We start from the raw sequence: 245,525 nt of genomic DNA on the forward strand, positions 1-245,525 counted from the left end.
TACACACATGAAGGACAACCAAAGACTATTCATTATTACTATTGACTTTGGGGCCTGACCCACAATATAGGACTGGAAGGAATTAGGATGCGGTGCTCCTCTTGAAGATTTCCAAAACTAGATTCACTCCTGTCTCTCTTATCTCAAAAAGCTAGACATCATCTGCATAATGTTAGGAGCTGAAATTCAGTGTTTCAGTAAATTGCATGAACAGCACAAAAGGTTTCCTTTGTCTTCTTCATTAGGCAAGGCATAAGAAGAAGAGGAGTTTGTACTCAGGGTTTTGGGGTTCTGGTTCTTCAGTAATTTCTTCTTGGTTCTTTAGGTCATTCCTCTCATTCCTCACTGGGAGCTGTCTCCTGATAACTTGAAAACCTTGTTTCCCTCCAGAGCCATGTTTCCTATGGAGCCATCCTCTGCGTCTAACGCTGTGGAGGTCTGCTTGAACAGTCCAGCGTCTGGGCACATATCTAGGCCTTGAATGCGCGCGTGTCCAGGACAAACAGAAAGAAGACACGGTGGTCCCTCTCCTCCAAAATGCCTAACATTACAAATCACCTGCCTCCTCTTTGTTTCTAGTTAGAATTAATCTAACATTCCAGCTCCTCATATCACCTTCCATATTTGCTCCTATATCTAGCAGTCTCCCCAAAATGCGATATCACAACTTCAACCTGACCGACGCAGTGGCCGCCTCCTTACCTCTATTTCCCATGGAGACGCTGGAAGAATTGGGGGCAGGGGGAGGAAGGGCAAGAGAAAAATAACGGGAATAAGGATCCTGTGATGACCTCCAGATGGATCCTTTCAAAAAAAATCAGTTGTCTTTTATGAGGTAGTCACTACTGTTAAAAAAAAAAATTAACACTAAAAAAGTGTAATACATGTTAAATAGTCATGTAATAGCAAAGCTTTAACCCTTCTGTTTTTAAGGCAAGAGGAAAAAATTTTAGGAGCCAATAATATAGAAATATTGGTCTTAATGAATAAGTACATCCAACAACATTCGGTATCAGTGGTTCTTTGCCAGGAGCAATGTTGCTGGTCACACTCACCCCAGTGGACATTTGGCAATGTCTAGAGACAGTTTGGATTGTCACGACTAGGGAGCCACTACTGACATCTAGTGGGGAGAGGCCAGGGATGCTGCTAAAAACCGTATAACTCACGGGACAACACCCTCCCCACCTCCCACCCCCCAAAACAAAGAATGATCCAGTCCCAAATACCACTAGTGCCAAGGTTGAGAAATCCTGCTTTAGTTTCTTCAGAGACAAACAACAAAAAGAGAAGCGGCTGACTCATTAGGAATTGTCCTCCCAATTCCCAAAATGGGTCACTTCGGCTCCAGCGGAGTCACGAGCTCAGGCGCTGGTCCTGCGGGGACAGGCACCACGAGTTGGTCTTCCCGAGGCTCTCCTTCACTCTCTGTTTAACCGCAGCAGCCGCTAGAGTTCGAGCACCCCCCGAGTCCCGGGACCACCTCCGCCCCCTGCCTCGCCCTAGGCAGCCGGCAGCTGGCAGTGCGCTTGGACCACGCAGACCCGCGTCCCGAAGCTCAGCTCGGCCACGCCAAAGTCTGCGCAGATGCTTCAAAATAACCCGGCTCAAGGGGTCGGCATTCTGATCCTCAACACCAGGGAGCAGATACTAAAATGTCCCAAGGAGAATCTGAAAATTCAACAAAAAGTCCTTGGTGGTTTGATTTTCCGTGAAGCTCAGAGCAGTCAAGGTTGCACCCCTGGATTGTGAGAACTCGCAACAAGAACACTACCTTCCCGCCCTCCTTTGAACTTCCGGCTGCCACCCCCACAAGGGTTGGGTTCTTCTGTGCCAAGTGACTGTTGTCATACTTCGGCTTCTATTTTTTCCTCAATGCAATGTGGGCAAGTGCCTTTTGCGGATATTCCTACTACGAATATCTGTCGTTTTGAACTTTATCTGAACAGCAGCGTGTTCCTCAAACAACTGAAATCTCAGAGCCGGGCAGGTGGCGATCAGAAAAATGTCATAGCGATAGAAATGACGGTGCTGAGCAGCGCCCCCCAGCGACAGCTCGCTGCAGTATAAAAGAAGTCCTCCGTCAAAGTGCAATAAATAGCACACATCTGTCTAAAACAGAAAAGAGAGAGAGAGAGGGATTAGAGTTTTATCACTCTATGGGATCCATTTGTATTTTTCTTGTATATAAATATACGTTTGTGAATGCATATGTGTGTATACACCTACACCTATAGAAACTTTTCCATTATTAATTGATATTTATATTCTTATCAACACAACTGTAAAATGTGTAGTAGAGGACATGATAAAAATGAGCGCCTAAGAAGTAAGTGCTGCAAGTGTCGTCGCAGCTGAACAACCCACTCTGGACTTTTTGCTTGCCATGCCTCTTAAAAGGAACGTGTCTCTTTTCAGGGGACACCATATATTTTTGCACTAAAGCATTGGTCTTTAAAGAATGTATTTTTTTATCACCCCAGACTTAAAAGAAGATAATCAAGTCTCCAATTACTGGTAAGTCTTCCTTGATCGGCGTCAATAATAAACAAGGCAACTCTGCCCAAAAGAAAAGAAGAAAATACTTAAGGTGAAAAGAAATAGCTGTGGGAAGGGAGTGACATCTGGTGGCACGTGATATTAAAGAAAAGGCCACAGTGTCACCGGGGACAGTTTTCTAGTGGAGATTTTAAAATTATGCTTCAGCTCAGGACTGTTCAGGGGGCAAGACACATCTTGGAGTCTCGATCTTCTCACCCGTAAAACGGGGTAAATAAAAATATGTGAAACTGCTTTAAAAGTGCCTAAAAGCCACACACAGATAGTTTACTATTTAATATTAATATCGCTAAAATGAAATTCTTCTAGCTGTGGCACCCTCACTTCTAAAGGCACCTCTGTGATGTCCAGCGGCCACTGAGGATCCTCGCAAAACCTGTGGTCAGTGTCCCCACGGGAATCTGTGCCCAGAGCTGGTCCCCGCTGCTCCCTTCCCTCGTGATTCCGAATCAAGCCGTCCACCGGCCGCTAGAAGGAAAATGACCCAAACAGACGAGTCCCGCCATCCCGGCAGCTGCTTCCATTTCTGTACTTACCCGGCGGCGGGGCGCTGTGCAGAGATGAGAGCGATGGCCGTGACCAGCGCGATGGCCGAAGAAAGCGGCGACGATAGCAGTTAAGGATCAGTGTAATTTAAACACAATAGCTGACATTTATTGACTGTTGAACAGCTACCGGGGACCAGGCTAAGTTCTTCACATTGATTTTCTCATTTAATGTTCGCCACAAGTTTTATAAGAAAACTTTCATTATTCCCATTACATAGCATTGCCCCTCCCCCGCCCTCCGCCCCGTTATCTATGGGGGATGCGTTCCAAGGCCCCCCCCAGCGGACGCCTGAAACCTGAGCGGCCCTGGGGAAATCCGGAACTGGCGACACCTATGTCTTCATTTACACGTTACCCAGTATTTCTTTCACCTCCTTAACCATGTAGCCTTTCTACGCTTGTCAAAAGTTAAGTTGGGGGGAAAAACAAAAGCCTGGCGAAACTCCAACCCACCTACTGGTCTGAGGAGAATGCCCTGCCAAAGAGCCTTCCCGAGTCAGGACACTCAAACAGCGCCTTTTTTAAAAAAAAAAAAAAAAAATAGATTTCCTTCATCAACGTCCTCTCTCTCTCTCTCTCTCCCCCCACCCCTCTTTCTCTCCTTACAAGAAAAAGAAAAGAAAGGCTAGTCGCCTTCCTTTCCACACAAAGCATCTGTCATACAGTAGAAGCAGGATTTTAAGTGACGGCTTCACCCGGGAGCTCTCCCGGGAATGGGTGGCTCTCACGGAAAAAGCCCACTGCAGGCGAATCCCACGAGGGTTGGGCTGTATCCCGCTGCCAGCCTCGAGCAGAACTCCAAGCTCACATTATCTGCTTATTTATGGCATGATGCCATTTATTGTACTTCTCATAAATGCGCCGGCCTTGTGAATTGTCTTCATCTCACGACAGAAGCTGCACTGAGTCATTTGCTCTCTTGTGCAGATTGTCTTTTCTGTTTTCATATTTATGAATTTGTCCTCCTGGAAAATATCAAGGTCAATTTCTGCCATTTGTTGCAAAACGCAGTGGGGGTAACTGAAGGGGATGCTGAGCGTGCACGCCTCCAAATATAGATCGGGGCATGAAATATTTATTTCAGAACGGAAAACACTTAGATGGGAACACGCAGAAAGGCACAAAGCAGCCAAAACCAAAAAAGTGAAATGAAATCTGAAATGCGTTTTTTCTTCACGCTCAGAGTCATGCTGTGGGAGGCGGAAGGATCTAGTCTCTGCGAAGACTGACTTGCGGTTAATAATAACAGTTTATAATGGCAATTTGAAGGTAAAACATAATCGCTAACAAATTAAGTTTTCAAACAAATAGGGGTTTTTATTTACTTGATGCTTTTCTTTTCGGGGGATGTACATTTTATCTTTGATGAGTAGAAATAGTGAACCCAATTCCAAACCTACTTTGAAATGAAACAGAAAATCAGGAAAAACTTAAGACTACAGACAATTCCATGATCCCTTTTTTGATACGGGCAGGTTACGGCCCGGAGTTCCAACAATTTCCTGGGAACAGCAAGGGGCAAATCCTCAAACTCAGTAAGTAAACAAGGGGTAAAAACATCAGTGAACAGCACTCACCTATTGTCTTATTAGTTTTACAAATACATGCATGTGGGGACAACCTTCAAGGATCCAATAAAACCTGAAAGATAGAGATCAGGTGTAGAGGCTGAGCTATATAATAACATAGGTGTAATGACTCCGCTAGAAAGCATTAACCCGCATGCCAGAAGCAAATGGAGAAATGCCTTGAATATTTGGAGGAAAACTGAGCTGCAAGTCAGCTAAGGGCAACGTAGAGACATTTTGGAACATGCATGGACTTGGGAGAGTTACTACTAATGCTTCCTTTTGTAAATAATATTACCCACCAAAACAAAGGAGGAACTCAAGAGCTAGGCTGAGAAAGCAGTGCCTCTGGCAGAGGACGGCTGGGAGGAGAAACCCTTGGGTAGCACCGGGTTCCCGGCAGCCGGGGCAGCGGGTCCGGAGGGGGGCCTACGGATGAAAAGGAAATTGGCGAGTCACATGACATAAAATATTTTTTTTAAAGATTTGACTCTTTCTGGGGGCATTATTACTTTTGGTGGTAAATATACATAGCATAAATGTGCCATTTTAATCATTTTTTAACTGTACAGATCTGTGACATTAAGAACATCATATTGTTGTGCAGCCATCGATTACCATACAGCTCCAAAACTTTTTCATCTTCTCCGAGAGAGAGAGAGAGAAGCATGTATGTGAGAGAGAAACATCGACTGGTTGCCTTTTGTACACGCCATGATGGGGGATCAAACCCACAACCTAGGTTCATGCCCTGACTGAGGATCAGACCCACAACCTTTTGGTGCATGGGACAACACTCCAACCAACTGGGCACCCGACCAGGGCACACTCCGCTGCCTTTTATAGCTTCCAGCCGGAGAGCCAAGCTATGTCACTGCCTCCTTGAGCTCTGAGGAAGGCAAGACACAAAACAGCCCTCAGGTGGCCCACAGACAGGCCAAGACACTGCAAACCACTTCCATCCAGCTCTTTCCATTCTGAGGGAGAAAAATAAAAATTGAGCAGCTTCTTCATGACATGTTGAGGAGGGCGAGGGACATGATGGGTAAAAAAAAAAGCCATAAAATGTCCTACCATGCTGAATATGGCCTTTTCTTGGTTGGGCTCTTGCTTGGCTACTGTAGATCTTTAATTGGTTTTCAGAGCTCCTAGAAGGTTACATGAGCCAGTCGGTAGTTGTTTATTTGGTTTTTCCATAGAGAAAAAAAGACATGGAGCTTCCTAGTTTTCCATGTTGCTAATATTGCTCTTAATAAAAAACATTTTATTAAAAAATTGCTAATGGGTGAATAGTATATCAGAAGTGACAGTCACAAGTGTGGCTTCGTCCATGGCACAGCTCTGTCTAAAAGGAATCAGCCAGGACCCAGGGGACAGTTGATTCAGTCCTATTTAGTGAAGAAAAAATACTCTATTGGTGTGTGCATGCTTGTTCCATTCAATTCAATCTACTTAACAAATTTATTTTAGCCCATCTAATTAGTAAGAAAAACCAAAGATTTAGACTGGAGTTATGTAAAAATGCAATTCATCGAAGGAAGAGAAATAATAATGAATGAGTTCATGAAAAAAAATAAGAAGGAGCATTTGAGAAGACATTATAATGCTTGATAAATCCCCAAAATAAGCATTCATTTTGTGAGTGTTGAAATGGAACATGAAGAGTCAGAAAGAATGAGTTACAATATAGGAGCTATCGATGAATTATAATAGTGTAAAAAGCAGATATAATATAAAGTATATTCTCTCCATAGGCTTTTCATTAATACTTCTGCTCTTTTCCATACCATACTCTATGTCAAAATTTTCTAAGAAAAGATCTAAGTAAAAGTAAAATTATTTGGGATATTTAGTCATTCACTAAATGTAATAAAATACTTAGGATAAATACTTCGGTCAACTATCGATTGGGGAACTTTGGAGATTAGAATCAGGAAGGAAGCCAACTTTGAAAGATGAAAACTGGCTGAGCCTCTACAGTTTATTTGGGATCAAACCAAAGTGGCAGATCTTAGTTTCACAGCACCTCTCTTTCCAGAAAGTCGCATAGCTTTTCCATTGCATTGTAATTAGCTGTTCTTGGAATCTACTCTCTTTTTATCCATTTTATCCCATTTATTCAACATACACTTGTTAGGGGTTGAATGCTCTCATCTCCCAGAACTCATGTGTTGAAGCCCTAAACCCCAGTGTAATTTTAAGGTAGAACCTTGGGAGCTAATTAGGTTTAGAGAAGGCCATGAAGGCGGGCACCTCACGATGCGGAGAGTGCCCTTAGAGGAAGAAACAGCACAGAACGTTCCCTCTCTCTGACACATAAGAGCTCAGCAAAAAGGGAGGCCAATCTACCAACCAGGAAGGAAATCGTCATCCATAAGCAGCCCTGCTGGCGCCTTGATCTTGGACTTCCAGCCCCCAGGACTGCGAGAACATAAATGCCTGCTGTTTAAGCGCCCCGGTCTATGGTATTGGTTACGGCAGCCTGACTGGACTGAGAGAGTGTTTATTGAGAACTTTCTATGTGCCCAGTACTGGGGTAAACAGTAAAAGGGAAAGAAAAATAAGACGTAGTCCTTGATCTTAAGAATCAGAGTCTAGCTTGTGCAATAGACACATACACCAGAATTTTAATATAAAAATTATCAGTATTTCAGTTAGGCCAAAACATAGAGCTCCACGGGGCAACTGAGGAGGAAGCCTTTAAATGCGCTTACCATTTCATGGGTCTATTTCATGTTTGGAGATGCTCTGAAGTCCTTTACAATGACAAAACCCGAGGTCCTGTTTTAAATGGGAGTTGCCACATCGCCGTCTGAGGCTTCTGTCGCTGTCCTTTCCTGCGAGGTGCGCCCGTGCGTGAGCCAGCGGCTGCGCACCGCCTGCCTAGCCTGGCGTTGGACTTCACGCTGGTGCACAGTCAGACCTCTCCGCCTTTGCATTTCTCCGTTTCTCCTTCTGTCACTCAAGATGTTAACACTTGTTATGAACTTCCACACACGAATGAATGGAACAATGGTAGGAGGCTGGAAGTGAAAGGAAAAACAAGTTTGTGTTCTGTTACCGACGATAAAAATGACGCAGGGCAATTGCGAGTATAATCGACACAACGAACTCTCTAAGCCCGCGCTTCTTGGGTTACAATGTCCACGTAAATACTGTCAGGATCTTTTCTAAAAGTTTTGAGCCGGGATGCCAGCAGTGACCCCGTGATTCTGCATTTCTCGTGCGCTCCCAGGTACACAAACTGTGTTGAGCAGTAAGAATTTTAGTGATTTCAGACCCTACTGTGAGTGCAGATGCAATCTCCATGACTTCTGAGTATTTACTCACCCGAGCCATTGGAGCATCGTGGTTAAGGTGGCAGTTCTCAAACGTTTTGGTCTCAGAACTCCTTTTATCATCTTTAAAACTATGCCAATAGAGATAAACAAAAACAGTTTATCTCTATCTGCATTTGCCATACCTAAAACTAAACCTGAGAAAACTTTTAAAACAGGGGACTATGTCAGCATATGCCCAGTTCTCGGTCAGAACGATAATGTCCTCCCACATCCTGGAGCCTCGGGAAACCTCCGCTATGCACTCATGAGACAATGGGAATGAAAAATCAAATGTCTTACTACTATGAAAGAAACCACTGCTTTAAGACATCTGCTTTTCTGTGTACTGTGAACTCTACTAAATAAATCAGATAACAATTTATAGTCTTCTAATTCACTTAAAGGTGTGCTTATCAGGCACCTAGCCATACATAAATCAGCATGTTAGCTGCCCAGGCCCTCTCATTAAAAATGTGTGGCTCACATGTTGCTTTCAGTTTTATATCCCATGTATGACTGAAATGATATGGTTCTTGGCCTTTTCTGCTTCACTTGTTTTACTTAGCATGACAGTCTCAAGATCCAAAAACTCACAGACACAGACAACAGCATGTGAGTTACCAAAGGCAAGTGGGGCTTGGAGGGTAGGAATGGTAAAGGGGTCATATGTGTGGAAACGAAAGAGATTTGACTTTGGGTTGTAAACACACAAGGCAATGTAAAGATCACGTACCATAAAAATGTACACTTGAAACCTATATAATTTTATCAACCACTATCACCCCAATAAATGTAATTTAAAAAATTGTACGCTTGATGCCATGGTTCTTTACCCTGGGAGCTGTTTAAAATATCAGTCTGAGCCCCATCCAAATCAATTAAATCAGTGTCTCTGAAAATTAATATTGTTTAAAAGTTGAGCAGGAGACTCGCATGTGCAGCCAGGATGGGAAGCCACTGGGGTGAGCAGGGAGCCTGGAGACAACAGAAGCCCAACGGGAAAGGGGTGTGCCCGGAAGACAGCGCCGCGTAGCGGGGCAGGTGGCCCCGGTTAGCGGCGGAAGACATGCGACGGGCTCATCTTCTCTCACCTTCAATTTCCTTACCCTGGAAATGTACCCTCCAGAACATGGGTTAGCAATGGTTCCGTCTTAACGGAGTTGTCCTGAGGATTAAACGAGGTAAGGCGTGGGAATCATAGCTCCTGGCACATGGCAGAGGGTCGTCACGTTAGCACAGTGTCTGCACCGCAGAGCCTACCGCCTAAGGTGTGAACTCAGCAAGCCTCGCAGTCGGGGAAGGAGGGCAGAGGCGCTTCACGTGAACGTCCAAGGAAGACAAAATTCATTCGAAGGCCACTACAACGCTCACCGTCTCCGCAATGTATTGAATTGGCTTCACACAGTTCGGGGCTGTGATACAAGAGGGTGTTTTGGTTTGTGTATTTGTTTCTTTAATCCTTGACGGAGAAAAGGACCCACACTAGCAGAGCTGGCTGGGCCGAAAGGGTTTTTGGCCACTGTTGTCAATGGGTTCTGAAAGAGCGTGTTGATCTCAAACACTAGAGCTTTCACGTCCTGAGAAAGGCCCTCCTGAGATCATGACCGGCCAGGCTGGCCGTCCGCATAAACAGTCCAGTTTACTGTTCGTACATAAACATGGCTTTGGCAATATAGAAAATATGAATCAGAGTGTCTTATTCATAAATAGCGTGTTTGGCTAAGAGGCAACGCCACCACAGAGTCCATCTGTCTGGAACGCTGAAGAAACAAGAGGGATAAATGAAAAGCTAGCATCAGCGTCGGGTAATACTTTGGATATATGGCAATTACCTGGTTAATTTAGTCGGTGTGGAAAAATCAAGAACTCTTTCAAATTGTCTATCCTCACTGACTGAAGTATTCGAACAATTAACATAGCTCTACATTGTGTTAGGTAGATGAGTAATCAAAATATGGTTAAAAATGTTACGGCATAACAAAAATGGCACAGTACAGACCAACAATCAGAACAAATAGCAGCCCAATTAGATCCAGCGTCATCTGTGAGTGTTGACAACATGCCTGCGTGTTTATCCACGATCAGCCCCTTGTTTCTTTTTTTCCTACCACTCTGACATGAAAATGGACTCTTTGAGATGTTTTATCTAAAATTTCAATCAGCTGGCTTTCTGCCCTCATCATTTAACCACTTAACAACAACAAAAATTTCTCCATTTTTGTTGTTGTTGTTTCAGAGATATCTGAGAGAGGAAGAAAAGATTTTTTTAATTCTTAGTGTTAGTAATGCTCGACGTCCTTTCAAATTGCTCGTCTAAAATATCACTGGAATTGTCAAAAACCAGCAGAGTAAAAGAACAAGGGGAAGAAATCGAAAGGCAAGCTCCATCCATGACAAACTAGGAGATGTATGTAGTCATACAAAGAGCTGACACACACAGTAAAAATCAAGAGAGCAGGTAGGAATGCTCATAGATGCAGACCTCAGTGAAGCAACAGAGCACAGTTTTATGAGGCTTGTCCTTTACAGGGACAAAACCAACTATCTCTTATTTGGAGAAAGAAGTAGAGGTACTCTCAGTAGCTTCCGGAAGCATGGAAGGTAAGATTGAACGAGAAATCACAGACAAGCTTCTTTGCAGGAAGCAGTCTGTCCATTACACTAGGAGGCAAAATACTGAATTCAGTTAGAGAGAGAGAGAGAGAGAGATAAACTTTCAGTGAGTCACTTACACACAGCCCTGAATATTAAGAATTTCCACTAGCCTAAAACATGACATTGATTCTTTTCCACACAAATCTTTACAAATAGCTATTCCAGAAAGAATTTATCTCCTTCAAAGATACCACAAAAAAAGAAAAAAAGGAATTAAACAGAAATTTAAAATGTACAGAAAGTCCTTACACCAGAAAAAAAGTATCAAACCAATTCATGAATCCATTGATTCATGAACACTAGATTCCTGACTCACGAAGAGTAGAAAGGGCAATGGAAAAGTATTACAAAGGCCAGGAATACTAATAAATAGAGGAACAACAATGGCTAATGCTATTTAGACTTTATTATGCACAGTTTTCCATATCTGAAGGTTCCATATCAGCAGATTCAGCCAAGGATCAAAAATACACTTTTTTAAGGTTACGTGGTTGCCAATGTGCACTGTGAAGTTTGATCTAGGCTGGTTGTGTCTGTACTGAACATGTACAGCCTTTTTGGGTCATTATTCCCTAAACAGTACAGGATAAGAATAATTTACATTGTATCAGGTATTGTAACTAATCTAGAGATGATTTAAAATATATGGGGGGATGTACCCAGACTGCATGCAAATACTGCAGCATTATATACAGGGGACTTGAGCATCCCTGGATTTTGGTACCGATGGAGGTTTTAGAACCAATCTCCTGAGGATACCAAGGCATGACTGTATCAAGCAATATTTTAAGCCCTGTACAATGTTTGCTTTTCATTATGTTATCAGTAATATTATGGAATTGTTACTCTCTTCATTCTATTATTAGACAGACATCAGGGTCCTCATGCTCAGATACAGGGCTCACTGTGTGAACACATGGGAGAACCGAGTAGATGATGAAAGCAGATTTCAGATCATTGGGGAAAAGAGAGATTATGCAGCCCACCCTAACTGGTTAAAAAAATAAAGTTGGCTCCCTGCCTCACATCTGTTAAAATAATCAATACCAGGGAGATAAAATCTTTCATATTTAAATGACCAAAAATTAAAGAACAAGTATATCATTGCCACATAATTTGTAATAACACAATCAAAATACCCATTAATTAAGACCTGGAGTATAAACTAGAGTACATCCATGCGATGGAATACTATACAGTCATTTAAAATATTGGGCATTAGTATATACTCAGCTATGGATATCACACATCACTGGATATAGAAAAGAAGGAACAGAACACGGTAAATACGATGCTGTCGCTTCTTTCCAGCGTGCGCGTGACACATGGCAGACACACAGGTTCTCGGTCAGGCACGCACAAGGATGAAGACTGTCGCTCGGGCAGAAAACTTACACGACTGAGGCCCAGGGTGAGAGGGAGACCGAATTGTCACTGCCTATCCTGTTGTACCTCTTGAATTTGTTACAGAACACATGTTACTACCCCTTCGCAAATAATAAAATCTAAAGCCCACAACAAGGGAGGGTCTCTCAATCGCCCTCTGCATACCACCGTCTCCGCCGATCGAAGCAAGCACCTTTAGGTGAAAACACACAGCGGAACAGTGACGTTTAAGAGAAAAGGAAAGCGTGGTGAGAAAAAAGTGGTTCAATGAATGGGTCTTTAGGGTGTCATTTTCCTCAGGCCATTCCATCGTCCAGCGATCTATGAACACTCGAGTCATGTAGAAAGGAACACACATTTAAGACAGGAACATGAATAACAATGACAACAACAACAGCAATAACAGCAAACACACGTGGGGCGTCTAGGTTGTCAGACGCGGGTTGTGTTCTACGTGCTTTGAGGGTATTTATTTGTTAAATCCCTACAGCAGGCCTACGTGCTGTATGTACATGTTATTCTCTGCAGTTTTCCAGAGAGTACATCCGAGTTTCCGTTTGGTTCATACCTCCCATTGCCATTAAACCAAGAGCCGTAGTGTCGACAAGGGCCAATGACAAAACCAGCTGGCCCTGTTTCCACAGGCCGGGCGGCGTTTCCCCAGACCTCATCGCTTCCCAGGCCTGAACCGGCTCCAGAGGCGCGAGGTCCTGCGCGGGGTCACACAATGATGATGGTGGCCCCTGGGGGGGACCTGACCTCGAGCAAGTGTCAACATTCAAAGACAATGTTGCTGAGCGTGCAATTTCCTGCTTTGAATTCTCCGCATTCCTGAGCATTCGCAGTGAGGACCGACAGAGAGATTTATCTGCGCCCCATGGGGTGACGGGCTTGTGAAGATAAAGAGGGCAACTGGACACTCTGCTTCCAGCTGATTAGGGCACAGCAGTGACAGCTGTCACACAGGGGAGGCCTTCAGTATGGCACTTTGCGACAATCTCACCCATAACAGCTTTTCTCCAGGCCTCTGCTCGAAGTACCTGAAATCCCAGAAGAAGGCCTTGCTGTCTTCTGCTGGCCACATCCACTTTTTCAATGTAAATTATACGCATATAAATATGTAAATATATATTAACTTAATGTATGATAAATAGAGATCTCTACATACAGAGAGTGCGAGCTAACGCTAAATGGAAGAGTGAATTATTGATCAAATATTTGCTCTAAACTTGACAATACCTCTCAGTAAGTCTGTGCCACCAGGCAAGTTTACTTAATCTGAGCCTGTTTCCTCCTCTGTACCATGGGGCTACTAATTCTCTTTACATACAGTTGCTGCGAGGATTAAATACAGACACACACACACACTCCACTTGATACCGAGTCCAGTCAAACATTCCACTAACGTTGGTTTCCTCCCACACTTTCCTACGCAATTAACCCCATCTTCTTGGCAGGCAATTCAAGAGCACGTTGCTGAAAGCCAACTTGGACGTCTTGCCTGAAACAAGCCTTTGGAGCAATGACTGCCCACACCCTTCTGTTCATGCCACTCCCCTGACCCTCGACCCCGTCTGCTCACCGCCATTCAGAGCATCAGAGGCCAATCTCACAACAGCCAAGACCTTTCCTACCTTTGAAAAAAATGGGCAGAGGACCAGCAGACTTGTGGTGCCTTTCATTTCCCATCTGTAAATTCCTCAAAATACTTTCCAGTAAGCAATCTCTCAAGGCTCAGAACGTGATTAATAGTGTGAAGTGTCTCGGTCGCCTTTAGCATTTCAGATGAAGTAGTGTGTTAAGAACAAACGGTCATTGCATTATGAACAGTCGGGAGGCAGCGCGACCTGCCTGCTTTCCATGCGCAAGCCTGCTACGGCCTCGGAGGGGTTACAGGAATCCACCGATCCTTCAATAAGCAAAAGTTTCGCGTGAATCCAGCAGCAAATGAACAGGGCGGCTGTGGGGGAAGACGCGGTCACGTCTGGAACCAGGTGACCTCCACTCAGGCCTGAACAGGACGGGCGTCTTAGCGCGGCCCTTCCTGGGAGCGCTTTAAACGGGATTCTCAGTTCTGTGTTTGTCTGAAATTCTGTAGCTGCCACCTTGAACTTTATAAAGCAATTCTGCTGATGGGAATATACCCGAAGCACCCTGAAACACGAATTCAGAAGAACTTCCATACCCCCGTGGCCATAGCAGCATTATTGACAACAGCCAAGATTTGGAAACAGCCTAAGTGCCCATCAGTAGATGAGAGGATGGAGGAGCTGTGGTCCTTGTACACAATGGAACACCACGCAGCAGAAAGAGAGGAGGAGCTCCTACGTTTTGCGACAGCGTGGTTGGAACTGGAGACTATTACGCTAGGTGAAATAAGCCCGTCGGTGGAAGACAAGTACCATATGACCTCTTCCAAGAGGCATCTAATGAACAAAATAAGCTAATAAGCAAACTAGAACCAGAGGCGTGGAATCAAAGAACAGACTGACAGCTGTCAGAGTGAAGGGGGAGCGGGGACTGATGGAAGGAAGGTGACGGGATTAGTCAAAACACATGTGAAGGACCATGAACGTGGCCCGTGGCGAGGGGACTGAATATGGAGGGGGGGGCATGAGTGGGTGGGGGCGAGGGGGGAAAACATGGGACACCTGTAATAGCAAAATCAAAAAGAAAGCAAGGAACAAAAAGTGCTGGTGTGAGCGAGCACAACTTTCTCTCTGCAGAACCCGTTTCGGTATCACCCGGCTGGGGCGGCTGTTTCCTAGGGCTGTGATCTTCAAACTGTCTGGTCCTGACAATGACGTCCCCCAACCAACACCGCAGGCTCCCATGGGCCCCGTCAAGGCCCCAGGCCCTTTGCGGTGTCCCCACCCTTTTCCCACTCCACAGGGGACGAATTCCAGCCGCAGGCAGAGCCGGGGCTCAGCCACGCACATGATCAGCCTTCCAGACCCCCTCTCTGCCTGCCCGTGCCTGCAGCAGCCAAGCCAGCTGCCTGCAGCCTCAGAAGGACAGCCGTCTCCCCTTCGGAGCCGGGCTGTTGGGGGAGCTGATTTCCTCCTGGGCTCTCACAGGAGCCCACAGAGCTTCCTCTGCTCGGCCTGCGCCCCCTCCCCCGGGGCGAAAGGAGCCGCTGCCCCTTTTCCTGCCCGCAGAGCGCAGGATTTCCTGAGCCCGGCAGTAAACAGCTCTGCCCTGACCCACCTCCTCGGGACCGTCCCTCTGCACAACACGTCGTATTTCCCTCCCGGGGCACGGAGGTCAGCCCCTGCTTTGATAAAGTATTTCCTTCATTCCTCAAAGCTGAGCAAAACGGAAAACCCTTCATCCTCCAGCACAAGAGCCCCTGCTCTCTCACGGCTTGGAGTGGAGCATGGCTGTTTTGCCTCGATCCCTAAGCTGAAGGGTTTAGTAAGGATTAAGGATAAAGTCAAGAGCTAGGAAAGCAAAATGTTGCGCGAGATGCACTATTCTGGCCACAGGCTCCTCTGAGTACACTGGATATTTAAAACGTTGAACAATTTGAGCATAAAGGACTCGCAGATGTGCCTGAATTGGGTGTGTTCTCTGATCCTCTTTGTTCCTGGTGGAGGGTGTCAGTAGACACTGTCAACAACGTAAAACACGCATTGCGTGTATGAGAAAACTCCTGAATAATAAATAAGAAAGTGACTGTAGAGATAAGTCCATTTTAAATCTGGGAAGGTAACATCTACCGGTGGAGACAAAGAGGTTCTGTGGTGGCCGAGCCACGGCGCGGAGACTGCAGCATATCGCAGTTGGTGGGGCCCACAGCTGTGGCCTGAGAGCGGCCTTCACGCAACGGCTGCCCAGTCCCCGGCAGCTCCTTCTTCCCGCACCACGCTCACAGAGGGGCGCCCACAACCGCGGGGGCCTGGGGTCCAGGTGGGACCTTTCTGACTCCTCTCCTCAGGCACCTCTCGTCAGACTGCCCCCCGGGGGTGCCACGCTGCGCTGACACTCTGGGGGCTCCCCAAGCACCGCCCCTCCTGCAGCAGCCAGTTGGCAGGGTGGGGAAGCCGGCCTCTCCTCCTGTCCTCTTGGGGAATCGATTTGGAGCCACTCGCTGTTCCCTCCTGCCGCTGGGCTCCGGTTAAGGACAACATCTTCATCCAGACAGGTTTCCTTAGCTTTGAATCTTTAAAAGAAAAGGAGTTGGAAATCGTGTAGGCACATGGATAAACTGCTATAGGAATGATTCACTCTCTCACAGTAAACTTACAATTCCCATTAGTTCAGGGTTTTTTTAAAGATTTTATTTATCTTTTTAGAGAGCAGAGCAATGAAGGAGAAAGAGGGAGAGAAACATTAACATGTGAAAGGTTGATCGGTTGCCTCTCGCGCGCCCCCAGCAGCCCAAGTGTGTGCCCTGCCCCGGAATCGAACCAGCAACCTTTAAAGTCATAGTCCAGCGCTCAACCCACTGAGCCACAACAGCCAGGACAAAAGTGCTAATTCCAATTCCGTGAGCAGCCTGCTGTGCTCGGGCCTGGGCACTCCCCGACCGCAGGGTCCCGGAACTCTGCGCCCAGCGCTTACAGCCGGCAGAGCAAAACGCAGCTCAGTAAACACTGGTTGGTTGGCTGTGGTGCCCAGACACGCCGTCCCCTCCCAGGTGGCTGTGCCCTCCTGACCATCTCTGTTCGAGTCTCCCAGCGAATCCAAGCCTCTGCTTCTTCTGGATCCGAACACGCATTTCTCAAGGCGGCCTAAGCCACACCCTGGCCCTTCAAAGCGCATTGCCCTGAGAGCCGCGCACCTGCACCAGGCTTTGCAGGCGAGGTCAGGTGGGCTGCTCTCTGACGTCATCAGACGGGCGCCTGCGGGCGGCTCCTACGGGTTCCGTGAGTGTGAGCTCCCAGCTGACGGGGAAGGTGATGACGACTTTTCCAGGCACAGCCCACTCGTGACCCTTTGTCAACGTCCGGTGCCCCATCTCGGGGGGGCCAAACAACACCAGCACGAAGCCTCCCTGGCCACCACCGTGTGACTCCCCAGGCTCCATGCTGCTTGGGGCCACCTGCAGCGCTGCGCCCGTGTCCCCGGGGCCAGAAAGAAGTATGATCTCACGTGGCTTGGGGTCGCCTTTATTCCCAAAGACCTTCAACAAAAGAGGAATGGAGAGCTCCTCTCAGGAAACTCAGAAGCAGAACTTGAATGTGAAATTTGTGTCCCTGTTGTGTATGGCTCCTTGTAGTTCGAGGGAGACCCCGGTCAATAGATGAACAGCTCAGCTGCCCTGGGATTAAACGGAGATACCTTCTCAGTCCTTTGTTGGAACGAAGTTCACCTTGGGGACCATCTGTCATAACATCAAGTATCTGGCCAGGTGGGGTCTGTCGTTTAAGACACCTGAACTGGTCTGTCATTTAAGAAGATCTCTGGAAAGTAGTGTCCTTTCAATATCCCAAGCACGTGGGTGGCAGCTCCAACTGTAAAATCATTTTAACACAGAAAAGACAGTTTCAGACTCCCAGGATTTCAGAGGAAACACAGAAGAGTGAAAAACATTTTCAAAACATTAATTGTGTTCACTTGGGACATTAGGAATGAAAAAGGGAAAACTAAAATTTAAAACGACAACAACAAATATTATTCATGCAGTCATTGGAAAAAGCCAGGTTTTTGTATTACTGAACATCTGTAAATTTCTTTTAAAATGCCACCCTACTAGCTCAGACCGGCACGCTTTTGTCAAGGCGAACATTCATTTCTAATGGAGGAATAACGGGTTCCCAACAGTGGGGAAGGTTTGAATGCTATAGCTTTGTCTCCACCTGCAGGAATGGAGGCTGAATGCTTTCCTGTCACTGGAAAATATGTAAAGTCTCTAGTCTCATCGTCAGACATTTGCCTATAATTAAGTAATAATTGGATCAAAACAAGGTCAATGGAAAGATTTAATTTCTATGGACCACTATGCTTATTTTTGTGACTTCTTACACATGGAGAAAATTCCACGATCTTTAATTTACAGCTTGATAAACTGCTGCAAAGATCAAGAGACTGAGACATCAGCCGCACCCTGGCAGGTCCTGCACAAACCGCACCTATTTGTAAAGCCGGGAGTCCACCCTGGGTGGACCTTGGAGCTATCCCTCCGAGCATCCCAAGTGCGGAAGGAAGCCCTGGGCTGCAGACACTCACTCACCCTCTAAGGGTCCCCATCCAGGAGCCGCTGGCCCCTCTCTGACAGGGAGAAGGCAGCTGCTTTTGGCTTCCTGTGGCTCCTGCCTCTTACCATGGCTCCGGACAAGATCACCTCAGGCTCAAGTTCAAGGGCCATCCAGCACTCACCTCCACTGAGCTAAGAATCTACCATAAGCCTCAATGCAGATAAAAATAAGGTGGAGATTGAGGTTCGGCCTCATCCAAACCTATTTCTCGTGTACTTCTCACAAAAGGTGGTATTCAGGGAGGACTCTTGTCTGATCTGATCCCGAGCTGAGCAGGGGATACTCCCAGGTTACACAATCAGCATGTCCAACCTTCTACACCCACACCACGTAAGAAATTACAGATGGCCCCAACCACACCTCAAACTAAAATACAGCTGCCTCAGACGTAGGTTATCCTACGCTGCCTACGGCCCAGGGTCTAAAACTATTCCTACAGAGTTTTTTGTTTTTAATTTTTAAAAACATGTATGTATTGATTTTAGAGAGGGGGGGAAAGGGAGGGAGAAAGAGAAAGAGAAACATCAATGTGAGAGAGAAATATCGATCGGTAGCCTCCTGTATGAGCCCTGACTGGGGATCAAACCTGCAACCGAGGTGCGTGCGTGCCTGACCGGAATGGAACGCGCAACCTTTGGTGTGCCGGCTGACGCTCCAACAACTGAGCCACCCAGCCAAGGGCTCATACAGTGTGTTTGGAGTTTGGGTTGTTTCAGAAATCCAGCCCCTGTTACTCTATCACGGTTGGAAGCAGGAATCTGAAGACTTACATGCTGACAGTTCTCTGAAGGCTCCTATTTCTAGAAATGAAAAGCTGCTGATTATTCTTAGGCTTTGCTGGGTAATGGGTTCTGGTTTTTTCTTTACCAGATACGTGTGGTTGCTCCTTTTATAACCACAAAGTCTATGGCTGTTTTCAGACTTAGATTTAAAAGCAGTTAATAACCCCATCTCCCACTGATCCCGCCTGGGAAGAACAAATTCACACCTTAATGGGAGGAACCCAAGAGAAAAGGAGGCAAGAAGGGAGGAGGAGAAAGGAAATTACCTATTGTCCACCCAGTTTTTAAAGTGTATGTTGGAAGAGTTTGTTAGACCGTTTCTAATATTTGCTAAAATCACTGTAGGAATGTATGTGGACATTTGTCATTCAAAGAGTTAAACCAGACTCCGCGAAGGGACTGAGGGGGCTGGGGAGCCTGCCAGGTGCTTTGGGGAAAAGGGAGGCAACAATGTGTCTAGTACATACATATTGTGGGCACACTTCAGCCATTCAAACCCACACAGAGGAAATGGAGGGGGGTGCGGGGGACAGGAGCAGGGGAGGGATGGGGCTTAGAAAATGAATAAAAGGAGAAAATGGCCCAAAACTCTCTGTTCTGGCTCTTCATGTGGTGAAAGCCTCCATTGTGGGAAGCTGTGAGTCAAAATAGGAAGGTTATTCAGCAGTTGCAAGCTGCATCTAAAATATGAAATAGTTCTCTTCCAGCTGTTTAGCTTCTCACACTGTAAAAAAAAGGGGGGGGCTCCTCACTAGTGATCACATTTTCCCATGGTACAATTTCACTTCATACTTTCAAGGGGGGAAAATAAAGTTTTAAAACCTCTCTGCTCTCACCTCAAATGAATGTACATGTCCGTGAGTCGGGGGTGAATGCTCGGGCGTAATTTGATGTTTGCCGAGAGTCCTTGAATAAGCGTCTGGGCGTTCAGTGGGAGCCCCCGCCCCGCCTTCCCTTCCCTACAACCGTGCTCTCTGCATCCCTGTTCCCACCCCCACCCCCACCCCCAGGTCCTTCCCTGCCATCTATTGTTGTTGGGTGAGAGTCTCACAGTGAATGGGAGACGAGTTGAGAGAGGGGAGGAGGGGTTGCGAAAGCAATTTCGAGGCCAAACAGGGCCCTTGGAGGGAAGGGAATTCAGCATGGCTGGTACCACTCAGCAGCATTCAGCGCTGCCGAGAGCACTGAACACTCTCCTCGGCAGCGGTTCTTCTGGTGCTCTCGGCTCCCGGGAGCCCATTCTCCAAGAAGAAAAGAAGGGTGTGTGGTTCTCAGCCCTGCCGAGGGCCATCCGTCTTTGCCTGTGCAGCCTTTAGTGTGAGGAAAAGACTCCTCTTTGACTCTGTCTGGTTCCATGGGTTCTTTCATAGGAGTAAACACAAGGGGAAATTAGGTGGTTTGCGATCCGCTTTAAAAAGGTAAATTTGAGGTGAAAATGAGGTGCTATCACTTGATCGTAATATTCTGCATCCACACATGCTCAGACCTCCCTAAGGAAGTGAGTGCTTATAAAATATGCAAACATTGGCCCTGAAGCTGAGTCTTCTGTCAAGGTAGCTGAACGTCGAGTACCTTAGGAAACTATGAACTCCCTTTTCTTATTTCTTCCAGATTAAAGAAGGATTCTTCCACAAATCCTTGACCAGAAATAGTAATTTTCATTTGTTGCATTAAAAGCTAAATAAAATAAAATCTATAAATTACTTCTCCCTGGGTCTGCCTTTGACTAGATGGAACATTTCTTTTCGGGAAGGGTCAGCTACCAGGGCATGCACGCCAGGGGAAGGGCGTTTGTTTCCTGGTGTTCTTGCCTTCCAGTGGGACCGGTCATTATGTTGCTTTATACAATTAAAAACAAAGTTCTGAACTTCTAAGTTAATTTGGTTGGGTTCTAGGAGTTGGGATATTTGGACGCCCTATCAGATTCCTTCTTCTCTCCCTTTGGTCTTCCTCTGTTCACTAGCCTGAAGGCTGGAACTGTGAGGAGTGGGAAGCGATATATTGGTCTCTAGTTTAAACTCAGTGCATTTGTAAGTAAAAAAATTCAAGACTCTCTCCTTAGTTAACTTCCTGACATATGTTCTTGAAACAGCACTGTGAATTTTAACTGCAGTAGAAAGCGACTGATTGAAGATCCTATGTGGGTTAACATTCTATTCATTCCTCAGAAAGTTCCTTCCAATTCAGGAACTAGCATAACGTGCTAATAGCGGAGATCTAATAAATATTCATTAATTGCATGTAGTCTGAGATAACATCTCCAAGGTCTGGTAGCCAGATCCTTGGAACATTCCTGCAATATTTGTTCCTGATAGCTCAATTCTCAGAGGTGAGACAGGGGTGGCTGATTTTGGAATGACTTCTGGCCTTGAATCCCTTTCCTATGATGTCAGAGACACAGCTTTTGGAGGTGACTTCAGGACAGAGGTGTGGAGAGGCCCTGGCTCAGCAAAGCCACCCTAAGAAGCTGAAAGAATCTATTCAAGGGCTCCTTGAGGGCTCCTGGCGGCTCCGCTGAGATGCATACCTACGATTTCGGCAGGACTGCTAGACGCCTTTGACCTTCCTCATTTCCATGCCATTGGACCTGAGAAGTCACGTGGTCTGGCCAGCACCTTTGCACACTACTTCCTCTGGCGAGAGAAGGATAAGGAGCCTTTACAACAAAGAAGGAAACACACTACGGGTCCTGGATCCCCAGCCCAGGCAAGAGCAGTATCTTGACTCATCCACGCCCAACAGGAAGACGTGGAGAGAACTCTGTTGCTTTCAGGAATGATCTACTGATGTCAGCGTCTGTGGTCCTTGCCTCCAGATCAGCTCCATCCCAGGCCAGAGAGGTTGGAACAGATTTAGTAATCAACATAACAATCGCTAATATTACATATATTATATATATCCTGCACTGTGTTAAGGTCTTTATATTAATTCATTTTCTTGTTCGAACAGGTCAATAAGGCAGATACTAATACGTGTCTGCCCCTGATGAAGAAACTGGAGCACAGATGTTTTAAATAAATTGCCCCAGGTTGACACTGTGTAAAATTGTATGCACCATTCACCGAAGCTGTTCTTTTCAAAAGGTGGCGTACGAATCTCCTCCTCCCTTGACTGGACTCAGACTTAGAGACTCGGTTCTAGCGAACAGAAGGTGGCAGGAGTGACAACACAGGCTTCCTTGGCTGGGAACAAAGAGACGTCGTCCCTTTCTGGGATCAAAGCCCTTGTCCCTTCTTCCTGGCTCTCTCTTGAATTGCTCGCTCCAGGGAAAGCCAGGCTGCAAGCCTTGAGGACTCTGAGGCAGCTTGTGGAGAGGCCTACGTCGGGGACCAACAACCAGCGCCAGAGGTCCCCCGAGGAAGTCAGCCCCTTGGAAGGGTGACCCCCCACTGGTCAAGCCTGTAGACGGAAGCACCCTGGTGACGGACCCTGGGCCAGCTACACCCCTTCTAAACCCTGAGACAGGAAATGTTCATTGTTTTGAACTGCTAGGTTGGAGATAGTTTCTCTATCCATAGATGACTTGTTCGCAAAGCTTCCAAGTGCCAGAACCCAGGGGCCTGAAGGCAGAGCCCTATTTACTACTACGCCGTTCTGCCTCAACCGATAAAATGGGTACTGTTTGATGTGCTCAGATTCCAGGAAAAAGAAGTGCTCGGTAATGGGAAGGACTGTTCATTCAAGCCGCAGAAAATTCCGGTCCATTTTTAGACACTCGGGAACCCAGTGGCAGCGATACACGCAGCGGCACACAGCCGTCCCTCCTTGGACGCTCTCAGTGAACGGATGCTGGTCCCAGCCTGTTGCTCTACCCGAGTTTTTCTAGACTCCAGGCAGAGCACACCTCTCCATCAGCACGTGGCTTCAGACGAGCCTGCTACAGATTAATTAATCAGATGGCAGGGGTGAACGGGTATCCCGCCACCCACTTTTCGGTACCAAAGTACCCAGAACCTCCATTCCGAGCTTCTGCCGGCCCTTGGTACGTAACTGCATAGTTACCGAGAGTCAAGGGAGGCAGGGGGCCTTCGGGCTGTCCCACCGAGAAGAGCACCCTGACCCTGGCACCCCGACGCGCATCGTCCCTCGTCTGGAGATGGGGCACAGCCACAGCCCCTCTGCCTGTGCTCCCGTGTTTCCTCCGTGGCCCCATGTCCACCCCCTGCTGAAGACCTGAACAGGGGCCTGTTTCCTACCGGGTAACACGGACCCTCCCACAGTCTGACGCTGGCCTGCCTATGTCCCAACAAACCTCATGCTTTTCGACCTCATAACACGAGACCCTGCAGAGTTTCTTGAGCAACACCTTCTCCAACTGCAACCCCCTTGGTATCCCCTGAAAGCCCTGGGCTAGATGTCGTCTCATCCAGGACATCATCCTCCCCCTCCCCCGGCCCGGCGCGCGCTCCTGCCTCTCCGCTGCGGGCGTGGACCTGCACCCTCCGTGGTTGCCAACACTCTGAAGGCAGCCCCGTGCCCCGCGCTTGCCATGTTGACGTGACTGGTCTGAATGCTTGCTTCTCTCGGTACATCATAAGCTCTTTGACAACAATGGCAGGATCGTATTTAGCTTGGCATTCCTGGTGTCTGGCAAATCGGAGGTGCCTAACGCAAGAGCTAATGTATACAAAGTATATGGCCCAGCACCTGCCATCGTAAGGGATCCATTTGTGTTGTCATTGTTACTTTGTTGAATGACACCAATGATTAACCGCCCCCAGGTCCACAAGCCAAAATGTGTTTGCTTTCTTCCTGGCAACAACTAAAGACAGCAAGGCTGAAGGAAAAGAAAGGAAAAACAGAAAACACACTTCAAAGGCAATAAAGAGTCGGAAGGCACTAAAGATAAGCAAGTAAATAAGCGAAACCAAATGAGAGTCATTAGAAAAGTAAACAAAGCAAGGGGAATCGGACAGATTTTTCCCAGCAGGCCAGGTAGTCTCTCCCAGGAAAGCAGGTTGGGGGAAGGGGTCAATTACCTACAAACCGAGTCACTAAGGCCTAGAACGGAGCGAGGCCGCGGGGCACGGACTCACTGCCTCCCCGCGCCTGCGGGCCGCCCTGCAAGAGGCGGGGCTCCGGGGAGGCTTTTCCCCCCAAAACAGAACTGTTTCTCTCTCACGTTGCCGAGTGTGTCCTTGAACCTCCTAAAGTAGAAGCAAGCATCTTTTTAACAATCTGGGGTCCGTTCAGACAGGGAAGTCCTCCTTATAAAGAAATCTCATAACTAAGAGTGCTCTGCTCTGGTCGGGCGTCTCCCGCTGATTTCTTTGTATGGTGCCTGGTCTGGAGGTGAAGGAGGGGATCGTGGGAGTTTGGACTAATAAACAAAGAAAGCCATGCGGAAATTCAGGCCATGTGTCTGTACATTTTTTGAAAATATGTTTTTGTGGTTTAGATGTTCTTATTATGGTAGAATTTATTTCTGAGGACTTCCTCTCTAGTGTGAAAAATAAGTTTTGTATATTTTCGTTGCCCTGAAATTCTCTAGGTAATAAAGTCTTCTATTTGTATATATCTACTGCTCCTGAGCCTCAAGGGAAATTCAGTGAATAGGCAATTAATTAAATTTAGATTATTATTTGCCAGTTCAACAGCCAGCCACTAAATTCAGGGTTTTTGCCAGTTTTTAATCTTATCTGGTTGCAATAATTTATCATTGCAGAATGGATCCAGGAAGCCAGGAAATCTACGTACTTTCAACAGTTGGGGATTTTAAAATTTCCTTTTAGGTAATAGTTATTCACTGTGATTTTCTAAGCGATAAAAACCCATGATACTTTATTATTTGGCTTGGCTTTCATTCTGTACCTTCCAGTTAAATAATATTCTATCCCTAACATAAAACTTACTTGAAAGGTCAAGCAGTGTGAATCAGTTTCTTTTTTCCTTGAGAGCATTGAATAAATTGAAAAATCACTTAAAAAAAAAATACCAGACCAGACAGACCACTTAATAGTGTACAGCAGTAGACAGTCAGGGTACAGGCTGAATTACTGGTTCTTTTCATCTTTAGTTTCTCCAATTCATAAAATATTCACAAACGTCTGCAAAACATTAAGTATATCTTTTCTCCTTTGTTTGTCTTCACTTTTCGGAGGGAAAAGTGCACAGTATTAATAGTTACTTATTTGACATTACCAAGCAAGTGGACCACGCAAGCCCAAGGTAGCTAATATTTAACAGCAACACTAGAACAGATAGGGACAGGCATTTTTACTGCAAACTTTTTTTAAAACACCACCTGATTATTTTGATTAGGTCTATATTGGGAAAAAGAATTCTTGGGGCAGATTGCTACTGGGTGTTTGTTGATTAATTTCTTGAATAAAATTGGTCAGAATACATTGTCTTAAAATAACAACCATGCGTGACATACAAGTTGTACTTTATTTCTCCTGCTCCCTCACCGCCTCCTCATCTCCTGCTTCTTCTTCTTCTCCTCTCCCTTTTATTTATCTAATAGTTCTAGAAACAAAGGAAGACACTAGAATAAAAGAGCTGGTATTATTATTCTCTTGTAGTCGTTTTCTTCAGCCTTTTAAATACAGTCGCATTTTTCCAAGTCTAGGTTGATGAGAATTTTGCTGAAAAACCAAGTTTTGAAGTGTCTCCGAAAGATTGTTTTAGAATATTTCCAGCTTTCACTTTAGCTGGCATGTGGATGCTTTATCTTATTTTGATATATTAAAATGGAATACTACATTGAAAAATAACTCAGTTGTGAGGGTTTTTGAGACACCTGAGCATGACCTTAGGGTGCCAGAGGTGAATGGGAACAGGGGCCTGCATGCAACCCTCTCACGCTAGTGACGAGGAAACCTAGTCTCCAGGTATACAAGAGGGGTCAACTGCTTTGCGTCTTTTCCTCCTTTTTCTCCACTCTAAATTTCAGCAATATAGTGACGGTAAAAATAAGAACAACTACTATCTAATGAAGGTTCTTTTTGTGCCCTGCGATATTCTACACTTTTTATGTGCCTTAATTTATGAGTCACAAAATCATTACCCCCACCTTCCAGGAAACTGAGGCACAGAAAGACTCTACGTTGCTTTCCCGGGAGAACCTACCTTGGACAACATGTGACGGAGACAGGATGGGGCTCGAGGCCCGGGCGTCCACTGCATACAACGGCCTCTAGCCAAAGGGGGCCTCGTCCAGGGCTGGGAGAGCAAGGGCAATGCCTGCAACCCCCGCTGGGTTTTGACATTTCATTTATGATCAAGGCCATGGTTGCAGCTTTGCCTTTCAATAGCCCCTATTTTACAGAATCATTAATAACGACTTTGCAATCGCCCTTGGAATATTCTGAATATAATCACATGGCTTTTGCGATAATGTGAAAATAGGAACTTTGCAAATTTTCCATCTTTGTAAACTACCTAGATGTAAAGATATTCAATAGTTTGCCCCCAAGCACTGATAAAAGTAAAATAATTATCAACAAGAAGATTTACAGAGGAACCAGAAGTAAAGGAATGTTAATATCCGAAACCACAAGTTCAATAGAAGGGCTTCTGAGTGTAACGTAAGTTGAACCAAACACCAAATGTAGTTCTCAGATTTTTGCAAAACCACCCTTAACAAGTATCTTCTCTTCTGTTCTAAACACCAGAAACTACCGGCCTAACAATTTATTTTTAAAAATGGCTTTCTAGTAGCAAAAAGAAGACTTCAAAATGTGCACGACATCTACAAAGTGTTCATATTCTATGAAGTCCGGGAGAGAACAGATCATCCGAAAGCCTTTGGAAGCCGTGACTGACGTGCCCTCGGGCAGCTGAGCTTGGGGCTCCGTGGTGAGCGCGCTAGGATAGTGCGTCTGCTTCGTTAAGACAGCCAGGGAAACAGCGGGCTGGGCCCAGCCTAGAGGAGACGATCCTGCTAAGAATGGGGCAGGGGAGGGGGCGCCCAACACGCACACGCGTGTGCGCACACGCACACGCACAGACGGAGGTTTCCACCCGTCCAGTTTACACCGATCTACCCAAACGCCACGCGTCTCTGTGCGATCCATTTTTAGGTTCGTTACAGCCGATCGGTGGACATCGTGGAACAGAAAGGTCCACAGACAGGTGACTTCCATTCCCATCACCCTGAGCAGAGGAGAGGGCGCGACCAAGGCTGCCTGGGGACGGACAGCTCAACCACCCTCCGAGCAGGCAGCACAAATCACAACAACGCGTAGGGACACAGGCCTGCCTGACCGAGCTTCAAGAAATCACGTGAGAGGTAAGGACGAAATTCAAGCAAATGGCTCCCGCTGAGAATAGGCAGGGCTGGGGTACCTACGCACAGATATGCACAAGAGGATTGGCGGGCTGCCCCCTAAAGGTGGGATGCTAGCTTGAATGAAGTAGGCATCTCATAATTAAAACCTCAGTTTCTCAAGTACCATTAGCACTGACTGCAAAGGGAGGATGGGCACACATCTCGTCTCCACTGGTCCCACCTCCACTGCTAGGCACCTAATGCCTAGGTCACTAAAAAAAAAAAAAAAAAAAAAAAAAAAAAGGGCACACCAAGCTGCTTGGCTCTGATTCTCCTAGTCTCTCTGGCCCCTCCAAGCCTGGGGGCTCTGTGGGGCCTGACCCAGACCAGCGAGCCTTCCAGCACAGCAAAGCAGCCAGAAGAGACCAGGCTCCCCGCGCAGCCATCAGCAGCTCCAGGCTGTGGGCTGGCAGCCGCCATTCGCCCTGGCCCAAGGCAGCAGCACTGAGCCACCTGCGGCAAGAGGCAGCGCCAGGAGAGTCGGCGGCCCAGCCGCCCCAGGGGCCGGCAGTGAGGGCCACCCAGGCATCAACGCCAGGCGCCCGGCTGAGGCAATTGATGTGAGTGGATAATTGCACATAATAGAGTTAAATCTAATTGCCTCGGGAAAATGAATTACTAAGCCTCATTCCATGTGAGGGCGAGAGAGAGATGTGTGTTAAACCACCAGAGAACAAAACTGCCCGCGTGAGTGTGAGCGGCAGTGATCTGAGCGTGCCCAATGGCGCCGCCTTGACAGAGGAGACCCCGGCGACAAACGGGGTGTTCTGGACGGGTGACTTGCCAAACTGACCGCGGGGGCTGATCTCATGCAATGAGGGCTCCGAGGTGGGGCTGATGGTAACCAGATCTTTTCTGTCTCTTCCCTGTCCCCTGAGTGCACCCTGGCTCGGCTGCCCCCGCCAGCTGCCCAGCAGGTGTTTTTCATGCCTGGTAGCCTTTAAGGCAGTTCCAGGCGGGAATGGCAGCTGTCTGCCTGCATGATGGGGAAACATAAAAATCAGAGAACGCCTGCGGGAGGAGGGTCCCAGCAACAGCACAAGCCCGTGCCCACCTGGAAGGGAGCCCGTCCAAGCGCCGTCTTTGCCTGCTGCCCCCAGAGTGCACACGGCAGCGGGTGCGGCCCCGAGCCCGCCAGGGCCCCGCCACTAACACGCAGTGAAATCAGGCTCCTCACCCCTCACTGGTGTGGTCATAGGATGCTTCCCGCCCCTGCCTCCCCCACAGCTCCCACCCTCCCATCTAAAAATTCCTAAACGGGGGGGAGGGGGCGGGGGGGGCAGAGGGAAGCTTCTCCTGAAAATAACTTTTACCAGCCCAACAGCCACAGGGGGCCAAGCCTCCCTTCGCTCTCCAGTGCGCGACCCGCACTCAGTCTGGCAAGTAGAACAACGTAGTCTGGAAGGAGCAAAGTCAAGTTGCATCTCAGAACCCTCGCACATTTAAAATGTCAAGACTAATGACGTGTTTCCTTTTCAGGATCAACAAGCAGGTAAACGTCAACGATCTGGTGACAGTGTCGTGAACAAGACTCAGCACGTGGGTCAGAGTCCCGCAGTCCGGAGCGTGTATTGCAGGCACAACGTAGGCAAGGAGATGGGGACAGGAAACGGGAGGACGGAGGAGGGCCCACAGCCAGCTCTCCCCTGCGGGCGCGACATGGGCCTCACTCCTGCTGGCAAGCCCGGGACTTCAAATGTAGACTTTCACTTACACGGACAGATTTGTTTTGATGCATGATTTCATCCTCTCTTGATTCCTCAGATAAGTTCAGAAGAGCACAAGAGGAGGAGTATAAGCCTTTTTAATTACAAGCAATTCAGCCTGGCAAAGAGAACCCTCAACCTGTCCAAGTCCCGGACTCCTGATCCTTGCCAAGATCCGCATCTGCTCCTTCCGTGGGGGCCTGGGGAGGGGATGCTGATTCAAGTTCCCACAGAGTTAGAAAATCTTGGACCAAATGCTTAGCTCTAACAAATGAAGCGCCTCAGTTCTGGAGAAAAGTCAAGTCATTAAGATATTCCCCGGCTCTGGTATCTTGTTGTGTTTGGGGGCGGGCGGCCAGGTTGTGGGATGGGGGATGGGAAAACCGACGGATTTCAGCTCCTCTTGATGAAAGTTCGGAGTTAGAAAGGCTACTCTTGTCCGCCCAGGTTTTTGGGTGCAGACCAGGGGAGCCTGGATGCCCATTGCCCCTTTGCCTCATTTCCTTTCAGGAGGAAAGGGGGGAACACAGAGAAGGTGAGCGCAGTGCGTCGGCTGGGTGCCGTGGCTCGACTTGGGCGGTGCCCCCACCGGGCAGCTGCTGCTCAAGGGGCAGGCAGATGGTGGGCAGATGGGCAAGAAGGGTGGGGGCAGAGGCAGCCCTGGGGAGAGGATCGAGAAGCCAGCAGTGGCCGGGTGGTAGCTGCTGAGACTCAGCCAGGCTGGCAGCAGTGTCAGGAAGCCTGGAGTGCCACTCTCTGGTAAGTGAGCCAGGGGCTGGTGGCAAAGTCCTGTAACAGATCCCTCCCTGTGGGCGCTTGGCATTTGAGCCTTAATGGTTTTGGCGCTGGGCCTAATTGCTCGGTTAAAGAGCAATTCTTCCATCGCATCCGGTAAGTATCCGCATGCAGCACAGAAGCCGTGATATTTTTATTCCAATGCTTCGACCACCAAAATTCCATGAACACTTCTCAGAAGCTATTGGGTATAAACCAAACTGAGTTTTGCATTAAGCATATCCTTTAGATGATGGGTAGTTTTGTAAACAGTAGAATATCCACCAAGCAAGAAAATTGCCTCCTTATTTTGTTCAAGAAACTGCCTGGAAGGAATGTTGCAACATTCAGAGATAGAAAGGATTTGCATTTGACTATCTCAAAAAACGAAGCTGGAAACCAATGTGGTACACTTGCCAATACTGTTAACGTGGTTATGTCCAGTAACTCACTCTGAGATGTCCTTTCAGTTAATGAAATCAGATTATCTCCAGTGCCTAAGATACCAAGACCTCCTAGAGCTAAAAGCATTAAAGTATTAAAGGAAAGCAGTCAAGAGCAAGAGCGGACAGAATCCAAATGACCCCATGCAGCGTGTAAGAAAGGACAGAAGTGACTGTGTCCCCAGAAAGGGGCCCAGCTTGGAGCAGGTCGGCCCCAGGCCGGCTGGTGGTGTGTGGGTTCTTGATTTCATGCAGGAAAGATTTCGCACTATGAGTCCAGGTGATTTTGAGAGGACATTTATCGAAGCTGGGGACAGTGAGGCAAGGAGGGGCCTAGGGTAGAAGCAGCAGCCCAGACCGCGCTGCTCTGGCTCCCGGGACCGTTGGAAGAAAGAAGTGAGCTCAGGCAGGGATGTTTCGCTCACTGGAGTCAGAGAAGTGGGGGCCTCGTGGACAGGGTCAGGGGATTAGCCTGGGACAAGGTGCCGCTGCCCGCTGCTCCCCTGGTTGCAAGTCCTGTCGTCCCTTAGAGTTTAGGAGACACGTGCCTGTGGGAAAGACAAGGGGGAGGGGAAGGTATGGGCTGCTCCTGGGAGGGAGAGCCCTAACCGGGAATCTTTGTTTAGAGGGTTTTCAAGTCTGGGAGTGTAGAGGGGGTCTGGGGGGAGGGTCCCATCAAACATTCGTCAGCTCTCCAGGGGGTCCTTTCAGGGTGGTGATCTCCCCTGCTTGGCCCGCACCAGGGCAGGGGGTCATTAGTCAGGGCCCCCTGTCCCGGTTCTGCCGCTTTTCTGGGCCTGGGGCTGAACTACACCTGAGGCCTAGATGTCATCTCCAGGAAGGAAAGGTCAGGGGGTCTAAACCCTGTGACTGGTGATGGGCCAGGGAGGAAAAGCCACCCAGGGGCAAGGCCCGGGCCAGCTTTCCCGTTGGTAGGCACCCGGGGCTCTCTACTCCGGTGACCTGCACCTGGCTGTTTATTTCCCCGCCACTGTGTTCAGCTCTCTGTCTCAGCTTCCGCATTCCACTTGCCAAGAAATTTTCCCAGCTTCTACTATTCTGCCTCAGTAGAAATGAACACTGTGAGTGGTATCTCAATATGCTGTGAGGATCTGGCGTAATTTATCATGGGACCAAAACAGTTGGAGCTGCCACTGGCTCCTGTATCAGTGAGCGGCTTAATCGGTGAGTGTCCGGTTTATTTTTCTAAGTCTGGGGTCAGACCCAGAGAAAGGATGTCAAAGGGGCATTATCAGTGCGTATTCTGTTTAAAACACAAAGGGCATTGCCTCACTGCCTTACTAAACCTTAACAGGAAATAACATGCTTGTAAGTAACTAATGCTTCAAGGACAATGTTGCAATTAATAAAACTAAATATCTAGAAATAGTCTCAAAACACAAAAAGCAAAAGCTAACAAAACTAAAAATAAATACTAAGAAATCCACAATCATAGTTAGAAATTTTAACAAATCTCTCAGTAGATGGTAGCGTATACCGATGATTTGAATGAGATTAACGAAGTTTATCCTTTTAAATATGTAGCAGACTGTACCCAATCAGTACAGAACATATCATTTTCAAGTATAAAGGGGACATCCTCTATTAAAATAGATCATGCTGGGCTATAAAGTCAGCATGAATGAACATAAAAGGACTGGTGTGCCATATATACACAGGGTCTGGCACAAACAGCTGTTTTTTTAAATTCCAAAATCTTTATTACAAAATCAGAAGCATGTAATTCTGTAACTTAACAATATCACACTCAAGCACACCATATGACATTTTAGGTGAAATGTTCAAATTAAAACTATCAATTATTACACCTGTATTATTACCCTACCAAGCACACTCAAGTAGATGTTACTTCTGCTGGGCCCTGTATTTTCTCGCTATATGGAAATAACTAGGAAATCTTCATATGTTTGGTTATACACTTCTAAACAATCCATGTGTCAAGAAGAAATCACAATGGACATTAGAAAACACTTTAAAGTGAAAGATAATGAAAGTATGACATAAAAACTTACAGCTAAGTCTGTGTTTAGATAGAAATACAAACATTAAATAAATGAATATATTATAAAAGAATAAATCTAAAAATTGATTACATATACTTTCACTTACAGAAGGTGGAAAAAGAGCAAATACAATACCAAGAAAAGCAGAAAGAAGGAAATAAAGACAGAGTAAAAATCAATGAAATAGAAAATAAACAAAGATAATAAACTAGATTTTTTAAAAACCCAGGCTCTTTGACAAGGCTAACAAAGTCCATAATTCTTAGCAAGACTAATCAAGAAAAAAGATGGAAAGAAAACACAAATTACTAATATCAAGCCCACAAACATTCAAAAAGAGGAGAGTAAGAAGAACAACCTTATGACAACAAATTTAGATAAAATGGACATATACCCTGAAAAATAAAATTCACCAAAACTGACACATAAAGAAGTCGAGGATATGAACAGTCCTGTATCTGGTTTAAATCTCTCCCCCAGTCACCTCCAGGTAAGTTGGCTTCACTTGGAATTTTTTGAAACATTTAAGGAAGAAGTAACAACAACCTTACATCAATTCAGATAACAGAAGGGAAGAGAATAGAACACAGAGGCTGGTACAACCTTCTTACCAAGACTGGACAGGGGCATTAAAAGAAAGAAAAATAACAGAGCAGTCTCTCTCATGACCACAGATGAAAAAATCCTAAATAAATCAAATCAAGAGATATATACAAAGACTGTAAATTATAACCACTGGGATTATTTCGAGAATGCAAGGTTGTTTCGACATTTGAAATTCTCCACTGTAAGCAAACGAGAGAGGGAGATTACATGGTTATCTAAATACATATAGAAATTTTTTATTATAAAACCTAATGGTCACTCATGATTTAGAGTAATTATGACACACCAGCAACAGAGGGAACTTTCTGAATTTTATAAGACTTATCTGCAAAACATCTACCCAGTGGAAGTTTTCCCTCCTTCCCCACATTTTGGAAAAAGACAAAGGCAACCACTGTGAGCACCTCTCCTCAACACAGTAACGTTGTACTGGCCGAACATTGCCCAGTGACAGAAAGCCAGAAAAGGGTAAAAGGAAGAAACAAACTGTCATTAATCATGACTATTGTGATCAAATGCATACAAAATGCCCCCAAAACTATATGTAATACTTAGAATTACTAAGGAAATTTGGCAAAGTCACTAGTCGATATACCAAAACAAAACTAATTCCAGTGATTTAGGCAAAAAGAGAAAATAATAGGATCAATTTAAGGTTATCTGAGGAATACAAGAGTGGTTTCTCAGCAGAAAAACTATGTCATTTACACATTAACAAATAAAAGAGAAAAACCACATGACCATCTCAATTGATTCTGAAAGTCATTTAATAAAACTTAACACATCTATAATTAATAACCGAGAGCATATAAGACTAGAATAAACTTTCTTATAGTAATATATTGAAAACTTACAGCAAACATAATTCTTAATGATGATATATGGGAATATCTGTAATAGTGTCAACAATTAGATAAATGAATTAGACAAAAAAATCTGCACTAAGGAAAATGTCCATTAGGAGCTCTGTTAGTTAACATTGTGCTAGAGGCTCGAGACAGTATATTAAGAAAATAAAAGGCATATAGATTTCAAAGAAAGAAAACTGTTATCCAGTCTCAAATAGTATAAATGTTTCCACAGGAAACCCAAAGCAAAATCATTACAATAAGTAAGTTAGAAAGGTGCTTGGATCTAATATAATCAAAATACAAAAGTCTATTCCATTTCTATATACAGCAACAAATAATTTTAAAATGTAATTAAAAATAAATACCACCTACACTATGAACAAAACTTTAAGTTTCTTAGGAATAAATATACCAAAGCTTTCGTAGATTTCTATGGAGAAATTTATTTAAAAATTTTCTGGACACTACTACCCTAATTTAACAGGGAAAATTTAACATGCTGATGATTTGGATTATTTAGTATCGTAAAGATATTAACTCTACACACATTGATAGATTGAAAATCACCCTGACCATATTCCCAATCGTTGTTTGAGAAATGTGAGTGGTACTAAAACCTAAGTGGGTAACAAAAAGCCAAGGATGCTTGAGGGACTTTAGACGGGGGAAAAAAAAATTGTGGAACATCTTTCCTAATATGAAGACTTGCTGTGGAGCTTTAATAATAATTAAGACATTTGTTCTCGGGGCAGGAATAAATAAGCCCAGGAGAAGAATGTAGAAACAATCCAGAAAAGGCTCCACACCTCTGGAACATGGACTTAGGCAGAGGGAGCCTCTGCCCTAGTTTCATACACGGAAGGTGGGGAGCAATATCCACCCTACACTGGACCCACAGGCCTGCAGGCACCGTGAGCCACACCGTGGATGGCTCACGATTCACCACTTGCAAAGAGAGGCTTCCCGTAGTTATCAGAGTGTATTTGCACATTTTTCGGTTCCTGCACATTCCATTATGGTGTATTTTTATATGATTCATTACATTAGTAACCTGTTCGTACGCGTCGGATGAGTAATTTTCTTCTTTGTAAGATTCAGAATGAAGGCAGGGTACTTGGATGTGCCATTTTCGTTTTTAGTTCTGTTTTTCGCACCAGTTTTCTTGCCTTTGAGTGTTTGCTTTGCTGACATCTTTAGGAAAAGGAATGAATCCATTTTCTAAGCAAGAAGATTCATGGTCTGCAGTGAAATGCGCGCTGCAAGTCTGTGGAATATTAATCACATCTTGGGTTTCCATTTGTAAGACTTGGCTTCTATGACAAAACGCATTTTTCTACTTCAGCCCGATCCTCATTACCACGACACGCTCCTCCCGAGGCCTGGCTGCAGAGAGCAGCCGGCTCCTGTCTGGGACCTGCACAGCAGGAGCCCACGGGGGACAGCCCCAGAGAGGCTGGTGGCATTTCTGCATGGGAGACCCACTCAGCTTGGGATGGTGACTCACACAGGAAAAACCACTCGTTTCTTGTCATTTTGTTTTTTGCAGGCAAAAATCTAGCCCTTGCTCCCATTAGATTTCCGATCTCGGCACTGATGGAAATAGAATTTAAGGAAATTAATTTCTTGGTAGCAAAGCTATAAATTTGGAAAATCCTCAATCGGCTTGGACTTTGACTGCGTAAAAGTACACAATGACAAAGTGCTGTGTCAAAAAATGACGTCCCCTCAAAGCAAGCATTTCATGTAGAAAACCTTTGGCCCTGTCAAAAATTTTCCTCAATTTGGCTCCTTTTTATAAGCTTAGTACCAGTTATTTTTCTGATTAAATTATCAGTGCTACAGAAGTTTTCGCTTTTAAGATTCACTGGCAATTATGTTAGCTGAATTTGATAGACTAGCATGCTGTTATGAATATGATTATTATATTAACTTCTCAGCTAATTTATAGTAACTTTATATTTGGATCTGTAAAAACACATAAATATATTCACTCTCTCCAAAAGCACTCTCTCTGAGGAGAAGTATGTATTTTCAAGCTAGTTGTGCTTAAATACAATTCGATCCTCCCAATAACCATATGTAGGCCTAGCTATAATATTTTAAACAGCATATTTAACTAAATATAGAAATGGATGGCTGCCAAGTTTTTAACATTATTATGTGACTGCTTTTCACTTATATACTTATTTTTAAAACTATACTGTATAAAAGATAAAAATTGATAGCCTAATAACAAGGCCCAAAAGATTTACATTTCCTTTTGTTTTAGTTTTTATAAACATTCGTATTTAGATCTTTGATCTATTCGAGTTAATTTTTGCCTACGGTATGAGATATGGGTCCAACTTGAGTCTTTTGCATGTGAATTCCCGGTTGTTCCGGCACCATTTGCTAAAATAACAATTCTATCCCCCCTTACAGTCTTCACGGCCTTGTGAAAAATCAGCTGGTAATAAAGGGATGGGTTTATTTCTGAACTCTTGAGTTCTAGTCCATCTATTTTATGCCAGTAACACACTGTTTTGACCACAGCGGCATTGTTATAAGTTTTGACATTAAGATTCAAGATGGTTTTGGATGCTTATGTTCCCCTGTACGGCCACATTTACTTTAGGATCAGCTTGTCCATTTCTGGAAAAAATAGGACAGATGGAATTTGGAATTTTGAGGGAGATTGCTTTGAATCTGTATAGCAATTTGGAGAATACTGCCATTTTAGCAATATTAAGTTTTCCAACTCACAACATTGAAATGTCTTTCCATTTATTTAGGTCACTTTAAATTCCTTTCAACAGTGTTTTATGGGTTTCAGGGGGTAGATATTTCACTTCTTTGGTTAAACCTATTCCTATGCATTTTACTCTTTGTGGTGTTACTGTAAATGGAATTGCTTTAATTTTCAGGTTGTTCATCGCTAGTGTATAGAAATACAAAACATTTTGCAAACTGATCTTCTATACTGCAATGCTGCCGCACTTGTTACTGAAAATGGCTTTTCTTCTTCTTTAGTATTTTATGTATGTTTGACCCTGCCATCTGCAACAGACTGTTTTACTTCTTCCTTTTCCCGAGTGCCTTTTCTTTCTTTTTCTTACCCAATTACCCTGACTAGAATTTCAAATACAATGTAGACCAGAAGTGGCAAGAGTGACATCCACAGCTTGCTTGTGACCTGGGGGAAGCTTTCTGTTTTTTGCCATTGAGCATGATGTCAGCGGTGGGTTTTTCATAATGTCCTGTAACAGTCTGAGGAAGCGCCCTTCTGTTCCTAGTTGGCTGAGTGTTTATTTTTTTAATCACGGACGCCTGTTAGATATTATAAAATGCTTTTTCTTTATCTATTGGAATAATCTTTTTTTTTCATATATTGTTAAAGCATTAACTTGCATATATATTAAACTGGCCTTAAGTTCCTGAGATAAAGCCACTGGGTTGTAGTGTACAGTCCTATTTGCTGGTGTTTTGTTGAGGATTTTGCATTCATAAAAGATGTCAGTCTGCAGTTTGCTTGTGATGCCTTTACTGACTCTGTTATTATGAATAATAAATACGGCCTTTAGAGCATAAGTTAGAACGTGCTCCCTTTTGGTTTTTGTTTTGTTTTTGGGGCTTTTTTTGCGGGGGGATGTTTGATAAGAATTAGTATTATGACTTCTTTAAACATCTTGTAGAATTCACCAGTGATGCCACCTGAACCTGAGCTTTTTTGTTGTTGCTGTTGTCGCAAATGTAGATTACTGACTCAATTTCTTTGCTGTGGGTCTATTTAGAGTCTCTATCTATCCTTGAGTCAGTTTAGTTTGAGTTTCTATAGGTACTTGTCCTTTCCCTCTATGTTACTTAACTGTTGATATATAATTCTTCTTAGTTCTGTTAACCTACTTACTTCGTAAGGCCAGTTGTAACGTCTGTCCCCTCCCTCATACCAGATTTTAGTAATATGAGTCTGCTCTTTTCTTGGTCTAGCTAAAGGCTAATCAAATTTTTGTCTGTCATTTCAAGGAACCAAATTTCCTATTCTATATATTTTTTTTGTATATATTTCAATACCTTTCTACTTGCAGTACTTCATGGTAAGCACCCCCAGTAACTAAAATAACATTATTCTCAACATGACTGAGCAGGGAGCACTCCTAGAATCATCTTCTTACGTGTGTCTTTAGACACTTGTCTGTCTGCATCACATCATGGTCAGCAGTCTCAAAAAATAACACTCTTCTCAATAGGCTGTGGAAGAAAAGTTTTACAACAGCATTTTTACATGTGTTCAAACATCTGTACTCAATGCATGGGTTACGGAATGGTTAGCACACTCACTCACTGAAATGTTATTTTTCTATTCTGTGTTTTCTCTATGTATGTATGCTATACTTCTTTTTTGCTTTCATTTTATTCTTCTCTCTAGTTTTCTATGGTGTAAGAGTAGGTTACCTTACTTCTTTTTCTTTAATGTAAGCGAAACATTTTCCTCTGGGCACTGTTTTTGCTGCCTCCTGTCAAACTTTCATTCATCTCAAAGTTTTCTCTGATTCTCTTTGTGATTCCTTCTTTGACCAACTGGCTACTTAAAGAGTGTCTTATTAAATTTCCATATATTTATGTATTCTCAAATTTCCCTTGTTATTGATCTCTCACTTCATGTCATTGTAGTTGGAGAACATTCCTGGTATAATTTTAATCTTTTTAAAGTTATTGAGATGTGAATTTATAGATATGATCTTAGAGAACACAGCACGTGCACTTCAGAGAAATGTGTACTCTGCTGTTGTTATATGTGTATCTATTAATTCTAGCTAGTCTGTAGTGTTGCCCAAGCCTTCTATTTCTTTGCTATTCTCTGTTTTATTGATTCACTTTCTAATATCCTTTCATTTCAGCCTCAAGGACCTCCTTTAACATTCATGTAGGCAAGGTGTAATAGTTTATCTGGGAATGTCTTAATTCTGCCTATACTTTCACAGGCAGTTTTGCAGGATACAGAAGTCTAAGTTAACAGTTTTGTTCTTTCAACACTTTGTATCTGGTCTTTATGGTTTCCGATAAATCAGGTGTTACTCTTACTGAGAATCATTTAGACATGATGGTTACCTCTCCTGCTGTTACCAAGATTCCCTCTTAGTCTTTGGCTTTTATAGTTTATAGGTATTAGTGTGAATCTCTTTGAGTTTATCCTACTTGGAGTTTGGTGAACTTCTTAATATGTATTTTAATACATATTAAGGTCATACTGATACCACATTCTCCACATCAATCCTCCATTGGTTATCTCAGCTTGACCCTATACTGTACTTCCTTTTCTATTAGTACATTTTCTCAAAAACACTTTAAAAAGATGTAAAAAACATACTGTAATGATCACTGCTCTAGAAGTAGTTTAATATTTTATTTGTGAAAACTAGGTAAAAGGTGACATATACTTTTCTCCCTAGAAAACAAAGGAATTCACTATTAATGAGGTGGTAATCTTTTTTCATAGTAAAAATAAATTATCTAAAATTTAAGCTCTTGACTTATATCATCCTTTATTTTCTATACTTTATATATCACACACAGTCATTGAAGAAAAAAAGACTAAAAATACAGATTTATAACAAAAGATGATATATACTCTTCTTGCTCCAAAAGAATATTAATGTAAACAATTATAAATTTCAGATAGATGACGAGGCTATGTTCTATAAATGCTGATTTGTTATATAAACATTAATTTCTTCTTACTGCTTTTCAAAATATCTTAACCTAGTCAACTTCTCCTTATGCCTCAGTTTTCTCATTTATAATTCAGAGACTTAACTTCTTTCTGTTGACTTACCAGAAAGTAAGCTATCTTGCTAGTAAGAATTCTCCTCAAAACCTTACCGACAGAGCAAGGTCACATGCAGAGCTCTAAAGTGAGAGCCCCAGCCATTCCTGGCAAGGGGCCACCATGGAGACCGCCATCCGTTCTGCCGGGTAACGACGGCCACTCTGGCGTTTTCCCTCCGGTGTTGGCGCAGGTCATAGCCCTCGGGTTTGAACGTCAGACAAAAGCTTTACCTGGTTGAACTGAGAGCCTGCCCTGTGTAACAAGCATCTGTCTTTAAATACGAGACTTACACGCCACACAGGACGCTCACACACGGGATACACTTCACGCTGAACTCGGCCCAGGGCTCACAGAGAGGCATCCGCTCTGTTTGTTATTTTTCTCTCTCCCTTTTCCCACTTTGTGCTGAGTGTGTATTTCTGCTCCTCAGTTCAGGTATACCTGCTCACATTAATGACCAGTGAGAGAGCAAATGGATCTTCAGGTAAAGAGACATTTATTAGGTCATATCCTCCTAGTAATTCTTAAGTTTAATTTTTTACATACAGTTAAAACCAATCTTATAAAAAGATCCCTCCCATCTCTCATACTGCTTTGTCCCCCTCATCGCCACATTCCAGAAGAGAGGGCAACTGCAGAGCTGGGGAGGCGGCTCGCAGAGAACAGGGTGCCCCCTAGAGGAGACGCACAGCAACACCGGTGCAGGGCCACATACATCCCTTACTCGCACATTATTGTGCCCAAATAAAGCAATTACCGGGACTTACTATCTTACGATGCAAAGAAAACTGTAACCATCAAATCTCAATGTGAAGATTAACAGCCTAAAAACCGAGAAAACCACGCCCAGTGTCCTAGGGACGTGGTATCTGGCCGCCACCACAGGACGCGGTCAGCAGAGCAGCGTCCGCACTTGCTGCGGCGACCGGTACAGGACACTCTCTGGGTCTTCGTAGCCGTTGGCTGGGCTCATCACAGCAGCATGTACCTCCGCGTAGGCTCTGCAGACCAGCTCCGTAGACTGTTTGAGGATCTGCTCCCTGTTGGCAGACAAGCAAAACATGAAACATAATCTTAAAATACTCAGAACTGTGAGAATGCTTCCGGTTTGAACGTGTGCATTTCATTTTCTTAATTATCACATTGATACTATTAAAAAGCCACTGTACCCCTATACAAGTTACTTATCTTGGGTAGGGGGTAAAGAAGTTTGTTATGTTTATTGCCTCTTTGCTAAATTTTCCCTGTTGGTTCCAGGAGGGCAGGGCTGTGCTGGGTCACCGCTGTGTCCTGGGGACTTTGCAGACACGGCTGGTCACAGATTAAAGAAAGAGGCTTATGATGACTCGAATTTATTAACACGTCACATCTCAGAAGAACTTACAATAAACTGCTTTTTCACGTACACAAACAGGCCTTTTTTTAATTGTGCTTCGCCTAATTGCGCTTCACCTAATTGTGCTTCACAGATATTGCAGTTTAATAACATGAAGGCAAAACTCTCCACCAGAAAAAAAGATTATGACTCGCTTTATTGCGATACTCGCATTATTCTTTTCACTGCAATGGAATATGGACTACATGCCTCTCTTTAGAACACGTTAAAATTTCCCCTCAATCACTGTATTATGAAAATAATGGCATCTTTTATATTCAGTGATGATTCAAACAACTAAATATTATTCACATACTACATATTGAAATCTAAAATAAACACATTTGATTTAAAAATTAAGTAATTTAAGGAAGACACAAACAACTTGAGCCAGGAGGAAGCAGACTTTCCTTTATAATCTCCCAGGTCTTCAGAATTCTGGTTTTGTAGATTGTATGAGATATTTTGGAGTAAAACATAAAAATCAAAAAAATTAAAGTCATTGACTCTACATCCACTCTAACCACACTGAGTAGGGGACATCGCTGTGTCCGAGGGAAAAATGGTCCATCCCATGTTCAGCCAGTTCTAACCAACACTAACTCCTCCCACACGCTGAGCGAAAACCCGCCTCCCTCCTTGTTTTACTGCTGCCGGCCCTTCTCTAAACAGCAGAACACACAGGCCCCACCCCCAGGCCCTGCATCCACTCAGGTGTCTGAAGTGTTTTCTTCAAGTCTGGCGGTTCTTTCCTCGCTGTGCTTTTTAATGTAAATATTTGTTCAAGTGTCTAATTGACCCATCATATTCTAATCTCCGAGAAGACAGGGCAAATGTCTTTTAAATCCGAATCCCTAGTGCCTGTCCCACAGAAAGTTCTTCATACACAGCTGGTTGAACGCAAAGGAAAAAAATGGACAGCTGTTGCCTAATTTCCTACTTGCGGACAATTTTGGTTTGTCAGTATGTTTCTTAAAATCAAAAATTCAGACAATATGATCTCCCAGTTTCTTCCAGCTGTAATATCCTAATGTTTTAATGTGTTTAACCACAGTTCTTTGTCCTGAACACATTCCTAATAAATATATGATATTGAACAATTTTATAATATATCTACAGAAACTACATAGGTCCAAAACAGATTATACAGTAGCTAATCTGCATTGCACAGAGAAGATACTACTGATACTCCATGACATATTCCATGTCTTTCTGACATGTTTGTTAATATAAGGGAGTTTGGTATTACGGCTATATAGCTCTAATTATATTCATGTTAATTTAAACAATCATTCATTAAATAAGGATTTAGGAGTTATATATGTTCAAGAACTATGACCTGGTAAGGTCAAATCTCTTAGAGGTGCTGAGGCAAAAAAAAAAAAACGGTTGAGAACTATAAATCTTCAAAGTTAAATCTCCTATTCATAAAAATAATTTTTTTTCCAAAGAAATGAGCCTGGTATTTAAAAACGTGTGACTTCTTTACCGACCAACAGGGACCCAAACGCACTTACTTCACCGTGGCGCTCAGAAGGAAGTTCAGCTGCGGCATCAACAGGTTGTCTGGGGCCGAGAGATAGCGATCAAACTGAACCTAAACGGAACAGAGAAATGGAAAGTAAGTGCATGTATTTGCCAACCATGCCTTTTCAGGATTAAATCTGAGGCAAAATCCCATATCCCAAATAACAAGTTCTTGAGGATCAAAATGAATTATTTCTTAAACATTCTAACTCAACTCCCTAAGTGTCAACTTTTTAAAGGAGTCAACATCTAGCGAGTAGCATCTAGTTTAAAAATTCTGAGTCCAAGCCTTTCATCTCATCTCCCTCACCGAGCTTCTGAGCAATAATATTCACAAGAAGTCGTCGATTTCAAGTCTACCTTACTTTCTCAAATCCAGAGTTTGTTAATTATGAGGGTAGGAAGTACAGCACAGGGAATATAGTATAATAACTATGCATCACGCCAGGCAGGTACGTGAAGTATCAGCTAGATCATTTGCTAAAGTATGATTGTCTAACCACTATGCTGTGGACCTGAAAGTAATACGAAATAGTACTGGATGTAAACTGTAATTGAAAAATAAAATGAAAATAAAATTTTAAAAAGAACGCTCCATCAGGAACCCTGTCTCGAGATGCTTTATTACGCACTCACCATTGCCACCTTCAGCGCCGCAGAATCAAGGTTGGGCAAGTTCGCTAAAGGGCCCTAAAATAATAAAAACAGGAAAAGAAAAAAAACAAGATATAAAAAACATGCCACGCTTTTCACGTCATTTATGAAACACACTCCATGAGCGGACTGCCCACGTTGGGAAGTTTAGCTTCTTTCCAGAGAACTCGGGGGTCGTTCGTTCAGCCTCAGCCAGAGCCGGGCCGGGACTGGCTTGCTTCTGTGTATGCAGGATAAAACACCCAACTGTGCTTGCTGGAGGAGGTGCAAAGCACAGAAGTTTATTAACAATGAAAAAACCAGGGTATCTCAGATTTATTCATAAGCAGGAAAAAAAAAGGAAAAGAAGCACTTAGAAAATGACAATGAGACACAGAGGCTTTACGGGTGAACGTTGACAATTTTAGACAGTATTAAAAAAATAACAGAATTAGTTTCTTCTGGTAGAAAATTTGCTTACTACACTATCAAAAGAAACAAAATCAGACCTTGTGATTTTTGAGAGCTTCATTTAAGAATTCCTGGGCTGTAAAATACTCTTCCCATTAATATCATTTAAAGTTCTTCGGATTTTGAAGATATCTACCTGGTTTTCAAGAGTTTCCCCCACCCCATTATCTCTTTGCACTGGAGTTCCATAACCTGACAAGGTCACATGTGGCCACAGAAGTCTCTACCTCCCAAAGCAACAGACTGCAATTCACTGAAAAAACGGCGACTGCTGGTCATGCAGCAATGTACGCATTCAATCAGCTGACAGTGAGTGAGGCTCTAAAAAATTTTCCAGAATGAATCGTCTCCGTATATTTTACAGTACTCATTTCTGTACATCTTCATTCTTTTAACCCAAGCTGTCTGCCATAAAAAGGATAGTTCACAGTTTGGGGCACTCTGTGGTAACCATCTGAGAACTATACGTGTAGTATCTCAATCTTAGAACCACCCCATGAAACACGTATTATTATCCCTCATCTACAGAAGAGGAAACAGAGAGCTGCATCATTTTCTGAGTGAAAAACAGCTATTCAGGGGCACAGCCAAGACTGAAACCGGAGTCTTGCTCTCGAACCCGCACTCTGATGTGGGCGCATCTCTAGTTTGGAAGAGCCGCGCGCTGACCTGCTCGGGTTTGTGCTGCTGTACGGTGTTGTAGATGTGGCTCAAGCCCGCTCTCGTTAGGACATAAGAAGCTTGCTCATTTATAAGGGTGTCCAGGTGTGCTTCAATCTGAAATAAAACACAACAGACAGAAGTATTTTAAGAGTGACAAGAGTGACAAGAGAAGACGCAGGCTGCCTTGCCGTCGCAGCTCTATGCCAGGGGGCTGCTCCCTGCAGGGGCAGCGGGGCCAGGCCGCAAGGCACAGGGACCGCCCCTCAGACAGGGGCACCGCCTCCCCCTGAGGGGGAGCCTTTCACGCTTCACCGCAAGGAGGGAAGGTCTCGCCTTCAGAGGTGAGAGTCAGAGAGGATTGCAAGACCAGCCGCTCGTCAAAAATTCTGAGCTGCCTCCAGCTCTTTTAAAAGCTGGTAGTAGGCAAAACACACACAAGCAAGCAAAAACACCAATAAACAACAGTGTCAAACACAATACTCAGGAAGAGTTCTGGGCAGACAGGGGCCTGACGTCCCTAACCTGCCCCCCCCCCCCCCCCGCCCCAGTCCCAGCTGGCTCGACCCACCGGCGGATCAAACAGGCCGCCTGGCAACACCTCTGCGCTGGCTTTGGGGAAGCCACGGAAGGGAGCTGCCCCTCCTGGGGTGAGGCCGTCCCTGGCGGGCAGAAGGCCGTGCTCCCCTACTTTCACCAGCCCAGGCCCGAGAGTCGGGAGGGCTCCTTCCACCCCTCCCCAGAAGGCTCCCGCAGTGCCACCGGCTGGCCTGCCAACGACACGCACACTTCTGGCTGCGCGGCCACCACCCGGGTGCTTGCCTGTCCAAGTCACTCCAAGGGCCGAGTCCCTCCCTCCCCCCAACAAGCTCACAGCCTGATCTGGAGAGGTGAGCAGGTTCTGGGAGAGAGCCCTTCTGAGTAGTCAGAACAGGCATCTCTTTGGGAGGCAACACTACTGAAGAACACAGACAACTCTATTTTTTTAAGTCAATGCCCAGGAGTCCTTACTTACTAGACTTACTGGAAATCCAACAAAAAACAAGATATGCAAATATAAACATTTTATGAAAGAGTTACGGATAAGAATCAAATTAGTATCTGAAAGAAAAATGGGATAAAAGTAATACAGAATAAGCAGTAGAAAAATAAAGAGATTTAAAAAGAAATTAGAAGACAGATTCAGGAGCTAAAGCCAAATAAGGGCAAGAGCTTCAGAATACAAAAAGTAGCAGATGGAGAAGTAATAATTAATTAAAGATAATAGAAAATTTAATTGAGCAGAAGAAAGGGTTGAATCTTCAGACTGAAATGGCTCCGAAAGCCTAATGGAAAAAGGGACATAACCAAAAAATGTCCTGAGGAAATAGCTGAACTTGAGGAGAATCCTCACAAGCTTCCAGACGGATAAAGCAGGTCACCACAACGAAAGAGAAACAGACCAGCCTGCACTTCTTACTTAAAACACTGAACGGGGCTAAGTAGGAGCAGGAGAAAATTAATAGGATTAATGGCCTCAGCCTGAGAATCAAGGATCTTTTATTCAAGATAAGAGGCCACTCAGGGGCCGGATGGGCCCTGCTGTCCGGCTTCCGCCCCCAGCATGGCCCCTGCCCACGCCCACGCAGGCCCGCGGCTCCCGACGGGCAAGACGCAAGTGTGGGAGGGACCGGCGCAGTGGGGCCTGCTCTCTCAAAATGCAAAAAAAGGCTACGAATATTTAAGAAATGCAGGTAGTTGGTGATAAAACGGATGATGTCAGCTGAAATACCTGAACATCTTGAGGAAAGATTTAGACCAATGGAAGAATCTGGAGTTGAATTGGTCATAAATGCACTAAAAACTAATACTTTTTTTAAAAAAAGTAATTTTATTAGTTCTATATAGAAAAGTTATGCGAGAAAGGAAAACTAAGCATACTTCATTCTATTTCTTTTTAAATAGGAAATATCACAAATTTAGATGGAAAACACTCATTCCTCAGAAAACTCTAGAACTTTACAAATGAATTTTTACTACAGCCACTGCCACATTGTTCATATACTTGTGATAACACAACAATCAAAGTTTTTAAAACATTGTATCTACCAAAAACCACTACTTTAAAAGAACCTGGTAAATTTTGTAAAAGGCTTTGTTTTCGCCATTTTATAAACTCCTAAGAGATACCACCTGGTTCAAGGACTAGAGTGATCAGTATAACACACTGTGATGTCTTGCCTAACGCTGGTTTACACACGGATAAAAAATGTATCTGTTCTCTGTAACATTCCCTGCACTGGCCTTACAGCTTGAAAAACATCGCATCCTATTCACAGTCCAGAAGCTGAAATCTGCAGACAGAATAATTGTTCAGATTGATCAGAAAAGCTTCATTCCGCCATCGCGAACTGTGGCTGGAATACACTCTCCTCCCCAACACACATTCTGAGCTCTGCAAAACAAAGCGAAGGGATGAGCATGCGCATGCGTGTGCAGACAGGTGCATGTGGCCTTCCATCAGACGGTAACAAAGGCTTCGCAGGCCATCGGGGCAGAGAGCCAGGGACATCGAGAAAAAAGATGCCGTCGCGGTGGCTGTCATTTTACGGCAAAATTCACCTGAAACTGCAGCATTTCCAGACGCCTGTCAGTGAATTCGAACATGGCTAACGTCGTCTTCATCATATACAGTGAGTTGACCATGAACGTGGCCATGTCAGCTGTACCTAAATTGCTAGCGGACACCGTGCACATCTGGAGCAGGGGATCCAAGACGCACGATAAAACCTGTACAGGAAAAATAAAATAAAGGGTCATCTTTCATTCCCAATCAGTGATACAGGCCTGGGTCCATGGCACTTCGGGTGAATGCCAAACTATAGCTGGAAGGGGGCCGACGCACAAAAGCAGTTAAAAAAAAAAAAAAAAAAGATTAAAAATCAAAAATCAGAACATCGGAATAGTTTTTCAAATGAGCATCACGGAACAAATACTTTTTAAATTAAAGAGAACTGATTTAATATTTGAAGAAAAAAGTCAGTGAGGGGGTTTGCCAAAATATAAAAATACCAGAATTTCAACAGAATTTACAATAGAGGAAGTAATAAGCAATCATTAAATATAAATTTACATTATACCTGCACGAAATCAGCTTGACGGGCATCTAATGGTACAACTGAAGAATCGTGAGATGCCAAAACTTCACGCAGCAACATCAGTGTCTGATTTAATGCAGAACTTGGCCCAAGATCAGGCGGAGGGAGTTCAACCTAAAATAAGATACGGGGTATCCACTGCTTATATTTTTTTTCACTAAATTTTAATGTATAAATAAATGCCTATAAACATATTCATAACCAGAATTGAAGGACTGTCAGTAAACTTCTTGGGCAAACAGAAATGCAGAAAGCAGGGAAAAATATAAGACCAGTACTCCGGCTCTACAAGTTCATGGCGCTTTTCCACGAGAACCTGAATCATGTGCGGGGGCCAGAAGGAAAACCGCCGGTGAGGCCGCCTGAGCTCAGGGCGGTAAACACGGCCCGGAGCCACTGCCAGCTCCACAAGCCCTTACCAACCCGCGCCTGGTTTCACGAGGCCGTTCACACAGTGGCACAATTAAAAAGGAGGAGAAACCAGCACAGTGGCTCTGAGGCACCCTTTAAAAATTACAGGGTCTGTGTTATATCAAAGTTATTTTTTTAAAGAATAAGAGATAATTAAACAAAAATAAAGAAGGATCTGGTCATTATAAACCCATTCCCTTGGGTCCTGCCACAGGTGCTGCTCAATGTGAAATACTAGCTTTCCTAGGGTTTTTTTCAGGTTTCCGTGGTGGTTGTTATTTGATTTTATTCCTTGGGGGAGGGGTTGTTATCTTGTTTGTTTTCATAGTTAATTATAGCATTTAAACTCAAAGGAGCATAAATTTCGTAAGGACGAAGCTGGATCATCAAAGAGTAAAAATACAAGTAAGCTGTTCAGAAAAAACATTTATTAGTAAGAGTTCCAGCTTTCTAACCTGTATGCCATTTTAGCCCTGATCCAAATATAGTACCTTTGATGTAGTTACAAATTTTTGTTTATAGAAAAATGGTAGTGAAACTAGGGCTTGAGCTTCTATCTCCAATTACGACCCTAGTACACTGCTCCAGGGACAGAGACTACTAATCTAGGTCCAGTTGGCCGTCTCAGAGGGAATTTTGTTGTTCATAGGAAGAACTCAAAAGACCATTGCATGGAATGGGTAGAGATTGTCGCCCACATACAAAGAGCAAAACATTAACTGTGAAAGATACACATCCACACAGTTTAAGAACTGCATTCTTCAAACATACCTTGTCCATTAATTTACTTGCATGAAGACTCAAGCTATTGAAGAATATTTTTTTGCTCAGCAAATGCATTTCTTCAATGGTAGTCAACAATGTAGTTGCACTATTTCCAACAATGCCACTGAAAGCAAAGAATATTTCAGGTTGCAAAACAGACTAAAAATTCAGTTCCTTGAGAAGAATTCTTTAGAGAAAAATTAAAAGAATTCTTCTTTTAATTATAAAAGAATTATAAATAAAAGTTTTTATACAGACAATAACCTGTAAATTAAAAACAATTACTCCAGTGCCCATGTCCATGAGTTTTCCTTTTCTTTTTAAGTCATTTTTATTAATGTATATTTCTAAAAATCACTTTTAAAAAAAAACTTCACCCCATGATATGTTTATTGACTTTGAGAGAGAGAGAGAGAAACCAGCATCAGTTGCCTCCCTCCCCTGCCCTGACTGGGAATCAAACCTGCAACACAGTTACGCACCCTTTTGGTGCACGGGAGGACACTCCAGGCCAAGGCATAACATTATTTTTTAAGTCAGATTTTTAGATTATTTCAACAGAAAATTAATAAATTTTAACATGGTATTCTCTAAGGCTTTCATCCTCATCTCTGGTAATCATCTCTGATTTCTGGTATTTTATTTTTCCTTGGTGAAAGAATTGCTAGGAGGTTATCAATTTAGTTGATCTTTTCAACACAGAATCCACTCTGATTTTTTATTTCTAATTTATCACAGAAATTTAATTCCACCTTTTACCATTTTGTTTTAGTATTTTCTTTCAGCTTGCGTCACATCTAACAGCCAAAGCGGAACCGCGTCCCTCACCACCCCCCCACCCTCATCAGCCCAGCCCTCCCCAGAATTCCCCATCCCGGCAAATGCCAACACCATGCATCCACCTGTTCACACCAGAAGCCAAGAATCCCTCCTGGACTCCTCACATCTCACCTCATCTAGTCCATATACACGTCCAACTGCCCGTAACATAAAAGTATCTTCAGAACCACCTATTTTTCATCACCTCCAAGCCTATCACCCTAGTTTAACGCCTCATCATCTCGTTCAGAACCACAACCTGCTTCCCAGATACCTTCTCTGTTCCCGTTTTGCCGCACTGCATCACGGGATCCACACGTACACGGGGTCACCGACACCGGCGATCAGCACCAGCCCCTCAAAACCCTCCCACGCCTTCCCCAGCCCCTCGGGATAAAACCTAAATCCCTGCCCAGCCTACAGAGGCCAACCTCTGCCCACCTCCGTGAGTTCACCTCCCCCTGCTCCTTCCCAGCCGTTCTGCCCCAGCCACTGTCCCCTCCCGCCCTCCCCGAGGCAGGTAATCTCGGCCTCAGGCAGGGGCGTGCCCGTACTTGGGGCACCGTCCTCCAAGACCTTCTCGACCCCAGCCCCTTCGCGTTATTCAGGCCTCATTATCACACCCACCAAAAGACCTTCGAAAACAATCTCACTCACACACACACACACACACACACACACGCACGCACACACACAGAAAAAACATGTTAAACTTCTGGATATCAAAATACACAACCCAAAAAACAAAAAAAGCCCAAAACCACACACATACCTACCTACGCCCTTGGGTCACTCCCTATACTGCCTGCTCCCTGGGCCCCGCTCACCTCTCCTCTGTGCCCCCACCACACGACCTGAAATTACGTTACACTTGTTTGGTCCCTGCCACTAGAAGGTCGCTTTAAACCGTGTTTTGTTCACTGCCATTTCCTTAGAACCTGGAACAGTGACATTTATAGTCAACGTTTTGATGGACTAAATGTGAAAATGTGCGAACAAGTAGAAAAGCACATGCAAAAATGTAGCAAAAGATCTTAACTGTCTTTAGGTCAGGTCATCCTCAAAATTCTCATCTTCAAATATAGGAAAATTATCATTGTCAGAGCCTTAAAACCTACTACTGTGTTCAGAATCCCAATGATTTTAATCTTCGCCTTCTCTACATTAGAACTTGAGTTATCATTACCTTCAAATAATAAATCTCTTACAGTACCATATGAGCATTACTGAATAGGTAACGTAAATATTTACCACTGCTGTTGCATAACACAGCATAAGCTGCGTGTTAGCTGCGTCAGCTCCTAAGTATGCGTATTCTCTCCTTTTAGGAAGCCGATATACCTCACAGCCGAAACTCATTTATTGCTTTTGAGTCATGGCAACTGATAACAAGTTTCTATCAAAAACGTCTGAGGCCTCACCCAAATCCTACCTCTGATCAATTTTGTGAGGCATTGGTTTTGTTTGAAATCCACTACTGATCAGATAGGAGCTCCACCTCTTGGCTGAGACCTTGGGGAGGCTACCGTCGACCGCGGGAGGCGAACCTGGACCGCGGGAGGCAGGGAGCATCACCGCCACAGTCGTTCAGTGCTTTGCAAACCGGTGATCCCTGCTCCTCTCCCTGATCTGTGAGTCACGCTAAGTCTCTTGGATTTTAACTGCTGGCGTTCTGTTCCTGATACTGTCATACCACATAAAAGTAATTTTTAAATCCTTTTTTATAGACTACTATGGAAACTATCAAAAATAAAGCTTGAAAGGACACTGTTTTACCCCGACTACACATGCGACATTCTTTTTTCTTTAACCTTCATGGTATTTTGTCCATTACCAGTTAGTGCCCTCACACCACCCTCCCCCCAGCGACCCCCCACTGCTGTCCAGGCCATGAGTCCTTTTTCCTTAGGGCGACATAATAAAGTTCAGCTGCGGGCCATCAACGGCTCCACGCAAAGCACAAAGAATATAAACTTTGGAGTCAAAACTTAAATTTTAAATAAAACCAGAGGTTCCTAATCAGATAAAGTGGATTTTATTTAGAGACACCAAAGCCGCTTCATTTAGAGAAGATAAAGCTATGGTTCTGTTCTGTCACTAACAGAAAACCAAAGGGTAGAGAAGAAGTTATGTAATCTCCTTCCAGCACAGGCCACTCCCCTCGCTATGCCCTATTCTGAGTGTTATACATAGACGCTCCAGGAGCCACGGGTCTCCCCTACGGATGCGGGACAGCCCTGCCCCGTTCTGTAAGCTGCGTGTGTGCCCGTGTGTGGGAGCGTGGGCCTGGCCACGCTTGCAGAGGAAAGGCCACGGCCACGGCGCGCCTCAGAGGACAGAGAGCACACGGAGCCCGCAGACAGCGCTCCCACGCCTCATTCGCCCCGGGGGGCTCCACGAGTCAACGCAGGCCCATCTTACGCCGCTCTGACCGGAACAAGGCACCGCAGGGTTTAACGAGCACATTCAATCATTTCACTCACCTGATTGTATGATGATAAAATTTAAGGAGGTTAGAAATTTTATATAATAAAACTGCCCCCGGTTCAGCAACGATTACTTGTTCAATCCGAACCTATTAAAACATGTGAGAAAAATATTAAACGTTTCTTAGAAGCATAACTTTTCTTCATTCATCACGTGTTAGGAGAAGCATTAAAAAAATGATAAAATTTTATTGCTGTAAACATTATAAAATTCCTTCTAAATAAAGGATTTCTGAATATTAAATCATAGGGGATGGTAAAATAACAAAAACACTTTAACACAGAGATGCTCTCCAAAAAATTATCCATTACCTACCGAATTAGGCTCAAGGCGGTTGTCACCAGAAATGATCAAAACAATAATGAGATCATTCTGAGGTTTTTCACCAGTATATAAGAATGGAATGCAGTTCAGCACTAAATTGCAAAGGAAATGTTACACCCCTAAAAACAGATTCCCAGTGCAAATGTACTGCTCTCTCACCAAGTATTCAGGAAAAAATGAAAGAACTTTTATCTTTAAACTACCATATCCAGTTCCTTTTTATATTAATTAGAGAATAGAAGAGTGGGTAAGTCTTAAATTAGCACCAACATATTTGCCTAATTACAATATTTATAATAGTAATAATTAAAGATGTGACAAGTTGTATCACCTGGGATTTTCCCACCTGAAACAAAAGACCAAAGCACATCTTAGAAACAGAAAAAATGAAGTTTTAAAATTTAGTTCTTGGTAAGAATAAGTCATAAAACTTCCAGAGTTCAGTGTCTACATAGTAAACTGAAGTCAATCAACAAGGAAAAGTAGACCAACAACTGCAAATGACCCTGGAAATTTTAGTAAAGAATTTACTAAATTCTTTAGTAAAGAACATCCACCGCAGGCCTCGTCAATGCTGGAACCGTACATCCTTCATCAATATCGTTTTCTCTGTCCCCACAACCCTTGGCAGCAGGTGTTTTATGCATAGGCTCGAGGTGAGCAAATTAAGGTGCAGAAGAGTTAGGCAATTTGAACAAGTAAACGCAACTAATTTGCAAAGTGGGAATTTTAATTTTGACTTCAAGTTCTGTTCTCTGTACTATAAATAGCAATGATAATAACATCCGTACTACCCTTGGATTTACCATTATTTATTGCTGTAACAAAAATTTACTACACTTGAAGCAATAAAGTAAACGGAGTATGTTAGTAAATCTGTTAAGGGTTCAGAGATTAGTTACTTCAATTTAACATACTCTTTTCCTCAACCAATTGACAAATTACTATGAGAAACATAATAGATAATATAAACCAACTAAGAATGTCTCGAATTTCTTGGAGAGAAAACTGACAATGATTATTTTTAAATGTATCTTATTATCCTTCCTTAATGTGTTAATTTGACAAAATTACAGCTTGGGGGGGGGATTTTTTATTGATAAGTAAGTTACAGTGATATAAGGAGAGTAATGGTTTTCAGGGGAATAAAAACTCCAACAGAATTTTAGTCTCTTTCCACCCTGCCTCTAGCTTTTGGCTTCTGTCTTCTTACTGGTCCCACTGGGTGACGAAGCCTTCGTGGGCATGCCAGGCCTTCCTGGGCCTTGGCGACCTCTGTCTTTCTGGCCAGGGGTACAGGTACGGTCTTGGACACACTGTCCTTAAGAGCAGCAGGTACGGTCTTGGACACACAGGCCTTAGGAGCAGCAGCAGCCTTGGCTTTTGACCTCTGCCTGGCCCCCTGGGCGGCGGCCTCTTTGGGGACGGTGCTCCCGCTCTTCTTTTTGGCTGGGAAAACGGCACCATCCTCGCCCTTGGTGACCGCGGGTTTTGACCTCTGAGTCCCAGCCTAGGTTTTCCTGTGGGCCTTGTCACCTGGGCTGTTCTTTCTGCCTTTACCCTTTGGCTTCCCACAGGACCCAGTGGCACGAGGAGGGGCCTTCATGGCCTTGTCTGGCTGTCGGGGGACCTTCCTGGCCTTGCTCACTCTTGCCTCTCCATCCCTGGTCTGGCCACCTTTCTTGGGGGCCTCCTCCTTGGCCTCAGCAGGCTCCTGGGGGCTGACATGGTGGGCGTCTTCCTGGGCTTGATTTTCTTTGTGCGCCTGGGAACTAATCTGAAGCTGCCGGTGGCCCCCTTGGCCTTGGGGTTGGTGGGCCTGACGAGGAGGCCGCGCTGCGTGCCGGGGTCCAGGGCCCGCGTGAGCAGGTTCTTGAGCCGGAGGGCGTCTACTGCAGGGCACCCCTGCAGGATAGAAACCTTATGGCCACCACCGAGGTGCCCCGGGCTGCTCGCCTGCCTGTAGCGCCTCCAGTACCATGCGCAGCACGGTGGGTGGCGGCGCGGCGCTGGGACGGCGGGACGGCTCGGGCCTGGCTTTCCGGTCCCAGGCCACCCGGATGTGGAGCTCACGGAGGCTGGGGAGGCTGGGGAGGTCAAGGCGTCGCTGGAGGCCACGCTCCCGGGAGCCATTGCACAGGAAGACACCGACGCAGACGTCACAGCTTTAATTCAAGCTGTTATCAGTGTATTTAAACTCATAATAAGGCAATAATTTAACCAGATACCATATAACATATATAAAAGCAAAATATTTTACCTTTAGAGGCCTGCACACACCCTCAGTGATATGCCCAACAACTTCTTGAATGTTTTCTTCAACACCTAGAATTAATTATAACATTACTGAAAAATTTTCGCCATATTACACTTTGCTTCACATACACTTAAAAAAACTAACAAACAATAAGGCATATGAATACTGGCACCAACAACAAACATTTAAAATGACATTATTCATATTTATAAGTTCAGTATCTCTTAGAGCATTACTAATTATGTTAATATCTGAGTTTAGAGCCATGTTAACTTACTTAACTGTTGATTAATAAAGTGAACATTATTTCTGTGTGAAAAAGTAAATATATGAGTCACAGGAAAAGCAGACTGTAAAATAGTATTAATTGAGGGAAGAGATGCGAAGATGTGTTAGCATTTGTTCTACAAACATCTTATTCCAGGCAGTGAGGAAGGACACAAAACCTGAGGGTAGAAAGATGAAAACCACACCTTGCGAGCTAATGGAAAAGCTCACATTTACTAAAGGACTACTGTTTATCAAGCTCTGCACTCAGCACTTGACATTTACTGCTTATAACCACCTTCATTTTTTTTTAATTGATTTTTAGAGAGAGAGATGAAGGGAACAGAGAGAGACAGAGAGAGAAACATCAATTTGTTGCACCACTTAATTATGCATTCACTGGTGGATTCGCGTACGTGCCCTGACCAGGGATCAAACCTGCAAACTTGGTGTATTGTGGGGACTGGGGGGTTGGTGCAGGGGAAAGCAACGCTGTAACCCACGAACTACCCAGCCATAGCCCAACCAACTTCATTTTTACAGATGGTAAAGCCAAGTCTTAGGATGAATTAAGCCATTCCCACAGAACAACCTATTTCGTGTAACTCCACAGTCTGTTCTCTTCCTACCTCTTAATGCTGCCTCTCACATTAATTTCACTGAAACATCTTTTAAGCAATACGTTCTCTTCAACTAGGTAGTTAGGATCACATGAAACAACTTTAGAGAGCACAGACGCTGTGCCACTCTAGCAGGGAGGCTGCGGGTCTGATCTCAGCACCAACGGCTGAACGATGAAGAGGTCAAGCCTCGCCACCAGCCCCTCCTGCGGGTCATGCGCTGACCCAGGATGACGTGGAGCCACGCTCTGCGAAAGCAGAGGGGACGCCAGTCACAATACTCCTTTTCACTTCCTATCAAAACCAGAACATCTTGCCCTGGCTGGTGTGGCCCAGTGGGATGGGCATCGTACCCTGAACCAAAAGGTCGCCAGTTCGATTCCCAGGCAGGGCACATGCCTGGTTTTGGGCCAGGTCCCCAGTTGAGGGCACACGAGAGGCAACCACACATTAATGTTTCCCTCCCTCTCTTTCTCCCTCCCTTCCTCTCTAACAATAAATAAATAAAATCTTTTTTAAAAAAGAAAACCAAAGAAGCCCCAGGACATGGTAACTCCCCATCAGCCACCTCCTTCAACCACACTCAAGGCAGTCACAACAGATCTGAAATTCTGTGAACAGAAGCACAGGCAACCAAAAGAAGAAGTCATTTTTCTTCCTTGACATGAAAGCTAAAATAGGTAATTATTCATTAAAAAAAAACAGAAAACCTTTAAAACTGTCACGTGAGAATGAACAGGAGGGTGGGCAGTGCGGGCAGCCAATGGCCGCACGCAGTCGCTCAGTCCGCCTCCCAGCGGCTACAACGAAGACGCCACCCCCTCTGGGGCGAAGACACCTTTAAGGTGAGGACAGGGAGGGCCTCAGCCACTGCCCATGCCAAGGCAGCGCCCCGCACACGCCGCCGAGGAGCCCGGGCTCGACGTGCAAGGTAACGAGGGGCCACTGTCGCTTGTGAGCAGCTGTGGGACAGGCGGAAAGGGGTGCAGGGCCGTTTACTGGCAGAAACAGGGGCACCTGGAAGAGGAGACCAAGCAGGCGCTCACTGAGCCTCGCAGATGTGGAACGGTCGCCTCCGGGAAGCAGCAGGGAAGGACGGCAGCAGGGACGTCCGGTGCTCCTGCCTGGGCTAGGGCAGGGGCAGCAGCACCTGGGGGACCCGCCTTACCTTGTGCGGTCACATGCCGCAAGAGAGCTTCCAGGTGTTCTTTCTCAGAAGCAGTGGCTTGATGGAGCCAGGCCAACATGTCTCCTACATATCTAATGAGAAAAACGTGCATTAGCAAGCATCTCCTCCAGGAAAGCACCAAGCACGCCAACGCTGTCTGACGACCATACCTCAAAGGGTCATGGGAGTGCATCTCAATGGGCCTAGGGGTGCCTCCCGGGCCCCCTCTCGTGAGAGCGTCGATAAACCCACGGACAACCGTGCTCCTCCTGGCCGTTCCGAATTCATCCAAGGTGTACCTAGGAGACACGGGTTCCGTGAAGAAGGGCTGGTTTTCTTCCCAACGGCTGTATCAAACGAGTCATGAAATTTCTAAGATAAGCGGGACACCTAACGCTTCTGCCTGCAACTCTCTCAGGCAACACGGTTTGTAAACAACAACAAAAGATAGGAAATAACTGGTCACAATGAAGACGCGATCTCCAGGCACATTTTTACTCCCTTAGGAAAGAATGCTGGGACCTGGGATCCGCCACAGGGGCAGCCCAATAAAACAACAGGTAAAAAACTCGTGGTATTTGGCAAAAGCAGCAGCCGGGGCGGAGGGGGAACTGCCGGGTGCCCAGGTCCCAGGGTCCAGGCACGATGCTCCACCCTCACATGGGCCTGCTCGCCTGTCCTCAGGGCCCATAAGTACAGCTCCACACCCCAAAAACCAGCCTTTCCTTCTACCTTGAAAACCTCTCCTCCACACCTACTATCACAGTTTACCGCCAAAAGTTGCTTACTTTGACTCCCATGTTAGGTATGATTCTTAAGTTAACTGACCACCTAGGCGTACAAAGCAAAGAACTCTCTTTTACGTATGTTTACACAGCATCAATTGTATTTTAAAAGGGCTGGGAGTGGGCACTTTCTAAGGTGAGGGAATTTTAAGAGAAGGGAAACTTTAAACTGGGATATCAAACAATCTGGGGTAAAATTCTAGGATGGCCTGGAGTGGCCCCGGGCGCCCACTCCTTTGACTAAAATCACCCCTTGTTTCCCCCATTCCTTGAAACCATCACCCAATTTAAAGTTCTCTCTATTTTAGAAGTACTCAGGGAAACACAAATTTTTTTTCACAGTCCAATGGCAGCAGATTCTAGACCCAGTAACTTATAATTCCCTAAACAGTATTCTGATAGACTAAATATTAAGAATTATTTTATCACTAGAGTTACCAGAATTTCTCAAAGGTTTCCAAAAAGTTAATTTCTTCAGCTACACCGCGTTCTTTATTATGCTACTGATTGAATGAAATGCATTTTTTTATAACACAAGCTGGCATAGAGAATATTTTTAAATAAAAGGGAAAGTATAGCAAAGCAGTCGGTCACTGCAAGTGTTTAGGAATCCGAGCCTTTCAACAGGCCCGTTCAGCCGCCCCCAGCCCCCGCCTCTCTGAGTGTGTCTCCCGGTAAATGGGGGGGCCCCTGCGATTCCCCGCAGTGACGCCCCAGCCACAGGTCAACGCGAAGACCATGTCAAGATGAGTTTTCTTAAACTGCACAGATGCCTTGCGCTACTTTTTAAAACAAATTATAACCAAAATGCTCACTTCAATTTCCTCCCTCATGTTCTTAAATTCGGAATGTTTTAGGGTGAAAACCGCATTCCTTTAAACAATCACCAATTCTAAGAATGACTTTGATCCAATGACTACTTATCACAGATCAAAATTCACAAACTTCCAGCTTTTTAAATATAGAAAACTAATCCTCGCTGGCAGGGCCCAACAGACAAAAATAAACAGGAACAATGTAACTTCTGTTTCTAGGGCTGTTCATTGTGACCAAAGTTACACGAGAAACCACTGGCATTTTACAGGGGGCGGGGGGAGGGGTATCAAACCTGACAAACAGTGGAATCTAATCTGTATAATGGTATAAAACAACAATACACATGAATATTAACATCGATCTTACTACACAACAGATATAATTTGAAGCAAGAACAATACGAGCTACGATCAACATTCAACGATGTCTGTAGACATGAAACACCTCTTTCCAGAGACGTGAGAAAACTTTTTGACCAAGACCAGATTCTTTTCCAACAAAGGTCAAAAATCCAAAATGCTACATTTACAAAGGTGAAGTAAAATTATGTGAATATTCTAAAATGCCTCTACTTAAATTAAAATCAAAAACCCTCATTTTTTTATTATATATAGCTCTTGTGAAAAGAAAGAAGGAAGGAAGGAAACTTGTGGTCAAAAAGCAAATTAAAAGACAAAAGAAGTTTCATCAAAACAATAAAAGGACAGTGAAAAAGCCTCTGTAAGAAGGGCAGTATTGTATCTATTACATTCTTTAATAATTTATATTCTGAAGGTTTACCAAAGGAAAGAAGACATCAATGTTTTTAATTTCCATGTATAATAAATTTCTTTGTAAAGAAATTTCTACACTTGACTTAGCAAAAGTTAATAATGCACTGGCATTCCAGTTACATGCTAACAAAAACTGAGTACAGCCACCTTCCCCAAGGACTTCAATAATTGACATTTTCCTTATACACGATACCTACGCATCTGAGACACAATAGTGAAGAGTGAAGCGACTGCATATTAAACAAAGTTCATACAGTGCCATCTGGTGGTTAATATGATACACTACGTTTTGCTAAATTTAAAGAATCTACTGCCACTTCGAAAATACGGGACTACTTCACCAAAGGCCAATTTTCTCTTCTTCAGCATTCGCCTCCTGGTAACCGACTGGCCTTAGGAGCGCCCTTTGCCGCTGGCCTTCGCGCGCCCACGCCCCTGCGCCCGCCCCGGCACGTGCCCTTCGGAGGCCGATCCTGCCCCCTCCGGTCACAGTCCTCCTCTTTGCCTGCCTGGCTGTCGTGGGGACCCTAACTGCGCCATTTCTCAGGTGACAACTTTCCAGGTTACCTCTTTTCAAAACAGAAATAATGGCTGGTATGTAGTGATGAGCGAAGCATTAGGCGGAACACCTCATGTGGAAAACCTGATTTGATTTTCTCAAGGACCCTGTAGGATGGGCCCTGTTTTTATCCTCGTTTTACAGCCACGGAAGCAGAGGCTCCCCAAGGCGCCGTGGCGCCAACTCCGGGCCCCCACGCTAGGCCTCGGGGCAGGGCTGCTCCGTCCCAAGTGCTGCTCCCAGATCAAAATGCAGTGAAAATGTATTCACACGGTAGAAGCCAGCTGACCTTTTCCAATGTCCAAAACACGCAAAGGCATTTTCTTTAAAAAAAGATTAACCTTGTGAACAAATATGAATCTGTGGACAATGCCACACTTATTAAAATCAATCACCAAACGTTTTAGTACTAAGTGACCCATAATCGAACACCGGTGTCTTACAGGGAAAATGCTGGGAAAGAAATCCCAAAGCAGACGCAGGCTGCAGAGCCGGCGGCCCCCAGTGGCTGTCCGCGGACGGCAGGCCCGTGCACCGCACCTCCAGCCCTTACGACCTGGCTCTCACCACCGGCCCCGGGGCCGGCGCCAACGCACGCGACCCCTGCTCCAAGCCGCACGTTCTTCCTCGGCCCACATCTCAGGTTCCCCCGGCGGCGCAGGAAGCTGCCACCTCCCTCTCCTCCCGGGAAAAGCCCAGTCAGCCTTCAGAACCCACGGAGACCTGCTCCCCAGAGGAAACCCTCCCTATCGTCCGCCCCCCCCCGCCCCCCGCGGAATGCTGAGCCCCGAGGCACCTGAGACGCGACCCCCAGAACAGCGGTGAGTGCGTTCCCTGACGTGGATGTGCTTCTATCTGGTTTCGTAAAATAAGGCAACTTGAGGGCAGTGTTTTACCTGATGCTGTGTCCCTAGCGCTTATAGCTCTGCCTAACACAGACTCAGGTACTCAGTAAAAAGCACTGGACTGTTCTTTTTACACGCCTGTCCCAGCGTTTGTGTTCTAGAACCTTATCACCAGCACAGTCGTGTTCCACTCAGAACGCAGAGTAAGGAGAAAATCTAAAACTATTTCGAGCCTCTTTACGGCATGACTCCGAGCAGGGTTCAGGGACCGTGTAGCGGTCCCCCGCCTTCTGTTTCCTGAGTCATAAGTCCCCCCTTGGTCTCCCTATTTTCATATTCCTCAAGGCATTAAAAATAAAAAAATACTTCCTTTTATTTTACATGAGAAGTAAAATAATAAAATTAAAATGCAGAATAAGAAAAAACATGTGAACAAGCTAACCATGCGTAGGTTCCTGTTCAAAGCACCATCCCACAGCCCTTGGCGACAATACCTTCCGGGGTCAGAGACCTGACCCCATTCTTTCCCAGAATCCTATTAATCCAATTGATAATTTTCTCATCTCTCAGGGCTCTGTTTGACCTCAATCTCTCCACGGTAGGGACCCTTCAGGAGTTTTACTCACAATCCGAGGTAGCTAATGAGATGGCACATGCGGGAAAGCCCGTCAATCTCTGCCTCCGTGTGAGGGGTCATCCACATGCGGGGACACCCTGGTCTCCCCTCTGTACTGCGTCCCGTAGCACATCACAGGCCAATAAATGGACGCTAGCGTTGATACACACACACGACACGCGATGAAATATCATTGTAAGTAATTACAAATATCACTCACGCCACCACTGTATTTAATAATGCCGAAAGTCAACGTAAACTATCAGAGTGAAAGTCGGGCTCGTCTCTTCTCGTTGGGAAAAGGCACTAACTTGTATAAGACAGGCCTGTCCTGCAGGGCTTCCATCGCCTGGGTCAGGGCGGGAGACACGTCGCACGACTCTTGCGTCAGCGCTCGGCACTCGCCTGCAAGGTAATTAACACCATCAGCCCTGCGTACTGCCACGCACACGGGGACACGCGGGGACGTGTGGGACGGGGAGGGCGAAAAATGTATTGCCAGTTCCTCCCCCGGGGAGAGATCTGTACGCGCTATGCTGAAAAGGTCTATATGGATAACTCACAGGTAGCAGTAAGGTTATAATTTTAAAAGTCTGGATTTTAAGCTTTTAAAAACCCCTACACCAGTTTTTCTTTATTTTACTATACTTATTAAAGAGTCCACTATGTTCCAAGAACTTCATACTTGTTCAAGAACTCTCAGCCTTTGGTATGCGAGGACCTCGCACTAGTGCTATATTCTCAGCACGCTTACATGTTCTCACAGGGATGCACACATGAAAATGGAGACGCCGTACAGGTCTAGGCGTCAGAGGCCCACCGTTTGGAACCACTGCCTTAGATGTCGTGGGAGCGCAAAGAAATCTGAGGCAACGCTGTGCCTTTGAGAAAGAAATCTAACTGGAGAGCAGACATACATATACCAAGGGCAAGAATAGAGTAGGAATTATTGAATGCCAAATAAATGTTTCCAACAGTTAGTGTTTGGAGATGGGGAAAAGTCGCTGTGATTCCATGAAAGTTACGGGGATACAATGTCGCAGAGCCCAGCTCAGCTTTGAAGACTGAGGCAGGACTTTTATATGAACAGAGAAAGAGGCAACGTTCCGAACAGGGGTAAACAGTGCAAACGAAAGGGAGGTAGAGAAAGGAACACACTCTGGAGGTAAAGGGTAAATCATCCGAACCAGGTAACAGGCTTTCACAGGATGGTACAGGGGTTACTGGCTAACTGGACTTAATCCCACCTCCTCCCAAGTCAGTTGGTGACACCTATTAAAATATCTGTGCTCCTGTTCATTCCTGCTGTCCCAACCACCTTCACTGGTTTTAATAGGCAATTTTGTGAACTTACTGAAATAAGACTAAAGCAAATAAATCACATGTGGGAGGCAACATAACGGCCCTCCAAAGGCCCTTAGTCCCCGGAGGCCACCTTACAGGGCAAAGATACTTTGCAAATGGAATTAAGGTGATAGACAATAGGGCAATTTTCCCAGATTACCTAAGTGGGTCCGTAGTCATTGCACAGGACTTACAAGTGGAAGAGGCTGGCAGAGGAGTGGGTCAGAGATGTAGATGGGAGAAGAGTCAGGAGAGACTGAAGGCGAGAGAGTGGCTCCATCCTCCAGTGCTGACTTTAAAGATGGAGGAAGAGGCCACGAGCCAAGGAATGCAGGCAGCCTCTAAACCCTGGCGCAAGCCCTCAGCCACAGCCCGCAAGGATGCTCAGACTGAGGGACCGCAGGCTCGAGGGGCTGACTGAGCCCGACACACCGAGCGAATGAGGAAACACATGACTCCTCAGCGCCTCCAGAAATGGGGGGGCTGTGCCCACACTTCGGTTTTAGTGGGGTGAGAATCCCATCTGAATTCTGACCCGCAGAACTACAAGAGAGTAAGTCTGTGTTGTCTTACACCATTAAGCTTATGGCAATTTGTAACAGTAAAAATAAAAAGTTATTTCACCATTTACAATAAATTTATGTAGATAACAAGAGATGTCTAATCAGCTTTAAAATAGTCTAATCTAGATAAAATGATGTAGAAATATTGCCTTTTTAAAAAATTTCCATCCTTAATCAACAGATCGCTTGACTGGTATTAGATGTTCATAATACAAATATAAAGATGGTATGTTCAAATGCAAAATTTGTTTCTCTTTTTAAAAATATTTTTTTAGAAAATGTTTTATTTATTTATTTTTAGAGAGAAGGGAAGGAAGGGGGAAAGAGAGGGAGAAAAATGTGGATGTGCAAGAGATAAATCTATCGGCTGCCTCCTGCACAACCCCAAATGGGGACCTGGCCCAAGCCCAGGCATGTGCCCTGACAAGGAATCGAACCAGTGACCTTTGGGTTCATAGGCCGGCACTCAATCCACTGAGCCACGCCAGTCAGGGCTAAAAATACTTTTTGATAACTAAAATCAAAATATTATATGAAATAAAGACCAAGTAAGATTAAAAAAAAATTCTGACACCGACATTCCCAAATTCAGACCACAGGAAAGACATCACTCACTTTGAGCCCATCGATAAAGTCTTTCATAAGCTGTTTCTTGAAGCAAGGCCATCTGTTCCATAATTTCTAAACTAAACAATAAATAAATAAAAATTTATTATAATTTAAACTTTTAGCCAACAGCCTACATCCAAGAGCCTAATTATTTTGTTAATTACGGAAGGATTTGGTTCCATCATGTTAGTTTTCTATCACTTTATAAAATAATTTTTCAATTTTTTATAATTAAACAAATGTCAAATTTTATCACTGTCACTAACCCAACTGCTGTTTTACTCTAAGCACATCAGGCTACAGCTCCCTCCTCATCCGAAGATACAGGAAGATTAAACTTTTTCAAAAAGAAACTAAATGTTTTTAAACTTTGGAGATATAAGAGGCAAGGCAATTACAAACTGAAACGGTTACTCACCCTGCTGTTTGTTGGTTCGTACGCAGGAGAACTTTGACATCATTATGAATCTGTTTTACTCTTCCCAAAGCCTTGAAAAAATCCTTTAAAATTAAGAATGCAACTTTAAAATATCCATGTTTTCAAGTAAAATCACATTATTCTAATATCAAATATCAGGTCAAAGGACAAACATCCTTTCACCTACTCTACTCCTTTCTATACTGTTCTCAACTTTCTCTAAGTGTTTATATAAGGTATAATATATTGATTTAAATTTTAAAACAGATGTTAATTCAATGCCTATGATATGCCAGATTGTGTGCTAGCTGCCAGGGATATAAAATTTAATTTAAAAAAATCCCTGTCCTTAGGAAGTGCATAGTCTAGTGTAAGAGAAATGCAAATCTAAAGATTACTACATAAAGAAAAATATGCTATCTATTACACATCTTATGACTTAATTAAGCAAGACTTTCTCATCAATAAAGGTGATCTTTTATACACCTGTTCTTGCCCTCATATCCAAGGGTAGACTGCAAAGTTGCACGCATAAAAGATGCTCGTTAAATACCTAAGAGCTGACGGATGCTGAACTCCAGGATACTTTTATTTTAGAAAAACGTAATTGGAGCCTTAGTTTCCAGAGAGCCAAATAGTGTTCTAAACCTAAAAATAATGAATGTGCTATTTTTCTTTGATGAATAAAATGTAAATAAAAGACAGCCCCTCTGATACTGTTTATTATTTCTACCAAGTGGAGAAAAGGCGAGAGGTCAATTATTTGAAGTGTGTGAAGTTCCTCAAACGACAAGGGCAGCAAATACTGTTGAGTAAGGCAGGCCCCTACCAGTCCCGCCCCTCCCTCCCTCCCAACACGCAGGTGACCAGGTGACGGTCACACTCAGCCTAGACGGCGGGGTCACAGTGACAGCCGTCAAGAGCCACTTCCAGAACTCTCCCTGCCTCAGACCCGGAGCGACGGCCGCGGCTGGGGGCTGAGCGCTCCTCGCGGTCAGGAGCGTGCAAGACTGCTTCCTGGGCAAACTGAACGTCTTTAAGTAAAAAATAGACACGGAAAACGTTTCCCTGCTTCTTAGTTCCCTGTTTCTAGTTCTGTGTCCGTTTGGAGAGGATGGCGTAGGTTAAAAGATTAGTCAGATGAAAAAATAAGGGATTTTTAATTCAAGGAGAGACAGAAAGTTGTAAAATGAAGGACATGGAATCACTGAAATGTCATCGTCCTGAACACAGAAAAGGCCAAGTCACTGGACAGCGATGCAGGAAGGAAAGAGACCGTGTCTGTGGAGCAGGGGGCTGGTGGGGGGCTGAACCCTCCTAATCCATCACAGGAAACCAACAGAAAGTAGTTAACGAAGAACACATAGTTTATTCTGATAATTGATTTACTATCCTACATAGCCCCTGTCCCCAGGATACCAAGGGGAGAAAAGCACTAACTTTAGTACAAATAACTAACAGTAACCTTTAAACGCGTTTGCTTGGGCAACTTACTGCCTTTTCCATTCCCACTACAAGAAAAGCGTACTCTTTTTAACTACAGAGCTAGAAAACAGAATTTACAATAGAGGCAAGTAACAGGGTTGAAAACGGCTGACGAAGGACTTAGAGATGGCAGGAGTGGAAGAGGCAATGTGGGTTTTCTTTACACGCCTTGTACTCCGGCCTCGTTTTAAAAAATACACGTACTGCTTTGAAAACAATAAAACAAATTAAAATAATTTAAAATATGCATCTCAATTTCCAAACTTAAAAATATTTTCATTTTTTTTAAACGGTAAAATAAAGCCTTAACCTTTTCCCTCTAGCATCCATAACTGCTACACTTCAAATGATTGTAACAAAAGTAAGGTACCTCAGTGATAGGTCCTTCTCTGACGCCTCGGAGAAGACTCATTTCCTCAGAAGTGAGTTGGAACTTGGATAAGAAAGCGTCAGCCACTTGTGCTCTTATTTCTAACCTTTGACTATAAAAATAACAGAAAACAAACAGTAAAAATCACGCACACTGTGCACCTGCATAGCTCGAAAACAATGATGTCTCTGACATCCTCACTTTAAAATGAAGGTGCAAAAGATTCTCAACATCTTCGAGAATCTCATTTCTGCTTCCAGCACTGGAAGCTCATCGGGTAGGCAGGTGGTAAAATCAGCTGGTATGTTCCACCTCAGACACGCACACACTGAGAGGAGTTAACGATTATGAGTAAGAAGACGACAGTTCACAAATGGTCCCTACATTACAAGTTCTCAGCCACTTACAGGTCCCTGCAGAGTTCACCTTGTGATAATAAGGCTATCTTACTGGAGAAAAATATGCCCATTTTCAGCTATTTTCTTCTCAGACACTAAAATTTCCTAAGCCTTTGAAGTTTTCACATGAAGTACACAACCTCCAAATAGCAGGTCCATTGTGTTTTGTTTTGTTTTTATTTTAGATGAGAGAGAGAAGGCAAGAAGAACTCATGTGCTAACTCCTCCTAAATCTATAAAGTCACTTCTCCCCTTTTGTCTTCCCAGCTTTTTCTATGTACTATAGTAATAGAGAAGTCTTTTAAAATACATTAATTGAATGCAACCTAGAGGAACGAGGTAAACATTAGAAAGAGGCACATGCCAGCCTAGAGTGCAGCCTGCAGGGAGGGCCCACGGCTCAGCAGGGGACCCTCTGACAAGCGACAGGCAGGAAGGGTGTGCACTGCCTGCGCAGACCCCACCACACCTAGCAGCCAGCACGGATTTGCAGACACACAGATAAAATTGCAAGTGTTTCCCTGGCAGAGTTCACAAGGCAGCAATGTTCTACAGTCTGATAATGCCCAAAAGAAGCTGAACAAAGGGAATTAAGTACTAACATTCTTAGTGGAGACAATACAATGTATCTGTTATTTTTGTTTTGTTTGCAGTCTTGGGTTGGGAGGTTTTAAATTCACTAAGTCACACACCCCTGCTGAGTAATATAAAAAGTTAAAAGTAAAATTCCTCCAGGTGGCAGTAACGTTCTGTGTATATCAATGGTAACATTAAACCACCTCATTAAATCTATAGATTTAAATGGCATTTGTCATTAATCATCATATTACTGATTACGAAAATTTACCTTCGCAGGTTTTGTTAATACTATTACTTTTTAAATGTTGTTTCCAGTGAGAGGGGAAAGGAGAAAGAAAGAGAGGAAGAGAAACACTGATGTGCAAGAGAAACATCAGTTAGTTGCCTCTCGCACGCCCCCAAATGGGGCCTGGCCTGCAACCCAGGCCTGTGCCCTGACTGGGAATCGAACCAGAGACCTTTCCATTCACAGGCCGTCGCCCAATCCACTTGCGCCACGCCAGCCAGGGCTCCTTTGTAAATTTCTTTATTTCACATGAATATACTAACTGGATTTTTGTCAAATAAATAAGGAATAAGAGCAAATCCAAGTGCATCCAGGGGGCACATTGCCAACCAGGCATCAAGCTTAAAGGGCAGAGGGCAGGCGAGGGGCTGCGGAGAGGCCGGGTCCCAGGGGTCAGGGGCCTTTGTCCCAGCCCAGCCAGCAGCCCCCCATGCATGCCAAGACCGACATGCGGCGTCCAGTTCCAGAAGCCCCTCCGAGACAGGAAAAAGACTAGGCAAAGGGAAACCAATTCCAGAAATGCTCGCAGGGAACCAGAGGGCTCCCCCCACCCCCAGGCCTCAGCAGCATGTTCCCGGAAGCTCATGTTAAAGAGTCACAGGATGGTGGCAACTCAATGACCACGGACAGGGCAGGCAAGGCAGTGGGACTGGGGCTGGAGGCTGGCTGGGAACAGAGTATGAGTGACGGCCCAGCGGACGGTGACAGGTGAAGAGCTTCCCAGGCAAGACACAGCTAAACGAGCTCATCACCGCCAAACCAGTATCGTATGGAGAAGGAGAAAAAAAGATTAAAAAAAAAAAATCTATAAAATGGCAATAAATACAAACCCATCAACAATTGAACCTAAAAAACAAAATAATGAACAAGCAGAACAGAAACAGATGCCTGGATACAGAGAACGTTTTGACGGTTGCCAGGTGGGAGGGGGCTGGGGGGGCGGGGGAAAGAGGCGAGGGGATGAAGGAGCACAAATTGGTACGAACAGAACAGTCACGGGGATGGAAAGGACAGCCGAGGAAACAGTCAGTAATATTCCAGTAACTCTGTGCTGTCAGGTGCGCGATTTCATTGGCATAATTGCTTTGTAAGTTGCACGGTGTCTAATAATCACTTGGGTGGACACCTGAAACTAATATAATAGTGTATGTCAACTGTAATTGAAACATTTTTTAACATTTAAAAAAGGGGCAAAATTTCAAAGTACAAATGATGCTCTTCTAGGTGCAGTTCATTTTTGGCAACGCTTAATCGTATTAAAACCAGAAGGGCCCTTTAAAATTTTTTATCATTTTTTTTAATTTTTCAATTACAGTTGCCCAAGTGTCCCTGTTTTAAGCACACGTGGCCGTCGCCGTGGTTGCCTTCTCCCAGTCTTATCCCTGACCCCCTTCTCTCTCGCACTCAGAGGCTCGCTGTCCCAGTGCCCCAGTGCCCCGCACTGCTCTGCGTGCCACACCCAGAACGTGACACACCCAGAACGGCAACGGGACGAGGCCGGTCCTGACGTCCTGCCTTCAACGCTCGGCGTTGGCCTGAGCTGCAGAACGAACATCGGGACCAGAAGCGTGCCTAGTGGTAAACTACTCCAAGAAGAATTGATACAATTAACTCCTGACTATACCAGAGAAAATTAAATATAAAAAATATAAGAGACAGTGATTATAAAAAAATTAAAAATCTAAATATACCTATATTTTTAAAGGCAATCATTTTTTAATTTAACAGCAAAAAATAAACACACTGTCACCTCCAAAAAAGGAACAACCCGTTAACCTCAATATCAAATTCAATGCTCCTAAGCTACTGTTCTACATTTATTTTACACTTGGACTATAGCTCAGAACCTTATATGCTGTATCAATTTTGAATCAGGTATTTTATTATTTTGTTTTAACTTTGATATGGTTTTATCTATCATTTTCTTTCATTTAAACTTCAAAGAAACAAAGACTCACGACACAAAGGAAAGGAAAAACTTACCTTTCTGCTTGAAGCTTGGTGGTTTTCACTATTAGATCTTGAGTCTGCTCCTTCGCTGCCTAAAGTGATGGACATACCTCCTATCAGTGCGGTTCGATTTTATTACACATCAAAAAGCAAATACTAATACTTCATGCAGCTCAGACTGACAGCAGATGAGATCGCACTCCAAGCTCAAACGGTTCTACGCCCGAGTCGTAACTGAAATAGATCTAGAAACACCCCCCACCCCCACCCCGCCAGCCACCACCACCAAGTTCTGGGCTCTCAGGGGGCTCCCCCAGATTTGTCAAAGAAACGGTCTGCCTCTCCGATCGATCCACCGCGCAGCCGAAAATCACAGGCCCCGCCCCCATGTCTAGGGAAGCCATTTTGAGTCTGAGTTCCTTGCAACCAAATTAAGTGCCCAGCAAATCGCCTATAGTTTTAAGAGAGTAGAGTCGAACTGAGATCATTCAGCAGCTCATGAACTTCTGATGAATGGAGCCAAACACGGCAGCTCTGATGGTCTCCTTCTACAATCGTTACCGTTCAGCTCCATAACTTCTTCAAGTGCTTATCCTTCCTAATGTCATTCTGCTTCCGAGATCCACCTCCACTCCTTATCTTGCCGTGTACAATGTTTTAAAATATATTTCCTCAGTTCATTTCTGCTGGACTTGCGGGATATTTATAGGAAAGGTTTATCAACATTCTACACAGTGAGCTCTCGACCAGCGAGATCAAAATACAAAGGCTTCTGGAGTTAACAATATTAGCAAGCCATCACCCAAAGAAACACAAAGCATGTAAAGCTTTAAGAAAAAAGCATAATATCTATATTCTAACTTCCTGCAGAGCACTGTGTAGTGGATAACCATACATTTTGTAAACCTATCTCACAATTTTTGAAAGTTTTTCTGTGCCACGAAGGCCGCTGACATCGAGCCGCCATACAGTACCTGCAGGCGGCTTGTCATATCGTGACAACAGGTGCTCATTGCCTGGACGTCCTCATTTATGCTTTCAAGTTCCTAAAAAGGAGAAAAGTAACATCATTAAATGCATTGTTAAAGAAATTTCTCTCCTGTTAGCCAAGTCCTGATCTTCCACCCATGAACTTTTTTTGCCAACGCATGACAAAAGATGTCATATTTAAGACTGGAAATTAATTTTAAAAAAAGGAGTATCTAGTGTGAAAAGATATTAAAAAAAGACTAGGATATCCTTTGTAGAGGGTGCAACAAAAATTTATTTTTAATAAAAAATGGCAAATGCTTCAAAAATTTTAATACCTCTTCATTCAGAAATTGTAAGACTTTATCTGAAGGAATTAATCAGATAAATGCGCAACAATATATGTCAGAGTATGATCAACAGAGTGGCCTAAAACAAATGGAAAATGTGAAACATTCCCAACCACACAACAGAAATCCGTGCCTACATTAACACTGATTGTGTGTACACGCGCATGTGTGTATTTACTGACATAGAAAGATGTCTATATAAGGTAAAAATGTGTTATGAAACAATACATAATGCCTCCCCATTTTTTATTAAAAAAACATACACACACACACACATATATACACGCACAAAAGAACACAGAAGAGGCGATACAATGAAACACTACCAACAGTTGTTTCTGGGTGACAGGCTCATAAGTAAATTGCTCTATCTCCACCTCCAGCCCCTTCAAATGCACATGAGTTTAACTGGTCACTAAGCCCTATCATTTATACCCTCAATGTATACGGCATTGTATTTCCATTAAGATTATTTTCAAAAACATCCAAAAGTTAAGATAATATGAATGGCCATGCACGTATCACCTGATTTCAACAATGACCAACTCGTGACCACCTTCGTTTCCTCTCTACCCACGGTCTTCCTACCTCCCATCTGCCTCTCCTTCGCCTACAGACTGAATTGTTCTGAATTCCAGAGAGCACATAATTTCATCCATAAACATATCTGTGTGTACTTCTGAGACAACCAAAAGGAAACACACAATGCCATTTTCACATCTAAAAATCTAACAATATTTTCCTAATAACAAATGTCTCATCAGTGTTCAAATTTCCCCCATTGCCTCAACTGTTTTCGAAGTCAATTTGTTCAAATCAGGAACCAAAGAAGATTCATAAATAGTATTAACTGAATATTTCTCTCATTTCTTAATATATATATATTCCCACTCCTCCCTAGTTCTTTTTCTTTTTTACAATTTATTTGTGAAGAAACCAGCTCATTTGCCCATACAGCTCCCAACATTGCAGACTTTGCTGAATGAATCTTCAAGGTGTTAACATACCCCTCTGCCCCCATATTGCCTATAAACTGGCAGTTAGATAGAGAAACTTGATTATATCTGGTTCAATTTTCTGGTATGAATTCTGGTGTTGTGTACCATTATTAACAGTCACATGTATGAGCGCGACTGTAACCTCTTTTTGGGAGGTTAGCAGCCGGTGGTGACTAAAGGCTAGATCAGAGGTCATCCTCAACGGGGCAGTTTCGTCCCTCAGGGGGGCATCTGGCATTGCCTGGAGACATTTTGATTGAAATAACTAGGGGAAAGGTGGTGCCACTGGTGTCTGGCAGGTACAGGCCAGTGACCCCGCTAACCATCCTACCGCGCAGAGGACGGTCCCCAACAATGTCAGCCGCGCCACGGCTGACAAAGGGTGGCTGCAACGTCTAACCTAATTCTACCACTTCTTCCCCTCTTAGATGGAAAATGTCTAGAACGGGAAGCTTGCCCTCAACAACTGTACAGAGTTGGTACAAAAGTCAGGATAAACGTTCCTTTTATTTCACAGTTTTCAACATAAGTTCGCTCCCTTCCATCTACCAAAGACACCTAAGAAGGGTTCTGTTTGGTTTTCCATATCACTGTGAATTCGCGGACTTAAACAGGTTCCCTGTGTCTCAGTTTGCTGAGCTCTTCTGCCTGATGCTCCAGCCGTCCGACCCTTGGCCAGCAGAAGCCTCTCCGGGTGGCTCCAGCCTGTCTGACACCTTCCCAACAGCCACAGAGACCTTCCCCGCGGGAGAGGGCGTTTAGAGACCACAATCTGGATGCACCCGTCCCTTTTGCCTCCTCCTATTTTTGAGAACACCACTCCGCTTCGCTTTTAACCTTCCAAGTTATTAGCCTTTAGTCAATGGAAGCCTACCAAACTGTTCAAAATGTTTTTAAGTACTGACTGAAATCATGTATAACTCTTCCATACAACTCACACAGAAATACTAACTAGGTGATATTACTATGTGATGTAACATTTACATCATTAAAAAAATAGAATATAAAAATAAAAAGCATTGTTACCCACTGTAGAGTAGGCTGCTCACTCAAGTACGAGGAATCACTATTTACACATTGATGTATTCACCTTAATTAATCTGAAACTTTCATAACTGAGGATGCATTAAAGTAACCCAATCTTAATTATTGCCAATGGAGAAGTGGTTATCGAAAGGAGGTTTATTCAACGAGGGAATATCTCTGGTGGAAAACCATTTGGAGAAATGGGTTTTTTTTTTTCTTTTTTAAATTTTTGTTAAAGAAGCTAAGATTCCTAAGAGAATATCCTAGAATAAATGTTACAACCTCCTAAGGATGAGAACTAGGATGAGTGGCAGATTTAGAAATCATACTAATACAAAGACAGACCTAGATGCTTCCGGAGTAAGTAGTTCAATTTTCTACCTGAACATGGTACATGAACAACAAATACGTCAACCTAATGCATAAAAATACTTGGCACAGAGCCAGGCATACAGGACATTTTCAAGAAATGCTTAATGAAAAGAGTTTACGTACTTCCTTCACCTCCCTGAAAATGCTTACAAATTCTTCATTGATGGCTAAACTCCGGCGTTCAATATCTCCACGTAAATTTCGTCGAGTCCGCAAACTGTTTTCAACAAAAAAAGCTGAAAGGGCCTTGAGAGCTTCCAACATCTCCTACACAAGGGGTGACAGAAGAAAGCGATCGGGATCAATTTTCAAATGTTTTCCTAAATCTCCACCCAAAATTCAATGAAATCATTTTCAAATCATGTGTTTCCATGGAACACCCCCCAAAATACTGAATGCGCTCCACATCCCTGAACAGGAAACTCATTTCTGAAACGCAAGGAGCGGGTACGGACTTGTGCCTTGCGGCGCCCGAGCGACGCTATTCCCCGCACAACAGTTTGGAACCGCAAAGCTCAGACGCATCCTCGCTGCTCCATCATTCCCAGCCCTGACCCCCTGATCCAGCCGCCGGCTCCGTCCTCCCAGCCGCTCGGACCCCGAACACGACCGAAGGGACGCGGGCTCCACCACTGATCCCGGAACCTTTTTGTAAATACGAGCAACACCCAGGCTCTCCCCCGCCCCCAACCTCACGCGCGGGGCTGGGTCCCCTCGGCGGGGGACCCGGGGCGAGGGACCCGGTGCCGCAAGGACGCCGCCCCTGGCCCGGCTCCGCCCCGCGGGCCGCGGGGTCCCAGCCCCTGCCAGCCCCGGCTACCTTGTCGTTGTCCAGCCGCGTCTCCAGAATCTTATGCAGCTTCCGCGACAGCGGGTTGCTGGTCTGCGCCGAGGCCCCACCTGCCCCATTGCTGAGGCCGCCGGCAGCCCCCGACGGGGGCACCGCGACGACTTCCCCGTTGGCCTCGGCCATGACGCCCCGGGGCCACCCCCGAGTCGGAGCTGCCAGCTCAGCCCGGCACCGCCAGGACTGCGCATGTGCGCAGTGTGCTGGCGCGCGTGCGCAGTAAAAGACAAAAATTTAGACACTCGTATAGGACTTAAAGGATTTCGGTATCCTGAATCTATGCAAGCATGAGCTAAGTATTAGGAAAATACTCAGAGATTTATGCCTGACGTATAAGTTCACTAAAAGTTCACTCAAATTAAATTCATCTTCCTTGAATGCTTTCCTTTTCTTTTTTTCTTCTTTTTTTTTTTTTTTGAAAAGTATTGATTGAAAGCATTTTATGAGCCAGATACTCTCGTAGGCATGGGAGAATCTACGTTTTCTGTCTGAGACAAAGGACTTAATAAATGTTACTAGATTGTGATCAGTGCAGAAGGAAACGAAGTACTGTGCAATGAACCAGTAACGGAGAGGGGGCCGACTCCATCCAGGAAGGTGTGGAAAGTAAGTGACCTGTAAACAGTTTGCAGGAGAATGTGGAGCCACAGTCCCCCTTCTTCTTAGCTCAAGATGGCATGTGAGCCTCAGATACCAGATTTGTCTTCAGCCCCATATTCTTACAGAACCCCCATATGTACATGCATAATAAATTGGGTTATTTTTTCCTATTCATGTCTCCTGTCAATTTGATTATTAGACCAGCTAGGAGAACTTAGAAGAGTACAAGGAAATTTATTATTTTTCTTCTTCTACAGTAGGCCGGGAAAGGACCATATTTTCAAGGAAAGACATGACACTGTCCTATCTACTAACAAAATTAACCCCAGACAAAACAATGACAAGGATTGTCCTTTTTACCTTTTTCAATTCTCCATTCCTGGTTTGGGGCTTCTCATCCACCCTTCCATAGAAAAATTAAATGCCCTGAAGTTATGCTGTCCCTGCAGGGCTCAAGGCTTCGTAGGAAAGTCCCGCCATCGCTGCTAAAATATTGTATTGGCCAAAAAATCAGTATGTTTTTTTCCATAAAACAAAAGACACATTTTTCCTTTTCACCAATAACTTTATTGACTTGTATATTTTGAGTATGTCAGCTACATTCCACGTGCTGGAACATTGGTTGGTCTCAATTAATGTCTCGATTTGATCACTATAAACTTCAACTGGTCTGCCTGAGTGCGAAGCATCATCCAGCAAAAAATCTCCAACATGAAGCTTTGCAAACCAATTTTGACAACGTTGGCTCAGTCACAGCACCTTCTGCATACTCTGCTTCAGCTACATTTTTATCTTTCTTGAAATAATAAAGCATAATATGCTGAAAATACTGCATATTTTCTTCCATCTTCAATATTAAAATGGCTATACACAAATTCACCAATTTTGATGTTTTTTAAAAAAAAATCCATGATGATGTGACAGCTGTCACAACACAGTCTAACAAAATTGTTTCAAATGAAGTTAAAGGTAGCTAAGCACTACTAGAGCCATCTTATGGGAAAAAAAGAAAACTTTTTAGCCAACCCAATATTAATGAGTTAACAGTATGAGATGCATTTTAACTAGGACTCTATACTTAATATTTCAGCTGTCAGAAGAAATGTATATGATAGGTTTTTGTATGAGCTTCATATATGAACTTCATCTACCTGTAATTTTTGCCACTTCTTCACATCTTGCCATCTGGAATCTGGGAACAAATCAAAGAAAAGAACATTCCATCAAAAGTAAGAACATCTCCATTTAAAAAAATTTTTTTATCCTCACCCAAGGATGTTTTTTATTGGACTTTTTTTTTTTTTTTTTTTTTTTTTTTAGTGAAAAAGGAAGGGGGAGAGAGAGAGAAAGAGCAAAACATCATCAATTGGTTGCCTTTTTGTATGTATCCCTCCCCACCCAACCTGGATTGAACCCACAACCTGGATATGTGCCCTGACCTGGAATTGAACCTGTGACTTTTCAGATGACGACGCTCCCACCCTCTGAGCCACACCAGCCAGGGCTCTTTTTTTTTTTTTTTTTTTGGCTTCAGGATTTCTGAAAAGAACAATGGTTGCTTACTGGAACTATCATTGTAAGTTTAAGGTCAAGGACTGCTGAAAATTATATCATGACGTAGAGGTTTAATTTTAGACCCTAACATGGTTGTTAGCTCTTTCCTATACTGGGTAGCTAGTTCTTCAAATTTTACATGCTCTGTTCAGTTTTCTCCTCTTCACCTGTCTTATCTATCCAATAGTTTAAAAGGATCTTTTATCATTTACATTAAGGTTCACATCACTAATAATAACCTTTCTAGGTTTTACTTTCTAGGAGATATTTGTTTTGAATAGAGAACACCTTTTTTATTCCGAAGAAGGATGTTCAGTAATGGAATTTCTGAGATGAGCCCCAAGTTGATAGGGCAAGAATCTCTTCTCAAAATCTCTCAAACCGGTATTTTATGTTGATATTAGTCTTGACCCATTACGAAAATCAGAGGCTGCAAGCTGGCCAAATTAGGGCCACTTATGACTCACTTAGCCAGCACAGAATTTTAATTAAGTCTAGGCCAACATGTAAGAACTGGTTTATATAAAAATTAAAATTTCTAGCTTTACTTGAAAATAAAATAGAGGATATTTATCAATACTGTCCTTAATTTCCCAAGGCACCAGTTATATATGGAAGAAAATACTTTTGTCTCCTTAAGCAGGCCATACACTTTCCAATTTGCCACAGTTCACATCATCGCCTATTATTTTTACACAAATACTGAAGTCAAATGTTACCATTTATCATCAAGCACAGTTTCTCTCATATTAGAAAAATATCCGTCTTTGTTTGGTCTACCAAAAGTGGAAAAATGAGAGACAGGCAAGGCCATTTGACGTTTCCTATACTTGGGCCCACTTTACCCATTTCTACTCTTTCTCCAGTCTCTGTAGACATTTAAGTCTTTTAACTTAATTTAATACGCTTGTCCTCATTGAACCATTTGGCCAGGAAAAAAGATTGTATTTGAGAGTTAAATTTGGGTAGAAAATAGGTTGTCAGGAAAGGGGAGGTGGGAGGGTCGTTTTATATATAGCAAAAATATGAATGTGTATGTCTAATATTCATGCGACTGCCCCCCCCAAAATAAACCCACCAGAAGAGTCGGCAAAAAGCACCTCAGAGGTGCAGCGGTCGGAAGGGGTGCCCCGTGCATGCAGAGGAGAGCCCGGAGGGAGAACTCACAGAGTCATTCTTGAGCCAAGTCTTAAAGGATGAGAGGGATTTTTCTTGGCAGAGGAAACTTGATTACTTCATGATGAAGCCTGGGAGTCAATATTGGAACTTGGACTTCTTTTCCCTTTCATTTTTTTTTTTCCTCTTGTATTCATTACTATTTTCCACACGTAAATCCTCACACAGAAGAGTCGGTACATAACGTGGGGACATTAAATCCAACATTCTCATGTCAGTCAACCACTCCCCACATAAGCACTTCTATCTGGATCTAACGGGGAGAAACGTGTGAGATGTAGAAAGAGCGCAGGAGGTGGAGCCATGAGTCCTGTGCTTGTCCCCTGGCACTGTGACCTTCCCGGCTCTGCGGCTTGGAGCAGGACAAAACTTCGTAGTCTCTGCATCCTTGAGTGTGCATTGTAGGTGGAAACAACTCCATCTCGTCCTACTCGAAGGGCAGATAGTAGAGGGAAAATCCTACTGAAGTGATAGCTCCCCTTTCCTGAGCAGTTTCTATGCGCTTGGCACCACGGTAAGCACCGTACAGATGTTAACTCGTTTAGTCTTTAGAAGAGCACTGTGGGAAGACGTTACCTCTCCTTTACAGGTGAGTAAATTGAGTTTGAGGCAGGCTAAGTAACTCACTCGTCCGAGATGGGAAAAGCAGCGACAGAGCCCACAATCTGCCTGCCTGGACCCATAGCAGGCCTTCCCCCTGGAAGAAGCGTTTCTGTGGCTACAGCACACTCAGGTCAACCCTGTCTTGGTGGCAGCAGCTTGCTATGCTAAATCTTATACATGGATTTACCTTTATTATATCAATACATCAACACTTAATTTGAAACACTCTGGAAAATACCCAGAGCCAAGGGAAAAAAAAAAAAAAGGGCATGTATCTCTTTAGTAAAAAATGGAAAAAACAAGTGGCTTTAGGTTCATGTACTATGTTATGACCCCTAAAATCATCTTGATCTTTCTACGCTACTGGCAAAATGATCATACCCTGAAATTCATCTTAGAAAAGTGGATCAGGTCAGACCATTGTAGGTTTGACCATGTTGGATTCTTTATTGCTAAATGAATTCTAAGATGGTAGAAGAGAAATACTGCAAAACCTGTCTGGGGAAATAAACGATTCAAAACTGATAGTCTGGATTAATTTATTACATTGGGAAGCTTGATGCCCGGCTGTTCGATCATTCTCCAGCACTGATCAGTACAGCAGAACTGTTCTTAAGACTTTAAGGTGCTATTTTCATCTAAGACACAGAGGAACAAGAAAAAGGGAAAAGTTAACCTGTGGCAAAATGCTGCGACTTTTCCCTTATATCCCTCTTGGTGTTTATTGACTCCTGAAGAAGTTTATAACATGCAGGTTTTGCGAAGATGCTACAGCAGGGAATTTCCTGATTTCTGGCCAGATTGACGGTTGGTAATCACATCACCCTCACTACAGAACCATGAAGCTTCTTCTTAGAGGAGAGAACAACAGGATGGCCGGATCCCTCATTCACGTGGCCACTTGTCCAAGGTCAAGCAACAATTCAGCAGCTCACCCAAGGCCAGAGCTGCGCTCGCCACCTACCACAGAGCTTAGAGGTCCTGCTGCAGCCTGTGCCTCTCTGGTTTCTGTCTCTTCACAGACAAAAGTGAAGGTTAGGGAGTGTCAATCAAAAAACAGGTGTTTATTCTCTACGTCTTCTGCATCACCCGAATGAAAGGCTCCTTTGAATCTAGGGAACTAGGTCTTTCTTCTCTTTGCTATACTATAAGTATTTGCTTTCTAAGCAATATCCAGGTTCAAATCAGGCTTCAGCACAATTGGATGAAAAGCAGATGGTAAGTGAAGGCTTAAAATCTAGCAGGAAGTGCATTATGCAGAATTCCTGATTGAGCGCCATGACCATGAAAGGAATAATGGCCATTTAGGTAAACAACAAAAAGAAAAGAAGAAAGAGAATATACTTGACAGGGAGTTTCCAGTAAAGACAGAACTTAAGCTTCTCTTGACCAACGCCATTTTCAATACCCCGCTACTAAACCAAGTCTGCTCCTGTATTAACGGGTTAGGAGTGGAGACGTTGGGATGCTAATCAATTATTAAGAGAAAAGTCAGACAAGGTTACGCTGAAACCTAACATGTACCCTTATACCTAGAAGACAAACGGAAGGTCCAGTCTCCTTTTTGCTGCATTTCTGCCACCAGGAGGCTCTGGTTTAAAGAAACAAGTACTTTACATCCAGGAAAAGCACATTCGAATCCAAGCCCTACCACTAGTATGAATGAGCTAATCGGTTCATTTCACCTCGGGCAAACGGTCGGATATGATGGTGAGTGCCTTACTCAGTAAAGCCAAGGCCTTGCCTTTGTGTAAAGGGGTTACAATAGAACTGATATCTGAGTTATAATACAGTCAACACCCATACTGTGGTTGGATCTTTGACTCCCCATATAACGTCCTGTCCTCGCTGAACACTGCGGGTTGTGATCAGGATGGTCAGAAGCTGGCTCCAGCTCCTCCAGGAAAAGATCAACTTTTCTGAAGGCAATGTAGCAGGATATTTTGTGTTCTTTCTTAAGCAATAATAATGTGGGTTTTTCATTCTAATATTTTGGCTCAGAGGCTCATAAGACAATATAAAACTCATGTCGAACAGATGAAACATTGTTTTTAGAGACGGGCCCTTTGGAACATAGTCTAATAATATATCTTAAATAACTGTATTTTATGGTTTTAAAAAGAAGATTGATGTTTGAACCAGTTAACACTCGAGGAAGGCAAAAAGCCAGATCCCTGTTACAAGAACATCTTTTTTTAACTCGGGTGGGGAGACAGATGGCACCCTAGTGCCTTGGGCCGTGCCCACCCCCAGCGGATGAACAACCGTGAGAGAAACGGAGAAAGCTGACGTGCTCAACCCACCCAGGAAACAGACACTCTCGTTCCCAAGAAAAGCCTGGGGAAGAGGTGTTACGTGGTTCAGAAAATGTTAGGGGTGCAGGGCAGGGCAACTGAAGGGGGATCTGGGACGGACCCAGCAGCCGTGAAAAATGGCTGTAGGCAGCCAGGAGATCCCAGCGGTCCCTTCCGGGGGGACTGTTTAGCAGCCTCCTCCCCCCACACTAAAATGCAGTCCCCTTTCCTGGTCCTCCTCGAAGTCCTTCATACACCCGGGGGGTCTGACTTCGGGGGTAAACTGGATGAGGCCCTTTGTCACCTGGGGTGTGGTACCAGAACCTACGGTGACAAAGGTGTGAGACCCAGGGCTGAGAGAGACCGGGCTTTCTCCAGCCACTGCAGAAACGCAGGGGCTGCGCTGGCCGCGGGTTTGAACCAGCAGAGAGGAGTTAAAGAGACAGGTAACCCTCGGGGAACAGAAGGGAACCGAGAAGCATCTGGTAGAACTTCAGACCTGATCTGGACTGTTTTCTACCACCTTCCTTCTGCAACGCAGACCTGCCCTTTGAACACTTGCTGTGCTGGAGTTCACAAGGTTTCGAAATACATGTTTCGCTTGAGGAACAAACAACGCCTTTCCTTCCCTGCTCTGACCTGAAAGGTGCTTCTGCGTAAGTAGTTCTGCCCAGCGGGATTTAGTTATTCTGTGCCTCAGAGGGCTTGTTCAATAGATAATTGGCTCCTACATCTAATTAAACATGGTCCAGATTATTTGAGGAAAGGTAGGGAATCCAGAAAAGCCAAAATCCTTTAATGTTCCCACATTTTAATAATTTCCGAGTAACTGCTATTTCAATGGCCGAGTAAAAATTATAACTGCACCAATCGAGGGGTGGCTGATTTAGCTAATGGATTTCTAGATACGGAAGGATTTTACATTCCAAACCTTCCATTTTTGCTATATGGAAATATTTCCAAAGCATATTCTATACCTCTGTACCTTTAACATAGACCAGAGTTATAGAACAACATAGAAATATATAATGTAGTCTTTTTTTTTTTTAATGTTACGGGGTCTTACATTAATCTTCTTTAATTAAGTCTTGATTCAGCACTTTTCCAAAACTGACGTGAAGCACTTTTTCCTGTTCACATCATTAACGAGGAAGAAGTCTGCCAACCTAAATAGGGGGAGATGGCTGAGCACGAGACACCCGATACTGGACAGAAGAAGCGACAGCAGTTTTTTAATCATGTAAACCCCGGCCTGGGGAAGGCCGGCCCCGCACGCCACGCAGGGCCATACCTGCATTGCAGGTGGGAGCAGAGCGCAGGCCATGGGAAGCAGGCTTGGTAGCAGCCAGAGGGTGAAGTGCACCCCAGCCCAGTCCCGAAGGACAATGTGACTGACTTGTTTGAATAATTTGGGGAGGTGGCAGGGAGGTGACCCTTTAGGTTGAGGAGCTCGCGGGGTGCCGCTGCCCTGGCTGGGAGGGAGCTTGGTCAGGTGGGTAGCCTTTCTGGCTGGGTGGGAAGGCCCTGTGAGACTGCAAGACATCAAGGCAGCGCATGACCTTTTAGGCCTTTCCACGTAAGCCCCTGCTCGGTGCATAGCAGAGCGGGGAAGATAGTTCTTAAAGAGCAGATAGTCAAGTTTGAGGTCCACATTCGCAAGCAAATAATTACATTGCATTGTATGGATCTCCACAGGGGAAGTAGCCATAAATTGATCACAAGCACAGAGGATGGACTGGATAATCACCTGAGACAGTGAGAAGAGCCATCACGTCAAACATCCGTCATTATTGTGAGTCGTCACTATAGACGTTGACAAAGGGTTGGCAAACACAGCTCTCCGTCTCCCGGCATGTAGCCACGTCCCTCAGACCGCTAATGCTTTCAAGGTGACAAATGTACTCTTCAGGGCGCACCAACACCCACATAGTAACGACTGCGTCATTGGAGCCCTAGTTTTCCCATCCCTCACCAGACCTGACAAGCACCCTGCGTGCGTGCCTTCGAGGTAGGAGACACAGCATCGCTACATAACTGTTTGCCTGGACACAAAGGAAACCAGAAACGGAAGAGGTGTCTGCACGCCCGGCCTGTCTCCGCGTCCTCCTCCCCTCCCTCCCTGCCTCCCTCTGTTCCTCCGTCCACCTCCTCTCCCCTCGCCCTGGCCCTCTCTCTCCCACCCCTCAGCCCTGCCATTTATCACAGCCACCGTCACTTCTCATGTCTAGCTGCTGACATGGTGGATGCCGTATACTGCTCCTCATTCTATTTTTATTTCTCTATCGCCTGCTTCTCGTCGCCTCACCCATGCTCTTTAGCTTTTAACACGGACACACTGATCTCTCAGAGACACCACCAGCCAAACAGCATGCTCCTCTCATCTCCGCGTTCACTCGAGTTGGCAAGTCAGCCAAGCACAGCACTGAAGGCACAACCTTAGATGGTTCCAGTCAGCGCTAACTGCTGAAAATTAGTTCCCTTCTTTTCTCCTTGACCCCATTAATACAGACCTGGCGTTGCCGGTGTGTTAGTGACGACGCAGTAACATGCAATAAATATTTAACTGCGCTTACTTTCAGTTTGCGATAGTTCCTGCTGGGGTCTCTGATGGAGCCCGTAAGGGGCATTCTCCTCTGCAGTCCCAACTGAACAGGCTGAGGGGAAAGTGGCAGGTGAAGACCACAATGTCACAATTACTACTGGCAAAGGCTGTCGTGGGGGGAAGCTGGAGTTCAGTGACAGGCCTACAGACACGGCCTCTGAGCAGTAGACTCACCTCTGCACTCGGTCTTGGCGAGTGGCGCCCCCCCACGGAGTTATGGAGGTGCCCCTTCCTCATGGGGAGGTCTGGCCCACAGGAGAAGAGTAGAGACAAGCAGGCGCACAAGCGCACCTCCCCCTGGAGTCCCCGGTTGTCCGGGGCGCGCAGATGAGTGGACAGAGGCCAGGTGCACGCAGGGAAAGGTTCCCGAGGAAGACCAGAGAGCTGGGGAGGAGGCGTTTCCCCTCTGCGACTCTCCGTGGCTGCGATGTACATCATGGACCTCTGAAAAATCGGCGTGTAAGTCCCGTGAGTGTTCTGACACCAAATCAAGTGTTTAAGTTGTGTCTTTCTTCCGTTAGACTATTTTATTGGCATGTTTGATCCTGGCAATGCCTCTTATTTTGGTGAGAGGGGAAGTTAAGATTTTAGAATACTGTAGAAACACATCTTTTTGAATTTTCTTAAAGTTATGAGTGATTAATGGCAAATATTATCCACAAAAAATTTCTATATCTTTCTATAGACAGAATTGTACTCATCTTTTTACATATTCTAGGGAGTTTTGAAAAAAAAAGCATTTGTAACACTGAAAAACCTGAGATGGCTTTTGATATTGGAAAGAAAAAAAAGAATTTGAAAGCAGCAAAAGCATAACACTGATTCAATATTAAACATAATTATGTACAGCTCTAAAATGTGTAATGGGTCGTGTAGAAAAGACATATATGTGATATTTATAAAATATATTATGGACATTTTCCATTTTGATGGTTTAATATGAAGTATGTGCTAGGTTAAGTGTGATTTAACACATCACATTTTTTCTTCTTATGAATAATTTATTGATTTAAAATGTGTATGCTACATTAATTCATAAAATAATTACGCCAAGAGATTATATAGCACTTTATAGTTCCACAGGAATCCTGCAAGTTTAAATGAACAATGCCCAGACGCCCCTGGGAGCAGACCATGCGGCACTCGCCCCTGACCCCCACAGAGTCCGAGGAGCACGGTCGCTCTGTCTAGAAAATGTGCATAACTAGACCTGTACAAAGTCTACAAGTAAGAAGCATCCGAGTCTATCAAACACATGCAAGAAAGCACATAGAAAAAGAAGCCCCATTGTGACCAGATGTTGGGATAGCTACAACCAATGTAAGTATAAAAATGGGGGAAGCAACATTCTAAAAGCAATACAAGGTCTCACTCAGAGACCACCTGCAGTGGAACCAAGGAACCTGAGAGGCCACCTATCCTGGGAGATTTCTCCCCTGTGTTTCAGAGAGGGACACGCGCAGTAAAAGACCATAGCGATACCCATTTAAATTGGTCTTAAAAAGGGATACACGAAAGGGGAAAGGGTAGGTAAGGAATGGAGGACAGGAGGGAATGGCAAAAAGGAGAAACTCACCATGATCTCAGGTTGTTTATTTTATACCTCTCCGTACGAAGACCGAGATGCCCGTTTTTCAGCGAGGGGAGCGTGTCTCGGGCTCTCCAAGCACCGGGAGGGACACGTGGCGGGTTCTGCGAGAGGACTGCGGAGCTCCACAGCCAGCTGCGGCCAGGGAAACCTTCCTGCCCTGGCTCCGGTTAGAGCCCGTCTCGTTACCCGCCACTTCTCTTGCACCTTATACCTCCCCGCACCTCTCTCTCGCTGGCCTGTATTCGAGGGGCCCCTCTTGTATCAGGCCAGCTTACGATGATTGGGCATTTCTGCCCCCCTTTGATTTCTCATAGTTACGACTTTAGGGAGAGGTGTTTTGTGAGCTATTTTCTGAGCTATTCCTGTTCCTATGGCCCCGTTTCCCGGAAGGCCCCGCCTCCCTGCTCCACGCCGGAGTCCATGCGCGCCCTCCGCGGCCACCTTTTGCTGGGGGTTCAGTCCTCCCTGGGACCATCCCGTCCTGTGTCTGCTCTGCTTAGTGCCCCTGTGTCCTGGGTCGAACCCACTTTGCCGTGCGCTGGCTCTGGAGAGGCAAGAGCACAGTTGGCTTGGATAAGGCCACAGGCCAGTCACAGCGTTTTACGCAGCGAAGGGGTCTTGGTCTCGCTCAAGAGCTGTCCAAGGACAACGAGGATACCCAGCATCGAGACTCTTTCCACCCTTGTACTCCACGACCCTTAGCGTGCTGGCCTTCGTCTTCACCCCTGTCACCTCGCGGTGAAAAGGCGGCTTGCGCGCCTCCAGGCTATTACCCTCACATGCATTTTAAATGTAGGCTGGAAGAAAGAGGAAGCGGAGGCGCTGGTGCTTTCATCTTATTGGCTAGCACTCTCACATGGTAACTCGGGGGGCCGGGCGTTGGAGAGTTTAGCTTTGGCTTCCTCTGTTGGAGACAAGGATATGGACGAAGTGGGCTGGGAGAGAACATTGCATCAGCCAAAATCAGAGTGTTTGCCACAAATATGAACCAAAGACGTCCCTTTCTAAACTCTCTCCAATAGTCAAAAATGACTGATTCCATGGCTTATTCATATACTCCACTATCATACTCCTTCTCCAAATTCATATAGTATACCCTATTTTTTAAAAAGTGTTAAATATACACTGTATAGGCTGCAGTAGAACAAGGTTAATAATCACAATGATAATAATCTGCTCAGTAATCACCTCAGCTAGTGCTGAATTACTAAGTATCTACCTTTTATTGACAAGCATTGGGATACAATGTTAATTAATGTGTATTTTCATGTCATTGAGCATATATCCTATCTGCACAGTGCTTCGTCAATTAGGGATGATTTCAGCTATTAAAAGCAGAAAATGCAAATACCAGTGACTTAAACCATATTATCACTCCATAATTTTCTTTTAAAAAATGCAAAAAGAGGTATGTAGCTCCACAACTTAGGGAGCTGAGGTTATGTCTCTGTGATTCTGCCCTCATGGTTACAAGAAGGCTGCCACAGCTCCAAACATCTCATCCTTCAAGAAGGTGTCCAAAGGCAGCCAAGATGGTGAGAGAACTGCTCTCTCAGGCCTCCTCCTTTTGTCAGGGAAGGCAATCTTCCCCAGAGGCTGCCTGGGCAGACTCGTTGGCTAGAACAAGGTTATGTAGCACCACTAACTTGAAGAGGGTTTACAAAAGCATCCAGCGAACAAGGGAGAGGAGGTTGAGAATCAATACCGGGTAGATGACTAAAAGTGTTGTTATAGATGCTTTGCAGCTTTCCACGGACGTTTACACTCATGACTGCATCTCCTGACTCAGTGAAATGACTTTCCATACATTGGGAAGCTCCAACCGAGAATAGGAGGTATCAATCGATGGCATCTGTGATGTGGTAACTTCTGGCTGGAAACTAATTCAAAGATCCTTTGAAGGTGCAAATTTAATGAAAGGGTTTTAAAGATATTATAATGCATTTAGCCTTTAAAGTATGCATAGAACAGCCCCAAGAGTAATTCAGAAGATTTTATAGTTTGGGAAGATAATTACAAGGCAGAATGAAAAGAGAAATCAGGGTACACGGAGTCTAGGCCCAGCTTTGGGCGGGACACTGGGAGGAATCTGGATCTCCCTTTCACCATCGGTAACACTGCGTCCTTGAACAAAGCTGGATGACCCCTGAACTCCTTCTCAAATATGAGTACTTACCCAATCATGACCTCAGAAGTCCTGAGGGAGAAGAATATCAAAAATCATCTAGTCTAGCCTCTTTTTATAAATGAGATAATTTAGGCTCAGAAGATCACCATTTGTCCAAATTCACTTGTCTAAGTTAGAATTTGAGTTCCGGAATATAACACACAGTGATTTCACAAAGAACTGATGCTCCATCCTAATAGATTTTTGTAAAACCTTTTCCTCTACCTTCTTTTTCATCTTAGGCAAAATCCCTCCAATAGCATTTACTGTTTCATAGAATGCAGATCATAAGATAGCCTCTCTGTAAAATAATAATTGTGCCTTTCTCATAGTTTTTTTCTTCTTCTTTTCTGAGGACTAGATGAAGAAGTCACGCATTAAGAAAAGGTAGTGTCGCGACTGACAGAGCAGGGACTCAATCCCCGCCACCATGTCGGTGCTGAAACTCGTCTGAGTGTGGGGAAGGTCCTAGGCCCGTTTCCCCTGCAGGTCGTGTGAAGGGCGGGTCCGAACCTCGCGATCACTGTTTCGCTTGCCCGGTCCTATCTTTTACCTTCACTTACGGAGATCTGAAGGTTCTGTGGCACAGCCTAGGGCGCGGTCCATAACTGGAAGCCAGTGACTATGCTGTCACTGAGCTCAGTACCTCGTGTCTTGTACCAGATGACGTGAGTCACTTCAGTCAGGGAGTCTGAGTCCAGGATGCACGGACGGGTGGCAGGGGATCAGGGGCCCACCTGACATTTCACTGAGGCAGGTTTTCTCGGCCTTGGCACTATTGACATTTCGGCTGGATAATTCCGAGGCGCTGTCCTTTACATGCCAGGATGGTTAGAAGCATCCCTGGCCTCTACCCACTGGATACGGAGGTAATATCACCTCCCTGGTCATGACCATCAAAAACATGTCCGCAACGCGCCAGCTGTCCTTGGGGAGATCACCTCTCTTCTCTCCCTTGAGAACCACAGGGATAAAGCCTAATATGTATGTGCATTTTTTTTTCCTGGGAGGCTTATCAGTTGCATCGTATTCTTAAAAGGGTCTATGACCTCAAAAGGACCAATGGCTCAAAGCGTTTCAAAATAATAATGAAAGAACGCACATCTCTTGCTGCAGTTGTGGGGTAAAGTACACCCTCTTGGCTAAATACAACAGTGCAACTTGAAAATTTACTGCTAGAAATAGATACCGACCCATTTATTACTTTCAGTGACTCTGATGAAGCACTTCACTAACAATATCTGGGCAAGTATCTGCCTCACAAACTACTATTCCCTCCCCCACCCCTGGCTGCGTGATTTTTAAAGCACTGTCTCCAGCAGAGACTTCTCCAGTTTTCTACTGAGCATAGCTCTGAACTTCCAAAGGGGGGTGCGCTAATGACAACGACGACGACAAAAAAAAAAAAAAAAAAAAAACAACAACCCTCAAGACTGGAAGGGAAGTAAAAAATCAGTTTGGTGGAAAGAAGGAGGAGAAGGGACTAAACAAAGAACATGCGTGAAGGACCCATGGACACGGACAGCGGAGTGGGAACTGACTGTGGGAGAGGGGGGCGGGGTGGGATGGGTGGAGGAGGGCAAAGGGGGAAAACCTGAGACAACTGTAAGAGAATAAACATGATTTAAAAATTAAAAAATTTAAAAAATGAAATCCAATTGTAATATTGATTGCAAGATTGATTAGAGGGATGGAAGGGACGGGAAGGAGGGGCAGGTGGAAAAATGGGGAGGAAAAGGGGGGGAGAGAAAGAGAGAGAATGAGAGAGAGAGAGAGAGAGAGAGAGAGAATGCATTGTCTTGAAAGAAGTTCCCAAAGAGGGGGTGAGGCTTGGGCGCGGCTCTGGCTGGAAGCCTCCCCCAGCCTCCTCCCCGGCTTGCCTAGAAAGACGGCCGCCGGCCCGAACCCCTGCGCCTTGGGCTGTCCTGTTTCTCTCTCGTTCCCACGTCCACATGGTGCACCCCTTCCCAAGTGACCATCTCCCAAGAACCTCCTCAAAGCTCCAAAGGGTCGCTTGGCCCAGTGCCTAAGGCCCTGGTTCTCACCTACCCGTCCCCGCGGCGGCAGGCCACGGGGGCTGTAACCCCAACTACCAGACCCGCAAAACGCAAACAGGAAACGTGCGCCCCTCGAGAGCACCCCACAAGGCAAGCAACTTTCTCCCCTACTCTTCGGTCTGGCTGCCTCCCCCGCTCGCCCCTTTGAAAGTGTCGCGATGAGAGGAGGGCAGGAGGGGGGCTCGGGGGTGGGGGAGCCCCGCGGGGACGGGCTTGAATCCCACCGGACAGAAGGGCGCGCCCCTCCCCGTGCGCCGGAAAAGTCCCCGCCGGCCGCGCTTCGTCCCGGGTCCGTCTGCTCCGGGTCCGCGGGGCGCGAGGGGAGGGGACAGGAGAAAGAGGGCCGGGCAGCCGTGGGAGGAGGCGGTGCGTGCCGCGCCTGCCAAAGCGAGGTCCGTGCCTCTGCGTGCGAGCCCCCGCGCCCCGCGCTCCGCCCGAGCCGCCGCCGGAGACCCGCGGGGGGCGCGGGCTGCACTGGGGGCGGCGGCGCCGCGCGTCCTCCTGGGGAGCCTCGGCCTCCGGCCGCTGCCCTCTCCCCTGAGTCGGGCCCCGAGTCCCTGTGGCCGTTAGGGACCGCGGCGAGGAAGGAAGGACGGTCTCCTCGGCGGTGGACGTTCCGCCCGGAAAAGACAGCAAGTTGTGTGCGCGCCCCGGCCCGGGGACAGAGGGCGGCCGCCGCCCGCCAGCCATGTGAGTAGAGCGCCCGGCCGGCCCCGGGGCGTTGGCCCCGCTCCCTGCTGCCCAGGGCCCCCTCGTCCCCGCGCGCCGGAGTTGTGCCGCCCCCGGGCTCCGGACTTCCTGCCCGGGCGGCTGGCCCGGCTCCCCCGGCCCGCCGCGTCCGCCGTGGGCGTCTGCCTCCCGGGTGGCCGCCTTCCCATCTTTGTCCCCTCCCTTCGCAGCCCGCTGGAAATGCCTCGCTCGCTCATTTTGGGTTGGGGATCCTGTGTGTCTTCGGGGTGGGCGAGGCCAGTGCACGGGACCGAGAAGGAGCTTGCCTCGGTGCACCCCCGGGCTCCTGACCCCGCTCCAGCGGATGGCCCTTATCACCCCCGCGCATTTTCCCCATCCTCACGGCCCAGACAGAGAACTTTAGTCGCTAGCGCAGACGCTGACCACAGTTGACAAGATGTTGTTTAAAAAACGCACAGTAGCCAGAGCTCCCCGGGAGCGATGCCCCGGAGTGTGCGCGGGCGGTGGGAGGAGAGGGCACCGCAGAGGCTCGGCTCGGACCGGGGCGAAGTGCGGGAGGGGACATCTGCTGTGGACTCGGCTCGCCGGAGTTGAGAGTCCTGGGACTGGAACTCGCGGACGCGTGGCCTTTGTGCTTCTGGATCTATCTCTTTATGGAAAGTGTGGGAAAAGGTTCAGGGCTCCTTTTTGGAAGGGAGGGAGGTGGTGGTCGTGAAAGATTTTATTTATTTCTAGAGAGAGGGGAAGGGAGGGAGACAGAAAAGGAGGCACGCGTGGATGAGAGAGAGAGACATCTATCCGCTGCCTGTCCGATGCGCTGGGTCTGGGGACCAAACCTCAACCCAGGCCTGTGCCTGGACCCGGACTCCAACCCGTGATTTTTGGCTTTGGCGGAAGGACGCCCAACCACCTGAGCCTCACAGGCCAGGGCGCAGGGGGAACTATTTGAATGATGGGGGTTGGGTGTAGGGCCCTGGAAAGTATGTACTACTTTTTAAATTAGACACTGACGATTATTGAACTGGAGAGATAGTTCCAATAACTTTATCACAACCAATGAATCGAAATTGCGGATAGGTGAATAAGCCTTGCACTGCTTCCCTTCATTTGTCCTGGGGGAGGTACTGAAGAAAGAAGGGGTTCCCAAAAGCCACCCGGTGAGCGCTCGGGAGGCCTAATAACTCCATCCGGTCCGCGGGTCTGTGTGGTCTGTAAAGTTTGTTCAATTTGTCGTGCTTTGCAGATGTGAAAATTATCCTAATGATTTTGTTTAGGCTCATGCTGAGACTTAATGCACCCAAAGGGACATAGAAAAGTTACTGCAAATTATGAGCATGAACTTGCAAACCAAGTAGACAAACCATGGTTTGATTCAGTTTATTATAATATTTGGAACTGTGTTTACTGCCAATAAAAAGGCTACATAGCTTTTAATGTGAATATAGGAAATGAATTCACTTGCAAATAGAAGTCATGCATTTTTTTTAAAAAAAAGAGTAAATAGCTGTCAGAGTTAACTTGGGAGCGTTTAGAGGAGATCAAGACATGAAAACGTTTTAAGCTAGTTTGACGAAACTTGAATGAAAGAGACGTTTATGGAGGACATTAAGTTCTTCCCACTTTTGAAGTCTTGAGGCAAGTTTGAATGTGCATTAATTAAAAGTTGTAGAGCAACTGAATTGGTGTGAACCCTTCACCGAAAGCCTTGGACTCCTAGACTGTCTTCTTCCTTTCCCAGGGATCAGCACCCTTACTACAGAGGAAAGGAAGTTGAGGCCCGGGAAGTCTGAAGCGCTGTCCTGTTCGCAGACGCTGCCCATTACAGGACCACGCACGGATCACCTGCGGTCCCGGTCCCCGGGGGCTTCGCACCTTCACCTGCTCCCGCAGCCCCAGCGCAGTCCCGTTGGGTCCCCACTGCCCTGCCTGGAGAAAGATGGCGTCCAGCCTGACGTGTACTGGGGTGATCTGGGCTTTGCTCTCGTTTCTTTGTGCTGCTACCTCCTGCGTGGGGTTCTTCATGCCCTACTGGCTCTGGGGATCCCAGCTGGGCAAGCCGGTGTCCTTCGGCACTTTCCGGAGGTGCTCCTACCCTGTGCATGACGAGAGCCGGCAGATGATGGTGATGGTGGAGGAGTGTGGGCGCTATGCCTCCTTCCAGGGCATCCCCAGTGCTGAGTGGAGGATCTGCACCATCGTGACCGGCCTGGGCTGCGGCCTCCTCCTCCTGGTGGCGCTCACGGCCCTCATGGGCTGCTGCGTGTCGGAGCTCATCTCCAGGACAGTGGGCAGAGTGGCTGGAGGAATCCAGTTTCTGGGGGGTAAGTGACTGGCTGCACTTGAGTTGTTTTCCAGAATCCCAAAGCAATATTGAAAATGATGTTCCAGTTGTCTGCTGAGATTGTTGTGATTGACGCTTGGAATGCTCGGGAGAAACAGACCTAATGGCTTTGGTGATAGATGACCAAAGCCAAAGGTTTTTACTAGAACTGCGTTACAACTTGGAGAGTTCTTAATTTCTCTGCACAGCCTTAGACAAATACGCGTCCTTTGCCTGCTAAGTGCCACCTACGTGCGGCTGTAGCGCTTAGGTTCTTTATGACGTAGCAGGGGAGACAGTTTGCATTCCATCACTTCTTACTCTTTGTGCTCAACAGTAAGCAAGCAGATTTTCTTTATCTTACTGGAATCCTCAGGTCTTGAATGACGAAAACATCATAGAAAAAGCTTTTGATTCCACATAGCCACCGTAAGTCTTTACTATTCCGGTAAAATCGACCCTTACCCACTCTTAAACTCTATTTCTAACTAAGTGATTACTGCTTTAAATAAGAGATCGGTTTTACATTAAGAACTGTGAATTTCACTACAAAGATAGCTCTAGCCTTAACCACCTTGTTAGCATTTCATTTCCCCGGGTATTCTTGCTGTTAAGGAAAGAAAAAAAAAAAGAATATTTAGCAAATGATGTGTGCTTGTCCCGAATGGACTGGATAGTCTCACTCACACCAGAAAAGGTTTGATTTTTACTTGGGCTTTCTCCAACAAGCACTGCTTCAATATCTCTGCTCATATGGCTTTAATTATACTTTATATATTTTCCGCTGTGCCTTTCACCTCCATTTTTCAACGTGAAAGGCTGAACTTGTCTGATTTACAGTCCGCCCTGGTGAAATACGACAACCTTCGTAGATGACGCAGACTGAAGGGGAAACGGCAGGAAAATGTGTACAATATATTTGTGACTTCATTACAAAGGGAAAGTCTGTTCTTATTCCATTTGGTGCTTTCTTCCCGTCTTTCGTGAAAAATCCAGAAGAAAACAATTGCAAATGGATAGTTCTGGGATAGAGTCTACATATTGGAGAAGCCCCAGCAGATGATTTCAGATTATTTAATATAAAACTTACAATAGTGTTTAAAGTAAGAAAATTCTTGTGATAAAAATGCAAGTGGCAAAAAGTTTTGCGTTTTGAAAGAAGCGATAGACTTGTTTGGAGTTCTTTATTTCCTTACTGGATATAACTTTGTTTTCATCTGGGGTTTTTTTTTTCCTGTAGTTTTACTTCTGATGCTGCTCCAGAAGGCAATTTGGGGAATTTCACTCTCCTTTCTTTATTGCCTTAGTGTTCGACATTGACCAAAAGCATGGTGTGTGATATGTATATTCATACAGAAATACAGTAAAACTATTATGAAACCAAAAAGGTCTGTTGGAAGTTGCAGTATAAATCCACAATTTGAAAACTTCTTGATACCATGGATGCTAAGAATACAAGGAAAGCCAGGAGTATTTAAATATTTTTCATCAAGAATAAACGCAATTGGCTGGTTTTTGTTTCACTTGGCTCTGGAAAAATGCTTAGGCAGTTTCTTTTTCTCCTCTTATGGTAAATATTACTTTCCTTTCTTCCCCTTCATTTTAGGGCAGGGACCGCTATTATTTCTGGCAGAACAGGAAAATGCTTACAAAGAGAAATCATTTTTTATTGATTATCTTTAAACATATGATGAAGGAAGGCAATAGAAAGTGAATCCGAGACCCATGAGATTTACGCTTCCTTCTCTAAACTATGTATAGATTTTTTGGGTTGTATATAGCTAAATGCTATACTTTACAGAAAAGCTCGAGCAGAAAGACCATTGAGGGAAGTTATATATATATATATATTATAAAGGGACTGGTTTTTCCTTTGTACATGCTTTTCATGAACCCTGGCTTGATGTTACTTTAAGCTAAGGATATAGTTTGTTACTAGCAGTTGGTATTCTCTCATTTCTCATATGTATTTTCCATGGCAAAAAAAAAAACCCCAAAAACAAAAAAACCAACAACTCAAATGTAAAACCTAAGAAGTTTTTTTCTGAATTGAACCTCTTGAGGGCTCAAGTAGATAAATACATCCTATTACCCAAAATAACGGTAAATTTAGAATTATAAAATAACTTGAATTACGGAAAAGGTTTGGGAAACTCTGCCATTCATTGCTGTCACGTAACGAATGGTAAGCCAGTGGGCAGAAGCAAAAACGCATCAAGAGCAGTTCCTCCTGTTGTTCATTTCATAATGGTCTGGGTTTTTATTCATACACACTCAACTGGCAAATCACCTTATTTGACAATCTGCCTCATAAAATGGGTCGATGTCGTAAAGATTGCAGAAGCCCAAAGCAGAGAGCTCTGTGAGTCCCACAGGGCAGATGGCAGCGCTTCCGAGACAGAGTCAGCGTGGAGGGCACTCGGCTCCAAGGCGGGTTCTCTTGCTAAAAATGATTCACCCGGAGGGTTATGTTTAGCTAAATTAGGGTTGTTCCAGCAACAACAGGAAGCGGCCGAATGGCAGAGTGCAGAAGCACCCCGCCTGATCCCCGCTCCCTGCTGGGGCCTGAGTGTGCACATATGGCGTGACATCAGGCAGCAAACCCCTGCAGGACTCGGGAACTAGTGAAAAGACAAAACGTCAACCTTAATTTTGAATAGTCTTGCCATGGTTGGATAGAGGTGAAAATGTCACCTGTCAGCTGATAGAACAACACAGTAACTGCCTCTCGTACCTGGACCTTTGCTACCTAGCGGAGGAGCCCCCCACGACTCCTGAAGTCCCCGAAGTAACTTGAACATAAGCTTTCTGTCCCGCCGTCTCCCTCTTGTGTTGTAAGTCTTGTTTTTGTCATAATTTGTAAAAACAAGTCTGGGTTGAGTTTTTTACCCTTAGCTGGGTTTTTAAAAGGTGTGTTGGAAGCCTGTGAGAAATACAAGGTATAACAAAAATGTTAACATTCACGCAGTGTGGTTCCATTGGCTGGTGCTTGCAAACATCAGGATTTGAATTTATAGATTTCAGCTTCGGAAACTGTCATGAGAGGGTACTGAAGAGGGTCCCAAATTTGGAGTAATCTACCTTTAATTTGAACGGGAGTCACGTGTATGCCTAAAATAGGTGTAGAATGCTAATCCGTAGCAAAGGACTATTTTCCCCATTGAGACGCTCTTGTGTTCGAAGCAGCCGCGGGAGACCAGCTCCGCGGTTTATCCAGAGTGGAGGGCTGCTCAAGACAGTGACGATGGCAAGGCGTTTCTGGGAGCGTCGCGTTCTCTGTCGGCTGGAAGCATTCTTGCCTTCCCAGAACCGCTCACTGCATGGTCCCACCTGGGCCTCTCGTCTCCCCCTTTGGGATGAGGGCTTAGGACCCTTCTCCCCGCCGCCCCCCAATTTAGACCTGACCTGTTGCATGATGTGCCACGCTTTGCTTTTCTTCATAGCCACCGTCTCTGTCAAGTGGCAGCAGAGGAATAAGATACATGATGGGTTTGCATATTAATGAGCATAGTGGCTTTATTGGGACAGTGTCTAAACTGGAGTCACTCTAATTTTCAGAAATTCAAGCATTTCTGGGGCCAGGGGGAAGAACAGGCAGGTCTCTCTTGGTCCACTGCCAGTGACATCTTCCAGATGCTTCATTCAGCTCCCTCTAACCTACAACTCGAGGTCCTGGGGACTTGTCTTGAGTTCTAAGCCAGTGGTTCTGAAACTTGAGCAAACATCAGAATCACACCTGTGGGACTTTGCAGAACACAGGTTGAGGGGCTCACCTGGGAATTTCTGATCCAGTAGGTTTGATGGGATGGGGGGACTGAATATTTGTATTTCTAACAAGTTCCCAGATATTGCTCTGGGTTCTGAGACCACATCTTGCTCTCGGTTAACTATTTTGTGTTTTTAACAATGTGACTTCTCATAGAGTTACTTCCAGAACTTAGTTGTCTCTTTTGATACCTATCATACACGTATTAGAATTATAATATTATGTATTATGTAATATACATTATATATATTCTTCCATTTCTCATTATCCTTTACCAGAAATAAGATTTTATAGATGGAAAACCAAAAACAAAACCTTAGTACATCCTTTGTAGTTTTCACACAGTGGACTTTCAGCGAGGACTTACAAACTTGGACGCTTCATAGGAATGAAGGCCATTCTGCAGACCACAGAGAGCGGCCCAGGCAGCCCTCGGCCAATTCCGTGAAGCCAGGGACATTTTGAAAAAGGAGGATGATGAAAGCCCTTACTTTGACTAAGAACAGAATCACCTGGTCTGAAACATCTCTAGGGAAGATGTTGCGCTCTTGCTGAATAACGGTACTTCCTGGGGCCACAGGTCATACCTTCCATCACAACCGCGTGTCCCATGCACACTGACAATAAAGAGGAACCGGCTTGAGACCGAGGGGGCAACAAGGTGAGCAGGGTCTTGCCAACCAGGACGGAGTGGGAGGCCAACAGCCAGCGCCTCCTGCCGCATGTGCCCGGCTCTGCATTTGTTAAAGGCAGGGATGCCAATGAATGCACTGATCTTTAATAGAATCTAAGACATCAAATTTTACATGGTTGTGCTTAATGATGTTTTAAAATTACATTTCCAAAAAAAGTCATTGTCACCAGTTTTGTTTTGGTGTTTTTGCATAATTTCTTCCCCTAGAACTTGGGCTTCAAGCCTTAATTTGGAAAGTTTTTCATGGTTTTCAGACTTTCCTATGAAGCGTCCAAGTTCTGCATATGAATAATTGATGTCAGAATGCAGTACAATATTCCTTTAACTCTCGAGTGGCCCACGTGTGCCCTGCGCGGGGAGTCCAAGGCCCTGCCCCAGGGAGTTGGGTTCAGTAGGCCTGGGCAGGGGCACGGGAGAAGCACTTTTAACAACCCCCTCCCAGGTTCTGGACACGTTTTGAGAAACATGAGCCAGTTGTGTTTACTTAAAACCTTCCATGTTCCTGTGTGAGGGCATAGACTTCTATCAACCGTTGCGCTAAGTGTGGCTTCTCAGTCTCTTTCCATCCAGAGTTGTTATTTGGGGATGACGTGCTACCAGCAGCAAGCCTCAGAGCCGGAGTGCACACGGAACGGTCTGTAATTGTGCTCCCCTTTAAGACATATCACCGGCCTGAGGTGCGCGTGGTGATGGGCGTCCCTGCCGGCAGAACACCCACATCTTTTCCCCGCTGTGCTGGGATGGAAACTATTTTGATCTGTGACTCCAGGTGCAAATCATAAACTGGCCGTTATTCTAGTACTATGTTTTGCGTCCTTCGCCCCGCCATAGTGAGCTGCGGGTGCTCCGTGTCCGCTCGGGGTGTGCTCAGATCCCTGGTTTCTTACGCCAAGCGCACTCAGTTTTTCCCTAGTTTGGATGACCGGTTTTTACTTTCTAAGATTGTGTCTCTGAAGTCAAAAATAATCGTGATCGTCATTCTTAAAACAGGTGGAATAAGGAGGCATCTACTGCCCTTCAGCCTCTCATATGAGAAGCTGTGCAAGACTCCTTCCTTCGAATTGTTTAGGTGGTTTTCTTTATTATTTTTTGGACATGATCATATCTTCATTTTCTTTAAGTGGAGCAGAGATCTTCTAGGAGAGTCATTTGATGTCTGCCTGCCTTCCCTTTGGCAGCAGCGGCTCCCGCAGCCACAGCCTGGCTTTGCCGCGGCCACGGCCAGCGTGGGCAGTTAGCCTTGCTGACCCAGAGACTGCACTTCGGTGCTGTCTCGCGAAAACGTGTTGCTCTTCACAAAGAAAATCAGCTGAGGAATATAAATTCGTAACTATTCCTATCCTAAAAACGTAAAACACACACACACACACACACACACACACACACGAGCGCTTTACGTCATTTCATACAGCGTCACAAGGCACGGGACATGGTGCACTGCGACGGCGTCATCCTTGTTGCGCTGTTAGTACTTGAACCCTCCGGCTCCCTTCACTTGGCAGGAGCTGTGTGCCTGTCATCGTCAGGAAGGACAGCCGCGTCGAGTTCAGAAGTTTTACTCCGATGTCATTCAAGTTCACCTCTCTGTTCTCTGAAGGTATCCCCCCAAGCGTGTGCTGAGGAACACTGGTTCCGGGGCGTGCCGACAGGCATTGGCAGGGAAAAGCAAAATAATTTTGGGAACAGGAGATTTGAGAAACACTGGGCTGTGGAAAGTGAATAGATTTCATTACAGCAGAACTCACAGAGTCTTTTACTATGTCGATGGCCTGTTACCAACCTCCTGGAGGGACAATGTCGGGATGGGCTGTATGTTAAGTGTAGTCTTAAGTGTTTTTCTAACCTGTTTGAGTCCAGCATGCCAAAGGGATCAGTGATCTGTGGAACCTGTTCAGTTCTCATGTCCTTGTGGTGAGGCAGGTAATTTTTTTTCTTTACAGCTGAGAACATTGAATTTTAGAGACTGACACCCCAAGTTGTCCCATTAGTTAGTGATTGAGCTGTGAATATTATCACCATAATAAAATATTAATTGAAAGTCCACATCGTATTATGTATAGAATTCAGAATTCCTGACCACTATAGATAATATGTCTCTTAACGTAATATTTGTAACGTACCTTTGGTCCTCAGTTTCTGTTTCCAGTACTTGGAGTAATGTGATATACTAACAGTCTGCCAGTTCTCAAGAAATAAGTACATTCCAGGTGAATGTTAATAATGTTATGTGTAGCACAGAGGCTACGAGAGGAGTATGCCAAAACATCTGACCAAAACAAACATCCTGTCTTTTAAAAATTACTTAACAGAAGAATATGATCTTTCATCATTGCATGCTGGCCAAGTTTTCTAGCGTAAATACCTCATTGTTAGAAGCCTTTGTAATAACCCCTCCTTAAGAGTGAAGGTGACGTTAATTCCAGAGGACCCTCTTCTTAAATAACAAGGCCAAGGACCTTGTGTCCCTCTTTAGAAATGAAGGATGATGTTCTATCTTGTCAGTCTTGATCAATAAAGTACTGTGGTAGAAACAAATAGCTCCAGCCAGATCACTCTAATGGAGTCTGATGATTTCCCGGGGACTTCTGAGCGGTTATTTTTAGAAGATCACAAGGTTGGAATCACTTTGCCCCATTCTGGCACATTGGCATCGCCGGCTCATTAGTGGGGGCCCTCGTTGCCTTTCTTTTCTTTGTATGGTGGCCGTCAGACCAGCTGGTGGTTTGCTCCCGGAGTTCATGAAGCCCAAATCGTAACGTTAGCTCTGGAACTGACCCGCCTGTGAGTGCGGTAAATAATTGCCCTTCCGTGTGAGTCCTATGTTTAATAATCGGGCAACACCGAATACCGCGATGTACAAAACATGTATAAACACACTGTCAGATAAAAAGAAACCTCCATTTTATGGTTCCCTGTTTTTCTTGTATGCCTCGTCTCTTCAAACAGAGCAGGAACTAAATTTATATTTTTCTTTCAGCCCTGCAGTGACTAGAATAATAAACGACATCTTATATTTTCAATTACTACTGTTGTAGTACTTAGTTTTAATTATTTATTAGCAACATGTTTTTGTCTGTAAGGTGTGACCTTGTTCTTCTATACCTCACAGAAATATTTCAAAGATGAAATAAAATAATGTTACAAATGTGGACATTGAAAGCAATAACCCCTTAACTAATATCCCTGTATAATGTTAGTCCTTTCAAAAAAAGCGTTCTTCAGTTATACGTTGAAATGATGCTGTGTGCCATGCCTTCCTCTTCAAGGACATTTGAAAAACCCTGAATGAGTTTTATTTATTTTCTGCAATAAAGAAACCAACCACAATGGTTTTAATGTCTGTGCGCCCCACAGATTCATTTGGGGAAATCCTAAGGCCTAGAGCGATGCTGTTAGGAGGCGGGGCGTTTGCTAGGCGCTGAGGGCAGGTGGGCGCAGCCTCGGGAATGGGAGCGATGCCCTTGTACTAGAAGTTCGAGAGCACGTCCTTGCCCCTCCTGTTGGGGGCGGGGGGGGGAGACAACGAGATGCCTGTGGCCCAGACCAGGGCCCCCACCCAGCCACAGTGGCAAGCTCATCTCTGGCTCTCAGCCTCCAAAACTGTGAGAAATAAATTTCTGTTATTTATGAGCAGCCCAGTCAGTACTATTGTATTACAGCAGCTTGACTGGACTAATGTAACAGCTTAACTCGAACACTGGTTTTCAAACACGGATTCAGAGTGGCAGAGTCCCGCTCCCCGGAAATGTGCCTTAACACCACTTTGAATTGATGGCCAGCAGAATACGCTTTGGGAAACGCTGGGTTTTAAACCAGGGGCCAGTGCCTATAAGCATTTAACAGTATTCGCTGAGTGCCTACTGTCTGCCAAATATGGTCCCAAGTGTTAGGACACAAACTGAGACAAGGGCTCTGCCGTCGAGCTCGCAGTCTCACGGGGGAAGCCCCGTGTGAGGGGTCACCGCCGCCCGGAAGTCTCGTGGTCCGTGCACACACTTCCCTGTTTGCTGTGCGCAGCAATGAGCAAGGCCCACGCGGCAGCCGAGTGTGGTGCTCACCGGCTCACACAGCGGGCCCGTCGTTTTCCACTCTGCCCTTCTGCTTGGCCGTGTGCCCCAGGAGACGGGCATCTGGCGTCTGGATACCTGCAGCCCATGGAGGCGGGGAGAGCCAGGGCGTCTCTCCGTCTCTAGCTCTTTCTTGGGCCACGTCTTTGACAGCAGTGGTCTCTCCTCCTAGAAGTGTTCAAAGCCCAGGAGATCTCATGTGAGTTCGAGGACTGGCAATAGGCTGTAAGGTGTGCCTTAGGGATGATGTGACAAAAGGTAAAAGTGGAGAGGACAGATGGAGTCAGGATTTGAAGGTTCCTATTTATATTCCATGCGAAAAATTCTGTCCTTAACCAAACTTAAGCTTTTGAGAGGTTGTGGTTGAAACTGACTTAGGAACTATGTCATCGCGTAACAGTGAAGAATAAAGATTGATTTGGGGCACACTCAAAACCAGCGAGGGCAGTGAGAGTTGGTAGAGTAGTCTCAGAGATGCTGAGAACCTCATTAAAGCTGTGGGACTACAGAGAAGAGGATTTGGAAGATATGTCTGAGGTAGAGGCAAATAGGTCTTGCTACTCCTATTTTTAGATAATTAGATGAATGAATGAATGACTCAGGAAACCTATATTTCTGTTTATATAAGAAACCAGGCATTTTCCTTCTTTTCTAGTCCCTCATAATTTAAAAAAACCAAGAAAATATGACTTATACTAATGTCATTCCAATGTAATTTCTAGTTCTCATGTATTTGTTATATAAAGTCTTTGAGAAACAGAAATGTGTCTTCAGGCACTAAAAGAGTACGATTTTGTGACTACGTGTTATCCCCATTTGACACAGTGCTCCTTGGGGGGAGAGGCAGGTATGAGGCATGACTCTCTTTTCTCGATGTTGCGTGGGTCAGGCGCACTCACCGGAAGTGGTAGGCGCCCTCTAGGACCATGGCATTCCAGCACGCGTGCGGCGGAAGCGGGGAGCAGAACGTGCGGTCAAACCTGGTGTAGCTTTTCCTTACTCCTGGCCAGAGTTGGCTCCCCAAGGCAATCCAAGAATCCCATGTTAGCTCTCCGCCCCTACTATGTGTGCACGGTGGTCTTGGATAAAAATGTAAGATTTTTCGTGTTCTCTTCAATGAGGGTAGGGCATCATTTTTGTTCCTGTTTGTTTTGCTTTTCTTACTTGGCATTGCAATACCTAATTTAAATGGAAAATTATGATCCTTAGGTATTAAGGTGATTTCTTCCTTGTCTCCCTTGTCACTTCTAAGTAAGAAAGAGTTAACAGCAATTCTCCTGACAGTACTCTGAGGAAGACATCGATTCTAACCATAAGGGAAGTTAACCTGGTATTTACAAGGCTCGAAAGTGTAGACATACTAGATGCGATAACGTGAAGAATGATGTACTGTGATTCTTTTGTTCATTTATTCAGCAAATGATTTTTAAGTGCCTACTATGTGTCAGGCTCTCTTTTAGGCACTGAAGCTAGAATGCTGATCAGAAAGGTGTGGATCGTGTCTACCTAGAATTTTAGCGAGAGATAAACATCAATCAAACGCCCCCAAGTGAATGTAAAGTTACAAGCATATACATGTTAGGAAGGAGAGGGGCTCACAGGCAGCTGTGACCTGGATGTGGCACCGAGGACAGTTTCTCGGAGGGCATCAGGTTGAGTTGCGACCTGAAGCAGGGAGGGGTGGGCTGGGGGTGGGCACGTGTCCCGGTGAAGTACCCGTGGGGACAGAGCCCTCAGGGTGAGCCAGCAGAGTGAGCGGAAAGCAGAAGGGACGAGTGTAGATAAGGCTGGAGAGGCAGGGGCCGGAAGGGTTGGTGGTAAGGACACTCGTGAGATAAGAAGCCAACGAGGAGGTGACAAGGTTGAGCAAGAAGGCGCTGTTTGTCCTTATACGTGAGAAGTCTGTTCACTTAAGGCAACTTGTTGGCAAGTTCAGTTGAGAGGTAGTTGGCTGGGAAGCTCCTGGATTCTTCGCCCCATACGAGTCCTTCGGAGGCAGAGGTAACCATTGGTACCTTTTGAAAAGGGAAAAAGTCATTACGGCACGCCTGTGTGTGCTGCACACAGGTACGAGTGAAGTGATACTGGCGTCTAGGTATTTTGTTTGGGGATACAGCTGTTAAAATTTTGTACCCTTCAAACAAATGGAATGGAATGAAAAATGAATGGGAAAAAGGACCAATAAACAGTAATTTTTTTTGTTGTTGTGGCATCTAGTACCTTCACAGCATTTTGTACACTAGTCTTACTTCATTTTTGCAAATTTGTGAACAGGGTCTTGGTTCTCCAGTGGGTTTAACGCCCTGACGGCAAAGGTGTCTTCTGTCGTCCTCCTGACATTATTCGCAGAGCCTCGCAAAGTGCCTGGGAGAAAGTAGAGTGTAATAGTGTCCTGTCTGCCTGACACTTAACATAATATGGTCTCCTTGGAAAGCTGTCGCATATGGGCTTTTAATCCAGTTCAACTTTCCAGCTGTTGATCAAGTTCCTGTTTTGCGGAGTGGCAGGTGCTGAGCCCGGAGCTGAGTACTGACTTGAATATAAGCAGCGTCTGGCCTCAAGAGGCGCAAGCTCTAATAGGAGGAACTGTACAGACAAATGTGACGCAGGTGCTCCGATGATGCAGGGAGCTGTTACTGGGTTGATGTCCTCTAGGTCCTGTGAGACATCACACATGCGGAGTCGGCCATGGGACAGGTCAGCTGCCGCCAGCCTTAGCCAAACACAGCGACAGACCCCGCGTCCCTGCCTCTGCGTCGTCAGCATCGCTCACTGAAAAAGCCAGAAGGGTCGGGCGGCTACAGTGGAAGCTCTGTAATGTTTTGCTATGGATCACGTTCCTTTGTAAAATAATTTTCCATTTCTTGGGACGGAGGGAGGGGGAGTCCGCCGAGGAAGCCGGATGATCATGGAATTGCGCTCTCCCCCTGCTCCCCTGCTCCACAGGCCTGGCTCCGCTGGCTCTGCTGACTTGCCCTAACCTCCAAGCCCCCGCCCCGCCCCCCTGCAAGGTAAAGTCTCACCTGACCGACCACATTTCACTTGGTTGGGCTTTGTGGGCCCTCCCTAGGGATCTGTGTGGTGAGGCTCTGGACCCTGGGAAACGGAAGAGACAAAGAAATATGAAAAATACGAAAACGCAGCCCACAGGACTTGGCAATTGATTGTCGTGGGTGAGAATGCGCATCAGGGGCAGCTGTCCTCCTGGAGACTGGGGTGCGGCGGCAGGCGTGGGTGTGAGCAAGGCGCCGAGCTCAGGCCTGGGCAGTGTGTGGGTCAGGCTCTGGTGGGACATGAAGGTGGGAGGTCAAGTGGGCAGTTGGAAACATGGGCAAAAAGCTCATGAGAAAGATCAGGATATATATGAAAACAGTTTCTTTGAAAACCTTCTTATGAGAGTGTTACTTCATTTACTCTTTTTTTCTTCTATTGATTCCAGAGAGGGGGAAGGGAGGGAGAAAGAGAGGGAGAGAAACATTGATGTGAGAAAGAAATGTTGATCGGTTGCTTCTTGCACGTGTCCCAACTGGGGACTGAATCCGCTACCCAGGCATATTCCCTGACCGGGAATCGAACCAGCGACCTTTCAGTTTGTGAGATGATGCCCAGCCAACTGAGCCACATCGACCAGGGCTGCTTCATTGACTCTTAAAAAGACATGTCTTTTAGATCCTGACACTTTCTTTTACCGTTTAGCTGCACTGATTGGAAGGCAAGCTCTGAGCCATGTAAAAACCAGTCATTGATTCTGAGCCTCCCTTAGGACAGTGCCCAGTGCTTAACAGCTACTCTGCGGATGGACCGGGATTCTAAAGAAGTTTGCTCTTTGAGGGAATATGTGTTATTTTTCTGGGATAAATCGCAAAAAAAAAAGAAAAAGAAAAAAAGAAAATGAGGTAGGGAAAAAAAATGATTTTGCATGATGTTCACTAACACGAAGAGTCTAGAAATGACCAGCAGTAAACAACCAGGAGTATGAAGGACATATATTTTAACCTTTCTTTGGGTTGGGTTTTTTGGGGGGGGGGGGGGGGGTCTCATGCATAAAGATGGTATTTTATTGAATATTTTGATCGCCTGGTGAAAGACAGTCAGTTCATTTATCTCAGCCACCCACTGGTGGCCTCCTGATTACAGTGCCCAGGTTAGCGCCGTTTAAAATTCAATTTGGCTTCCTGTTGCCCTTGGTGCCTGTAGGTTTCATTAAATCACACAGCAGCGAGCTCATCTTCCCTGGGCGGGACCATTTCACGCACATTTGACTGCAAGGTCATTCCAGACACTTGGGCTTGGTGTGGCGTGGACCTTGCAGTCCAGTTAAGGCAGGCCCGGGGGCCTGGGGAGGTTTTAAGATAGTGAAGAGTATTGGACAAGGGAAATGTTTTTGTTTCTCTCTGCTTTCTCTGTTGAGCTTGTTAGGCTTGTAAATTGTGGCAGATTGTTTTTGTAGCATTACTTAGAGCATAAGATGAGAATACCAACAGTTTTTCCCACGTGGGATGCTTCAAAATTTTACATGCAATCAGATCCCAGAAAAATATGTTTCTGTGACACCAAATAAAATGAAACGGTAGTACTTTTTTCTTGTATTAGCAGCTCTTCAAGTACTGCCTTCTGTTCATGTGTTCGGATTGTTCTTTGGCCATGTGGTGTTGTGCAAAGCAAGTGAACACGGGATCTGGACAGACAGGGTTGAATTTTACCATGCGTCAGCTTCATGGTCCTGTTTCCAACCTGAAAAGGTTCGCCGCTTGGGGTGCTCTGTTCAGGAACGAGAGGTGGTTGCCCTGGCCCGTGGGGGCTCAGTTGGTTGGGGCTTTGTCCCATAAACCAAAAGATCGCAGGTTTGATTCTGGTCAGGTTGCGTGTTTGATCCCCGGTTGGGGCATGTGCAGGAGGCAACCAATCAATGTTCCTCTCTCGCATCGATATTTCAAAACAAAAATAAGAAGTGGTTGTCAGCAAGGTAGTTTTATTTACTTATAGCAAGTAAAGGAGACAGGGGACTCATACCCAAAGCTCTGTCTCCCCTGAAGGGAGGCTTAGCCATTGCTTGTATGCACTAGTCAACGACATGTTGCTTTCTTTGTAGTTGGCCAGGCTTATCCAGTTGAGTTCTTGCCCAGCTTTCCCTGTTGATGGCAAAATATTGTACTACATTTTAACATTTCACAAGAATAGCATTGAGTAAGGGTGGCCCAGACCTTGAAGCTCTCGTCCTGTCTAACGGTCCTGGGAGAGACGCTGATGCTCGGCTTCAGTGCTTTCACCTGATGCCAACAGTAGTACCAAGTCACCGGGTTTTCATGAAGTTGAAATACGTGTAAGTCATGCAATATCAGGCCTGGTAAACCAGATTCCCAATGAATGGTGGCTATTATTAATAGTTTATTTTACTTAAATTTTTTAACTTCACCTTACCGTAAAAAAGTTATATGCTTCATTCTTTACACTGATATTTCTGGAATCTCACTTTGTGCTAGGCAGCATTCCAGACATGAAGGATAAAGAACTAAAGCAGGCAAAGAAAGGACTACAAAACCTATCAAGAAAGAACTTTGGTTATACTTCCATCTACTTTTGGTTTGCTATTGTACCCTAGCCCAACCAATTTTGGGCAAAAATTGGTTTGCCCAACCAATTTTTGAACTAGTCACTTTCTTACCTGCAGGTTTGTTACTATATGTGACTGCCACAGATCATAAATTTGAGGTGCACTGTACACATCTGTATAGATATTCTTCACATCTAAATAAGTAGGTTTCTTTTTTAGCATGTGCCACCATATCGTGGGCTTCCTTCATCATGGCAGCTTTTTTAAATACCACCTTGAACCCTCCGTCCCTTCTTAGATACAGTCCCATGTATTTGTAGCCTGATTACTACCTATTTGTATTTTTATCCCTTATGCATAACCAGAGCTAGTTGAAAATAAAATTCTTTAGAATTCTAGTCAACTAATGCCAGCTACTTTTAATGCGGGATTATATAATATACAACACATTTTTGTACACATTTTCTCAGTCTTAAAATCCCGCTGCAGCCTTGTGCTTGCAACTGTGATAGGTCACTGTGGGGGGGGGGGGGCGCACAGGAAGTGCAAACAGTTCAGGGCGGTGACCCTGAGGAGTTAATAAATTCCTGGCCTTGGTTGTTAGACTCTCTCTGGGAATGATGTCATTGCCATTCCACGGAAAACAAGCTTCCGCGTCGTGTTGTACAGCTGGATCGTTATTTTATCTTCGCAAAATGAACCTTGCCAGCGGTGTTTGCAGGTGATGTTGAGGTGAAGTTTTCCAAGATTAGAGCTCAGTTTCTATGCTGGGGTTTCGGTGCTCTTGTTTCTGGCCCTCAGGGGAATTGAACAAAATAAAAGGAAAATACCCTTGATGGTTATATATAATTCTTTAAAAACTGTAGCAAGTATATTGGAAGAGAAGGATAAAATGCATTTAAAATGGGAGATAGAAATGGGGCCAAAGCATGTGCCATAAAACAGTGAATTACTTTGATATCAGAGGCTGGATCCTGGAGAATGATGAGAAATTTTATTGTCTTGAATATACGGTGAAAAAGTTAGTTAATAGGTAACTATATATAATTGAAACATGCCATTACGGCACTCGTGATCTCTGAGTGGCCCTTTGCGAAAAAACACTTGGCATGAATTATTGTTCTTATTTGGCATCGTGGGGCACGACGTTTATTTCAAACAGCTCAGAAGAGCTGCGCCAGGTGGCGAATGCCTATCGGGTGCCTGGACTCCCTTCCCGCACACTGCCTCCCTCCACAGCATCCTCTGTTGCCTCCGGACCATCTTTTTGGCTGTGACTGTGGCCCTTCGCGGCCCCGGAAGTACCTCGGTTACTCCCTTGGGATAAAGACCTTCCACGGTGCGCTCCTAAGTTCCATCTGTCTCACTGTCAGCCACTGACACCTTCCCTGGTCCTCCTGCTTGGGCCCAGGTGAGTGTCCTGACGTTTCCTGTGCACTCTCTCCACAATCCCGCTTTCGCGTCTGGGCCGAAACTCTTCCCTTCACCTTTCTCCTTCCCTTTTCACGGGCCCCAAATCAACTGATCTTTCAAGGCCAGGTTTGAATGTCGATATCTCCATGAAGTCTTCTCTGGCAGCTTGAAGGAACCCTGCCTGTTGCGAGCTTCCTTTCAGCTTTATCAACATTTTACCTTCTGCTGGAGGCCCGGCGGGCGCCGCACTGACTACCACGTGCGACCATCAGGCCCTGCTCTCACATCTCAGCACGTCTGTACTTGTCACAATTTTTACACTTATTTGACTGACGATTTGCTTAAAATCATTTCGGAAAATTTTAAATCTGGATATTCACCTCTGCAAGATGCTGATTTGGAGTCCTTGGCACGCTTGGCCTGTGTTCTCTATGTGACACGGTGAATTACCCCCCTTTCTTTTGGCCAGGTCACTTCTGGTGTCCAGTGCTCATGCTGTTACCGAACAGAAACAGGGGGTTTGGCTGCCTGCTGCCACAAAGGACCAACTCGAGAGGCAGAGGCTGGTGAGAAAGGAAAGAGGTTTTTATTCACATGCTGACCAATTTGAGAGAATGGGGGACTCCCTGTCTCAAAGCTCATATCCTCCGCAAAAGTCAAGTAAAACCCAGTCATCCTCAGCAAGACCAAAACAAAAGCCCTACGCAGTCATCCAGGTAGCTTAGCTCGTTTCCAGCTGTTGTCTGGCTCCAGGCTCCCCCCAGGAGGCTGTGCGTGGAGCCAGCACAGCCACAAGCCATGCAGCTGCCAAGGCTACAGGGTCATGTGTCCCCAGGCAAGGGCACACAGGGACACACCAGTGACATCTCCACCAGGTCAGCGAGAGAGAGAGAGAGACTCCCTCCTGGACGCCATGGGCCACATGACTACCAAGGCCACGTGACCCATGGAGAGGACAGGCCAGCACACGGTCCGAGCGCAGGTCCCGAGCAGCAAGCAATGAGCCAGAGAGCGCAGCAAGAGACCGTCTTTCTTGGTTCCCCTGGGTCAACGTTAGTTTTGGGTGTGGCACAGGCCAGGCGCCTTGGAGCGCTTTGGGTGGGTCCGCCTCCCAACCAACCCCTTCTTTCCCCAGGCTAGACTGACAGGCCTCTTTGGTCCAGCACCTCCATCTGTCCCCATCGTGGTCAATGGAGGAGGCTCCTGCTCCACCAACTCTACGCCTGCCATGCCCCAGCCCCCGCATGCGGTGGGTTACCTGCTCTCAGGGCCCACGGGCAGAGAGCTGCTGAACTAAAGGTCTAAGTAAAGGAGCCCTGGAAATGCTGCGTGGCCTTTCAGGCTGTGACGGGGGCAGCCTCAGCGGGAGGGGCCGGGCGCCTGCCCTCCAGAGCTGCACCTCTTATGGGGCAGGGGTGGGGGTGGGGTGTGGAGCATCCGCAAGGCACGCGCTCTGTTACTCAGGCAACATGGTCTCTCAGTCTTGCGGAAATGCTGGGAAACTCAATGTCCTCATCATGGCCCCAGGCGACTCATGAAGGCATTCTTTGGCTGCACGCCCTCAGCACTCAAACCTCCGACCTCCGTCCCCAAGGAGCATGACGCGGCGCGTAGGCGGCTCCCGGGTCCCATCCCCACGGCCTAGCTCCCCCTCCTCCAGCAGCCCCTCCTGTTCCCGACGCTCAGCCCGCTCCCTGCAGTCCGGACGGGCTGTCTGCGCGTACCCATACCTTAGAGCAAAATACAGATTTATGGAATTTTCTGTTTTAGAGCCCAATAGCCCTATGCTTAAAATAAAGATCTGTTTAAATGTACCTATTTCCGATCAAGGGAATTTCAGAAGAGTATCTTCTTTACCTGTTCCTATTCTAGTTACCTTCCAACCGGAAGACAACACTGACGTTATCAATAATTGAAAACGTTGCCGTGACAGTTCCCAGCTATCACTCCCAGATGATTCAGTCATTTTTGTCAGGGGTCTTTAGTGCGGTGCTTTTGTGCTGTCGCTCCACAGTGATTGATTCAGCCATTTCCTTTAGATAAAAATTAAGTTGGCTGCTCCTTTCCTATAAAGAAAGAAGAGAAATTGTCAGCGATCTGGGTGAGACATGCTGCCAGCGTGTATTTGAAAGGTGGTGAATGTACTAAGAAATCTCCTCAATTCAGACTCTGTTGAGAAAGAGCCTTTCTTATTTGGCAAACTGCCAGGACATTCTGGCTAAAATATTAGCAAATCTAACCATCAATACTGGGGTGGTTAGGCGACCCACAAGCCATCAATTAATGCAGATAACGCAATGCTCGTTAGGGTCACCATGCCCCATCCATCTAATGGGACAGCAGCGCATGGGGTATGGAAAACTTGGTCCTTTTGAAATAAGAGGAACCCGGCTGGTGTGGCTGAGTGGATTGAACGCCAGTCTGCGAACCAAAGAGTTGTCAGTTCGATTCCCAGTCAGGGCACACGCCTGGGTTGCAGGCCAGGACCCCAGTAGGGGGCGTGCAAGAGGCAACCACGCATTGGTATTTCTCTCCTCTTCCCCTCTCTTTAAAAATAAATTTAAAAAAAAATTTTTTAAAAAGCAACAAGAGGAACACTCGACTGTGTGGGCATTGAGTCTCACACCCTCACTCGTGTTTGGAAGTCCTTGCGCTTCTCTCCAAAAGGCCACCTTTTCCTAGTTTGTCAAATGAGTTCCCAGTGCTGTGAACCGCAGGTGGCCCTCAGCGTTGACTCCTGCTGTTTTGCTTGGAGGAGCGATGCTCTGTCACTCAGCACCTGGCCTGGGGGACAGAGGGGACGGCGGAAGACTAAGAAGAGCAGCCAAGTGGGATATGTTTATTCAGTTGAGGAATACATCCGTTTCAACTGCCACATGGAATTTTTGTTTATAGTTTTGAAGGTCAGCTTAGCACTGAAATATTTTTCTTACTTAAATGTTGTTCTTTTCGCTATTCTGTTTATTTCTTTAGCTTGTTAACTCCATGAGGCTAATGAATATGCCTGTCTTAGAGGCGCTCGCATTTTTAGCACACGGTAGGTCTCAGTAAACAGCTGTTGAATGAATGAATGAAGCAATGAAGGAATGAACTCTTTTCTGTTAGTAAGTAGGCAAGGACAATAGACTGATAATGAACACAGCTCGCAGGCAGGACTGGTGACGTAACTTCAGGGGCCACTGCAAAAGAAAAATGCAGGGCCACTTGTTCAAAAATTTCAGACGGTGAGAGCAGAACATGGAAACTGCACGTGACCCTGTGCTGTCACCGCAGGACGCTGTCCTGCCTTAACGCAGAAAGGAGCCTGAGGTTTGAGTCCCCATTTTGCTTCTTTTGGCTTGTGAACTAAACATTGTCTACTGTTTTGTTTCTAATGAATAGCCCGAATGCTTGCTTGCTTTGATTCCTACTGACAGAGAGAGGACAAGTTCTAGTACCTGTCACACCGCAAATTTGAACTGATGCTTAATTTACCATCTTTAAAGTCAGCCTATGCCCATTTTCTTAGCATAAAAATTGAAAGAAGTAAACTCTACCAGCCTAAGCAATCTATTCCCATCACAGCACTATCTTTTCCCGACTTTAACTGTGCTGCATTAGTAAATCATTTGACCCACATGTAGTCTGTAGGAACTCTGGTAAAACTAAGTGAAAAATGAGCCGATTTCCTCTTTAGCTTTGGAAACGTAGGAACAAATCCAGTACGAGTTTGCTGAAGAGTCACTGGTCCCAGGGGGAGGTGGGAGAAACCTTTGCATTTGGGAAATCCCCCGGGCAGGTTTAGTTTATGAGAGAAATTGAATTGTAATAAAGCAGAAGGAAGAGAGACCTCCTCCAGGGCTCCTCACTTGGCACCTCTCCCGGAATGGAAAGTAAATGTCAGCCGCTCTGCGGTCGATCTCCACAGATTTGGAAGTAAATTGGCGATTTCTAACCAGACGTGTCAGGGCAGATCACGCCTCAGCCTCCGAAAATAAATCTGACGATCAGTCCTCCATGCACACCCGGGCTGCCCAAGGTCTAGAAATGAGCCACAGGGGAAACCATGTGCCCGCAGGCAGAGGGAACTGGGCCTGAGGGAAGACGCAGGCCCACTCAGAACCGTCCCGTGTCCTCGCCACCTTGGAACGTGGAACTTTTAAAATGGCAGATTGCTATTCGTGTCCTTTGCTGCTTTTCATCCTTTAATTGCCTCCCTTTATGGCACATCTGTATTACCAAAAGGCAGGCCTTTTGGACTTAAAATAAAGAGAAAAATAAATCTGTCCTCTTGTAGTTTGTTGTTCCCTGGACATAAAGGTTTGGTAATGAAGGGGAAAGATGTTATGACTTCAATGATACATTATGAGTATCTGTGGATTTTCATTGTACTGGTGTTTAATTTATACAGATAATGAGGTGCTAGTAGACTGGGAAAAATGTAATTGTAAAAAATCATGGCTTACCTGGAGGCAAAGCTGTGCACCGCATGGAAGCCTACCAGCAGCTGCTGAAACGGCCGCTCTCGGGCGCTTGCTGGACCCCTACCAGGGCTGATGACCAGGCTGCCGTCCTGCCTTCACGCCTGAGCCCTGGCCTCCGCTCCTCCCAGGAAGGGCGATGTAGCTTCGGTCACCCATGGGCATGGACATAAGTGTGTTTTATTACCCTTTTATTGAATGTGTTCGGGTGACACCAGTTAACACAGTTACGCAGATCTCAGGTGTACAATTCTGCAACACGTCACCTGTACCCTATACTGTGCGTCACCGCCCCAAGTCAAGTCTCGGTCCATCACCGTTTATCCCCCTTCTAGTCTCCTCCGCCTCCCCCACCACCATAATCGGCACGCTGTTGTCCGTGTCCTTGAGCTTTTTCTCCCTTTTGTGTTTTGCTCAAAGCCTCCACCACCCCACCCCGCTGCCGACAACTGTCAAACTGAGGTCTATCTGTGAGTCTGCCTCTGCTTTGCTTGTTAGCTCATTTTGTTCATTAGATTCCACACATCACATGGTATTTGTCTTCCTCTGACTGGCTTCTTTCACTCAGCGCAATGCTCTCCAGGTCCACCCATGCTGTTGCAAAGGGTAGGACTTCCCTTTTTTTTGCAGCCGAGTAGTGTTCCATCGTGTAAATGTCCCACAGCTTTTTTATCCACTCACCTACTGATGGACAGTTGAGCCGCTTTCACATCTTGGCGATTGTAAATAGTGCTGCCGTGAACATAGGAGTTTCTTGGAAGAGGCAGAGCAGGGAGGAGGGAAGAGGAGGGAAACTTGTGAGACCCAGCTCCTTTCCCGATAAAGGAGGGACTCCTGCCCTGAGTCCGACTTGTCGCCTCCCGCCACACTTCCAGCCCCTTGGGAAGGAGGCCCATTTGCAGGGACCTCAGTGTGTCCTCACCGAACTACCTTCTGGTGCTTGTCCTCGCTCTGCAGCAGCGCTGGGAGGACAAGAGGTAAGCACGCACAAGGGGATGAATAATCTAAACAATATGAATTGTGATCTATTAGACGCACATTGTAGGCTGGCGCTTTTATTTGTGATCTTCGGCCGCCTCTCTGTAAGGGAAGCTGGGCCCTAGTTCCCACGTGAGAAAGCAGAGGTTCATAGAAGCCAGGAGCTCGGCGCAGGCTCGGGGCCGAGCTGGAATTCACACACACGTCAGGTGAGTCCAAAACTGTTCCTCTTTCCATAAAACAGGCTCCTTCCCTTCCCACGACACAGATGAAGTGGGGTAAAACTGAACGCCTGTTGAGAGCCACCTCGGTGTTCTCTGGGGCAGCAGGAGAAGGTGCCAGAGACCCGTATGTTGGTTTGAAGCTAGGCCTGGAAACATCTATGATGTGGCTCCTTAGGAAACTGAGGGAATATATGTTAAGCTTCTTTTTTATTTTTATGTGGACTTTCTATAAAGTTTCAAAAAGATGAACTATTAGCCAACTCATAAGTATTAATATTAGAAAAGATTTTCTAGATGGAAAGCTATTTCCAATACTTCTTTATGGGGCCAAGTAGAATAAAGAAACACCGTCATTTAAAAAGGTGTAATTTTTAAGCATTTTGTGAGCAGCTGTATTATGTAAAACAAGGGCTTATAAAGCCTCTGACCTTCAAGCCTGGAAATTTTTAATTTATGACTGTGTTTACTTTTCCTTAGACATATTTATTCATAAAATTTAATCTATTTTGATGATCATTGGTCACTAAAACATGCTTTTCATTTTTATTAAAATCTTCTAGGTATTTCTTAACCCCAGAACAAACTCCATGTAAGCAATTCTTTAAAACAACATACATTAAAAAAAGATGCCTTGCTTTTGAAAGGTAAGACCTATTGATAGACACTCATGTTTAAATTGTAAAATAATCTACGCCAAGAAGTAATTTATTTTATCTAGGGTTTTTTTCCCCCCTCAATAGAAATAGGAGTATTTAAATAGGAACAGATCTTGATTTTCTATTTTCACCTATATTGACAGGGGGCATTTTCTATTAAATTTATTTTGTACCCCACATATTATTGTATTTAGAAGTGTATGCCATACATTTTTAGAAATCTTTAAAAACAGTAAACAGGGCTTTGGTTAGGTAAAAGCACTATGCATGCAACACATTTAATTTCAACGTGGTTGTTTCTCTGTTATGTGGGTATGAGCTAGGAAATCGGCTCTTATGAGACACTAGATTGTTTACTTCACCCTTATGTTCCGTGGCACCGTCACTCTCCCGTGACTTCTCTCTTCGCCGGTGGCTTTATCACCCGGTGGCTCAAAGACCAGGTGGCTGTGACTTACTCAGAGGGGAGAAGCTAATGGTCACTCTCTGAAGTCTCCCACAAATCCTCCCGCTTCAGAGAAAGATGGCTTTTCCTCCCAGTTTTTGATGGCTGCGGTATGCAAGCTCACAAGGTTATGGTTTGGCTATTTGTGTAGCCAAACCTCAGCAGCTGAGGATTAAAGTGGAAGGTGGTGATCAGAGCCAACTGGGGGCAGATTAGACAGAAAGACACAAAGCCTGAAGGAGGCACGGACAGCCCAAATAACCCCGGAACGCACAGTGGAAGGTGAGAGGCTCAGCCTGCCTCGTGCGGAAAATTGTGCTGTGGCGTGTGTTTGTCTTTTCAGAAGCCACAGAAATTAGGTATAAAGCTTTTGCTTCTGCAAGAGAGATGTTGGGGACCAGGAAATGCACGCGCTGTATAATATCATCCACTGAACAAAGGACTTGAACCTCTAAGTGAGGACTTCTTACTCCACACATTCACAGGAGACGGACAGCTGGAGCCTGCCTTTGGGTGTGTGGACCCGTTTCTGGAAAGATGTCTCAGACTTTCATCTGGGTCCCAATGGGAACCATGATGCCCAAAGTTAAAAAAAATAAATAAAATAAAAATAAAACTATTACTACAACTCTGGGCCTTAGATGAGGAACTGTTTAGATTCTTGTCTTAAATGTTTCATTTTCTACGTGATTATATTCAATTTCAAGTGACAGGATTTCTAAGAAAGCTTGCTATTTTGCTATTTAATTATCATTTATGTGAGACGCAAATACTAATCTTCTCTAGGAAGTCCCTGTCCCGTGGTATAATAGATGTCATTGTCCAATTTACGTCTTTTCCTCCAATTTAAAGGTTACCCTTGTTACCTTTTACATATATGGTCACAAACATTGATTTTTCAGCCCATTTGTAGTAGGAGACTTCTCTTGAGACTTCTTAAAAAGAGTAAATTTGGCTACAAGTGGGACTATGTAAAATGGGTTTTTTTTTTTCCTTGTTTTTACTTTCCATCAAACAGTTACGTGGTTGTACTAATGGGAATTAAGGATTCTTGTTTACAGAATCTGATTGGATGAGAGGAAAAAGAATGTAAACTGCAGCTAAAAGCAAGGGTAGGGTTCTCCCTATTTTGAACAGTTCTCTCCAAGAGATCGGATCATTTATTTTAGATTACTTCTTTCTTTTTAAAAATTATGTGTAACTTTATGTTTATTGTTGATGCTATGACCGATGTCCCCATTTTCCCCCTTGGCCCACCTGCGCCCAGCCCCCACCCCGCCTCGCTCTGGCCATCACTCCACATAGATTATATGTGTCTGTCCTCCGGCTGATCCCTTCGCCTTCTTTCATCCAGTCTCCCTTCCTTCCCCGCTCCCGATTGATAGTTGTCAGTCTGTGCCATGTGTCCATGCACCTCTCTTTCTATTTTGTTCGTCAGTTCATTTTGTCCATTAGATTCCACATGTAAGGGAGATCATGTGGTATTTGTCTTTCTCTGACTGGCTGATTTCACTCAGCATAATAATCTCCACGTCCATCCATGCTGTTGAAACGGGTAAGAGTTCCTTCTTTTTTATGGTTATGTAGTATTCTATTGTATATTTTAGGCTCTTTCTTTAAAGACTGAAAAGAAAAACAACAACAAAGTGTGTGCCCATGAGCGTGCATACTCTGTTGTTACCAGACCGATAGTTGACGTTACTTAAAATGCAACCATATTGCATCTACTATGGCTTTAATCACGATTAAACCGTTGTTGTCCACAGATGCTAATTGTGTGGCGATTTTCTTGCTTAGTCTTTGATTATCGTCTTATCAGATAAGCTTCTACTCCCACCTCCTCTCTTCTTGCCATGTTTTTAATGAATCCTGCTGGATATTTAACATTACAGAAATCTCCTCAGGGACGAAGGATTTCAGCTATCAAGATTTGGTGAGTGTGTGGTTTGGAACTTTCCCTGCCTCTTGTTCCTAAAGGCTTCCAAGAACACGTGAGGAAATGCAAGAAGCGAAACAAAGAACAATTTGCTCATTTTGATTGCTGAGATCCTGACACAACTTTGGCTTTTTGTATTCAGTTACTGAAGAAGGCTTGGCAAACATGCTGTGAACAGCGCAGAATTTCGATGAAGCAGGGATTTGGAGCCGGAGTGCTTTGAGGTTTCAGTCCTTATCCTCTATTATTTAACTGTGTGAGCTTAACCTCAAGGCTGTTTTGAGGAACTTGGACTTTCACTTGATAGGTAGTGCGGAGTTACTGCGGTATTTGTGTTTTCGGTAGACCACCTTCTGTAGGGATAGATTTACACAGAGATATGATTCGGGGCAGGCGTTCAAAATGAGATCAGTGTCCTATCTGGGTGAGAAGAGACGAGGGCGTGAACTCAAGCAGTACTGTGGTGGAGAAGAGGACTTAGACGTGAATATATGCAGGATTTGAATCATCAGAATAAGTCTGTGGTCAAGTTATCAATTAAAATAAGGAGTTCAGTCCTGGCCGGTTAACTCAGTTGGTTAGAGCATTGTCCTGATATGCCAAGGTCGCAGGTTTAGTCCCCCGTCAAGGCACATAAAGAATCAGCCATTGAAAGAATCAGCCATTGAATGCATAAATAAATGGAACAATATGTCGATGTTTCTCTCTCTCCTCGTATCTCAAAATCAATAAATAAAAAAGTAAAAAAAAATAAGGAGTTCGGGGGTAAAGATTCTGAGGGATGTTGATGACTTCCGTTTCAGACACAGGTGAGTTCGCAAAGCGCTGTCTTGCAGGCAGGCAGCTATGTGGTCGTGTCTGAAGGGGCAGAGCCGGACAAGACATAACACTTTGCACTTGTCAGTGAATTGTAATATGCAAGCTGTGTGAGTGAATGAGGTCATTCAGAAAGCAGGAGAAGCCAGTAGACCACTAAGCATAACAGTTGCCAAACCTGTAAGACATACGAACAGGACTTTACAAGAATCCAGAAAACGTCAAGACAAAAGTATTTTTTAGATGGTGGAAGAGATAAAGAAAAGTTTAAAGGCAACATGGAATGGGCCTTTGAGGATGAGGAGAATTTTAATAATGGAAGAAAATTAAAATGATGCTATAATTAATACAAAACATTAAAGATATCTTCAGAAAACAAGAAAAGATTCCACAATGGTGAAAAATTCTGGGTGTGTTTGGGAAACTACACATGATGAAATTGTGCTGGAGTGTTATATACAAAGGGTGAAGAAAGATTAAGCTTGAAAGCTAAATTGGAACCAGAACCTGCACATATGGGCTTTCATCGTGACATCGTTCTTTTTCATAGAGATATTTTGCAAACTTACGGAATTGCGAAGGCAGAGGTCCATAGGAGTATATTTATCTCTCAGCATTCTATATGGTCAGAGCCATCTGTGTTTGGACAGGTGTTAGACTTCCGGACGTTGTTCCATCTATTTTACAACCTTTTTAATTGTTAACATTCTCATTACTTCATTATTTAAGCTTGTACTTTCCTCTCACTTATGTTGTTTCTTCTTTTGCATCTCTGTATGCAAAAGAAGATTAAGATACTAATTTATTAATAACACTGTTTAGTGATCATTTTTCAATCAGTTTTGAATCCACTTTACTGTCCTACCTTCCAGTCCCCATTTTTCAATTTTTGCCATAAAGAACATGAACATTACCAAATACTTTGCAAAAATCGAGACACAGAATGCTTGTAACATTTTCTTATCAAACATAAAAATGAGGTGAATTCAATACAGTTTATTCTGAGTGATACAGTGCTGCTTTTTGCTAGCCTTTCTCTTGAGCAAGGGCTCACGAGACTGGCGTGAGCTAAACAGACATAACCTTCACTCTCACGGATGTTACTCTGTTTGGGTTTTAAGTTGCTGAGTAGTAATGAAAACCACATGGAAAATGTTTTGAGGCCTCAGAGAAAGGGGGAGTTGCTCAGGTTGAGGAAGGGTGATCGAGGAGAACGGGTGAAGGTTCAACAGGAAGCCCTCTCTGTTGAATCCTTCGATCATTCCTTGGTCTCCAGAACCCAGCTCGCTGGATGAAATCACTCAGACGCTGGCCTGCTGTTGGGAAGCAAAGCAAGAGCTCGGCCGTGGCGGCCATGCCACCAGCACCTGCCCCGGACAAGGCGAGCGGTGCCGGGGGAGGCTGGGAGCCGGGCCTGGAGCGTCTGAACGGGCCAGAAGGAGGCCTGGCTTCTGGCATCCTACGGTGGAAAAGTGAAACACAGAATATGAAAACAGTGTGCTAACACTTTCCAAATTTAATTCTGGCATAATTTAATTTAATTTCTAGGATGAAATACCCTATTTACAGAATTTTGAGAAAGCTGGCTTGCTGAAAAACATAGCTTTTGGAAATTATTGGGATTTGTTTTTTGTATTCATATAAGCAGATATGTATGATGCTTTGCTCTGTTTCCATAGTGGTTTTGGTTTTTGTTTTGTTTTTTTTACTTTCTTCTCAACTAAATTGAAACTGATAGGTAAACATTTTGAGAACTGAGCTAGTAGGTCATTGTCATGAGTATACTGAGACCTGTGTTCTGAAGCACCACGCAAACTCACCCAGCGTTCACAGCCCACAGACGGATGTTCGTCCCGCCTGTTTATGTTGTATATCCTTTTCCGGGTTTTGTCAGCTTCATGTTGCTTCTCTTTCAACGTTTCATGAGACACAGGTTTCTCATTCTCAGTTGTTACTGCAAATATGAACATACATGCCACCTATTTGAAGAAACACATGGATGTCTGGAAGTTTTCTCTACCCTACACTAGTTTCTTGTATAAAATTTATTTGTCTTTTTGTCTTTTATGATGTTTCCAACTGGCAAGAAAAAACTTTCAACGAAGTAACTAAGGCCATTGTTTTCGCTCTTCTTATAGTGGAAAGAAAGTTCTAGTCATGAAGCATTCTCATTATTTCAGAGTAGAGACTGGCAAATATTTTCCCATAAAGGGCCATGATAGTAAATATGTTTGGCCTCGGGGACCACGGGGTCTCTGTTGAAAGCACTCAGCTCTGTCTGTGGGATGAGAACACAGCTATTTGTAAATGAATGGAAGTGGCTACATTCCGATAAAACTTTATTTACAAGAACAGGCAGCAGGCAGGACTTGCTTTCTGCGAGGCTGGCTGACCCCAGCTCTGGGACAGGAGCTGGGAAGCTGTGGCCCACGGCCAAGTCTGACCCGAGGCCTGTTTTTGTAGGGCTGTAGAGCTAAGAATGCTTCTTACAGTTTTGAAGAGTTGTTTAATAAAAAAGAGAGAGAGAGAAGGGCAGGGGGAAGGGGAAAGAGGAAGAGGAAAAGAAGTGACAGAGACCTTATGTAGCCCACAAAGCCTAAAATATTTTCTGTTTGGAGTTTTATGGAAAAGGTCCATTGACTCTCAATCGAAAAGACTATGTAAGCAAAAATTAATGTTAGACTGTCATAAAGAATAAATGTAAATTATTTTCATTTCTTAAAAAAATGTTAAGTGGGATTATAAAATACTATTATGTATTCCTTCTTAATTCGGTGCCTGAAATTTGCAGTCTCCCCATGTTTATTTGGGACAGATAATGCTCTATCGGTGTGACTTTTTCAACAATTGAAAAGTTCTTTGATGCTAGCCCAAAAAAATACTACTAGTAAACATTAATTCAGTGCTTACTATGTGAACGCTACCATGAGAAGTGCTTACCATAGATTTCCTCACAAGGATCCTGGGACCTAGGTGTGTATATAAATCCTAGGTCAACGGCTGAAGAGATCAAGATACAGAGAAGTTAAGGAACTTGTCCAGGGTACAAAAGCCAGTTCATGGCAGAAACTGACTTTGAGCTCAGGTTCTGTATAACTTCCTCAGGTAGAGGTCACGTTCAATTTTTCTTCAGTGTCTTTCAGAGTGAACTCTTCTCCTTTATTCACCAATCTCATGAACTTTTCGCAAGTGATGCTACAGTAGGTTATCTTGAGAGTCATTGAGATAACTATTTCTGCTTTCTAGGGGTTTATTTTCCTAAAATGAAGCTGGAAGTATAGCAAGTAGAAAGATCAGTTGCCTTGATAGAATATAAGGGAAAAGGAGGAGCAAGAAAATTAGCAGTCAGAGGTTCATTTGTTCTTCTCTAGCTAAATACAATTTGCACCCTCTTAAGGAGGACGGTGAGCAGTTCCATTTGAAGACTTCCTCTTCTTCCTTTTTCTTGTTTTTCCAACTGGATAAAACCACCCATTGACACTTTGAGCTCAAATGCATATACTTGATGTAAAAAGTAGTAACAGTTTCAGGAGTTCTCAGAAGCACTTTTTTGTATTTGTGTTCACATGTATTTTTGGGGTGTAATGGTTTAAAAATCGAGTTAAAATTGAGCGTTTTACTTGGCGTCAGGCGTCCTTGTCAAACATTCGCGGTTCCTCCCATGACTGTGTGAGCCGGTGTGCCCCCCACCCGCCCCCCGCGTCCCCACAAACTGTGGGCGGAACCTTCGGGCCCGGGAGCCCCAGCAGAGGGGGCTGAGGCGGTGAGTCACCCGGACTGGAATTTGCTCTCCTCAGTGTGGTAATTCTTATGCAAATAGTTCTCAGATTTTCACAGGAAGGGCTTGTCAGCTTCAAACTTTCAAATAGACTCTGTCAGAATTTTGCAAGAGTTTTACCAGAATATACAGAATGTCCTTTTAGAGCAATCAAATGTTCATTGAGAAATAAACCAATTAATGACTACTGGGGAAAAAAACCCCACTGTTCCCACCAAACTCCCATTCAACCTGCCCGTCACTTCCGGCTTGGACTCTGCGGTCACCCCCCCTTGTCCAGCAGCTTCTTTTCCCTAGTCCGCGGGACTTGCGCCTTATTTTAGCAACTACACAAATATAAAACCCACGGCACCGAAATTAGAGAGGGAGCTTGACTTTGCGCTATTTAAGAACTGCATTGCCATGGAATTTATGGTACACTTGAACTCACATTTTTTTTTTTAAACCCATTTATTTATCTTATTTAATCCTCATCTAAGGATGTGTTTATTGATTTTAGAGAGAGAAGAAGGGGGAGACAGAGAGACCGACAGAAACATGGACGTGAGAGAGGAGCATCGATTAGTTGCCTCCTGTTTCCGCCCTGACCAGGAATCAAACCCCACACTTTTGGTGCATGAGAAGATGTCCCAACTAACTGAGCCACACCGGCCAGGGCAGAAAACTCTTTTTGACCATAGTTTTACAAATAATACTGTCTTTGACATAAACTGGATTTTTTTTCTTTTAAAAAAATACTTTATCACTCTGTGGTGGGATGTTATCATTTAATTTAATTCATCGCTCTCTATTTTTTTTTCTTTCTGGGTTTATCTTTCACCTGGGTGTGTGGTGAGCCGGATGGCAAGCTGATTTCAGGACATTTTTAAAATGTAAGCAATAGTGTCTTTTAGTTTAATTTTTATTTTTCCTATCACAGTACCGGTTCTGTTTCTTTTGAAGAGGAGATTTAAATGATTGGAAATATCTGCTCATCGAAAATCCAAGAGGCAATGAAGATAGGGACATTTCAAAGAAAAGCTTTCTCTGTATTATGTGCGAATCATCTTTCCTTTCTTTGAGCTTTGTCTGGCCACACTTCAGCCCTTTGGCATCAAATGCCCAGGGATGTGGCGGATGGAGCCTGGCTGGGGAGGGCTTGGAATGCTGGGCGTGCCTTGCATGCTTGGACCACGCCACTCAAAGGCTGTAGCCGCTTTTGCCGTAGACGTACTCTGCTGTGATTGGTACCCATTTCTGGGTCCAAACTGGCTCGTATACTCTCTTCTACAGGTATCTACTCCAAAACAAAAGAGAACATTTTAACTTGATACCTATCCCAGGCCTCTTAGAGATAGGAAATTTATTATCTTTTCCACGCAGGATGAAAACTGTAGTTATTCTGTTCCCTTAAAACATGCTCATTTAACCTCAGGTGGCCTGTTTATTTATTTATTTGTTATTGACACCATTACAGGTGTCCCCGCTGTCCCTCCTCCACCGCCCCCGCTCCCGCCCCTCTGGCTGGCACCACACTGTGGTCTCTGTCCCTGACTCCTGGATTTGTGTTCTCTGCTAATCCCTTCGCTCTCTTGCAGCTGGTCCCCCACCCCGCACCCTCCTCCCTGACAGCTGTCAGTCTGCTCCACACGTCCACGTTTCTGTTTCTATTTTGTTCACCGGTTTATTTTATTTTTTTTTTAAATTTAATTTTTATTGTATTCGTTTCCATTACCATTTAGTCCCTTTATACCCCCCTCGCCACAGCAATCCCCACACTGTTGTCTGTGCCCACGAGTCCTTTGTCCTTTTTGCTCGATCCCGCCACCCCTCACCTCCTCGCCTCCAGCTGTCCTCCAGCTCTTTCCACCTATGAGTCTGTCCCCTTTTTCCTTGGTAGTTCAGTGTGTTCATTAGATTCCACACACGAGTGAAATCACGTGGTATTTGTCGTTCTCTGACTGGCTTATTTCTCCGGCCAATCCGTGTTGATCTCCAGGACCATCCATGCTGTTGCGAAAGCTAAGAGTTCCTTCCTTTTCGCAGTTGCGTAGTATTCCATTGTGTAAACGTACCACAGCTTTTTTTATCTCCTCATCTACTGATGGGCACTTGGGCTGTGTCCAGATCTTGGTTATTGTAAATAATGCTGTATACAGTCTTTCAAATTGGTGTTTTGGGATTCTTGGGATATATTCCCAGCTGTGGGATCACTGGGTCAAAAAGCAGTTTCATTCTTAATTTTTTTGAGGAGCCCCCACACTGCTTTCCACAGTGGCTGCACCAGTCTGCATTTCCACCAACAGTGCGCTAGGGTTCCCTTTTGTCCACACCCTACCCAGCACTTGTTTTTGTTGATTTATTGATGTTAGCCGTTCTGACAGGTGTGAGGTGATATCTCCTTGAGGTTTTAATTTGCACTTCTCTGATGATTAGTGACATTGAACATTTTTTCATATGTCTGTTGGCCACCTATATGTACTCTTTGGAAAAGTGTCTATTCAAGTCCTTTGGCACAGTTTTTTAATTGGATTGTTTGTCTTCCTGCTGCTGACTTGTGTCAGTTCTTTATAGATTTTGGAAATTAACCCCTTGTCAGGTGTAACATGAGGAAATATGTTCTCCCATACAGTGGGTTCCTTTTTCATTTTGTTCATGGTTTCTTTTGATGTACAGAAGCTTTTAATTTTGATGTAGTCCCACTTATTTATTTTTTCCTTTACTTCCCCTTGCCCAAGGAGATGTCAGCAAAAATATTGTTATGAGGGATGTCTGATATTTTACAGGCTATGTTTTCTTCTATGATTTTTATGATTTTGTTGACTTACATTTAAGCCTTTAATCCATTTTGTATTTTTTCCTGTGTATGGTGTAAGTTGGTGGTTTAGTTTCATTTTTTGCTTGTACCTGTCCAATTTTCCCAGCATTATTTATTGAAGAAACTGTCTTTACCCCATTGTATGCTCTTGCCCCCTTTGTCAAGTATTAATTGACCATATAGGCATAGGTTGATGTCTGGGCTCTCTGTAACATTCCATTGGTCTACATGCCTTTTCTTATGCAAATACTAGGCAGTTTTGATTACAATGGCTTTGCACTATAGTTTGACATCAGGTACTGTGTACTTCCATTTTTGTTCTTATTTCTCAAGATCGCTAAGGCTATCGGGGGTCTTTTTTTCCCTTACGAATTTTTGGAATATTTATTCTAGATCTGTGAAATATGTCATTGGTATTTTAATAAGAATTACCTTGAATCTGTATATTGCTTTGGTGCTAAGCAAATTCAATGATGCTAATTCTTCCAATCCATGAACACAGTGTATTCTTCCACTTATTTGTGTCTTCCTCAATTTCTTCCTTCAATGTCCTATAATTTTCCGAATACAGGTCTTTTACCTCCTTGGTTAAATTTATTCCTAGGTACCTTTTTGTCGTGGTTGTTGTTGCAATAGTATATGGGATTGTTTTCTTAGTTTTTCTTTCTGAGAGTTCATTATTGGTATATAGAAATGCCAACAATTTCTGAATATTAATTTTGTATCCTGCTACTTTGCTGAATTTGTTAGCTCTAGTAGTTTTTTGGTGGGGTCTTTAGGTTTTTCTATATTCAGTATCATGTCATCTGCAAATAATGACAGTTTTACTTCCTCCTTTTCCAGTTTGGATGCCTTTTATTTCTTCTTGTCTGATTGCTCTGGCTAGAACTTCCAGTACTATGTTGAATAAGAGAGGTGAAAGCAAACATGCCCGTCTTGTTCCTGACCTTAAGGGAAACACTTTTAGTTTTTGCCCATTGAATACATTGTCTGTGAGTTTGTCCTGTATGGCCTTTATTACACTGAGGTATGTTCCCTCTATTCTCACTTTGCTGAGAGTTTTTGTCATAAATGGTGCTAGATGTTATCAAATATTTTTCTGCTTCTATGATATGATAATGTGGTCTTTATCCTTCATTTTTTCTATGTGGTGTATGACGTTTATTGATAATGCAGATATTGTACCAACCTTGAATCCCTGGAATAAATCCTACTTCATCATGGTATATAATCTTTATAATGTATTTCTGAATACTGTTTGCTCATATTCTGTGGAGGATTTTAACATCTATATTGATGAGGGATATTAGCCTGTAATTTTCTTTCTTTGTTGTGTCGTTATCTGGTTTTGGAATTAAGGATAATGCTGGCCTCACAAAATGAGCTCGGGATATTTTCCTCCTATTGAACTTTTTGAAATAGTTTAAGAAGGGGAGGTGTTAGTTTTTCTTAGAATGGTTGGTAAAATTCCCCTGAGAAACCTTCCAGTCAGGGCTTTTATTTGTTGGGAGGTGGGGTATTTTTCCCTGCTTCACTACTTCACTAGTTGTACTCTTTCTATTCAGATTCTCTGAATCATTCTGATTCAGTTTTGGGAGATTTTATGTTTCTCGGAATTTATGCATTTCTCCCAGATTGTCCAGTTTGTTACAATGGTATTGTTTAAACAGCATCGGCCACTCCATCTTTGGAATGTTCTTAGACACTGGAATGTCGAAGGAGTGTTTATACCCTGGGATCGCCACTCACCAAGAGCAAGTCCTCTGTGAGGCTCTTCAGTTTATTCCTCTTGATTTTACTTATGATGGAGGGATGCTAGCTCTGCAATATCAACATATAAAATGGTATCTGGGCAGGTTTTCCACAACCTGGCCCCATTAGGGTCTTTTTCATTGTGTCACATTAAGACTTAGTAGACTGCCCCATTCTCCAGATAAAAATTGTTCTCTGGCAGAGTATGGACGTGGTCTTCTCACCCTTTTATACACAAAGGCTTTATATTTAAAGAAGCACGTTTAATCCTGCCTCGGTGTTTCTATTAAGGTCCGGCCTTGGTTCGCTTGCCCGTGGTGAGATGCTTTTAACTTGCTTTGTATTTCCCAAAAGCGACCGAGTAGCGCTCTGTTGCCTGAGTAGCAGCTGGTGCCGCAGCGATTCCTTTTGGCGGACACTTCGTCTCCAGGTGGGTGACAGCAGGCGATGTATCACAAGCAGTTCCCAGGACCATCGTTAGTGCTCTCGCGTGTTTTACCGCCTGGGCCACTTACCGCAGTTTAGAAATACGAAGGTGCACAGATACTTCTTGTCCTGGCTCAGTCCGGATGACCCGATCTAGAGGGATTGGGTGTACATAGACAGACAGTTATTTGACAGTCATTTCTCCCTTTGCTTCCTTCACTTGGAGGGAATTAAAGAGGTCACCTTGTCTGAACCTGACAGCGGGCTGTAGCAGTTTTATCAAACACTCCTCATTACGCATTCCGTATTTATAATGGTATTCTGAGTGTCACATTCAGAGTATACGAAATACGGTTTAACCCTGGCCTTGACAACTTATCTGCTGATTTGACCAAACACATGCAGTATTTTTTTTAAAAACAAAAAAACAAGTCGCCAGAGGAAAACAGCTCAGAATGTCCTGGAGTTAGTGACTCTCCAGGGCAGGAAGCTCTCCAGCGCAGCAGTAACCGCAGCCCCTGCTGACCGAGCGCTCCCTTCGGCCAGCGGGGGACAGGAGGCTGACACATACGTGTCACCAGTTTGGTTGCCTTTTGGGGGAGATGCACCAAGTGTCTGTTCTCTTCCTGGGCAGCCCCAGGGCCCAGTGTCTGTTAGCATCACTTTAAAGGGCAAGAAGCAGACCCTGAGAGCAAAGGAACGTGTCATTTCTTATTCTTAATTTGTTTCGAACCCCAGTGAGCTGTTAGAGTTTGTGACCAGACATCGTGACTATATCCTGTTACCCAGACAGGAATAATAAAGTGCAGAGTCGTGACAATGGGTCCCTAAAGAGCTAGTGAGGAGCAAGAACCCCCCGCAAATCAGCTTAAGAGATGCTGCCCCCTGGAAAGTGATGTTCCAAGTCCCCTGCCTCCTCTTGGCCTACGTCTTATTCTCATTAGCCAGGAGGGCATTAAAATGTGCAACAGGGTGGCCCTTGGGATGCCTCTGTATTGCTGTCTTGTGAGCTCTTACCTTCTAAGGACATTTTTTGGTCCCTCGCCTCATTATCTAACACCTGCATTGAACTGTATACAGTCACTTATCAACCCAGCAGACTCATTCATTCCAGGTAGGAACGCGTGTGCTTTTTCCCTCTGCACAACGACGTCTCTCTGTTTTGTTTCTGTCATCCGCAAATTTAGCGGCTTGAGGGAAAGTGGACTAACACAGAAGGGGTTCGCTTATTGGTTCATCCTTCGGAGTTTCAGCTCCCTTTGATTTTTATTGCATCCTGATTTTCATTTTTAATTGACTTAGCCCTTCATTTTTTGTCCTTGTTGCTTTGCTGGATAATTCAGAGATGGTGTATGTGCATGTGTGCGTGTGTGTGTGTGCGCGCGCGCTGAGTATTGCCCTGTGATCTTATGACTCATTTAATGAGGAGCTCAAAAAATATTATTACCCCTCCTGCATTCATGATCAGTTACCAGTCATCAGTTTTCTGCATAAAATATTTTTTTCTTCAAATACCCTCTATTTCCCCTCTGTGAGGATTTATTCTTCTCTTGGTGCGTGGGGACAAATTACATTCATAACAGCGTTAATGATAATGGGGAGCGAGTGTAAATCTTTGATGCATTGAAAACCGAGGGGCAGCCCCACGGGCCCTTTTTCTGTCCTACCCGCCAGGTTCTGTCCGGCAGCCGGGCCGGGGGCCGGTTTCCGTGCCCTTCCTTGTATCTTTCTCCTCGCTGAATGCACATGGCATGCACACACGCAGATGCACACCTGTGCGCATTCACACACCGGGGTGGCCGTAGGAAATGAAGCGATAGACAAAATAAGCTAAGTCCTCACATGCGATTCTTTTTCCATAGAGGGCCCGCCTTGGCTTCTCTTTCCGACGTCTCCCGCCCCACAGCCTGGGCCCCCGGCATGGCCCCCCGTCACGCTGGATGAGGTCTGCTCTCTGTGGGCCGGTGCCCCCATGGGAGCGGGGACCGAGGTGGCCCCCAGCCTCTTTAATACGGCATGGCCCCCGGTGGGTGCTCAGGGCGATGTGACTGCGTAAGGGATGGGTGAGTGCAGGGACATCAAAGCCAAGTGACTGCTACTAATTCCCAGCTGGGCAAAACTCTAGTGCTAAAATAAACATCATGTGAGCTGTTGGAGACCTATTTGTTCTTATTTGTAATGCATAGGATATAGTGTAGGGAAATGAAAAGAATATAGAATTTGACGTTAGAGGGTTAGACCCACCTTGTCCTGCTAATTACTGGCTGTGGGAGTTTTAGGACATTTTCATGAAGTCTCTCGCTTCAGTTTTCTCATCCGTAACATAGAATAGTTCCTAACTAGAGAGTTGTTGCGAGTCTCAAATGAGGTCACATATTCACTGTGACTCAGCAAACATGGACCGCACGGTCACTCATTGCTGGGCTCTGTGTTGAGGTCCGAGGATAAATAAGACTCCACGCCTCTTAACCTGAAATTCACAGACTGTGAGACTCCAAAGCGCCCCAAAGCCCGGGGGGCTGGCGAGCAAGTTCCGATGCTGTCACCCGGGGAGCCGCTGAGAGCCCTAGGGGATGGCGGCGCTGCAGTCACGGGCCGCACCCTGCTCAGGACGACCCGTGAGGGAGGCTGGCAAGCCGGGGTGAACGCCGGCCGGCCGACAAGGGCTGCCGCCCGGGCATGGTGCCCCCACGACGATGAGACGCAAGGAGGGAGCAGCCAGCTGGCGCTGGGGAGGGAGGGCGCGGGTGCAGCATCCGAGGAGTGGGCCAAACAGGCCCTGAGGAGCTGGGTCGACTTGCCAGGAAAAACGGGAAAGCAACAGGGATGTGGCCGGGGCGGACGGAGCGCAGAGAAGCAGGAAGGCAGAGGAGGGGAGCGATGGAGAGGAGGCGAGACCACGCACCCGCGCCCGGTCGGGCCCCGTAGCCGGCTAAGAGCGTGGGGCGCAGGATGCTGGGGTCAACACGGAGTCGTGAGGTTTAGCAGAGACCTTAGGTGAATCCTATAGAACTGCCATGAAAGTAACCCAGTGCTCTCTCATGCTGGGTAATTTCCATAACTTAAAGGAGATTGCACTTGACTATTTCCAAGAAGTGAATGAGAAGAAGAAGATTGTAGGTAAGAGGCAGTTTTTTTTTAGATTTTTGGAGGCAAACAGCAGGAATTGAATGCTGGCCCCGCCAGAAGGATTTCACATACTAACTATGTGACCTTGAGAAAATGCATTTCCTTTCTGAATTTTAGTTTTCTTGCATACACAGTGGAGGTAAGCGATACTGTCTCATGGAATCGCAGTGAAGGTGAAATGAGGTCATTTCTTTAATTCATTGATGTACCCTTTTTCTTTTTTTTGCAAAGCATTCAATTTGATGTTAACGGGAAGATTTTACCAACCTATTGTTATTAATAATGTTGATTTTGAGCTCATATAAACTCTTGTCTAGGAAATAGCTTATTAGATTTGGACAGTTACCTTGTTGATAGATTGCCAAGTATCTTTTCTCCTGTGTGGCATTTGATGCCTTCTTAGACCAGAAGCTCAGGTGGTTTTGTGGATGGCAGATATCACTTGTCTGACTGGACAATGTGCATGTGCACGTTCTCTCTCTCTCTCTCTCTCTCTCTGGCTCAAAAAAGAAAAACTATGTAAATACCATTTAACTACCATCGAGGTGAAGATACAAAATATTCTTAGCACTGCAGGAGGTGCCCAATCCCCTTTTCCAGTCAGCCTTTCTCTTCCCTTCCATGTCAACACTGTTCCACGCATTTTAAATGAGCATCTACTCTGTGCCAGGCACCAGAGCCAATACAAGATGCTCCCTGCCCTTCAGCACATCAGAGTTCAGAGACGGAAGTAAACCCATGAGCAAATAATGTGGTAACTCTTCTAAGAGCTGTGCAGGACAATGAGCAGGGGGACAGTGAGCTGGAGGACCTGGGGAAGGCTGTGCCTGAGAGAGGAGCGTTTATGTGACTTGCAGCCCGCAGGACACCGAATCGGATTTGCAGAGGCAAAATAAGACGGTGAGGCCGCCAGGTTAGGAGAGCGCCCAGAGTCAAGGCTCAGCGGTGGGGGTCACGGTGGCCGTGGCTGGCGGAGGGGTAAAATCCCGCACAGGTGCATAACTGATGACATCGTGGTGCACGGGGACGACCTTTGGGGATCCTTGAACACCAGAACGATGACATGTGCCTGCAGGATTGAATCTGGTTCCCTTTTTTCCGTCTGAAAATTTTCGTGAAGAGCACATCAGGGAGAATGGCAGGATTTGGCTTGCATTCCAGCCGGGTCTTTACAGCCACCGAAACCAAACTGCCCCTATTATGGGTGTCCACGTGACCCATTTTCTCAGCGATGGCCCAGCTGGATGGGGGACGGGGTGCTCTTAGGGACAATACCAGGCTGCCGGGGGGCCGCTTATGGTTCCAGGCCGCGACCCCCATGGTTGTCGGTAATACAACCCACTGATTGGCCCAAGGAGTAAACCTTTACTGATCTCGTCACGTTTACCCATCTGGTAGAGAAACTACGCTTCGCTTCTCGGAGAATTTTCTCCATGACAGAGAGCTGCTTGCTAAGTACTAGCCATTCTTGTTTGACTTTGGACGCCTACTCAGAACTGAAATGTGTGTTTTAGTTTCCCTCCCTGTTCATTTGTGTTCGCATGAGAAAAAAATTCTAAATGCTTTTGTTCCACCCTCTGGTGAGCTGTCCTTGGCCTAAGTGAATAAGGAAAGAGGTTATACCAAATTAACTAAACAGAAGCTTAAGGATTTAAAATAATTGGAAAGGAGTATAATTTTATTATTTGCCCACTAAAACAACTTTTTCAATGTTCAGATTAGTGTTGTCTAATGGAAGCCTATTTTACAGAAGGATACAACTGTTTTATGATTACGATATTAATTAACCCAAAGCTCCCACAATGGGTGGAACTCATCCTATGAATTAGATTACATATATCCCTGATGATCACATTTCCCATCAAAGAGTCCTTTCTGCTGGGTTAGGGCAGAGATAAATCTCTCTCCCTCTCAACAAATTTACATAAATTTCAGGGCACAGATTGTAGAAATACAATAATAGTAATTTCTAGTAATACATTACATTTCTAGTAATGTAAGTTTTTATATCCTGGTTGAGTATGATACTTGAAAGCAGATGATTTAAAAAATAATATGTTTCTATAAACAACTTTCTAATAAGACATAAAAGTAGTAATTTCTTTTTATATAATTTCTGGTCAACTTAAATTTAAAATCCCAAAATAATACATAGAATTAATAAGAGGACTCTAATGTGATATTTTTTCATGAGTCTCCTACTTTACTGCTCCATTTTGAACCATAAAGTATATCACCATGAAAATGTAGTTCTATATATAGCTTTGTATTTTATTTCAATTACTTTTATGACCTTGAAACTTGGCAGGGGTTCCAGTCCTCCACCCCAGCCCCCCCCATTTCCAAAGAATTTATGGGCTTTCTTAACTCCATAGCTTTTCCCACTAAAAATTTACATCATGATTTTTTCATTAATAAAGCATCTATATAGCATAAATTTTTTGTAAGTTTTTTATTTGTCATCTCTATGAAACTCTTTTAGAAACTAAGTCTATTCAAATTTCATGCCATACCTTATTCTATTAGTTTATTATGTGTAGGTTTAATGGCAGAGCACAAAACTGAATAGACTAAAACCTTCCATTATACAGGGTGGGGCAAAAGTAGGTTTACAGTTGTTTGTATGGAAAATAATGCAATAATTAATAACTAATAATACCAGAATAAACTCTGTTTCACATACTCACAATTGGTACCTTACTTTTGCCCCGCCTGATATATCAACTTTTGATAGACAGTCAGAACCAAAGGTGCAACTGAATTAATCCTCTAAATGTTTTATCCCGCTTCTATATTTCTCCTGTCATCTTGAAGAGAAATCTGACTTTCGGGGAATCATTTACGAGCAACCAGACAGGCACATCTGGTATTTTCACCGAACCTGCGCCTCCTTGGTAAGAGGTACCGACCTGGCTTCGGCTGTGAGCAGGTTCACTGAGGCCACGGGTGGGAGCCTCCCCACCCACGGGGAGCCCCCTGCCGAGCTGGGCCAGGTTGTGCAGGGAGGCTCTGATTGGCTGAGTACCCAGTGTCCAGAGGACCTGAAAGAGTGACTTGCTTGGTTACAGCGGTACAGTGTGGAGACTTTGCCCGTTGTCTTCAAAAGCTCGTTGAGGGCTACTCAGTTCCAGAGCCAGAGGTCCCTGGTGCGTTTGGGACAGGAGAGCCTTCTGAGTGTTGGCTTTTAGGCTAATACAGTTATTTTGCTTTATAGGTACATTGATTTTTTTCTTTTTTAAATGAAATTTCCGAGTCACATGATGGAGAAAAGACTAGCTGTGCAGGAAAAAACTTGGCAGCTCTTACAGTCTTGGAGTGAATAGGTCCCATATGCTGCTACTGTTCTAAAGGGAGAGGAAAAACGAAGTAAAAGGCTAGGGTAATGCCATGTTGCATACTGTGGCCAAAGATTATATTTTTCATGAGACCAGCATTTATTTTTAAATGAAGGAGTATATCAGGGTCTGCAAACTATGGCTTGTAGGCTCCCTTTTTTTTAATATCTAAAAAAAAAAACATTTTTATGCAGCCAAATGAAAAGTAGCATACCAAACAAAAGGAATAGTTATTCCTTCATGTAATTTGATACATTCCATAAAAATTTCAGTTCACATACAAATTTATGAATTGTTTTTATTTTTTTATTTTAAAGATTGTATTTATTTATTTCTAGACAGGGGAAGCGGGGGAGAGAGGGAGAAAGGTCAATGCGTGGTTGTCTCTCATGCACCCCCAAACTGGGGACCTGGCCCACAATCAGGTGCCCTGACTGGGAATCGAACCGGCAGCCCTTTAGTTCGCAGGCCGGCACTCAATCCACCGAGCCGCACCAGCCAGGGCTGCATTGTTATTCAAATATAATTCATAATTGGTGTGTCCAAGCCGGGAGACAGTCTGGGGCTATGCTTCTCACGTGATGTTTGTGTAACTCAGGATAGGTCCCTTTCTCCATGACACGGACTCCCTGGAAAAGCCAGGACAGCTGAGCTGTAGGACATCTCACTTTGTGGAATGTATATGATTGCTTTTGATTGGCGTCATCTAGTAAGTTGCTCCGTGCCCTGGATTTACCATAAATTGGCCATTAGATTTCAACTGAATTCATGCTGGACATGATTGGCAAGAAATCATGAGAACCGATCCTCAGATCTGCACCAAATCTGAAGATTTATGCCACTAGTGTTTTAGTGGCACTAAAATTGAACAAGTCATTTTAAAAATAAGAAAAATGACATCCAAGAAGTAAAAATATAATGCAAGAAGTAAAGACTTAGAAACAGAACTTGGGCCTGCCATTGATTTCCTGCCATCTGCCCTGTCCCAGGGTGCCCCTTGGCACGGTGACATGACCTTCACGCTCCTTTGTTTTTCTAAGCGGTTTTGTCCCTGGACCAGATGCTCACTTAATGAAGTTCCATAGCAATGGCTTAATAAAATGGGCTTCGATCTAGTTGCCTGACAATCGTGTTTTGAGTTTGGGTTCTGAGTTGCTGAGAGTTTTGCTTTTGTTGCATTTTTCCTTTGTTTGTAAATGAAGTGATACGAGAGAAAAGGAACAAAATGATAAAGATTGTAAAAGCTGATGGCATGGGAAGGAAATCAAAAGAAGCTGTGATGGAGACTCTCATAAATACAGAAATCCAATCTGTACATTTATAATTGCCTGTGAGTAATTACCACTGTTTTAAAAAGTCTGCGTGGGTTTTTAAAACATGAAAATTCCCCGGTGTGAAAGGTTGTAGGAGCCCCTTCCCTGGCCTGAAATGAACGGCAAGGCTCCATCAACCATTGGAACATGTTATCCTTGAAGACGGCCTTTCATCGTGTGAGTCGGAGTTTTCTGTTTTACCTTATAACTGTTATTTCCTTGGTTTATGAACTTACGGTGCACAGCCCTGGTAGAGTTTCTCCTACACTTGCAAAACAATTTTAGCATTGCGTGGTGTGTGTGTTCAGGGCTGTGAACTTAGAGTGGCCAGTGCCCGAACCTGTCTCGATATTTTCAGGCAGGAATGTGCATCTGGCCCTCGCAGGGGAGGGATGGAGTGAGAAGCGGGAAAACACTGCAGGGAACGGGGAGTGAAGTTAAAAAATTCCGCAAAGGTCCGGGGCTCCCCTCGGTAGGAAGACAGTTCATCAAAATGACAGGCGCAGAGATACAAGTCTGTTGCGGTAACATGGTGAACAGCCTTGTAATGACATCCAGCAGATGTCTGTGCTCCTCTTGGATCAGAATGTATTAGAATAGGTACAGATCGGAGATATCTAAGGCTCAGGAGCTGACAAAGAATCACACTTCATTGTTCTGGGAAAAGTAACTTGCCTGTAAAGAAACTGCCTATGGCCTGCTGGTGAAGTCTTCTATAAATCAGGACTGGACTCATTACTGACCGACTTAGAAGGATGCTAGTTGAAGTGGAATTTTAACTGCATTCTGCCAGGCAGACAGGAGAGAGATCCCTGGGCTGGGCAGGAAGGTCCTGGTGAATGGTAGAAGGAAAAGGACCAGGAGGAAGTTGGCGAGAGCCGCTCGTAGGCAGGCTTTAGGTGTCACCCCTGGGGACTGAGAGGAGGCAGGAAGAAGGCTAGCATGGGAAGAGCGTCTGAGTTCAGGGCAGTTCTGAGGCCTCAGCCAGGTCGGTGGGGAGTCCTTGAGCATGACTGCCCATTGGAAGAGACCTAAATGGGGCGGGAGTGGCCAACACTAGTAGTGCGCGGGCAGTGCTCCGTCACTGGCTGGGAGAGCAGTGGGGGAGGCGTGGCTTTGGCAGGTGTGCAGAAGGTCTGAAGGGATGGTGACCGGTGTTCACCCTCTGGACCCGGCTTAGCCTTTGAAGGTAGAGATGTGAGCAGTGTAGCTGCATAGCTGCCTCGGCCAGCATTTTCCATGGAAGCTTCCTCAGCTACTCCCCCCACCCCCGCTTTATTCCTGGTTTCCACGCCCTCATAGCCATCCCTTGGCTGCATAATTAAGTTTAAAAAAGACAATGACACTTTGCAATGCCTACTTCTTCTAAATGCAACTTCAATCAATCAGGGAGAGGTACTCGCTTTAGAATCTGTGCAAATGACAAGCAGAACGAAACACGGCCTTTTTGTGGTTTGGAGAGGGGTCCACAGGGAACTCTGTGTAAAGCATGATGCATTTCTCTCTCCGGCAGTTGAAGGCCTAGGGACATTTGAAGGGGAAGAGAGCAGATCTTGCCTGGGGACTGGAGAAGGCTACATGGGCGTGGCACTGAGCCGGCTGATCCTTCGCGGGGGTGTGAAGGGCTATGAGGTGAGCACGCAGGGCCTGTGCCTGTGTCGATGGACTCAGGGGGCCGTGCATGGGGGGGTGGGGGGGTTAGGCATCTGCTTGGAACTGTGAACCATGGGGTGCATGGGGGAGGGGAGTGTAAAATGTTGGTGAGTTTGGTCGTGGACTGACATGTGGGACCTTTCTCACTTTAAGGAGCTCGGACTTGGCCGCGCTGACCACAGCGTGTGGCGAGGAACATAGACTCTTGAGCCAGGGGCTTGGATCCTGTTGTGCTGCGTACTAGTCGTGTAATCTTGGGTCATTTAGGAACATTGCTGAATTCCTCAGTTTACCTGCCTGCAAAATGAAGTTAACACATCAACTACTTCCTAAGGTGTTTGCGATGACTAACTGAGTTACTATTTGTTAAGTACTTACACAATGCTTTCCAAATGGGGAGCGCTAAGTGCTTGTTCAAGAAAAGAGGGACTTTTGCCTTTGGAGGAAGAAAGTGGCGTGACAAGAGTTGGGCTGCAAAATGCTCGTGCTGGTGGCCGTGGAAATGCCGGGCGGGCCAGAGCCGGGGTGAATACTGGAAGTTGCAGTCAGATGCAGGCTGTCGCGGAAACAGCCGATGGAATGGGCAAGAAGCGAGGAGCGGGGGTCTAAAAGAGAGTGTCGAGAGGGCCCTTCCTCGATATTCCAATTATTTCCCCTTCACTGATGGGCCTATCCTTGAGGCTAGGCCAGAGTTAAGTCTCAAAGGCAAACTCAATTTTGTTCTCTTCCACCTTTTGAGACAAGAAGTTACCAGCAAAGCAAGTCAACACTCAGGAATCTTCCAGCCACTCTGCAGTGGGCACAGAAAGACAGGTTGTTGACATTTGGAGAGACGTCAACTCTTTATCATGACTACATGGGGCTTCTGCAGATTGGGAGAAGCTCCCTGTTCACTGCTGTCTGTGTAGATGTGGTTCCTAAACAACAAACGCACACCAAAGAACCCCGGCACGCAACACACCTGATCGGCAGAGCTGTTGCTGTGAAAAGTGCTGGCTGCCGCTGACCAAGTGACAGGACCCCGAGGGGGTCATGCCCTACACATGTAGGTCATGCGCTACATGTGCAGTAGAGAAAATAGGATTCTCGTTCTTCACCTCTGACCTCCTTTCCATCACATGAAACGTGCATAAAATGCACATCCCACAAATGAGAGGGGAGCAGTAGAAACTGGCTGTCTGTAATATGTGGTATTTCAGGAAGCTCTGAAGTTCTGCTTTCTAGGTTTCAATTCAGGATAAAAGGGTCCCGTAGGTACTGTGACATGCCCTCCATAGTGAGGTCGTTGAAAAATGGGGAGTCTTTACTAAAATTCGGAGGAAGTATTGATTGAAGCTCTGAGCGAGGGCCTTTGGTGCTATCTCTGATTTGTCTAAACGATCCATCTGAAAGGGTGGAGGTACCTTATGCTATGGAGGCAAGATGGCTATTCAAAGGAAGGGGCAGAATCAGTGATGTGTAGCCGCAATTTTAGGGTCATGTAGAATTTGATTATGGGCCTGCGTTTTCGGATCCTCCCAGCATGCATCTGGCTAGGGGTCTAGGTGCCTTTTCTTCGCCGCTAACGCTGCACATGACCCAGTTCTGCAGCCATTCCCACGCTCACTGCACAGTGAACTCTCATTGGACACTGCGAGGTGCCAGGGCCGAGGCCCCTGGGTGCCTCCTTCCAGCATCTTCTCTCTCTGAGGACACGCTCTTGATCCTGCTGGGTGCCCCTGACTGAGGGCTGGACAGAGCAACCATTGGGCACCGCATTCTCGGGTAGCTTTGCACTTAGTTGATCTGACGTGATACACTTGAGGCTGGGTCTTGTCCTGTTGTTCCCAGTGTTTGTTTCCGTTGAGAAGCTGAAACAGTAGGCTTGGACCCCTCAGATCTACTTCCCTCTGCCCTAATTGCAGGTCATTGAGTCTTACATAGCTGTTTACAGGATGGAAGGTGTTCATCCAAATGACTCCATTTAAAGACTGGGCCGCTGGGTGTTCCGCTCCTAGGCAGGGAAGGCGGATCCGATCCTTCAGCGAACTCTGAAACAGCCTGCTTTCCACCAAGAGCGCTGATTTGCAAGGCCAGCAATGCCTTCTAGCGGGACCCTTCCTAGGACTCTCTCCCTGTCTGGCGAGGCCAGCGGGTCGTGCGGGAGCTGGGAGCACCAAGGGCCTGCAGGCAGTGGCGTGGATGTTAGCGATGTGCTTCGGCTACATTCACTCCATTTCAGTTTTTCCTTTGTTCGTAAGACCCAGGACTCTAGGTATTAGGACTTGCAGGTGCTCACTCTTCTATTGACTTAGAAGGAGACAGGGGCGGGGCAGGGGGTAACCCAAAGGGCATAGGAAGAATAAGACTGAATGAGATCTTTCATTCTTCGCCTTGAGGACATCCTTCTCCTAGATCACGCTTAGCTTCATAATGTTAGCTGGTGTAAATGCTTAGGAAAAGTTCTTTGTGTTCAATAAGTAAGGATTTTATGTATTTATTTATAACTGAGGTGTCATTGACATACAGTGTTATATTAGTTTCACGTGTACACAATTCACTATTTATATATCTTGCAAAATGGTCTCCACAATAAGTCTAGTTAATGTCCACCATGAATAGTTACAAAAATTTTTTTTCTTGTAATGAGAATTTTGTTTGTTTAGTAAAGCTAGGAAATATGAAAACTCCCCTGGTCTAATTTATCTGACATTAGTTGCAGATGGAAAGGAAGAGGTGGAGCCGGACAAGCTTTCAATATTCAGAGTGTTTTGGGACTTTGAGGCTGACCTAGTCTGTAATTTGAGGAAAAAGTCCCTGCTAACTTCATTGAAAAATTCATGTGTTCAACAGCCAAACCTAGGCAAATAAATAAGTGACTCTTTAGAGATGGCTTTACTGCTGAATGTCTATGATTAGCACCCCCGAAATATATTTATATTTGAATTGCACTTGCAAAATTTATAATTTTATTTATGTAACATTTCCCCATGTTTTTCATCTGTGGTTTTGAGGCAATGTAGTAGGAAGACTTATTTTAATGACAGTAGTTTCATTTTGTAGAATTTTGCTGATCTACAAAGATTTGATTATCGTAGAGTACGTGGGTTTTGTGAATGAGTTGCTTTTTGTTATTGTTGTGGGTTTGAAGGGAATGAGATAGAACCTGGTTATGTTGGAATATTCCAAAAAGGCACTGAACAGCTTGGCGTGCCATGCGTCTGTCACTTGAACCGTTCTGAGTGAAAGCGTCAGTTTAGAGTAATAGGCAATGACTTGGCAAATCTTTGGACAGACAGGTGGCCCTCTGACCTGTGAACTGTGACCCTGAGGTGAGACCCCCAGGTGAGTCAGCTTGTGGCAGTCCCCAGTCAGGGGGTGGGGTGGCTGGGGGGAATGTGGGCGCACTCAAAGGGAGCACTTTCGGCTGCCTTACTCTTTTTCTTCGTTATATGCACTAATCCACAAGAGAACGTTGCTGGTGTACGCGAATGTTTCTTTACAACCACCCTGGATTAATCGTATTGCGATCAGCATAATCAACAAAACTAGATGAGTTATGTAAAACTTACGTGACCAAGATAGAAATCCAGTTTGAACTCTACATCCAGTTTTCTCTTAATAGCTTTTTATGTACACAAACCGATAATACACTTAGCTCTACTATGCTCTTAGCATGTGTGGGACATAGTTTTAGGATTATGTAAAATTTGACTAGTTTGGATAGTATGAAGCAAGACTATTAGACAGAAACCAACATTTGAAAACATTTACATATCTTAAATAGTTTCTCACATACCATGGCTCTGATGTTCCAAGCAGCAACCTTGTTTACTTAACCCCTGTTTAGTAATTCATGTTCATGTTGAAATCAAATAAGCTTGGCTTCTGCTGGCTGGTCAGTTCCCTGGGTGTTCTGTCTCGAGCCGGATGCTGCTCATTTCTGTCCACCTTCAGGGAGCGCCAGCAAACATGCCTGTCTGTGCTTCGTATCTGAAGACTCTGAGTCACTAAATCACAGATGTGGCACCTAAGCATCTGCATTTTTTGACGCTCTCGAGGAGATTCTAATGTACGCCATAGACGAGAAACACTACTGTCGAAGGACTTGACTAAATACCAGGCAAGCGGGGCCTGTAGCATTTTTTTTTCCATCCCTGAGATTCTTTATAGATTTGTCCAATGAGAGGTATCAGAAAGGTTTAGAATGATTTAGAAACTTAGGAAAATGAAAAGTTCACAAACAAAAAATAGATACTACAAGAGAGTCCTTATCATTCAAAAGGACTTTCTACAGGGCTATTTCAAATAGAAAGCTTCTCTAGTACATTCAAAACATTAGTTGTTTAAAATTACAAGAAGACTGACAGTTTTTGGAGACGCAGCTACTGGGGACTGGAGGAGCCAGGCTGTCCCAGATTCCTGTCTTTTACCGGCAAAGTTGATCAGGACCCTAAATGTTGGCTCTTTAACACTTGAGGATCTGGGAAAACAAACCCTACATTCGCATTGTTATTATGAGTAAGGAAGTTCTAATGTCATTTCATTCAACAGACACCGACTGGGAGAGTGACTGAATGAAGTCGAATCGTGGAGGACTTTGGATTTGAGCACTCTAAGCTTGGTTCTGAGAGCAGGCGAGTCCAGTGAAGCGGGGGCACGAGCTTGCTAGAGTTTTGCTTTGCAAAGGTCGCCTGGAAGGAGCGGCGTGTTGGGTGACCTGGAGGACAGAAAAGGGCACAGGCGCCGTGTGAGTGGGAGCCCGGCTAACATCCATGGGTTGTTCCAGCCCTCTCAGCTTGGGGCAATGATTGGGCGCCCCTGCAGCTGAGTGGGCGGAGCAGAGGGCCTGGGAAACGTAGGCATGGCAACCAAGTCATTTACCTTCCAATCTGGGCATCATGAGTGTGAAAGCAAGCCCCAGAACAATAGGCGTCCCCAGGAACTGCCCCAAACAAACAGAGACATGTAATGGTATTAGGCGTGGGGAGAAGAGAGACAAGTTCTAAGGGTGTTTCAAACCGTTGGGAAAAGTTGGACGGACATTTGGATCTGGAAGACATCTGGGGTGGAGACATGTATTGGAGATCTTCCACATAGATAGTAGTGATAAAGGTCGATGTCTGGTTTAGTTGATTGAGGTCATTTCAGATTTTGAATAAAGAAAGAAGAGCCAAGGACCCTGTATCTGTTTCTAAAATCGGAGCAAGAAAAAACATTTTCTTTCGCTTGATCCTGAAAATCTGGAATGCTCGGAGCATGAACAGATAAAGGTTTTTTCCCTCTTCTATTTCATTGACGTTCACTGAGTTAGTAAGTGGTATCTTCGTGTATCCTCTTTGCACTTCATTTTTTCCCCCTTTCCCAACCAGCAGATTGCATTTTAAGTATTCTTGCAGACGCAGGAACTAAGTGTGTAATTTGAAAGTGTAAAAGTTCTCATTACCCCCCTACGGTCTACAGTGTTTTTCTTTGGAACACACAGAGCTCCAGCCAAGCCTTTCCCTTTCACCTGACCGCAGCGGGGCGCGGGGTGGGGGCGGGGGTGTTCTTTAAAGCACTTTCCAGGAAAAGGTAGTATTTTTAGATCATGTAGGGAGGTAAGAAAACATTCTAAACCTCCTCCTGCCCTTAAAACTCTATAGCACGCTCTGTTTCTGATATAAAATACCTACTGTGGTCTTCTGTAGTGTGCTTTACATTAAGAGAACGCTCCGCAGGTGGATTTAAGAGACGTTGCCTAATACGTATGATGGCAAAGTGGCACAGCCCACTCCTCAGCCCCTGCTTTTTGCTGTTTGCTTTGCGTTTTGACTATCATCTTTGGGACTGTAAATTACTCTGGCAAGCTCATCACACTAAATTAAATCCAACTTCTAATTTTCATCAAGGTTTTTGTTTTATTCAGTTTTCCTGTTAGCGGAAGGAGGCTTACAGAGGTCAAAAGTGTCTAGCACGTCCGGCCTTAGGCTTTCTTTCAGCACCCGACGATCCCTGCGTTATATATTCATCCATCTGTTCATTAACATCCAAGGCATCCTCCTTGTTCCCTCTCTCAACTGGCTGCAGTTAAAGGGTTCTTCATACCAGGGGGCCTTTTTGGGAAGCCTGCAGGTTCATCGGTTATCTTTTATCTACAAGTGTTGAACAGGTAGAGATCAATTAGGTTAAGCCTCTGCCGGGCAAATTGGGCTCTCGAGGGATTTGTTGCCCGGCAGGCCCAGCCCATGAGGGTGGCCTCCGTGGTAGGACGCCTGGGTGGGGTGGGGTGGGGTGACAAGGAATGTGCTGTCTGGTGTCTGGGGCTGGCATGGCAGGGGGCAAGGGGGCCTGCGAATAAATGACTTCATTCCAGGGGCGTGGCGCCTTTGCCAGGAGACACATACTTTGCATTCATTTCTCAGAGGCTGCTGGGAATGGCAGAGTTGTTAGATTTTGCTGCTGCTGAAGGGCTTTGTTAGTGGGAACCTCCGAGGAATCCAGCTCGGGAGCTGTTCCTCCAGATCAGATGAGAGGATAGATTCTCCTCATTAACCTGCGCTGTCTTGCGCCTTTTAGTGTGTGCGAGTGGCAAAGCTCTTTGTAAATCCCTGCGGTTGAAATTTAATTTAAACATATTAGCATGAATAAAAAGAAGGGTATACTGTAATTATGTATAACTTTTGAGGTGTGACTTCATATAAAACCTTACCCAAGCTACAGGTTTTTTCCCCTCTATATAGCAATTATTTATTTATTTATTTATTTATTTATTTTTTTGGTGAAAGCAAATGTCTTGTATTATTGGTCTGCCTTCTCAGCTAAACGTGCTTTTTATTTAAGCAGTTCCTTCTATTCGTGTCTCTTCCTTCATCACCACCACCCAGCAAAGACGCTGCTGATGCCAATATCGGGGCATCCGTGCGTTAATCAGTCAGCCGTCTCAGCGCAGATATTGCAGGAGCTGCTTTCCCATCCTGTAGGAGAGAGATAAAGTAGAAAGAAAGATAATTTTAAAGCAATGCCTTCAAATGATTGTCAAAACAAAGGCAAGCGTTTAGGAAGCTATTAAGCTGGAGGGAAATTCCCAGGAAGGAGAAGGTAATAAAGGCAAATGGTGAAAATAAAGCGTCAGCCCAGGTGCCTTTTATGTCAATTCAAGAGACGAATGGCCAGCGTGGCACAGCGTGGTCTTGGGCCATGCGCTCTTCTATGCGAGACCTTGTTTCCTGGTGCTGAAAAAGTCCTGGACCCTGGGCAGAAAAGGAGGCAAAGCCTGAAGCGGCTGCAGATGAAGCACCTCACCTCTTGAAGGCAACAGGGCTCGTCCCCGGGGTGGATGCTCTGTGAGAGGAGCTCACCGGCGGGCACAGTGCCGGGTCCGAAAAAGCATCAGGGTAAAACTGGATAAGGTTCTTTGCAGGAGAAGTGAGAAGAGCTATTTATTGGGAGCACAGCCGCTCCGTGTAAAGCGGATTCAGGTCTCATCAGGATCACGTGAGTTTAAGTTCAACAGCAATGGCTCAGGTGGCCCAAAGAGGCGTGCACAGGACTGACTGGGTGGTTATTTCCTGATTTGATCTATTCCTGTTTGTTTCTGATATGTGGCGATACATGGGGGATAGGAGTCCCTGTCCTTCGTCACGTCACTGTTTTTCTTTTGGTTTTTGGCCGGCTGGCATTGAAAACATTGACATCAATGAGTTGTGTCCTTGGTTGGCTTCTTCGGCTTGGGGGATATTACATTTTTTCTTTTCTGAGCAAGTGCGGAAATGCGTTTACATGTAAGTTGGTGCTTTGCTGCTGGTTTAGAAGCCCTGCTGGGTTGGCAAGCCTCACCCTGTCCCTCTCCCATCCCTCGGTGTTCGGTGAACCTTGGCATTGGCTGAATAATGAGCTACTCTGGTGGGTTTCGTGGCTCCCACTTCTTCAGTAAATGCGCTACTCACAAGTAGCACAGTGTCCTTACATAGATTATTGTGGTCCCCGTTTGTAACTGGGTCCCAGCAATAACCTGCTCTTTAGAGCTGCCAGGGGACCAGGCCACTTTCCCTTTTTCTGGGTAAACAGTGAGGAAACTGATCAGGACAGACTCCCACCACTGCCCTACCAGCCGCAGGGGCAGCTGCAGGATGGGGAGGCGCTTGGTCTAGCGCTTTCGGAAGAGGCGCTGGCGCTGAGAGCTTTGTCACCTGGGGCTCCACCCCTCCTTTTAGTCCATTTATAACCAGGAAAACAGAGAGGGGAATGCAAAATGCTGCAGCTCCATGAGATTTTAGAAGTCATCTTTCCGGTCATTCAGTTCACAGGTGGAAGGCCTGAACCCAGTTACCGTATTTTGCTGTGTATAATGCGCACCCACGTTTTGGGCTCCCAACGTTCAGGAGAAGAACCTTTCTTTTTAATTTTTTAATTCCATTTTTTATTTATATATAAAACCGATTAGCCTATTCCAGAATATTGTCTTTGCAAATGTATATTGTTATTGCTTTCTAGAGTTATACTTTTAACGCACCAGCATAAATAAAAGAATTAAAAACATTTATATAGATACAGAATTAGTACTACCCATGTATAATGTGCATCCTTGTTTTTCCCTCAAAAATTTGGGCAAAAAAAATGCACATTATACACAGCCAAATATGGGACTTTCTGTTATTTTTTAAACTGAAATCTATGGGGGTGACGCTGGTTAACACAGTTCTGCAGGTCTCAGGGGCACAATTCCGCAACACGTCTTCTGTGCACTGTGCTGTGTGTTCAGCAGCCCAAGTCTAGTCTCCATCCATCGCCCTGTATCCCTGCCCCACGCCCTCCTCCCCCCCCCGTTCCCCCTCCCCCTTGACAGTCCCCACACCGTTGTCCGTGTCCAGTTTTTTTCTTTTTTTTCTTTTTTGCTCAATCCTTCTACCATCCCCCACCCCCACCCAAGAGACACATCCAAAGTCCAAGTGAGACCCTCTTTAGCTGGGTAAACTATTGTGTTCCTTACTCTTGGGGCCGCGGCCCCTCATCTGTGTGAGAATAGGATTGAGCAACAGTTGCTTATGGAGGGCTCCCCCATTCTAACATCGAATCTTCTATAAAAGAAGGTAAAGAGGCAAGGCGAACGTAGGAAAAATGGTAAGGCCCATTAAAGAGCTTCATTTAATGAGCCCTTTTCCACGAGGTTTCTTGTGTCTCGAACAGTTCATCAAGATCCTCCTTTCTCACTGTACCTCCCCTTGTCCTCTCTCCCCAATTTCGGATGATTACTGGGTCTGACTTAGGAAAAATGCAACCTATTCATACTGAAGCTATTGAGAGCAGGGACTAATTGTATATATTATTTATTCCACAATGTACTAGTATGGTCAGGGTGGTTTAATACACAGTCAGTAGCTACTTCCTGAGTGTGGTTGGAAAAGGGCATTCTGGGAACAGATGAGGGTCCTATACATGTTGTGATTGATTATAAAGGCCAGGATCACAAAGGCCTGGGCTTAGATCTTGACTTAAAAGGTGTGTGGCCTTGGACAATAAAATTTATCCTCTCTGAAGTTCAGTTTCCTATCTGTAAACTGGATATAATACTTCCTTTATGGAATTGTTGTGAGGAACAAACCATGGTACCATAGTACCATGAAAGCTTCTACTGCAGTGCCCAGCACATAGCAGGCACTCAATAAAAATATAGTTTACGTTCTTCGGTTTTACATTCCCCCATGAGCTAGGTTCTGTGCATCCTGTAGAACACATATACTAATTTCTTCACTCTTGGATCTTTCTATTTTCATATAGTTTTAGCCCTTAAGACTTTCAAAGACTATTTTGAGATGTTCGAATCAAGAAGAAAGGCCATGAGAGATTTCGAATAGAAATACAACCCAAAAGCCGACTGCGTGTAGAGGATGATCTACTTTTGGGAGTGGGAGAGTGGGGGCGGAGAGGGCTTTACCCCCTCGGAACACAGGAATCGCTTTGGGTTAGGATTCCATGGATGCCAGAAGAGGAACCAGTCATTCCAACGGGAAGCTCTGTGATTTGATCTAAAATGACTAAACTTAGCCGAGGACCAACACCCTCGCAACCGGTATTTCCAGTTAGTAAAATTTTAAGCTTATTCACTACTATTCTAACAACACTCTGCACATTTTGGCCATTAGTGAAGACAACTCTGATCTTCCTAGTCGCCAACAGAAGAGAAATGAAAGGCAGGGCAGTGGAGCGCAGGGCAGGGTGGGCCTTTCCAACCAAGGTTGGCCGGCCCTGCAAACCGCCCAAGGGGAAGGGACGGCCCACAGCACAAAACAGGCCGGGAGACAGCCCGCATTCTTATCTTCCATCAGATTTCAAACGCCTCGGGCTCAGCCAGGCTGCCGCATTTAGAAGTGAAGAGCAGTCCAACCAGACCAATATTTTCCAAAACAGCCTCACAGACTAAAATAAACAAAGTGGATGGTATTGGCTCCATCGTTTTGTAACAGAGAGGGGAATTTGATTTTATTTCTTATATACTTTCCATACTCTGGAAGAACGTAATGGAAGGCATTACTCGGTTTTGAGTTGAGGAAACAGAATGCCATGCAGACAGGGCTGTGGGGTTAGGGTGAGAGAGGAGGCAGCGTGAAGACAGGGTATTAAGTGTGAAGGAGAAGGTAAGGGTGGGGAAGCTGCTGAAATCTAGGTAAATATTTAAAACTTGATATGTTCCCTATTGTTATTAAGTTTTCAAATGAAGGCACATTTTAACTACTCATCCACTTCAAAAAAAAAAGAAAAAACACCAGAAAGTAATAGGTGTTAATAGGTGGTCTCAGGGAGTCTTGTGAACCACTTGTCAGGGAGAAGGAAGCTTTTCAAGAACCCACAGGCATTGGCTGGGTTGGGTAAGAAATCTAACAGGTAGGTGATGCAGAAAGTGTTGGAAAATACTGAGGGAGTTACAGTGGAGAGGGCAGGGAGGGACCCTATGCCATTGCCATCAGAAAACATTTCTCCAGGACAGCTCTGCGCCTATTTTTGCTCCACAAGGCAGACACGTAGCAGCAGGCACAGTCTTGCAAGACAGAGCGCCAGGAAAGTAGGTAGCAAGTACCTTTTCAGTTTAGCGACCTGCTTTTGCCCGCGGGGATACATCCCAAGACCCGCTGTGGCTGCCTGAACCCGTGGCGGGTACTGAACCCCGAATATATCCTTTTTTATATGTACCTCCCTATGGTCAACTTTAATTTATAAATTGGGGCGTGGTGACACATTGACAACAATAACTAGTCATAAAATAGAATAATTACAACAATGTACTGCAATATTTTTATGTGACTGTGGTGTCTCTCTCTCTCTCTCACTCTCGCTCTCTCTCGTGCTCTCTCTCTGTCTCTCTCAACTGACTTGATAACTGGGACGACCACTAAGTGACTAACAGGCAGGGAGTGTATACAGAGTGGATACACTGCGCACAGGGATGACTCCCACCCAGACAGGCCAGAGAGGGGCGGCATGGGATTCACACCCCTCCTCAGAAGGGCACACAGTTAGAACAGGGAATCGTTTATGTCTGCAACTTTCTATTGAACATTTTTAGACTGGGGTTGGCCGCAGGTATCTGAAACCATGGGATGGGAAACCGTGGGTAAGGGACGACCACTCTGACCCTCTTGATCCGGAGAAAACTAGACTTTACATTGGTCATTCATTCCAAAATAGCACTAGAATTCAGAGAAGAAGGTAGTTCGCAATTTTCTTCCTCACCACTGCCCTTTCTTTAAATGCCTTGAGTTTTTTACAGAAGGAAAGTAATATGGCCTGAGGTTACTCATTTTTCATAAAGCAACATTTCTGTAATTATTCATAAAGTCAGGCTAATTGGTCTGGAAAGTTCTATTTTTTTGCTCCCTGTCTTCAGGTTGAACGCTTTGTTCCTTCCTCTTGTGCATTTGTCGGGGGTAGGGATTTTCTTTTCTTTTTTAACCAACTTGAATCAATTGATAGAGGTTAGGAACGGAGAAAGAGCCACGACTGATTGCCAAAGCCTGAGGGAAGTGGCGGGAAGTATGTTAAGTATATATGCCTTACAGTTCATTCCTATTTGTACATTTTTAATCAAAAATTATGGTATTATAATACTGTATTATTTTTAAAAATAAATTTGGTAAGCTGCTAAGGTTTGATAAATTGGGAAATGGATACAGAAATGTTAATTATGTAAATTCATGACTTTCTGAATATTTGAAATAATTTATGAGAGAGAACATATTTTTAAAATAATAATCAAGGATACCAGTAATTTAATTTCAGGTTTAAACTGAATATTTCAAATTGCTGTCTTTCTCTTTGGCCATTTTTGTGTGTTTGTTTGACTTAACTTTTCCTCCCAGGAAGCAAAATTATCCGTTTCTATAAAGAATATTTACTTTCAACTAATTCCCGTAACTTCTGATATCATAGGTGGGCACAGGTACCCAGGGTCTTCGTGATCACGGACAAAAAATTGAACTGAGCACCCAGAGTTCATAGCAGAAAGCGAGAGAAAGCAGATTTATGAAGCCACACAGAACATGGGAGCAGGCCAGCTCTGAGCAGAGTGGAGCAGAGAAGAGCAGAGAAGAGCCTACCAGCCGCAGCAGCCGCGAACTCCGGGGCTAGAGGGCTTTTATTCCTTAGGGTGGGTCTCCCATGATTTCCTCCATTAGCCACTGGGAAGGGGGTCCCACGATGCTAATTTATTATACTGCTATTACAATGAAGCAGGGGTCAGGCAGCATCTTCTGCGCAGGTGCATTCCTGGTTCACTAATATTCAGTGCTTTTCCAGATGCAGAAACTACCAGTCTTAGGACAGGGTCTCCGCCCTTTATCCGTGTTCTTTGTCTCAGCCCTGGGGCACCTCTGGAGTTTCCTCCTTCCTGACTATGCCCTGCCTCGCTGACTTGTTACCTTTTCCCCAGTGTGCCTTTTTTCTTTTTTCTTTTTCTTTTTCCTGGAAGAATGCACGCTGATCTCTTGATTAACATAGGGTTTGGTGAAGAACTTAAGCTAAAGATTCAGTGATTTCAGACCTCTGTAACCAATATGATTTCCCAGGCACCCGCCATTCCCGCTTCTCAGTGCCCAAAGTAAAATCCCGGAGCAGCAAGGGAAATGAGTGATTCTGGATTTTCAGTTTCAAGTGACTTTACTCCTGGAGAGGGACAAAAAAAGGCCTGCTTTTGGCAGTTGCTACAGACGACAGCACCACCCCGGTTTGCCCCGGGGCAGAAGTAGCACTTCTGGAAAACAGTATCAAGTATTTTAATTCCGAGAAAAAGATTCAGGTAAAGGAAACGTCAGGAATGTTACTTGTAAACCAGCCATGCTCAAAATGTATAACTTGATAGACTCAGCTCTGCCTTGGACAGGGTGACGTTATCCGTAGTTTTTCGATCTCTGGCAGGGTGCCTGGACCTTCCAGAACTCCAGAACGACTTGCATTTGCCGGGCTGCCCTTCGCTGTCACCCTCGCAGAGGCCCCAGCGGCCACCCGCAGGTGCGCGATGGCTGAGCTCCAGCCTCCGCCACGGTCCGCTTTGGACGGAGTGTTCTTCTCATAGAGCCTATTTCTTATCACTTGTTGCTTTAATGTTGTCTGGCTGATGCTATTACCATCTTTATTTTAAAATCTCTCATTTTTTGACCACTTTGGCATTCCAAGAAAAAAAAAATGGATAATACTGGAATAGAGGGATGTTTTAAAGTAGTCAAAAATCAAAAGTTAAAAAATATAGAATAGTGACATAAAAAATAATCAGAGAAATAATATACATGTACGAAGAAAGAACTTCAGCTCATAATTGACACCATATTCATAGTTAATCCCAAACATATTATATGACAAAACTATAAACCTCTAGGAGAAAACAAAGGAAGAAATATTTGTTACTTTGTGTTGGGCTAACATTTCTTAGAGACAACAGCATCAAAAGCACGGTCCATGAATTAAAAAATGACTAAATCTGACTTGGTCAAAATTAAGAACGTATGTCCTTTGAAAAACATTGGGAAGAATTATTTGCAAATCACACATCCAATAAAGAATGTGTTTCCAAAATATGTAAAAACAGTCAAAACTCAACAGTAAGAAAGCAAACGATGCAATTAAAAAGGGGCAAAATATTTGAACAAAGATATGCAATGACAAATAGTCACATGAAAAATGTGAACCCTCATTTGTCAGGAGGGGAGAATAAATTAAAGCCACAAGGGGATATCATTTAGCGTCTGTGAGAATGATCGAAGTTAAAAAGACGCACCACACTAAGTGTTAGTGACGATGTGGGTGAACTAGAACATTCCCACGCCGCGGGTGGCAATGTGAAATGCTAGAGGCACTTTTGAAAACAATTTGGCAGCTTTTTCACAATGTTAAACATACACATGCCCTGTTGGCCAGCCATTCCATGCCTACGTATTTACCCAAAAGAGCTGAACACATACATTTGTACAACGATTCCTCTATGCACGTCCGTAGCTCCTCTATTTATTAGCCCCCAACTGGAAACTATCTATTACCAACAAGCGAATAATGTATAAACAAATTGTGGTATATCCGTATGCTGGAATATATCCAGCAATAAGAAAGGGATGGATTCAAATTCAAACGAATCCAGATTAGGGGCTTCCTGGGCTGGGGCGGTACGGAGTGGGGGCAGGGAGCAACGCAGAGGGCCGAGAGGAAGCTTGGTGGGATAAAGGGTGGGTTTATTATCTCCGTTACGGTGATGTTTTTACTGTTCTATGCACATCAAAACTGATCAATTGTACACTTTAAGTTCAGCTTATTTTATGTCAGTTGAACTGCAATAAAAGTGTTTAAAAAAAAGGAAAAGAAAAGGGAAGGGGAGGGAAGGAAAGGAGAGGGGAGGCCTGGACTTACAGTCAGAGACCTGGGTTGCGACCTTGAATCTGCCCTTTACTAGCGGTGAGCAAATTGCATTCTTCGCGCCTCAATTTTCTTTTCTATAAAGTGAGGTTAATGATGTCCGTCCCACACACAGACAATGTACGTAAATGTTTTGCAATGTGCAAAATGTTCAATAAACAGCAGGCATTGTTATGAATATTATTCTTAATGTTTATCACGCAGCGGTTTGGGGGCGGAGATGCCTGGACTCCCGTGGGTGGGCGGGGGGGACAGACGTGAAAGCCGGCACAGGGCGCCGAGGATGTTCCTCTTTTGCTCTGAGGTGGAAGCTGTTACCTGACACTCGTTCAGCTGCTCGTCACCCAGGCAATGCACTGCTGCTCCCCTCCTGTCTGGGGGCCCCGGGCCCCAGCGTGCAATGCCCGGACTTCACGCGGGCCGCAGGGCCCTGCCAACAGGACGTGCGGCTTCTCCGTCCTGCCCCAGCAGAGGGGAGCGGAAGCAGAAACGAGCAATAAATTCTGAATGTAACGCACACCGTATGCGTCATGCTATTTTTAAACAAAAGGCATACCATGCATTTTCTCTGTAGGCGAAAATACTTTTATTTATACTTACCGAATGGTGGCCAAATATTGCTTGGATAACATAAAAAGCTTTTAGAAACATAAAAATGTTTATAAGGAAATAGTTTTGAAACATGCCTATACTGTCGGGGGGAAAAAGAAATGCAGTTTCTCTTTCCATTCCACATCTGCTCCTTGGATAGCCCAGAGCGTGGAAGTGGATGCAAAGCACTAAGCCATTTAAAATCCAAATGAGACTTTAATAAGGGAATGTCATGTTTCATTTCAAAGAGCCTCTTCGCCTCCTTTTTTTAGGCTGTCAAGTGAAAGAAAAGGCAGCTTTGTAATTACACATCTGCCGCAGCTTCAGGTTATACGTGAGATCACAGATCATTTCCCCACGCCTTTCCCTCCATTTCTCTCTCAGCTCCTGTCCCACCCTGCTCCCTCCTCTGCCATCCCGCCCGCCGCCCCGCCCCAGCTCTCTGCCTTACGCTTCCTTCTTAAGGAGCTGAGCCAGTGAGGGAGCTCCGTTGCCCAAGTTGCTGGAAGGCGGTGGCTCTTATTAATTTAAGGGGGGGGGATGACGAGCAAAAAATGAAATAAAATGAAAGGCAAGTGTGAAATGTTTCTGACTGTGGATCATCATCCAAACCTGTCTAGGTAGAACATGAGGCGATTTGGGTTTCCACTGCTCAGCAGAGTGTGAAATCAAATGGAACGTAACTCCGTCTGGCATTTTGTCTCTTCCCTTCCACGCTCCCGAGGCTGTTCCCGCCCCTGGTGGGCGTGGCTTATAGCGCTCCCCCCTCGTTAAAAACTTAGCAAAGGTAACAGCAGCAGTAACAACAGGTCCTCTTTCATATGTATTTTATAGTAGCCTCTTTTTTAAAAAAATTCTATTCACAATGCTTATGGCACCGTTGGTCACAAAATAGGAATGAATCCACGAAGCCAGCGATGAACTTCGGAAATGCTCACATGGTCCCCTAGAAAGTGGTAGTGTAACAAAGACAGTGTGGCAGATCCTGGTGCAGAATGAAGCTGTTGTTTTCATTCTGTCTCCTGCAGTGACAGACTTGTTGTTTTGTTTCTCAGAGATGGTTTCTTGCTGGGTCACCTGTGAGACAAAGTGGTCAGTTTTGATTGCAGCCTTGATCCGAGTGTAGCGATAGAGGATAGGGGAAGAGACGTGTCAGAGATGCTCTCCAAGGACTGGGGAGGGCTGAAGAAATTTTGGATAATCCTTTTGTGAGAGAAACGTGACGTATCATTGAGTAGATGATGATATTTTATTTATACTGTAGACCAAATATGCAGACAATGCAGAAAAGTAGATAATGTTACTTAGTCTAACATCGGAAACCTGTAGAGAGGATGAACCTAATGGGAAGAGTTTCTTCTCCAGATTTGGAAGGAATCTGTTTATTCTCTGCCTGGCACGTGACTCCCTGCCCAACACCCCCAAATCTTAGTTAGAACATATTCAGTGAGAGGCAGCTCGCTACCCATCACTACTGGATAATTCTGTAGACAGTTCATCTTTATTTTAGCCAAAATCAGCCTCTTGCTGTATGAACCAGTTGACCAAACTCTGCATCCTGGAGCCTCAGAGAATAAATCGAATCCTTCTTCTGCCTGAGAGCTTTCACGTTTTGTGGACAGCTCTCCTATCTCCACTAAATCTTTTATTCACCAAGTAAAAAAATTTCTCACATCTTTCCGTAGCTCCTCCCTCGATCTCCCAAGGGGCCTGCACGTGTGGAATGTGTGACGTGACACAGCTCTGGCACCAATTTGCTCTGCAATCCACTGAGATGCTACTGACAATTGTATTCCTCTCAGATTCCTTCTATGTAATGTGGAAATCGCCATGATCCCTGGCATGTTTTGATATTGATAACATCTGTGTGTGGTTGCTCTTAAACCATTAATTTAACCTCATGTTTCCTCCAAGATGGGTTGACTGATCCTCCCCCAGAGAGATGATGTTCCTTTCTGTTTTTGTTAATAATTTATACCGGTGCCCAGAGAAGAATGTTTGGGGGTGGGGGGAGGCACATCTGTGTAAACTTAAAATGAAATATCTGTGAAGAAAGCGGGAGCTTTGAGGAAAATAGAAGTTCTTCTTACTCTCTGTAGTTGATGAGAAAAAGTAGAACTCTTAGTGGTAGCTGAATTAATTTTAATGACTTCATTCACAGTTTAGGCCCTGCAGGAGCAGGGCATGGGTGCAGTTTCAAACAGGATGGTCAGGCCTGTTGAGCTGCTGCGCAGCCGGCCCCTAGGCGGGGAGGGAGCTGGGCCCGGGGATGCCTGGGGACAGTGTCCTAGGCAGAGGGAAGGGCAGGCGCCAAGCACAAAGCCAGAGTCCCTGGCATGCTGTGGAATGGCGGTGTGTCTGGGGAAGGGTGAGTGCGGAGGGGGCGAGGGTGTGCAGGAGGCAGCAGCGGGCCAGGCCTGGTGGTGCTTGGAGGTCAGGGTTCTCGCGGTCATGCCGAGGGAAACTGGGAGTCGCTTGGGTTCTGGGCGGGGGACCGACAGACACGTGGGCAGGGATAGAAACGAATGCACTGCCCTGGGATGTTCCCTTACGTGTTACAATTGGTTTACCCCAGTGCAAGTAAGAATCCCTTGGAAACTGTCGAAGATGCCGTTTCCCAGCCTCACTACAGACCTACTAGAGTAAGATGTGTATTTTTTTTTAATGGAGAAAAAGTTAATTATACAATTCACTCATAAGACACTGCATTTCTGCAACCTGTCCTCTACGCTGTGCATCAGCCACGCGGCCACCCTGGTGCAGGGTGGGGGAAGGGGATGAAGGGGACCCCCAGCTCCCACCTCCTGGAGCAGCTTGCCCTCGGGCCCCACAATGGGGGTGCTCCCAGCCTCCGAGGCCGGGGGAGCTGAGCGCTCAGGCGGGATTCCTTGGGCAGCGCCCCCCACCCTGAGCATTCCATCCTGGAGGGAAGAGCAGCTCGAGGTCCAGGTCCAGGGTCTTTGGTAAGCAGGAGTGTTGGCAAATCACTGACTGTTGGAAAGATCCGAGTTTGGTTCCTGCCCCTTCCTAGCAATGAGGCATTGGTCAGGTGAGGTCACCTGGTGCCACAACGCCTACCTTGCGGAGCCGTTTTGAGGTGCTCTTTGGCCGCCTATAGCATGCAGTCGACGCTCCTGCGGATTTTGTCAAATGCAGCATTTCCACCTGGAAATATCTGGTGAAAAATTTGCAAGGGAGTGATTTATAAGAAAACGAATTCTGCCTGTGAGTAATTGGTCCTACTGAAGGTCTGGGGGGCTGTTTGCTGGTGCTTCTCAGAAAGTCACGCAGACCTGGTGAACTCTGGAAGCCCAGGGCCCCTTTGATCTGCTTAATTAGAGTGAAGCCCCCCAAAAATGTTACCTGCTTGGTTCTTGGCCCCTGTTTTCCGGAGCACCGTGCTTCTCTGTGCTGGTTCAGCCAGGCTGTTGCTCACACAGCCAAGGCCTCTTCAGAAACTCCATGGCCACGCTGGGAGCAAGGCCCCAGCCTGCACTCTTCATGGGCGTGAGAGAGAGAGAGAGAGAGCTGGCATCAACGCACTGTGTTTGCCTCCCGTTTTCGTGTTTTTGTGAGATGTCCTGCTAGCCCTCCTCCCTGGTGCGAATGTGGTTGAGAATTTCATAGACAGAGCCTACGGGAAGTCTCAATATATTTTGTAGGAAAACTACTTCCAATTGTCATGTAAACAGAATTATTTATCGTAAACGGGGCTATTTTAGGCCCAGCGTCCAATTTGCTTTAATGCCCAAAACTTTCTAAAAATTGAGTTTTTATTGAATTAGGCTCAAGGGAAACAGTACCTTTTCTGATATAAGGAAAAAATCTGGGGTGTTCAAAGTTCGGCCGTTGCAACGACTGTCCTGGAACAGAGCAATAGAATGAGATGCTGGAAAGGACCACCTTAGAAGCCAGTGCTATAGTGAAGGCTATCTTCCTACAGATGTTGGAAGAGTCCTGAGAAACAAGCTGTAGAAGTGCAGGCGTTGGATGGGGGAGCTTCGGTCCTGGGGCGCCAGGGATGGAAGCGAGCCAGACCAGCCAAGGGCCTCCACCCCGATGCGGCCTCAGACCGGCGAACGCCGGGCTTGGAGTCATTTCTGCAAGGCCAAGGAGGACGACCTTGAACCATCCTTGCACAGAAATAATTACCCCGATTTTTCAATGAAAACTACCTCCTTGTCATGCGTGGAGCATAGGAAAGATATTGGCAGGCGCACTTGATCGTCACCGCGAAGTGAAGAAGTTCGGAGTCGCTGTGGGACGTTTTCGTAGCTGTTAGTGAGAGATCCGAGAGGTACCATCCGTGCCGCGGCCAGAGATGGAAACGTCAGACCTTCGCTCCCTGCATCCTTCGTCCCTGAACGCTTAACACAGCCTGAGCGGTGCTGCTGTGCACCCTGTCTCGGGTGTTAAACTAGCCGTTTTAGGACTTAGGCACCCACCCCCTCCCACCCCGCCCCTCAACCCAGTGCAGGGAGCTGTAAGCGCGGGAGCCGGGCTTGGTGCCGGCTTCCCAGCCACAGCTGCGCGCTCTGCCTTCTCAGACCTTCCATCTCTCCTGGTTGTCAGTCCCCGATTTTACCCGCAGACATAAGTAAACCTCAGGAGGAAAAGTGGCGAAAGAGACTTTTTAGAATTCAAAAGTATCTGAGGCCCCATGTATACGTAGATGGAAAACGCGGACAACCTTGGAAGCACTGTTACTAGTGGACGCTGAGGAACCCCATCGGCCATGCTGAGACCGCACGGCAGGTGCTGTCTGTGCCCTTAATCTCAGGGGAGCGGCTGACCGAGAAGCAGAGTTTTCAGTTAATTCCTCAGCGGGCATCAGATCGCTCGGACCTGGGGAAGGGCCTGTGCTCTGTAGGCTTCGTTAAGAACCAGACCACCTACCTGTTGTGGAAAGGCCCGAGAAGAATCCCTAAAAACAGAGAACTCGCTCAGAAAATAAAGTGATGATACCTGTGCCAGAAGTTCGTCAAGCCTCAGAGGAAAATGGAACTGTGCGATGGTTCATCACCGATAAGAACCCTGGGGGGCTGATTGAGCCTGGCTCCCTGAGGACGCTCCCCCCGGAGCTCAAGGGACGGTGCGCTGGCGCTACCTTCAGCCGGCGTCTTCTTCGTTGCAGCATTAAATCGTGGTGGAGGCAGGAATTCAGCTTGACAGCGTGACAGAGGAGCTGACGTCAGGGTTGCTAAATTGGAAAGATCGCACTCAAATCAAATCAGAGGTCATCACTGCCATCTCTGGCACTCTCAACACGATAAAGAGAGCGGAGAAACTAAGCTGAACACCTGTGTGCTGCACGGCCCCCCGCCCCCGGCCGTTGGGATCCCTGCCGTAACTCCAGAAGATTCGAGGTGAACGCGGGGCAGGAAGGCTTATCACTGCCTGAGTCCTACGAACATATGCCAACTGTGTGAGTCCCAAACTAATTTTTCCCATGGCTGTAATAAGTAAAGAGGCATCTTTTTTTTTTTTTTAATCTGTACCCGAGGACATTTTCATTTGCTTTTTTTTAGAGAGGAAGACAGAGAAAAACATGGATGTGAGAGAAGCATTGATTGGGTGCCCGGCAGGCTCACAGACCGGGCGTCCACGCTGGGACCCGGGTCACACGCTCCCGCGCCTGAGCCGGGATGGACCCACCACCTAGGCCTGTGCCCTGACCGGGAATCAAACCACAGCCTGTTGGTTACAGGATGATGCTCCAGCCACTGAGCCACACCAGCCAGGGCAGTAAAAATACATCTTACTGCACAACGGTAGTAACTTATGCTAGTAAATTCAAGCCACGCATTCTGAAAAATGCACACTTTGCTCTCCTAAGGCCACCGGAGGACACGAACTTGTTCCTGGGAATTGGGTCAAGTTCCTGTAAGTGGGGGTGTTCCCTCGTCGTTTCTCTTGCTCAGTCATGGTGAAGTTAGCACAGCCCGTGTATCAAGAACAAAACCAGCTCTTTCAGGCCTCTCTCACCTTGACCTTCTCTCAGGCGGTGCCAGGAACTTAAGCCTTTGTGGTTTAGCCGTCACCCAGCTTCCTGCCTCTCCGGTGCCCAGCGTTCCCGTAAACGCCATCACCGTGCCCCAGGCTGCCTCTGGCGGATGCCGCCTTAAGTGGGAGTTTGGCTTAAAGCCCGATGGTAGATTTGGAAAGCAGTTTGCTTCTCAAGACGGTGGCCAAAAAGATCTATCGCTAAATGCGTCTTCCTCCAGAGGCTGAGTTGTTCAGGTTTTCGGGCCCCGCCCTTTAGCGCCCGCAGTTAGAGTGGAGCTAGGCCTCTGGAGTCTGCATTGGAGGCTGTTGGGATTCAGTGAGTACGGAGGTTTTCTGGGGCCACTGCCCCCCCCCAAGAGATGCTGCCCATGCTGTGGGCTTTGCTTCTGTGACCTGAGCTCCACTCAGGGTGTACTGCACAGCAGTGGCCTTGCTCCACACCTGGCTGGTCAGTGGCCACGCCCGGGGAACGAGGGACCCCTGGATGTCTGCGGCGGCCTGCAGGGCAACCGGCTTCTGAACCGGGAAGCACGTAGCCTTTCCACCGGCCACAAGTCACCCACCCTGCCGCGGCGCCTGTACTCGGTCCAGCCCCTGATGAAGAGGCGCACTCTTGGCCCTGGCTCGCTGCTGGCGAGGGTCCCAGTTTTGTGCCGGAGGGCTGTCTTCCTCTGTCCTTCAGACACATGGTCCTTCTCAGCATTTGGGAGGTGGAAATGCCACCGCATGCATGCGGTTTGAAGTGCTGGCTTTCGAAAGAGCCTTCTTTAGGGTCTATTACATCACACTCCATAACGCTGGCCTGAGCAAGGTGTCCAGGGATTGCGTTGGCTGAGCACCCCCATCTTTCTCACTTGTCCCCTACTGTCCCCTCTCCATTGCATTACTATTAGTTGAATATGCCTCATGTACCAGCCACTTCACATCCATTGTCTTATTTTACCTATTCACTTGCCCTGAGAGGTTTTCTCCGTTAGCTCTAGATGAAGAAACTAAAGCCCAGAAAAGGAAAATGACTCCTGGGTCACCACTCTGGTAAGGAGTTCAGCCAGGATTTTCATTCCAGGTCCCTTGGGTTCCTAAGGCCTGAAACTTTCCACAGCACTAGTGGTCTCGGCCTTAGCTACGCGACAGTATAACCTGGTGAGTGACCAAAAAATCCTTGAGTTACATCCATAAGCTCCTCATTTCTCCAGCCCAAGCTTGGTGCCTGGCTAAGTTCAACGTTTTGAAGAAACCTAGGCTTAGGGAACTGAAGTATCTTGTGTAAGGTCCTGCTGGGATCAAAGTCCATGTCCCCTGGCTTCCAAGTCATTGCTCCATCAAAGAGATTCTTTAGCTCATGAAATAGAAGAAACTATAGCTTTGCAAATTGTGCAGTTTCCTAGGTCTTCCAATGGTTGGCATTTCATTCCTAATGGCCTTGTTTAATGACGGTCGCCCACTAGTTAGGTCGTGAGCATCAACCACAACCACTTGATGAGATGCGACAAAACCCTCCGCAGCAAAGAACGTATCAGCACTGAACGCTTGTTGGCAGATGTGTTTTCCTAAGAAAGGAGAGACAGGAGTCTTTCGATGATTTTGGGCAGATCATGCCTGGAAGTTTGAACAAAAGAAAAATAAGGCCAACAGACCATGGGAGGCATAGGAGCCACGTCAGCTGAACAGGCTCCCATTAAGGAAGTTTCTGTGTCCACCTTCCAAATTCATAACCAAAGACATGAAATCTGAAGCAATATCTACAAAGTCCCAGGTGTCGAGTCTAAGTCACAGATATTGGCGACAACTTATTTTTGAAAACATGCACCATGCTAAATATCCAAAGGGTGTCTTAAGAGTAATCAGCACTGTTCATTGAACAGTCCCAGGTCTGAGAGCTCCTGTTACTCCTCAGGACGTGGGAGTCCGGGGACCGGAACCTAGACAGGGACAGTCCCATGGGCGTCGTGTGTCAGCACGAAGTTCATTACAATGGACCGTGTATTGCACGATCTAACGGGATTATGGCTCCCTTTGGAAGTGAAGATTTTCTTCATGTGGCTGGAATAATAGAAGCCGGATTTATCTCACCTGAATCTGCCTTCGCAGCTGCCCCTTTGATGGGAAAGGAGGACGTGGTACGATAGAAAGGGAGAAAGGAGGTCATGGTGATCGCGTTAACGGCTGGAGCAGAACAAAGAACAAACCGCTGGAATAAAAGGGAGAGTCGCCTCAGCGGTTATCTGTGACCTGTTCTCAGAGCGCTCTTTACAGCTGTCAAAGGCAGATCTTTTACTTGGATAGTTTCATAATTCTCACTCAACTGGGCTAAAAAGCAAAAGCCGTGAAAGGACTTCTTTTCTTTTTATGTTGCCTAAAGCCTTGACCACAAAGTCTCCTGCCTGCGCTTGACCATGCAAAGCCTCTGATACAGTTCTCCGGGCCGTGTGCAGGGTCCGGCAGAAGTAACGCCTGCTTGCGTGTGGTTGGTAGGGTAACAACAGGGGTGTCATCATTTCTAGTTTTCAATTGAACCTTTCACCTAAAATGTCCAAGGCTGTGCTTGAGTGTGATATGGTTATGTTCCAGAACGACATGCTTATGGTTTTTGGAATAGAAGACTTTGTAATGGAAATAGGGGCATTATTTGTGCCAGACCCTGTATATTAATTAATGTGGAAATTCGCTAACTGCTGTTGAATGCTTTTAAAGCATAAGGGCTCTTTCAGAGCCCAGTATGATTAATGCATAAAACACTTCAGTGAAGTGTGTAGGTGTTGAGCCCTGTTATTGTTGTTGTCATTGTCTTTCCTACTTCCCAGCTGGACACACTGAAATGCACACGCACCGCCCAAGGTCGCGTAGGAAGCCAGCGGCCGGGAAGGTCGGGGCTGGAGCACTCCAGGCTGCAGCTCCTCTGTCCACTAAACATGGAGAGGCTGCTCTTTGGTCTACTGGCAAGTAAGCCCAAAAGGCACTATAAGGTTTTGAACTGAGGAATCTCTCTCCCACGTTCTATTTGTTTCTTGAACGATGTTGTAGGAGCATATAGTATTGCCCAGGCTGATGGTCCATGGATCTCCTTTTAACAATTTTGAGAAGACAGCCTTTCCAGAGTGGCCCTTTTTGTCTGTGTGATAGTTTCCAGAAGCTTCCTGGATGATGTGCTTAGTTTCTGATAACCACCTGGCATTGTATTGATCAGTGAGTTAAGTACATACCTTTCCTCGGCTAAAATGGGCCAAGAAGCAGTTCATTGAGTTGAGTGTTGACCTTGTGTAGGCTGAGGCTGCCCCAGAAGATTGTCTACGAAAGTCTCTGTCACATGCTGATAATGGATCAACAAGAATATTCGCCCAACTCTTAGTACCCTGTACTTTGCTTTGTTTAATGCACGCCCATGTTTTTGTGCACATTATACACAGGATTATTATACCTATGTATAATGTGCGCCCTTATTTTGCCCTCAAAAATTTGGGCAAAATGCGTATTATACACAGCAAACTACAGTAATTTTTTTCATAAGCAAAGACACAATTTCAATCTTTTCTAAAGCGTCCTAAATTACGAAGGCAGAGTAATACAGGGGGCAGCTAAGCTGCTTTCTCCTGTGTGTTAGACACCCTGACACGTCAGCATTTCTTTCTGTTTTATAACAGAGGCTCAGAGTGACCCTGCCCTTCGCGCTGGCGTGATCGCACTTGCACTCGGAGCGACAGGCTGCAGTGCCCCTCTTCCCAACAAATCTGTCCCTGGCGTGGAGGGAGCCGCCCTGGCCGCGGTCGTCGGGACGGCAGGCACAGTCGGGGGGGCGCTGGGCACGTTCCAGCCTTCACGCCCGCAGCGGCTCCAGCGGGCCAGTCGGGTGGATTCGTGTGCCCACTGCCGGTCAGTGAGTGATGACGTAGGGTGACGGTGCGTTTTTAAAAATAGTAGCTGACACCCTCTAGGCAACACCAACTCTTGCTGGCGGCAAAAACACGACTACCCCTCCGCGCAGCGCCTGCATTGCGTAGCTGGGCTTTCTGTAGAAACAACACTGAAACCAACAAGGGTCCCCCGCCGCCACGCGGACTCAGTCAATAGCACGTGCTGAGCACCGCAGAGAAGACAGTGGGCGATGGCATTTCCAGGTCCTCGTTCCACTCAGCGTTCCTCCCCTGCCCTCCCCCGGATGCGTGGAGTCTCACTAGGAAAGAGAACAGGACCTGGAAATGGCGACGTGTGACCCTGAGAAAGCTGCCCCGCGGCGCCTGGAGGTCAGCTGGTCTTGGGTTCAGCCCTTGCTCAGCCACTGACCCCACCCGGATTTAAGAGGGTTCCTCACACCCGGGTGCCTTTTCTTATCAGTAAAGCAGGGACGATAACACTTATCAGTAAAGTAGGAATGATAATACTTATCTCAGAGGCTTGTTGTGAGAATTAAATAAACAGCTTAGACCATGGTAAAAAAATCAATAAACACCAACTGTTGTTATTGTAACGGCAATAAGGGCACCAGCCGGCATGTGCTAAGTGCCAGCTTGGTAACACAAGCATAAAGGCTATGAGAGGGCAAAGCAAGTTAAATTTCTTTCACTACAATATCTAGAATTTTAAACATTGGGCTCATTCGTCATTTTCCTGTAGTTCCATCCTGATTTCTCTTGTGCCCTGAAAATGTCCTGATTTTCGTCGCTGCTCAGCTTTTGATCATTCACCGTGAGAACACAGAAATAACCAAAACTCCGAGGTAGAACGTAGTGAAATCTTATTTTAGTCTATTGTCTAGTCCAGTCGAGCCTTTACTAGAATTCTACCAGATATCTAATAAGCAAGACGTTGAACTGTTGGGTTTTTTTTTTCAATCCTTCTTTCCCTATTTCTTTTCCATCATCCCATGGTGCTGCTAATGGCTCGCGAAAGAAATGAAAGATGACCGCCTTTTATTGTGGGAGAAGGACAGATTTCCCTTGAATCACTTATAAATTAAATCACCACGTATAAAGCACTTGAAAAAAAGCCAAACTGATTTCTCTGAATCCAATAAACAGGGAAAATGGTCAGAGTATTAAAACGCCTCTACGGCGTGGTTCAGTTAGAAAGCGGTGGGGCTACTGCTACACGCTAGGAGATGTCTCCCCAGAAGTCCTGTTTGTGTTTTGTATGTAACATAATCTTTCTCCTGATGACCTACCTCCCCTCACATTGTGCTTCCTCTGATGTTAAACGTAGTTGGTATCCCCCTGAGAAGAGCTGCCTACCAAGGGGAGGGCGACCCCGAAGGATGGGAGGAGCCTTTCTGGAGTTGAAAGTTTGCCGCGGAGAATCCGCAGGCTTCCGCGTGAAGGACTGTGAATGGAGCGTGGATGAACCCTGCCACGTTCGGCCACTTGTTTTCATCGCTGTAAACATCGGCCGGCGCTCCCTTGCTCCCAGGAAAGGGAGAAAAGGCCGTCAGTCACTCCGAAGGGTAGGGCCTGGTGGCAGCCTCACACCCAGATCTCCGGGGAGCTGGCCTACCACACACAGGCCTGTACCCCCTCACTTTGGTGCTCACTGCCCCCCTTGCCCAGGTGAGAGCTTCTGCATATAGCTACAGTATATTGCTAAGAGCGGTTTATTGCCAATGTGGATGTGATGGAAGCTGGTATTTAAAACCCTCATAACGGACTACAGCCTCCCGCTGCGGTGTTTTTGTTCTTTTAGAGGAAGTTTGTGTTCATGGAAAATAATCTACAAATTACAATAAATCACCCCCAGGCACGAAGGGAGGGAGGAAAAGAATAAAAGAAGGGCAGGAAGGAGGCTCTGCCGACTTTCCATCGGTGGCAGATTTTTTCCAGAAGAATCCGCACTGCTTATAATTCAGGATCATGTGTTCACTGAAGAAGTTATTTTTCTGACCAGCCAGGGTTTCCGCTCATTAGATTTCTTACAACTGCAGCCAACTATGGTAAAGAGAAATTAAGAAAACTGCCTTTGGAAAGAACTAGGAAGTACTTGGATCGTCATATTCCTTCAAGTGAATCTTTTTAAACTGAGAAGAAAACATTATTCAACTAGGAAGATAGCTAATGATTCTTGCAGCTGGGATCAGTAACACCCTCCTTGCTTAGGGAATGCCAGGCTTTAAACTACCTTGAACATCTAAAGTCTCCTCTGACTGAATATCTTAGCCCCTCACCGTATCTTAGTCAGTAAGTTATATTCGTATGGCCAGCTCTGTCGTCTTCCTCTCTGATTGACTCTTGGTGCCTTTGTAAAATCCTAAATTGGGTCTACTTGGATTCTGTAACCAATGAAGCAAACTGCATCAGTATTTCATCCAAAAAATGAACAGGAAAGAAAATCTATACCAATAAATTGTGTGTTTCATGACATTGTAAAATGCCTTGGCAGAATTAGAGATGAAGGAGCGGGATGGTTTTCCTAAAAATACAAAAAATTGTGACCAAAGAGACAGGAGTTAGGGATAATCAAGAGCTATTATTTTTGTATAGGTGACATGTTTATGTTAGACTTGAGTAGGGGCAAAGAAAAGTTTCACTTTCTGGTTCAGTTCCAAAGTCGCCATAGATGGGCACGTCTCTCTTGCCCTTGCCCCAACACAATGCCTAGAGAGAAAGAGACAAGGCCGAAAGTGCTTCTGACAGCTGGAGAGCTGGAACAGGGCAGAGATTATGCCAAAAAAAAGTTCCTATTTTGAAATGTATGTTCAAATAAATCTCTTGTGTAACATTACTATTTTTAAAGTCTTCAAATGTTTCCAGCTTTAGCTGTTTTTCTTTTTGTACTTTCCTAATACTCATGTCTTTGAAGAAGGCCTTCTTTAAACTGACACATTGGGAAGAATCTGTGCCAAAATATTCATGGGGGGTTTTCGATGCTTGTGGATTTATGGCTGGAGTTCTCCTTTATTCTTGTTTATCTATATTTTGTAGTGTATTAAATTAGCTCATTTGCTGCGTTTCTAAAAACATGGAAAAGTGTTAATTTTATACTGTAAGTTCAAGAAGCCAAGCTTTGACATACAGTGAAAACATGGTTGTATCCACGATGGTGCATTTTCAGCTCGGTGGCCTGGCACGTGCGTGAGGAAGTGTGCTTCTGTTAGCCTCAGGGGACCATCCATGACAACCTGCTCTTAAAACATGCTTTCTGACCCAATAATGCTCAGGGTGCTGATTACTGTGGATTTTGTTCTTTCTTTTTATTTCTGTCTGTTTTTCTATTCCAAGGGGTTATCACACCGTAGCTTTGTAGCGACCTTGAGGTAACTCTGGAAAGTTCTACAGGTCCTGCCTTACCTTGGGGTTGATCGGACTCCTGTGGGGTTAGGGACCAGAGACCTCTCCTGTGAATTTAGATAAAGTACTTTTGGGTCAGCTTCTGCTAAGGGTTGCCTCAACGTTCAAAAAGTGTTCTTGAAATTATTTCCTGGCTTGATCTAAAAAGGCACTTGGGTTGTGTTGCCATGACTGTTCGTGACCACTTTAAGATCAGATGCACTTACAAATTATTCAGGATCATAACAAAGCTGCGGGACAATCCTTTCCATTTGATTACTTGATCCAGTAAAAAAAAAAAAAAAAAATGACGCCATGAAGAAATGAGAAATACACTGTTGTTGTTATCAGAGCAGATGCTGCGGTCAGGATACAATGGCTTGAGATGCCCGCTGGAACCGCGGGGTACATGTGGCAGCACATTTCATCACAGACAATGACATGGCCCACGGATGCTGCAAACACCCTCCACCGCTGCAGACAAGGGGGGACTGGAAGCCAAATGTGAAAGAACGGAGCCAGATTGCTATCTGACCCATGAAAATTCACTCCAGATGGATTAAAGACTTGAATATAAGACCTGAAACAATAAAATGCATGGATTGAAACAAAAGTACTAAACTTACAGACTTGGGTCTCACAGGGGTTCATGTGAGCTTGACCCCCAAGGCAAGGGACATAAGAGCAGAAATAGATGAATGGGACCCCATCATACTAAAAGCTTCTGCACAACAGAAGTAACCGCCAAGAAAACAAGACGGCAGCCAATCAAATGGGACAGCATATTTGCAAACAAAACCTCTGATATGGGGCTAAGTTCCAAAATACATAAAGAACTCCTACGACTCAACAACAACAACAACAACATCCAGTTAAAAGTGAGCTAGGACCTGAACAAACACTTTTCCCAAGAAGACATACACAATGGCCAACAGATGTGTGAAAAGATGCTCAACTTAGCAAACTATTAGGGAAATGCAAATCACCACAATGAGATACTAACTCATCCCTAGAGGAATGGATGTGATCAATAAGACAAGTAATAATAAGTGTTGGAGAGGACGTGGAAAAGAAAGAACACTCATACACTGCAGGTGGGAATGTAAACTGATACAGCCTATGGAAATCCTTCAGAGAAGATAGGGTACATGTGTATATCCTGTGGAGCACAGCTCAGCCGTACGAAAAGATGAAATAGGCCCATCGGCAACAACATGGATGGATCTCGAGACTATCATGCTAAGTGAAATAAGTCAGATGTAAAAAGTCAAGAACTATGTGGTTTCACTTATATGAAACAGAAAGCAACAAACAAAACAAACATACTCAGAGAGACAGACGACGCAGTACGGTAGTTATCAGAGGGCAAGGGGGTGGGGGATGATGAGGAGGGTAAAGAGGGTAAAACATACGATGACAGAAGGAGAGTAGACTTTGGCGGATGAGCACACAGTGCAATATACAGAGGATCTATTACCGAGTTGAAACTTATATAACCTTATTAACAAATGTCTCTTCAAGAAGTTTAATTTTTTTAAAAAAATCTCCTATTATGAAAGGAAAAGAATAACTTCTAAAATATCAGTGATAATGCCTTGGTTAATTTCTTTACAAGGCTGACCACCCTGTCCCTAATGCCATATATAATACATGCGGTACAGTATATGCATAACTCTCAATATATACCACAAAACCAGCTGACCGCTAACTCCGCAGCAGATCTATGTGTGTTTTTGATCAAGCACTAGGCAGGGGGCTCAGAAATGAAGTTGGGAGGCAAAGAGGGTTGAGAGAGTCTCTGAGGCACTGGGATGACATAGCGACCATTCTCCTAGGACCTTCCCGCTGGGCCGTGTGGATAACACATCACTACCACCTGCACGGTGAAGTGACAGCCCTTTCTTTTCTGTCCCCACTAGGCCTCCACTTACCGTGGTGCCTAAAGCCCTCCAGGGAATTCATACAAATGCCTCCCAGGGGAAAGTCCTGGGGGTCAGAAATAGGACAGAGAGGAGGGAACGGAGGTCAGTGATGTGTTCCAGGTGGGAAAGCAGAAGCGCTAGAAATCCACGCCTCCGTTGCCTCGTGTAGCCTTCTCTTCTCTCTAGCTGCTCAGCCAGTACCTCCTTCCCCTTCCCTCTGGCTGGTCTCCAGGTCATCTCAGGACAAGGACCCCCTTATTTTACTTTGTAGCACAGGGTGCCTGGAATTGAGCTTTACCAGCACATTGCAGTTGCACGGTGAGTATTTATTGAGCAAATGTCCCTAGGTCTGAAGCGGAGAGTGAGGGAGAAAGGGGCATCTAGAATGATGATCTGATTTCTGCTTTGGATCACTAATTGAAATGTTTGCTATTATTATATAATAACACTTTATAAATGGAAAGACATTATCTAAAACCCGAGTAAATTATTAAAGTTGTTTTGAAATCAGGATTTATTTCACTCAACTTTTTTTTTAAATTAACTTCCACGTTTAGAAAGTTGTTGGACTAAGAATCCGGCTTTTCTGTGTCGTTTGGCAGAAAGATTATAAAATCTTTTATCCATATGCCATGGAACAAGAGTTTATAGGCGTGCCCCTTCCTCTGCTTAGTAAATTAGAAGCATGTGTGTGTCACTGAAATGCAACCCATTAAGTCAAAAAGAAAATAAATATTTATTTTGATTTATTGCGATTGTTTAAAGCCTGCACTTGTAATTAAATTTTCTTTTTAATTTAGTTATTAGGAGCCAATGGTTAATTATCATATAGAAAAACTGACACACAATGGTGACTAAAACGTTGACAGAAAAATGTCAAAATATAAACTGAGGATAAATTGCTAAATATTAAATTCAATTCAATTTGAAGCTCATTATTTTCTAAATTTGGCAGAAGCTTTAACATGTTAGATGGCATTCCTTTGCACTTCTTTGAATATACTCAGCAGAAAATGTTACATTTGATATTAGAGATAATTGAAAAATAGCAAATCTTGCCCATTTAGTTTAGCATAATTTTACCAAAGGAACTTTTCATTTTAGCTAGCTCTTTTGACTTTGATTCTATGTATTTTAAAAATGAGCAGAAAGGGAGGAGATCCAAGATGGCAGCAGAGTAGGTGGCCGCTACACTTACCTCCTCCAAGGACCAAACTGGAATTGAAACTAAATTATAATATAAAACAGTCATCCTGAATAACCAACTAAATACTAGTAGAAGAGAAGTATTATAACCAAGGATTTATAAAACAAGCCACATCAAGACTGCTCCAGAAAAGTTGCCCAAGGCTAGTCACAGGCAGCGTCTGACATTGGTCTGCATTAGCTTCCTTCCCAAGAAGCCCAGAACCAACACACCCAGCAGCCAGCTTCAGCAACATCAGAGCAGGATCCAAGAAGCATCTCCAAATGGAGGTCTCGAGAGGCACCAAACCTTCTGAGGCTAATTTCGCTTCATGCAATCACACAGCAGCAGCTCGTACACTGTGACTGCGCAGTGCCCCTAGGAAGGGCCTGAACATTGCACCCAGTGGCACCACACTTAGGACCCCAGTCACAGGATTTTAGAAGATGCTACCACCGAGCTCCGCCAGCCAAGTCTTCTGAGCAAAAGAAGGCCTCTGCTCAACCATGTTTCAGTGAAAGGCACTCTCTCTCTCTCTCTCTCTCCCTCCGTACCCTCCCATCCCCCCTCTCTGTCTCTGCAGCTGACTTCTTTCTTCTTTATGCTGATTCAAACCCTGGATTCTTATAATGTGCTGCCTCTGTTCCCCAAGGCAGCCCTGAGAGTCTACCCCTGGGAACCATGTAGGATATGTTTGATCTATTGTTTCTGTAGATGAATACCTCAAATATTTTCATACAAAGACTACAAAGTAATTCCCCAGCTTGCCTATTTTAGGCAGACATCCCTAGTAACGTGCTGTGCTCGGCTCCTAACAATTCCTCCTGGGGCCGGATGCCAGGATGGAGAACAGCAGTGTGGGGAATATGATCTGAGGGTGTGGGAGTCTCATTTTCTTTAACCTAAGATTGCGGTGATTGAGTAATAGGTATTTGAAACCCCTGAATAGGTTAGGAAACGTAGCTCCCAAGTTAGGGGAGTGAGTTCTTCAGAGGCCACAGAGACAGGAAGACCCTAGAATTTGTGAGCTCTCACTCACATAGTGGCTAGGAGTTGCCTGGCTGAATGTCTTGCTAATGATGGATCAGGATGCCACTAGCTGTGTCAGGCCACTCTAAAAATTAATATCGATAAAGTCCTCTAAATGCTTCAGAGAGAAATGATTGCAAAGGATTATTACTTTATGGCTACAGTCAATAAACTGGTTTTTCTCTTTGTGGTTTCTGATATCTATGAAATCCCATGAGAATAAAGAATCTCACAGATAATCAAATCTTCAACCCTTCCTTTATTGCCATAGCAACAAAATCTGTCTTTACTACTTAAGTTAGTTAATTAATCCTGGTCCCGGATTGATGCTGTTTGACAGCAGCCATCCCTGAAGATGACTGGCCCTTTGTTCTTCTTTAGCCAATAAATGCCATGATTGGAAGACGGTATTCCTAGAGAAAATACACACAGGGTTATCTGAAGGACTCTCCTTCAGTATGAGCCTGAGATCTCATTTCAGGATAATCAGCTTGAATAACAGGCAAGGTTGTGTTCGCCCCCCCCCCCCCCATTGTGTGTTATTGATTAAGGAGAGAAACAAGTGCACGATTTCCAATTCTCTGGAAATAGGTCATCTGTTTTATTTCTGTAGTGACCAACTGTTTAAAACCCAAATCATGACATTAGGTTCGACTAAAGACTGTGTTTTTTCCTGCTATTTGAATTTATTTACATTCAGTCTTTCAAATGTTACAGAAATAAAATCATACTTAGGTGCTTCACTAGTGAATACACGTCATTGACTAGAAGTAAAGAACTGAAGCTATGGGCTTTATTACATTTTTTGTAGCAGTCTGGTATTAAAACATGGGGTTTTTTTACATGGATTCTTTCATATGGAATCAACTACTACAGTTCACCCAAAATTCAATATTAATAGTCTTCAGCAACTTTAGGGCTAGTCAATTTTATTTGACTTCCATTTCTGTTTCATTAACTACCTTTACTTTGTTATTCCGGGCCACATGTGAAATGATGACTATCATTTGCTCTTTTACATAAGGTGTGTTTGCTAGCGTCAGTCTCTCCACTCATTGATTTGTATACAAATTACCATGAGGAAGATTTAATTGGCCCCAAAACATCACTTCTAATTTGATATAATCCATTTATTCTTGCTGGTGTTTCTGTGCTGCATGGAGTTTTTTCTAACGTATCATTCCTTTGAGTCCTAATTCATGAACTACTTCATCACCGAGCTTATAAGAAAGAAATGTAAATCACTGACCTACCTGAAAACTCACCATTGTTGAACAGTTCCCTTGTTCATAATTCCCTTTATATCTGGTGTATTTTTAGTGAGTGTAGAGTTTGTGACCATATAAATTATGACTCCACATCCCAGCTCCCACCGTAGCCTTGTCAAGAGCAGCATGAGGACAACCGCATCACAGCCAAGATCTCCGTGCCCGACCAGCACCAACATCTTATGATTGCTCAGTATACATCGTAGAAAACCTGGAGCCAGATCGCAGAAGTAGCCGACTCCCCACAGTGTGCACTTATCATACCCAGGAATGAATCAGGGCTTGTTCAGTGGCCCTGGTCAATCATAACAGGGGTGTTGTACAACAGATACCCTCCGGAAGCCAATTACTACCAGAGAGTCCCCCCTACAGAGACTAAGAGCTGAGGTTCCATATCTTCCTGCTGTCCTTTACCTACTTACCTGAAAGTCTCTGTCTGAAAACTTCAGACCATTCCCACCCTACTGTAGAGTCTTCATACCTACAAGGTTACTCCTGGACTGGAGTGTCGGGCACTATGACCTTGAGCTGTACCCCAAATTAGTATTTTTATGCAAGATATGTGTGACTAGGAAAGTTGGGATAGATAAGATGATTTCACATTGGATAGTTTTTGGGTACGTTACAGAATTTTATAATCAATATAAGTGCCCTTTCAAGGCTACCAGATCCCACGAGCACCCGTGAAATCAACTTGGGGGATCCACTGGACAACTTAGATCTATTTCCCCAGTATTGACAATGTGGCATCAACGAACAACATCTTTCTGCAGTTCAGGAGAAGCTGTAGGGATGCTGGTAGGGAAGATAGCAGTGCCAGGGGTCTGAAATCACTGAGCCAGACTCATGCCAGAAACACAGACGGAGTGAAGGCAGGGAGGCTTTGCTGACTGGTTGTGTACTCGTCATGGCCCAGAACCTTTTCCACCATCAGCCGGGATAGCATCTCTCCATCTGTGACAATAATGATGACGCCCATCTCCTGGCACTGCCTGCGATGGCTTTGAGGGTGAGGTAGAGAAGGGACATGGCTGTGTAAGATATCCAGTGTCTTTGGGGGCTACTTTCCCTTCCTGGACATGCTCAAGGGACCCTCTCTGGAAGCAGCAGCCGTGGGCATTGTCGCACGCCGGCATACGTTGTTTGTTGCACCCTGGCTTGGTTCGCCTTTGCTCTGGGACACCCAGGCTAACACTCCCAGCCCTAAGCTGAAGAAGGATCCTACGCCTTGTCCTCACAAAACTTGAATTCCTGACGCTTTTTGAGGGTCAGACGGAGCAGAGGATAGAATGCCATTGGAACGTGGAGTCACACAGCGTTGGGGCTGATGCCTGCCTCTGCCATGTGCCACTTGGGAGACTTATCCGAACTTATTTTCTTACCTATAAAGTCGTGACAGTAATATTCATTCCCCGCCTCTCAGTGAGATAGTAATGGAAAGTGCACAGCCTGGGATGTGTTCTTTGTTGGTTGCTTAATATGGATTTTTCCCCTTTTCTAAAAGTTCTCCAGAGGCATACAACTTTATATGACTCGGTTGGTAGAATTTGGAAATATTTGTAGAGAGACAGGACTTTAAGCCTATTGACAATGTGTGGCTGAGAGCAAAAGCTGGATATTTTCAGTTCACTCAAATCCCTCAAGGGCATGATGCCTGTGACACAGTAGGGCACGTGCTAGGAGAAGGCAGGCGACCCAACCACAGGGTTTTGCCGGAGTCTTCGCTGGAGTCCAAAGGAAGCTCTGTCCAGGGGACACTATTTTGCAGTGACATTTTGATCAATAAATCCCTGGGAAAGTGTTTCTGAGGGTTGAGTCTTCTCTTCTTCCTCTGAAGGTAGTGCTAGCACACGCTCATCCCCCAGAGCTTCCTGAAGAGGGAGCTAATGAGGCAAAAGGGATCAGCGGCTGAGAGTCCGCTCCACCCTGAGAGGGTTAGCGGGGTGCCCAGCACAGGGAGAGAAGACCGGCCGCCGGCCGTCAAGCTCCCTGAGCCTCTGAATCATGAAACCCAAGGGTGAGCTCCCCTTCGGCCGAGTATGGACTTGAGATGGGAGACTGACTCAGCCACGGGGCTGCTTTCTACAAATCCTAATACCTATTCTTCTGTCTGTTGTCGTCAGAGAATTCTAAAGAACATTTTTTAAAAATCAGGGTTTAAAAAAATTGTAATAGTTGATGATATGACAAATGCCTGTGGTAAGTTCTTATTATTGGAAGAAGGAATTCCAGCTGGAAGTACCACTGTATGCCAGTGTGCGACTTTTTTTAAGAGAGGGAGAGACATGAGAGTGCAAGAGATGCGGGGTGGGTTGCCTCTGGCACGCCCCCTGCTGGGCCTGCAACCCAGGCCTGTGCCCTGACTGGGAATCGAACCAGTGACCCTTCAGTTCACAGGCCAGTGCTCAATCCACTGAGCCACACCAGCCAGAGCAAGACGTTTTAAATACACATCCTTCAGCAGGCAATTTCCAGGTAGATATTTTTCTTGGCTTTGCAACTATTCCTCCACCTCTCCCTTCCTCTCTGATCCCTTCCCCAGGTATAACTAGTAAGGATCCTTTTTTTTTTTTTTTTTTTTTAATCCTTCTGGACGTAAGCTAGCCTTAGCATCTCTGAATAGATACCTCTGCTGTAAGGAAAAACTTGCGCGAAGGGCAGTGACGTGTGATGACGTTGAGGTTCTCCGGATGGGCTATTCGTTGCCTGGGGAGTTACGCTCCTGGCGTGGCCTTGCGCATGTAGCCGTCAATATGTACTGATGAGCACATTCGGCTTTGAAGTGCTGGCAGGCCCACAGAGGGGGGTATTTTCTCCCCATTAATATTTTCAAAGAGCAAACTAAATAAATGTCTGCTCTAAGGACGCTAACTCCTATGAACATCTGTTAGGAGTTTGAATCACTTAGGAGCATGACTCAAAAAACAAAACTAAACAAAACCCAATGCTCTTTTACATTTGTGGAGCCATCAAATTCTGCTTGTTAAGTGCTCACAAATGCCCTGGGTTCTATACCAAGTCACCTCAAAGAACCAGCTACCAGTCTTTGAGAAATCGTAACTTAGAATGGCTGAAAGATGCCGTGAACCTGGGCTAGCTGCTTGTTTGTGTTCTTTTCTCCCGCAAGTTGAAACTGGCATGCATGTCGCCTGGCAACAAGGACAAGTTGGAGTGTCTCCTTTTGAGCAGTCCTGTGGAGACACTAGGAGAAAGTGGAGAGGGAGAAGCTCCAAGACAAGCAGGGGTGTGATCTTTCTCCCAAAGGAATGGATTGGAGTTTCTTACGGATTTTATCCAAGGGCTTTTCATCGTCCTCTTGAGTGATTAATCATTGGATTCTCGAGCCTTGACTTATATAAGGGTCCATGTAAGCTCTGCTCTTTCTGGAGTCTTCCAAGGTTGTACCAAGTTGATGACCAAGCGTCCCGTGTGATGCTTTGGCTGAAATGCCTGCCAGTTTGCAGACAATCAGTTAGTCTTAGCATGAAAAGAGAGATTTCAATAGTCACTCAAGGGATTTATTGAATAGGAGAAAGTAAGTTAAGAAGAGGAGGGTTAAGGTCTTTAAAGGTATATTATCTTTTATTACAAAAGATCCTCTTGTATCACATTCTTTCTGGTAATTGTGAAAACCTAAAAGAGTTGAAAAGTATGCCAAGATGCCCATACCAGTTAGCCTGTTTTCAAACCGACTTTAAGTGATGTCTTGAACATCAAAATCTTTGCTAAAACAAGGCACATTTTTCTGAAAGTGTATGTTTTAAAATGTTACGAGTTTTTGTTGTTGCCATAAATGGTTTTCCTTAAATTCACCTGATTGTTTTGACAGCCTTGCCCCTGACGGGCCCTGAGGCTGTCTTGTGAGACTCAGTTTTAACATTGCCAACTGAGTTGTGAAGACATTTAGGAAATGGGGAGATAAATAATGTGTGTAACTAGGAAAATGCTATGTAAAAAGACTTAAATTCCCATAGGAAAGAACGTGGCAAATCATTTTATAAGTATTTTGAAATCTTTGAAAAGAATCATGAAACATAATGTTTACATTTAAGTGTCCTTGGAAAAGAAGCCATGCATTTAAATTGAGTTATTTAAGTTGAAGGGAGCCAAATAAGATTTTAAAAGGCCCCAAGAAGGTTACATTTCATAGAAGGGGAAAAAAACATGTGTTGAGAACCTCTTGGAAAAAAATTATTCCAATTATTTCTCTGGTATTTCCTCAAAATACTTGAATCTTACAACAAAGTAACACGCCGGCAGGCTTACATTTCAACATGCCCATTCATATGTGAACTCCTTCACCGTCCTTAACTTCTTTTTTCTTTCCTCATTTGTACTTTCCGTATTTTTCTTTCCTCTTCTTACCTATTCTTCTTGGCTTCAGACTCTGCGTGCTTTCATTTATCTCGACACTTGCTCTCACATCTATTTTTCTTTGAGCTTTTCTTTGGACACCAGTCAGCTCTTCTCTGCTTTTTGCTCAGCCTCTCCTTTTTCCGCTGACTCTTTACTGCTGTGTTTGTCGGCTGTTCTTTCTCCTGGGGGGGCGTTGCTCTCCCCCCTCCCGCTCCAGCTCTCCTTCCCCCGCTTCCCTCCCCCTCCCACTCTTTCCTCTTCCCTTCTCCACGGCTCACTAGCGGCAGGCTGTCCCTGGAAATTCGTCAGAGGGACTAAGCTATTTCCCCATGTTGTAATCGAATGGGCCCCGAAGCAGCTGTTATTCCTGTTTTATTTTTCGTGTGTGTGAACATTTTACTTATTTTGTGAACATTTTTCCACAAAATAAAGTGCTCCTGGATGATATTCATGGCGCGGGCAGGGAGTTTGCCTGGGCTCGACACCCCATGTCAGACCCTGGATTTCTGATCACTCTCCTCTCGAAACCGTAGCTTCCCTGCATTATGCCCTGGTCGTTTCCCCAGGTGTCATTTTCTTTACCAAACGGCAGTGGGTCAAGGAAAATATTCACATCACTTTCAGTTTTACTTGTTATGGCATTTTATACAGGAACTTTCACCCATTTTAAGGATCTGGCTTGATCCCTTTGGCTGATGTATGCAGTAGTCTTGTCACAACCGCCAGCGAGATCCAGAATAATTCCCTCCTTCTCTGAAGGTTCTTCACGCCCTGGCGGGTACGGCTCATGGACTGAGCACTGGCCTGTGAACTGAGACATTGCTGGTGGGTCCCAGGTCGGGGCACATGCCGGGACTGCAGGCCAGGTTTCCAGTGGGGAGCCTGTGAGAGGCAACCGACCTATGTGTCTCTTGCAGATAGATGTTTCTCTCCTTCTAACATAAATAAATAAAACCTTTTTAAAAATAAAATAAAATAAATAAAAAGGTTCCTCGTGCCTCTTTATTGTCCATCTTTCCCTCTGCCACTGAGCTGCTGCTTATCCTTGTGGATTTGCTTTTGTGCAGACTTAAATTTTTGTTTCTCTTGGATAAATTCCTAGGGATGGGATTGCTCAATTGTACATCTTTAATTTTGTAAGATATGGCTCTACTGTTTTCCAACGGAGCAGCAGCATTTTTCATTCCCACCAGCAATGGGTGAGAGTCCCAGTTATTCCACATCCTCGTCAGCACTTGATATTGCCAGTCTTTCATTGTTGGCTATAGAGCCAGTCTAGTATGTGCATAGTCATCACTCACCGTGGTTTTAATGACTGGCGATGTTGAATATAGTTTCATGTGCTTATTGCCCATTTGAATGCCTTTTGTGAAATGCCTGTGCAAATATTTCGCTCATTTTTAATTGGATTGTCCATCTTGAATTCTTTATATATTCTGAGTGCAAGTTATTTGTTGAACATCTGTTTTGCAAATATTTTCTCTCAGCCTGTTGCTTATATTTTTTCCTAACTGTATCTTTCATATTAAAAAGGTTTCAGCCTTGATGGAGTCCATTTTAGCAATTAAAAAAAAAAAAGGATGCTTAACATATCTTTAAGAAACATTTACTTAATGCCACAGATTTTTTTTCTTTTCTATTTTCTTCTAAAATTTTAGTTCTTATATTTAGGTACACAAACCATTTAGACAGAATTTTTAAATGTAACATGTAGTTAAGAATCAAAGGTCTTTTTTTTTTTCCATGCAGATATTCAGTTGATATAGCACCATTTGTTAAAAAGTCTCTTTCTCCGCATTGAATTACCTTGGTGAATTACATTACTTGCCTTGAATTCCTGGGATAAACCCCACTCGGTCATGAGATATTATATTACTTATATATTTTTGGATTCAATTTCCTACTGTTTTGTTAAGAATATTGTTGTGTTCGTCTTTGGGTCTATCGGTCTTCAGTCCTCTTTTCATGGAATATCTGGCCTGACGTAGCCTCAGGGCACGTCTAGTCTCAAAAGGAGCTGGGATATGTGCCTTCCTCCTTTATTTCTGAAGGACTTAGTGAGGGTCGGCCTTATTTCTACATTTGTTTTCACAATACAGAGATGAACTCCAAGCAAATGATACACGAGTATAGATACCCACCTACTTCCTTCAACCCTTTTCATCTCTGAGCTCCTTCTAGGCTCCTTAGTCTACAGGGGCACGCAGGGAAATACATTGATCCCCGGATTTTCCCAATTTGTCAAAATTCATATTTTGCTACAACCAACTTCTTACAAATTTGGGAGTAAAGTCAAATCCTTGAGCAGCCATTTCCTGAACAGTCCTCTGTAGTTTGAAAGAGTAAGTGTATCTCGTAATGGGCTGCATGTCCTGCCGACCACAAGTGTGTCCAGGAAGCGTTTGCTCAGGTGGTTCAACAAGCACCTTCCAGAAAATAACAGTTGTCCAGACGGGAGGTTAACGATGGCTTTTGCCCTCAGGAAGCGTCTATCCTCATCCTTCCCACGCTTGCTAACAGACCGTCCTTAGCTTGTTGGCCGTGCTGAGCCGCGCATCACAGCTCTCTCAGCTCGTTCCCACAATCCCTTGAGTGTGTTTGTGTCCTTTGTAGCATGATTAGGAGCTGAAGATTTTCACCCTCCCTGTGGATTTCAGAAACCTGTGTGTGTGTACACACACACCCCTCACACAGCCCCCTCCACGGACCGTCACACACGTATGGCTCAGCATAAATTGAATCAAATTTCTATGATTGCTTTTTCATATGTGTTTTGCTTATTTAAACAGCACTATTGGTTGTGTGATTTTGATGTGGTTAGGGAAAAAAACAACTTGTTTTTCTCCACTCGCTCACATGGTAACCTTATTTGCCGCTGATGACTGGAGCAGATGAAGCCAGTGCTTCATAACATTTGAGAAATGCATTATGTCTCCTGTGAGAGTTAACAAGAAACTTCAAAGCCTTGTTCCCTAGTGAAATAAAATCAGGTGATTGTCCTCGTAAACTATTTCTCCTCCTCAGGCTTCTGAGCAAGACTCACTGCTGCTGTGACGAGCGTGTCCCTAACTCTGGAACTAATAAAACTCTCGTAAACTTAGAATCGTGCTCCTTATTTTTAACAAAATGGAAAATGGGGGTGTATTGTCCAAATGATTTACTTTCGCATGGGTTGTCGCATGCATGTTGAGGGCAGGTGACAACCAAGGCACACTTTTTCTTCTTCGCTGAGAGCAGAGTACGTTCAGCGATTCCAGAGCACGGACTATTTCAGAGCTGGAAACTGGAACTTCTCCATTTCCGGTGTTCAGAAAAGAACCAGGGTGGGGCGGGGGGGGGGGGTCTGCCGCCCGCCAGCTTCTGGCCGCTCAGCTAGAGAGTTCTCTGCGCTCCAGCTGGCTAGTGGATTTTTAGGACGTGAATTAGACCTTAAAAACCACTTGATTTTAGCCCACAGGATCTCTAAAGTGACAATAGGAAAAGGGAAAAAGTGAAGGACACACGACAATGATACAATGATAACATTTATTTTTTTTCCAAATGAGTTTAAATGCCAGCAATTATACGCACTTGACCTCTGGGATGAAAATATTGTATCTCCCTGCTTTAAACAGTGTCCCTAGGAGGCCAAAAGTGATGAATATGCATAATGTGAATTCATTCTGTCTATAAAAAGGGCTCTTCAAAGCATCAGTGTTAATCAGGTGGTGCAAAATGGAATTATAGAAAGTAGAATTTTAGTTTTTCTTTTTATTAAGGTTTTATTCCCTTTTTCTTTGAGAGAGGGGAAAGGAGGGAGAGAAACATCAATGCATGGTTGCTTCTCACGCACCCCACCCTGGGGACCTGGCCCACAACCCAGGCATGTGCCCCAATGGGGAATCGAACCGGTGAACCTTTGCTTCACGGTCTGGCGCTCAGTCCACTGAGCCACACCAGTCAGGGCTGAGTTTTTATCCTTAAAGTAAACCCAACTCTTACCCAGGCACCCTTTACTTAAAACTCTTGTGGACACATTTAGAGGAAAGAAAATTGGATGGTGTTGAAATATGTTTTAAAGTATCACTCTAGGTTTCAATAATCTTGGTTTTATTATTCCGGGCTTTCTACCTGTGTTGCAGAGGTATAATAATTTGCAACGGAACCAGATTAGAAGGTTTTACTGGTAATTTGAGATCTAATGTTTCTTAAATTCTCAATTTTACATCAGTTACTGACTATCCACAGGGATGGAGAGAAGCTGGATTGGACCGTTCGAAGTGCTGATAAGTCTGAAATCAATTGCATTTTCCTGGGGGGTGCAATGAAAAAGCTGAATTAAGGCCTGTGCAGGCGTGCACCCACAGACACCCAAAACCTCTGGGCCTGGCCTTGACTTTGACCTTTTCTCAGTTCCCTCTGGTAGTTGATGGTCTGGTGTTTGAAACAGAAGTCTGGCTGTTGTTTTCCTGTAAATAGATCATGCACAGGACTCTCTCATTGAGTTTATTCTCCAGTCACGGGGAAGACTTTGCAGGAGTCTGTCTGTCTTGTCCAGCTGGTACTGCCGGTGTTGAATTAACCAGGTAGCTAGTGAGGTGGCAGAGGTAAAAGCATTGCATTACCAATCGTGTGTCTTGATTTTCATTGTCTTCTTTGTACATCAGTTTATACTCCTTAACAAGGGATAATAATCCTTCAGTTGCCAATGCCACATGTTTTAATGAAAAGTAAATGAAATCGTTAACATAAGTTTTCTTTTTTGTTTCAGCACTATAAAAAACATGATACGTAAAAGGTTTTATTTGCTTTTCAAGATAAAGGGTTCTGTATTTTTAGATGAAAAGAACTGCGTGTGTTTAAATGCACATCACGATGTATTTCAAGGCTTATAATAAAAACACTAGATAAGCTTAAAATTGATGCAACTTAATTAATTTTTCTTAATTAGCCCGATCCTGCCTTTTTTCTGTCCTCATGTACATTTAACGAAACGTTGCTTAGATATTTTACTTGAATAATTACACCAGCTTTGTCTTCAGCTCTAACAGCAGCATCATCACTTAAAGTGAAAATGTGTTCTCTCACAGGGAAGAGTGACTCACCTCCCAGGATAAAGCCAAAAAAAAAAAAAAAAAAAAAAAGGAAAAGAACAGGCCGTCCGCTCCTCTGCCGGCTGAACCCGCTGCTGAGTGGAGCCAGCAGGCCCCTCCCCCCGGAGGCCTGGGGGCCGCTTTGGGAAGGTCAGCGTTCCTGGGAGACCGTTGGGGCCGCCTGGGCATGTGTCTCTGCCTCCCCGTGGAGCACCAGTGAGGCTACACCTCCGGGGGAGGAAGCTGGGGCAGATGGACGAAGCTACGGGAGGGCTCAGAGAGAGGAAGAGCAGGGCCAGCGGGGGGTGGGGTGGGCGGTCTAAAGAGAAAAGGCCAGGCTGCGTTGTGTCGTCCTGAAACAGGCTCTCCAGGTACTAAAGTCGACGGGTATCTCTTTTTTTAACGTCTACATTTACTCACTGGTTAGTATTCCCACTGTTCTTCCTTCAGTGGGAATTGGTCCTCGGCGTCTCACCTGAGTGTTTGAAGGGGCTGCTGTAGGAGGTGGGAGAGCAGGACTATGAGTGACAGGCCCTGTCTCTCTGCCATCATGAGGGACCATGTCTAAGCCGTACATGCACATCTACACACATACCCGTAGATGCTGCCTGGAGCCTTTTCAAGGGATGGCTTCTAAAATGAATTAATAATTGTATGTCTTGTTCAATGGCCTAATGAAACAAAAGCTTAACTTTTCTAGGTGAATTTGAACGACCGTCCATCCTTGGGTCTTGCCCGGCGCACCCGTTGGCTTCTGTGTTAGGTCTTGGGGAGGTCTGCCCAGGCCTGGAGCTTTCGTCAGTTTCAGGAATCGTCAATTTCTCCTCCTGCTGTGCCCATCCCTTCTCTCTGTTCTCAGGGAACCTACAGCCCCGCCCGGCCCTACTCACTTATGGCTTCTAATAGGTCACCAAGCCCGTCATATTTTGTAGGGAAAGCGTGAACACAAACAGCCTGTGAAGCGGAAGGTGTCCGAGCCCCTTCAAGACACAGCGGAGAGTTGTGCTGCTTGACGTTTGCGATTTGACTCACTGGTTCTATGTTCCGGCTGTGTAAGACTGGCAGATACATAGCTGTAGATAAATGAGATGTCACAGGAAGGAATGAAGGATGGTAAATTCAAGGCAGAGCTGAGGGAAATGATCAAATTATTCCATTCGAATTGGAAAATCTTTTGGTTTCTTTCACCTCAAAATCACTGGCCCCTTGCCCATTAGCCTTGGGTGGACTTGGCAGTGGAATCCCACGTATGGTTGTTGTTCATTGGTTGGCAGAATACCACGTAGCTTTCAGGACAGCTTCTAGTGACATCCGTGGCACCGACAGTTGCCTGGATCCATGGACCCATCGTCTCCGTAGGCTTCTCATGTTCTGCCCTAAGGACAAGCCCCACCATGTAAATTAAAGGGAGGGCAGTGTGTTGCATGAATTTAGGCCTCTTTTAAATTCTAAACTTCAGAGTGCATGTTAATATTTCACAGTCACTATACTTCGTAAATGGCAAAACTGCAACTTTTGTAAATGATAGTGCAGGAAAACCATAGTGCTGGCGACCTTGAGAAAATGCGGCTTCTACCGATACTACTTTCTCATACTCTCCAGTGCCGTGTCCGCGTACCCTCTTGACTACGACGTCTGGAGATACTGGTTGTAACACTAGCCCTTTATGTAAATAGAAATTTCTCTATTAACTTGTGTAATTCAGCATTAGGTATCAATTTCTGGTGTTTGCCATTAGAGTGCATTTCAAACATGTGTGTATTTAGTGCATATTTAAATGTAACTCTCATGCCCCAGCTGGTATGGCTCTGGATTGAGTGCCAGCCTATGAACCAAAAGGTTGCGGGTTCAATTCCCCCTGACCAGTCAGGGCACATGCCTGGGTTGCGGGCTGAGGCCCCAGTTGGGGGCATGCGAGAGGCTACCGGTCAACATTTCTCTCCCTCTCCTTCTCCCTCCCTTATCCCCTCTCTAAAAAATAAATGTAACTATCATGAAATATAGTAAGGAGTATCACTGGTTGTTGGTCCAGGGAGTCAGTTTCCGGGAACCTGGACCTCTCTCTCTCTCTAAAAGGCATCAAAAGCCATTGAAAACCTCTCTCTCTGGGAGGTACGTAGCACCCCCTCTTTGCTCTGTTAACCCTCCGAACTAGAGGTAATTTTCCTCTTTGTGTGCACATGGTTGAGGCAGTTTTAGGAGGTGGGACTGCTTTGGAGTTGGTTTTCCCCGCTCAGGTGACATCCAGTGTGTCTGCTTCCGTGATGTCCCCAGCTCTGACTGGCCAGGGTCCCCTCAAGTTCCTTTCCTTACAAATGTAATCCTGTTAGTTTTTTTCCCCCTTCAAAAAAACAGAACATTGCTATCCTTCTTTGTCCTGAAATAAACTCATTAAGGAATGTATTAAAGCTTTCCAGTAAATGATTTCTGTTATAAGCAGTTTAAATATTTCCAAGTGACTTTTTCAGATTAACACCAGGAAGTTAGAATCCATTACCTTTCCGGATTTAGAGATCTCTCATGAATAATGATTTAAACAAACAAAAATTATGGTAAAAGGAATTCTAGCCACGTGATTTCTCTTAAAAAGGTTTCTCCATGTCTAAATCTAGAGTGGCCATTAGATGTTGTGATAGCAATATTTTTTACATAAAGTTGTACCTTGTTTACAAGAAAAAAGTAAAGCTATGGGACCTCTACTTTTTGTGTATGACGTTCTAGTGTATGTGAACCTCGTCTTACTTTTCGTAATTACAGAATTTATCCAACATACCATATTCCTTAGCCAACATCGTTTCTGCCTCTTCTAGGTCACGCCCTGCTCTTTGCTCTTCCTCGCTTTTCTACTGGGTGAATCAGTGAGCACAGTGCGATCGATACAGGCGAGGCTCCCACCGAGGGGCTTTGGGACTCAGAAAGTTATCTCAGGAGAGTTGGGAGCTAAGGCCAGCCCACGAACGCCTATTTACCTCAACATGTCCCTTGCATATCAATTCTGTCCAACTTAGTCTGCTTGGAGAACATCATTCCTGTGAAAAGACAGACTTCTAAACTCAAGGCAACCGACAAACCTGCCTTCACTGAAACTCAGAAGCTTTGAGGTCCAGGACTTCGTACCGTTCATTCCCAAGCAGTGGGAGGGGACTCGGGAGCCTGCACCAGGTGACCGCTGTGGCCGGGGCGTGGCCGGACAGGGCTGCCGTGGATGGGAGTAGGAGTTGGGCGCGGACAGGGCCGTGCGAGGAGTTCCTATACAGATGGGAGGAAGGTGCCAGGGGCTTGGACGGATGGAGGAGGAACGAAGAGCCGCCCCCGATGAGCTCCCTTCCCTCTTCCTTCCTCTTCTCCTTTCTGTTTCCCACTTGCCAGCCCTTTCCGAAGCGGTGCGCGTTCGCGGAGGCTTGGGAAGGGCAGGGCCCACCGACTGTACGGGGCGGAGGATGCAGCTCCTCTTCTTGCCCCCTTCTCTTTTGCTCTCCTGCCCTGCGAGAGCCCAGCCCGTAGGCGACGTTGCTTCAGGCAAGAAGTGGGTGGGCAGGACTGAGGCCTTCGTGGAGAACGAGGTCACAGGCTGTCGGAGACGCCCGAAGTCCAACAGCAAGAGGTTTGGGGGAGGGAATTCCTTGGGCTCCTCGGCCCGACTTTCCGGGCCCGCCGATCTCACTAGTATGTGCGAGGTGCGGTTGCTTTTCATGGAAGACACACTGTCTTCCATAGGCTGTGTCCCAATTCAGCTACGAAAGGTCCGATTTTGCCTGTGGGGTGCAGTTCAATGAATCTGATGAAAAAATGGCAGTTTGGCCACTATTCTTTACAAAACCTGATTTCTATGATAGATATATCATCTTCAAAGAATAAAGAAAGAGAAAAAAGGATGTAGCAAAGCATAGGCATTATTTCTCCAAGATAACATCAACATAAGACTATAATGTTCTTTTACCGGTCATCTGTTTGGGTGGGATAATCAGAGGGCTGGGGGTATGCTATTGGAGACACATGTCAAACCAGGACATGTTAACTCTGCTCCCCGACAAAAGGTCCACTCAGATTTGCAGTTTGCAAAGGCGGAGCCCCTAATTTGTTCACTTCGTAGCCGGTGGCTAGTTAACTGTCTTGGTTAAAAATCAGGTCAAGGGTTCGTTTCCTCTTGGCCCAGTGTATCTTCTGTTTCATGGTCATTGATTACGCTACTAATCCCTATTCAGGCGGCTTGTGAAGTTCTGTTATTGATTACAGAAATCAGGTGTGAATGAATCAAGCACACCAGGTCAAAATGGCAGCTAGTCAGTCATCAAGTTTACTGTTGGACAGGACCCAGACAAAAATTCTGGTTTTGTCACATTACTAGAGTCACTTCTCTAAACTTAGATCCTCTATAAAAGGAGGAGGATATCTGCTCCACTGCGAGTTATGGGGATTATCAAGATATTAGCTGTCATACCTGGGATGGGGCAGGATCCTTGCTGACCCCAGCCCAGCTCCCCTGGGGTACGCTTTCTGCCCCATCAGTGTCCCAGAGTCCCCTCCCACTGCCCCGTCCTCTGCCGCTGCAGACACTCAACCCCCGCTCCCCACCCTTCTTCACATCGCAGCTGTCTGCAGCCTCGTTTCCCGGTTTCATTTATTCAAAAGCAGCCTCAAGCTGACTGACCAGTCTGAGCCGTGAGAGCCGTCTGGTGCAGGGGAGGCTGGGGGGCTCGCAGGTGTGCACAGAGGTAAGTCAGCCTCAAGGACATCGCTTTGATGGGCTGCGGGCTGTTTTTGCATCTTCATCTTCCTTCCGCGTTATCAGGGCTTTGCAACTAGTTCTGGTCCTGACGCCATTTTCAAGTTGGTGCTCCTGAGCAACTCCTTTGCTCTTTTCCTCATTTGTAAGTTTGTTAACCCCCAAGGCAGGGTTGGAAGTAATAGGAGAAGACTAAGCATACAGACTATGAATAAGATCAATAAAAATATATGATGGAATGTTGCTTTTTAATTCTCCTTCTAAGGTGACTAGCTCTTTTTTTTTTTGTGGAGAGAAAAATGCAAATATCATACTAATTATGAAGATCCATCTGTTATCCCTAAACTTCCATAGAAAAAAGCCTAAACTTAAAGCTTCTCTACAATACTTTGCCATCTTTGAACACCCATTTTGGAGATGTTTCCCTTTCCAATTAACTTGGATGTCCGCTAAGGTAACAGGTCTTCTTGAAGGGCTCTGAGCTACCATACTCTTTCCACTTTTAGTTTGTTTTATTCTACAGAAACTATGTGGTCTCTACCAAATGTGTTGTTCCTGGACAATAGAATAACATTTTGGAAAGAACTGCCAAGTAAATTATGAAAAGCCAGTATCCGGTGATACCCACCCCTAAATACTTATCAGGTTGTCTCTGTTAATGCCTCGCCAGGCAGGGATTCCGGAGAAGACTTTCACTAAAGCTTAGCGGAACCTGCTCTGCTCTAGGACCGAGCACGCTTCCGCAGCTGACGCAGGTGAGGTCCAACTTAGTGGCCCGGCCACTCATTCATCTGACCTTTCTCTTTCTCTGTTTTTAATTTGTGACATTGGAGAAGTTCTTTTCAACAGGCCTTAGAAAGTCCTGAGCAAAAGAACATCTGTAAGTATTATTAAATCCCCAAGTCCATTCCCACAACTGGTTTCCATTATGTGACGTGACATTAAGAGGCCTAAGGATAGATTTGTGAGTTACTGATGCAGCGGTACCCGTGGAAGACACTCAACATGGCCCGTTGTTGGAAAGAGGAGAGAAGAGGGAGCGGCGGTACAGGAACGGAGCCGTAATTGCAAACAGAAGTCATGGGAAGGGACCGTGAGTGCGCTCACACGGAAGGCCGGGGAAGGCATTTTCAGAAAGCCACGTTGTCAACGGAGCCAGCGATACAGTGGAGTCCGGGTGGGCAGCAAGGCAAAAACTCACAATGCACAAGAAGAAGTTGAGAATAGAACTTCAGGGCTCAAACACGCCTCTGAGATCGTTAAGTACCAGCCTCCTAATGCTACCGACACGCTAGGAAACAGAGGTCAGGAAAAAGACAGGTGCCTGGGCAAAGCTACACCACCAACAGCAGTGGAGCCTTCACCTGGGCACAGCTCTATATTATGGAAGTGTCACTTTGGAAATCGATTTACTGAGTTATATAAATCTTCTAAATTGATACCGATGTATCAAGGCACTTTACAATAATTTTAAAACTTTTTTTAAAAAAATGGAAACATAAACACTCTTCAATCATTTAAAAATTTATTTATTAATATACCTGGTGACTTTATCTGACAGGCCTTTAAGTATTGGGAAGATGTCAAGCACATTGTGACAGATACAAATTTTCCAAACTTTATTTTCGCCTGAAAGCTCAGATTTTATCATGGGCAAAAAAAATACTGTCAGCGCTAGGTTCACTTTCCTTACCTGGGAAAGAAAACGTCTGCTAAACTCTTGTCCGAATAATACTTCATCATCGGTTGTTTCAAATAAAAATGATTCGTGGAAAACGAGGGGAGCTCCGCTTGAAACTCAGAACAGTCAGCCCCACCAGAGCTTTGCCTCAGGACAAGCGTCACACTCTGTGCGTGCTTCCTCCTCCGTCGCACAGAATGAGAAAAGGACTCGTATTCAAGGGTTGCCATTTAGTACAATGGTTCACTTTGACTTCATCAAGGATATTGTGAAGGGACACTGGCATTTTCCAGGAGCAGGTGTGTGGTGGGGACCAGACACGGCCCCTGGAACACCTTACAGTGGCTACGAGCACAGTCTGGTGCCCCCGCCACAACGTGCACCGGTGCCTGCGGGTTCAGCCACCCTTGATTTTGCGCTCTGGGCGCAAATGTCAGCGCCATGGAAGTGGCTCGTAAGAGTTTAGTGCTGTTTCTTTTTTTTCTTTTTCTTTTTCATTTTTTTAATTGTATTTTCTCCATTACTATGTATCCCCCTTATCCTCCCCCTTCCCCCTGCAGTCATCACACCGTTGTCCTCGTCCATGCGTCCTTTTTCCTTTTTGGTTCCTCCCTCCACCCTCTAACCACCACCCCCCCGCCCCCAGAGCTGTCATCTGCTCTCCATCTATAAGTCTGTCTCTATTTTGCCTGTTAGTTTAGTGTGTTCATTAGATTCCACAAATGGGTGAAAGTTTTTAGTGACATTTCAAAGGGAAATTCGACCTCATGAATCCCCCGCCAGTCGGTGGTCCACAAACCGCCCTTCAAAAGCCACCGCGATACCCTGAAATTTCACAATTAATTTCATCTTGTTTAGGGGCGCATTTCGTTTTTCTAGAACTATAAAAGTTTTTGTTGGGTTGTATTTCTAGAAATGAAATTGCTGTATTAAAATAAATGAACACTTTTCAAAGCTTTCAAAGCATATTATCCAGTGGTCCTTTAGAAAGTTATACACACTTGTCAACCACAAAGTCTGCTTGGAGAACATCATTCCTGTGAAAAGACAGACTTCTAAACTCAAGGCAACCGACAAACCTGCCTTCACTGAAACTCAGAAGCTTTGAGGTTGTGTGCACTATTTTCATATGGCTTCTCAATAATGGTATACAGTTTCATGTTTAGAAAATATTTCACTTGGTGCCAAAATGGTGAAAACACTTGTTCCAATTTGACCACAATGTAACATGCGAAGGGAAAACGGCTGCTGGACCCACTCAGACTTAAATGCTCAATAGAGAAACAGTGCGTCGGAGCGGAGAGCTTGCACCCTGGAGCGAGAATTCGCGGCACCTTCTCTGGATATTTATCAGCTATGTGACTTTGGATGAGTCACTACCTTCTCAGGTCTTTCTTCTGTAAAATGTCAATAACAATGAATTTTCTCACGAAGACGTTTGTTGTAGAGGCTAGAGGAGACTGCATGTAGAAAATACCTGATATACAACAGTACCCGCCTCCCCCCAATCTAGTAAGTGTTCAATAAGTAGAAGCAGCTACAGTGATAATAACATGAGAAAACTCCCGAATCCAGGAAACTTTCTGAATCCAGAGCTCTCTTCATTAAACCCATAGCTACCCCTGGAAGTGCACATCAGAGAACCCATTGACTGTTGCGTGGCAGAAGCTGGGAGACCAATGGGAATCAAAAAGCCAGATACAAGAGTCTATAAGAGTTTCCGAAACAGAAGAGAGAGGGTCAGGAATAGGTCCAGAGAGCCAGGGGAGCAGGAGGAGGAAGCCGACGGGCCGGACGGAGTAGAAGGAAGGTGGGGACTGAAGGCGGCCCTGGTGGCTTCTGGATCACTTGAGCTCTCTGAGGCTGGGGCCGCCGAGTACAGGGCCAATGCGAGACTCGTAGGAATTTCTGTACTTTTAGGCTGAAGGAAAATTTTACGGCCAACCTGACTGGTTGCTACCCAGAGCTTCTAATTCCCATAGATAATGGGGACATTCAGTTTGCACTTAACTTGCCTGTTTTGTTATTACCCCTAGAGTCATAGCGGATGCTTGGTAATAATCACTTATCACCGAGTATCAGATTGACCGTAAGTCTTTCTCTAGGCTCTTCTGTTCAGGTCACTGGCTTTTGAACAGATATGCATGTCCAGGTGTTGGCGACCTTGTCAGGAGTTTCCTTGGCCTAACTGCTTCTTTTGGTGTTTATTAAGGACTCCTGTTCATCAAAGGACATGTGTATTACATGCTCTTTACTTTATATAAAGTGCACTAAAGAGAGAATTGTGTGTGTGCGTGTATCATATAAAGTTATAAAATTCTTAATAACCCACTCTTTCATGGGTAAATGCATGCTTAAGTTTATCTGATTGCACCTTTTAAATGTGTGGAGTTTATTGTTTGTCACTTATACCTAATAAATCTGCCTAAAACAATTTAGGGTACAAAGTAAAACTAACTTCAGTAGCTCAAAAAATGTCAAGATACTTGGCCCTATCACTTTTAAGTGTTCTGGGAAATATTCTAGGAATGCATAGTGCCTTCTAAGTTTCATACTAATTTATTGAAGACAGACATGAGTTAAGATAACCACATAGATTTCAGTTCTCTGAAATTATACCAGGAAATTTGCATCATTTTCAAAAATTGCAATGATTTTTTTAAATTGATTTTAGACAGAGAGGAAAAGGGGGGCAGAGAGACGTCGATTTGTTATTCTACTTCTTTATGCATTCATGGTTGCTTCTCGCACATCCCCTACCTGGGGGATAGACCCACAACTGTGGCATGTGGGGACAACACTCTCCCCAACTGAGCTCGCAGGCCAGAGCCATGACTTGTTTTTCTTAAAACTGTAACACAATCCCCATGGTCTTAAATTGGATGCTGTCTCGCCACCTGTTTGTGTGAATACAGATAAGCACAAGATGACCACGCGAAGACGTTTCTGTCGCCCCACCTGGCATTTCCTTTGACTCGCATTTCCTTCACCGTCACAGTGTGGCTGTTTGCTTCACAGCCGACACCTTCGTCCTCAGGACGGCGGGGCGGAGCGCAGGGTGTGACTCTTGGCGGCTTTATTTGGCAGTCTCTTTATCACTATCTGCTGTTTCTCATTTTCACCTCTTTCATTTCACCTCTTTGGGGAAATGAAGTATTCTTATTTAAACTTTATTCCCCTAAATTGGAAGGTGGAGACTCTCAGGTAGAAATCTGCTTTTTCTCATTTTCATTGAATTTCCAAATCTGAGGTCAAACTCCTTCGAAAAGCCCTTTCTTTTTATCACCCAAGTTCACTTTGTTGGTTTTATTTCCTTATGAGTGCATGTGACACTTTAGGAAAAACCATAATTTTCCATAACCATTCTGTACGTGCTTTTAAAATGGTACGTATTTATGCCGCTTTACAGGGATTGGACAGAGGTTCTCCCTGCTCCATCCCACCGCCTTCGCTGGGACTCACGCCCCTCTCGTCCCCGGAGCCTTGCTAGAGCCTTCGGGGCAGGTTTTCCCCTGCTTCTAATTTACATCTGGACAGAGGGAGCATTCTGAAGTGTCATCCCGGCCCAATCCTGCAGGCAATCCTGCAACAGGGGACCCCAACCTCCGGGACAAGGACCGGTGCAGGTCCCGGCCTGTCAGGTCCCAGCCTGTTCGGTGAGCTTGAATGGAATGCGCTTGAATCACCCTGAAACCATCCGTCCCCCTCCCCCCCCTGGTCCGTGGAAAAATTGTCTTGCACGAAACCGGTCCCTGGTGCCAAAAAGGTTGGGGACCCCTGCTTCCACAGCATTCCGGTGCTTTGGAGAAAGAACGCAGGCCACTCCGTGGGACGTCCGTGCGGTCCTGTGTGCCCTGGCACAACGTTACCTCGTTTCTCCCTGCGCCTCTCTCACCCTTGTCCTGTCCCCCGCGGAACCTCTTCAGGCCGGTCTCACAGACACGCGTCCCCGGGCTCACCCTTCCCCTACGTCTTGCCTGCCTTTCCTGTCTCCGCTGACATCCCTCTTCCCCAGATGCCTTCCTTTTCCCACGCGGAGGGTGGCGCTTCTCCCTGGTGCACAGTCCCCTAGCGGAGCCTTTGTTAGACTGTTCAAATGTTCCGTTACCCGTTGTCCCCTTGCACCTGAAGCTGTAGGAAGCTGGGGACTTCATCTGTCTTAACCACCGCTTTATCCTCAGGGCCTGCCTAGCGTGGTATCTGGTGTACAAAAGAAGCTGAATGACAGATGAATTATCTTGAAAAGGGAAAGGGCAGATGATAAACTAAAAAACCATTTGTGACCATTTGAGAGCACAAAGCGAGGACTTTTCATCTACTCGGAATTAGATAACTAAGCCAGCAATAGGAGGTCTATGCATAAATAAAAGGCAACTTCATTAGGTTCCTGTGTTCATTGCTGAAGATAGATTTTATTCCACTCGCATCTTCCATACTTAAGCCAACCAGGTTCACGTATACGAGGTACCCACAACAGTCCAATGTACAGAGACAGAAAGCAGAATCATGGTTCCCAGGGGCTGGGAGGAGAGGGAAAGGCAGCGTGACTCTTTAATGGGAATAGAGCTTCAGGTTGGGATGATGGCAAAGTTCTGCAGATGAGGAGTGGTGCTGGCGGCACAGCAATGCGAATGCACTTCATACCATTGAACTGTACACTTCACATGGCTAAAAGGGCCCCTGGCTGGTGTGGCTCTGTTGGTTGGAGCATCATCCCGTACACCAGAAGGCTGTGGGTTCGATTCCCAGTCAGGGTGCATGCCTGGATGTGGCTTGGGTCCCCGGTCCGGTCTCGTAGGAGAGGCAACCAATGTTTCTCTCTCACACATTGACATGCAAATAATGGCAGCATTACTCCTTTTTTTTTTCCCATTTGGATAGGAAAAGCATGTCTTTGAATTTTACTTTAGAACCTTAAGAGACACTGGTCAATGTAGCCTTGACTAAAAATTATTTAGATATTTTTGAATTTGGATCTAGCTTTATCTTTTTTGAAAGAAGTGGTGTTACTTTATTTCATAATACTTAATGTTTCACTTAACCAAGTATTGGGGCCGATGTTGTGTTTCCCTAGTCCATATTAAACCTCATTTTGTAGTGGGTGTCTAAAAATATAGAATAAACCAAAATCAAGACAATACTCCAATTATACAAGGTGTTAAATACTACTGTAATTGTAGTATCAAGAGTTTAAAACACCATTCTGAATGTGATAATGTAGAGATTGTCCATGGAGGAGGAACAGGTTTTTTCTGTATTTAGTTTCAATTCTGTGAACTTTCTGAAGAATCTGTGATATCAAATGGAGCTCTGAACTCACCTGTGGCCTCAACAGCCTCCATGTGGCCGTAGCTTGGCCTCCAAAGGTCCATGTAGTCTAACCTGACGGTTCTTCTCGGTTACACCATACGATTATGTAGAAGGTAGTGGTGATGTGTTTACATAGACAGTTCAGTCTGTACAACAGGGACAACATTTTAACCAAATGTGCACATTCATGACCTAGGAGTATAGAGTTTTCCCACACAATGATGGACAAGGAAGTGGACAAGTTGCCAGACAACGAAGGGACAGAAATTTGGACCCCTTATTCTCCAAAGATGAATTAGACACTCAGAGTTTCTGTCTTGTCCATGAGACAACAGAGGATTCTGGGGTTCACACCAAAACATGGAATAAATCAAAAGAAATAAGAGAAATAAAGGTTGTTTGCTGGTTTAATTCTCAGCTATAGAAATTGGTATTTGTGAGCTTCCATGTAGGCTGAACTTTGATTCCTACAGTGTGTATAATCTTGAAGATTTCTTTGCATTGTGCGTTTGAAAAGTAAATGCTTCAACCCGTGAAGGAAGACTTAACTAAAGTCATTTGGCATATGGAAGAGTTGTTGATATTCCAATCAGATAAAATCTTGTGTTATATCTGAGATAATCTGAGTACTGCAAGAGACCTTTTGAGAACTATAGATGTATACTTTGTGTGTATAATCGACTTTTTGGCTCCAATAAAAGCCACCAAATGAAGCTTCTGACTCAAAATAAATTGTTGAGGTAAAGGGTCTGGAATGAGAGCTTTCCAGATAAAAGGACATATTTTGATAAGGAACCTGTGGTTGTCACCCACTGTATTTTCTTCTTGAAACGAAATACACCAGCATCATTGTTTAAGTTTAGACTTAATAGTACCTAACATTAACACATACGATGTATTCTGCTGCCATTTATATAGAAGATCATGACAGCAATGTAACTTCTTTATAACGTCCCATTTCCTGGAGCTTGCCTGGATCCCTAACAAAATCTGCTAAAAGGGACAGGAGACAACGTCATCCCCTGAAGATTTAAGCAAAACACATAACATGCACACATATGTACATGGAACAGTAACAACCCAAACCAGTTGTTTATTCTTATACCATCTTTATATTACTGTGCTCACCAAGTATTAAGACAACCAGTCTTCCTAACCGCGTTCTATGGGTGATGAGACTCCTTGCGTTGATTTTGCATTTGTATACAAGGCGGGGCAAAAGGAGGTTTACAGGTGTGAGTGTGTGCAACAGAGTTTATTCCAGTGTTATTATTTATTCATTATTGTATTATTTTCCATACCGACAACCGTAAACCTACTTTTGCCAACACCTTGTATTTTGCCAGGTACAGGAGCAGAATTCAAAGATATTACATAAAAGGTGTTGTTCGTATAGCCAGTCTTCAAAGTGTAGTATTCTGAAACCTTTTCAACCTTTTTGTGTTCACCTTTGACCTCTTTGGGCAGGTAGAGACAGATGAGAGCTGTGAGTTTCCAAGGGGACCCCAGTGACTTCTCCATTGTTTACCAGCAGAATCAACTTGGAATCTTGAACTTGGAACTTGGAGCCTATTAACCTGGAACCTTGCCAGATGCATGTCCATTTAGAAATGATAATTATTGGTATGAAACATCTGATTTCATACCTCATAAAACCAAAAGTGGAACGGTGGACTATCACTCACCCAATCAAATCATCTAAATGACCTTGAGAATGGTTTTTAAATTCTTTCAATGTGTAGGATCAGTCATAAAGCTGGAATCTGTTTCATCAGACTATGTGTGTGGTTGTCTTATGAACCTCGGGGCTTAAAGGTTTATGAATTCAACATTTAGTAACATCTGTTAAGAGTAATTTTAAATTATTGGTTATATTTTACAAAATAGTTTAGAACATTTTTGTAATTGAGAAATTTTAAAGCAGCAAGCAAATATGATATTCAAATATCACTTTTTGAAATGCTTCTGAAGTTTTGCTTTCCATCGGCTCTTCTCCATGATTGACAGCCTGTTTGTTGGGGATGCAACAGAGGAGGCAGGGACCATCCGCGCTTGTGATTTAGTTTATTTGTGACCTGCCAGGGAGGCGTTAGATATCACCGCCACCAGGAATAAGAAGGCCCTCCTGCCAGTACAGAAATGATAAAGCACAACTCCTTTTCAATCCTGCTACCCAACTGTTTTCTAGTTTTGAGGAAAATAAATAAATAACTCAGGCTCAGAATTTAAAGGCAGGATATCGCCGTTAATAAGAACCACATTGTAGAAACAAAGGAAGAAAGTTCTTTTCAGGACAAAAGTTCAGGACGACTGCTGCAAATTGAGAAACTGCTGGACAGATGCAGACTCTAAAGTTCCTAACAGTTCTACCTGCTCACAGAGGTCTGCGGCAGGTACCAGGCGGGCCCTCGTTTCCCATCTCTTTTTGTTCACGTCCCTCAAGCATCTCCCACAATCAGAGTGAAAACACGATTCTTGCAAGCCTTCCAAAGGGCCTTTTGACAGTTTCCTCATGTTTGACCAAACCGGCCTCCGACGGCTCTGCTGAGAGTCTGCGCGTGTTGTCTTCCCTCCCGTAACGGATCACAGCTCCCTTGACATGCACAAGCCAACCCGTGGAGGGGTCTAGAGTGACACGTAAATAATGTATAAGGATTCCCGTCACTTTGATGTGTTAGGAAAACTGGTGGGATGTGAGCGCTCTCCTCTTTTCCTCCGCTAGGACAGGTCTTCTAAATGGCCAAGTCTTACTTTTCCCCATAATGCTCTCGACGTGAATTGCGACTTACAGAAAGAGCACACGAATGGCGAACCAACATAAAGAAGTTGGCGAACATGGATTACACTTTGATAGGCAAAGGCCTACCCTCTATGTTGAGAATTGCATAAGAACCCAGACCATAACATTTAGACACTCCAGAGACTTTAGGGAAAAGCCTCATTTCTGAGGGTGTGGTTGGCCTTAATTAGAAAGGGAGCTATGGGAGAAAGTGGGTCCCGAGGCCAGAGCGCCTCACGGGAAGGAGGCTTAGCGGATACTACAAAGCCCAGGGGCAGCTGAGCAGGTGCAAGCACAGCTGGTGGGCCAGACCTTCCGGGTTTCCTCTATTTAAAAAAGTGCCTTTGGTAACGCCATTAAAAATCATCACTCCCTCCATTTTTACTTATGTAAAGAAAAATAGGTATCTTATTAACAGTCATAGAAAGTACTTAGATTTTTCAAGTACCTCTAGAAAAAGTTTTAATTCATTCTAATCTACATTGGTAATCTTCAGACTGGGCAAAGGCCCTCAAGGAAAAAGAGAAAAATAGTTTATGAACTCTTTGCAGGGAGAGAAGCATGGTTTGGAGACTGGTATGTGCAGAACTCATAATGAGCAGACATTCCAATACAAATTAAAATTTAGAAGGAATAATGAACTTAAAGCACTTTGCTCAAGCAATTAGAAATACAGCAGCTTTAGGAGAAGTTAAAACATTTTAATTAGTTTTACAAGACTAACTCAACTTTTCTTTTACATACGGGGAATGAGGAGTTTATTGGTTGTAAAGCTTTTTACTTAGAATTTTTAATGAATAAAATATGTTTATTGAACTAAGGATTATAGTAACTTATGTCATAATTTTGTCCCGGAAAAGAGGGCGGACCACCGAATACATTTTGAACCCATTCTATCCAAAGCTGCCTGAAAACGTCCCTCTCTTTGTCCGCAGCCACATAAAAGACTTGCACCCTAGCCCACCGTGGTCCCATCAACGACATCCGATTAAACTTAGGAGAAGAGAAGAAATGGTGCTTGTACATTGCAAGCAGCCAAAAGTCCCAGAAGAGAGAAACAACGGGTTGTTATGTCTCACTTAGTTCTCTCTCGTAAGCGAGATCGAGGTCAATATAGAGGGGGGAGTTCAGCGCGACCTGTGTTGCCTGGGGCTGTCCGCATAAGCCAAGTGGATGGAGTAGCACAACCAGCATTTGAAGTGTAGACTGAGTCACCTGTTGACAAATTGGAATGGTTCACCCACCCCCTAACTTTCTTTGAAAAATGGGGTGTAACATTGCGGAAACATGTCAGAAAGAGCGAATCTGTTGAATGCTTGCCCTGGTCATTGGGCAGCGCTTTATACATGACTAAGGATTGAGTCCGTCCCCGCCCCTCCTCCTCAGGATGCATGTGACTGTCCCCTGGCCATCAAGTCCGCAGGGCTGGGTGGCGACGTGGGTATTTTATGTAAATGCCGGAGTATGAGATAGGAAAGGTGATGCTGTTGAATTCCCCAGAGATACGGCAGCATTGTGAGATTTCTGTGACCAAATTAAACATTTTATGTGGACAACTGAAGGAAATGCGCAGCTGCTATTTGGGGCATGAAGGAATTGCCTTAACGAGGCCCTGGCAGATAGGGGCCTTCTAACGTGTGTGACCACCATCCATGGCTGCACACACTCCGCCTGATCGCAGCTTCCGCCGTGTTTAGTATGCGGCTTCTGCTGTCTGCTGATACCGTGTGCGTTATAAGGGGATTCCCGGATAAAATGTAGGGTCTACATAAACCTTTCAAAGATAGGGGATAACACAAAAGTAAGAAATGGCCCGTTCTTTTTACCCCATATTAGCTCTACTGCATCCTCAAACAAACAAAAGCTTTCTTCTGTCCTTTAAAATTTTATATTAAGAATCAGAGTGTATTCTCACCGATCAATTATTTATTTTTGAATCTACTAAACTTCATGTGGATAAATGTGGACAGCTACATTCATTTGTTCTTTCAGTTCACTGAATATTTAAATATCCCTGCAGCATTTTCCCTTAAATCTCATTAAAAAAGAATAAGCAGGTAATTCAGCTTTTGCCTCTACATTATTCAAAAAAGAGATGAGACACAAAAATATATAGGCCATAGTCAAAAAGGACTTGTTTATTTCATTCACTCATTCATTTGGTCCTTTGTTCGTTCATTCATTCATTCATTCATGTGTTTGTTTGGTCAGGGACAGGGCAGAAAAGGGCTGGCGAGGTGGGAAGCGTAATTGTGGGTCTGCGTTGGTTTCCATTATGAGCTTATCTTAGAAAAGGTTGTGTAACCTCATTGGCCAGATCTGCCCGCAGACTGGGTGTGGGGACCCCGGGATAAATCCTCTTTCCCACCACAAGGCTCTGAATCTGCCAACAATACTGACCCAAGGACTCCAAATTCCATGCTGCTTTTTCTTCCTTTCTTTTGCTTTCTAAGCATGTTTGCGTTATGAATCATACTCGGAAATGGGACCCATTCACAATGGGGCGGGGGAGGGGTCCCTTGGAGCCACCTCACTGAATTGGAATGCAGCGCCTGCCCCGGCCCAGGCCTGCGCTGGGCTGGGTTACTGCCGTGCTGAATATCACAAAGACTTAATTCTGTGTTGAAAGGTTTTGGGGGGGGTTTTTTGTTTTGTTTTGTTTTTTGTCTTTTTTTTGAGGAGGGGCAGAGGAAAGGAGAGGCGAATACAGATGAGGAGGTGGAGAATGATTGATTCAGCTCATGAACTTTTGCAGAATGGCTAATGAGGAAGAGTCTTGCGGAAGGAAACTCGGTCACTAATACGACCCGTTCCCCTTGTCTTTGCCCTTTTGTAGGCGAAAAAGGTAGATGAGCTGCTGGGCAAATGGTAGGCAGGCCACAGGGAGATACTTTTTAAAAGCTAAATAAAATCTCCCACCTTGGCTTCCAGTTCATGCTTTCAGGAATGTCGGCCTTCCATGGACCGGCTCGTGCTGTCCTGATGGCCTCTCGTCCCTCCGCAGAGTCCCACGTTTTCTTCCGCACCAGAGCTGCCAACAGACTGTGCCTCTGGGGGGAAAAGCTGGGGATTTAGCCTTTGTGGTCAAGTCCAGGCTCATTCTCTCTCAAGAGAGATACGAATAGGCCGGGAGGATTTGAGAGCGAGAGGAGACCCTAGTTAGAAGTGAAATAGAAGCAGCTCAGCTGGACCCACCTCGGCTTCTCCCTGGAGTTGTGCCTTTGGCTCTTCCGACTTGGTAACAACCTAAATGTAGAGGCAGGACAGGAGAAATCCGCAAATGGTGATTTAAAACAAAAATGAACTCACATTTACGAAAACAATCTTATGTGACAGTACAACAATGAATTCACCGTTTAAACGCTTGCAGCAAATGTTGCTATGCCTGTTGTAGGCCACAAGGTAAAAACAGGTGCTGGGACTGGCAGAACTTGAGGGTTTTACCAGCTTGAGGAAAAGCTGATGAGTGCATCACTTGCAAACGATTTCTGTCACCTTTGACATCGAAGTTAGAGGAGTTTAAAAAACTGCGCAGTGTCTTTAGTGTCTTTACAACTTCCCTGTATTTGATTTCTGTTCATTGAACTGTAGAAGAGAGAAAACTGTCCCTCTCTCCTTTATTGCAACTAAATAATGCGTCGTACCTTAGGTAGATAAGTCCTCTTCTATTATTTTCCAGCTTCAAACTTTAGATTTTATTGCCCAAATAGTAAGAGGTTGTATGGCAAAGAACCATGAGGTGGGAGAGAAGAGAAAACCTTTTATTCTCTATCTTTTTGTCCTTTAAACTGTAAACCACAAGTGCATTGTGTAACACCACAGCGGGACAGCACTCTTACCTTCTGCTCTCAGGTGAGAAACTGTGAAGGGAATGAACTGGCCAGCTAAGGTGCCTAATGTAATGGAGGTAAATGCTCTCCTTCTGTTAACTTTCTAGGGGTTATTCATTCATTCAACAATATGTGCTGAGCACCTGTGACATGCCAGCCATTTTCTAGACCCTTAAGATATGTGAACACAGAAACCAGACAGAGACACCAGCCATCTTAGGTTTACAGTCCAGGGCAGAATCTTGGTCTCAGCCATAGAGCCTGATTGTAGACGTTCAGATTTTTCTCCCAAATCTTCTCACTGTTCTTTTTTAAAAACCCTCACCCGAGGATGGTTATTGATTTGAGAGAGAGAGAAAGAAAGAAACATCAATGTGCAAGAGAAACATCAATCAGTTGCCTCCTATATGCACCCCAATCGGGGATCAAACCCACAACCTAGGTACGTGCCTCTGACTGGGAATCAAACCCAGAACCTTTTGGTATACAGGATGACACGCCAACCAACGGAGCCACCCGGCCAGGACCTCCTCGCTATTCTTAATCCTCTCGGGCTTCCGTTTGTACGAATCTCGTTGACCACTGCCACTGCAGTGCGCGCTCGCCGAGTGCTCAGTTCTCAGGTGTTACCCAGGGAGACCGCAGAATCTCACCCCCGGAAACGTTCGTCACCCACGTCCATTCTGTTTTTGATTAAGCCCTTCCCGCGGACAGAGAAGCAGAGAGGGGCTGTCTGAAGGGTCTTTCTAGTTCTTATTCTATAAATACCTAAGTCTCAAACATCCACTCCAGTGAGGTAAGTATTGTTTTCTTCGCTCCTCGCTTCTGAATCCATTTACCAAAAGCCAAGGAGAAGACTGAATGAGAAAGGCTTGAGGAGTCAAATTCACTTAGATTATGAAGCTTGGCTGCTGTTTGGTTTTTTTGTTTTTTGTTTTTTTAATTCTCCCATTTACTTGTTTATCCATTTATTCCTCCCCCCACAGACTTTTGGTTACTGCAAACTATATGGCAGACCCTAACTCAGCCTCTGAGGGAGGCAAGAATAAATCAGATAGCCAGCTGCCCTCTGAGACTTCGTCTGGTGGGGGACCAGGATGTGTCTTTGCAAACACACTTCTTGACTTCAAGTCACAAAGGACATCAGCGTGCCTTCAGCTGGCTTTTGTATTTTTAAAATATCTTTATGGCACATTTCCCTTGCCATCAGAGGAATATTCCATGAGCACGCTGATTACAGACCCAAATTATTTGGCACGTGTATGCGCAGATCAGATGCAAACACATACACACATGCAAAAAAGATTTATTTTTCTGCAACGCTGCTGAACTGATTTTTCTTCAACTATCTGGTGCAGCAGAATAGTGATAGACAAGTTTTCCAGAAATCCAACGCGATTCGTGCCCAGCTGAATTATTTCACTCTGGGCTCTGTGTCATTTCCTGGAAATGAACAATAGGCCGTTTCACTGCTGGTCTTTGATCCCTCCAGTTTAGTCATGGTATTTTTCCAGATGTTTCCGTCTTGGGTTGCTATTACAAAGAAGTACGGCACGAGTTAGGCCAGGCCAGTTGGCCTGTCCCGGCCAGCAGGGCTCAGGAATGTTCTCTTCCCCAAATAACTTGGTCATGTGCCTCAGGAGGGTCAGGAAAACGAAGAAACACAGGCTAAAATCTGAGCAAGCCCTTGAATTCTAAGTACTTTCAAGAAAAACACCATGCTCTGTGTCCTCACAAAAACATTGTTTCGGCCTCGTTCTAGTAAATTATCTATGGTTTGAAATAAGACAATGTGCTGTTTCCTTTCAGTCTAATTGACCTTGACCTGTCTAATACACTCAAGGGTCAAAATGCCAATAATCATGAAAAAAACCTGTAAGTGCCAAGGGATTGTGCCATTTGGGTGTTTGGGCCGAAAAAAAGACAAATCATTGAGATTACTTTGCCCTCTATCAAAGTTTCTTAAGCAAAAATTTTAGTGCATGTTCTAACCCAAATGTCAGAAAAGGAGCCCACGGCATCAGGAACTGGAAATGTTATATGTGAAATTAAAATTGATTGCACTGGAAATAAGGAGAACAAGTGAAAAAAAGTGTCCCAAGAGAGATGCCCCAGATGCCCATAACACCAAAGCAGGGACTCCCGTGCCAGCTGCACTGCAGCCAAAATCAACTGTGAAGGCTTTTTCTCAGTGCCCTGAAGCACATGCCCCAAAGCTCAGCGTGGCGAGTTAAAAGCAATTTCTTGGAAAATGACAAGAGCCAGCATCCTTGACAGGCTACTACTAGCCTGTGGCTAAAATCCCACTCTCGGAAAAAGTCGTTAGGAAGACTGCGTTGTATGAATATTGACCCTTCTGTTGTCACAACCGAAGTTTATTTGATTACGGCTTTCTCGTGTGACCTGTACTATTACTGACACATAACATTATTTACTGAACTTGAATTCAAGGTAGGAAGTAGCCTTAGAAATGCCTGTGAACTCTATGGCTTAGCAATTTCAGTCTTAAGTATACTCCCAAAGGCAGTATGTCGCTATGTGAATGAGAAGGCATCTATGGGAATGTTCATAGAAACGTGGTTTGTAGCAAACAAAACCTAGAAACTCTTGAAATGCCAATCAGCAGTGGAGTGGATAAATTGTGACATATTCACACAATGAAAGGCGATGCAGCAGTGACAATAAACCAATTATAATGACCCTCAGCAGTATGGACAATAGAAACATCTCACAAACATAAAATTGAGTGAGAGAAGCCGTGACAAGGGTACGTAACTTGCGAGTCCGTTTGTATAAGGACGAAGACAGGCCCAACCGATCGATTCCGTTAGGAGTTAGGGTACGTGTGATTCGGAAGGGGAGACACAGGTTTCTGGGGCACTGGCCACGTACACATGAGAGTGAACAGTGGCTCCGTATTCTAGCCCGTCCACATATTTTAAACACCAATCATTTTACTAACAAGCCACCACCCCCCGCCACCTCTTATATCCGTTTTGCTAATTATAAAAACTTTTGAGGTTAACGTGAAGGAAAAAATAACCAAAGCAAACCTGTGGCAGCTGCCCTGGAATGCGGCCTTTGGATGAAACGCGCGCTAGCTACAGCTGAAGTGTGTATTCCTAGTTAGAACAACTAATTGCCCCGTGTGTAGGGTGAACATTCTTCACACTCATACATCCTATTACCCATGCAGAAATATGTTTATTATAGGGAACATAACATTATGAAAAGTAAATTTGGCCTTCTATTCAAATATTCCTCTGACTGGTATGTTCACCTGGGAAGATTTCTCTATCAGAAACCACCTATTTTTCACTCTACGGTTTAATATGTAACATTTGCTTGAAATAGGCAATGCTGATTGGAAGCCAAACAGCTGTGCTGGGCGAGGAGGAAGTTGTTACAGATTCCTGCCATTATTTTTTTCCCCTTCAAAGATGAATAGAAGACAATGACTTCCTGATTCAGTAATCTTCAGCAAAGAAGGAAGTAATGAAATGTTAACAATCTTCAGAGCCTTTGCTCTTGGAAAACCCCCAAAGCCACCACGTACTGATTGATCACCTTGGTAGGGCTGTCCTCTGGGCGGTTTTGTACAAAATACTTGTGTTTAGGTTGTGCTGAAAGTAGCCGTACCTCCCCAGGCGGCGGTGGAAACTATCTGTTGTGAATATTATTTATGCTTTTTTTTTTTTCAAATACTGGATCATTTTTCTTGTCTTTCATGAAGTGAAGGTCTTTTGTAGTTTTGATCACTGTTGCTCGTGAGAAATGGGAAAGAAGATGCATTTTCGTGAATGATATTTGAAGTGATGTTTTCTAGATCCCAAACAGAGGGTTCATTTCTCAGTTATAACATTTGTTTCCAAGTTCAGTGGTGGTACTCCAAAGGAGTATTGGAGACACCCCCCTCTCTGTGCAAGGGGCCGCGGGGGTTGGGGGCTGCTAGCTTCATCCTCTGTGGTCTCACCATGGCAATGGGAATAGAATGTTCAGCTCCCTGAGCTTCTTTGCATTCTTAAGGAAGCTTCCATGACATTGCTGGGGACAAAGCAGTGGCCTGCTGAAAACCAAACGAGTGAATAAATTTGGCCTCAGGGTTTTGAACTGTTGGGAAGGACTTTTTTCTCTCCTGGCTTTTTTTTTAAAACCAGTTAAAAAATTTTTTTCTTTAGATGATATCCTTATCATCCCAAATGTGATATATAATTCAGGGAAACAATTTTAGCACATAAAAATTATGGATAAAATTGTTGTGTATCTGAATGAGTCTCTCTAGCCTTTTAAGAATTTTTTGCTTACAGAACAGCTCTCCCTTTTAACACTTGCCTCACAGTGGGCGCTGACGCGCTGCAGCACAGGACTGCGGTGTCTCGAGCAAAAATGGTAAAATGATAAACTCTCAAGAACCTGGCTCAGACCCCTGGCCATACTGCTGAACGGCATTGAACAAGACTGAATCATTCTTAAAAGGAGCCCATTGTTATAGAGCAACTTATTTTGGATTGATTTTTTTTTCTTTGTCTTTCTTTCCGCTTTTTCACTTTTTTTATTTTTGTCAACATTATGTCTTCCCTCTCCAAGAACCAGTTTTAAATACCATGTTGATAAGTTTTATCCAACCGTTCCAGCGGTCCCTTTAGGAAACGTAGCTTTGTGCATGTGGAACTGCCATGCCAGATTTTGTACAGTGGGAAGCAGGCATTTAAGTCAGTGAGGCATATGTGAGTATCCGGGCTTAGGCACCATGACGACCCAGAGTGCCTTCCAATGCCAATCACATGTGGCATTTCAGTGTATCTTAATTTGAACTATAAAGTGTCAGGTGTCAGGTCAGATGAACCAAGGAGTTACGATGTCTTTAGAAGTATGAATCAAAAACCTCTTTGGCCTGTGGGTGTAAGTGACGTTGTCTAAGCCAGCTGCTTAAGACTGAGTTCCTCCCATTTTTCAGTGCACTGTGCCTCTTTGCCCCTGTGACACCCTAACCTGGAACAACTCTTATTGTCCTGATCGCTCTTTACAAAACGTTCAGGCTGTTTTGGGAGGAACAAGCCAAATGAGAAGTCACCATTTCCTTGAAGATAATCCATTTAGCCAATTTAAAAAATAATAACCACAAATGTCTCATCCCTTTCATTACTATTAAAACTTTTCTCTAAATTACATTTCTGGTCACGCCACTGGAAACTGTACCTGTGTTTTTTGTTTGCTGTTTTTTTCATTTGAAGCTGACACTCAGAGTACTATTGTCACAGGTTCTGTCCTGGTCGCTTCTATTTGAACTTGATTTTTTTTTTTCCAGTATCTCAAACCACAGCAGCTCAATCTGGTCAGAGGTAAGGAATAAGTGTTTATCGAGCGTTTGCTGCAAAATATAGTAAAGCACCATAACAAAAAAGGGTTGGCCCAAACTGTGGAAGGGTGCATTATTTATTAAAGCGTTTTAGTTTCCTGTAATGAGAACTGGAAGTCTCTGGGTGTTCATAATTGGCTGTCTGCAAGCAATAGTCCTGGGAGATCTGCAGTAGAATCGAATAAATTACACTTAATTAAAGTGATTACACAAGGCACTTCATAACATTGTTTTTAAATTGAGGTTGAAAAGATATCTTCATTATTACGGAATAATTCTCCAGCCTTCTGTCCTGATAGTCGGGGCAAAGATTTCTGCCTCCAATAAGGCAGTAAGGCAGTTTAGTTTAGTCTATAGATTAGACCATCAAGATATTGTCATAAATACAATAACAATTTCAAAAAAAAAAAACTCAGCCATTTCTCAGTATCATTGAATAGGTTATTCAATAATTTTTGACATTTTTAGGATTGCTCATATATATGACAATTTCCATTGTATTTCAACAAGCATTTGAGACAGCTGAGTATAAACATCTTGCTTTACACCACGGCCGGTACGAAGAGAACTCAGTAGCCTCTGGCCTCTGCTTCTGCTCCTTGGTTTCTACGCAGAAGGAAAACACAGCGCCGGATACTGTGTCCCCAAAAGGCCACCTTCCATTAGTCCTGAGAAGGGAAATGCTCCTGTTTCTTTGCAGAGAATCCAGTGCTGTTTATGGGACTCTAATAATTGGTTTGTTATATAGTCATCGATGGCCAAATAAATAAGTCAACTTTTGTAAAGTGGTCCTTGAAGAAAAAAATAAATAGATCGTAAATCAGTTATTAAAAATCATGGGCAAAGGTATATGTTCTGTACAGTTGTATATACAGGAGGATCAGTGGCTATTAAGGTGAAATACCCTATTAGACAAATATTTATTATGTAGAAAAGCATCATTTTCATAGCATCTTCCATTTAATTCCCATTTGCAGCTCAGATCTCTTTTTCAATCACAAACAAATATGTTCAAGTCATTTTCCATAGGGAATACCAAGTTTTGATGATGTGACTGAATTCTTCCAGTTTTGAGCCTCTGAGATGCTCAGCCTATTGGCACTTGTCGGGGAAGGAACAAGAAAAGTTAGTGAAGATGTCCGCAGCTCAAAGTCCAGAAAATGGAAACTTGCACGCTGTAGATTGATGCCCTAGCCTGCATCAAGGTTAACTTCACGCCGAATTATGTTTAGAATGTGGGATGGTGCTCTCAGAGCCTTGCTCTGGAAAAGCCAGAGCTGATTCTACCCTAGAAATTCTGCAGGCAGAGGATTGACACAGTACTGGAGAGACTGGGGAAATCATTAACTACTTGGTCAGTACATTTAAAAAAAAAGTAGGAGGGGAGTGCGGAGAAGGAATCTGTGGAAGCCAGTGAAGAAGTTAAGTAGTTGTGAAATCCAAATAAATGAAATGGGAACAGTGAAGTTGATTAGCTTGTAACTAAATGAGGGTTGAAAAATTCGGTTAGTGGAGGAAAATTAAATTGGGATATGACTTTCCTCAGGAGACCAGAGCTAAAGATCCCCGTTGTTGGAGGCTGTTCTTGAGACCCATGTTGGCCTCCTGGCCTGTCCCAGCGGAATTTCCCCAGGATGCTAGAGAGGAAAATGACACGGTCCTCTTGTGGTCCCAGAGTTCGCCTCTCAGTTAAAGCCTGCGGTTAATATTCAGTCACTTCCAGGAGATGACATAGCCTCGAATGTCCGCATGTCTGCATGTCACCGTGACCACAAAGCTGTCTGGAGCGATTTGCTTGTTTTCATAAGAAGACTTTAAATGTACAATGTAGAATATTAAATGTTTTTATATAAGGAAATCCGAAGGTAGACGGCAGCTTAAGGGGTTATCTTCATTGAGCCTTATGATTAAATTAAAATCAGATAATTGACTCTTTTATTCAGACTTGTGGTTTTAAGTTGAAATATTAATAAGTTCATAATCAATACTGGGCCATTTGAGATAACTTAAGACCTGCTATGTTTAAGGTTTAATTTTATAGTTTACGAGAACTTATGTGTGTAGGAGAGTTTCTATGCACACAATTGAGGCAGTTAAGGAAATCAAACGTAGTAAACTTGTAAATGTAGCTTAAGATGTTTAAGGAGCTTGATTAAATTAATAGAGCAGACCAGTTGATCAAAGGTCCCTTGAAAGAAATTGTTAAAATGTGCTAACTTTCAAAATAGAAAAAGATTTTACAACTTGGATTTAGGAACTTTGAGAATATTTATTTTTTAAAAATAACTTGTAGATCATCTTAACTGTACACAAAAAATCACCCTGGGGAAACCAAAAGTCACACGTGAGCCCTGGCTGGTGGGGCCCAGTGGATCAAGCCCCGGCCTGAGAACCGAAGGGTCACTTGTCCGATTCCCAGTCAGGGCACGTGCCTGGATTGCGGGCCAGGTCTCCAGTTGGGGACGTGTGAGAGGCACACATTGATGTTTCTCTCCCTCTTTTTCTCCATCTCTTGCCCTCTCTCTAAGAATAAATACAATCTTTTTTTAAAAAAGTCACACGATACTATTCTGACACAATGCTTCCTCGAATAGTCTAGTGTTTATTGAAAAGAAAGGACCCCACTGGACGGCATTTCCCATAATAATCTCGAGCCTTGACTGGGACAGAGTTTCCTCTGCCTTATTGTGATTTCCCCGCCATCCTGAGCTCTGGGGAGCTCAGTTACAATGCGGAATGATAAATTAACCTCAGTCACGCCCATGAGGCCTTGTTAACGTTACTCCCTGCCCAAATAGTTCGAACAAATTCTGTCCTCTGCTGTAATAGGATGAATCCTGCCATTAACTCAGATTTATCTTAAAAAAAAAGGGCCATGGCTGCCTCCAGGTGGCTTTGACTGATTTGCGTGTTCTTCCTCTTACCACGTGCCTTCTTTTCGCCCTGGAGCTCCCTGGAATTTATTCCTCCTTTCTCTGGGCTGTGGCCTGTGAGTGTCACTATCATTTGCAGACCTGCTTACGTTAGGAGGCTAAAGGGCCTGAGAGCTTCTGTTGGTGTGTTCGCTTATGTGCTGACTTCTTGAAATTGGCAAGAACATTTATTGCCCCTTGTCCCCAATCTTGGTTCCTGCTCAGTAGTTATCTGTTCATGCTGGAGGCAGGAATTGTGGTTTGAAGAGACAGCCCCAAAAATGTTTACGTCATCAAGGACTGGGGTGGAGCTAAAAATGCGAGGAGAATAAATACTTTAGGACACGCAGACAAGCCTGTGTCCTCTAGCACAGCTCTGTGATTTCTCAGGCTTATGATTTCAACATTGCCCCACATGCTTGATCGAAATTAAATAAAGATGACAATCCAGTTTCAAGACGGTGGCATTTTTTTCAGATTTTGAGAGTAAGTCTAGTTTTCTGATTCAGATCAGCAAAAGGTCGCTGACTGGGGAGAACGCTGCGTGAGGGTCGGGGAGGCCTTGGCGCGGGTGGAGTTGAAGCCCCGCGGGATGGAGAGCACAGCTGGGGGCGGGGGGGACACAGACTGATTACCCCTGGCTGTCTGAGCCCAGCGTCACCATGTCTAGGAGGCCAATGTCTGTATACCTGTGCTACGCATCACCTCACATTCCCTGTCCCTTTATTAAGCCCTCATTTTTCATATATTCTGCCTTATCTAGCTCTCCTATGATTTCATATGCATGAATCACGCTTACAAATAAATTACAAATTAGCTTCTCTTTATTTTTAATGTTTTGTGATTTTTAAAAAAAAATAGTTTTATTTATTTTTAGAGAGAGGGGACAGGGGGGAGAAAGCAAAGGAGAGAAACATCCATCGGTGGCCTCTCGCACGCCCCCACCCAGGAAGCTAACCCACAACCCAGGCACGTGCTCTGACTGGGAATCAAACCATTGTTCTTTCCCTCCGCAGGCCGGTACTCAGTCCACTGAGCCACACCCGCCAGGGCCCATCTCTCATAACAAAGTACCTGTTAGAAGACTGACCACACAGCTAGCACTGAAATACTCGGATAGTTGGCTAGCTTTCATTGGGGAAGAAAGTCTCTGCGAAAAGACAAATATTGAATTCACTGATTCATTCATTTTGTGCAACTGTATAGCGAGTTCCTCCTATGAACCAGGCAATGTCATCACTGTTTCAGGTGCTGAAATGAGAAAAGCAGTTCAGCTCTTGGCCCGCACAGGGCAGACGGTCAAGAGGTAGATGGCCCCCAAACAAAAATGCATGGCTAATTGTAAAGTAAGAGACTTACAGAGAGCTGTGAGACAGGAACCCGAATTACAGAGAAACCTCAATTAGGTGGAGCAGTTAGTGCTCTCTGCCAAGGAAAAAATAACCCCAAAGCCAGTGGTTTCCAAATGGCTGCACAAATGGAATCACCCAGGGGATCTTTGAAAACATTGAGCCTTGACTCCCACCTCCAGACATTCTGATTTAACTTGTATGGGGTGTGACCCAGGATACCGGACTTTTTAGAAGTTGTCTGGATGACTCTAAGGCACAACAAATTCTGAGAACCAGTGACTGATGCCCAGGCCTGAGGAGCGAGTCAGGACTGACCAGGTGAAGACGCTGCCGAGACAGGAAGGGCCGGACACCCCTGGAGCGGACGAAGGCGCCTGTGTGGGGTCAGCAGGAAAATGGGGCTCTTGCCTGCTGACCTAGGCCATCTTGGTCACGTGCGACACTGAGGTTCATTTTATTAGATAACAGCAGCCACTAAGAAGTTCCAAACTGGTAAAAGAAAGCCAGCCCCTTATCACCTGGCTACCAGGTTCTAAAAATGTCACTTTCAAACAAAACCCTGTCACAGCTTTATTTAATAAGCAGCCTTTTGCAGAGGAGGCACAGAACAGTTCACACGCTTTGTTCCTTGCGCTCCACAGAGCCTCAGCAGTCTGTGTTTCGGGGTGTGCTGACCGCGCCTTGTGTGAAAGGTTGACTTGCGACAAAACACCGGCCTTTACAATGCAGGAGTTACAATTCCGGGCCTTCTACTTGGCATCAGGAATCAGAAATCCTTCTAAACCAACGGCTGGGCAGAGGTCCATCTTGGGATCAAGCCGCAGGCCCCATCCCTCCACGCGGAGCAGGATTCATGCCCAAGGTTTGCAGACCACAGGCCCACTGGATCCTTAGATCCTCGTGCACCCGTGGGGTATGGCTGACTTATTTGTGCACATGTACACACTTTGAATAGCCGAAATGTCACCTAATGAGATCCTATTATCCCATCTGTCATACTAATGAACAAAACATTACTCTCACCAATAAAACCCTCTTATTGATATTTATTGGCAGTTGGCACTGTTTGTGCTCTTTATTAAGATGCAGATAATAGCATCTGCATCTTAATCCTAATTTAGGCTGTGGCTCTTTCAAATCGGCTGTCACCTCGCCACCCCGGCCCGGGCATTCTGTGGAGCATGTTAGCTAATAACTCCTGGGCATGTGAGTTTCAACCAACTGGCCTATGCACAGTATCACGCTGCTTACAATGAAGTCATTCAAAGTAAATTAGGCTCTGTAACAAGGGAGCGATGGTCATCCCTTTGCCCAGAAATCCTGGAAAGGAAGCAGGGATGGAATTCTTCATAGATGAGAGAGCTGACACTAATTAACTTCCCTTCCTGGCTATTTATGGAACACAAGAGCTTGCAGAGGGCAAGGACATAAATTTGAGAATAAAGGAGCAAATGGAGAACTGCGCCGAGGCTCCCTCTTCTGAACTGTCTCACTCTGGGATGACTTGAATGGCCACCGGATAAAAGCGCTTCTCTCGGGTCTCATGCAAGACATGGATTCCTATTTTACCTTATTTCCCTGTGTCGGGAGGTTGAACTCTTCTCAAAACTCTGGCATATAGTTATCGAATTATCTTGCTATCTGTCTGGATCATTTTATATACCCTGCTGGGGGAATTCTTTCCAGGAACCTTTGGCTCTTTTGCAGTAACGAGGCGACATCTTTGGTCAAAAGGGGAACGAAAGCGGGGATTTGAGTACCTTGGGAGGCACAGCAGCCCCAGCCTCTACTAGATGGAGAGACCTGCTTTCCCGGTCAGTTCCAAAGACAAGGCGGCGATTTTTGACGTCTGCATTTGGTTCTTTCCGATGCTGCTAGAGTACTTAGCTTCGGCGGTGGACAAGACCTTCATGCGGCTCTCCGTTGTGACGACGTTTATGCTGCCTCTTCCAGTTCTAGCCGCTCCTCTGCTTTGGTTGCCAGAGGATTTTTTTTCCCTCCATCGCAGATGAATTTCAGAGTTGCTTTGCTCGAGTCAGCACGTACCAAGCCCTTCATGCTCCAGGGTCTGTGCCGTCAATGGAAAGGGAGCAGGGGCCACGCGTGTCCTTGGAAATTTCCTTGGAGCCTCATCTTCAAAAGCAACACGAAGCACAAAGTTTACTTTAATAACGCATTTTTGTAACCCAGTATATCAAATACGGTCATTTTAAGATGTCGTCAATATAAAAATGATTAATGAGGTAGTTTCCTTTTTTCAAACTAAGCGTTTGTAAACACTATTTGTTCTGCACTTCCAGCAAATCTAGTTTAGAGTGGCCACAGTTCATGTGCACAGTAGCCACGTTTGGTTAATGGCTATCGTGTTGGACAGTAGAATTTACATAGCATAACTAAGAAACTTACCTAAATAATCCATTTCTATCCAGCTCATCTGTTGGATTCATTTTTTTAAAGTATATGCCCAGATCCTGTGTTTCCCAGTGGCTGTCATGACCTGTGTGACGATTTTCCAGATGACAGGGTGAGCTGGAGGGGAGCTAATTGTGACCCTGAACTCTTTAGTCCCACGCCTTAACCATTTGGACTAATATTTTACAATGACATGAAAGTGATACAGTCTGACTTAGGGCTCATGCTGGGGATAAAATCGGGAAAGATGTGAGAGGGATTATGCAGTAGAGCTCACGAAACTTTTGTGAGCCCTAAATTTTAAAAGATCGGAAGTCTGAGCGTGTGTATCTCCAGCAGGCTCAGAGCCGCTCACACTGCTGATCTTCCCGCTGTAACACCAGTCCAATGAGAGCTTCTGGGAAGAACAGGCGCGAATGGAAAGCACCCCCCTCCCCCCGCGCCTCCATACCTCACTTGGTGTGACAGCGTGAGATGCTGAGGTCATCATTATGCCCCGTGGAGCCCACGTGTCCCTTACCTGTATTTTCATGAAGCAGGTGAATTCCCTGCCGTCAGTGGAAAGAGGGAAGTTCTCCATTTTGAAGGAGAGAAACTGAGAGGGGTGAACAAACTACTTGTTTTCTTCTTTTCTCATTTCTACTTTCCTTGTCATTTATAGAAGAGGGTTCACGCCAATGACGTAAGCACTCGTGTACTTATTTAAAAGCCCCAATGAATCTGGAAAATCACCCATATTTGAAAGGTCCTTGAAGACGCTAGAATTGCTAGACTTGAATGCTTAGTGTGTCTGCCATGAATAGTTGCAGTTAGAATAAACATAGTCGTGCTGCCAGAACTTAATGTCACATAGCTCTGTAAAGGAATAATCCCAATTAATTTTCTGTGTTTCAATTTTTTTGACTTTTTTCTTTTTTTTTAAAGATTTTATTTATTTTTAGAGGGAAACATCAATGTGGGGGTGCATTTTGTGCACCCCCTGCTGGGAATCTGGCCCGCAACCCAGGCATGTGCCCTACACTGGGAATCGAACCAGTGACCCTTTGGTTCGCAGGCCAGCGCTCATCCACCGAGCCACACCAGCCAGGGCTATTTTTTTTTCTTTATTGTGTTGTTTTTTTTTTTAATTACCATTTAGTCCCCTCATACCCCTCTCCGCTCCCCCCGCATTCTGTGTATTAATTATAGGACAGCAGACAATATATTTTAATTATATTTTCTATAACATTTTTCCTTGTCCTTTTCATTGGCGGTTAAGCTTGAAAATAGGCGAAGCTGAGACACAAGAATGGAAAAGAATAAAGGATGTCTAGAGCGACCACAGTGGTCGATGCTGACAGGCAATATGACGCTGAGAAAATGCCAGAAAGATCTTACCGATATCAACCACCCTCCTAATAGCCCAAAAGCTTCGAAAAGCATTCCCTGGGAAGCGGCCTTGTCCAACAGAATGTCCGAAAATGAGGGAGGGGTCGCATGCCTGTTACTGTCCACGGTGAGCCTCTGGCCCCCTGTGGCTCCCGAAAGGCCAGTCGTGGGACGAGAAACTGAATATTTCATTTACATTTCGATTGAACTCAGGTCCAGTTTTTATTCTTTTCCAGGAAACATTAGCGGGCGATACCAAGGGAAGCTAAAGGCGCCATGTGGAGGCACGCAGTATCGCCATCCCGCCTTTTAAATTCGATCACTGTAATTGCTGCTGCGCTTTGGGTTTGCCGTCCTGGGCCAGGTTGTGCGTCCCGCGTCTCTGTATTTCAACGCTGGGCGTGTCCGTCCTCTGCTCCCCGAGCCCGTTCGCCCCAGCTCGCGTGCTGATGGCGGCGCAATTCATCCTGCCCAGGAGGCGGGGGCCGTGTGAGACCAGGGCAGCCAAAGCCTCCTGCCTTCTCAGTGAATTCCGTCCTTTTTCACCTTGTCATCTTTAGAGAACACTATCTTTTCAAGTCCCCACGCTCCTCCCCCTCCCCCCAACACACGTTAATGATTCCCGCCTTGCTTCCCCAGTTCTGCTAGTCTAAGCTTCCAGGGAAGCTAACCCTACTAAGTGCTTTTTGATAAGCGTTTAGGAAGATGTGTGCATCCCCCGCTTCCAACTTTGTGCCCTTCCTAATGGTCACTTTCTTCTTCTAATAAGTGCTGATTAATATACTTTTTCTTGCTGGGTTAGAATATACCAAAATGAATATAACAACAACGAATATAACAAAACTGCTGTTTTAAAAATGAATGTAACAAAACTTCTGTCCTGTGTTTCTTAGCAAGATGGTGCAAGTAGTTACAGAGTTTAATATAAGCAGCAGAGCCCTGGCTGGTGTGGCTCAGCGGACTGAGCACCGGCCTGCAAACCAAAGGGTCGCTGGTTTGATTCCCAGTCAGGGTACCTGCCTGGGTTGCGGGCCAGGTCCCCAATAGGGGACACACGAGAGGCAGCCACACATGGATGTTTCTTTCCCTCTTTTTCCCTCCCTTCCTCCCTCTCTAAAAATAAATAAAATCTTAAAAAATATATGTAAGCAGCAGAATAAACCAGATTGAGTGTTAAACTCCTTCATCTTGCAGATACTTGCGTTAGATTTGTTATAGCATCTGAAAAACCATGGAGTTTTAAAAACTTTAATTCTTGTAGTAATTGTTGGCTCAAGGAGGGGCTTCAGGTTGTGGGTTGGGTTGGCCACACACGTGTCCAATGATTGTGGAAGTGCTCTGCTGTGGCAGAGGCTGGTGGCGCTTGGCTAAATCCCATCAACCCAGGATATCCAAGAAGACAAGCAAATGCTGACAAAACTCCTTGGTTTGTAAAATGTTGCTCCTGGCTGGCTGTGTTTCCTCAGACGCAAACTCATCAAGACTGAAGCGGCTCCTGCTGCCCTTTGCAGAAGAGCGTTAAGAAGCCTTAGCAAAGCAGGAGTCCAGATGTTAACGTTCCTCACAATAGTGAGTCCTCACTGGACGTCCTTAGTAGGTTCTGATACTTCAAGTGAAATGACATGTGATGAAACCAATTTATCACAGGCTAAGGGTCGAGTTCCCACACAGACATTAAAAGAAGCATTATTCGGAGACCTGCTGCCTTTGGTAAATTAAAGACCGAGTCTCGCACAGCAGATCCAGGGAAGCCTGCGTTACACGCCCCTTTTACATTTAAAAAAAAAATTTATTGCATTGATTGAGAGAGAGAAAAACAGCCGTTCGTCATTCCACTCATTCACGCACCCACTGGCCACTTCCCCCGTGGGCCCTGACTGGGCCTGGAACCTGCAGCCTTGGCGTTATCGGGACGGCGCGCCAACCTACTGAACTACCTGGCCAGGGCTGCACAGCCCTCTTTTTAAAATAACTCCTTTCTCCAAAGAGCTCAGGAGAATTTGCTGATCTTAAATCTTCGCCCACCATCCAGGAAGGAGCTTAGAAGGTAGCATTGCTCCCTCAGAAGTTCCAGTAAGAAAACAGGCAAAGGAGACGCAGCCCTGCCTAGAACAGAGGCTGTGGCCGAAGTGCCCCCTCCTGTAGCTTCCCGCGTTAGGCCTCCTCCACGCCGCTCTCCCTCTCCCACAGTCCTGGGCGCGGAGTCTCTGAGACCTCACGATAACTCAGGAGTTACGGCGTTTAAAGAGGTGGTGGCTTCGGAAGAGACTGGGCCTTTCTGAACAACCCCTCCAAAAAGGAGGCCGGGGGTTGGAGCTCGTTTTCTTTCTATTCACCAGCAGCTCCCAAGAATAGGTTATACGGCAATACGAACATTGCTTCGAAATAACAGTGTGTCTATTGAGAGAAGAGAGACTGAATGATCCTGAAAACAAGAACAAACACAACGAGGGGCCAGACCTTGAGGTGCCAGAGGAAAGGGGAACCTATGAGCTTACTTTACCTTCTTTGTGGACGGCTCGCGTGGGTTAATTAAGGTATAAGTCAATACATTTCTTTGAGTCCTTGGGAGAAGGACGCTATTTAAATATAAATCATGATCATACAGCTTGCCGCTCGCATGTCACGTGTCACGTGTCATGTGTCAGGCATGACGGGTTCATGGTGTCTGATGTGTAAGTTAACTTCCTCCAGGCTATGGTAGTGAGAACCCCGCCGACCTTCCTTCTTGGGCCCAGCGGTCAGGTGGAGGTTTATGGGGCTACATGCGGTGCTGGGTGCCGGCCACCTCTCCTGAACCCCACTGTTGTGTGCGGAGGAACCAGAGCCTCCGTGAATGTCTCTACTTGGAGGCGTTTTCTTAAGAGAGCTTCTTAAGAAGGTGGGGACGAGGGCAGGAGTTGGAACTGAGAAAAGAACTTTCCACTTTCTTTCTGTCCATGTACTTCTCTCTATCCACATATTTCCTGAGAGGTTAAAAAAAAATGAACTGAGAGAGGAAAATCTTTTTGATCGTGCATATTAGTTTCCCAGGGCTGCTTAAAGGAAGGACCACAAACCAGGGGCGAGGGACTTAAAACAACAGCCGTTTGTTCTCGTTTAGCTCTAGAGCCTGGAATCAGGTGCCGGCAGGGTCAGGCGTCCTCTGTCGGCCCTTGGGAGAGGTCCTTCCTTGCTTCTTCCTGCCCTTTGGTGGCCTCAGACATCCCCTGGCTGCGGCTGCCTAACTCCAAACTCTGCTGCCCTGCTGCTGCCCTGCTCACGTGGCCGCTTCCCTCTGTGTCTGGGTCTCTTCGTGGGGTGGTCTTCTCCCAGGGACACCAGTGACATCAGATCAGGGGCCGGCTCTGCTCCAGGTGACCTCCTCTTAACTCATTACATCTGCAGCTGCCCTATTTCCAAATAAGGCCACATCCCGAGGCCCCGGAGGTTAGGACTTCAACATATTTGTTTGGCAGGGGGGGCGGGGGGGGGTGGGAGAAGTCAATCCTAATACCAGGTCAGGGTGCTTTTCAAAGACGTTCGGGAGGTGAGCCTCTCACTCTTGTAAAATACCACCTGGGCACCCAGGAGCAGCGCTGCCCCCGTGGATGCAGCGGTGGGGCCGAGCCTCCTGACGCCCAGCATCTCCTCACCCCTCGCCACCTGTGTTTGCGCCGTTTAGGTCCCAAGGAGGTCCCCCTATCCCGCCTCACAAGCCTCCAAGGGGCACAGCAGAAGCTGTGGAACTGCATGTTCCACTGAGTTCTTTTCTCAAGCCAAATCCCGTGTTCATAGCTGGCAGCTTAAAGGAGCATAAATTCTGAAAATGCCCGTTGACGAAGCCAGTTTGAAAGCAGCTGCCTTTCCTTTGTTTATTAGTTTTCATATAAAGGAAATAGAATTATACCAAAAGCAAACCTCCTCCAGCGGCCGCTCAGGCAGAGCTGGGCGAAAAGCGTCCCCGTGGGTGAGAGACGGAAGTTCTCTCCTCCTACGTTCGAACGCCCGTGTACAATCTTGGCGTGCGGTTCCCTCTCCGCAATCTCACTCTGCCCCTCCATAAAAATGGGAGACTAGAGACCAGTCCCTGAAAGGGCTGCGGCAGACGGATCCACCGCCGTCGCTCCTGCTGGGCGGCACCAGATCCCCCCAGAGAACCGATTACTGCCCAGCAGAAACCGAGGGGCTCCTCCCAATCCCGCCCTGGACCAGGGAGGCTGGGGACCAGGGCCCAGGCTCCTGGGAAGAAGGCCGGCTTGCTCGGCCGTCTCTGGGAGGCTGGGATCCCCGGCGGGGAGAAATCATTGTACTTTTTAGATGGTTAGAAGGCTGTTGCGAGAGCAGGGCTTGGGAAAGAATACACGGAACAGTCCAAGGGGAAAGTCCTAACTTGAACTCCATAAAAGGAGGCTTTCAGTGGTCTCAGTGGATCCGTATTTCTTAGACAATTGTTCTGTCTCAGCCTGCCTGACTGGAATTCTGTTGCCAGACCCAGTAATGAGGGGGAGGTGAACACCGTGTTGCGGTCTTTTCTGTCTCCTGTGATGCCCCCAGCAGGACAAATAGTGCCCGACAGACTTTGCTTAGGGAAACCGGGCACTTCTCTGAGGCTCTATTCTCCCTTCACAAACAAGTTAGAAATGGCCCGCGGGCGTCCACGGGGCCAAAGTAGGGAACCGGGGTCTCCCGCCAAGGGTAGCCCTAGGGGATTGCTGGACGTTGGGAATGGGATGTGCTTTGTGCCAGTCAGAGCCGGTGCTTGCTTTTCTGTGTGACAACGCGGTGTTGCAGGAACAGCTCTGGACGGAGGGACAGGAGGTCTTTCCTTGCTGACTCCTTGGCTGTCCCTTTGAGCATGCCGCTTTTCTTTCATAGCTGCGGGCTAGAAATGTAGATTCACTCCCTGAAAACAGAGCGGCGCACGTCCTAGGAGGGAAGCGGGCGGTGCGCTGTGCGTCTGTAAAACCAGAGGATGAACCCCAAAGATCAGTTTTACTTCCATGCCGTGTTGCCGTCTGTGAGCTACACGGGGGAGATCCTGCGATGATTTCTCAGGGAGAAACCAGTCCTCCTGTTGTGGAGGTGGACGGATCTCAGCGAGGCAGGCCCCCTGACTCTGTACGGTGTGAAGTTTGCCCCTGTCTGTCTTCAGAAATAGTGGAGTGGCAAAGTTTGAGAAGCACTCGAGTCTGTTGTTGTGAAGGCTCCCTTCAGCTCTTAGTTTGGGAATTCCGCTCACCAACCATAAGGTCCCTTTGCCCCCTAAGTCAAGGCCAGCTTCCTAGGCCCAGAATTAATGGCCTTCTGTAAAGGTCACTGGTCCCTTCTCAGCCATTTGGCCATAACTTTCCTTTGCTCCCTTGGTTCTCAGCTGAGTCTACTTTCATTTCCCCCAAATTTGCCCCTCACTGGCCTGTCTCCAGGCCTTTACTTCTCCTGAGACGGCTACATCTACTTAGAATTCCCGATGCCACCTTCTGCTAGTTCTGCTATGTAAGATGCTTAATATGCCTCCTAGAGTAATGAATCTATTTGAAAAAGAGACAAGCGGCCCTGGTTGGTGTGGCTCAGTGGATTGAGTGCCAGCCTGTGAACCAAAGGGTCGCTGGTTCGATTCCCAGTCAAGGCACATGCCTGGGTTGCAGGCCAGGGCCCCCATAGAGGGCGCGTGTGAGGCAACCACACACTGATGTTTCTCTCCCTCTTTTCCTTCCCTTCCTCTATCTAAAAATAAATATAAAAAATATTTTTTTAAAAACAAGATATGATTTCATTGTGATTGCTTATGTTAGTGTTTGTAATACTTGGAGCTTTTTTCCACTGTGAAATGCTTTGTAATCATATCTCAATGTATATTTTAAAATATTTTCTATTTTTAAACATCAAAAAACACTTAGAGAATACAGTATTTTAAAAATTGCACTAAAATTAAAATACATTGAACTGACTGGAAACACATTCTTGAGTACTTTCATAACTTGTTTGGGACTGATCTGTAAATCACAGGTGGAAAAGTAAAAAAGTTTCAGTTATCCTTGACATTTCAAAAAGGAAAAAAAACAAAAGAAAATCATTATAGCTGTTTTGAAAGAAATTGCTTCCAAATTGTTTGTCAGCTGTTCCAGATGGCTTTACTGATTTTTAATGGAATTGATGACATTTTTAAAAGACCTGAGGAAAATAGAATGACTTCTTTTTTTCCTGGTGTCCCTGAGAGTGGATGAATGAAAAAGATATATCTTTAAAGAAATGTCTGTTTTAAGTACGTTGGCCACCTGTACCACCTCATTGATAGCATTGATTTTATATGTTCATATACTCTAAATTTTTAGTGGTGAAAAAGATGCTTCATGAGTGTATACGTAGTGAAAATAATATATATCCTGAGCCAGAAAGTTAGTAGAAACCTATTACAAATGTCTTATATATTCTAGTAAAATATATATATGTGCATATATAATATGTAAATATTATATTCAAATAACATAAGCTATATATAAATAGGTTTGTGTATATGTATATATGTTTGTGTATAGCTATGTGCATATGTATATAAAATAATCCTGGCAGCAGCTATATGATATAGATTTTATCCCTACGTTATTGATGAGAAAACACACCCAAGAGAAAGGCAAGAGCATTACCCAGGATTCCAAAGCCAGAGGGGCGCCTGGCCGTGCCTGCCAGGCTGCGCTTTGGGTCACCGCAGGCCGTGGTAGCAGTATGTGTGGCTGTGTGCGCTGTTTGTTCCCTCCACGGCATCGAAATCTGTCGTAAAGGCCTACGTTTGAGTCTAGCCTCTGCATCTGTGGTTGGCGGGACAAAAATCCAGACAACTTCAGGCTTCAATTTTTTTGTCTGGAAACTAGGTATAACTAATTAATATCTGCCATCGGGCTACCCAGGCCTTGGCCCCCGCTGGCGGGGCTCAGGAGGTTGGGCATCGTCCCACAAACAAAAAGGTTGGCGGTTTGATTCCGGGCGGGGCACAGGCCTGGGTTGCCGGTTTCGTCCCCGAAGTCAGGGCGCGTGTGATTGACGTTTCTCTTTCACATCGATGTTTCTCTCCCTCCCTTTCTCCCTTCCCTCCCCTTTCTCTTAAAAAAAGAAAAAAAATTAACTAAAAAAGAATATCTATACCTTAATGAAAAAGTGCCGTATCACTGCGTGATAGGCTTGTTTTTTCTACTACATAGGCTACTCACTTGCTACTCTCTGCATTGCATTTTCAGAAGCATTTTAAGTACCTTTGCCTAAACTTCGAGGCCGCGGGTGGCTCCCTGTGGCAGGCTGCACACTGCAGAGACCTCCTCGGTGTCGATGTGGAGAAAGGCACTAACTGTTCCTTTCCTCACATGTGGGCGTTATTACTTCTAAAAAATGTGCCTGGCGTTTTACTTTAGCGTTGTCACGGGGCCCTGGTTGAAGTAATTAATTCCTTAGAAATGAATAGAAAGGTAAATCATGTCTTTACCCTGACTTTTTTGAAAATAACAGCTTTATGGAGATATATTCACACACCGTAAGACATACCTATTTACTACGGACAATTCAGTGGTTTCCGTACATTCACGGAGTTGTGCAATCACCACAATTTCAGATTGTTTTTCTCACTCCCCCCAAAAGAGCCCCATCCCTCCCTTAGCCAGCAACCCCCAGTCTTCCTGCCACCTCTCCCTCTGGCCCCTGGCAACCCCTAATCTGCTGTCTGTGTCGACGGATTTCCTGTAAGTGGATCAGTCAGCATGTGGCTTGTTACTGTTTTTTTTTTCTTAATTAGCGTCATGTTTTCACAGTTCATCCACACTGCAGCATGCCAGCGCTTCATTCTGTCCATGTAAGAAATGCCCAAACATGTAGAGAATTTTTACAAGAGTTCATTTCAGCCAAACTCCTGACATTTGCCAGGGAGCAAGGTCTCAAATGCTCCACGGAATTACAGTGTTGCCATTTCTTTTACTCGTTTGAAATTAAAAGGGGCTGCATGAGGAAGATTTCACAAAGGTGGAAGAGGGGATTGGATTGTAAGATAGTTAAAATTATTTGCTCTTTTTAAGAAGGCTACGTCTTAGAAAGAGGGCGTCTGAAAAGCAGCATTTCAAAGATGTGTTAACCCTGATGCACGGAATCCACGGGAAGGGTTTGCTGAAGGCAAAGATGAGCCTTTTAGTGACGTTCTGTGCCAGAGAGGTCCCTACCGCCATGACCTGCCCAGGGAGGAGCTTCTAATCAGAACACCCTAGGAGGTTACTGTCCAAAGAACCCTGTCTTCCATCCACAGTTCCCCCTTTTGGTCATAAATCCATCTGAAGAATGCACAGATGACCAGTCTTTTGGTTGGATAGCGTGGTCTCACGGGACTAAGAAGGCTCATCCCTAGGAAGTCTCAGTAGCAACATCTTCTTGGGGACCAGGCAACCCCGTAACCATGGGATCTGAGTGGAGGACACCTTTTTCCCAAAAAGGGAAGGGCAGGTAAACGGAAGGCTATCAGGTCTTATGACTTTCATTGCAAATAAAACACTTGGGATTATTTCTGTCCTGTGAACTGTACACCAGGGACCCGCATTCAGGAGTGCCTTTGGGACAGGTCAGGGTGCGGGAGTTGTTGAATAGGACAGTCAGGGCTTGGGTCCAGCCAGATGTGTGCAGGCTCAGGAGCGGCCCATCTCTCCCCTGCAGGTAAAAGCTCCACTTTGCACAAGATGATGACAGTCAGTGCCACATGTCTGTGGCTGAACCCAAGCCGTGGGCGGTGGGTATGAGACCTCGAAGTGCACTTGTCCAAGCACTGGTAATACCGCAGGTAGAAAGAGTCCTGGACCAAGTAGGACCCAAGAACCCTGGGATTGATCTGGACTCCGTGTCCTTGGACAAGCCTCTTTCATCCTCTGTGCTTCGGTTTCCAGGAAGCGCTTTGAAAGGAGGTGTGGTTTATGAGAGGGGGAGCCTCCTCAAGCATCCTTCTTAGAGAATACTTAAGTAGATTTCCCACTTATTGTGCTTTGAAGGTCTGAAGAGTTAAATACGGGCCCTTACGCCCGCCCTCGTTCACTCCCCACCAATGGATTTACTTTGTTGTTACATTTTGTAAAGGGGCCATTATCGAGGTCTGAAAGGCGACAGATATCGTATACATGAATTAGCATATGGAGACTTGAACCTGGAAAAGTGCCAAAGTCTCCCAAAGAGAAGTCCAGATAACAGGCTGCAACACGGAGCAGCTTTCATGGGAAAAGTAAAGAAAACAATTTCCCTCGTCGCTTGCCGCTGAAAAGAAGATAAAGGAGCTGGAGGAAGGATAAAAGTATCCAAAAAACACATAAAAGATGCATTCATGGGAAAAGCTGGTGTGATCACCAAAAGGGCGATAGGTGGAAAAAATCACACTATTTAAAAAAGAAGAAAAACCCAACTGTGGAAAAAGAATGGAGAAATAGTCATGGAGAAAAAAAAAAACAAGTGAGATCACATAAAAACTTTGAAGAGCGGCCTGGAGAAATTAAGGCTTTCTGAGTTTAATGTGAGGACTCCATTCTCACTACTTTTGCAGTCATTGGCATTGGGTGACCGGAGGTCTGCGCTGCCTTTTCGGCGGCAGCCCAATTGTCATGTTAATGCGCTGCTGGCTCAGTGTTAAGCACTGACGGTGAATAGAAAGCGTTTTACGGAAGGGAAAGCTCCGGGCATCCAGTTCTTACTCGGCCCACTGAGCTCTTCCCGAGCGTCAGACTTCATATTCAAATTCTAAGACATAATTAGTATCATGGCAGATACTCTCAGCACAATGCAAAGACAGAGTGTCAAATAGGGACTCTCCCCGTGGGTGGTTTATGGGCAGGCAAAGCACACGTGGCCAAGATTTCAGCCCAGGAGCCCACGTGGAGCGGAAGGCAGACGACTTTCACGGCGTGGCACCCCCACCCGGCTCCCAAGGGCCACCTCTGGGCACTTATTGGTGCCTCCTCTTCTCCACGAACACCCGCATCTCGTGGGAGGCCAATTTACTGCCCTGACTCTTCAAATATTTTAATTGTCTTGTGCGGGGTGAGGCCAAAACCCGGGGGTTCTCAGGTTGAAATGGCATAATCGTCAACGCAATATTCATTTTTTTAAGCTTAAGAATTATGGAGTCATGTGTTGGATGGTTATTGTATCCTTTTTAGGAGGCAGCATCTCTCTAAATTCCTAAAGCCTCCTGCAAAATGGTTGTCCCCATGGCTTCTTGCCCCCTGATGGCTGATTTCAGCCCGGTACTGGGTGAAAACCAAAGATTGAACTACTTACACTAATTGCGTGATTTATTCATGGCCCCTTGAAAGTTACAGAGTGTTTAGAATTGCAAAACATAAACTGCTTCTGAATTGCAAATGAGCTTGTAGCTGCAAATGATCTCCTGCCTCCAGCCACCCGCCCCCGTTCCCACTTCCTCAGTTGTTTTCCAGCTTCAGAGCCTCTTTTCTCACTTCCACTCCTATGCACACGGTTTCCAAAAAGCCGACAGTGTGACTTTTTATTCATGATGTCTTTTATGGCAGTGACACAGGAATTTGATTAAAATGCCACATAATTAAGTTCCTGTGGTATCCACAAAGTTTACAAACCTAATAAAGAAAATCCATGTAAATGATATAAAAACTTGCGAGTCAGAAGGTTCTAGTGGAGCCACTTCCCAGGGGCAAATTTGTCAACAAGAGTTATTGAAACCCATTATGTCGTTAAGATATCATTTGGGCAACCATGTTAGATTCCAGAATATTCTCTGAGCCCTTTTTCAGCGTACAGTAGGTCAACAAGAGAACCTCCAGCCTAAGAGAAAGCCGTATAAGAATTATTTGAGCCAAACGATGACAATTGCCAGGAAGCACGATCTCAGCAGATTGAAAAACGCTCGGGAGACTGGCAGTTCTGCAGCTTATTTTATACGTTAGAATCAAAGGAGGAGACCTCAGGACGGCAACAGGGACTTCACTGGAGCTCGATGAGGGGGCTGGAGAAAGCCAAGCGGGGAAATCTCTGGGACTGGGTCAAAAGCAAAAAGGAGAAACACGTACTTCTTCTCACTGGGGGCTACGGGCCAGGGAAACTTCACAGCGCAGAGCGATGGTGTGCGGGGAAGGAGGTCACAGGTGGCTCCCGCCGGCCGCCGGGGGTGCCTTCCAGGGGCCTGGGAAAGAAAATCACTCTGACCTTTGAAAGGTATGTTGTCTCAGACGCGCGAAGACTATAGACAATTTCAGAGGTAAGGGTTGACCTTTGTCAAGGAAGCCACAAGCCTAGGACGGGACGACCCTCCAGGACTTGCTTTTTGTTAGGAATTTTTGCACTCAGACCCTGTGTGGTTCCTTTCCGTCTCCCGGTGTATAAGGCCCATCACGTGGGTCTCCCCTGAGCTTGTCTGATTTAGTATGTGGCCCCTTTTTCATTCACAAGTGTGGTATCAAAGTGGTATCTGATTCAGGGATTTTCAAATATGCTTCCATCAAACATTGATTTCTACAACATGGTCCAGGAGTGAGCCGCGCTAAAACTGAACAGTGGCAGATGTTTTCCATTAAAAAGATGTTTTCACTTTTATGTTTCATTGTCTCTAACTTTTAACAATATCAGTACTTAAGTATAGCCGACTCCAAGCTCGGGTCAGTTAACATCTGTAGGACCTTCTGAAATCCGCGTTCCAGGACAGGTTAATGAGCGTGACTTCCGTAACCAGAGACCACAGCTACTGACGTGGTTAACGCAACATGCTCTAATATTACTACCCAAACTTACCCCCCAGTTGGGCAATTAGCCTGAGTCATGGTAGAGACCGGTTTTTCTTGGGAAAATGGAGGATGTTCAGGTCATAGAGCAGGATAGACAGATGTGTGTCAGCCCCGCTCCCCTGGAACAAGTTGGGCACAGACCAGCCAGGGTGTGGCCGGTGAAAGGAACCACTGTAGATATTTCAAGTAGGAAGGGATGGAGCCCAGGGATATCCGCTTTCAAAGACCCATTAGAAGGTCTGGAGATAGGAAGTTCAGAGACAAATGCAGGAATTCAGGAAATACCAGGATGCAAAGAAGCTACGGTTGATGATAGGCCTTCATGGGTGATGTTACGCCAGGGAGCCACTGGCAAAATCACACCTACTGTCCGCAGATAGGCAGGCCCCTGGCTGCAGCTGCCCACGAGGACCACGGTTTATCCCTCTCTTACCGGCTAAATCCTACCGGAGGGCTTCTCATTGACAGAACGGAGCGAGGATTTCTGTTCGGAAGAGTGTTTGAAGTGTCGTTTCCTGGCCTCTAGCTTGACGTGGGAAGGGAGACTCTGACAAGCCAGGATGGTTTCGATTGTTAACACGCAGCATCAGGCATAGGGCGTAAGGACCCGGCCAGCCCAGCGTCCTTCGGAAGGGGTGTTTAGGTCCAGAACAGCCCTCGCGCACAGCGCTGTGTGCAGTTAAGAAAATGGTCTGTTCTGACACACCCAGTATGGTAGCCACCAGTCCCACGTGGCTGTGAGGCACTTGAAAATGTGGCTAACGCAACTGAAGAACTGAAGTTTTGGTTTTACTTCATTTTAATTTAAACTTAAAACACCCACATGTGCCCGTGGCTACCGCAGTGGGCAGTGTGGATCTAGGGCTCTCTTCGGTTCTACTCCTTCCCCGCCTCCATTAAATGGAAGATCTTGCCTGATCTGACTGGAAGTGCCTGATCCTGCCGGCTGAATATTTGTTGGGTTTGTCGTGTGTCGAAAGGACTTGGTAGAACGACTATCTGATGGAGTTGGTGGGGCGGAGGGGTTTTATGGAGCTCACAGAATTGGTCCTTTGATGACTTTGTATGCCAGCCTGCTAACACACATTTGTTGTGTGTTCGGCTGAATTCGTTCTGTGATTTGCTTTCACTGTAACCCACAGTGGTGGCAAGGTAGCCAGGGAGACCCCGGGTGTTTACCTGCAGAATTGTGACAGCCAATTAGCCTGATCAATTTGCAACATGCGCTCCTCCAGAGAAATGTCTCAGACCTTTGGAGCCTGCATTCTCTTTGCTCTTAGCGAGCCTGAGCAGATGACAAAACAAAGACGACCTCAGTATGCACATAAAAATCCAGTTGTATCAAAATCCCAGTTAAGGGAGCTGTCCTCCAAGGAACACATTTCACTGTGAGCGTGTTCAGAACAGGTATTTTTAAGTTCCTACATGTAACATAAATCTCCTGTGTATAAAATTGCTCCTAATTTATAAGGCTGACCCTGCATTTCCGGGTGTCACACTGCCAGCCCCATACCTGCAGGTGCGCTCTGCCTGCCCAGCGCTCTCCCCGCTGCAGCCTCAGGCCACCTTGCTGCACACGCAGGCGTTTATCAGTTCCTCTCCGTTTAGTTCCCTAAAGGGCTTCTCATCTTACGAGGCTAAGCAGGCGCTTTCATGAATTCATGGCATATATTTTTCTGCCATTCTGAGAGGAACGTCAGCAGATGAGACTGCTTATCATTTGTCTGCCTATCAGATAAAGAGACAATGATGGTTCCAGGGTTAGTATTTTTCATTTTCTTACACGTGAACGTTTTCTGGTCTGACTGTCTGCATTAAAAAAGTTGCTCACAAGATCTCAAAAACTGATGTTACTTGTTAAGAAGCGAGTGTCGTGGAAATGATGCCACAGTATTTATTAAACAGTCATGGAGTTCAGTTTACGCAGACAAGCACATCTTCATTAACTATCTCTTTACTTGGTGGTGGGTCACACTGGTTTGTCGTCATCAGAGTGCCGTAAATTCTATCATGGGCGGGGGGTTGGGAAGGAGCCTAAGGAAACCAGCCACCAGGGCATTTGCTTAGTCCGCAAAACCTCCTATTACTGTTTTCTAAATTCGTCTCCAGCCCCGACCGATGGGGCTCAGTCAGTTGGTGCCATCCCACAAAGCGAAAGGTTACCAGTTTGGTTCCTGGTCAGGGCACACGCCTGGTTGCAGCTTTGGTCCCTAGTTGGGGTGTGTACGAGAGGCAACCAACTGATGTTTCTCTCCCTCTCTTTCTCCCTCCCTTGCCCTCTCTCTAAGAATAAATAAATAAAATCTTTAAAAAATAAAAGAAATAATAAATCACTCTTCGGTCTCCGCACAATTCCTATTGATACATAGGACACCCTGGGATGAGCGCTTTGCAGTCCCTGGAATCTGACGTCAGATTGCTCCCCAAAAGCAGGTGCCATGCCCCTTCGTGACGGCGCTGACATCGACGTCCTCCCTGCTTTCCTGATGCAGGGATGCACGCAGAGTGACGCCGCTAAAGCCCTCTCGTCTTCTCTCTGCAGGCTTGCTGATTGGTGCTGGCTGTGCCCTCTACCCCTTGGGCTGGGACAGCGAGGAAGTTCGGCAGACTTGCGGCTACGTTTCTGGCCAGTTTGACCTGGGTAAGTTCTCTTCATAGACGCTGCCCCTTTTAGAGAAGAAGCTGTCTGATCTTTCAGGGGAGCAGGGAGTGGAACAGGGACGGGGAGGCAGGACACATGCCCACGCTACATCCAGAGCCGTGGGTAGCAAACACCTACACATTCATTTATCCTTCTGTGTAGTGGAGATCCGTGGGTAATGCGTTCACCTGAACTATGGGAAATATTATAGATATGAAAAAAGAACTAACCCTTGCACTGAACTGTTTATGGCTTAAATCCTTCAACATCCTATAATTATGATTCATTGCAAGTGCTAAAAATAACTGTCTACGGAATTCACGCTCTGTCTGAGAAGATAAAACAAACAAAACCATTGAGGAAGTGACAAGGGCTAAGGAATCTATAGCAATTTCCCTCCCGGGCAATAGACGACTATGAAAGGGGTAAGGCTCAAACTGGGTTTGGAAGAGAGTGAGGCATGTGGATTACGGGGCAGGAGGCAGAAGCAGGGACGCCGGCACGGCAAGGCACGAGGGGAGGGCGGGACAGCTCGGAGGGAGGCCGGCAAGACACAGGAGAGGCGCAGGGTCACACACGGGTGTGGGGCTCGTGAACTTTTCTGGGTGCTAATCAAAAAGTGTCAGAAAATTTTCCCGTGTAGATGCAGTGTGTTCTACTTAGCGATCTGTAACATTTTTTGCCTGCTACCTGGTTTTCATCATCATAAGTGGTAACGATGGAATAGTATTTTTACTTGGTTGGTAAACCTATGTGTGCTTGACCACTTCCTCATTTCTTTCTGTATCAGTTCCTGTTACTTAAAGGCAGAGTTTAATGAGCAGTTTAATGAATCTAAGTCTTTTCTCAATTCAGTTCTTTTTCTCAGGATGTTTCTCTAGAGTTGGCGTTACTAGACGAAAGACTACGAACCCAGTAGGACACATTGCCAAATGATAACAAGCGTTTTCCCCCCTAATAGGTGGATAGACATACTGTGTTTGGCTGTTGGTGCATAGCAAGTGACTAAAACATCCGCTTTTCACATTACAGAAAACATCCGCTCTTACAAGAGAATGTCTAGCACCTCCTGAAGGAAGTCATTGTGCTTGTTCCCACGTGGGAGATTATCTAAGGAGCGTGTTCATTCACTTCCGCAGCCAGCAGGTGTTTACGGGGCTCTGCTGGTGTGCCGGCCTGTGCGAGGTGCCTGGGGTACGGCACCAGCAAGTCATTTACAAAGACGCTGCTCGCCGCCCTCAGGGAACTTAGAGCCTAGCAGGGCAGGCAGATGTTCAGAAAGACAATATATATACACGGCAAACGTGTTAGAAAGGGACGCACGGGCGACAGTGTAGCTGCCTTGCCAGTCTTACTCCCCTCTGGCTGGCGAGTCTGAGCCAGAGGCTGGCAGGCGTCTCCGGAGGAGGCTGATACGTGAATATTTTCAGCAGCGTGAACCGTCTATTCTGTTTTCACCACTCAGCTCTGCAGTCGTAACATGAAAGGCACCTCAGGTAGGACTGGGCATGACTGTGTCCCAATAAAACTTTATTTACAAAAGCAGGTGTTGGGACTGTAGTGTGAGGACCCCTGATTTCAACCAAAGCAGACTCTTGATTTGCCAGAAATGTCCGTGTTCCAGGTGTGCTCACCTGTTGATCCCTTCCAGCCCCAGGGCAGCTGGTCAGAGCCGGGTCAGTCCAGGACTCTGCACGGGGCAGCCGCATCCAGTTACCCGAGAGCATGCTGCTAAGGACCACAATGTTCTCGCTGTGCAGGGCTGGGAAATACGGCCGTGAGCACTGTCCAGTCCTCTTGGTTATCCCACCTCTTAACACTAGTGCGGGATGGGAAGGCTTCGTTAAGCCCTTTTGGGTCAATGAGAAGAGAGGAGATGCTTCCAGAGGCTTCTGAGGAAGAAGGGATCGCATGCCTAAGGGAGGGGCTCCGGAAGCTACGGTCTCCCTCTCTCTGGTCATCCTGTCTGACCACGGCTGGGGTGAGGACGGGGTGTACAAGAGGGCCGAGAAGCCAGCCTGTGGGCAGCAGCCCTGCAGCAGGCCTTCCCTGGGAATGTCCCACCTGGCCAACAGCACAGGAGTTTGATTTTTTGCGGGGAGGGAAGTTTGAGGCACACTCTCTCTCACATGTAGCTGCAAGCAGCCTGGCTGGCTTTTTGTTTAGCTGCTGTTTTACCACTCAAGGTAAACCCCTGACCTCACCTGGGAGCTTCCTAAGGGAGTATTACAGCAGCAGAGGGCTTAGGAAGGTCGAGAGTGAGCATGGGCGTGTTTCAGACTGGCGTGGAGAGGCCGGCCGCCGAGAGGGCAGGCGGGAGGCCACGCGGCCGCGCTGCACACCTGCCGCAGGCTCTCCATCCCCGTTTCAACAGGCTTCCATTCCGCGCATCAGCCGTGGGAGGCCGGGCCTCCCAGGAAAAAGGCGTTATGGCTGAATCCTGAATCCAGAAATGGGAGTTGTAGGCAGGCAAGGAGCGGACTTCATAAAAAGCTCACATTTGTGATCGTGATGTCGTATGATAGGAGTCTAACCGAATCTATTTTTTTAAATGCCTCCTTTCTTTAGAAACATGATGTGGGGAGATTTTTGTTTTGTTTTGTTTACCTGCCTTGAAAACAATTTTATAAGGCTGTTAAATATTTCTCACGCATTTTAGTATTTTCTTAAATGCAAAGCCTTGGCACAATTTTGCAAAAATACCCACTTTTGCAAATTCAAGATTGTAACTCTGCTTCCCTTTGGATCACACTTATTTACGAAGGACCATGGGGCAGGTCGGAGTGCGCACATCACTCAGACAGAGACACAAGCTGTCCAGACAGGCTGCGTCATGATTTACCAAACTCCCAACTGAAACTGCGTGGCTTGCCTTGATGGTAGCTCTCAACCTTTAGCTTTAGAGCCAAAAGTAGACTTGTTGGGACTGTGGATTTTTAGTTTTTCTGCCCCAGAAATGATGCTTTTTCTCCTTTGTGTCTCAACAAATATCCCAGGTGATTCAGGTATTAGTGATCAGTGCCCACACTTTGAAAAAAACTGCTAATTTATGTAGAAAATCAATTTTTTGTGCTTGGCTGGAATTTAGTTTAACGAACATTCGTTTTGTTGTATATAAATTATGATGCTCTAGCTTTTGGTTACAAAAATCTGACTCCAACTGGCTTAAGCAAGGGAAGACGACATTGAAGATCTCGTATTTCAGGAAGGGCCAGAGCGAAGGTGAGCGGCAGACTTGACTGGTGTAGGGGCTCAGAGATGCTGTCTGTCTCAAAGTTGGCTTCATCCCGAGGCCAGCCCTCCCTCAGGTCATAAAATGCTTGTGGCCCTCAGCATCCTTGCTCATGTCAACTAGGAGAGGGCGAGCTTCTCCCCAGTAATGGACTACAAGTCTCTCCAGCTAGCTGGGCCACCTTTGTCATGTGTCCACTCTTGAATGAATAGCTGCTGCCGGGAAGACCATGCACTCCTTGGCTTCTTCCTTCTGAACACCAGCCTAGCCACGTTCAGAGTTTTACAGAAGCAGATTTTACTGAGAAGTTGTGGTGTTTGTAAGTGGAAGATGAGGCGAAGAGGAGAAAAGGCCTTCACCTCAGTGTGTCTTTTGTTGGACGTCCGTGCCCTGCAGTCCATGGTGTTACCAATAGGGATTTTATTTAGTACTTTTTAAGAGATCAAAACAGTACAAGTGATAAGAATAATAATACATAGTGTAGCACAGCATCTTCACATAATAAAAGCCCAAAAGATATTTGCTATTATTATTCATATTATTTTTACAGGACTGTTGTTAGTCACTATTTGCTGGTCAGTCTTTACTCTCCTTTTGACATTGCACATCCGTAAGGTTGGCCTGACACATAGTCATACTAATCACATTGCCCAATTGACTTAATTCATGCCTCAAAGATATTTTTATCCACCAAAGACTTTTCTAATTACGTCCTTATGCTTAAAACTTTAATTAATGTGTTTTTCTAATTTGCCAAGTAAATTAGAGCAATTTGTGCTTTCATTTTGCTGTTTAATTTGATTAAGAAGTCATCGTGTTTCCTGTTCTTGACCTTGTGCTCTTGGCCTCTCAAGAACAGCACCACAAACTCTGAACACTTAGAGCCTCTTCATGGTGGGAAAAATGGGAGTCTGTCCTTTCAAGTGTTCAAACCAGTGAAGAAATCTGCTCTCCTGTCATCTCGGTAGTGACCTCCCCTTACCCCGCTTTCGCTCCGTGACTCCTGACTCCCATTGTGTCTTCTCTCCAATCTAATTACATTGGAGAAAGATGGATTTGCAAGGGGCAAAAAAGGGACGAAGAAGAGAAAGCTTGCCGTCTGAGGTCTCTGAAGCTCGGCGGCAGCGGGTGCTGCGCGAGCTGGGTGACCGGTTCTCCTGACGTCCATGCAGAAGTCTCTCTCTCTGCTGACAGCAGCAGCAAAACTGTTGTCCGCTTCTGGGGCAGTTAATACAGAAGGCGCTGCCTGGGGGCCTGGGGGCATCTGAGGGGTGCACCAGAGTGGGTCTTGCCTGGGAGGTGCTTGCAGAAAGCAGCAATTAGGGTCTGCCGCTTGGTTCTGGAAGAGACCCTGAATGCCTCATACACCTCTGGTCATTGTTTTAAGTAAATTGATGGCCCCAGGCTGACAATGCCTTTTGGAAAACTGGGTAGTAGTAAGGCGTTGGACACGCATTGAGATTCAGCCAAGTAGAAACTTTTCAGAACAGCCATGGGTCTCACCTCCTCCACGGCTCCTCACCGGATGTGTTCCAAGCCTTTGCCAAGTCACCGGAAGTCACGCAGAAGGTCCAGCAGAAGCCTGCCTCCCCTCCCGCACAGAGCTAGTGCAGGCGGACACCAGAGGGAAGCCAGGAGAACTGGGTGGGCCCGGGGGACCCAAGGGAACCCTCTGGAATGTGACACCAGATGAGACTAGGAAGTTCCCACGGGCCGAGGAAGCCCAGCCCAGCCAGTGGTGAAGTGAAAAAGCCTCTGTCCCTTTAATGTAATCCCCAGCTCTGCGTCCCCCTGCCTTCCTGTCTGGCCACACGCACTCCCAGCTGGAGCTGCCTGGGAGCAGCGTGACTTGCACATGGAAACCCTGGAGCCTTTCCCTTAGGGAGCACACACTTGGCCCGTGCGAAACCTTCCTATGCATCAGCTGGACAGACCCCTTTCCTTCCATGGAGTGTATAACGACCCCATCCTGGCAGGCCTGAGAGATGCTGTGGAGGAAAACGTGTCCTCTGTGTCTGGCCCTGGTCTGGGCCCCTGCAGGGGGCGTCCTGGAGCAGACGGGGCTCCTTTCCCTGTCCGCTTAGGGGCGCTTCTCCTGCACACACACCTCCCTCACTCACCCTTTTGCACAATTTTATGATTCATGCCTGAATGTCCTCTTTAGTAGGGTGGGTATCTGTAGGCTGTTTGCTCTGTTTTTTGAGGTTGGCTGTGGTTGGTAGGAAAGGGCTGTGGTTGGTGGGAAAGGAGCCGTGGTTGGTGGGAATGGGCTGTGGTTGGTGGGAAGGGGCCGCGGTTGGTGGGAAAGGGCCGTGGCCAGAGACCGGGGCCTCCTCAGTGATCCTGCCGTGTGCGGACTCAGCAGAGCAACACGTGCAAGTGGCATGGAAGAGGTGACTGGATATTTGCCTGAGGAAAACCACACCATAAGAATTGCCATACGCAGTTTTCTCATTTTACATGTCATACAACCAACGAATTTATTGAGTTCTTCTTCCTTATACCTACAAGTATAAAACCCCCCTGCTCATTTTATATTTGTGAATAAGCATCCATATATACATAGGTGCATATATACACATGTTCATGGATAAATTTTTTATATTTGTTTAATTTTGATTGGAAATAATTTCAGATTTTTAGAAAAGTTACAAAAATAGTACAAAGAGTCCCCATGCACTCTTCCCCAAAATCCATTAATGTTAAATTTCATCAGATTCCCTTTGGCATTTTCCCCCTGCGTCCCGCTCTGTCCCCTCTCTCAGACACAGTGTCCTGAGGCCATAGGCAATTAAGTAAATAATTTCTTAAATTAATATTATTTTACCTAGCAGTGCAATTACCAAACTTAGGGCATTATAATTGATATAATACTTTTATCTAACCTAGAGACCTGATTTGGCATTTTAAGTAAAGAATTATTAATGAAAGAGATGAAATTTCTTTTTTTCTTACTGGGTATTGCTTTTTCTGGACCTTATTTCTGCTTTGCGGTTTACCATTTGCAGAAAATAACAAACATAAAATAGTATTTAAAATCTCCATATGCCCAAACTAAAAAAAATAATAATAATAATAATGCTTGTTGCCTATGCCTACATTCTGATATTAGAACTTACTGGTATTCCAGAAAGTATTAATAATTATAGTAACAGTAATAATAACAGAGCTGTCTTTTCTCCCTGATGTGTAGCTCGGACTCAGTATGACAGACCCCGGTGTCAGGTCCAACTGCTATTCCGGGTGTTCTTCCCTTTGATGAATTTGAGCAGCTGAGCAAAGTGGGAGGCGGCGGATCAGTACTTTCCAGGAAACCCCCCAGCAGATGATGGCTAGCACCCTTTCCTTGGGAGACAGTAATAATACTTGGGCAAAACTCTTCGTTTTCTCTCTGCTCCTTATCCTAAAGGTGGAGCTAGAACATTTCTATGAGGGCAAGAAAGACACAACGGAGGGAATTAAAATTGTATCTCTTCACAAGATTCTTGGGGGGAACCCAGCAGAGAAATTTATACCATTGAATAGAATTGAAAGAATTTATCATTCAGGAAGATTTCCCCCCTAAAATCTGAAACCCGTATAACATGTTCTCCTGTGTGAATACGGTCCTTGCACAGCCAGACCCCCCCCAACCCAACGCCCTCCCCACTCCTCCGCCAGCTGCAGACCGAATGCCTGGTACTGGATACGGTTTGCAAGGCTGATATATATTTCCCTCTCAGAGTTCACTGTAATAGATCTCCTTAGACAGTGCAGCGATGAGCTCCTTGTAGTTACATATCTTTTGCAGAGTAAATCCCTGCCCCCTCTGACCGGCCTGGTTTCACGTAGGAGTAGAACTGCCCCCAGTAACCCCTGACGATGCGCATGCCTGCATTTTACGTTGTGGCTCTCTACATCCTGGTTATCTCTGTGGAGAAAGAAGGCAAACAAACAAGGCAGGGACTGTTTTAAAAATGTCTCCTCTTGTTTGGAAGTGGCGTGGCCCCACTGCTTTAAGCTATTAACGCTCCCCAGGGGCGTCCGACGCCAGGCCCAGGATGGCCAAGAGTGCAGCCCAACACACAATCGTAAATGTACTTAAACTTTTTTTTCCCCTCATCAGTTTTTGTTAGTGTTTGTGCATTTAACATGTGGCCCAAGACAACTCTTCTCCCAGTGTGGCCCAGAGATGCCAAAAGGTCAGACACCCCCGCACCTGAGGCAGACTGTGCGTTTTGGGGAAAAGATATTCAGCCTCCAGTAGAGTTCAGTCTCCTGCTCCTGGGAGGGAAGGGACAGCAGAGGCAGAAAGATGCTGTCAGCCTAGCACATCAGAATCAAGAGCCGCGGTTCTGGAGGCGAGGTGTGGACCAGCCCTGTCCATGGCTGCTGCTCTGAAAGCTTAGGGGGCTTGAACGTGGCCGCCCCTTCCGGGACATTGTGTACCCAGACTCGGGGCTTAGTCTTTGGGGGGCTCTCCCAGTCCACGTAAGTCTGCTTTGTCTCCCCTTGGGAGGTGCTAGCGGGGCCCATTCCGGGGTTCTGCTTGTGGACGAGCCCTCCCTGGGGCACAGGTCGAGGGGCCCATAGAATACGCCCTGCAGCTGGTGCAGAAGGACCCCAAGAAGCTGTGCAAGTTTACACTTCCTGCAACAAACAAGCAGAAGCTCTCAAAGGAGCTGGAGACACAGCCACACCTCACACACTTTCTTCCCTCAGCCCTTTTACTTCTGCGTTGTTTTTTTTTTGCCCACCAACCACGTTTGGTGTTCTTCTTCTCTCTTTTCAGACCCACAAGGGATCCTTTTAACTACTTGTTCCATTAAAAGTTTGAATGAAAGCTTTTGTCTGCCTTAGGTCAAAGGTTTAAAACCGGTTTCTTTTTTTTACCAGAGACAGCTTTATTCAGTAACTTCACAACAGCACAAATGGAATTGGTCCCGTGACAGATGATTTTTGTTCTTGCTTTTAATGCATATGCAAACAAGATGGTCTGAATATGAAACGGCCTGAAGGAATTTATTCAAGAGGAGAGAGGCCAGTGGAACTTTTGTCCATGGTATTTAAGTGTGCGAAAAGGTTTTTCTCTCTCTCCTAGAGAAATATTTTTTAAATCACACCGAACGTTAGTTCCTCATTTTGGACCTCAGTCCGCCGCTGAATTTAAACCACAAAAAATGTATAACTGTCACACACGCACTGGGATACATGTGTCATTAGTGGCAACACGTTGTGATATCCTGGAACACATTCTTCCACTCTGGCATACTTTTTAAATGCCTTTATTTCAAGTGTCACTTCCTCATGTTCACCTGATAAACAGCAGGCCTGATGAGTTGACTACATGTTTTATGGCACAAACGAGAAAATCTCCAGAAACATAATAATTATGAAAAATGACACATACACACTTAACAAGGCAAGGAGTCAGCTACTTCCCAGGAGGAGGGCAGCGCGGGGAGAGAGGGCTCCGGTCTTGCTCTAGGTCCTTTGGGGAATGGCAGGGCTCGGGCAGCACGGTGGCGCGGGGTGGTCAAGCCTCTTCGACCCTTATTATGACCCCAATTATGATAGAGAAAAGCAAGGAAGATTTTTTTCATTTGCTCTCATCTTAAATTGGGTTCCTGAGAGCAGGTCCTGAAACAAGGATTCCTGTCGGAGTAATCAAGGAAATGTGCCAAGGAAAAGCCAGTAAGGAAGGGGGACGGCAAGGTAGGAGAGGGGAACAAACGAAGGAAGGGCCTATTTTCAGGGGATGTCCCAAGCAAGCAAGCAAGCAAGCAAGCGGGCTCTCCTAGAAGGCCTGGTGGCAAGCAACCAGGGCCCACCGTTGGCTGCAGGCCAGGGGGCCGGTCAGCTCGCGGAGCCCTGGGGCCTTGCGCCTCTAACACTGGCAGGCCCTCCAGTGAGGTTTGCGTGGACATGCAAGCGGCCAGCAGCAAAGCACAGCAGCAGCTGAGGGATGAGGGCCCAGCACCAGCCAAGCGGCCCAAAGGAGCTGGGCGGAACGGGTGCCCCGTCTGCTACAGGCGGGCAAAAGCTCCTGGCGTTGAAACTGCGGCTGTTTTATTGACTTTCCTGCAGAAAAAGTACTCTGCTTGCTGCTTTCCTTGCTCCTTCTGGCAGTCAACTCTTTAGTAGCTCCCGTCTCCATCTTTATTCAGCCCACGTGGCCACTGTCACAGACGCTATTCTCAGCCCGTCAGCCTCACCAGCTCCTTTTTTCAGACAAGTGTCCAATAATTAATAAAGAATGATGTAGTCCGCTTTTCACGTCAGGTCATGGAACTGTTTGTCGGTCAATACCTTGTCATTAACACGCAATTGATGGCGTTCTGTGTTATGAACCCTGTGCAAAAGGCACCGACCACAAATTTTGCTGACTTTTTGAAAGGTTCTCAGCCATTCCCTGTCTCATAGCTGCCTATTAGTTCTTCATCCTAGATTTATTTAATCCGGTTAAAGAATAATTCAACATGGAGAACATTCCTGAAAGTCACAGCCACATTCGCCTGTGGGGATCAGCGAATCTGGTCCGCGAAGGGAATTCTGTTACCCTTGAGACACTATCGATTCTAGCCCTATCGATCAGTATTAATGGAGGCCATTGTTCCAGGGAGGCCACCCCAAGGGGGAGATGTGACCTTTCGGGATCTGCCATCCTACCCCACTGAGCACACTCTGCAGGCACCTGTAAATGCACGGTGACTGCCCTCCAAGAGTTCAGTGCCAACACAGGACTAGAGTTGCTCTCAAACATTCCAGAATTATTCTGTTTTACGGGGACCGGTTCGCTGTCTCCTTTGTTTCCTGTCTTTCAATTCCTATTTTTCCTTGCTTTCTACTCAACAGGTATTGACTGAGAGACTACCATGAGCCAGGCACTGTTGTAGGGGTACAGGAGGGAACAAAATGTGCAAAGATCTCGCCTCATTGACACTGAAATTATAAACACACACACACACATACACACACACACGCACGCGCGGTGTTTACAAACCATTGGTAAGTGCTATACAATCAGGTGAAGAGACGGATGGAATGACTGATGAAACAGGGGTGGGGTGGGAGGTATCTTAGTAGAGGTGTCACTTGACAAGGAGCCGGGTCTCCAGTGACCTGGTCGCAGAGCTTTCTGGGTGGAAGCAGCAGGTCTGAGGTGATCCAGAGAAGACAGCCAGTGCAGCCAGAAAAAAGACAAGAGGGAAGGTAGTCACGAGGTCTCAGCGGAAGGCAGGTACCAGCTCCTTCAAGGCCATTGGAAGGAGAGTGGATTTTTGAGAATTCATTAGAGGGTTTTAAGTTAGCGAGTGACTTACTCTGATTAATTATTTTAAAAAGCCGGCTGCCGGCTTTGGTGTTGGTGATGCTGTAAGGAGCAGCAGGGATGCAGGAAAGCAGCGAGGACAGGCGAGGCTGCCTGGGGGTGCAGCAGGCAAAGTCCAGGTGATGGATTTTGGAGGGAGAGGCAAAGGACTTGCCACTGACTCACGGTACATCCTTGGTCAGGTTACTGGACTTCCCTTGGCCTTAGTTTTCCCACCTGAATGATTGGGATGACACTCATGTACCTATCATATCACATTCCTCTGAGGATAAATAATGCATTAATGTCTACTTGATGTAAAGTTCTAACAATTTAGAACAAAATAGCAATCAATAATTAAACCAATCAATAAATTGCTATTTTAAAAACTATTATAAGTATTGGATATGGAAAGGGAGAAATCAAGGATGATGCTTAGGTTGAGAACAGAATTGCATAGCTTGTTGTCCGGGTGCATAGGTGCCCTAGAGCACTTTTGAAATGTGAAAGTCCCTAATCAAATTTTGCCACCCTTTACTTATGGTGACAAGATGAGGACTCACTTAACTTTGCCTCACCTTCTAATCTGTAAATAGGTCACATGCTATCCAACCCTCTAGTTAGCATCAATGAAGATATGAAGTCAAATTGCATGCTATACTTAATAGTCTTTGTATCTCTCAATAGAGATGTTATTCATGAACAAGGTGAAAATACCTGATTTGTAAAAAAATATATATATATGGTTTTTAATCTACGGTTTATAATATGTTCAATAACTATGAAATTCAAGTATCTTGGCATATGGGTCTGTGTCTAATGTAATATCTAAACAAGAACAAAAGAAAAGGGAGGAAAGCAGTCTTTGGAGTACTTATGATCAGATCATAAAACTAAAAGACTGATTAAAATTGGTGCAGAAAATGTCCAATGAGAGATACAGAAGCCTTCCTTACTGTGCAAGTAAAAAAGAACAACTTGGATGCTGTAAAAAGAAAAAGGAGTAATGAATACAGAAACCCATGTAATTATCTCAGGTAGGGTATTTTGAGTCAATGACTTCTTATCCTTTGAAGTTGTATAGGTTTGAGTCCTGGCTGTGAAGTGGCTTCAAAGTTTTGGCAATTACGGATAAAAGTGCTATTAAAATCCATGGGCAGATTTTTGTGTGGACATAGAATTTTTTAGTTCCTTTGAGTAAATACCAAGGAGTGTGATTGTTGGATTGTATGGTAAGAATATGTTTCGTTTTGTAAGAAACTGCCAAAATGTTTTCCAAAGTGACTGTGATATTGTGCACTCTTGTCACCAATGTATGAGAGCTCCTGTTGTTCTACACCTTTGTCAGCACTTGGTGGTGTCAATATTCTAAGTTTTGGCCCTTCTAACAGGTGTGCAGTGGCGTCTCACTGCATCCCACAGATGCGGTCTGTTGCGGAGCATCATTTCATATGCTTATTTGTCACCTGAATATGTTCTCTGGGGAGGTGTTTGTTAAGACATTTAGCCCACTTTTAATGACCTTGTTTGTTTTTAATTGTTGAGTTTTAACAGTTCTTCATCCATTTTGAAGAACAGTCCTTTATCACATGTGTCTTTGGCAAATATTTTCTCCCAGTCTGTGGCTTGTATTCTCATTCTCTTGACATTGTCTCTCAGTTTTTTTAATTTTAATGAAGTCCAGCTTGTCAGTTGGTTCTTCTGTGGATTGTGCCCCTGGTATTCTATCGAGGGTTGTCACTATACCCAAGGTCATCTAGGTTTTCACTTAAGTTATCCTCCAGGACCTTCACAGTTTTATGTGTTATATTGAGATCTAATTTATTTTGAGTTAATTTTTGTGAAGGGTGTAAGATCTGTGTCTAGTTTTTTGTTTTTTTTTTTGTCTTCTTCTTTTTTTTGCACATGGATGTCAGGTTGTTCCAGCATCATGTAATGGAGAGATTCTCTTTGTTCCATTGCATTTCCTTTGCTCTTTTGTCAAAGATCAGTTGACTGTATTTATGAGGGTCTGTTTCTGGGTTCTCTCATCTCTTCCATTGAGTGATTTGTTTATTCTTTCACCAATTCCTGGAGATTTATAGTAAGTCAGTAAGTCTTGCAGTCAGGTAGTATCAGTTGACTAACCTTGCTTTTTTCTTTAATGTTGTGTTGGCTTTTCTGGGTCTTTTGCCTCTCCTTATAAACTTTAGAAACGGTTTGTCAATATCCACAGAATATTGATTAGGGTTGCATTGAATTTATAGATCAACTTGGGAGGAATTGACATCTTGACAATATTGAGTTTTCCTGTCTATGAACATGGAATATCTCACCCTTTATTTAGTTCTTTGATTTTGTTCATCAGAGTTTTTCGTTTCCCTCATATAGATCCTGTATGTATTTTGTCAGATTTATACCCAATTATTTCATTTTTGAGGTGGTAATGTAAATGGTATTTTGTTTTCTATTTCAAATTCCACTTGTTCATTGCTGAAATGTAGGAATTAATTGATTTTTGTATATAACCCTTGTATTTGACAATCTTGCTATAATTGCTTATTAGTTCCAGAGTATTTTGTGGATTCTTTCACATTTTCTACAGACAGTTATGTCATCTACAAACAAAAACATGTTTATTTTTCTTTTTCTCCAATCTCTATAGTTGTTTTCTTTTTCTACCTCATTGCATTAAGTAGGATTTCAAGTTCATGTTGAAAAAGAGTAGTAAGAAGGGACATCCTTGCTTTGCGCCTGATCTTAGTGGGAAAGTTTTGAGTTTCTCACCATTAAATTTGATATTGGCTATAGGGTTCTTATAGAATTTTTTTATCAAATTGAAAGAAATCCCCCTATTCTTAATTTAGTGAGAACTTTTATCATTTGTGAGTGTTGGATTTGTCATGTACTTTTCTGCATGTATTGGTGTGATCATGTGATTTGTTTTTTAGTCTGTTGACATGATGGATTATACTAATTAATTTTCAAACGTTGAACCAGCCTTCATGCCTAGGATAAATATTACTTGGTCATGGTGTAAAATTCTTTTCATATATTGTTGGATTCCATTTGCTAATATTTTGTTGAGGATTTTTGGGTCTATGTTCATGAGAGATATTTGTTTGTAGTTTTCTTTCCTTGTAATGTCTTTGGTTTTGGTGTTAGGGTAATGCTGGCCTTATAGAATGGCATTCATTTCTACTCTAGCTCTTATTATTTTTTCTGCTTACTTTGAGTTTAATTTGATTTTATTTGTGTAGATTTCTAAAATGGAAACAGATCATTGATATTAGATCTTTCTTTTTCCCTAATATATGCATTTAATTTTCCTCCAAGCACTGTTTTTGCTGAAACCCACAGATTTTGATAAGCTGCGTTATTTTCATTTAGTTTCAAATGTTTTAAAATTTCCCTTGAGTTTTCTTCTTTGGCACATGTCTTATTTAAAAGTGTGTTGTTTAATCTCCTGATATTTAGGGGGGTTTCCTAGTAATTTTTTCGTTATTGATTTCTAATTTAATTCCATTGTGATCTAAGAGCAGACATTGTATGATTTCTATTCTTTTCAACGTGTTAAGTTCTGTTTTATGACCCGGAATCTTAGCGAATGTGTTATCTTCCTTGAGAAGAATGCGTGTTCTTCTGTTGTTGGATGTAGACTATAGATGTAAATTATATTTAATTGATTTTGGTGTTGTTGAGTTCAACTATATCTTTACAGCCTTTTACTGCCTGCCGGACCTGTCGTTTCTGATGGAGAGGTATTGAAGTCCCCGACTATGATAATGAATTCATCTTATTCTCCTTGAAGTCTGTCAGGGTTTGACTCACATAGTTTGATCCTTTATTGTTGGGGGCACAGCCATTACGGATTATCATGTCTTCTGGGAGAGTTGACTCATTTGTCATTATTAATGCCCTTCGTTATCCCTGATAACGTCTTGCTTGGGCGTCTGCTCTCTCTGAAATTAACAGAGCTGCTCCTGGGAGCCGTCACTAATTATATTTTGACTATCGTGGGTGTTGTTCTTACTACTGGTGCTAATCCAACTCCGAGAGGTCAGGGCCCGTGTGGACCCTCGTTATTATCTTCTTGTTTACATGATGCTTTCGCTTAAAGGTGACTGTTAAAAACTCCCCAGGAGAAGCGAGGAGTTTGCTCCACTTCTATCGGTAGGAGTCATGTAGCAATTGCATGTAAATAGTAGCAAGCACTTCGGCGTATCCTTCAAACGGGCCTCCTTCATGGAGTGGCCCTTTTCAGAGGGGCTGTATCTATTCCAAATTTCCCGCTAAGGTACCTCCCTGTGCATGTGAGCTTGGGTGATGGAAATTAGGATGAACAGCTTCATCTCTCCTGCCCTGATTGCTGCCCGTCTTCCATTCGGCCAGTAGGCCTGTGGCCATTGGAGGCAGGAGGCATGGCCCTAGAGGCCTTTCTGAAATGCGCCAAACCAGCCTGCCTGGCTTGGTTCAGTCTCCGGATAGCTTGCCGCAGGCGTTTTCGTTCCATCTGATTGAGCACGGCACACTCCCAGTGCGTGTTTCTGTTCCACGTCCCTACGCAAGGGACACGCCGCTGGGAGAAATGACAGCGCCCCCTGCAGAGCCCTGCTGACCGTGCCTGCTTTCTCTCCCCCTCGTGCGCCTCTAGGCAAGTGCGAGATCGGCTGGGCCTACTACTGCACCGGCGCGGGAGCCGCCGCCGCCGTGCTGCTGTGCGCCTGGCTGGCCTGCTTCTCGGGCAAGAAGCAGAAGCAGTACCCCTACTGAGACAGGCCCAGAAGAACCCTGCGCGGAGACGGGCGGAGGGGGCTTGGAGGGCCGAAGCACCCAGCTGCTTTCAAAAGGTGGAACCGTGGTTCTCATTCATGCAAGGCTTTTGACGTGAAACACAACGGAGTCAGACTTGTTCTATAACGTGGAAGGCTTGTACAGGTTTGTAAAAGAAATGAGAGCGTGGGATGGTAGGGGGAAAAAAATGGACCAAAGTCTCAAGATATTGTAGGGGTATTACGTGTTTCTATTCCACAGAGTATTGTTAATGTAGAACATATATGCAGGCAAAACACGTCTATATATGCAAACAGAGGATTTGGATTTTTTTTTTTTTAAGATAAGGTCTCAGATCATCAAAAGGGCTAGTAGAAACAGTATCAAGTTGGGAAGCAGGGGACCTCTCGGACGTCCCCTGCAGGCCATGGCGCTGCTGAAAGCACACGAGCACATAGACACGTCGCATTCACGCCCACGCCCACGCGCATACTTAGAAACTGCCGCAAGGACGGTACAAGAGGTTTAGCTGTGCGTTACTCCTCTGTGTTCCGTTTAACATAGGTTTAAAATCCTGTATTGTCACTTTATAAAGCATACGTTACACCTAATAAATGGACCAATAAGCCACTCTATCAGTATTTTGTATAGTGGGCACAAACTCTTATGCCCTCAGTGTTTTCCGTGTTTATGCAGACCTTTAGAGTTAAGCCTTTGTATTTCAATATTATTCAAAAATATGGTGTATTTCTCTGAGTAGCTTCTGCTATGATATTCTTATGACATAAAGGGGCATATTTCTGTCCATTTTCCAGTCATTAGACCTTGGGATTTTTGTTTTTTGTTTTTGTTTTGTCCATTATTATACTGTGCTGTACCACCTTTATTTCAATATTCATTTTGTAAAAAAATAAAAAAAATGCTATTTTGTTTGTATTTGAAAAGCTCTGTGAATAAATTCTCTCTTTGATCAATAACTCAATGAGTCATGGAGTTTTAAGTTACCTGATTTGCTTCTTTAATCTCCTAAATACAGCCTTTCAATTCCAATGGTCCTGTATATTTTTCTTTTCCTTTGAAGGCCTCACTTTAATTCACTTGACAATTACCGCACCAGGCACTGTTCTAGACATATGGGTTATGGAAGGTGAATATAAGATCATGCTTTCAACTAAGATTCTTTGCAACCAGAACTCAAACTTCCTGTTCCTTGCACTGGATACGTACTTCTACGTACTTCCCACGTAACAGGTGAACAGTTTTTAATCCCTTCTATTGATAGGTAATTAAAAGAACACTTCTACCAGATTAATGGCCACATACCAGTACTAGACTTGGTTGTTTCTTTCAACAAAAGAAATCACATTTGGAATAACACGCTAAAGAATATCAGTACTGTACTTATCCCTTTTTTAAATTTATTTTTTTAACCAAATTTAATAGGGTTACATTGGTCAATATAAATTTCTATAGGTTTCAAGTATAAAATCCTGCAATACATCATCTGGTCATCGCACTGTGTGCTCACCATTCCAGTCCAGTCCTCGCCCATCACCATTTATCCCTCATTTACCCTCTTCTACCCGCCTCCCTCTGCCTTCCCTCTGGACAATCACCGTTCTGTTGTCTGTGTCCATGAGGTTTTTTCAGCTTAATCCCTGGAGCTACTTCACCCCATTCCCCAGCCTCTGTCCCCCAAGAGAACTGCCTGTCTGTTCTCTGTATCTATGAGTCTGCGTCTATGTCATTATTTTGTTCATAAGATTCCACGTACAAGTAAAATCACATGCTGTTCTTTTTCTCTGACTGACTTACTTCACTTAGCACAGTACCCCTTAGGTCCAGCCATGCTGTCACTAAAGGTAAGATTTTCTCCTTTTCTTTTTTTCTTATTTTTTAATGCTGCTCTGATGGGGTGCTTTCTGCTACTCTGTCTCCTAAATCTGTGATTTGATCCTCTGCTTCATTCAACCTACTGTTTATTCTTTCTAGTGTGTTCTTTATTGCAGATATTGTATTCTTCATTTCTGACTGGTTCTTTCTTACGGTTTCTAAGTTCTCTTTATGTTTGCTGTCTCTTTGTCGAAGTTCTCACTAAGGCCCTTGAGCATCCTTATCACTATTTTTTTGAACTCATAACCATTTCAAGTAAATTGCTTACCTCCACTTCATTTCATTCTTTTTCTGGAGTTTTCTTTTTCCTGTTCTTCCATTTGAGGCATGTTTCTTTTCTCTCCGCTTTCTTTCTGTTTTTGTTTCTACGTATTAGGTAGACCTGCCACGTCTCCCAGTCTTGGGAGGTGGGCCTTACGGGGCAGATGTCCTGTGGGACCCAGTGGTGCAGTCTCCTCGATCACCTGAGCCAGGTACGCCAGGAGTGTCCCTTGTGTGGCAGACTTCACCGTCCTTATAATCCTGACCTTCCTTGATCTTTAGGAAAACAAAACTTTCCAGGCTGGCTCTCTTGCTGTCAAAATATCCTTGGAGCTTTTGTGCCAGATCCTGTTGGAAGTGCCCAGGGCAGTGGTTTCCAACTCTGGCTACACCCAGAATGGCCTCAGGAGCTTTGTAAAATGCTGATGCTTGGGCCCCTCCCCCCAACCCAGAGGCTCTGATTTAAATGGCCTGGGCTGAAACGCAGCGTTTCCCCGGTGTAATGTGCAGCCAGGACTGAAAGCCATTGGCCTGTGACAAATATTGGCACATCCCTGAGCTGTGACCTAGCAGTGTGACAGTTTTCTGTGCCTGCTTGTTAAGTATATGTTAAATGGGATTTCATTAGAGACTGGCTCTCGTTGTTGTATTTGGCCTTGAAGCAAAGCTTTTGGGAGACAGAATGGATACTTCTAAACCCCGGAGGCTTCCAGAATTTAGCAAAGAGAACAACATTTGTCAGACAGTCAAATGAATTTAGGTAAGTTCACAAAATTGTGTTCTCAACCCCCAACTTTTCTTCCCAAGAGGCTTCTGTTGTAGGCAGGTCCAGGGCTGAAACCCGTGAACCAAGCTAAACAAAATTGCAAGGACTGGATTTGGGGGTATAGGTAGGGAAGCAGTGACTTAACCGTGGAAATAAAATTAACTTCAGGAGTGTAGATGCAAGGCTGTCTTCTCCTCTCTGCTGGACATGAAGGTGGGCATATATAATTCAGGCGGCTGCCAGCCGCCGGTGTGGGAACCCACGGAAGCGGGTCTAGGATAAAGCCAGCGCTGCGGACGACAGAACTCCGAAAACAGATCAGACAAGGACCGGCCCAGAGCGGGTCTGCCTCAGGCGGGCCTGTCAAGTGTGGGTTCTAAACTCCATGTAGGGACGATGTCACAATATGAGTCCAGGTGGTTCTGAGAGTGCATTTATTAAAGCTGGGGACAGTGAGACAAAGGAGGGACTTAGGGTGGAAGAAGCAACAGGAGCGAGGCCAGGCGGTGCTCTGCTTTGGCCCCCTACAAACATTGCAGGAAAGGAGTGAGCCAGGGCGGGGCTGCCGTGAGCTCCCTGGGAAGTCAGAGAAAAGAGGACCCTGGAGACAGGATCCGGGGGTCAGCCGGGGATGGGCCGCCGCTGCCCGCTGCTCCCCGGCGGCAATTCTCCTGGGGACCCCCAGAGTCTAGGAGGAGGTAAGAAGTTCTTGCCTGAGAAGGAGCGTGGGCTGCTCTAGAGCGAGGTCCCACCCGGTCTCTGTCCTGGTCTTTACCTGTCTTCTGCACGTGCTATAACTTTTCCTTTTCACCACTGAAAAACGAGTCTTGTCATAAAATATGAGAAATGAACTCAGACAAATGAAAGCCATCCTTGGAAGTCCACGAGTCAGACTTCTTTAATGAAACAAACCTCAGAGGCCCTGGCTTTCGGAAGATGTTGGACCCGCCAACTTCATCGGGCCTGTGCTCCGAAGGGAGCTTCGGACCGGAGGGCTGCGTACAAGGAAGTAAACATGACAGAGATTGTCATTCCCCTTGTCACTCCAAAGAGCCATCTGCTCCCGAGCTGAAGCCATTTCCATTAAATTTACCAGCATGCTAATTAGAGAATGACTGCAGCATGAGGAAGCTGCCAGATGCTATGAGGCTGTATCACTGTCCTCTTATGAGGTTAGGCAAACATTTAATTAAACCTGCAGATGCCGTGTCTGCTCCACCCACCAGCCCCGCAACATCCCGCTCACCTGGGAAAATCATTGCACATGGGTGTTTTTCAAGAGACTTTGCTGAGATATTTAATGCCTTTATACATGATTTAATTAACTGCACCAGTAATTACATCAGGGTGACTTGAACCTGACTGTCCTTGGGGCTCTTGTGTCTCCTCATAACTAATCAAACGTCTCCTCAGCGGTACCCTTGTTTGCAGGAGTCGAATTACGAAGAGCCTCCTTTAAGCAGGGGTGCTCAGGGTGTCTCCATGACATTTGGCTTGAGAGTATGAGTTTTAATATATTGGAAAGGCCTCTTTTGAAGAGAAGTCCGAGAGGAGCTGGAAATGCCATGCCAAGGTTTAATGACCAGACAGCCCTGTGGGTCTCGACTGACCACTCTCTTCAAGAAAACTTATAGCCGTTTTCTGCCCTGGCTGGAGTGGCTCAGTGGATTGAATGAAGGCCTGTGAGCCAAAGGGTCATCAGTTTGATTCCCAGTCAGGGCACATGCCTGGGTTGTGGGCCAGGTCCCCAGTAGGGGGTGTGTGAGAGGCAACCACACACGGATGTTTCTCTCCCTCTCTTTCTCCCTCCCTTCCCCTCTCTAAAAATAAATAAAATGTGTGTGTTTTTTTTAAAAGAATGTATAGCTATTTTCTTTTGTAGTAGAATGTGTCTGAATTTTGGACTTACACACATTCTCCTCTTTAATTGAGCACAATATTTTGATCATCAGTGATTTTAACTAGAGAACATGCTACATATCACAAAATTAAGAAAAATAACAAATTACAACTATTATTGGATGCTAACGTTGGGCCAGATGAGAGACCGCTATTTTAATTGAGGACCTTGAAGATGGGCTGTAGTCTCTTCCATTGATGGGTTTGCAGGTCAGTATCTTCAGGACCCTAAGCAGCGCAGAGGGGAAAGCGGGTGGAAACGCCACGGGTCTGCTGGGCTGCCGGCTTTGCCTCCCCGCCCTGCAGGTCCCTTGTGTTCTTCGACAGCCACGTTGGTGAGAGGTTTGTCAGAAAGAAGCTGCAAGATAGGGCCGGAAGGATACAACCACCCTCCGCCTGGTTTTGTGCGGAATCTATGGCTCACGAATCATGTTGCCCAACCTCTTCCTTCCTGTTTGGGGCACTATCTCCTACAATCCAGCACAGCTACATTTGTGGAACATTGAGCTCCCTTGTATGTCCGTATTTGATGAAGATGATGATGTAAGGAAATTACTACACCTAAGCAGTGAATAAACATATAAGTATACTTAACAAAATAGTTCTTTGTATTCCTTAAACATTCATTCCCTCATCTCATTTTGCTATTTTATGACCTTGCTTGTGTCTTGCTACCCTGATGCCACTGATATCCTTCCAGCACGCTTATTTCTATGAAGTTTTTTTTCTTTCTTTCTTTCTTTCTTTTTTTTTTTTTTTTTTTTTTTTGACTGGTGCCATCTGTCATCATAACTGATCTTCCATGCTGAGTGGCTTTGCATGTGGTGATTACTCGTTGCTTCGTCCCTCGGACCTCACAGTTCTCCCTGAAAGAGCAGGATCCCAGGGGTATGCAAACCCCCGCCTCATCCACGTTTCCTGCTGTGATTAAAACCTTAGACGGGAAGGCAGTCCGCTGCGTTTTTGTTCAGGCTGCAGCGGTTAGGACTGTGCGCACGTGTGCGCGCGCGCGCGCGGGTGCGCACTTATTTGGAGAGGGCGGGCTAGGTCCCATTGCTCGATAAAGCAAGAACAGATGGCGCTGTCAGTTCCAGGCACGGCGCAGCCACACGCCATATGAGCATTCATTCCCCAACATCGCTGCCCATCCTGCCATCAGCCCCCCAGAATTTAAGTCCCCGGGGCTCCAAGGGACCCGGTGGCATAGCACTCCTCCAACCAAGCGAAATTTCTGAACTTTCTGCCTTTTCTCCACATTCCTTTGCGCACCCCGATCCGTGGAGCCAAGTGGGAACGAGCTTCAGTTTAAATGTTATGAAATCAAGTCTTTTGTCATTTGGTCTCTATAACAAGGAGCTACTGACACATGGCGATGCTGGAAATAAGCGAGAGGGACTCTCGCAATAAATGTGAACATAATTTAGTCACTGAACAGGTAGAGCAAGTCCTCACTTAGCACAGTCAACAGGTTCTTGGGAACTGTGACTTCAAGCGAAATAATGTATAATGAAATTAATTTTACCACAGTCTAACCGACGTAAATAAGAGTTAAGTTCTTA

At 45.1% G+C, this 245,525-nt stretch overlaps 2 protein-coding genes and 1 pseudogene across 2 annotated transcripts; 1 reads left to right on the forward strand and 2 right to left on the reverse strand.

The window, feature by feature from the left end:
• Positions 1-37,374: 37,374 nt before the first annotated feature.
• Positions 37,375-73,568, reverse strand: COG6 (component of oligomeric golgi complex 6). The gene is made up of 19 exons (XM_054586512.1): positions 73,353-73,568; positions 72,656-72,799; positions 69,792-69,863; positions 68,851-68,909; positions 65,605-65,716; positions 63,750-63,832; positions 63,338-63,408; positions 61,127-61,220; positions 56,592-56,720; positions 56,422-56,513; positions 54,370-54,434; positions 51,782-51,873; positions 48,486-48,603; positions 47,286-47,417; positions 46,768-46,935; positions 44,176-44,283; positions 43,039-43,092; positions 42,393-42,472; positions 37,375-40,540 (listed from the first exon to the last, which is right to left on the reverse strand). The coding sequence occupies exons 1-19, from the start codon at positions 73,503-73,505 to the stop codon at positions 40,393-40,395; spliced, it is 1,974 nt and encodes a 657-aa protein (XP_054442487.1). The 5' UTR covers positions 73,506-73,568; the 3' UTR covers positions 37,375-40,392.
• On the reverse strand, positions 53,297-54,242 carry LOC129080956 (histone H1.8-like; annotated as a pseudogene).
• A 14,842-nt stretch (positions 73,569-88,410) lies between the features above and the next one.
• Positions 88,411-240,102, forward strand: LHFPL6 (LHFPL tetraspan subfamily member 6). Its single transcript, XM_054586514.1, has 4 exons — positions 88,411-88,713; positions 90,452-91,034; positions 223,777-223,875; positions 239,029-240,102. The coding sequence occupies exons 2-4, from the start codon at positions 90,650-90,652 to the stop codon at positions 239,145-239,147; spliced, it is 603 nt and encodes a 200-aa protein (XP_054442489.1). The 5' UTR covers positions 88,411-88,713; positions 90,452-90,649; the 3' UTR covers positions 239,148-240,102.
• Positions 240,103-245,525: the final 5,423 nt, after the last annotated feature.

This window comes from Pteronotus mesoamericanus, unplaced genomic scaffold (assembly GCF_021234165.1).
Source record: "Pteronotus mesoamericanus isolate MK-2021 breed Mesoamerican mustached bat unplaced genomic scaffold, CSHL_Meso_final contig_94, whole genome shotgun sequence".
Lineage (NCBI taxonomy): Eukaryota > Metazoa > Chordata > Mammalia > Chiroptera > Mormoopidae > Pteronotus > Pteronotus mesoamericanus.

Bases quoted from the DNA above. Each gene is read 5' to 3' on its own strand.
- COG6 (XM_054586512.1), bottom strand. From the start codon at position 73,505: ATGGCCGAGGCCAACGGGGAAGTCGTCGCGGTGCCCCCGTCGGGGGCT. The intron at 42,473-43,038 runs GTGAGTGCGTAA...TGTTCCGTTTAG, and splicing joins CGGCGCTGAAGGTGGCAATG to GTTCAGTTTGATCGCTATCT. The intron at 40,541-42,392 runs GTAAGTGCGTTT...GTCTGCCAACAG, and splicing joins CTTCTGAGCGCCACGGTGAA to GGAGCAGATCCTCAAACAGT.
- LHFPL6 (XM_054586514.1), top strand. From the start codon at position 90,650: ATGGCGTCCAGCCTGACGTGTACTGGGGTGATCTGGGCTTTGCTCTCG. The intron at 91,035-223,776 runs GTAAGTGACTGG...TTCTCTCTGCAG, and splicing joins AGGAATCCAGTTTCTGGGGG to GCTTGCTGATTGGTGCTGGC. The intron at 223,876-239,028 runs GTAAGTTCTCTT...GTGCGCCTCTAG, and splicing joins TTCTGGCCAGTTTGACCTGG to GCAAGTGCGAGATCGGCTGG.